Source organism: Amborella trichopoda, chromosome 3 (genome assembly GCF_054954075.1).
Source record: "Amborella trichopoda isolate Santa Cruz 75 chromosome 3, AtrichopodaSantaCruz75HAP2 v2.0, whole genome shotgun sequence".
Classification (NCBI taxonomy): Eukaryota; Viridiplantae; Streptophyta; class Magnoliopsida; order Amborellales; family Amborellaceae; genus Amborella; species Amborella trichopoda.
In genome coordinates, this window is record NC_142338.1 from 20393859 (window position 1) to 20682216 (window position 288358).

Below are 288358 nucleotides of genomic sequence, written 5' to 3' on the forward strand. Positions count from 1 at the left end.
TCTCTAAGTAACATGGCTGGCATTCATAGTAATCACATAGTAATTAGAAAGGGATATGGTTTCTATAAGTCATGGGACTCGTATGTAGGAATGAGTCCCCTCTTAAAATTTATTTTTAAGATAAATTTTGGACTTAACATTAAGGAATATATATTTTTTAATATGGATATTATGAATATATTAACAAATAAATTTGAAATATTGAAAATGATAATTTTATGAAAAAAGTATTTAGACCATTTGTTTTAGAAAAATGTTTAAATAGGGGCGATGCTCTAAACAATCAAATTAGGCACACCTCAAAAATTTCATTAGACGAGTTTGTTTTGATGCTCAAATATCCTCAAATTGATCATCTCGACATTAAGATATGAGAAAAAATGGATTTCAAGTTTTGAAAATAGTATATCTTGTAATACATTTTGGGACCGCCAATTTTCAAGATTTTCATAAATTGTTCAATCTGCATTATTTTTTAAGCTTGAAATTTTACAATTAAAAATAAAAATATATTCTAAATTATTGAAACCACATTTCATACTATTTCAAGGCATACTTTGATTATTTAGAGCCTCGGCTCCATACAAACCCACACGAAATAAATCTCTTTCAATAGAGGGAGAATTTGGGCATTTTCTAACTCACCTCCAACGGCTGTTTTCCACTCGGAAGACGATTTTCCACCGTTGATATAATTTTAGCTTATTCCACCATCCTGTTGGATGAAACAAATCCAACGGTCACAAATAGATGACCGTTGATGGCGTAACCTTTATATATATCAGACTGGAACAACGCCATTTGGAGACCAAAGTTAGGGAGCTTAGAGAGAGAAAGTGAGAGAAGAGAGAGAAAGAAGAGATAAGAGATGTGCCGAAGATAGAGAGAAGAGAGAAGAGATGTGCCGAAGATAGAGAGAGAAGGGTTAGAGATAGAGAGGAAGATGAGCCTGGTTTTTCTTTCTCTTGTTAATGTCTCCGTTGTTTCTTTTATTATGGTATTTTGAGTCTTGAAGCTATTGTTTTTGGGCAAAATCAGGAAGAGGATATGGCAGCAACCAGGAATGCAGTGCTCCAAACCAGAGGTAATAAAAAGTTTTTGTTTTTTTAAACTTTAGTTTTTGGTAAATAGTTCTCTGAAATTTTAGCTGCCTGCTTGTTTAGAATCTAGTTTGGGTTTTTTCATCAGAGAGGAATTTGTTATATTCTCGTGATTTTCTCTCATCCCCATAGTTTTTGAATCATAAGATGATTTAGGGATTCTTTTCATCTGCAACTGATTTTGTGAATTTTTCACAAAATTGATTCTGAATCAGTTTCTTGTTTCATAGTTTCGTGTTTCTTGGTGAAAGAAGAGGATATAGTAAAATTAAAATAAAGATAGAGAAAGAAAAGGCATAAATAGGCACCGCTGCTTTTGATTTGAATTCTTGGCGCTCTTATGTGGGGGCTCTTTTGTGAGAGTGATCAATCGCTGTAAACTGTTGTACTAGGGAGATCTGGGTGTCCTGAGTATGAAATGAGCTTCTGATCCCCTGGGACCTTTGGAAGGGAAAGTAATTTCCCATCCAGGAAGTGAGTTGACGGGACAATTGATGCATCGATGCTGATTCCTATCCGAGTTGAGGAGAGAGATGAGAATGAATAGACTTCATGGGGTGGTCTTCATTCGTCAGGCAGAGCTTCTTAGAAGGGCTATCTTTGGAAGTGATCCGAAAAGGGTCTGCTGAGTAGCGGGATTAGCAGCTGACGAGAGGGCTTCTAAAATAGCTGTGCATTCTGCCGATAGGGTCTTCAAAGAAGAGAGATATAGACTGAGGATAGAGAGCAGCCCAAAAGGAAATAAAAAATAGACTGAATTGTTTTCTGTATACCTCTGAAGGTTCTAGAATTTCTCTCTAGCCATAGGCTCCAAAACAAAGCCCCATTGAGATGGTCTTCAAAGAAGAGAGATATAGACTGAAGATAGAGAGCAGCCCAAAAGGAAATAAAAAATAGACTGAATTGTTTTCTGTATACCTCTGAAGGTCCTAGAATTTCTCTCTAGCCAGAGGCTCCAAAAGAAAGCCCGACTGGAAGGTGCCAAAGTTTTTTTACCTAATTTTGAGAAAGGTGATGCACAGTAGGTTTCAAAAAGCTGGGTTAGTAGGAATTTGTCTCCTCTTCTTGGAGACAGAGGATACATCTATTTGGGAAAGAGAATCCTCTTCTTTGGAGGTGATCTAAGGTGAGGATTTTACCTTTTAAGAGGAAATGAAGGCCTGGATTTTGTGGGGGATGGGTAGAGACCAAGTTAGGTTGAGAAGAGGGAGGAATAAAAGAATGAAACTGAGAAAGAACCCGAGGGGGTAGGGAACCAGATTAAGAAATTGGGTCGTGATAAGGTGCTAAAAGATCTTCCTAGAAGTTGAAGCAGAGAGATAAGGGAGGTGGATTCTTAGTCGTTAAGGTTAGTCTAGATTGGAGCCAGAAAAGACGGCATTGTCTGCTACAAGAGCCGCTTGAACGAGACCAGATTAAGGAATGGGGTCGTGATAAGGTGCTAAAAGATCTTCCTAGAAGTTGAAGCAGAGAGATAACGGAGGTGGATTCTTAGTCGTTAAAATTACGTTTAAAAATAGGAGTCCAGGCCAGATTGGAGCCAGAAAAGACCGCATTGTCTACTACAAGAGCCACTTGATTGTTTAGCTGCTAAAAAGAGAGAGGGGAAAGGCAAGGAAAGGGGAGACGATCCTAACCAGATATCAGTCCGAAATTTTATTCTAAGGCCATTGCCAAATCTGAATCTGGTTTTATTGATGAAGTCTATTTTGCTAGAAGAGATGCTTTTCCAAATTCGTGAGGATCTCTATGTGGGGGGGATCCAGGAAGCCACTCATTGTTATGCAACCCATATTTTGCTTGAATGACTTCTTTCCATAGGAGAGGATGGGGGGAAGAAAATTTCCACCACCACTTACCAAGGAGGGCACGATTCATAGTTTTGATATTTTTAATTCCTAGTCCTCCACATACTAGATCCCAAACAACTAAGTGGATTCTCCTCGTTTCATCTACCCCCTGACTATATAGGAAGGCTCTCATGAGTTTTTCCAGTTTTTGGATTATTGAAATAGGAATTTGGAATAGAGACATGTAGTAAATGGGGATGCTGGCCAAAGTAGCTCGAATGAAGGTGATTCTTCCTCCAAAAGACAGGTATCCACCTCTCCAAGAGGCAAATTTCCAAGTGAAGCTCTCTCTCCAGGAGGCAAATTTCCAAGTGAAGCTCTCTCTCCAAGATGCAAATTTCCAAGTGAAGCTCTCTTTTCAGGAGGCAAATTTCCAAGTGAAGCTCTCTCTCCAGGTTGTCCCACATATGTTTTTTTGGTTTATCTAAGCGGGTGAGACATAGATATGAGGAGGGTAGGGCCTCTGTGGCACAACCTAGCCTCGAGGCCAAACTGAGTAAAACTGTATTGTCAACATGAACTGCCATCATTTTACTCTTGGATAAATTGACTTTCATACCAGATAGCAGGTTCAAAAGTTCTCAAGAAACGCCAGAGGCAGTCCACTTGGGAAGGGTTGGCCTCATAGAAGATGGGAGTACCATCAACATAGAGGAGGTGGGAAATTGATGTTCCAAAGGGAAATGTCCAAAACCCCGAGATGGAGCCAATATCACAAATGTTTGTTTACTCTATAAGGTTGTCCCACATATGTTTTTTTAGTTTTTCTAAGCGGGGGAGACAGATACGAGGAGGGTAGGCCCTCTGTGGCACAACCTAGCCTCGAGGCCAAACTGAGTAAAACTTTATTGTCAACATGGCCATCATTTTAGTCTTGGATAAATTGACTTTCATACCAGATAGCAGTTCAAAAGTTCTCAAGAAACGCCAGAGGCAGTCCACTTGGGAAAGGTTGGCCTCACAGAAGATGAGAGTATCATCAACATAGAGGAGGTGGGAAATTGATGTTCCAAAGGGAGATGTCCGAAACCCCGAGAGGGAGCCAACATCACAAAGTCTAGAAAGGGGTCTGGCTGAAAAGCTCCCCTATAAATGTGAATAGGAAGGGCGACAGGGGATCTCCCTACCTAGGCCTCTCTAAGACTGGAAGAAGCCCTCCGGGGATCCGTTGATTAGAATGGAGAAAGAGGGGTTTGACATACATTCTGAAACCCACTTTCTCCAAGTGGGATCGAAGCCCATTTTGTTTTGGATGGAATCAAAGAGGTCCCAGTCTCATTGTCATAGGTCTTCCCCTAATCTAATTTGATAATGAGACCTGGTTGTCTCAAAAGAGATCTAGAGTGGATGGTCTCGTGGGCTGTAAGGGCCCCATCCAGAATTTGTCTGTTAGCAACAAAGGTAGATTGAGAAGGAGAGATGACTAAATCTAAAATTTGTTGAAGCCTAGTTGCTAGGACTTTGACAAGGATTTTGTATGAGGAGTTAAGGAGATTGATCAGGTGGACGTGCTTCATCCTATGGGCACCCTCTAGTTCGGGGATCAAGCCTAAAAAAGTGCATTTGTGGGCTGGGTTGATCCTACCTCTTAAAAAGAATTCTTGAAAAAAGGCTAGCCAGTCCGGGGTTATTTCTTCTCAGAGCGTTTGAAATAGAGCCATAGGGAATCCATCGGGTCCTGAGGCTTTATCTTTTTGGAAGGTCGAATGCAGCTTTCCTTCCAATTTCTTCAATAGTAAAAGGCCTTTCTAGGTTAGCAGAGTCTTCGGGGGAGATAGATTTGAAAGCTATATTGCCTAAGATAGGACGGGGGTGGTTGGGCCAAGAAAAGAGGTTTGAGAAAAATTTGATGAAGGGTCGGCTTATGTGGGCAGGGTTAGATGTTTGGGGACCTACTGTGATTTGCGTTATAACATTTCTCCTTCGTTTAGAACTAGCTGTCTTGTGGAAGAAAGCGGTATTACAGTGTCCCTATTTGAATCATTGATCCTAGATCTCTAGTACCAGTAAGTCTTGTGGAAGAAAGCGGTAGTACTGCCCCCCTATTTGAATCATTGATCATAGATCTTTGCTTCCAGTAAGTCTCCTCTTGTTTTAGGGTCAGTGAAAGGTCAATTTTGGCTTGGATTCTATCTTGTCTTTCTAAAAAGGTTAGGGGTCTAGATTCTTCCACTTGGTCCAGATCTGAAATAATGGTTGAGAGAGCTCTAATCGGGTTTCTAAAGTTTGTGGGAAGAAGATCCCTATTCCATTGCCTAAGTGTGGCTTTAAGATTTTGGAGTTACACGTAAGCTTAAAACCAGCCACCCATTGGTGGAAGACCAAACTAAAGTGAACAGAAATGAGAAAGTTAGTTCTGCAAGCCAGAGTAATTTAAACTTGAAAGGTTTATTGGTGTAGGAAATGTGATGGGTATCTAATAAGATTGGCATCTACTAAGATTGGCTTATGATTAGAAGTTGCTTTAGGGAGAACTCGGGAGATGGTGCCAAGGAATGAGGATTCCCACTGCTGGTTAACTAAAAAGGGTCTAACTTTAACATGATAAGGGTTAGACCAAGTGAAGGAGGCCCCTAATAAGGGGTGTCATGAGAAGATTGCTTGATTAGACCAAGTGAAGGAGGGCCCTAATAGGGGGATGTCAATGAGAAGAATACACTCAATTAAGTCCGAGAAAGCTCTCATCGATGCATTAAGGTTCCCTCCATTAGATTTTTCATTGGCCATCTAACAGTATTGAAATCACCACCCAGAATCCAAGGAATATTTTGAGGGGGGGCTATGGTAGATAGGTCTTGCCAAAGAATTGGTCTAAGGGTTGGGCTGTTAGGGTAATGCACAAAAATGGTAAAGAAGAGGAAGTTATCATCATTGCGCCGAAAAGATACAGACATTGAGTAATCCAGTACCTGGGTCGATATACCTTGGAGGATACTTGGGTTCCAGACTACCCAGATACCCGTCAAGGCCCCCTGAGAGTCTTTGGCCTCCCAAGCACAGGGGTTGCTACCCTAGATAGACTTAATAAAAAAGAGGTCCCGAGAGGGGAACTTTGTCTCAAAAAGAGCTAAAATGGTAGGGTTACCCATTAGGGATCGAACAACACTTCTCTTGGCGAGGCTGTCAAGGCCTTTGATACTCCAACAGAGAGAACCTTCATCGGGGGAAGTTAGGGTGGCGAGAGGGTTTCCTGGTGAATCTCCTCTTAGTGGGGCTTTTTGGAAGAATAGAAACTTGCTGGCTATATGGCCCTTTAAGGCCTTAAAGCCAAGAGTCTTTCGCTCAATGGGACCAAGAGGGAAAAAATCTGGGTGCTTAGCAAACTGGGGCCCAGATTCTCATACTTCAAGTTTATGAGAGAGTAATCTCTCTGTTGCTAAGATAGCTTGTCATCTGGCAAATATATGTTTTGAGACAAGTATGGTAACATCTTTTTCTATCACATCTTTTGCTGCCTTATAGTCTGTTCTTATTAGAAAATTTTGATTAAAAATATCATCTTCAAATTTTAAGACGCAGCAAACAATAGAGAGAATTTATTTTTTTATTGTGGATTAATTCTTTTGGGCATTATTCCATTTCTTAGACATAAATCTAACTAGTTGTTCCTTTCTTGAGTTTGGCATTTTTTGTTTTAGAATTCCTCCAAATCCTATTTCAGAAGCATTAGTCTCTATTATTTTGAAAGCCTCAGGGTGAGGGATTGCTACACATGGTAATTCTTTAGCTTTTTATTTTGATTTTTCGAACTGCTTGGGTGTGTTCTTTTCCCCATTCTGGTAAGTCTTTTTGAGACAGTCATAAGAATGCACAGTCTTCAGCTAGGTTTTTGTAAAAATCAGCAATATAATTAGGACTTCCAAGAAATCTTTGAAGTTGCGTATTGTCCTTGATTTCATCAGGGAAATGTTGAGCAAAACATATTACCCTATCAATGGGACTAATTGATTGATTATGTATATTATGTCCTAAAAATCAAACCCTGGTTTGAAATAATTGAACTTTCTTCCCTGATAGTTCCAACCCTGCACTTTTTACTGCTTTTAGAAAGATTGTTAGATGTTTCCAGTGTTGATCTATAGAATTAGAGAAAACCAAAATATCATCAATGTAGACAATCATAAATTGAGTATATGGCGTAAAAATATCATTCATTATGTGTTGGAATTCAGAAGGGGCATTTTTTAACCCGAAAGGCATTACATTCCATTCATAATGACCAAATGGTACGGTGAAATCAGTTTTATATGTCTTTTTTTGAGATTTGTATTTGCTAGAAACTCGATTTCATATGAAATTTGGAGAATATTTGGGCTTCAAAAATTATATTAAGAAGATCTCTTTTATTTGGGTTTGGGTGTCTTATCCATCTTAAAGCTTTGTTCAAAGGCTTATAATTGATGACAAATCTGGGAACTCCTCTTTCCTTTTCTGAAGCCTTTTCTACATAAAATGCTGGACAACTCCAAGAAGAATATGAATTTCTGATTAATTTTTTTATCAAGGATGTCCTGTATTTCCTTTTTATAAATTTCTAAGAGTATACTATTCATTTGAATAGGTCGAGATTTTGTAGGAATAAATTTTTCATTGAAATCAAGTTCATAAGGTAATTCAACAACATGTTTTTTACTTTCCCAAAAAACATTTGGAATATCAGAACATACTTCCTTTTCAAGTCTGTTTTTGAATTGATCTTTCCTTGTATCTGTTTAGTTATTATTTCCTGTTTTAAGGTATTAATCAAAGATTCTTTATTCTTCTTTAAAATTATAGCTTGATTAATTTCCTTTAATTTTGGTTTTTCGATAAATTCAAATTTAACCGTATGTCCTTGAATTTCAAACTCTATGCCAGATGGGTCTAAAGATTTTATAGGATAAAGAAGACTTAGAAAAGGTGTTCCTAGATTTATTTCTTGGGCAAGTCCTTTTACCATTATGAATGGCATTAGGAAACATGCTTCATTATTGCAAACAACTGCTTCAGAGAGCTTATAATTGATCATATGTCTTTTTCCATTGGCAATATTTAATATTTGGGTAGTTTTATCAAAGAATCTTGAAGGTACAAGTCCTTCATTAATACAATTAAGATCAGCTCCTGAATCAATAAGAGCAATAGCAGTAAAACTATATTATTTTGAAACCACAATTGTTACTCTGGTATGCTATTTTTGGATAATTACCTTGTTTATCATATTAATATAATTTAATTGTCTGAGATCAATATTTTCCAAGATATTGACATTTTCTTCTTGCGATGGCATATTTTCAACAAACTCATTTAGCAGATTTTCTTGTGTTTCTTGTTGGTTTTCTAATCCTGATTTTTCAAGAACATAAACTCTATGGTTGAGAGTCTGTATTTCTTCTTTTAAATTTCTTATTTCAAATCTAAGTTCAGAAACTGTAGTTTCTGTTTCTGAAAATTTTTTTTTTTTGTTTACTTACTTTTTCAATGATTTGTTTAAAGTCATAATTGGGCTTTATAACTTGGTTTTCAGTTTTCTCTTTAGCATGATATTTAACTAGTGCATCTCTTTTTTCAAGAGGGTCAATAATTTTGTCAATAATATCTAAAACCAAATTTTGTTCTTCAGTTAATACATTAAGACACAAACCTCGCATATCTAATAAGGCCTTATAATCGTCACAATTACAATCTTTTTCGTCATGGCTATTTTCGTCAGAAGTTTCAGTATTGCTGTTAATTTCATAAATTTCATCTTCATAATTTGTATCCAAATAAGATAGGTCATCTTCAGAAGAGTCTCCAAGAAGTAGTATTTTCTCTAGCTGTTTTTAAGACCCTCATCAGTTATTTCATTAAGTTTTTGTTTTGTCCTGCATCTGTTAGCATAGTGACCGTAACGACCGCACTTCTTGCAAACAAGTATTTTTCTTTTAAAATTCCTATTTTTAGGCTCATCATTTTCTCGTTGAAAGTTACGCTTAAATTTTTTCCTTTTTTGTCTCTTGTAATATTTTCTATTTTACTTATAATCACTTCTCTTAAAATCACTCTTGTGTTTTTTAGAGTGAGTTTTCTCAGGGAATGGATAATATCCAAATTGTTCACAGAAATCTCCCATTTCTCTTTTTCCTGTAAGTTTTTGTTTTTCCAACTATCTCTTGAGCTTGAGATTAGTGCAAAGTTCTAGGTCTGTGGCGCATATTTCGTTGTCTAGCTGGCCTAATGTATAACTTTCATAAGGGATTTCTTTTTCCCCATTAGCATTCTTAGGCTTTGTTTTAACTTTTTCTCTGAACAAAGCAGGTCATCCATTTAAGAATTGGGATTTTCAACATACATCCCTAGCATCATTTCTAGTAAGTATTTGGGTATGAAAAACATCTCTATACCACCGATGATGCGAGAGATCAGGGCACTTAAGGTTTTCTAAAAGCTCTCTAGTACTTTCATTCCAAAGAGAGGTATCTCCTATGAAATGTAGGGCGATAGTATAGATCAAAGTGTTAACACAATCATCTTGTTCTGAAGGCATTTCTTGTTTAACTCCTAGATTATAGACAATACTAAGAGTTTGCTTTTTAGCATTGACAATGGTGTTTTTCTCATCTTCTCGTAAGTAAAAGTCCCACCATCCATTTAACTGCCCAGTGAATCCATTGATTATGGATCTTGCAATATCAAGGTCTTTATTACCATGATTAGAAGATGCTTCTGCATACATTATTACCATATGTTTGATTAAATTCATTTTTTGGTATTCTGATATACCATCAATATTCCACTCAATGATGGATCTCCCATCATATTGAATTGCATTAGAAAATATACCTTCCTCATATTGGAGATGGATAGGAGAGGGACGAGGATAGTACATCTTGGAACTAACAGTAGGCCGAGTTTTGGTTCCGTAGCTTATTCTATTAAGCTGGTCAAGATTATGAGATGCTTCTTTAAACATTTCTTCAAGTTTGAGAATTTCATCATTACTAACATCTTCTAACATGTTAGTAGTACTTTCCTTTTCTTTTCCTTTCTCACTGATTTTTAGGGTCGTAGGTCTATTAACTAATTCTTGATAGAATTCATTTTCTTCTCTAAGGGTCGGTCCTAACTTGAAAGTTTTATTAGAGATAGGAATAGCAAGTTTAAATAGAACTGGTTCAAGTTTCTCTTTTTCTGTAGAAGGTGGAATCTGGTTAGAGGTAGAAGGTTTATCCTCTAGATTTTTCTCTATCCTTGTAGCTTGTTGTCCTAACTTTGCAGAAATAAGTTTGTATAATTATTTTGCTCAATTATGTGATTGAGGCTCTTAAGGTTGACAAGTTTTTGTAACACTCCTTCTTCTTTAGGAGCACAAGTTTGTTTATAAGGAACAACTCTAACTTTATTGATTTCGATAAGAGCTTAAGGAGGGTGAATAGCTTCAGTTTCTCCATTTGGTGTCTTATAAATTTTTTATAGTACGACTATAGTACCATGGTTCCTGGATTTAGGAGTGTATAAATTATCAGAAAATTTCTTGTTTTTTGAATCCATATAATATTTTAGCCAAGTAAAAAATCTTATATTGATCTTTTTTTTTATCATAACCTTAATGTATTCATCATTTAAGAATTTTATCAGTGGTTTGCTGTGATTAAGAAACCATTCTCTTGCCTCTTTATTTTATTCAGAATAAAATCTTTTCTTAGAAGTTCATAATTAATTTTGAATTCTTCTATTTGGAGCCTGTGCACTTGTCCTTCAGGGATATTGGAACTAGAACTATATCCCATGTCAGAGAAAGTAGGTTCTTGGGATCCTTCAAATTTTTCATCATTTTGAGTTGAGGGGATATCAACCTTGTAGGTGGGTTGAACCACTTGTTGATTTTTCAACTGATCAAGCCCTTCTATAATAATGTCTTTTTTCCTATTTTTTTCATTTTCTGTTTGTGGAACGGAGGAGAAAGACATCCTAGGGGGTTGTCTAGGAATTCTGTTTTGATCAAGAAATGTCCTGAGCAAAGGTGAAAATTGTATTTCTACCTTTCCTTCAGCATATTGAGTTATTTGATTGATATTTTGATTTTTGATTTTGGATTGGTTTAGGAGGAACAACACAAGGTAAAGTCCATTTTTCAGGCAAGTTAACCTGATCCTAGCAAATAGATCTGGGGGTAATTAAGTTGGATTTTTCCACATTTGCTTGGAAAAGAACAGTTTGGCCATTAGTATCTATTTTCTTAACATTGGGGCAAATAGTAGTCATGGCTTTATAGCACACGCTATACGTGATGGCTATATTTTGTGATCCAACGTCCATGTCGAACCCATTTGTTAATAAATTTAAAGTTAGGACTTTCATAATATGAGGATTAGATAGGGAAACAAAAAATCTTGAAAAACAGTTGAAATAAATTGGTCCTTCACAAAGGCTGGATTCTACAGCTCCTAATAAAGAATCCATTAATTTTCTATGTCTACCATCTCTGAGACAAAGAAGAATAGCGATTTGCAACGCTGTTCTGATTAATGGTGTTTAATTCCTCTTTGGACCAAACCTATATCGAGATAATTGTATTTTTTTCGTTTGAAATCCTTAATTCGATCTTTGGTTAATAAATTTATTGTGGTTTCAATATTTAATACTGATACAGTTTTTTCTTCAGTTTTAATAGCATAGTCACTTTTAAATTCAAAAGTGCCTTTACTATATATTTCAGAAGTAGAGATTTTTGGAATATTCCTGTTATTTAAATCTCTTTCAATATTGGCAATAATAATTTCTTCAAAGTTTTTAACCATCCTTCCTGAACAACTAGCCTCAATACCAGATATGTGTGAACTAGTTCTGAAAAAACTGGCATTGAGTCAAGGATATAAGGTCCTTGTGAGTCAATAATGCGATTACTCACTCGAGTCAATGGTTTTATGGCCGATTCTAGGCTCTGTCCACGACTTTTGGCGACTTATGGTTGCTTATCAGCAATTACGCCTATAAGGAGCACTTATAGTGGCTTATTAGCAATTACACCTATAAGGAGCACTTATGGTGGCTTATCGGCAACCCTATGTCCCACCATATTGTTGACATGGCGTGGGGGACTGTTTTGGTATTGGGGACCTTGTTATCCCACCATATTGTTGACATGGCGTGGGGACTGTTTTGGTATTGGGGACCTTGTTATGTTATTTGTATTATGTTATGATGTATATTAAGTCAAAATTGTCACACGTGACATGCTTGGCATGTGTGAAGCCAAAGCAATTTTGAAACGAAATTTATTTTAAAACTTATAATCCACATAGGATATATGACATGCGATCAAAACATGTAGATGTATTCCATTGATGTGACCCATGTGAAAGGTGTAAGGTGCATGTGAAGGATGTGGTTTGATCAAATTCTATTGGTGGTGTCATAAGTATATTTACCTTCTCCGTGTGGGTTGTACCTTTTACTATTATGCCCTTGCCCTTGCCTATTCTCTATGCTAATGTGTTTAATCAAAATTAAGGGCTTTTATGTAAACACCATTTGGACTTGGTTGGAAATAAGATATAAGACTAAGGGCCTGTTTTTCTTCATCATTTTGTCATGAATACTTGGTTTTTGAAGAATCTCAAAGCAATAGTATAGTCCATACACATAATATGTGTAGACTAGCTTGATTACTCCATGATCTAGACTAGTTCCACCTTGATTTTCTTGGTCTGAATTTTATGATATTTTCGCTGAGAATATATATCTGGTCAAAAGTTCGTATCATCACATTTGAACATATGAGATAGTTTCTTAACCTCACTTTTGAACATTGAAAAGTTCGTGTGGTCCCTCTTGGACTACATAAAGTAGTTTCACTATATCATCCTTGTTTTTGTGTGATATCTCTTTTAACCTTTGAAGAGTTGTTTTGATACCTATCTCCCTTATGTTTTAATCCTTATTAAGTGAATTAATTGGATCATATGTTTCCCTTATTGGATTGATCTCTTAGACAAGAGGACAACATTGAGTCCCTAAAAGGTTCGCTTGTGACCCGGGTACAAAAGGTTTGACCTATGGCTTCCCAAATCATTGCTTGCATGTTTATTTAATATAATTACAATCATATAATGTTTTTATATTATGGAGAAATTGTGCATGTCATGTCATGTATAATTACAGTCATATAATGTATTTAATATAATGTTTTTCTATTGTTCATTTAGTCTACACTTTATGCTATGATGAATTGCTAACCTTATGTCATGCAAGTTAATGTTGTGATTGGCTAATCATGATCATATAAGATATATATGTGTATGATGTTGTGTATTTTAATGAGGATGTATGTTGAAGACGAAGTCATCATGTGCTTTGGAAGTGATGAGATCTTTGAGGATGTATCTTGTATTGAGTTTTAATAAGAGTTTTGTATAAATGAGACTTGTAATTCATGATGTATTTTGTATTTTTCATTGTTGAAACTTGTAAAGGGACGTATTGGAGTTGTATTTCTTTTATTTATTAAGGATTGTATAAGCCAAATTTGTGGGCTGGAATTTGTATATTATAGTTTTGTGATGAAGAGTTCATATATTCAAAACTTCATGTTTTCAAAATAATGGAAATTTTTTAAGTAGTGTTTCTAGCTCTTTGGTCTTATACCACCAACAAATGGTATCAGAGTAGGTCTTTAATTTTGTTCCTTGATCCTTCAATATTGTTTAAAATATGATTATCAAAATGCATAAACACTTGATCATCGATGCCATAGTATATGTGCTTTAATTCTTGAGAATGGATATTGTCAATGTCATGAGAACTGTGATTGAAAATTTTCAGAACTGTTCACTATTTGTGACAGATTGGTAGGGCCTTCAATTCTTTATATAAGAGAATGATATTATGTTTTATTTTGTGTTTTGAGTATGGTTTCGTATAGAAAAGGTCCGACGACCATATCATATATTTTGAAATTTATTGACAGTTTGTTGAATTGTGTCAGATCTGCTAAATAATTTTTCAAGAACTTTGCACTTCTGTGCATGATCCTTCTAGGTCATCTATTCACATTACAATTAATGGGGGTATGTTGTCGGTATAGGAAAATGGGTCTAGTTTTCAAAAAACCAAGTCTCATGAGTAAATTCCCCACATTTTGAATGTTATGGCCATTTTACTAGAGGTGTGTCAAACTATAATTTGTGTTTTTGAGTATGGTTTCATATAGAAAAGGTCCCACGACCATATCATGTATGTTTTAAAATTTATTGACAGTTTGTTGAATTGTGCCAGATCTGTTAAATAATTTTTCAAGAACTTTGCACTTCTATGCGTGATTCTTTTGGGCCATCTATTCACATTACAGTTAATGGGGGTATGTTGTCGGTATAGGAAAATGGGTCTAGTTTCCAAAAAACCAAGTCTCAGGGTTTTCAAAAAACCAAGTCTCATGAGTAAATTCTCCACATTTTGAATGTTATGGCCATTTTACTAGAGGTGTGTGAAACTATAATTTCTGCTACAGTGTAGAAATTGACCCTCTGAGAATCAAGCTATTTGAGCCCTTTCGGTCTATTATTATGTATTACTTTTTAAATGAAAGTTGTTTTATTTTGAGGCGTCCACTGTAATTGGGAAGAAATCCCATGAGTAAATTTTGAGTAGGTTTAATGTTATGTCTATAGGAGTAGATCGTGCTCATCTTGAAAAAATCAGAAAAACTGTATAAGCTATATATCCTGTGTAAATGGGGAATGGGTGTTTCACATTTGTAATGTAACTATGAAGTATCAGTTATTAGAAGTTCTTATGACTTCACAGGATATTTTAGATCAGTGGGAGGGTTGTATAATTCCCATTGAATCGCGAGTATGAGTTTTAATACTCCATACCCGAGTCTTGGCCTATATTAGGGCTACTCCTAGATAGTATATGAAGAAATTGTCAACAAGACCAAAGACACATGATGATAGATGAGACGCTGAGCATAGTAACAAAAGAAAGAAAGGGTAAAACCAAATCGTGGATCGAAAGCAAAGGGATTGACACGCTATGACTTGGTCACTTTAAGACCATAAGATTTGACTTCTTTCTATCTTTATGCATGATTTTAGTATATTGAGAATTTATTAGTTTGAGAACAACTTCTTTAACTTCATGATATCTTGTGATTTATGATTAATACAATATCTTGGCATGTTAAGTGAGTATAATGATTGAAAAACTTTGACTAGTAACATAAACTATAAACTTGATATAGACCAATATTCCCATATTGAGATATTTGAGTGCTTGTGTCCACTTTCGTATGAGCTAAAGACACATGGCATATGCAATATTGATTCTAGATCTATGATATTTGATTCAAAACATCAATCCATTGAATATGACTAATTAAAGAAATACAACATGTGTAAATAGATGTGATTATATGAGAATTGTGAGATATGTGGAATGATTACTGTTTGTGGGTTGTTTTATGACATGAGAAATTATGAGATGTATCTTCAATATGTCATTAACTAGTCCTTGTGTTGCTTCAAGGTACATACTTTGTTATTTTCAGCTTTCCTAGATACCAAAATAATGTGATGCATTTTGTGAGTACTTTATGATGCGTGATCCCGACATGATTCTTGTGTAAATAAGTGAGTATAGAATTATGTTATAAAAGGTATATGAGGATTATTACATGGCACGTGAGGTTCTATAGTCATGAAAAGGGGTTTCCATGTATGAGATGATGTTTTCCTTAAAGATGCATATTTTTTACTATTTTGGAAATTGAGAACAAACGAACCAAAATAAACTTTGAGTATGCATTGTGATAATTGAGAAACAAATGTTAAAAGGAAGTTTATTTTGAACTCTTGTATTTTTAAACTAAGATCTTCAGATTTCAAATGTTTTAGCACAAGAGGATGTTAGAAACCATAAGGGGACACCCACTTGTTTTGTATTTACTACTTTGCGTAGTTTTTTTCATAAAGAGGTATGACTATGCTAAACTCCATATTCCTTCCATTTTGGATAAAGAGACTTTTTTAGCATTATGGTATGACCACATAAATGTGTCTTAATATTTTGGAGTGCCCTTAAAGAGACTCTTTTAACATTATGGTATGACCACGTAAATGTGTCTTAATATTTTAGAGTATCTCATAATCACCAATCTTGAATAAAGTTCTTTTTGAAACCTTTAAAGTTTTTCATAGAAGTAAAATATTTTTCCAAGATGTAAATTCAAGCTATTTTGAAAGACAACCTTGTTGGTTTCAGTGGGAGCATCTTTAGTAAGTCAAGTAGTCGAACTGTCCTCAAATAGAGAACTTTGGTATTGATAATCTACTAGATAGCTTCTATCGGTCTCTTAAAGGCTAGAAACGCTTTTAGTGGAGCATGCATAAGCGACTTAAGAATGTTTCTTTTTTAAATTAGCACATGGATGTAGAGCTACATATTTATGTGTGGATTATGTTATGACTATGTGATGATAATGACGCCTCATTTTGTGGGGCTAGTCATACTAATAGTGACTATTTATGCATGAACAATATGCATATAACTTAATGCAATTAGTTGTTTATCATAAGATGAATTATGAGATTAAAATATAAAAGAAATCCACTAAACTTTGATAAGTCCTACATTGTATGAGATATTGTCGTTATTGATTCAAACTTATAATGTGCTTGGCTACTCGGATATGAATAAATGAACCTCTTTGGTCACTAAAATATGTTTTTTTGAATTTCTTTGAACGAAATCCCCTATAAGGACATCCTTGTAGGATGCCACGTGGCACCCGATTGGCCACGAGGTGGCCATGTGGCAACCCCGAGTCCCACCATATTGTTGACATGGTGTGGGGGACTGTTTTGGTATTGTGGACCTTGTTATGTTATTTTGTATTATGTTATGTTGTTATATTTTGTTATAACTTAAGCAACAATTTTGTCACATGTGACATGCTTGGCATGTGTGAAGCCAAGGCAATTTTGAAATAAAATTTATTTTAAAAATTATAATCCACATGGGATACATGACATGTGATCAAAACATGTGGATGTGTCCCATTGGTATGGCCCATGCGAAAGATGTAAGGTGCATTTGAAGGATGTCGTTTGATTAAATTCTATTGGTGGTGTCTTAAAAATATTTACCTTTCCCATGGGGGTTGTGCCCTTTACCATTATGCCTTTGCGCTTGCCCATTCTCTACACTAATGGATTTAATCAAAACTAAAGGCTTTTATATAAACACCATTTGGACTTGGTTGAAAATAAGATATGGGACTAAAGTCCTTAAGGTAAAATGACTATAATGTAGGTTTAATGGAGTGAAGGGTGTTAATTATTGATCTTAAGTGATGAAATATGGATGAGTGACTTGGATACCTTATGTGCCATTGATTTTAAGGCATTAATGATCAAGATAAAAAATCCATACTTATGATCTAATATATAAGTTACTTATGTGATCATTTCATACCCTAATTTTTGATGATTCACTTCAAACCTAAGAAAGAGAGAGAGAGCCTTCCTTGAGAGTCACGTGGCCAACATTGTTGTCTTCAACCTTGAGCTTTGAACTTATACATTATACCCTTCCATGGTGTGATCCTTCATGCATGCGATCAAGTCTATACTATTGTATTATCAAGGTAATTGATTTAGCTTCTTCTATTTCAATCCCTACTTTTCAATCATCAAAGCTTACTTTAATTTTTCAATTTAGAGTAGCTTTCTTTATCCTTTTGTCATTAATACTTGATTTTTGTAGAATCTCAAAGCAACAGTGTAATCCATACACATAGTATATGTAGACTAGCTTGATTACTCCATGATCTGGACTAATTCCACCTTGATTTTCTTGGTCTGAATTTTCTAGAATTTTTTCTGATATTATATATTTAATCAGATGTGTTATCAAATTTGAGCATATGAGAGTTTTTTAACCTCACTTTGAACATTGAAAAGTCCGTGTGGTCCCCCTTGGACCACATAGAGTGGTTTCACCATATCATCCTCGTTTTGTGTGATATCTCACTCAACCTTTGAAGGGCTGTTTTGATACCGGTCTCTCTCATGTTTTTATCCTCATTAAGTGAACTAAAGTGATCTTATGCTTCTCTTATTGGATTGATCTCATTGAGTTATTATTATCACTTGTGCCTTATACAATGGGACAACATTAAGTCCCGAAAAGGTCTGCTTGTGATCTGGGCACAAAGGGTTCGACCTATGGCTTCCCAAATCGTTGCTTGCATGTTTATTTAACATAATCACAATCATATATTATTTTTATATTATGGAGAAATCGAGCATGTCACGTATGCAAGTGTTTGTTTTAATGTTCATCTAGTCTACAATTTATGTTATGATGTATTGCTAGCCTTATGTCATGCAAGTTGATGTTGTGATTGGCTAATCATGGTCATATAAGATATATTTTTATGGTGTTGTGTATTTTAATGAGGATGTATGTTGAAGACGAAGTCATCATGTGATTTGTAAACAATGAGGATCTTTGAGCATGTATCTTGTATTGAGTTTTAATAGAAGTTTTGTATCAATGAGAATCATGATGTATTTTGTATTTTTCATTGTTGGGACTTGTAAAGAGACCTATCACTCTCTTATCTCTATTGGAGTTGTATTTCTTTTATTTATTAAGGATTGTATAAGCCAAATTTGTGGGCTGGAATTTGTATATTACAATTTTGTGGTGAAGAGTTCATATATTTTAAAACTTCGTGTTTTCAAAACAATGAAATTTTTTTTGAAGTAGTGTTTCTAGCTCCTTGGTCTTATACCGCCAACAAAACTAAGGATATTAGCTGGGCTGATGTCCGAGGGGTCTCATACATTGTTCACCCTTGAGTGGAGATTGCTAAGCTCCCTAGAACCTCTATTTCTACAGGATGAGGGATTTACCTGCGGGGCACCTGCATTGGCCCTGAGTTGGGCTGTAAGAAGATCAATATCCTCATGGGAAGGTGAGGCCTGCGTACAAGATGGTTTCAGCCAAGTAAGGAGCTCCTCTGTCAATTCTTTCCAATTCCATTGAATCTGTTGAAGTTGTAGAAAGAATGTCTGAGTTGAATTAAGGGGAGTTGGTGGGATCTGGTAGTTACTAGAGGAGGAGAGGTATGGGTCTTGAATTAAAGGAGGTTCAGAAGAGGGGGAGGGGGAGGGGGAGGGGGAGGGGGAGGGGGAGGGGGAGGAGGGGGGGGGGGGGGGAAGAGGGTGTAGAGGCGAAGAAATAATTGCGAGGGATTTACCTGCGGGGCACCTGCATTGGCCCTGAGTTGGTCTGTAGGAAGATCAATATCTCTTGGGAAGGCGAGGCTTGCGGTCGAGATGGTTTCAGCCACGTAGGGAGGTCCTCTTTCAATTCGTTCCAATTCCATTGAATCTGTTGAGGCTGAAGAAAGAATGTTTGAGTTGAAATTTGACCCCTAAAATGAATTCAGAGGAGGGGGGGGGGAGGAAAAGAAATAATTCAGAGGAGGAATGCAAGGAGGGGGGTAGAGTTAGAGCCTGAGTAAGGGGGTGTAATTCCTGAGCAAAAGGCATAAGTCGGGGTTTGGGTTGGGGTTCATGGAGGACTAGGAGGATGAGGTAATAGGGGAGGTTGAGTGGGAGGGGGTAGAGATGTGGTTGACAGCAATGAAGCCACCCAGGGAGCAATGAAGCCACCCAGGGTAGGAGAGTTTCTGTTTTTGACGACGTGGCATAGATGGGGGGAGGGTTTCTATTTCTGATGGAGTGGCATAAATGGGGAGGATGAAGAGTTGTTAGGTTCCTCAAGGAGAAGTTGAGATGGGGGGAGCTGTGGATAGTTGAGATGGAGAGAAGGTTGGAGAAAGGTTAGTCCGCAAAGTCTTGGTGGGAAGTGAGAGAATGATTGCAGGGCTATGGATGCCATTGAAAGCCAATGGGGTGTTTGGGGACGTGTGAGAAGTTGAAAGGTCGTTTAAAAGTTTTCCATTATATATAATATATGAAGTTTTAAATAGACAAAATCTTCCTAAAAACATTGATTCCAGCCCACAAGCAAGACTTATACACATCTTGAATAATTAAAATTCAACTCCAATAGGTCCCTTTACAATTCTCTTTCTTAAGATAGAAATAAATTCAATATAATATTTAAATACACAAATGTTTGTCTCTACAACATATTGTATGACATATACCAAAATTCCAAATCTTTCCAAATTATATGGTAATTTCATCTTCAATTTCCATCCTCATCATGTACCACAATGTTACACATGCACCATATACTTGATCAGGATATGCCAATATGATTTCAATTTGCATAAATAATATAACATGGCATTGAAGCTTAGATCTTATTTTTCACATAACATGCTCAATTTGAATCATCCAATAACTGTAAATACATTAAAAGAGCATGCGAACAAATACAGGTTTATATACATCTATCTTCTTATTTTATCTCTCAACATTCATTCATTTGCTCAAAAAGTTACAATACTATGTTCATATCAAGTCTCAAGTAATACAGGTTTGTACTCATACAAAAGTTCATCAAAATCACACTTTATTTGCACGCATTGTTCTCAAACTTTCTTTAGTCACAGATTGGTACCTTGTCCATTCAAAACTACGGTGTGGGAGTAAAGCTTGGACTATCATGCAATTAATTCACCATCCAATATATTCAATTTTTAATTAATATTATACTTGGATTAGATGGCTAGCAAGCCATCATGAATTCATTAGATTCAACCTTCTTAATCAAAAAGATTCATTTATACATATCAGAGTAACCAAGCACATTATGAGTTCGAATCAATAAGGGCTACATCTCATGCAATGTGGGACTTATTATCTAAGTTTAATGGATTTCTCTTATATTTTAGTCTCATAAGTTGTCTCTTGGTCAACAACTAATTGTATTAAGTCATATGCATATGGTTCATCCATCGATAGTCACTGTTAGTGTGATTAGCCCACAAAATGAAGTGTCTTTATCATCACATGGTCATATCATAATCCACACATAAATATGCAGCTCGACATAAAGTCTCATGTGCTAATAATTAAGACAATATTCTTAAGTGGCTTACGCTTGCTTCACTAAAACAGCCTACAAGCCTTTAATTGACTAGTAGAAGCTATCTAAATAGATTATCCAGGTGAAAGTGAATGCATATGGTCACCATGGCATGAATGTGTTGACAAATGAGGATTCTTTACCTTGATGTCACACAGGTAAGCATCTTAAAATCAAGTGGCACATACAATGGCTCCAAGGTCAACTTCAAATCATAGGCCATACACTCCATTCGGTTTTCTACGAATCATTCTTATGTAATGCCTCTTCTAAGTTTCTCATAGATGAAATTAATTTGAGATATAAATTTTCCAAAATCAATACCAAGGTTATGTCTTTGAGGATGGTTTACTACTTGAATTACTAAAAATATTCCCACTAAAACTAACAAGGTTGTCTTTCAAAACAAGTTGAATTTATGTCAGGGAAAAGCAGTTTATTTTTAAGGAAAATTTTGAAGGTTTCAAAAAGAACTTTATTCAAAGTTTGGTGACTATGAGATACTCCAAAATATTATCACTTACGTTTATGTGGTATACGATAATGCTTGAAGAGTCTCTTTAAGGATGATCTTCCAAAATGGAAGGAACATGGAGTTTAGCATAGTCCTACCTCTTTTTGGGAAAGACAACACAAAATAGTAAAACACAAAATGAATAGGAGTCCCCTTTATGGTTTTTAACATCCTCTTGTGCTAAAACATTTGAAATCTGGAGATCCTAGTTTAGAAAGACAAGAGTTCGGAGTTCCCTTTTAACATTTGTTTCTCAATCGTCACGATGTGCACTCAAAATTCATTTTGGTTTTGGTTGTTGTCAATTTCCAAAAGAGTGAAAAATATGCAACTTTAAGGAAAATCTTATCTCATACATGAAAACCCCTTTTCATGACTATAGAGCCTTTTGTGTCATGTAATAATCCTCATATGCCTTTCATAAGATAATTCTATACTCATTTATTTACACAAGAATCGTGCTGGGATTATGCATCGCTAAGTTCTCATAAAATAATAATACATTATATCACGTTATCTTGGCATCTAGGAAAACTCAAATTAATAAAGCGTGTAGCTTGAGGCAACACAAGGACTAGTCAATGATAATGACATATTCAAGATACATCTCACAATTTCTCATGTCATAAAACAACGCATAAATAATAACCATTCCACATTTCTCACATTACTCATGTAATCACATTTATAATTCACACATGTTATATATCTTGAATTAGCCATATCTAATGGATTGGTATTTTGAATCAAAGATCATGAATCTAGAATCAAAATACTTATGCATGCCATGTGTTTTTAACTCAAACAAGAGTGGACTCATGCCCTCAAAAGTGTCAATATGGAAAAGTATTGGTCTATTTTAAGTTTATAGCTCATGTGATTACTAGACCAAGCCTTCCATTCATAGTACTCACATAATGTACCAATATATTCTATCAATAATTAACCACAAGATATCATAAAGTCAAAATGGTTGCACTCAAACAAATAAATTCCCAATATACTAAAATCATGCACAAGGTTAGAAAGAAGTGAAACATTATAGTCTTAAAACAACCAACTCATAGTGTGCCAATCCTTTTACTTTCGGTCCATGATTTGGTTTCACCATTTCTCTTTCTTTTGTTGTTGTGGTCATTATCTCATTTATCTACATATATCTTTGGTCTTGTTGTCAATGTCTTCATACACTATCCGGGAGTAGCCCAGATCTTGACCAAGACACGGGCATCGGGAATTAAATTTTATACTAATGATTTAGTGGGGTTTGTACAACCCTCCCATTAATACACCTTATGAAAACACAAGAACTTACAACAACTTATGCTCTATAGTGGGATTACAAAAAAGTAAAATTCCTATACCCCATTTACACATTGAATATTTCTTATACAGTTTATTTGGTTTTTCAAGATGAGCACAATCCACTTAAATGGATATAATTTTAAATCTACTCGAACTTTAATCATGGGACTTGTTCCTAGTTATAAAATACTCGTAATGAAACAACTGAGGAAGTAATACATAATAATGGACTGAAGGGGGTCAAACAGCTTGATCCTCTGAGGGTCAATTTCTAAACTGTGTAGTAGAAATTGCAATATGACACCCCTCTAGTAAAACGGCATAACTTTTCAAATATAGGAATTTACTCATGAGGCTTGATTTTTTGAAAACTAGACTCATGTTCCTATAAGTACAACATATCCCCCCCCCCCCCCCCCCCCTTAACTGGAATGTGATTGGTTGAACCAAAAGGATCGCGCACAGAAGTGTGAAGTTCTTGAAATATTTTTTAACAGATCTGACACTTAAAATATTGTCAGTAACTTCCAAAATATACATGATATAGTCATGGGACCTTTTCCATATAAAAAAATACTAAAACCATAAAATACCACTGAATATCATTTTCTTATATAAAGAACGAAAGGCCCTTCAATTCTCTCACAAATAGTGAACAGTTATGAAAATTTCTAGTTATAATTTTCATGATATTGACATTATCAATTCTCAAGAATTATAGCACACACACTATGGCAATCATGATGACGTTTTTATGCACTTTGAAAATCACATTTTAGATAATATAGAAGGACTAAGACACTGTATTAAAGCCTTGCTCTAATACCATTTGTTGGTGGTATAAGACCAAGGAACTAGAAACACAACTTAAAATTTTTCCATTATATTGAATATATGACATTTTAAATAGACAAAACCTTCATAAAATATTATAAATCATTGATTCCAGTCCACATGCTTAACTTATACTCAACTTGAAAAATTAAAAATTCAACTTCAATAAGCCCTTTTGCAAAATCTATTTTTTTTTTAAAAAATAAATAATATTTCAAAAAACGGTCTGCCTGGTGCCTAGGTGCCCTAAACCAAAACACCGCATGCCTAGACCCAGGTGGCCCAACATGGGCAGATGTATCTGGGCGGGCGCCCAGGTGGGTGCCTAGGCAGGGGGCCCCATAGAGGTGGGCTTGTTTTTTTTTTTTTTTTTAAATGTCAAAAAGGGCAAAAGGGGTAATTTTAAACCCAAAAAAGGTTTAAATAGATTATGAGGATTAATTTCAACCCCTAAAGGTAAAAGAACAATTCCATAAACCCTTAATGTCTTAGCTATTCCTAGTTCTGAGAATCAAAAAGTATTTTTTGTGGTTTGAACAAGCTTCCTAAACTTTTTGTATAGAATATATGACATTTTAAATAGACAAAACCTTCATTTAAGTCCACATGCTCAACTTATACTCATCTTGAGGAATTAAAAATTCAACTTCAATAGGCCCTTTGCAAAATCTATTTTTGAAGATACAAATAAACAATGTTTCGAAAAACGGTCTGCTCGGCGCCCAAGTGCCCTAAGCCAAAACACCGCATGCCTAGACTCAAGGGGCCCAACACGGGCAAATGTATCTGGGCGGGCTCCCAGGACGGCCAGGTGGGTGCGTAGGCAAAGGGGCCCATGGAGGTGGGCTCGTTTTGTTTTTTTTTTAAATGTCCAAAAGGGCAAAAGGGGTAATTTTAACCCCAAAAAAGGTTTAAATAGATTATGAGGATTAATTTCAACTCCTGAAGGTAAAAGAACAATTCCATAAACCCTTAATGTCTTAGCTATACCTATTTCTTAGAATCAAAAAGTATTTTTTGTGGTTTGAAGAAGCTTCTTAAACTTTTTCACTTATTATGTAATATGGAGAGTTGGAGACTATTACTAATACATATCATATTAAACTTTAAAGTTTTGTATGGTTTGAATTTTGAAATTTTGAATGAGTTTATTCTCAACATGCGATATGTCATACGTTTGTATAGAATATATGACATTTTAAATAGACAAAACCTTCATAAAAGATTATAAATCATTGATTCCAGGCCACATGCTAAAGTTATACTCATCTTGAAGAATTAAAACTTCAACTTCAATAGGCCCTTTTGCAAAATCTATTTTTGAAGATACAAGTAAACAATGTTTCAAAAAACGGTATGCTCGGCGCCTAAGTGCCCTAAGCCAAAACACCGCATGCCTAGACCCAGTTGGCCCAACACGGGCAGATGTATCTGGGCGGGCGCCCAGGTGGGTACCTTGGCGGGGGGGGGGCCCATAAAAGTGGGCTTGTTTTTTTTTGTTTAAATTTCCAAAAGGGCAAAAGAAGTAATTTTAACCCCAAAAAAGGTTTAAATAGATTATGAGGATTAATTTCAACCCCGAAAGGTAAAAGAACATTTCCATAAACCCTTAATGTCTTAGCTATTCCTATTTCTGAGAATCAAAAAGTACTTTTTGTGGTTTGAAGAAGCTTCCTAAACTTTTTCACTTATTATGTAATATGGAGAGTTGGAGACTATTACTAATACATATCATATTAAACCTTAAAATTTTGTATGGTTTGAATTTTGAAATTTTGAATGAGTTTATTCTCAACGTGCGATATGTCTTATGTTTGTATAGAATATATGACATTTTAAATAGATAAAACCTTCATAAAAGATTATAAATCATTGATTCCAATCCACATGCTAAACTTATACTCATCTTGAAGAATTAAAAATTCAACTTCAATAGGCCCTTTTGCAAAATCTATTTTTGAAGATACAAATAAACAATGATTCAAAAAACGGTCTGCCTGGCGCCTAGGTCCCCTGAACCAAGACACTGCATGCCTAGACCCAGGTGGCCCAACATTGGCAGATGTATCTGGGCGAGCGCCCAGGACGGCCAAGTGGGTGCCTAGGCGGGGGGGCCCATAAAAGTGGGTTTGTTTTTTTATTTTTATTTTTAAATGTCCAAAAGGGCAAAAGGGGTAATTTTAACCCCAAAAAATGTTTAAATAGATTATGAGGATTAATTTCAACCCCTAAAGGTAAAAGAACAATTCCATAAACCCTTAATGTCCATGTTGTACCTATTTCTGAGAATCAAAAAGTATTTTTTGTGGTTTGAAGAAGCTTCCTAAACCTTTTCACTTATTATGTAATATGGAGAGTTGGAGACTATTACTAATACATATCATATTAAACTTTAAACTTTTGTATGGTTTGAATTTTGAAATTTTGAATGAGTTTATTCTCAACATGCGATATGTCATATGTTTGTATAGAATATATGACATTTTAAATAGACAAAACCTTCATAAAAGATTATAAATCATTGATTTCAGTCCACATGCTAAACTTATACTCATCTTGAAGAATTAAAAATTCAACTTCAATAGGCCCTTTTGCAAAGTCTATTTTTGAAGATACAAATAAACAATGTTTCGAAAAACGGTATGCCCGGCGCCTAGGTGCCCTAAACCAAAACACCGCATGCCTAGACACTGGTGGCCCAACACGGGCAGATGTATCTGGGCTGGCTTCCAGGACGACCAGGTGGGTGCCTTGGCGGGGGGGCCCATGGAGATAGGCTCGTTTTTTTTTTTTTTTTTTATGTCCAAAAGGGCAAAAGGGGTAATTTTAACCCCAAAAAAGGTTTAAATAGATTATGAGGATTAATTTCAACCCCTAAAGGTAAAAGAACAATTCCATAATCCCTTAATGCCTTAGCTATACCTATTTCTGAGAATCAAAAAGTATTTTTTGTGGTTTGAAGAAGCTTCCTAAACCTTTTCACTTATTATGTAATATGGAGAGTTGGAGACTATTACTAATACATATCATATTAAACTTTAAACTTTTGTATGGTTTGAATTTTGAAATTTTGAATGAGTTTATTCTCAACATGCGATATGTCATATGTTTGTATAGAATATATGACATTTTAAATAGACAAAACCTTCATAAAAGATTATACATCATTGATTCCGGTCCACATGCTAAACTTATACTCATCTTGAAGAATTAAAAATTCAACTTCAATAGGCCCTTTTGCAAAAACTATTTTTGAAGATACAATTAAACAATGTTTCAAAAAACGGTCTGCCCGGCGCCTTGGTGTCCTAAACCAAAACACCGCATACCTAGACCCAGGTGGGCCAACACGAGCAGATGTATTTGGGCGGGCTCCCAGGACAGCCAGGTGGGTGCCTAGGCGGGGAAGCCCATGGAGGTGGGCTCGGTTTTTTTTTTTTTTTTAAAATGTCCAAAAGGGCAAAAGCGGTAATTTTAACCCCAAAAAAGGTTTAAATAGATTATGAGGATTAATTTCAAACCCTGAAGGTAAAAGAACAATTCCATAAACCCTTAATGTCTTAGCTATACCTATTTCTTAGAATCAAAAAGTATTTTTTGTGGTTTGAAGAAGCTTCTTAAACTTTTTCACTTATTATGTAATGGAGAGTTGGAGACTATTACTAATATATATCATATTGAACTTTAAAATTTTGTATGGTTTGAATTTTGAAATTTTGAATGAGTTTGTTCTAACCATGCGATATGTCATATGTTTGTATAGAATATATGACATTTTAAAGAGACAAAACCTTCATAAAAGATTATAAATCTTTGATTCCAGTCCACATGCTAAACTTATACTCATCTTGAGGAATTAAAATATCAACTTCAATAGGCCTTTTTGCAAAATCTATTTTTGAAGATACAAATAAACATTGTTTCAAAAAACGGTATGCCTGGCGCCTAGATCCCCTAAACCAAAACACCGCATGCCTAGACTTAGGTGGCCCAACATGGGCAGATGTATCTGGGCGGGCGCCCAGGACGGCCAGGTGGGTGCCAAGGCGGGGGGGCCCATGGAGGTGGGCTTGTGTTTTTTTTTTTTCTTTTTAAATGTCCAAAAGGGCAAAAGGGGCAATTTTCACCCCAAAAAAGGTTTAAATAGATTATGAGGATTAATTTCAACCCCTAAAGGTAAAAGAACAAATCCATAAACCCTTAATGTCTTAGCTATACCTATTTCTGAGAATCAAAAAGTATTTTTTGTGGTTTGAAGAAGCTTCCTAAACTTTTTCACTTATTATGTAAAATGGAGAGTTGGAGACTATTTCTAGTACATATCATATTGAACTTTAAAATTTTGTATGGTTTGAATTTTGAAATTTTGAATGAGTTTGTTCTAACCATGCGATATGTCATATGTTTGTATAGAATATATGACATTTTAAAGAGACAAAACCTTCATAAAAGATTATAAATCATTGATTCCAGTCCACATGCTAAACTTATACTCATCTTGAGGAATTAAAATATCAACTTCAATAGGCCTTTTTGCAAAATCTATTTTTGAAGATACAAATAAACATTGTTTCAAAAAACGGTCTGCCTGGCGCCTAGATCCCCTAAACCAAAACACCGCATGCCTAGACCTAGGTGGCCCAACATGGGCAGATGTATCTGGGCGGGCGCCCAGGACGGCCAGGTGGGTGCCAAGGCGGGGGGGCCCATGGAGGTGGGCTTGTGTTTTTTTTTTTTTTTTTTAAATGTCCAAAAGGGCAAAAGGGGCAATTTTCACCCCAAAAAAGGTTTAAATAGATTATGAGGATTAATTTCAACCCCTAAAGGTAAAAGAACAAATCCATAAACCCTTAATGTCTTAGCTATACCTATTTCTGAGAATCAAAAAGTATTTTTTGTGGTTTGAAGAAGCTTCCTAAACTTTTTCACTTATTATGTAAAATGGAGAGTTGGAGACTATTACTAATACATATCATATTAAACTTTAAAATTTTGTATAGTTTGAATTTTGAAATTTTGAATGAGTTTATTCTCAACATGCGATATGTCTTATGTTTGTATAGAATATATGACATTTTAAATAGACAAAACCTTCATAAAAGATAATAAATCATTGATTCCAGTCCACATGTTAAACTTATACTCATCTTGAAGAATTAAAAATTCAACTTCAATAAGCCCTTTTGCAAAATCTATTTTTGAAGATACAAATAAACAATGTTTCAAAGAACGGTCTGCTCGGTGCCTAAGTGCCCTAAACCAAAACACCGTATGCCTAGACCCAGGTGGCCCAACACGGGCAGATGTATCTGGGCGGGCGCCCAGGACGGCTAGGTGGGTCCCTAGGCAGGGGGGCCTATGGAGGTGGGCTTCTTTTTTTTTTTTTTTGTAAATTTCCAAAAGGGCAAAAGGGGTAATTTTAACCCCAAAAAAGGTTTAAATAGATTATGAGGATTAATTTCAACCCCTAAAGGTAAATGAACAATTTCATAAACCCTTAATGTCTTAGTTATTCCTATTTTTGAGAATCAAAAAGTATTTTTTGTGGTTTTAAGAAGCTTCCTAAACTTTTTCACTTATTATGTAATATGGAGAGTTGGAGACTTTTACTAATACATATCATATTAAACTTTAAAATTTTGTATGGGTTGAATTTTGAAATTTTGAATGAGTTTATTCTCAACATTCGATGTGTCATATGTTTGTATAGAAAAAATATTTTATAATAATACAACATTTCAAATGCAACATATTACAAAATTGACACAAATACATATATATATATATAGAACTTGTACTATTGGGCCTAGGCGCTCGCCTGGGCGTTCGGTGCCAGGCCGGCCGCCCAGTGTTTTTTGAAACCTTGCAAATAAATTCAACATAATATCCAAATATACAAATGCTTGTCTATACAACACATTACATGATATATTCTCGCAATTCCATATCTTTCCCAATTACATGGTAATTTCATCTTCAATTTTCATCCTTATCATATCCCACAATGTTACACATGCACCATATACTTGATCAATGATAAGCTAATGTGATTTCAATTTGCATAAACAATATAAAATGGCATTGAAGCTTATACTACTTGGTTAAGTAGAATCTTATTTTTGCACATAACATGCTCAATTCTTTCAATCATAAATCATCCAATAACTGTAAATACATTAAATGAGCATGCAAACAAACACGGGGAAGCCAAGGTCGAACCCTTTGTGCTCAGGTCACAATCAGATCTTTTAGGGACTTAGCGTTGTCCCATTGTCTAAGATACGGGTGATAATAATAACTCAAAGAGTTCAATCCAATAAGAGAAGCATATGATCACTTAATGATGATCAAAACATGAGAGAGAGATTTCAAAACAACCCTTCAAAAATTGAGAGAGATGTCACACAAAAGAAGGATGATATGGTGAAACTACACTATATGGTCTAAGGGAACCACACAAACCTTTCAATCTGTAAAAAAAGGGCTAAGAAACTATCTCATATGCTCAAATGTGATGATATGAACATCTGATTAGATATATAATCTTAGAAAAAATTCCAAACATTTCGGACTTAGTAAATCAAGGTGGAACTAGTCTAGATCATAGAGTAATCCAGCTAGTCTACAAATACAATATGTATGGACTACACTATTGCTTAGAGATTCCTCAAAAACCAAGAATTCATGACAAAAGGATGAAAAAGACTACTGTAAATTGAAAATTACAGCAAGCTTTTATGATTGAAAGGAAGTAGGAAATGAAATAGAAGAAGATAAATCAATTACCTTGATGATACAATAGTATGGACTTTGATCATATGCATGAAGGACCACGCCATGGAAGGGTATAATGTATATGCTCAAAGCTCAAGGTTGAAGACAAAATGGTGGTTACTTGACTCTCAAGGAGGACTCTCTCTCTCTCTCTCTCTCTTAGCTTTGTAGTTAATACCAAAATTTAAGTAATGAAATGATTCTATAAGTTACTTGTACACTAGATCATAAGAATGGATTTGATCTTGATCCCCTTATAATCAATGGCACATGAGAGGTATTTATCCAAGCCACTCATCCATATCTCATCACCTAAGATCAATGGATGAGATATAACACCCTTCATTCCATTAAACCTAGGTTATAGCCATTTACCTTAAGGCCCTTTGTCCATATTGTATTTTCAATTATATTTAAATCGAGTTTACACTTATGCCCACGGTTTTTTAATAATTCATGAGACTCTAGAAAGGATAAGGGCATGTTCAAAAAGGTAATATGGGACATACATGTGAATAAAATATCTTCTGACTCCACCAATAGGATTTCAACAACACTAAAGCTTCACATGGGTCAAGCCCATAAGCCCCCAGACCCGCGGCTTCTTAGGCCCCCCAACCTCAAAACCACCTGCATCACCCTTTTCTTTCCCTTGGTCTAGGATATAGCAAGTTGCTTCACCTCATCACACCCCCATGATTATCATCATCATCATCATAATTGTCACGAACCCCATACCTTAGCTTTATTATGCACGCCTCTCTTTCCTCTTTTTTCTTTGTTATTATATTCATATAATTTTTATCTCCTCTCCAATCGCATCAAGAAATTTTTTACATGGGATAGCTTTCCCTTGATACTGACATAATGTTTTTCAGATCGGTTTATAATCCCATTTGTATCATTCTCACAATAATTGCACCTTATGCCATTTTTATCTAAAGGATTTAGGTTATAGCTATATTTCCAACCCAAATCACCATTTTTTTTAAAACCCGATGAAGACATCTCAAATTAACCTAAGCAATCTGAAAAACAAAATTTTTGCACTAACCTTAGCTGCTCGATCTTCGAACTTGCACATTTGATATGTTTTGCCATCTCAAAATCTTTTAAACAACCCTCTAATAGGCTTAACAAAATCTCCAAAAGTAAATCCAAACTCAAAGGGAGATGTTTGAATTGATTTCCTGAAACTTTGATAAATCCTTCGGTTTTATCAAAATCACAGATCTCAACTTTTAGAAGTTTTTTTTTTTTTTAATACTGAATTTCAACTTTTTAAATTTTTTTTCTCTAAAATAGTTCATATGGGGTCTTAGGTTGCATATGAACCTAACCCACCCCCCCTTCTACGACCTTCCCAAGAATATTTTAACCCCATGAGCGGGCCACCAAGGGTTGGGCGCTAGGCCTCTGCCTGGGGACGTCCCACCCAGTATGCCCTCCTAGACCCCCCTTACTCGCCTAAGCGGGCTAGGCAGGGGCTGCCTAGGTCTTAGGCAGACCAGTTTTTCAATCACCACGTAGAGTGTGGCAGATCATGAGCTTTGATGCCAAGTTCCCAATTCGAATTAGTAAATGTGATCAACATGCAATGACCACATCTGTTCATCCTAAATATTGAGTCCTGCTAGAGTCGTCTTTAAATGAGTAAGAACATCATACCTAGGGATGTCCCTTCTACGACCTTCCCAAAAATATTTTAACCCATGGGCGGGCCACCAAGGGTTGGGCGCTAGGTCTCTGCCTAGGGACGTCCCACCCAGGATGCCCGCCTAGACCCCCCTTGCTCGCCTTAGCAAGCTAGGTGGGGCTGCTTAGGCCCTAGGCCGACCGATTTTTAAATCCCAGCGTAGAGTGTTGCCAATCATGAGCTTTGATGTCAAGTTCCCAATTTGAATTAGTAAATGTGATCAACATGCAATGACCACATTTGTTCATCATAAATACTGAGTCATGCTAGAATCGTCTTTAATGAGTAAGAACATCATACCTATGTCTACTTTGACCATGTTCGATGGGTCTTGAGCCCTCACAGAGTGGGTTTCTGAAATCCCGACGGGTCGCCTCGCTCCTCCGGGTCTGTAGAGGATGTTTTCTGCTCAAGGATTTTCTGACTCTCTCTTTGTCATTTGGTTATCTCTTTCTCTCTTTTATGTTCACTTTTCTCACTCCATCCCTTGTACTTATTCACCCCGGATGGCATACTTCACTAGAAGACCGCTTTCCTTCTCTTGTCTATTGTAAATTTTGATTTTAGCTCTCTGCTTTATGTTTTGTTTCGTGGATTTTCTGATCCCCTATCTCTCTTGTTCTCTTAGCATCTCCTAGGCTGCCTTTTACCACATCTTGTGGTCCTTGTCCATATTTACCATTTTATTAATATAAAGTTAACCTTTCTCAAAACAAATTATGAATTGGAACTCTCCACTTGGTTACACTCGAAATCCAAAGCCACATTCTCGTTGTGACCCAACTGACTCGTCACCCATAGTGTATAATCAAAGGCTCATGATCTTGGCCTATCAAAGTCAAACCAATGCGTGATCCTGAATCCCCAAGTATAAGTGGATTTCTGGTGCATCCCCTAGAGGGTAATGTTCACACATGGTGCGGGGCTTCCTCTCTTGGCATATGTGCATACCTCTTACCAGTGGATCCATGGAATAACGGCTTCCCATGCACTGCGACTGTTTAGGCTGATGCCACGAGATGGTTCTAAGAGTCAAGGATTTAGGCCAATGCCTTCTATTGGCCCTTACCCTCCCATACAAAGCTATCTCATCATCGAGCTCATATCACATAATCACATAAACACATAAATCGTATTGCCCCAGCCATCACTCAGTCATGAGGCACAAACGTAATAGCCATCCCTGACTAAGAGGTACCCTCAACCCTCTCACTACTTCCCGTTCATATAAATCCTCCTCATGATTCACTTGGGGTTCCATGACTCTTGGTCCCAGTGCACCAAGATCTTAGAGTCATGTCGCTATTTTACTCCTATTGAAGTTAAGAGCTATCCAAAATATCAGAATTTAAGGCCTTGAAAGGACATGATTGCAACAATAAGAGGCTTCATTTCAACCAATTTCTCAGCCAAACTTTGGCGTCCTTAAAGTTAGATCTGGATCATTATTTAGAAGATGATGTGCTTCCTCGAGAAGAAGATGGGGACTTTGATACTTAGATTGGTGGAAATGCAGTGCATGGTTGGTGGAAATGCAATGCATAAATGTACCCTATACTTTCCAAAATTGCTCGAGGTATTTTGGCTATTCTGATGTCCAACTTCCCTTCAAATTCGACCTTTAGCATAGGCGATCGAGTACTCAATCAGTATCGTAGTTCCTTGTGTTTGGCTACTATGGAGGCTTTGATTTATGTGGAGGGTATTCCAAATCTGAAGTACTTACTTTATATATTTATTATGCATTTTGTTTATAGTAATTACCAATTGATATGTGTGCAGCCACCGAGAGCCCTTCACCAAGAGATAGAGTGATGATTGCCTCTGGTGTGACTATTTTGGTATAAATCTTTTTCTTTTGTAATTCTTTAGCCTTCACATTTTTTCGAAATCACTTCAGTGACTATTATTGTTTAATGATGGGATTTTTTACACTAATGTTTCTTCTCTATAGCTGAATCTATTGTGCTTCAATATGATCATGTTCCTTGGAAACAGAAATGAGATTTTCAGCCTTTTCAGTGCTTTTCTCAAATTGTTCTATGTTAATGGATATTAATTTTTTATGCTTGAGTAGAGTGGCACGACGTCATAGTGTTTTAATTTTTTGTAGCTCTTTGGTAGACCACATCGGCTTAACTATGTCACATACTTGCATTAAAGAAATAAAGAACCTAGCTAAGGTAGAACATAAACTGCAAACTCCTTTTTATCTTCAAACAGAATATAAAAAATTGCATTGTAGCTAATTGGTTCTGATCTTCACAAAAACTCCTTTTTAAAGAAATAAAGAAGCTAGCTACAATGCTCTTGTGGGAAGAATAAATTGTCAACAACAGGTCAAAGAAGAGCTTGAGAGACATGTGAGATAAGAACTAATTATGCTGTACAGTCTGTATCACTGAGTCAGGTAACTAGTTTTCTCTTTGGTGTTGTTAGTGATTTTTTGATACATTGAAAAATTTGTCTTTATCTTGGACTAGTGATGGAGAAGTTTGAACAAAAGAAAACTTATCCAATTAGTGGACAGTTAGTATCTAATATTATTCTTTATTGTTTTCAACGCTTCCTTGGGCATGCATTTCTCTACTTTAAGCTTTCAAAAGTTCAAGTAATAAGCACAAGAAGGTCAAAAAGTTGTAAATCCTTCAATAAGTGTAGCTAGTTTATTTAATTTTTGACAGCAAACTATTGGTGCATTCAAATATATTTGCATTCAATATATTTACAGTATATATAAAAAAAAAAATATCATTTATGCTCCTTATATCAGCTGGTTACAACATCAAAGGTAATGACTGAACACCTTTTTGATATCTGACTTTGTGAGTACCATGCGTTCTGCTTCAACCCAGTGCTTAAGTATGGATCATGCTGTGTTGTTCTGTTTTGTTGCATGAAATTTCCCGTGATATACTGTAGATTCATGAACTGCTGTAATCTAATCACAGAGTTCATTACAAGTTGGTAACATGTACAAAGGTCATCATGCTGCCTCTCGATATATGTATGTGATATATATTCTACTGTTTCATTGAGTACTATCATGTATACCTATCTTGTATTCTCCTTTTGCATGTCCCTTAGGAAGGGCTTTAGTGGTAGACATATTATTCTGGGTGAGGGAGTTCAAGGATTCAATTCCTTGATGCTTGTCCCAGAGATCCAAACCCTTTAATGCTTTTATTTTCTGTTTTGTTTAAATAACCAACACGGTATACCTATAAAAAACACTTAGCCAAAGCTATGATATACTTCTTTATATTCATGATAATACTTTTGTCGGTAGCTATGTCCTAGCTATTGTTGACTTTTTAATAACCTTAGTTATAATTGACTTTTTCAGATGCCATCCTTTTCTGGATTTATTTGTTATTCTTTCTCTTATTTTGCTGTTTGTTGACATGCTCTTTGTGTTTTTTAGGTTTTTTTGTTACTGCAGGTGCTTATTTTATGAGACGTTGGTCATACTTCTCTATTAATTAATCCATTAGACTCTACTGGAAGGTTAGGTTTTTCCTGGGAATGAGCATTTGTTGCTTTCTTGACTCCTACCAGGCAAATGAAACACTTTTGTTTAAGAAGTTTCTCCTAATCTCGATGGCCTTTAAGACTGTGTATCCAAAAAATTATTATAATTTACTTGCTTAAAAAGATCATTTCTTAGGTTTCATGTGTAGAAAGAACAAATTACTATGGGACTGCTATATGTTTTTCATTGGCTTTTATGCATCAGAGAAAAATTATTGCCTTTTATCGTGACCAAAGTTCTATTTTATTATGGTAATATTTGGAATTTCAGTGCATCAAACATGTAAAGAGCATTTGTGAACTGAATTTCATAATTACATGTGCCATGTAAAATATACAGTTGATGCCTGTGCTCATAATGCTTTATGATATGCTTCTTATACTAAGTTAGGATTCATCTTTCAATGGTAGCATTCATGAGCTGGTAAGATTATTTTGCCGGGAACTCCTTGGAGACTGTAGATGAAATACTTATTGTATTTTATATCACTTTGCAGATAGTAACTAGTGTTCCATTGTACAAGAATGTCTTCTACGTCACACATCCCCTGGTTCTCTGATGGTCATAATACATATGAGGAATGTATTAAATCAGTAAGACAAGTATCTCTATTGCAGGTGCTAGATTTCTTTAGCATCATACATACATTGGTTCTCTAATTGTCATAATACTTGCAAGGAATGGACTAAATCAGTAAGTCAGTATGCCTATTGCAGGTACTAGATCTCTTTTACAGTAGCATGGATGCATAAAATATGGACGGTGAGTGGTCAATGGAGAAAGTCCTTTAAATCATTATTATTATGGACGGTGAGTGGTCAATGGAGAAAGTCCTTTAAGTCATTATTATTAATTGCCGATTGTGGCGTGGTGATGGAATGAAGGTAGAGTTCTACAGTAATCTAAAAAGAGTTAGATTATGTTGGGTTCCTTTTTTTTTCTCTTTTTGAAGAAATCCTCCAGTATATATAGTTCTAAGATGATCCCCCAATTGATTGATCTTTTAATTGTTATGGGCTTTTTGTCCTTTTCGTTTCTGCTTTTCTCTATTCGGGAATATTTCAAGTTGGCCCATCGTCTGTTTGGGTAGCTCTATTATTTTTTATTGCTTTCTCTCTTTGCAGCATACAGTTGCGGCCTTCTCTTAAAGATCAGATTAAGCTTAAGACTACACAAAAGGATTATGAAGTAGAGGCTTAGTGTTACTATTTTCTCAGCTCCAAGCCCTTTTTGAAGGCTTGGTAGGGGCACACCAAGATCTTCAGGTGGTTCTGTATAAACAGCACCCTTCTGCCTTAACAGTTGCAAATACTTTGGGTTATAGTTGAAACAACCATTGATTTTACATAAGCGTATGATGCAGAACTTCTTTACTTCTTGTTTTTTGTGCCATCGCTCTGGGTTCTATTCATGTTCTCGTCAGTCTATGTTGCTTTCTTAATTGGGTGTTTGCATGGATTTTGTTCATGTCGATGAGAGACGGTTTCAATTTGTGTTTTTTCTTGTTATGTTGTACATTGTAGAGTGTGTTTTCGTTTGTGTTTTTTTGTTATTAATATTGTACGTTGAAGAGAGAGAGAGAGAGAGAGAGATCATTTGTGTTTTTATGGCATTGCTCATGTCGATTAGAGAGTTTACATTTGTGTTTTTTCTTGTTTATAGTCCAGTAGAAAGAGAGTGGGTGTGTTTTTTTGTTTATTTTATTATTATTAATCTACATTGGAGAGACAGAGAAAGAGAGATCTCCTTTGTATTTTTTATTGTCGTACATTGTATTTTGTCAAGAGATATAGAGAGATCTTCATAAAAAAGAAACGAAAGGAAAAAGGCCAAATGGACCAGGCTGCCACGCTAGGTCGGAAAAGTATATTTTTGGGCCCAGCTGTACCGGCCTACTATGGGATTTGGTCGGGACTTGTTTGGGCCAGGCTTGAGTCGGACCTTTGGCAGCCCTATACAGAGCCGCAAGGCTCAATTTCTATGGCATTAACAACATCGCCAAGTACGAGGCCCTAATAACTGGACTCAAGAATGACATTGAACTTTGAATCGAATATTGCAGCTCATTGGTGACCCTCTTCGAGTAATAAATAAGCCAAGCTCAAGGAACATGGAAAGTAAGAGAATAAATATTGATACTTTAGCAAGAAAAAGTGGAGAGATTGGGAAAATACTTAAGTAATAAATAAGACAAGCTCAAGGAACGTGGACAGTTAAGAGAGTAAAAAATGATGCCTTATCAAGAAAAAGTCGAGACGTGGCAAAATACTTGAAAGTCGTAACTTTCCAGCTAGGTTAAACAATAGATTTACCGACACCTTAGCTACTTTGGCTTTGATGGCCAATATTATGTCAGGAATAAGCGTAAAGCCACTCTGCATTAGGCACAAGTTTGAACCCTATAATATGGATTCAGGATTTATGATGAGATATAGTTAAATTTTAGGCTGGTTGGCTATCTAACGCAATTATTCAGGGTTAAGAGAAAGCTTAAGGTCTTCACTTTCATTAGATCAACTCCCAATGCAAATATACAGTTAAAAAATCATAATTAATATGAATTCTTACTAGAACTCGAAAAATGATTATCATAATTTATGCTTTCATTGTTAGCCATACATCAAATTTCACCAACCAATCAAATGCATCTCCAAAAATATCATCCGACATCTTTATTAGGGAGGTGAATATCATCCAACATCTTTCTTAGGCAGGTGTAAGAATCGAAATATTGTAATTTGATTACATAAAAAGCAGATCGGTGACCCCGATCGGGTACCTCAAAAATCGATCCGGACCAGGAATCGGGTGAATCGGTCAGATTAAAGCTTCAAAAAAATTTGAAAAAATTATTAAAATTCATTATAAATATTGTTTTTTAGGAATTCAATAAAAAATGATGGTACTCCATTAAGAATTTTTTTTTCTTTGCATGAATATGCGAATATTGATATGTTCTTTCCCTGCATGAACTACTATTTACCATTTAATTTACGTCACACAAAAGGATAAACAAAAAATCATCATGGAATAAGTATATCAACATATATGGACGACAATAAAGCATACAATTAGTAACATATGATTTAAAAATAAAATGATAGATGACGATGTTTTTCTTCTTGGTCACGCTGGTGCCATTGATTGAATTCCTTTGACAATTCATTGATTCGATCTAAAAACGAATCATCGATATTAGCAGGCATCTAACTATATCCAAATCCTCGAGTGTTAGTGTTCTGTTGTGTTCCCAATCCAAAATCCCCGAAGCTTGTCCATCCTTCATGCTCACCTACACTGTCGTGTTCATCCTTACCTTGTTGCTGTTGGGACTCGATATGTAAATAATATGGCTGGGATAGGGTGGCCTCGGAATCATCATCTCTCACATTTTTCCTTAGACCCCCTTCATTAAAAATATAAAAATATAATACAGTTTTGCATTAGAATATAGAAATATAATAACATGTATGTTTTTTGCATAAATATTTTATCAACATGCAATTTTTTCAACAAAAAATTTAATAATAAAAATTAAAAATATGGTTTAATACCTCATGATAATCAAAAACTGGTCACTATTTTCACATCTTTTCGAAAAATCACTATTTTTAAAAAAAAATCGATCATGTACTTAAAAAAAAAAAACAAATAAAAACAATTCTTCACAAAGCCACCTAACATCAGTCATTCCAACTCAAAAATGCATTAACAACAAATTTAAAAAGTACAATTTTGCATTAAAAATATAATAACATGCATTTTTTTGCATAAATAATCTATCAAAATACAATTTTTTCAACATAAACTTTAACAATAAAAATTTAAAATATGGTTTAATACCTCATGATAATCAAAACCTTGTCATGATTTTCACATATTTTCAGAAAATCATCATTTTTCAAAAAATTCGATCATGGATAAAAAAAAAAAGTACAGCAAATTTTCAAAAAATTCGATCATGGATTACAAAAAAAAATTCGATCATGGATTACAAATAAAAAACTACAAATTTTCAAAAAATTCGATCATGGATTACAAAAAAAAAAAAAAAAAACAAATTTTAAAAAAATTAGATCATGAATTACAAAAAACAAAAAAAAAACAATTCGATCATGGATTACAAAAAATTTGATCATGGATTACAAAAAATTTGATCATGGATTACAAAAAAAAAAAAAAGAAAAAAAAAAAAGAAAAAAAAAGAAAAAAAAAGAAAAAGAGATTCTGTCCTTCACAGAGCTACCTTGCGCCAGCCATTTTAACTCAAAAATCCACCTCGAAGCAAATAAATTACATCCAATTGAGTAAAATTTTTGATAAACAACAATATAAGGAATCAAAACCCTAAATTATGAACATATTATCATCAATAAATCAAATCAAATCGACTAAATTGAGCAGAAAAACAAAAAAACGCAGTTCTTCACAGACAACAGTCATTGAATCTAAAAAATGAAGCTCAAATTGAATAAATCAGATCAAATTGAATACATTTGATTATAAACACGACTAACGATTAAAAACCCTAGAAATCTAACACATTATTTGTAATATATCATTAACAAAAAATCGAAAGGCGGAAAAAAAAAAAAAAACAGCAAAATTTTTTTTTCACGGACATCACTGTGTTCATCTAAAAAATTAGGCTATAATTGAGCAAATTAAATAAATTTGAGTATGTTAAATGATAAAAGACACAATAAAGATTAAAAACCCTACAAATGTAACTCACTATTTTCAAAATATGCAGTGAAATTGATCATATGGCGGAAAAAAAAATAAAAAATCCAAAGTTCTTACATGGTTTCGTGAACTCGAGTCTTTAATCTCCAAATTACTCTGTTTTTCTTAACGATTATCACATATTCGTAACAGAATTTTTTGATGAACAACTTTACGATCAAAATGGCTACAAATTTTCATAGATTCATGCCCTATTTGGCATGAAACACAAGGAAAGGCGGAAACCCTAAAAACGTAACTTTCATGATCCAAAAACACGAAATTTCTCCACCATTTAATCCATGAAAAGGCTGAAAAAAGTTGCATAAAGCCTGCATATTCGATCACATGGCCAAAAAAACAAGAAAAATGATAAAAAAATGACAAATTTTGAAGAATCTTGTGAAGAACACTGTGCAGCCCGTGTTCTTCACGGGACTCGCCGATTCCGTACAGTGAATCGGCGAGTCACTGTACAGAATCACCCGGTTCTCTCTGGAACAGGGCGATTCCGTGTAATTTGCCCGAATCGACACGTCCAATACCGATTCTCGAGTCGAACCGGGCGAGTCCGGTTCGACTCGGCATTTTTTAAATCACTGGATTACACTATTAATAACGCTAAAATTTCACCAACCAATCAAATGCATCTCCAAAAATATCATCCAACATCTTTCTTAGGCAGGGGAATATCATCCAATATCTTTCTTTGGCAAGTGTAAGAATCGAAATTTTGCAATTTGATTACACTATGAATACTGCTAGTTACTAAATGAAAGATTTCCAGTAGGTTGCTACCATCACAAACCTATGTAGACTGCAAACTAGAATGCTTGTACGCTGCATATTGTGGTATACGATTATTTCAGGTTATTTTGATTCGTAAACGACTTGAATAATGCACATCAAAAGTCTCTTCAGAGACATTTGATAAAATTGGAACGATACAGAGAAGATTAGCATGTCCCCTGTGTGAGGATAGCATGCACAAATTGACAAATGGTCTAAATTTTTAAGGAATCGGGCTTGAGTCAAAACTGTAGAAATTGGGTTTTCATGGTACAATGTCTCAAGTTCCAATCCTATGTAAATTTGTTGGAAAATAATAATAATAATGCACATCAAATGGCTTCAATTGGACACCACCCCTTAGGTAGGTCCCGTTGTTATGGTAGCTCATTCCCCATCTCCAGGAGCTTTCTCCTTAACCGGCCTGCCTCTTGGGATTGTGCTCTTTCTCTCCTCATAAGTGGTGAACCCGACGGACGGGGAGACCAAGCCTATCAAAGATAGGGACCAAGTGTATAAGAAATCTTTTGATGGGGTCTTCTTGAGATGTATATAATCATCTGGAAATTGACATAATACTATAAGAATTACACAATGAGGGAGAACACCTAGCCTACAAGATCAAGCATCAAGGGTACTATTGGATGTCTTAAGACCCTTAATTTTAGACCAACATTATCCACTGAGAATAAAATGCTCCTGGCATTGTTTAGTTCCTGGCCCATAGCACAGTGTTGGAAAAATTGAACTGGCCTAAAAAATTGGCCAAGGGTTGGGCCCAACTAACCGATAAACCAGCGGTTCAATCGGCCTAACTGGGCAAGTCGCGACCGGTCCAAAAAGTGTTAAAAAAATAAAAAATACAAAAACAATCAGAAAATATATATGAAAAGTATATTTCAAGCATGATTAAACAAAACACATCCAAATGAAGTTAAAAAGTAGTGAAATCTCGATTTGTACAAGGGGTATTTTCAAAAATTTCCAAAAAAGATGGGAAAATGTAACAATAAGTATTCATTACCAAAACATTTTCCAATCTTTGCTAAAATAATAAAACATGCAAAAATACATTACAAATAAATCCTTTATTTTTTGGGATTATATATATATATATATATATATATTTGAGTTTCTTTTAAAATAAACAACCGGAGCACCAAAACCGGATCGGCCAGTGTCTGTTTCCGGTTTGACCGGTCGAGTTTGCGAATATTGTCTTAGCATTGTAGAAAGTGCCCATGAGTGCATGAATAGTCTTCACTGCTTGGATAGGGCCTCGCAGAAGATTAGCACATAATCGGGTATATATCAGGTGAGTAAGTCCATAGTTACAACCCAAGGGGATTGCCTTAGGGACGAGCTATTGAATACTGCTATATCGAATTGGCGGCTTAAGAAATCCATGACCAGCTCGAAGAGATATAGGGATAGAGGGTCACCCTATCGAGGACCCCTCTTACCCTTGAAATAACCTTTAGGTGTGCCTTTGTATAAGATAGAGAAGCAAGGGGTAGTGATACAATGTGAAACCAATTTATGTAAATTAAAGGGAATCACAATGCAACAAGCCTTTTAATATCCAAGAGACCCATTTGGAAGCACTACTTAAGTCAAGCTGTAAGCACATTTTCGGTCAGGTTGTTGTACTATGGAACATAGAATGAGTCATTTAGCAATGAGTAGCTCATCCGTGATGAGTCTCCCTTTAAGGAAAGAAAATTGGCACGGGTGGATTAAGTCAGTTAAGACCCTTCTCAACCTGTTTCCAACAACTTTGCTTCTATTTTACAAAACATATTACATGGCCCATTGGGACTGAAATCCTTCACGTGGCTTAGAGATTTTGTTTTTAGGATCAAACATATGAAAGTAGAATTAGCGTCCTTAAGGAATTTTACCCTCTTAAAGAAATCATTGAACGCTAAGAAAAGGTACTTGCAAAATGACATCCTAGTTGAACTTGTAAAATTTCATGCCAAAAGCATCACGATCAGAGGGTCACTTTTCACTTCCCAAACTCTTTTTTTTTTTATTCCTCAAGCATGACATCTTTCGAGAGTTCCTCCTTTTGTAGATTTGTTACAGTGATCTCCAAGAGATTGTCATGTGCCAATTGATCATAATCTCTCAAAGTCATAGTCTTATGGCACTAAGAGCTTCTTAAAGGAAATGATATGCTTCTCTAGGATATTAGCATCAGTTATTTTGCAAACCATGAAATCTTTTATGTACATGATCCTATCATTTCTCTACCCTATGATTGTGGATGGATGAAAAAACATAGTGTTAGCATCCCCATCCTTCAACCAGGTTACCCTTGATTTTTTCCTCCCTTGTAGTAGAAGTTGTTACAAGTCTAAAGTGCAAGCCCTCTCTTCTCGCAAAAGTAAATCATTCTAAAGGTCCAACTGGATTAGATCATGCAGTTTTGAAAGTTTCACTCATGTACTTTTGATTTTTTTCATCGAGATGCCTGAAAGTTGAGAAAGCCTCGTGTACTTTTGATATTTTCACCGAGATGCCTGAAAGTTTATTCGTTCCACCTATTACGAAGTCTATTCGACTTTGCGACAAATCTATACATGGTGTTACACCAATCCTTCCTATCCATGTGTCTCTAAAGTTTGGAAACGTATGCCATCCCACAAATATCTGAAGAGTTTGAGACCTGAAGGAGGTAAAAATGAAAGTTAACCCATCAATGGATAGTGCTCAGAAGTACTTCAAGGGAGAATTTCCACCATTGATACCGGGAATGATTTCACCACTGCGGGTCTGCTTGCGCATGGTCTACGCGTTCCTGGATGTGTCGATTATCCCTTCTACAATTTGACCATGAGAAACAACCCTTTGATGATCCCAAATCAATTAACCCGTACTCGACTAAGGTTTTTGCCTACACATATAGCTCATTTCTACCTCCGAACTTGTCAGAACCATCCACTAGTGTATTAAAGTCAGCCATGCCCCCTAATTTTATTTTTGATGTTCCATAAAAGTGCTCTTTTCATAACTATATTGTAATTGTACATCCCCGAAACAGTTATGACACCATTAATGCTAAGTTGAATAACCTCCACAATAATAATTTGTTCAAGAATTTCAATGGGCCTAACAAAGTAAATGTTAGGATTTCATGGCACTAAAACTCTTGATTTCCTTCACATTCATCAGAAATTAAAGAAGCATCAAAGCCAACAAGAACATTAGTCCCACATTGTTGTCCAAGGAAATATTTTTGATATTTGACAATCTACTAGGGCCACGAATGGCCCTTACAATCCAAGAAATAATTGACATCAAATTAAACATTAAATAAAAGAGATTTGGGTTTTTTCACCCATACTTGGCTTAGATTGGCTGGCCTTGGGGATACAAGCCTTTGTTTTTAGTGATTGTTTACAAAGAGATCATTTATCTTTTGTACATGGAGGTCACAATCATTCTAGGCTCTTAAATTTCAAAATGGGTGGTTGTAAAAGTGCCAAACACAGTTTCAAAAAAAAATTCTCGAACTTTGTGACTCACACCAAGCCATCTAATTTGACACCTAATGAGTATGAATGATTGTTACCTGCATGTACGAAAGATAAATGGTCTCTTTGTAGACAATACCTTGTTTTTAATAGTCTTTGAAGTATTAGTGGACTTGTTGTTTTCACCCTCAAGTGACTAAGAGAGCGTAGGCATATTGTCCTCCATAGCTAGTTGTTGTTTAGTACTATTCACCCCTCCAATGTCCTCCAAGGTGCCTCCTTATGAAGTTGCTTAGCGACCTCCATCCTCTCTTCATCAATCTCTCACCATGCACAATATGATGAAGGTCTGCAAAAACTTGTGTGGCCACTATATCCTTCAGCCATTGACAGAACCCCTTATTTCCTCACAAGAAGGCATGTAACAATGCCCTTGTTGATCCTGTGTTACCAAAATCTTTGGCACACTTTCTATATCATTCGACATATATTCTTCAAGATTTTGGAAAGGGTCATAGGATTATTAACGTAGGCATCACCTACCAAAGGTTTTTGGAAAACATTGATTTTGGCCTTTCAAGAATCGAACTACATTTGAAATAGTGAAAAAAATATAGTTTGACCCTTAAGGGAAGAAAAAGCTAGGATATAGTTTGAGCGTTCAACTTAGTCCACTTTTCATTTGTGAAATCAAAGTGCAAAATGACTCCTTTTTCTTTTTCTGTTGAAATTTAGTGAAGAAATTGGTACATCTGCAGGAGTACCAGTATAGGCTCCTTCCATATGTATGGGGAGGGACTTCATCTTTTTCAGATTTCTATTTTTTTTTTAGGGAAACTTTTGTATAGAACCCTAATTCCTCATATTATTTCATGGTAGACCCTCATTCCATTTTTCTTTCAAGCGTTATAAAGAAACATCTAAAGATTTCACCATACCCCCTCATCTCTTATCTCAATCTTTTATTGACTTTTGATCATAAAGATTAGTCCCAAAAAATCTTGTTATACCATTTTAACTAAAAAACTTTTTTAATGGGTGGGAAGGGCAAAAGAGGGTTAAAATTTTTTTTGAGTTGAAATGATATAAAAAGATTATTTGGAGCTAATTTTTATGGTCAAAAGTCAATAAAAGAGGGAGATGCGAGATGAGGGGGTGCGGTGAAATTTTTAGAGGTTTCTTGATGCCGCTTGAAAGAAAAATAGAAGGAGGGTCCACCATGAAATTATATGAAGAATTAAAGTTCTATACGAAAATTTCTCCTTTTTTTTTTCCTTTTCTCAAATCTAATTTTGTTCGAGATATCACCATCTTTAGAATGAAAAAGTGTTTGTATACAAATTCTTACATTTGTATCCTCCGAGGCAAAACATCCATCTTAAAGATGGATGCATATGGTAAAACTCTCAAAGAAAAGTTAAAACTAATGGTCTAAATATTTTTTTATAAAATTATTATTTTTCATGTTAAATATTTTATATTTCTTAAAAATTAAATCTAAAATTTATCTCAAAAATGAATTTTTACAAGGGGACTCATTTCTATTCATGAGTCCCACGACTCATAGAAATGTCCCTTATGTTAGAGAGAGAGTGTTTTGAATGAAGTTACCAAGAGAGAGAGAGGAATAAAATTCTTCCGTAGAGACAGAGTTTAACGGCTATTTTCCAACCCCAAGGATAAAGGAAGCCTAAATGGTTTTCCACCGTTGATATAGTTTTAGCTTATTCCACCCTACCGTTGGATGAAACAATTCCAACTGTCTAAGAGATGACAGTTGAGAGGGTAACCTTAATATTTGTCGTACCAGGACGAAGACTTTCGAACCAAAGTTAGCGAGTAGAGAGAGAAAGTGAGAAGAAGAGAGAGAAAGAAGAGAGAAGAGGCAGAAGGATAGAGAGATGTCACGAAGATGCAGAGAGAAGGTTAGAGATAGAGAGGAAGATAAGCTTGGTTTTTTAGTGCTCTCTTCTTAGTTTGCTGATGCTCTTCTTGTGGTGGAACCCTAATTTTTAGAGCCCCACTTGAGAATTCGCCTCCATTGTTTCTTTTCTTCTGGTATTTTGAGTCTTGGAGCTGTTGTTTTTGGGCAAAATCAGCACAGAGGAGAAGGCAGCAACTAGGCACGCATTGCCCCAAAGTAGAGGTAATAAACAGTTTTAGGGTTTTATAGTTTATATTGTATTACATTATTTTATTTATGGTGAATAGTTCTCTGAAATTTTGGCTGACTGCTTGTTTAGACTCTAGTTTGGGTTTTTCAGCGGAAAGGAATTGGTTATATTCTTTTGATTTATTTCATTTATTTCATCCCCATAGTTTTTGAATGAGAGGATGATATATGGATTCTTTTCATCTGCAACTAATGCTGTGATTTTTTCACAAAATTGATTCAGAATCAGTTTCTTGTTTCATAGTTTCCTATTTCTGATAAAAATCTGTGAACACCTAGTGTTGTTTTCTTCTCCTGAAACTAGATTTTATATATTTTTCAGGAACATTTCCATAATCAGTTTTAAGTTTTCATTCACTCAGTTGTTTTATTTTGTGGTCTCACGGTTTCTTCCCCCATGGCCGTTTGTATTCTTTTTATTCTTTTCATGTCTATAGCCCTCATAACAGAGGCATGGCTGTTTGGGTTAATCTTTTGTTTTGTAGGTAAGGTTTACTTTGTTCCTCTGCAACTTGTTCTAACCTGAAATGGGTTTGTATGAATTTCATATTTTTGAGCTCACAATCGATCAAACCATGGTGCTTAGGTTCACTTTTTCTTTCTCTGGTAGTATTCTTGAGAAACACTTCCAAATTTAGTTTTAGGTTTTCACTGGTCCAGTGGTTCTATTTTGTGGTCTCAGGGTTTCTTTCATCGCCATTTGTTCTTTGTTTCGGCGATATTTTTACAGAATCTATGCATGATTTTCATGTAGGAAGCTGATGTTTGTGTTATTTTTATTCTTTTTATGTAAGGGTTACTTTCTTTCTCTGCAACTTGTTCTAACCTGGAATGGATTTAATGGTGTTCATATTTTTGAGCTCTCAATCAAGCAAACTATTTTTCTTAGGTTCACTTTTTCTTTTTCTTGTTGTGTTCTCGAGGAACACTTCCATATCCAATTTTTGGGTTTTCTTATCCAATTTTTGTTGTCTATATCTAACCATTTGCTTAGGGTTTTCAGGGCTTCAATGGTTCTTTGAAATGGTACTTCCTCACTTTTTGAGTTTGATTGTTTTAGTAATGTGGGCTTCCTTCTTCTAATCTCTCTCTCTCTCTTTCTCTCTAGTTTTCAGGTTGAGCAATTGATTCTTGTAAGCAGAAGGCAGCAACCATTGATGGCAACAATAACCGGAAAGCATTGGGAGATATAGGAAATCTAGAAGCAAACAAGGCAACATACTCAAGATTGAAGACCTAAATTCTGCTTTCCCTATCTCTCTCTCACAAAGCTTTTTCAACACACCAATTCCAAGTTTTTACTCGAATTCTTTTATAACAGGGAACCTCTCCCTCAATCTCCCAGCCAAGTTACAAGGTCAGTTAGGAACCCGTTCATATTTGTTTCTTGTAGAATCACCCCTCTTCCCCCTCCCCTTAAAAATTGAAGATCTCTCTCTCTCTCTCTCTCACTCTCAAATTGCATTTCTCTTTTGGTTTTCAGAAGCTTCGGAGTGGAACTTCTGGCCAATGCACATGCTGTTGTTACAACCAACAAGGTAAATAAGCAAACCCTTCACCACCCTCATTTCTAATTATTTTCCTCTCAATTCGTATCATTATCTTCCTTGCTTTTGTCAAAAGAATGATTTTGGCCATATACGATTTTCCAAACTCTGATAAAAATCAGGCATTAAAGAATGAGATTTTTTTTATAATCGCTTATTCTATTGGACCCAACATTCTCTTGGCCTTCCTGGCCAGGAAAGTAAGACATTTTGTGCGACATATCATTTTGTGCGACATATTTGTCCTCCTCTTTATTTGTCCACAAGAATCACTGAGCCGTTGAATGTGGCCCTGATTAAATTCCAAGTTTTCCTTCTCTTGTGGAAACAAATCAACAAATAAATCTACGTATTCTTTTTGATGTCCATATGAATCCTACTTAGTGAAACTCTCTTTCTAACTTGCAGTTAAGATTTCGCCATGAGACCAAGGAAACCCTCCCAGTTTCTTCTTTCTCTCTTCTTGACAAAGAGTTCTTCCCCTTAAAAACATATTTATCAATATCTTCAAAGAATAAAATAGATTTATGCCCAATAGACATAATGAGCTTTTTTAGCATGTAATTGTTTTTCACCATCTCCAACTCTCAATACATCGTATTTAAGAAAATTTGCAATACATATGTTGTCTTACTAGTTCGGGGTGGCCCATGTTTGAGATAGCTTCTCATCCATATCATCCCATATTGAGTGCAACCACTTTTATTTTGATATAAACGCCTTAAGTTCGTGAACTAATCGATTCCTTTTATCCAATTTCATGGCAATGTTTACCATACTACATGGATGGAGGAATCTATTTGCAAAAAACATAGTGAAGTCTTACCCTCAAGAACCTCATTGATGTAAAAAATATCATGGGCCATGAATTCTCAGCTAAAAAAACTCTTGATTTCTATTTGGGCATAAATCTATTTGGTGCTTTGATGACATTGATGGATATGTTTTTAAGAAAGGAAGGGAAAGAAGTCTTGTCAAAAAGAGGGAAAGAAGAAGAATATGATACTAGGGCTTTGGGTATTCTACGTCCATTCTTACGTGAACCAATACCATTCCTTCATGAACCAATTCTTATTATAGGTTTTTTCATATTTTGTTATCTCATAAACATGAGGCAAAGGACATATTGATATATCCATTTCATGTAAAAAATAGATCATTTATTTGTTGGGCACCCTGTGAAGTCCTCTTTTAGAAATAAAAAAATTACCCCTGTCTCTGTTTATGCCTCAGATTGGAACAAATTACTATAATTCATCCTCGCCTACAAAGCAGTCGACATTTTTCACAAATCTTATGAACAATGTGAAGTCCTCTTTTAGAAATAAAAAATTATCCCTGTCTCTGTTTATGTCTCAGATTGGAACAAAATTACTATAATTCATCCTTGCCTACGAAGCAGTCGACATTTTTCACAAATCTTACAAACCAAGGCCTGTCAGCCTCTCAGGGTTAATCAATGCACTGAAAGCGTTTCCTTTGGTCTCATGACGAAAGGGTTATAATCTTCACTGCGAGTTCAAAAGAGAGAGTTGATCCTGGTTTACTAGAATTGATATGGACATCCCCTCTCTCTTGTAAACAAGACATAGACTTATTAGTTGAATTTTTCCACAAGAGAAGGAAAATTTGGAATTTAACTGGGGGTCACATTCAAGGAATATAGATAAGTTGAAAAATATTGTCCACAATTTCGGGGACCCCAATGGTCAACTGGCTCAAGGACTTGTAAGCAACAATGAGAACATAGAGCAAGCCTTGAGTGAATGCATTGACACGATTGTGAGAGTAGGAAGTTAACCTTTTATGGTTTTCATTGTTTTAGTTCTCTTTAAGTTTACCTCATTGTTTTAGTTCTCTTTAAGTTTACCTATCTTTTGAGTCTTGTTTGGCATTCAGAGAAGGAAAAAAAGTATGCGTGTTTGGTTTTTATGGGATGGAGAATGAGTATATCCCTTGTTTTCAACTAAGGGGTAAAAATATTGTAGATGTGAAGTATCTCTAAGCTATGGAATTCATAGTTTATAAAAACTTTATTCTCGCCCTCAACTGGATTGAGAGAGCGTAAGCATATTGTCCTCTGCAACTAGTTGCCTTCTAGACTTGTAGCACCGTTAAGTTTGCATAGTGACATAAAGCGACTCCGGATTTGTAACATCGTTAAGTCTGCACAGTGACATAAAGCAAGACTGACATGACATAAGGCTAAAGTAAATAGTACAAGCACTCGCAAGTGCTCACAGGACATAAAGTAAAAGTAACTAGTTCAAGCACTCACAAGCACTCTCATGACTTAAAAGTAGAAGCACTGCTGTCACTTAAAGTAAAGATTCCATCAGATTGGTGGGTAGGCAGCTGGCATGCTGTTCAGTCCGTATCAACGTCGTCTCCTGATTTTGGGTTGTCATCAGTGTCTTCTTTCTAATCCACGTATGGTGGTGTTACTAGTGAGTATGGAAATCTTGGAGCATCTGGCTGATTCGTTTCATACTGGAACAAGAGATCCATGAGCCTGTCTGAAAGTAGTGGAGGTAGCTGGGGAATGTTCTCCATAGAGGATGGAATGGGGAATGGATGGATCCACCTTGTTGAGGTGACACATGGTGATCTTAAAATAGGACCATTTAGTGAAATGTGCTTGCCTGGTTCTCAGAAGGTTGAAAGGGTACCATGCCTGTATTTCTGCTGAGCAATAAAGTTGTTTGAAGGAGACATGGGAGGTTCAATTTTGTGATAAGGGATAAAACCTAGTGGTATGTGAAATGTGATTAACACATAAGAGTGATAATGGACTTGTAATATTCTAACCATTTTTTTGGAGGATGGAACCAAGATAGCATTTTGGCAAGGTAGGTGGTCTAGGGGAGTATGTAATTGAAACGTTTTTTGGAATTCAGATAGGTAGGCGGGCAGCATGTAATTGAAATGCAATTATGTATTTAAAAAAGATACCAGAAGAAGCATAGTGCTTCTTTTGGGAACTCATCAACCTGTGAATTTGGATTAGGGCGTGGGATTACTTCTCTGACTTTTTGGGGTAGGTCCCTTGGGCCTTCTGGGTAAATGGTAAAAATCATTGGGATAACAAGTGGTTTGGGAGATAACTGAAAACATGACCCTGGTCTTCTTGATAACAAATCAGAAGCACATTATCCTTTCCCTTGATGTTTTACTTCTAAATTTCATTGGGAGAACCAATTAGCCCCACCAGAGTAGTTGAGCATTTGGCCTTCTGTTTAAGCTTAATCATCTTGGGGAAAGAAGACATGTCCATCTCTATGAGAAAACTGTGGCCAATTAAATGGAACTGGAACTTCTCGATGCGTCTTTTGACCGCCAATATTTCTTTGAATGTGGAGTGATAGTGTTTCTCTGTTGGCTTGAAGGTACTGCTCTTGTATTCACAAATCTTTCTATTTCCTTGCTCTTCAAAGAGTATGGCTGACCAGTAAGCATCACTGGCGAATATGGAGTGGGGGGAGTGTTGGGGCTATCGTCTTCAGATCTTGAACTGCTTTTGTTTGGGCTGATGTTCTTGAAAGGTGCCTCGCTTTCTTCAGCATTCGGAATAGGTTGTTTGGGCTGATGTCCTTGAAAAGGTGCCTCGCTTTCTTCAGCATTCGGAATAGGTGAGATGTGTATACTGACTTTGGGAACAAAATCAGCCATATAGTTTACTATTCCGAGGAATTGTTGAATCTGCTTCTTGGATATGAGAACATCTGGGAATGATTGTAGGGATGCTGAGATATGAGGTTGTGACTGTTACATCCCATCTAAGATCTTCATGGCAAGGAAATCTATTGATGTCTGGCCAATCTGCATTTTTTTTTCAGAGAGAATAATTTCACAATCTTGGACTCTGGAATGAGATTTTTTAGAAAATGGCCATGTGAATCGGCATCTTTTGAGAATAAAAGGATATCATCAATGTAAATCAAGCATTTGGAAGAATTTCTTGGAAAATCTGGACCATTGTTTTTGGAAACTGAGAATGTGCATTTTTTAGTTCAAATGGCATAATTGTCCACTGATAGTGGTGGTTGGGAATGAAAAAAGCGGTCTTGGGTCTTTCAGAGGGCTGGATGCCAAGTTTCCAAAAACCAGCTTTAAGATCAAATTTGGAAAACATTTTGGCATTTGAAAGATTTTGAAAAAAGGGGAGCTTTATTTGGTAGAGGAAATTTGTCATCTGATAAGAACTGGTTCAAAGGTTGGTATTGAATTACCAATCTTAATTTTCCTCTGTATTGTTCTGCTCGCTTGTTTCACCGTGCCTCACAAGCCCATGGTGAAACAATGTCTTCAATTAATCCTTCAGTTTTGGTCTGTTGGAGTTCTTGAGTAGCTAGCTGATAATGGTCTGGGTTCATTTCCATGTGGCTTGCTTGGTTGGGTTGATATCTTCATTTTTCTTGAATGGGAGTTGGACAAAGTGTTTGGGGTTGTTCCAAAGAGGATTTTGGCACTTGGTAAGGAACTGTGTATGGGATAGCACATGATATTTTTATGATATTGGTCTGGATATCCTGGAAGGTATCAAGTAGGTAAAGATTTGGGGTAGATGTCTAGGGAAGAAGGTGGTTGTGGTATTTCAGTCTATCATTTGTCCATTTGCGCATTGGGAGTAGTGAATGTAGAACATCATATCCTATTAGTAAGTCTTTGCCTACCAAGAACTTTATGGTGGGTTTTGAATTTTGAGAAAAGTTTTACGGTAGTTAGTTTACTGATTTTGTCAATCACGAATTTTTCACCATTTGCGGCTCTGAAGATTTGGTAATGAGGCTTCCAATGGGTTGGGGGTGGAAGGTCTGGGTTTAAAATTGATACTGCTGGTCCAGTAATGAAAAAGGCTATATAGCTGGGATCTTACAATATCTGGACTTTGGATAATGGCATTTGGTATTTAGTGGCGATTTGGATTTCCAAGGTTGGATTTGGAAGGGGTTCTAAAGCAACCAATTCTTCAAACTTAGGTTCTGAGTTCTGGGTCAGATGAGTAACCAATTGCAAGAATAGAGTCTGAGCAAGTCTCATCATCCAAGGCAAAAATTGACTTGTGGTCTGCTTTTGAATTTGACATATATTTAGAAACTTGGTGAAGAACCTTATTTATTTTTTGCTTTCTTGGGCAATTTTTGGCAAAATGCCCTTTCTTCTTATACATGAAACACCTATCATTGGTTTTTCCTCTTGGTTTTTTTTTTTTTATTAATTTCCATTTGCGTATCCCTAATATTTTCTCTCTCTTGAAATGAGACTTCTTAGTTGTGGGGCATGAGCACTGGGATTCATCTTTGCACTTAATTTGCAAGTCATTTCGGGGCACAAGCTTTTCCTAAGAGTTTGCTTGTTTTTTCACCCTGCTCAAGGAATTTCTTTACAGAGATCTAAAAATCAAATCAAGTGGAAAAATCGTGGGAGAAAACCAGGCTCTTAAAACACAAAACTAGTTCAATTGAATTCATAATTCAGCTCACAAAATTTTGGCATAGTTTCTTCTTATAAAAACCAATAATTAAAGGGATAAAAAAGAAGATCTAAGTGACTGATATGATAATGAAAAACTCAGAGAAGTATCAACTAAAATTACTCCAAATTTTAAGGAAGAAAGCTTATAGAAACTATGTCAAAATGTGTATGGATGAAGCCTTTATCTACATGGATCAAGTGAGATCTATGATGATTTAGAGGATCAAGATCTAATCATCAAAGGATGAAGAAATGTTGCTGTAATTGAGAATTTATAGCAAGGAGAAGCTAAATGAATCAATAAAAATAGAAAGATCTTGCTCAATTGTTGAAGGCTTGAAGACTAGATCATCCATGACTTGAATTTTGAGCTTTGGGTTGTTATTAATGGAGTAGTATAAGAATAAGAAGACTTGCTTAACTTGAAGGAAGATAATGGAGTAGTACATTTTGACCTTCAACGTACCTTATCTCTCATCTTAACTTGAAGGAAGATCTTAGAGAGAAAAGAATAAAAAGACTTGCTTTGGGCGTGCCACTCAATGAGAAAGAGAGAGAGGAGCGTGCCACGTTTGGAGGGAAATTTTTGAAGTGAACTCAATTCATGTAATGAAGGCTCAGGGGGGTGCTCATAAGCTTCAAACTGTCGAGTGTGGAGATGCTTCTAGATGGATGAATCTTGGCCCGGCATGTCATCTACCTATGGCTACGTAGAGAGGCATGATCCTAGCCCACCATCCACCATCATGCCATCAAGATGTGGTATGGATTTAAACACCTTTATCCTCCCTTAATTCTCTAAAATTTCTTTTTTTCTTAAAATATCCATGCTCTTTACATTTAATAAACCTAAAGATGGAGGGTATACCCTTATAGTAATTTGTCAAACATTCCAACAAAATGTAAATCTCAAAAGTTCGCTTTATTTTATAAGAGCATGTGGGGTTAATGAAAGCATGCTACATAAGCTAGGTGGTTACTTGCACATTTCCCATATACCTTTAGGGTTAGGCTTGGAATTACAAACGCTATACCTTTTCTAGAATCCTCCACACATGTACACAAACCCCTTGCTTTAAAACATTACACGTGTCAAAGTAATTTTGAAAAAACTTGATATTTCATAAAATGCCATAATTCAATACCCTTAAGTTAAAACAACAAACTAAGAAAAGACATGGGGGGTCCCATGTCCCCCCCACGTGTAGATGATGTGGGAGCTTTGGTTGTATTTATCATGCACTTCTTGGACCTAAGACTCTTGAAGAATCCTTCCATTCTTCGGTTATGTATGGAAAGATAGAAATGAAATGACAACTATTTTCGGTATTCACTTAATCTTATTAGGTGTAGGCGCCTTTTCTCCTAGTGTTCAATGCTCTGCTCTTTATTTTGGAGGCATATATGTTACCTGGGCCCCCGGTGGCAGAGATGTAAGAAAAATAACCAACCTGACACTTAGCCCAAGTGTTATATTGGTTATTTACTAAAATTTCCTTTTGAGGAAGAATAATGGATTGTTAGTGTGGATGATTTAGAAGATATAATTGGAGGACCTGTATGGTTAGGTTTCATTTGTATACTTGGTGGAATATGGCATATCTTAACCAAACGTTTTGCGTGGGCTCGCCGTTCATTTGTATGGTCTGGAGAAGCTTACTTGTCTTATAATTTGGGGGCTTTATATGGGGCGGTCATTTTTGGAGGAGAAACTATGCGCTTATGGGATCTCCGTGCTCCCTGGTTGGAACCACTAAGGAGTCCCAATGGTTTGGACTTGAGTAGGCTGAAAAAAGACATATAGCCCTGGCAAGAACGAAGTTCGGTGGACTTTTGTGGGCGGCGTAGCTACATAGATCAATGTAGTCAATTATATCTCTCCCAAAAGTTTGTTAGTTTACCTCTCATTTTGTTCTAGGATTTTTCCTATTCGTGGGTCATTTGTGGCATGCTGGAAGGGCTAGTGCAGCTACAACAATATTTGAAAAAGGAATCGATCATGACTTTGAACATGTTCTTTCCATGACTCCTCTTAAATGAGATAATAGATCAAATAGATGAAGCAGGAATCAATTTGGATTCCACGGTACATATTTGGATCAGGTCATACTTATTGTAAAAAAAGGGGGGAATATTTTTTTTTTCAACTCATACTTCTCTTTTATGCATGTACTTTCCCCAGCCCAAACCAAAAATCAATAAAGAAATATTCAAGAGCAAAAGGGAGAGAGAGGGATTGAAACCGTCGATAGTTCTTTGTTCGGAAGTATATCGGTTTTCAAGACCGGAGCTATCAACCACTCAACCATCTCTCCTTTGTGGGTTGACGTCACCCCCACATCATCTAAACGTGGGGGGAACGTGGACCCCCCCCCGCCCACACCAAAAGCCAACACGTGGATAGCCATTGGCCATTTGGGTGTTCTGTGTGGGTCCCAAGGGATTGTCCTTATTTGTCATTTCTTTCGAGCACTTTCAAAAAACGGATTCTCTTCCCTAGAAACATTCATAAAAATTCACATAAATCTATAAATATCATTTTAATAGTTTTTTAAAATAAATCATTTTGACATTGATTAAAAACATTTACAAGGGAAATTAGAATCCTTGGGGTTGAATTACAAAATAGAGCACTCCACTCGGCTAGTCTCGGAATGCAAAGCCTCATTCTCGGTATGACACAATAGACTCATAACCCATAGTGTATATAAAGGGGCTCAGGACTTCAGCCTATCAAAATTAAACTAGTGTGTGACCCTATATCCCCAAGTATAAGGGGATTTCAAGTGCACCCCCTATACGACATGCACACATAAGGTGCAGGGTGCATAACTCTAACCAGTGGATCCCTAGAACAGCGGCTTCCCATGGATTGCATTGTGCTCCATTCATTCACACACATGTGCTCCTGTTCATACTCGTGGCTGTGAACCTCCTCATTCTATGATATGTGCGTCTAATCCTTGGATCACATGTCCCTGTATTTGTGCCTAAATGTATCACTATTTGAGTAGAGATTGCATGTGCTTGGGGCTTAAGACCGTGCAATCCTAGGGGGCTTCATTACGTTTGTTTTTTGTTTCTATTGTTTATTTGATGGACAATAAGGAACGATATTATTACTAGTACATGATCCCCATCCTTTTGTTGTTGTTCTTTTATCTTTGTGGTTTTCCTTTATTCATATTTATTTGGAGTCATTCCTTTGCCTTCACTGGTAGTGTCGATGAGGTCAGTCTGGGCGACACTAGTAGTGCTGCCCAGACCATCCTGTCCCAAATGGTTTTGGGGTTCTGGATTTCCTATGATTTTTGGGGGGCTTCTGACTCCTATTTTCTGCAGAATTGGGCCTATGACCACATCGCAGTGATTCGTTCTCCTCGATCCACGACAAATGTATCTTCCTGTCACTGATACCACTTGGCCTTGCAACGTCAATTACTATCGCAGGATCTTTGACGAGTTGTCGTCATTTGACTGGGTGATCAGGGGTTTTGAAAATGTGCCATATTTGTGTCTCATCTTGGCAGGTCAACATTTCAGGAAGGGTTATTTCCCCCAGAGAGTGCTTTGACAATTTCGATACATTCAGAACTGTACATCGACATTCTTCCATCCTTCTTGTAAGGCAAGCTTATCGTGGAAGAGGAAGAAATCTTCTTTTGACAAAGGGTTTATCAAGAAGGACAAGCCTGTGACCACTTCCAACGATGATTCCGATTCCATTGTGCTCTAGTGTTTCGAGGTTTCGAGGTGAATGTTCTGCCCCTGCCAAAAATCCTGTGCTTTCTCTAGATGATGATGCTTCTTCTTGCTTTCTCTAGATGATGATGCTTCTTCTTCGAACAAGTAAGCCAAGTCTAATGAATATGTATTTGACATCAGCTTGGAGGAAGCGCTAGTCAATGTGGCTCTATAGGCGGCCTTTGTGGCAGCTCTCAAAGAGGAGGATGAGTCCAATTCGAAGACAGAGTAGTCGTGGGATCTTTCTTTTATTCCTGTTTTGGTTTGAATAGGTTGATTTCATGATCACCCTGATTTTTCAACAGTTTTGTTTCCTTGAAGTCTGTTAGGACAGTAAGAGTTGCGGTCTCAGGAGCAGATTTAGTTGTTCTAGTGCATGTAATAAACGTTTAGATGGATGAATGAAGTTTGGTTTTTTGAGATTTTCGAGCTATCCAGAATTTTATTTTTAATTTTAATTGATTTTTTGGGATTTTGGGGTATTCCCTTATTTTTCAGATCTTTTTTAAATTTTTTGGATTTTTTTTGTGCTAGGAGACGTAGGGAGTGTCTGTTGGGAGACACAAGCTATTGCCCAGGCAACACGGGCAGCATCGCCTAGGCAACTCGGGCAACACGTGCAGTGTCGCCCATTTTAATTATTATTATCATTATTATTTTATATTGGAGGAGGGGACACTTCGTGTCCCCATTTGGGCTGACATGTCGCCCCTGCGCCCAACCCTTTTTGAATTTCGAAAAATGGAGTGATGCTCCCTCTCTCTCTCTCTTGATCCCTTCTATTTTTCTTTCTCTAATCACCATCCTCCATTTCTCTGTTAATTCTTCATTTCCACTCTTTCTCTCTCTAACAAAGTAGGAGTGTTTTTAAAACACAGTTCAGCTTTTCCTCTTTAATAAATTTACCCATTCCCAACCTCTCTCTCTCTATCTCTCTCTCTCTCTATCTCTCTCTCTCTCTATCTCTCTCTCTCTCTCTCTCTAAATTTCCTTATCAAAACCAATTTTTTTTACAAAATTTGGTCGAAGGTATCTTCGGTGGACCTTCGGTGGTCGAAGATGGATGGCGAAGAGTGCTAATGGATGCTCGGGTCGGGTCATGTTTCAAAACTTAAAGGCCAAGAGAAGGTATGAGTAGCTTCTCCTTTCAAGAGTATTTCTAAACGTAATATGGGGGCAACTTTGGAGGGTTTGAAAAACACGTGATTTTTTGTCCAAATTAAAAAACATTACTTGAAATATGAAATTTCACATAAGAAATTGCAATTGTCGTAGTTTACTTTTTGAAAGAAAATCTATTTAAATGCTTGTTTTCTTGCTTTGAAAATTGCTTGGACATGACTTTGATATTTTTGTTTAAATACCTTAGTGAAATTGGATTGCTTTACTTCTTTGGCAGTTTTGAAAGTAACATTTTGCTTAATAAAAAAAAATTATCAATTTCTTTGCCCGAATTTTGAAGTAGTGATGATTTACGAAGTTCTAGTAGGGTACTTCGATTGCAGTTAAATGTTTTTCGAGAAAAAATTTGCTTGTGACATGTTTATGAAGACTTTGGTTAAATGCTCGAATGGATGAGAGTTGAGTTGAGTTATAATTTCTTATGTTAAAAATAAAAAGATGATTAGTGCAAGATTGTTTGTTTTGGGTCAAAGAACTTCCTCATTATCTGTTCTTTATTTGGGCTTTAAATATGATCAAAATACCCTCGGAAGCGAATCAATCCTCTTCTTTCCCTCTTATGCGTAAAGTCTTTTGTGTCACTCGGGGTTCAATCCTAGTATGTATTTTCATGGTAACTTCCACATTTGGAAGTGGTAAAATGTCCATAATACCGTTGGTACGGAAATGACCATAATACCTATAAAGGACAATTTTACACCGTTCTTTTTGCTTTGAGTTGATTCTATGCCAAAGTTCTCATGGTGCAATCCCTTGTATCAGAGGATGGAAAATGACCAAAATACCTCTGAGGACGGTTCTACCTTCTTCCTTTTGCTGGGAGTTAATCCTAAGTGAATGGCATTGCCCCTTATTTCTGGTGATGCTAGAATGACTAAAATGCCATTTTGGTGCAAAATGACCAAAAATATTGGTACTACCCCATGAGTGCAAACTGTACCCTTCTCTTTTCGCTCGAGGTTGATCTTGAGATATTGGTACTACCCCTTGTTTCTAGGGATGGTAAAACTACGAAAATGCCCTTCGAGTGCAAAAAGACCAAAATACCCCTCCCCTTGTTTTTGTTCTTTGAGCTTGTTATAAGGATGGCTGTTGCTCTTTGACCGTTCCCCACCCAGGAGAGACAACCTGTGTTGTGTCTCCTAGGAGAAACACCCCATGTCTCCCACCATAAAATATTCAGAAAAATTTCAAAAAATTCTGAAAAATAAGGGAAGACCCCAAAGCTTCAGAAAATTAATCAAAACTAAAAAGAAAATTCTGGATAGATCGAAAATCTTAAAACAACAAACTTTATTCACCCATCTAAATATGGGTTTATTACATGCATTAGTGCAACTAAATTTGATCTTGAGAACGCAACTCCTACTGTCTAAACAAACTTCAAGGTAACAAAACTGGTGAAAAATCAGGGTGATCATGAGATCAACTTATTCAAATCAAAACAGGAAGAAAAGAAAGATCACACGTCTACTCTATCTTCAATTTGGACTCATCCTCCTTCTCTTTGAGAGCCGCCACAAAGACCGTCCATCTAGCCAGTTCGACTTGCGGTTCCTCTCGACTGATGTCAGATATATCTTCATCGAAGAAGAAGCACCATCATCTCGAGAAAGCACTGGATTCTTGATAGGGGTAGAAGATTCAACTCGAGACCTCAGAGCCCTGGGGCACAATGGAATAGGACAAGCACGTTCCCATTGGGAAACATAGTTGGAAGTGATCACATGCATGTCTTGCTTGATCAACCCTTTGTCAGAAGAAGATTTCTTTCCCTTCGACGATAAGCCTGTCTTAGAAGATGATTAGTTCAAGATACCGACTAGGTTTGAACCCCTAGTGACATAAAAGACTTTACACGTAAGAGGGAAAGAAGATGATTGGTTTGCTTCCGAGGGTATTTTGGTCAAGCCCAAATAAAAAAAAGATGACGAGGAAGTTCTTTGACCCAAACGATCAACCTTGCACCAATCATCTTATCATGGGTTTGTTTTTTAACACAAGAAATTGGAACTCAACCCAACTCGCATCCATTTGAGCATTTAACCAAACTGTTAATAAACATGTATGTCACAAGTAATTCCAAGAGAAAATCTATACATGTCTGAGCAGTTTTATTTTCGAAATTTTTTTTACCACAATTGAAGTACATTATGAGAGTTTTACAAATCATCATCTATTTCGAAACTCGGGCAAAGAAATTAATATTTTTTTATTAGGCCCAAAGTAAGCAACATGTTACTTTCAAAATTGCCAAAAGTAAAGCAATCCAATTTCACCAAGGCATTTAAATAAAAATGTCAAAGTCATATCCAAGCAATTTTCAAAACAAGGAAACAAGCATCTAAATAGATTTTCGTTCAAAAAGTAAACCACGACAATTGCAATTTCTTATATGAAATTTCACGTTTCAAGACACTTTTTGAATTTGGATGAAAATTTACGTGTTTTTATACTCCAAAGTCACTCCCATGTTATGTTATGAAATATTCTTGAGAGGAGAAGCAAGAGCTCATACTTATCTTGGCATTTAGGTTTCGAAACATGACCCAACTCGAGCGTCCATTGGTGCTCATCGCTGTCCATCTTCGACCACCCAAGGTACCTTCCAACAAATTTGGTTACAAAAATGGGTTTTGACAATGAAATTTTTAGAGAGAGAGAAGGGTTGGGAATGGGTAAATTTGTTCAAGAGGAAAAGATGAAGTGTGTTTTAAACACACTCCAATTTTGTTAGAGAGAGAGTGGAAATGAGGAATTAAGAAAGAGATGGAAAAAGAGGATGATTAGAGAAAGAAAATGGAAAGGATCACCCAAGGTACCTTCCAACAAATTTGGTTACAAAAATGGGTTTTGACAACGGAATTTCTAGAGAGAGAAGGGTTGGGAATGGGTAAATTTGTTAAAGAGGTAAAGATAAAGTGTGTTTTATACACACTCCAATTTTGTTAGAGAGAGGAGTGGAAATGAGGAATTAAGAGAGAGCTGGAGAAAGAGGATGGTGATTAGAGAAAGAAAATGGAAAGGATCACGAGAGAGTGAGAGTAACATGTTGCTTACTTTGGGCCTAATAAAAAAATATTAATTTCTTTGCATTAGAGAAAGAAAATGGAAAGGATCACCCAAGGTACCTTCCAACAAATTTGGTTACAAAAAAGGGTTTTGACAACGAAATTTTTAGAGAGAGAAGGGTTGGGAATGGGTAAATTTGTTACTGGGGTAAAGATGAAGTGTGTTTTATACACACTCCAATTTTGTTAGAGAGAGGAGTGGAAATGAGGAATTAAGAGAGAGATGGAGAAAGAGGATGGTGATTAGAGAAAGAAAATGGAAAGGATCACGAGAGAGTGAGAGAGCATCCCTCTCCTTTTCGAAATTCAAAAAGGAGAGGGAAAAGGGGCACGCCCCATACGCCCCATATAAAACGGTTGGGCGCAGGGGTGGCCTAGATGGGGTCATGCGAAGTGTCCTGTCCTCCAATATTACAAAAAATAAAAATAAAAAGAATAAAAATTGGGCGACACAAGCAGTGTCGCCCGTGCGACATAGCTTGTGTTTCCCTAAAGACACGGCTTAACAAAAAAAAAAAAAAATGAATTCAGAAAAATTTCAAATTTTTTTGAAAAATAAGGGAAGACCCCAAAATCATAGAAAATCAGTCAGAACTAAAAATATAATTCTTGATACCTTTAAAATCTCAAAACAAAAAAAAATATTCATCTATTTTAATATGGGTTTATTACATGCATTAGCGCAACTAAATCTTGTCCTGAGACTGCTACTCTTACCATCCTAACAGACTTCAAGGAAACAAAACTAATGAGAAATCAGGGTGATCATGAGATCAACTTATTCAAACTAAATCAAGAAGAAAGGAAAGATCTCACTACTATGTCTTCGATTTAGACTCATCATCCTTCTCTTTGAGAGTTGCCACAAAGGCCGCCCATCAAGCCAGTTCGAGTTGCGTTTCCTCCAGGCTGATGTTTGATATATTTTCATTAGACTTAGCTCGCTTTTTCAAAGAAGAAGCACCATCATCTTAGGAAAGCACATGATTCTTGGCAGGGCCAAAATATTAACCTTGGAGCCCTAGGGCACAATTGAAGAGGACAAACACTCTTCCACTGGGAATCATAGTTGGAAGTGGTCATAGGCTTGTCCTGCTTGATGAACCTTTCGTCAGAAGAAGATTTTTTACCCTTCCACGATAAGCCTACCTTAACAAGAAATGTAGAAGAATGACGTTGTAATGGAATACGGTGCGACGATCGATTACCTCTTCAGGGGATGTACAGTTTTGAATGTATCAAAATTGTTGAAGCACCCTTTGGGGAAAATAGCCCTCTGTGAAGTGTTGACTTGCCAAATTGAGATACAAATATCCCATAAGTGGCAGAAACAAGGGCACATTTTCAAAACCCCTAATCACCCTGTCAAACGATGACAACTCGTCAAAGACCCTGTTATAGTAATTGATGTCGCGAGGCCAGGTGGTATCACTGATATATGCTAGCCATAGAGCAGCGGATACAACTGTGGTGTCGAAGCATCCTCTAGGGGAAATAACCCTCTGTGAAGTGTTGACCTGTCAAAATAAAACACAAATATTCCATAGGTGGCAGAAACAAGGGCACATTTTCAAAACCTCTAATCACCCAGTCATACGACGTCAACTCGTCAAAGACCCTGCGAAAGTAATTGATGTCGCGAAGCCGGATGGTATCACTAACATACGCTAGCCCTAGAGCAACAGATACTACTGTGGTGTCGAAGCACGCTCTTAGGGGAAATAGCCCTTTGTATGTTGACTTGCCAAAATGTACACGAATATATCATAGGTGGCAAAAACAAGGGCACAATTTGAAAACCCTTGATGACAACTCGTCAAAGACCTTGTGATATTATTTGACATCACGAGGCTAGGTGGTATCATTGACATATATGTCAGTCCCAGAGCAGCTGTGGTGGATCAAGGACGGACAACTGCGATGTGTTCATAGGCCCAAATCTACAGAAAAAAGGAACCAAAACACCCCAAAAGGTCACGAAACCAAAACCCTGGACCCCAGCCCAGGATGATCTGGGCGTACACCACTGGCACTGCTGGTGTCGCCTGGGCGACACTACTGGTGATGCCTTGGCCAAAGATCCTCGGGACAGTCCCTGCCCTTTTCAGATAAATCCCTATGACAAAAGGTGGGCTCCAAGAATAGAAGCGGGGAAAAATTAGAATTTTCGGAGAAAAAATAAAGTAAAAAATTGAGTTCAGAAACACACCTGCAAGATCAGGACACCGTCCTTGCTCAGTCACCTAGGGTAACCCGATTTTGCAGACCCCGATATATGCCTGCCAACATGGCTGGAATGATAGCGTACCACGCTCTCTCCCAAATCTGCATAGAATTGGTAGATTATGGTTTTGGGTGACTTTCAGGTTCTTGAGATGCTGCCTTCTAAAAATCACTCAATTTGAAAACTGGGTCTGCCGAAAACCTCTGAAGTTAAGTGGTAAGGCCAGAAAACCAACTCAAGTTTTAAGCATGTGTAACTCACCGGAACATCTCAGGCCGAAATTCCTTGGATGAAAATGCCCTACGTGGGTGAGCGGGGAGTGTAATGTCTTGGAGAGAAAGTTGGTGTGGCCTCTGACCACGTGACGTTAGAAAAATTAAAATGTTAGCAATGTCCAAGAGGAGCAACTGTAGACACCCATTTTGAAAACTGGCAAATTCAATGGTTTTTTCAAACCTAGTAAACCCTCGGACTATAGACCACCATAGTCCATACTGCCTGTTAGAATCTTGCAGACTCAACTGTTTTTGGAATAAATATAACAAAACCTCGTATTTTTACCTGATTTTTTGTAAACAGTATCATGTAATCACATAGTTCCCCTCGGAACTGGAATATGCCAATTTGGGCAGATTTGGTCTGGGAGACACCACTGGTGTCACTCAGCCTAGATTGGCCCAAATTATGTGATTTTTGGTAGGCAACATCTTAGGAGCCTGAAAATCACCCCGAAACTGGAATCTGCCAATTTGAGCAGATTTGGTTTGGGGGACACCACTAGTGCCACCCTGCCCAGACTGACCCAAATTTTGTATTTTTGATAGGCAGCATCACAAGAGCCCATAAATCACCTCAGAATCGGAATCTGCCAATTCTGGGCCGATTCGGTTTGGGCGACAATAAACGAATAAACAACACTAAATAAACCTTAAACGGTTTTGAAGGGTAGTTTCAAAGCAAAAGAAACCCTAACCCTTTTGATGTGAAAGATCCATATTATGACGATCACAGAGCATACAGTTCCCAGTGGACATAAGGCTATAAATATGAAAACACACAAAGTAGTAAGATGAACTAGTAAAGAACAGAGCCACGATAGGGTAAGGCAAACAAAGCACATCACACTGATATTTAATTAAAGCTGCAGGAACTCTTACAAACTCAGACTCTTACTTGGGGTCTAGGCATTCCATTTTAGGACGTTTCCCTCCTGCTTCCTCAATATTATTCAAAACTGTCTTCTGGCTGCAGAGGCTATCAAGTGCAAGGTTGGCATGCTGAAATAGTTGCCCAAATGTTGGCAGTTGGAGGGTCATGTGTTTTCTTGCCGGCAATTTTGTTGCTTCTTGTCCTATTGGTTTAGGATGGGCATTAAGGTAGGTTTGTTTGATGGTCTGGGCCATGGATGTCATAATATGTTCCTGACATTTCCTGGTAGTGCTTTGCGTATCTTGTTTTGAAAAAGAATAACACTTTGCTTGCATAAATTCAATCCTGGCTTGGTCAATTTAATGATCTGTGAAAGTATCGATATTAGGTACCTGAAAATTCTTGAAAAACATGAGCTATGAAAGTATCGATATCAAGTACCTGAACTAGCTCCATTTGCCTTGGCGTACCCGAGATTGTTGAACCAAGTCCTCAGCCATCCACTGGTTTTGGCCAAGAATTTCAGATAACTGATTCTGTTGTGGCTTCCAGGAGTTGAATTTCTGATGTTAGCCATGCAAGCATTTCGAGAATCATTTGCTTCCATTTTGTAACTAAAATGTCTTCAAAAGAAAGCAACTGTTTTTTTTCTGAGAAATTGGAGGGCCTTGTATTCATCCTTATACCTTCTATGTCATCCCCATTCCACATTTCTTCTTCTGGAGGGGCTTGGTCATTTGAAGGCTCGCCTTTGACTGCAAATATTTTTTCAACATAGGACTCAAAATCAGTGGTGGATTCAGGGTCAACTGTATATTCTGTGTCTGGTTGGGAGCTGGCGACCTTAGAGAATGATACTTCGGAATCAGATGTTTCAGAGGGTTCATTGGTTTGGCTTGATGGTTTGAAATGGTTTATTTCTAAGGTTTTGCCTCTATGGTATGTTGGAGGTTCGGGTTCTTATTTTGGTTGGACTTTGGGTTGGTATTTTAGTTGTGCTCTAGGTTCTTTCTTGGTCTTTTTTTGAGGAAGCTGGAGAATAGAAGCAGCTAAAGGTAATAAGGAAGGTGAGAAGACGTGGGATGGGATAGCTGACTCAAAGGGTGAAGGCATGGGCTGGGCAAGAAAGGGATAACTGGATTGGCTTTTTGTATACTGGGGAAACAATGGTAAAGGTTTTGGTAAAAGATTTGTTTGTAATGCTTCCATCATTTTCTTCTATTGGTTGGGTGTACTAAGGGGGTTTGGCTCCATACCTCTGAGTTGGTTCTCTAAGTCTCTTTTTTCTGCATCGTTTTGAGTGAGCAGTGCAGACACTTGCTCTTGTTCTTTTTTGTTTGTAACAACATAGATCAACTGATTCTCAATCTTTTGAATCCTATCTCGTAATTCAGAGACAAGGTCATTGTACTTCTGGAGTTGCTGGGCATGGGTCTTTTGGTTTTCTAAAATGGTTGAGAGTGCTTTATTCTGGGCTACAACATTTTCAGAGTGCCAGTTTAGGGTTTTTTCTGCAGCTGTAACTGGTTGGACTTGGCCATGGTGGTTTCTTTTTGTCGAGTTTTTTATTTTCCATGCATGCTTGGTGTTTTGGACTCGGTCCTCAGAGTCTTCGAGGCTAGGGAAATCAAATTTGTAGGATTTGGTACTCTCGAGGAGTTTGGGGTTTCTTCAAAGTAGAAAGATGAACCAGTAAAGAACGGAGCCAGGATATGGTAAGGCAAACAAAGCACAACACACTGATATTTTATTAAAATTGTAGGAACTCTTACAAACTCAGACTCCGACTTGGACTCAATCAAAAGGCTTTTGGCTTAGAAGGGGAGAGGCTAAGGGGAAAGACTGACCCAAGATGGCAGTTTCCGTATGTTGACCACTACCAGATAAGTTTTGGGCAGATTCATCGAATTTGGACCATTTTTGCTTGGTTTTGGTTTTTCTCTCTTTTTTTTATGAATGACGGCGAGATTTTACGCACATACGGGTCCACGACTACTCTGTCTTCAATTTGGACTCATCCTCAATCTTTTTGAGAGCCGCGATAAACGCCGCCCATCAAGCCAGTTCGACATGCACTTCTAAACTTGGCTTGCTTGTTCAAAGAAGCACAGGACATGCACTTCTTTAAACTTGGCTCACTTGTTCAAAGAAGAAGCACCATCATCTTAAGAAAGCATAGGATCCTTGGCAGGGGTAGAAGATTCACCTCGAGACCTTGGAGCCCTAAGGCTCGATGGGCGCCAAACTGTTTATGATGCAGATTGGGATGATCTCAGGATGACGATTGATTAGATTCGAGCCACAAACTTGTTTTTAAAAGTGATAGAGAGTGGGGATAATTGAAATTCTGATCTAAGGTCAGATTTACTCAGAAATGAGCAGATCTGCTCTCAGATCAATGATAGAGTCAGCTTTGATCCAGAAACGAAATACTAAATTAGATCAGATAAAAAAGTCTAAAACCTAATAGGAAACTGAAAATAAAAGAAATGGAGTGTAAGAAGAATACTTGGCTGGGCCAGTTGGCCCGCAAACCCAAGGCCTCGCTCGTATCAAGACCGCGGCTGTAATTTCCGCCATGGATCCTCCATGTCTCACTTCAAAGTTTACCAAGCCTTGGCTTGGTTGGATGGGGTTTTTCTTATCTAAGGCTGGAAGTTTGTTTTAAAGGGGTTTAGGGTTTCAAGGCTGCTTTCTTCGATCTAGGGTTTGCTCTCAGGTTTCACAATCTCAAGCTTTTCTCTCACCTTTAGCTTCAAATGGTCTAAAGAGTCTCACCTAAAATGGGTCCTAAAATCACCTTTTTAAAGGCTCAAATCGTACTAAAATGGATATATCCCAAATATCACCCGATTTGATAGCTTAAACTGTTGTTTTGTGATGTATCCATTCTAGTTTGTTTGACCTTTAAAAAGGTGTTTTCGAGACCCATTTTAGCTTTAGACTCTTTAGACCATCTTGAGCCATAGACCAGGAAAAAAAACTATATAGATGTGTATATATAAATATAGAGAAATATGTATACATTTATATAGGTTATGTTATGTACTCATATATGTGTGTATTTACTTAATGTACTCTTATCCCATAATATAGTAACTTTTTGTCTAGGGATTAAGGTAATTATTCAAGGAAAAGTAGAAGTTCATGATGGAAAAAATGACATTTGTTAACTATAGTGGAGGATGACATCATCTTGACATCACCCACTTAGAACAATGATTGCTTCTTAACCTCTAATAAATGGCTCACTAGTTTATTAAAAAATATCTAACCTACCCTTACTAATGACAAAATATACCCTTACTCAAAATATTTGTATTACAAAACAAGCATATAAGAGTGTTTAAAAAAGTTGAGTACATTAAGGGAATACTCATATGTATGAGTACCTTAACATGATCCATATACTCATATACCTAATACAATTTTTTTTTGAGTAAGGGCACTTTTTGTCTTTTTTAGGGGTAGGATAGATATTTTTTTTAATAAACTAGTATCATGTATTAGTGGTTAAGTGGCAATCATTGTTCCATGTGGGTGATGTAATGATTATGTCAACCTCTATTATAGGTAATAAATGCTCTTCTTTCAATTAAGAATTTCAATTTTACCTCTGTTTAATTAGCTAATAATAACCATAGGTAAAAAATGTTACTACATGGTAGAGTAAGGGTATTGAGTGTCCAAAAATATTGAGTACATTACGTAAGTACTCATATATATGTATATGTATGTATATATATGTATGTATGTATGTACGTATATATACATACACACGTAATATACTTGCTATGAATTATATATGCGTATACAACTAGTTGTATATTATACTGTATGTGTATATGTTGATGTGTATGTGTCTACATCTACATGGATAATTGTTATCAGTTATGTATACAATTATTAGTATGTAAAAATACATATTGGTCCTGTTCAAGTTGGTATTAGACCTTTAACCAGTGCTGGGCCTCAAACTGCTATCCTCTTGTGCTTGAGAGATAATAGACATAGACAATTCATGGACTCCTTATTAGGAGCTGTTGAATCTAGCCTTTGCATTCAATTATAGATCTCCCATTATATTGAACAACATTTGAAAATATATCTTCTTTATATTGAAGATGGACAGAAGAAGGCCTAGGATAATACATTTTTGAAGTAGCAGTAGGCCTAGTCTTTGTTCCATAGTTTATCCTATTAATCTGGTCAGGCCTCAAGTTTAAGGATTTCTTCATTGCTAATATCTTCAAGCATGTTTGTAGAGGGATCTTTATCTTTATTTCTGTTGCTCTTTTCATCACTTATTTTAAGAGTAGCAAGCCTGTTAACTAATTCATCAAAGAGTTCATTCTCATCTTTGAGGGTTGGTCCAAGTTTAAAAGTTTTATTAGAAAGACGAATAACAGGTTTAAATAGGACGGGTTTAAGTTTCTCCTTTTCTTCAGGAGGTTGGATTTGTATTGAGGTCGAGGGTTTATTATTTAGGCTTTCTTTTATTCTTGTGGTCTGTTGGCCTATACTTTGTAGAAATAGGTTAATATAATTATTTTGTTCAATTAGGTGATTAAGGATTTCTAAATTTACAGGTCTTTGTAATATTCCCTCTTCTTTAGGGGTATAGGTCTGTTTATAAGGAACAACCCTAGATTTAGGTAAATCCACAGCTACTTCAGGAGGATGAATACTTTCTTAATCTCTATTTGGAGTCTTGTATGTTTTATATGTTCTTGTAAGCACAGAAATAGCTGCAGAATTCCTATTTTTAAGAACATACAAGTTATCAAGAAATTTTTTATTTTTTGAGTCCATATAATATTTTAACCAAGTAAAGAACCTTATATTAATTTTGTTCTTTATCATTGTTCTGATGTATTCGTCATCAAGGAATTTCTTAAGGGGCTTACTATGTTTAGGAAACCATTCTCTTATTCTCTATTTTCCTAAGAGTAAAAATCTTTTCTTAAGAAAAAGTTGGTCCTTGGGAGCCATCAAAATCTTTATCATTTTTTGTTGAAGGGTTTTCTACCTTATAGATAGGTTGAACAATTTGTTGATTCTTAAGCTAATCACACCCTTCTATGACCACATCGTTACTATTATTATTTTTTTCTTTTTCAGTTTTTGTCTGTGGTATAGAAGAGAAAGAAATTCTAGGAGGTTCAGCCATCGTAGGTGATTCAGAACTAAAGGATATTCTTGGAGGCTGCCTCGGGATCCTAATTTGATTAAGGAAAGTTCTAAAGAGAGGAGAAAATTGAATTTCTACCTTTCCTTCAGCGTACTGGGTTATTTGGCTGATTTCCTGATTTTGTACAGGCTTAGAAGGGACAGCACAAGGTAAGGTCCATCTTTCATGTAGATTCACCTGATCCCATCAAATAGTTATGGGGATAATCAAATTAGACTTTTCAATATTAGTTTGGAAAAGAGTAGTCTGGCCCTTAGAGTCAATTCTCCTAACATTAGGACAAATACTAGTCATGGCTTTATAGCAGACCCTATAGGTAACATCAACATTTTGTAACCCAGCATCCATGTCAAAACCATTAGTTAAAAGGTTAAGAGTAAGGACTTTCAAAATATGAGGGTCAGTCAAAGAAACAGAGAAACCTGGGAAGTTGAAATAAATTGGTCCCTCACAGAGGCTAGATTCAACAGCTCCTAATAAGGAGTCCATGAATTGTCTATATCTACTATCTTTCAAGCACAAGAGGATAGCAGTTTGAAGCCCAACCCTAGTTAAAGGTCTATTACCAACTTGAACAAGACCAATATGAAGATAATTATATTTTTTTCTCCTAAACTCTTCAATACGGTCTTTGTTTGACAGATTTATGGTAGTCTCAGTATTTAAGACAGATTTTGTTTCTTCTTTTGTTTTGATTGCATAATCACTTCTGAATTCAAAAATTCCTTTACTATATATTTCAGAAGTAGAGACGTTAGGGATATTCCAATTGTTTAGATCTTTTTCAATGTTGGTAATAACAATTTCTTCAGAATTTCTTACTGATCTACTAGATGAATTAGCTTCAACATCAGACCTCTGAGAGTCGAGTCTGAAAAGTCCTACCATCGAGTCAATAATGTAATTACGCACTCGAGTCAACCGAGTCAATGAATTAATGGCCTATCTTCGGCAAAGTTCACGACTTTGGCGTCTTATGGTGGCTTATTACTATTATGACTGTGATGATTAGTATTTTATTAGGACTTGGAAAGAGTGCTGATACAAAAACTTTTTATACAGATAGGATCAGTTGGCTCTAATACCAAATTATTACAAGTACGTCAAGCGGAATAAATAAAGGCAAATAAAATGAGTAATGAAGACAAAAACTAGAATGCGGAATAATATTAATACAGACTAAAACTAATACAGATTACAATTTTAGAAATAAAGTACTTACATCAGATAGAAACCACATCAGCACACTGGACAATTAGATAAAAACCACACCAGTACACTGGCACACTAATCTTCCAAACCCTATACACACTCTTACAATCTTAGAGAGAAGGAAAAGAAGGTGGATAGAGGAGAGAAGAAAACTAAATTAACTCTGAGACGTAGTCCTTCAAGGAGGGGGAGATCCTCTTTTTATAGCTTCGGACTTCAAATTTCTTTTAGTATAGTTTTCTTCATCTGGGAATGTTGGTCCATCCATAATCTTCCTTGGGAAAAGGTGAAGGATAGTGGTTGTCGGTGGTGCTTACCACTTGGAAAAGTAAGGAATAGTGACAGTTGTCCCTTTTATTTCTGTCGACAAGATCTTAGCCATAGGATAAAAGTGTTTCACTTTAGTAAAAAGTATTTTAGTTGGCCACGTGTATTGGAGTTAGGTGGAGTCTTACCGGTCCATTAATTAAGTGGTGGCAGAATTCTAGCACTATCATCTTCATTTTGATCTCTATCGTCTTCGTTTATCGACATGAAATCTTCCTCATCGTCAAACATGGATAATAGCTTTTTTTGAAGTTCTTCCTTTGATAATTTAGGATTTTCGGATTGTAGGAGCCTTAAGTATGAGGCAGTTCTAGTTGGTTGACCAAGTCTTGGAGTATTAACCTTGATCTTAATAATTTTGATGGTTTCAAGGGTCAAGTATTTGGTTTTAAAGTTGTCTCACCACTTTATTTGTACATTTCTTTCAAGATGGGGAATATAGTCCCAATTTTCATCGTTTTCAGTAATGGAATAGGTCCACCTGAGTATCCATGGGATTTCATATAAGGTGGTAGAAAGAATTAATATTTCGAGTTTCAACCATTTTCTATTGGCTGCTTGGAATTTAGACAAGGAACATTATAATAGTTGCGGATAAATATCTGGGGCAGGACCCTTGTATAACATCCATTTTTTAAGCCATGAAGGAATTTCTTGAAGGGCTTCATTAAGCCTGTACACGATTAACCATCTATGGGTATTCTGCTGATTTTGAAGTAATAGAGTCTTTTCTTATGCTTCAATATAATTGTAATATTTGTAAATCTTGATTTTAGAGTAGCTTTGTTTAAAATATCGGGGTTTAAAGGGATAACATCCCCACTCCTTGAGAATAAGCAACAATATCATGTCCCCTGTATTTTCGGATGATTTCTATTGATCATGTTTCCTTTAGGATCGTTTCGTAAAAGAGTTGTGGTGTGAACTCATCTATTGGCTGCATATGATTGAGTAGATAAATTTTTGCGATTTCATTTTTATTGAGATGAAGGTAAATATGGATTTTCATTTTCATTTTGCGATTTCATTTTCATGGACATGAGAAAAAAATGGATTTCAAGTTTTGGAAATAAAGTATTTTGTAACGCCTTTTTGGACTGTCAATTTTCAATATTTTCAAGTTTTCATAGATTTATCTATCTACACTAGTTTTAAAGCTTTAAACTTTATAAATAAATATGAAAATATATTTTAAGGCTATCACAAAAATTCCAGTATTGAAACTATATTTCTCGACATTATTTGAAGGTAGGTTCTAATTTTATTATTAGAGCCTAAGCTCTATACACACACACACACACACACACACACACACACACACACACACATATATATATATATATATATATATATATATATATATATAAGCTACAACAGTGGTTGACTGTCGAAGTTTAACTGAAGAACTGATATTACAGTAAGGCTCCAAAGTCGCAGTGTCAATAATCACCGTAAAACCTAGGAAGGCATGATATGGGGTAGGGATTGTTGCTTGTTGGCGCAAAACTAAGCTGTGATATTGGATCTAATGGCAAATTTCCTCAGAACATTATCTATTAGATCGGCTACTACCAGCTCGAGTTTTAGTAATAATGTTTTACGTGCTAACAATAAAGTGGAAATAATTATCAATAGTATAGAAAAACATATATACAGTTGTTAATGTGTAAAAATACACTGATTTATATATATTGATGTGTATGTATTGATGTATATATATAGGATGTGTATAGACATGTGTGTGTGTACACTTGCTATATATATATATAGTAGTCTAAGTTATTCATGATCTTGCCTATGGTGATATCACCTCTATGGAAAATTTTGTTTTTGCATGTCAAGATGAGTAATCACCTCTTTGGTAGTTAATCAATATGATTAATCGTATTGATTAACTGAATTTGAAGTTAATGAATATGATTAATCACACTATGGTGATAGACCTAACTATAATATCGGATTTGCAAATTTTATACCTAACTATATCACCATTAGGCTTTGATACCATATACAGCGGAACATGATTTATGACAAACAAAAACAAAATAACAGAAACAACATAATAGAAACAAGATTAACATATAACAGAGTAAACATATAGGACATATATGATAGTGATCATAAAAACAAAGTTAACTTACATTAAACAGGACAAGTTGTAGATACGAGCTTGATACATCACCAGACAAGCGTAGTAATCACATTGATGCACACGCTCTGCTTATACTACACAAGCACTCAAGACGCTAAAGGCACTCGAAACGCTCCGACATTTATGCTTGCAAACACTCAGCTACTCCTTGCTAACTTTCGATGCCCTTCTAAGAAGAGGCTTCCCCTAATTATAGATGGAGGGCTAGAGTTCAAAATAGAAATTTGTAATCTGTTCCATAATTGCACTGACTTGCTACAATAAAAGGTGAATAATAAGATTCCAGATGTCCCTGCCACAGTAAAAGGTGAATAGTGAGATTCCAGATGTCGGCCACCTGCTACAGTAAAAGGTGAATAGTGGGACTCATGTCCTGGGTAAGTTGGAGTCGTCCCGTCCCTTTTGTAAAAGCTTTTTCTTTTACTTTTCTATTTTCGGAGAGAAGGTAATTCCTTCACAGTCATCTCCATTAGGAGGACTATAATCCTCATCTTCATCTTCTGCTTTGGTTGATGTGGACATTGTATCGTCTTCTTCCAGGGCTAGTAAAAGCTTTCTTTTAAGCTCTGTTTTGGATAATTCTGGGTTTTGCTGTTGTATAATCGTGACATATTTCATTATCCCTATTTTAGGATTCTCTTGCGACTGAGAAGTAGGGATTGTTTTTATGCCAATATTATCAGGTTCAAGAGACTCATTTTGTAATTGTCTCACCATTTTACTGCTATCTGCCTGTGGAGCTCAAGAATATAATCCCATCTGTCCATATCATATTCGGTGTTCTTATATGTTGATTTGAAGATCCATGGGACTTGGTATAAAGTCACGAAGTAAAGATGGTAGTTTAGTTTTAAACAATGTTTATTAAATTCAGTGAATTTTCTCTGAGATATCTTTTTTTTTCAGGCAAGATTTGTTCACTTGATTCCCATAAGAAAAACTAGTTCTTAACCGGTTTGGAAATTCTATAAAGTCAGTTAATTTGAGCTGAATATACCAGCTTTGCGAGTTTTTCATATTCTAATAGCCAAAGACTTCGTCCCTCGCGTTGATATACTCGAAGTAATGATAGGATTTAATTTTAAATCCTATAGTATTTAATAATCTTGGTTTTAAATGATCGAGACCCTAGTCTCTATAAGAAATGATTGTGTATCTGAAATTTTGAATTGGGTATCATTGTTTCTATAATGATGGACTATCGTTACTGATCCTATTTCCATTAAGATGGCTTCATAATATTCTCGGCACTTTGGGTACAAATGGTTTTTTAGGTATATCGCTGCGATTTCAGTGGGATCTTTTGCTTTATGATCTTCTTCAATTAGCATGAAGGCTATAAATGTTGTTTCAATAAAGGGGGTCCTATTATGACTTGCAACAGGGCTATAAGCCCTTAAAGGGGTTTGCTGGTGATATATAGCAATATCTTTGTTCTACTTTCCTATTAAACTATTAAATCTTTGGGTGATCTAGATGTTGTAGTCAGACTCTTATCTGGGCTGAACTATATCCATTGGGTTTCTCTGGTTCTGGCGTCTTCTGCCCTCCTTGCAAAAATTCTCGGGTCAAAAAGTCAGGAAGAGAATTAAAATTGCCATTGATATGTTCAATCAGTGCGTATAAGAAATCGTTGATTAAGCATATCACTTTGGAATTTCGTCACACAATGGATGAGAGCAAGAATTTCCTTTTTAGCTAGTAGAATATTTTTGTTGGGCTGGGTTCCAGGTTTTTGAAGTAAACCTGACTAGCTGTTCTTTTCCGTAAATTCTTTGTTGAAAAATTCCTCCTAGCCCTTGTTCAGAAGCATTGATTTCAATAAGTTTAAAAGTGTCACGATTAGATAGTGCTAGCCAAGGTAATTCCTTGGCTTTAAGTTTAGTTTTTCAAACGAGTTTGGTATGTTCATCTGTCCAATCTGGAGGGTTCTTTTAAGCCGTTTGAACAAAGGCTTTGCGTCTAGGGTAAAGTCTTTCTAAAAATCAGAAATGTAATTTAAACATCCAAGGAATATTTGGAGTTCTTTCTTATCTTTTATGATATCAGGAAATTTATCCGCAAATTGAATTGCTCTATCAATAGGGACAATTCTTCTCTGGTAAATATTGTGGCCAAAGGTTAAGCTCTTTTTGCCAATACCACTAAGCCATCATTTTTAATAGTTTTTAGGAATACCTTTAAATGCCTCCAATGTTGCTCAATGGATTCGGAGAATGCAAGCACATCATCAGTGTTGACTATCACAAATTTAGTGAAAGGGTTAAAAATATCAGTCATAATATTTTGAAATTCGGATGGTGCATTTTTTAATCCGAATGGCATGACATTCCATTCATAATGCCCAATGGGGACACTAAAATATGTTTTGTATCTATCTTTTTCAGCAATTTGGATCGGCCAATATCCAGATTTTCGGTCAAATTTTGCGGAATGTTGGGATTGACAAGCCTATCTAGGACATCCTGTTTGTTTGGGATTGGATATCTTATCCATCTTAATACTTTATTCAAAGATTTATAATTGATAACTAACCGAGGGGCTCCTCTTTCAATTTCAGAAGCCTTCTCAACATAGAAAGCTGAGCAACTCCATGGTGAGGAGCTTTTTCGAATAAGTTTTTTTTGAGCAAAACTTGTATTTGTTTCTTACAGATTTCTAATAACCTACTATTCATTTGAATAGGCCTTGCTTTAGTTGGAATTTTTGGCTCGTTGAAATCTGGTTCATATGGGAGTTCCACAATATGTTGTTTTCTAGCTCCAAAGGCATTTGGGACGTCATCGCAAATTTCCTTTTCAAGAGTTGTTTTAAAAGTACTAATCTCATGCTGGATTTTAGAAGATAACAATTTCTCTTCAATTTTTTTATATTTGATTTCTTCTTTTAGAGAGAAGATAAATTTTTCTTTACTAGAGATCTTGTTTTTAATATTATTTATTTCATGCACCTTAGGTTTTATCAATGAAGTCAAATTTTACTTAATGTCCTTCAATATTAGCTTCAATCCCTATGCCATTAATTTTTATTGGATAAAGCATGTTTAAAAAAGGTGTTCCAAGAATAATTGGTTGGCTCGATTCTTTAACCATAATGAAAGGGAAAGTAAAGCAGACCCCATTATTACAAACAACAGCATCAGACAGTTTATAATTTATTAGCATTTTGCTACCGTCAGCAGTGTTTAAAACCTAAGTGGTTTTGCTGAAATATTTTGTAGGTACTAAACCTTCATTGATGCAATTTAGATCAACGCCAGAATCAATAAAAGCCGTAGTTTGAGAACTATATTTCTTTTGTATCACAATTTTAACAATAGTGAACCATCGTTGACTGTTGATGTGTTCAAAACTTTGAATTTTGGCTTTTTTTAGAACATTACACAAGTTAGAAGTCTCATTTTCTAAAACGTTTGGGAGTGTATCTTCAACCTCGGGTGGTTAAGGATTTTGGTGATATTCATTTATCAAATTATTAAATTCAATTTCCTTGTTTTCATCGTTAAGATCTTTTTCTCTATCAGATGTAATAGTGGTCATTTCCAGAATCTGAACCCTTGTTTTTAAAGTTATCAGTTCCTTAAGAACTTCATTAATTTCATGCTTTAGATCAGGAATTGAAGCTGCCCTAATAGTCTAGGTTTTGTTTTGAACTCTCTTAAGAATATCTTGAAAACTGTACTCCTCTCTTGTTGGAATGAGAGAGGTTTTATGAGTTGTAGGCCTGGGTGGATTTTTGGCCTCTGGGTCACTTATTCTATCAATTAGGTCGATAATCAAACTCTCATCTTTTGTAAGAGTGTTTAGGCTCAAACCATTCATATCTATGATAGCTTTGTAAAAATTACATTGGCATGCGTTATCATTTTCATTTCATCCCCTGAATCAGAGTCAGAACTTCAAACATCAAATTCTTCGTCGCTTATTTCTCCAATTAATATTTCTTCATCTGAGTCATAAGAACCATCAGAAGTTTCTTCCCGTATGAGTAGAATATCAAATATTTTCTTTGAATGTCTTCATCAATTTCTAGTGCATTTATCTTTTTCTTAATTCTGCATTTACTTTTGTAATGCCCTACTTTTCCACAATTGTAACAAACTGGTAGTTTCTTTTCCCCTTTATGTTTGAAGGACTTGTCCTAAATAAATTTCTTGGGAAATTTCTTTTTCTTTCTATAGGGAGTAAATCTAGACTTATGTGGATGTTTAATTTTATCTTTTGGAAAAGGTTTTGAAGGGGGTAAAGTGTTATACTTAAACTGTTCACAAAAGTCTCCTAGCTCCTTTCTCCCAGTCATTCGTTGTTTTTTTAATTTTCTCCTAAGCTTAAGGTCTATACATAAGGCTAGACCCTCAGCGCATATTTCTTCTGACAATTCTCCTCGGGCATATTGGGAATAGGGAATGAGTCCATTATGCTTATTTTTAAGTATTGTTTTAACCTTTTCAGCAAAAAGATTTTGTAGTCCTGATATGAATTTCTCCTTCTAGTGGTCTACCTTGCTGTCTTCTCTAGATAATAGTCTTGAGTAAAATACATCTTTATACCATTTAAAATGAGAGCGTGGGGCAACGAAGATTAGATAATAGATCTTCAGATCTTGGGGCTAAAAGAGTTGTACTTCCTATTAAGTGTAGAGTGATAATATAAATCAGGTATTCACTGCATCTCCTACGTCAACTATGTGTTCCTGGATTTGTCCAGGGCCAACTTCAGTTTTAACAAGCCACTATTTAGTAGCATTAAGGATCTGATCCTCAGCAGACTCATCCATATGAAAATCCCACCATTCTCTAAGCCATCTTGTAAAGCCACATATGATGGCTTTGGCGATTTCATGATCTTTGTTTCCACTGGTCTTACATGCGGTGGTATACATAGTCATATGTTTCATTAGGTCAAGTATTTTGTTTTCTGACATGCCGTCTATGTTCCAATTAACAATAGACAATAGACATTCCTGAGTAGGAAACTGAACTAGATATAAGATCCTCTTCTATTTGGAGGTCAACAAGAGTGGGTCGAGGATTGTACATTCTAGTTTGGTAGACTGGCTTGATTTTTCTCCCATAATCTATCCTGTTCAGATCCAGCCTTTCTATTTTAAAAGCAGTTTTTCAATTAAAATCATTGAAAAAATGATTTCAATAATGGAAACTCAAGATAGTTTCCAACTACTATCGTCAAGAATAATTGAGGAACATAAAAGAAAAAATTTTAACTATCTACATATCGGCTTAGTCCAAGTGCAGTTAAGCCTTTAACCAGAGCAGGATTAAACAATTTTGTTCTTTTATGCCTTTGGTATAATAGGCATAGAAGATTCACAGATTTTTATTAGGAATTGTTGAATCAAGTTTATGCAAAGGTCCTATTTTCTTTAACTGTTTCCCAAATTTTTCTGTAGCTAATCTTCTAAAGGTTTTAACTTTAAACTTAAACACTCAAAGTTTTGATGTGGATCCGAGATCCCAAAACGTAGCCTTTGTATACATAATATGTTATAAGGTAATGAACACCTTATGCCCAAATACCCGACAAATGGATACCAAAGGCTAAACAATTTTTTTTCAAACCAACATAGAAAAACAAATTTAGTTATGCCGAAGACACTTTCTTGGACCCAAGTAAAGCTGCCTGAAAGATGGTCTCTTCAGCCTGAAAATCAGACTACAGTTCAAGAAAATAGGGAACCCGAGCAGATTATTGAATACCTTGACGACGAAATTGAAATACAATTCCCTTCTATAAGAAATGCTAGGCTTAGTATATCTAATCCTTCTCCTTAGGTTCCACCTAGTATGTTGACATGCTTTGTTCCCCAATCAGATAATGAGAAAGCCCATAATGAAAGAATAATTCTAGAGGGCCTTAGCGAGGCTTCAAACAATGTCTAGCATCCAGTGTATAGAATTAATACCCCTAGTTCTTCTCAAATTGAACCAGAAGAACCTACACTATCTGACCTTAACTTTGATCTTCTTACTATTCAATGTCAAGATGAGTTTGTCATTGACAAAGAATGGATTAAAAAAGATTTCATTTCAGAAGAAAATAGACAAATAAGGGAATGGTTTTTTCAAGAATTTAAAGAAGAATTAAGGAATGTTTTTCATAAAAAATTAAATGAATTCATGATAAAAGATAAAAGGAATGTAAATTTTTTTAAATGGCGTAAATATATTCTTAAAATAAAAGGAATTAATCCCCCAGAATTTGAAATAAATACGACTGAAAAATCTTTCCACCTTTCATACTATTAAAGGTGAAGCTGTCGAGTCAATTAATCTTCCATAAACAAGTTTACAGTTAAAAGGAGAAAAACTTGAAGCTAAAGCTTCATCATTTAGACTAGGGACTAAAGAAACTAATAATCATATGGTCAAAATAGAAAGAATACTACTGCACATCATAGAACAAAATAATTATACAAATCTCTTTCTACAAACTATAGGAAGACTAATTACTAGAATTAAAAACTCCCTAAACAATCAATAACCAATAAGACAATAAAAGAAAGATGAAAGCCATAAGGTAGCAGTATTATTCAAACCCCCCCACCTAGTATAGAAGTAGGAAAATTTAGCCTGCAAGGAATAAACCTCCTCTTGTTGGAGAGGTACAAGTTCTGTAGAAAGATCAGAGTTATAATGACCAAGAAATTACTGAAATTGAAAATGCTTTTAGAATAGAAAGCTTGGATCTTAACAAGATAGATTATGGGAGGAAAATCAGGCCAGTCTCCCAAGCTAGAATGTACTATCCTCGACCCACTCTTGTTGACCTCCAAATAGAAGATGATCTTATTTTCAGTTCGGTTTCCTACTTAGGAAGGTCTATTGTTAATTAGAACATAAACGACATGTCAGAAAACCAAATACTTGACCTAATGAAATATATGACTATGTATGCTACCGCATGTAAGACCAATGAAAACAAAGATCATGACATCGCCAAAGCTATCATAGGTGGCTTTACAAGATGGCATAGAGGATGGTGGGATTTTCATATGGATGAGTCTGCTTAAGAAAAAGATAAATGCACTAGAAATTGATGAAGATATTAAAAAACAAATAGTTGATATTCTACTAATAAGGGAAGTAACTTCTGATGGTTCTTATGACTCAGATGAAGAAATATTAATTGGACAAGTAAACGATGAAGAATTTGTTGTTTTAAGTTTCGACTCTGATTCAAGGGATGAAAATTAAAATTATAACGCATGCCAATGTAAATTTTGCAAAGCCATCATAGATATGAATGGTTTGAGCCTAAACACTCTTATAAAAGAAGATAGTTTGATGATCGACGTAATTGATAAAATTAGTGACCCAGAGGCTAAAAAAGAATCCTTAGTTCAATACATCAACATGGCCAAAAATCCATCCAGGCCTACTACTCTTAAACCCTCTCTCATTCCAACAAGAGAGGAGTACAGTTTTCGCGATGTTGTTAAGAGAGTTCAAAACAGAACCCAGACTATTAGGGGACCTTCAATTCCTAATCTAAAGCATGAAATTAATGAAGTTCGTAACGAACTGATAACTTTAAAAACAAGGGTTCAGATTTTGGAAATGACTACCAATACATCTGATAGAGAAAAAGATCTTAATGATGAAAACAATTAAATTGAATTTAATAATTTAACAAATGAATATCACCATAATCCTCCTCCACTTGTGGTTGAAGATACACTCCTAAAAGTTTTAGAAACTGAGGAGCTTGACACTTATAACAGGTGTAATGTTCTTGAAAAAGCCAAAATTTAAAGTTTTGAACACATCAGCCTCCTAGATAAGGTTATAACTCAACGATGGTTCACTATAGTTACGATCATGGTACAAAAGGAATATAGTTTTCAAACTACGACTCTTATTGATTTTGACGTTGATCTAAGTTGCATCAATGAAGGTTTAGTACTTAAAAAATATTTCAGCAAAACCACCCAGGCTTTAAACACTGCTGACGGTAGAAAAATGTTAATAAATTATAATTTGTCTGATGGTGCTGTTTGTAACAATAAAGTTTGCTTTACTTTCCCTTTTATTATGGTTAATGGATTGTTATTCTTAGAACACCTTTTTTTAACATGCTTAATCCAATAAAAATTGATGGCACAGGGATTGAAGCTAATATTGAAGGACATGAAGTAAAATTTGACTTCATTGAAAAACCTAGGGTGCATGAAATAAATAATGTTAAAAACAAGATCTCTACTAAAGAAAATTTTCTTTTCTCTCTAAAAGAAGAAATCAAATGTAAAACAATTGAAGAGGAATTGTTATCTTCTAAAATCCAGCATGAGATTAGTACTTTTAAAATCAAATCATGTGAACAAATCTTGCTTGAAAAAATAAGGATATCTCAGAGAAAATTCGTTGAATTTAATAAACATTGTTTAGAACGAAACTGCCATCTTTACTTCATGACTTTATACCAAGTCCCTTGGATCCTCAAATGGACAGATGGGATTATATTTTAGATCTCCACAGGCAAAATAACAATAAAATGGTGGGACAATTACAAAAATGAGTCTGTTGGACCTGATAATATTGGCATAAAAAGAATCCTCCTTACATCTCAGTTGCAAGATAATCCTAAAATAGGGATAATGGAATATGCACGATTATGCAACAACAAAACCCAAAATTATCCAAAACAGAGCTTAAAAGAAAGCTTTTACTAGCCCTGGACGAAGACGATAAAATGTCTACATCAACTAAAGCAAAAGATGAAGATGAGGATTATAGTCCTCCTAATGGAGATAACTGTAAAGGAATTACCTTCTCCGAAAATAGAAAAGTAAAAGAAAAAGCTTCTACAAAAGGGACGACACGACTCTAACTTACTCAGGACACGAGTCCCACTATTCACCTTTTATTGTAGCAGGTGGCCGACATCTGGAGTCTCACTATTCACCTTTTACTGTAGCAGGTGGCCGACATCTGGAATCTTACTATTCACCTTTTACTAAAGCAAGTCGGTGCAATTATGCAATGGATTCCAAATTTCTATTTTGAAGTCTTGCCCTCCATCTATAATTAGGGAAAGCCTCTTCTTAGAAGGGCATCGAAAGTTAGCAAAGAGTGTTGGAGTGTTTGTGAGCATAAATGTCTTGAGTGTTGCGAGTGTCTGAGTGCTTGTGTAGTATTAGCAGAGCGTATGCATTAGCGTGATTACTAAGCTTGTCTGGTGGCGTATCAAGCTCGTTTCTACAACTTGTCCTGTTTAATGTAAGTTAACTCTGTTTTTATGATCACTATCATATATGTCCTATATGTTTACTCTGTTTTATGTTAGTCCTGTTTCTGTTATGTTGTTTCCGTTGTTTTGTTTTGTTTGTGATATATATTGTTCCGCTGTATATGCCATCAAATATATATATATATATATATATATATATATATATATATATATATATATATATATATATATATATATATATGGAAAATGATGGGATTAGCCTATTAGCTCATATGAATATATGAGCTCAACGGCCCAGATGACGGTCACAACCTCATTACATATTTGAATTTAATTTTTTTCTACAAATCCAAATTACTTGAAATTTTGGGTGTGTTATTCAAAAATATTAAAATCTAATAAAAATATCAAAAAAATAATTTGCATGAAATAAATAAATTGGTATCAAAGCCAAGTTCTATATAAAATTTGCAAATTTGATATTATAACTAATCCCAAAGTCGCTGTGACCCTTGGGTTTTTAGGTTAAGAGTCAAAATTTTCAATAAGTTTGGATCAGATGAGGACACATAGAAATTTGGTTATACCAAAATCTATATCTTGAAAACAGGTAAATTTATATAAAAACTGGTCTCTGCAATCTATGACCCGTTTACCAATTCCTAAAAATACTGAGCTAGAACAAATTGTTGAATATCCCAATGGAGAGATATAAATCCAATTTCCATCCTTCAAAACAACAAGGACAAGTATTTCAAATACTGTCTGTGGTTCCGAGAATTCCAAAATTGGACCAAAAGATTCTGAAAACCAGATGGTTAAAATTGAAGCCATACCCCACATAATAGAGCAAAATAATTATACAAATCTTTTCCTACAAACCATAGGAAAACAAACTAATAGGATAGAGAATGTCCTAAATATAATAAAACCTCAACACCGGGACAAGAAAGAAGAAAAAGATAAGCGAGCAGTTTTATTCAAACCACCTCCTAGTATTGCGGCAGGAAAATTCAACCTACAGGGGATCAAAAAGAAAGAGGATAACAAAGAATTAGTAAATGAATTGGTAGAACGACTTGAAAAATTAGATATAAAAGGAAAATCAAGCGATGTTTAAGTCCTCCAAGAAGATAAAAGTTTTTCAAATCTAGAGATATCTGAAATAGAAAAAGCTTTTAAATCAGAAAGCTTAGAAATTAATAGAATAGATTATGGGAGAAAAACTAGGCCGGTGGCACCAATCAGAATGTACTATCCTGGACCAACTCCTGTAGATCTTCAAATAGAGGAAGACCTTATTGCCAGTTTAGTTTCTTATTCAGGAAGATCCATAGTAAATTGGAATATAGATGGGATGTCTGAAATCCGATTCTTGATCTTATGAAACATATGACCATATATGCCACCGCATGTAAAGCAAGTGGAAATCAAGACCACAAAATTGCTAAAGCTATTATATGTGGATTTACCGGATGGCTTAGAGGATGGTGGGATTTCCACATAGATGAAGAAGCCAAAGATCAAATTCTAAATGTTGCTAAACAATATAATATAAAGACTGAGGTCGGACCAGGACAGATCCTAGAAAATTTAGTGATTGAGGGAGATGCCGTAAACACTTTAATATATATCATTACACTTCATTTTGTGGGAAGTACGACCCTTTTATCTGCTAGATCTGAAGATCTACTTTCAAACTTACGTTGCTCAACTCTCTCACATTTTAAATGGTATAAAGATGTATTTTACTCCAGACTGTTATCTAGGGAGGATGGTAAAGCCGATCATTGGAAAGAGAAATTCATTGCTGGACTTCCTAATCTTTTTGCTGAAACAGTTAAGATAAGATTAAAAAATAAGCATGGAGGAATTATTCCCTATTCCTTATATACCCTTGGAGAACTCTCAGCAGAAATCTATGCTGAAGGTCTTGCATTATGCACAGACATGAAATTGAAGAGACAATTAGAAAAGCAAAGAATAACGGGAAAAAAGGAATTAGGAGACTTTTGTGAGCAATTTGGGTTTAATACTTTGCCAACTTCCAAACCTACTCAGAAACAAAAATGTAGAGACTCTAGAAAACCTAAGTCTAATTATAAGAGAGAAAAGAAAAATACTTTTCTTAAAAAATTCTTACATGATCACTCTTATTAACAAAAGGGGAAAAGAAAAATACCAGTTTGTTACAACTGTGGGAAGGAGGACATTATAAAAATAAAAGTAGAGTAAAAAAGAAAATAAATGCTCTTGAAATAGACCTTGAAATCAAAAAACAGTTATTCGATATTTTATTAATTAAAAGGGATGAGTCTGATGAATCTTCTGACTCTGATGAAGAATTGCTTATCGAAGAAATAAATGATGAAGATTTAGTTTTTTCGAGTTCAGACTCTGAAACAAGTTCTGAAGAAAAAACTAATATCCATTGTCATTGTGATTTCTTAAATACACTCACAAAAGAAGAGAATCTAATCATCGACTTAATTGATAAAATAAGTGATCCCGGGGCTAAAAGAGAAGCCTTGATGCATTATATGAATATGACCAAAGAACCCTCTAGTTTTTCTAAACCTTCTCTTAGAAGATTATAGTTTTATGGATATCATAAAAAGAGTTCAAATTTAAAACTCAAGTCCACAAAGGACCTATAATTTTTTATCTAAAAAATGAAATAAATGAAGTTCGAAATGAACTTATAACTCTAAAAACCAGAGTACAAATGCTAGAGATGGCAACCACTAAAGAAGAAAGTGGTAGAGAAAATGCTGAACAAGAATTTAATGATCTAATACAGAATTATAATCATAATCTTTTACCACCCGAAATTGAGGATACTCTCCCAAAAGTGATAGATGATCCGTAAACTTCAAATAACTGTAATATGCTGAGAAAGTTACATGATTATAAATATGTAAACCTCGTGGATAAAGTATTAACCCAAAGATGGTTTACCATTATTACAATAGTGGTGCAAAAAGAATACACTTTTCAGACCACTGCTCTTATATATTCAGGAGCAGATCTGAATTGCATAAATGAAGGACTAGTTCCAACTAAATATTTTAGCAAAACAACACAGGTGTTAAATACTGCTGATGGTAGTAAAATGATAATAAATTACAAACAGTCTGATGCAGCAGTATGCAACAATGGTGCATGTTTTAAATTTCCTTTTATAATGGTCAAAAGTTTACGCCAACCTGTTATGCTTGGAATTCCTTTCTTAGACATGCTTTACCCCATCAAAATTGATAATACTGGGATAAAAGCTGATATTGAAGGACATGAAATAAAATTTGACTTCATTGGCAAACCTAACGTCCATGAAATAAATAACATTAAAAACAAAATCTCTACCAAAGAGAAATTCCTCTTCTATCTAAAAGAAGAACTAAAATATAAGATTATTAATGAAAATTAACTTTACCTCAAATACAAGGTACAATCAACAATTTCAAAAGGACGTTAGAAAGAGAAGTTTGTGCTGATATTCCTAATGCCTTTTGGAATAGAAAGCAACATATCGTGGAACTTCCTTATGTACCTAGCTTTAATGAAAAAAAAATTCCTACTAAAGCCAGACCAATACAAATGAACAGCAGGCTCTTAGAAATTTGTGAAATTGAGATACAAGAACTTCGTGATAAGAACCTTATTAAGAAAATTTCTTCACCTTGGAGCTGTGAAGACTTTTATGTGGAAAAGACTTCAGAAATTGAAAGAGGAGCACCTCGACTTGTCATAAATTATAAGCCTTTAAATAAAACACTAAGGTGGATCCGTTATCCTGTTCCAAATAAAAAGGATCTTTTAGACAAACTTGTCAATGCCTGTATTTTCTCAAAATTTGATTTGAAATTAGGGTATTGGCAAATCCAAATAATAGAAAAGGATAGGTATAAAGCAACATTTAATGTCCATTTCGGACATTATGAATGGAATGTGATGCCTTTTGGGTTAAAAAATGCCCCTTTAGAATTTCATAATATTATGCACGATATTTTCAATCCTTATACGAGATTTATTATTGTTTACATTGACGATGTCCTTGTTTATTCTGAAAATATTGACCAGCATTAAAAACATCTGAATATCTTCTATAAAGCCATAAAAAGTGCAGGTTTAGTTGTTTTAGCTAAGAAAATAAACATTTTTCAAACTAAAATAAGGTTTCTTAGACACTATCTTTCAAGGAAGAATAATCCCTATTGATAGGGCAATCGAATTTGCTTCCAAATTTCCTAATATCATTAAAGATAAAAAAGAATTACAAAGATTTTTAGGATGTCTAAATTACATCTTAAATTTTTATAAAGATTTGGCTCTGGATGCTAAACTTTTATTCCAAAGGTTAAAAAAGAACCCTTTAGATTGGACTCATGCACACACCATGGCAGTTAAAAAGTTAAAACTTAAAGCTAAAGAATTACCCTGTTTAGCCCTTTCTGATCCTACAGCTTTCAAAATAATTGAGACAGATGCCTCTGAACTTGGGTTAGGAGGAATTCTTAAACAAAAAATCCAAGATGATGAGCAACTTATATGCTTTACATCTAAAGCTTGGAACCCAGCTCAATGGAAATACTCTACTGTTAAAAAAGAGACTGGGGTCGCAACCCTTTAAAGCCAAGAGTATTGAATACCAAAGGATTTAAAATCAAATCCTATCATTATTTCGAATGCATGGGATGAAGTATTTGCCTACCAGAATACTAAACATACACACAGCTGGTACGTACAGTTTAAAAGAACTGAAACAACAGAATTCCCAAATTTGTTTAAAAGTTGGTTCCTATTTTGGGGATCAGTAAGCCAGATACTACCTAAAAAATTGCAAGTATCACAGAGAAAATTCTCTGATTATAATAAGAATAGTCTTAAAAGAGACTACCACATTTATTTTGTAGCCTTATATCAGGTCCCATGGATTAAAATGGTCCTACCAAATTTCTGAAGATAATTTGGATCGGTGGGATTATATTCCAGAACTACAATGGCAGATTTCAATTACATGGTGGGATGCCTACAAGAATGATTCTCTGGAGCCAACGAAAATTTATATGAAAGCCATCCCAAATTTTGCGCCACAATCTGACATAGGATTCTCTGAATACATTTCACTAATACAATAAAAGAATCCAACCCTTTCAAAAGCTGAGATTAGAAAAAAACTACTCTTTGCCCTTGAAGAAGATGAAGTTCAAACACCCACTTTATCAAAAAATGATTTAGAAGACTATGATCCTCTAAACGGAGACAACTGTATGGGAATATTTTCCCCCATAAATTGTAGAAAAGATCAAGGGCGGTACGGCTCCAGACTATTCAGGACATGTGTCTCCAGAAAAGCTCTACAGTAAAAACCATTATTGTCGACAAAACACAGTAGGAGAATCTTTTACTTTTCTTTTTTGAATTGATGAAAAGCGCATCTTTTACTTTTACTTTTACTTTATCAGTGCGAATCTTATCATTACTTTGTCTGTGCGGATTTAAAACCGTTTGAAGTCCGCCCTCCCTCTTCTATAAAAGGGAGCCCAGACCAAAGGAGGAGACACCTTCGGAGGAAAGTTGGAGAGCTTCCTGTAATAATATTCTTAAGAGTCTTAGGTTGAGTGCTTTGTAAGAGTGTGTTGTGTGCTATGTGCTTTATAAGAGCGTGCTTCTGTATACATTACTTTTGGTTATCTACTATCACAATCCATGTAAGTGCCTTACCCTGTCTTTCTGATTCTATACATGAGTTATTTGTTTCTTGTCTATTACTCTCTTTTATTACTATCTTCCATCTGTGTATCCTCTTCCGCTATTTTTGGAAGCAAATTCAATTGCCCTGTCAATGGGGATTATCCTTCCTTTAAAGATATTGTGTCCAAAAAACCTTATTTTAGTTTGAGAAAGGTTTATTTTCTTAGCTGAAACAACTAAACCTGTAGTTTTTATGGCTTTATAAAAGATACTCAGATGTTTCTAATGCTGGTCAATATTTTCAGAATAAACAAGGACATCGTCAATGTCCATTGATATGTTCATACATATGCACCCTCACAGGCTGATCAATGAATATATATATATACTATTGTATATATAGATTATATATACACTGACGTATATGACCATATATACATTTATTATCAGTTATATATATAGTTTTTAGCGTATATTATATGTACATTGTTTTATAGCCATATATATAGGTTTTGCTAAAGCATTTCACCTCTCCCATCAATAGGTTTAGCCAAAGCATTTATAACACGACCTAAACAAGCCTCAGTCACTGGTATCTGAACAATTCTTCATGTTGCTTTTACAGAACTGCCCTCTTGTATCATTAAAACATCACCCATTAATGCAACACCAACATTATTGGATTCCAAATTTGTAGCAATGCCTATTGTCCTCTCTTCAAATTTTACTAATTCACCCGCCATTACTTCATCAAGATCCCCTTCAGCTTACCAGTATTGACAATCTTTACTTCTCTACTCTACTGATCAATCTGTTCACAGATAATATTTCTAATTTCGTTAGCTCGAGTGGTTACCATTATTGTCTCTTAATTCTTTTTCAGAAGCAAAACAAGAAAAAAAAAAAAGAGAAAAAAAAATGCCTATGGTAGTGGTAACTGTAATTAGTTATATTTTTCATGGTCACGAGCATGCCAATATTAGCACCGATGGTGCGTAAATGTAACTCATTATTCAAATAACTATTCAGAGTTTCTAGAGCTCCTTGCAAGGCTTGTTGGAAAACTCGTTGTCAAACCTGATTCATCACTCTGTGTTGTTCAAAATGAATGCTTTCATTTTTGTAATTTTCTAATCGTTCTAAATTTTCATAAGCAGCATTAATCAAATTCCTTTTTTCTTGTTCTAATATCAGAGTAACCATTAACTCAAAATTCATCGGCTTCAATTTCCACTTTATGTAAGCAAGCCCCGGCCTTTTGCAAGCTACTCAATGGCTCCGACATAGTTGTTCGTAATCACTAATCAGACTAAAGATTCTCTATTTTCGATTATCTAATAAATCACTTAGTGAAAGTAACTTGTCTCCATATCAATTCCAGAACTTCTATGATCTCTTCCCAAAGCGAACATGAATATTTCTATTCATTTGGTTGTCACACTCAATTACTTATGGACACTCATGTATCTACCCTCTCTCTTCGTTCTACGATATCAAAACTGATAAAAGACCAAGATCCCTAGAGGGCTCTTCCTACCTGGTAACTATCAGGAAAGTCGTTTCTTTTTTTTTATTATCTTTAAATCCAAAGAATTTTTATTCTGCATAGGTTGTCAATTCGACATTGGATAAAAAGTTGGAGTGCTTTTTTTTTTACAGTGAATTGTCACAATTATTCTATCGATATGAGAGTTCTATATTGGATAAATTACCAACTCTTCATTTTGAAACCATCTCTACTAATGCAGTGGTAGAAAGAGTACCTTGTTGTGCCTAGACTTCACTTTAGTTTTAACCATGTAAATAGTCCTACATTCATGAAATGCTATAGTTCCTACTTATGAATTTTTATTTATTCAGAAGTAATTCGTTAGGATCATGCACCTTAATTCTTTTTTATTTATCTATTATTTTATAACTTATAACATAACATCATTTATAATATGATTATTATATAATTATTAATTATTATTTTACAATTATTATTATTATAAGTATGAGTAATTATTATTATTTTAAATTATTACTATTTTAATGTGTGTGTGTGTATATATATATATATATATATTAGTATAATAGAATTTAGCACATTAGTAGAATAGAATTTCTGTTCTATAGACAGAAATATTCCGTTATTAGAAGATGTATATGGTTATTCTAGAATGCAGCACAATAATGGTGAACTTAGAATTTAGTAAAAAATGATCTTTTCCTATAAATATTTTATGTACTTTGAAAAGGGTATTATGGTCTTTTCAAAATCATTCCAAAACTCAATTTCAAATTCAAAAAGATTCTTTTGACTTTTTGAATGATGATCGGACTTTAAAGGTCAGTTAAAATTACAAAAATGCCCTTCTTAAAATTTTCAAGTAAGCTGCTGTAATATACTTTTTTATATTTGTAAGGCCATTTGATGTAAAAAATTATGGAGTACTTAATTCTAATTGGGTCTCACACACCTCTCATGCCACTTTTATAATAAAAGAAACAATGAATATCTCAAGATATAATCTTCCTAGGGTTGTGTCATGTATTCCAACTCCAGCCAATATACCACAAGCTCTAAATTTGTTAGTGGAGGTTGCGGGAGATTATGGTGTTCATCATGGATCTATCTATCTCGATTGGATTGGCTTCCAAAGATGAGAAAGAATGTATTTGATGTGTTAGGGTCTTATTTTGCAACTTAGTTTATTCGTTGTTATATTCATGTTTATTAGAGTTTTGCAGACGTGGTGTTATTTCTTGGGCTGTGTTTGTTTTGATTAACTCTTAGTTTCTTTCTCAATTCATTTGGGTCTCTTAAAGAGGCTCGTTTTTTATATATCCTTCATCTTTGCAAGTCTGCATTCTTCTGTTTTGAAAACACATATATGGATATTTGTGCTAGTCTCATTATTCGAATGGTATTTAATTTCCAATCCTATCTTCTTCTTTTATGAAATTCACTATGAATGTTATTTTATTGTATTCAGATCTTCCAGAGGATCGTTTTTATGATTGGGTTGCATTTAATGTGCAAGTGCGCATCTGGATGGTTTGTGATGCGTTTATGACCACAATTATGTAAGTATGAGATAGCTAAAATAATAATCTATATATATATATATATATATATATATATATATATATATATATATATCGGTCCCATTAGATTTTGGGGTTGTTCAGCACATGTCCTAGTTCCCTTCCAAAACCCAAAAAAACTGGACCCAAAGGCTGTTAAGTGTGTTTTTATAGGGTCCCCAAATCACGGTAAAGGCTATAGATTCTATGACTTATCTAATGAGACGATCATTGAGAGTCTAGATGCACATTTTCATGATAGGGAAGGTTATTCATAAGAAGGTTGATTTCTATGCCCACCCAAGTGCTTCACTTATTTAGGAGAAGTCTATGAAAGAGTCAGTGAAGTGGAAAGTGATGAGCCAGCTACTAAGGTATCCAAAGCACAAGCAATGGCTGGAAGCCATGGAGAATGAAATGAAATCAATTAATGAAAACAAAGTATGGGAACTAGCCTGTCTTCCTCCAAATCGCAAGGCGATCAGATTGAAATGGGTGCTCAAGAAGAAATTAAATTCTGAGGGACAAATTGAAAATTATACGGCTAGACTAGTAGCCAGAAGGTGCAACCAGATGGAAGGCAGAAACTACCAAGACACCACCTGCTGCAAAACTAGTCCATTAGGATAATCCTCTCCATTACAATCCACTTAGATCTTGAGCTCCATCATATGGATGTCAAAACGACATTCCTCAATGGAGAATTAGAGCATGAGGTTTAATTGAGACAGCCTAATGGATTTGAAATTTAAAAGGAAGAGAATATGCTGTGTACAGGCTCTTTAAATCTCTCTATGGCTTGAAACAAGCATAGAGAAGGTGGTTTGACCAACCACGATTTACGCCCAATGAGGACGATTACTGTGTGTATGTTAAGGTCAGTGGGAGTGATATAGTGTTTTTATCATTGCATGTGGACGGCGTTCTAATTGTTAGTAACTCGCTAGGGCTAATCAAATAGACAAAGATTATATTATAATTGCCAGTAACCCTCTAGGATTAATCAAAGAGACAACAAAGGTTATATTGTTAGAAAAATTCGATATGAAGGATATGGGGGAGGCCTCATACATACTAGGAATTAAAATCATCAGAAATAGATCAATTAAATTGCTTCATTTGTCACAAACAACCTATTTCAAGAAAGTATTGGAGATATTTCACATAATTGATTGCAAACCTTTCAGCATACCTCTTGATAACATAATAAAACTACGCTTGAAGATGTGTCCCAAAGATGATGAAGAAAGAGCATACTGGAGAGAGTCCCCTATAGGAGTATTGTGGGATTTTTTATTTGTCTTACACAAGGGACCAGGCTAGACTTATTGAGTGTTGCCTTATGATTGGTGGTAGAAGGATAAGGAGGGACACCTTATGACAAGTAATAAGTGGATGTCCCCCTTGAAAGTGACTTCTCATATTACTTGAAGTAAGAACCAAGTTTTGTTTCAAGAAAGAGAATAAGAGGGGGGGCATCCCCGTGTTGTCTATTTCAAATTAGATGGTTGTGATGCCATGATTTCAAATTCAATGGTGATAAATGCCTTAAAAGTATAATTTGGGTTTGAAGGGCACTTAAGTAATTTTAGAAAATTTGGAGGTGAGACTTCTCATATTACTTGAAGTGAGAAGCAAGTTTTGTTTTAAGAGAGAGAATACGAGGGGGGGCATGTCCCATGTTTGTCTATTTCAAATTAGATGGCTGTGATGCCATGATTTCAAATTCGAAGTTAGAATGCTCGGGCTGTGTTGGTCTGAGGATGGTGATATCGAACCGCTCCAACTAATGAAAACACTACGGTCTGAGATCTGAAACCTCGAATTGCGAGTTAAGTTAAAACTTAAACCTCATACCTCTTTAATTTTTTTTTGCAAAATTGCAATCTGACCTTGGACTGCTTCAAATTTTTTTGCAAAATTGCGATCCGAGGATTCTAACCTCGGACTGCTCTCTGAGTCCCTTAAACCCCGAAAACCCCCAATTTCTGTTCGTATTCTCTCTCTCAACCCCTCTCTCTCTCTCTCTCTCTCTCTCTCTCTCTATACCTTCGACTTGAATGGGAGGATCTCCAGCACATTTCTGCAATTCCATCATTATTTGATAAACCAAGTGATTTTTTTTTGTTTTTTCATACCCTATTTTAGTTAAAGTTTTTTAAGGGAAAGTTGGATTGTTAAATTGCAGGTTGCCATTCATTCAAAGGAGATAATTAGGTTTGCTAGAATGAATAATATCACCTGACATATATTAAAAAATTATGAGGGTTTGGCTTTCTTCTTTTTGACAATCGAAAATGTGGGTTTCTAGACAATGAGAAAATATCGAAAATGCTTGAATCAATTGAAAATGAGAAAAAATTATGAGGGTTTGGATTTCTTCATTTTGACAATCGAAAATGAGGGTTTTTAAACAATGAGAAAAAATCGAAAATGCTTGAATCAATCTAAATGAGAAAAAATCGAATATGAGGGTTCTTTAAACAATAAAAAAAAAAATAAAAATACTAGGGGCAATCAATAGAGCCATGAATTTCTTCATTTTGACATATGAGGGTTTTGGTTTGTTTGTTTGAATGTAGTGTAAAATCAATGGTTTTGGTGTTATATTTTCTTTTATACATGTAATTTATTTTTTAATTTAATTATTTTGTAATATGTCATGCTCAATGTGTAAAGGGAAAAGTTTATATAGAGCCTAAGCTCTAAACAATGAAATTAGAGCCTACCTCAAAAATTTCACTAGAATAGGTTGTTTTGATGCTCAAATGTCATCAAATTGATTATCTCGACATCAAGATGGATGGACATGAGCAGAAAATGGATTTCAAGTTTTGGAAATAGTGCATCTTATAACGCACATTTTGACCGTCAATTTTCAAGATTTTCATATTTTCATAGATATGCTTGATCTATACTATTTTTGAAGCTTTAAATTTTATAATTTAAGATGGAAGTATATTTTAAGGCTAATACAAAAACTTCAGTATTGAAACCATATTTCTCGATACTATTTGATGGTGGGCTCTAATTTGATTGTTTAGAGCCTCGGCTCTATACAAACCGCACCCATATGTAATTGCCCCTAGAAATTTATCGAAAATATCATGAAATCGTGAGTTAGGGTTTAATTAGAATGAAAATGTCAAAAATTCTTTGGTTTTATTTGTAATTTATCTTCTTTAACTACGCTACAATGGATTTTATGCATTTTGAAGAATTTGGGGGGACTGGGACTTTAAATTTATCTAGAATGCGTGAATCATATTTGATTTGCTGAGAATAGTGCGTTGATTTTACTATGAGAACATGAGAAAAAGTTGAATGGATGTTTTATGATTAGATAATAGTGCTTTGATTTGATTATGAAAAGGTGAAGCAAAGTTAAATGGATGGTTTAGGACTTGAGGATAGTGCTTTGATTTGTTTATGAGAACATGAAGAAAAGTTGAATGGAAAAGTTGAGAATAATGCCTTGATTTGATATTGTGACTTTGGTTTTATTTGCCATTGAAATATAACATGACCTATTTTTTCCTTGTTGATGGATGGTTTATGTAATGTTTATCTCAGGATATTTCACTTGAATTTCATGACACTTTTTGAATCCCTGTTATAAATATTGTAGTGAAAGTGAGAGCTTGAACTAATGAAAAAACAAAGAAGTGATAATGTTAAAGTTAAAGTGATAATGAAAGTTTCAAGAGGTTTTTTGGTCATTATATTTTATCGAAAATTTATTTTTTAATATATTTTATAGGTGCACCCCAATGAGAAGATAGTGCATACCAAATTTCATATTCATACAAAAAATACTTTGAGACGTCGGATCTAAGATCAAACGGTGAGTGGCTCTTTTGATCAAAATTGGATAATTGGATGGTAGAGGAAGCATATATCTTCTATGTAGTAGGGGAAGTATAGAAACCTTTCCCAAGTTATCACTATCCATTCAGTAGGTTGGACAATGAAGGAGGGAGAGTGACATGCATGATCGAGTTTATGTTAAAATCGATGGGGTCCACTCTCCCTCCATCGCTAACCAACCTATAGATTAGATGATAAGAACCCTCGTGTTGCATTATGTATCACACTCTAGATATACAAGGTATGTCAAGGGAATATGAATTAGGAAATAACAAATAAATTTATAAAATCATAACATTATCGCTTTTTTGTTTTTTTCATTAGTTCAAGCTCTCACTTTCATTACAATATTTATAACAGGGGTTCAAAAAGAGTGATGAAATTCAAGTGAAATATCCTGAGATAAACATTACATAAACCATCCATCAATAAGTAAAAAATAGGTGATGTTATATTCCAAAGTCAGTCTCAAATCAAGGCATTATTCTCAACTTTTCTATTCAACTTTTTTTCATGTTCGCATAAACAAATCGAAGCACTATTCTCAAATCCTAAACCATCCATTCAACTTTGCTTCGCCTTTTCATAATCAAATCAAAGCACTATTCTCTAATTATAAACCATCCATTCAACTTTCTCTTATGTTCTCATAATAAAAGTAAAGCACTATTCTCAGGAAATCCAATATAATTCATGCAATCTAAATAAATTTAAAGTCCCGGCCCCAAAATTCTTCAAAAACCACAAAACCCACTGTAGCACAGTTAAAGAAGATAAATTACAAATAAAATGAAAGAAAATTTGACATTTTCATGCCAATTAAACCCTAACTCATGATTTCATGATACTTTCGGTAAATTTCTAGGAGCATTTATACATTGAGCATGACATATCACAAAATAATTAAATTAAATAATAAATTACATATATAAATGAAAATATAACACTAAAACCACTGATTTTACACTACATTCAAACAAACAAAAAAATCCTCATGTCAAAATGAGGAAATTCATGCTTTGTTGATTGCCCCTAATAATTGTTTTTCTGATTTTTTATTGTTTAACAAACCCTCATGTTCGTTTTTTCTCATTTCAATTGATTCAAGCATTTTCAATTTTTTCTTATTGTTTAAAAACCCTCATTTTCGATTGTCAAAATGAAGAAATGCAAACCCTCATAATTATTTCTCATTTTCAATTGATTCAAGCATTTTCGATATTTTCTCATTGTTTAGAAAAATTTTCGATTGTCAAAAAAAGAAATCCAAACCTTCATAATTTTTTCTCATGTCAGGTGATATTATCCATTCTAGCAATCCTAATCATCGCCTTTTGAATTAATGGCAACCCCCAATTTAAGAATTCAACTTCCCCTTCAAAAACCTTTAACTAATAGGGTATGAAAAAAAAACAATTCAGCTGGTTTTTCAAATCACGACGGAATTGCAGAAATGTGCCGGAGATCCTTTCGTTCAATTTGGGGCCGGTTGACAGTATATATATATATATATATATAAGGTGCGGTTTATATAGAGCCAAGGCTCTAAACAATCAAAGTAAAGTGCACCTTCAAATAGTATTGAGAAATGTACTTTCAATACTGAAAACCTTTGTGATAGCCTTAAAATATATTTTTGTCTTTAATTATAAAATTTAAAGCTTCAAAAATATTGTAGATCAAATGGATCTATGAAAACTTGAAAATTTTGAAAATTGACGGTCCAAAAATTCGTTACAAGATGCACTATTTCCAAATCTTGGAGTCAATTGTTTTCTCATGTCCATGCATCTTGATGTCAAGATGATCAATCTGAGGATATTTGAGCATCAAAACAACGTTTTCTAGTGAAATGTTTTAGGTGGGCTCTAATTTGATTGTTTAGAACCTTGGCTCTATATAAACTTTTTCCATATATATATACACACACACACATACACATACACACACACACACACACACACACACACACACACACACACATATATATATATATATATATATATATATATATATATATATAGATGTAGATATATATATATATATATAGATATAGATATATATATACAGAGAGAGAGAGAGAGAGCGAGGTTGAGAGAGAGAATATGAACAGAAATTCGGGGTTTTCAGGTTTTAAGTGAATCAGAGAGCGGTCCGAGGTTAGAATCCTCATATCGCAATTTTGCAAGCCCGAGGTTAGAATCCTCATATTGCAAGTTTGCAAAAAAAATTAAAGCAGTCCGAGGTTTAGGTTACCAGATCGAAATTTAACTTAACTCACAATCTGAGGTTTCAGATCTCGGATCGTAGTGTTTTCATTACTTGATGGGGCGGTTTGATATCACCATCCTCAGACTGACACTATCCGAGGATTCTAACCTCGAACCGCAATTGGTATGACTTAAAAACCTTTAGCGGTCCTCGAGGATTCGAACCTCGAACCATATCGTCGGGCTCTGCCCTACCAATGGAAATTATAAAAAGAAAAATAAATAAATTTGGCTAGAAAAAAAAAAACATAGTCGGTCAAACCGACCTTAGTTGTAATATTCGCTTATAAGAGGAGCAAACCGTATTTTACGTATTTATATAGGATCCGTATGTAAGTAACTCAAAAAACTATGCTAAAATAGATCATTTACATGCTTAAAAAGATCATTTCTTAGGTTTCATATAGAAAGAACAAATTACTATGGCACTGCTATTTGTTTTTCGTTGGTTTTTATGCATCAGAAAAATTTTATTGGCTTTTTATCGTGACCATCTATTTTATTATGGTAATATTTGGAATTTCAGTGCATAAAAAATGTAAAGAGCATTTGTGAACTAAATTTCATAATTGCATGTGCCATGTAGATATACGGTTGATGCATGTGTTCATAATGCTTTATGATATACTTGTTATACTAAGTTAGGATTCGTCTTTCAATGGTAAGATTATTCTGTCAGGAACTCCTTGGAGACTGTAGATGAAATAGTTATTGTATTTTTTATGAATTTGCAGATACTAATTAGTGTTCCATTGTACAATAATGTCTTCTACATCACACATCCTTTGGTTATGTGATGGTCGTAATACTTAATAAGGAATATACTAAATCAATAAGACATTTATCTCTATCGCAGATACTAGATGTTTAGCATCATACATCCATTGGTTCTCTGATGGTCATAATACTTATAAGGAATGGACTAAATCAGTAAGTCAATCTGTCTATTGCAGGTACTAGATCTCTTTAACAGCAGCGTGGATGCATAAAATATGGACAGTGAGTGGTCAATGGAGAAAGTCCTTCAAGTCATTATTAATTGCCGATTTTGGCATGGTGATGGAAGGAATGTAGAATTCTACAATAATCTAGTAAGAGTTAGATTATGTTGGGATCCTTTTTTTTTTTCTTTTTGAAGAAATCCTCCAATTGCTTGATCTTTTAATTGATATGGACTTTTTGTCCTTTCCATCTTTGCTTTTCTCTATTTGCAAAAACATTTCAAGTTGGCCTATCATCTGTTTGGGTAGCTGGATTATTTTTTGTTGATCTCTGCACCACACAGTTGTGGCCTTCTCTTATAGATCAGATTAAGCTTAAGACTACACAAAAAGATGATGAAGATGGAGGCTTCAGTGTTACTATTTTCTCACCTCCAAGCCCTTTTGAAGGCTTGGTAGGGACACACCAACTCTTTGCAATTCATTCATGACTAGCTTTCTCACAAGATCTTCAGGTGGTTCTGATTATATAGCAAACATCTGCCTTAACAATTGCACACACCTTGGGTTACAGTTGAAACAACCATTGTTGATTTTACATAAGCTTATGATGCAGAACTTCTTTACTTCTTGCTCTTTGTGCCATGGCTCAGGGTTTTATTATGTTGTAGTCTTTGTTTCTTAATATAGTGGAAGGCAGTTTGTTATGTGAACGTGTGTTGTGTTCATTGCTTGCTTTTACTTTTAAATTGGGTCATTTTGTTCATGTCGATGAGGGAGAGAGTTTTGACATTTGTGTGTTTTCTTGTTATATTGTACATTATAGAGAGGGAGTGTGTGTTTTCGTTTGTGTTATTTCTTGTTAATATTGTACATTGGAGAGAGAGCGCATTTCTATACTGGGAGAGAAAAAGAAAGAATTTTTATTTTTTCTTGCTTGCTTTTACTTTTAAATGGGTCTTTGTATAGCCATTTGCTCATGTCGACTAGAGAGAGTTTACATTTGTGTTTTTTTTTGTTATAGTACGTTATAGAGAAAGAGAGTGGGTGTGTGTTTTTGTTTATGTTTTTTATTATTATTAAGACAAAGTATAGGATGAGACCATTTACCTTTGGTAAAAGGTGGTCACATTAATCTTGACTATTGGATGTGAAATTGGTTGGCTGCAATTATTCCACTGACCAAGCTCAAACTTCAAAAGAAACTTTCTCGAACTTTGTGACACATCCAAGCTATCAAATTTCACATCAGATAGTTGTAAGTAATTCTGACTGCCTTGTATGAAAGATAAATGGTTTCATTGTATACAATCCCTATTATTAATGTACATTATAGAGAGAGAGAAATCTCCTTTGCAGTTTTTCTTATTATTGTACGTTGTATTTTGTCGAGAGATAGAGAGATCTTCTTTGAAAAAAGAAAAAAATGAAATGAAAAGTAAAAAGCCAAATGGGCCAGGCTGAGCTTCTTTGAAGATTTTTGGGTAGGCTGTCTGGCTCGGCCCAGAAAATATATTTCGGGCCCAGTCGTGTTGGGCCTATGGGATTAACATCGTGTCGTGTCAACCTTTGGCAGCCCTACCTCCATTGCTTTGACATCGCCAAGTACGAGGCCTTAATAACTAGACTTGAGAATGCCGCTGAACTTCGATTCTAAATATTGTGGGTTATTGGGAACTCTCTTCAAGTAATAAATAAGCCAAGCTCAAAGAACATGGAAAGTAAGAGAATAAAAATTGATATCTTTTCGAGAAAGAGTGGAGAAATTGGCAAAATACTTTGAATATGTAACTTTCCAACATGTTGCAAGGTTAAGCAATAGATTTGCCGACACCATAGCTACCTTGGCTTTGATGGTTAATGGTACGTTGGGAGTTAGTATAAAGCCATTATGCATCAGGCATACCTGAAGTGATTCATGATAAGATATAACAAAGTTTTATGTTGACTGTCTATTTAACACATCCTACTTCTTTTACTTAAGCTTGGGATGGGTTAAAGAAATCTCAATGTCTTCACCCTTATTACACCAACTCCCATTACAAATATACAATTCAAAAATCACAATTAATATGAAAACTTATTAGAACTCGGAAAATGAATGTCAGAGTTTGTGCTCAGATCCAGTTGGTCTCACGGCATTTAGAGAGACTAGTAGATAAAGCTTAAGCAGAATTACAAAAAGGCTTAGGCAAAAATACAAACCAAAAATTCAAAATTCAAAATTCAAAACCACAACAGCATACAAACATTTAAGGTAATGTCAACCTTCGTGCTAGGACTAACTTGTGATACATCAAATTTCACCAACCACTCAAATGCATCTCCAAAAACATCATCCAACATCTTTATTAGGCATGTATAAGAATTGAAATATTGCAATTTGATTACATTATGAATAATGCTAATTACTAAATGAAAGACTTCCACTAGCTTGCTGCCGTCACAAACCTATGTAGACTGCAAACTGGAATGCTTGTACGCTACATATTGTAGTATAAGATCATTTCAGGTTATTTTTATTCGTAAATGACTTGAATAATGTTCATCAAATGTCTTTTCGGAGACATCCGATAAAATTGGAACGATACAGAGAATATTAGCATAGCTCTTGCGCGAGGATGAAATGCACAAATCGAGAAATAGTCCAAATTTGTAAGGCATCGGGTTTGGGTCAAAACGGTAGAGGTCGGGTTTTCATAGCACAATTTTTCAAGTTCCATTCCTATGTAACTTTGTTGGAAAAAAAAAACAATAATGCACGTCAAATGGCCTCATTTGGACACGACCACAATGAAGGTAGAGCCCCTTAGGTAGGTCCCTTTGTTATGGTAGCTCATTCCCTGTCTCCAGGATTTTCAGGAGTTTGCTCCTCAACTGGCCTCCTGGGATTGAGCTCTTTCTCTCCTCACAAGTGGCGAACCTGATGGACGGGGAGACCAAGCCTGTCAGAGATAGGGACCAAGTATATAAGAAATCTTTTGATGGGGTCCTCTTGGGATGTATATAAATCATCCGGAAGTTGACAAAATACTTTGAGAATTACACAATGAGAGAGGACCTTGGGGCAGCAGCCTTAGCCCAAAAGATTCAGGCATCAAGGATACCACTGATATATATATATATATATATATATATATATATATATATATATATATATATATATGAAGCAGTTTTTTATAGAACCGAGATTCTAAACAATCAAATTAGAGCCCACCTCAAAAATTTCACTAGAGGAAGTCATTTTGATGCCCAAATACCCTCAATTGATCATTTCGACATCAAGAAGCATGGACATGAGAAAAAAAATGTATTTCAAGTTTTGTAAATAATGCATCTTGTAATGCATTTAAGACCATCAATTTTTAATATTTTCAAGTTTTCATAGATCTTACATAATTTTTTAAGCTTTAAATTTTATAATTAGAGATAAAAATATAGTTTAAAGCTATCACAAAGATTTTCTATAGTGAAACCATATTTCTCGACACTATTTGAAGGAGGGTTTTATCTTGATTGTCTAGAGCCTCGGCTCTATACAAACCACACCTATATATATATATATATATATATATATATATATATATATATATATATATATATATATATATATATATATATATATATATATATATATATATATATATTAGAGTTCTTTTAAAAATACCCAACTAGAGCCCTAAAACCGAATCGGCCAGTGCCCGGTTCCAATTTGACCGACCGATTTCGAGTTGGGCTGGCTGAGTTTGTGAATATTGCCTTAACATTGTAGAAAGTGCCCATGAGTTCATTAATAGTCTTCACTACTTAGATAGGGGCCTCGCATAAGATTAGCACATCATCGGGTATATATCAGGTGAGTAAGTACATAATCACATCCTAAGGGGATTGCCTTAGGGAGGAGTTATTGAATACCGCCATATCAATTTGGAAGCCTAAAAAATCCATCACCAACAGGAAGAGATACATGGATAGAAGGTCACCGTGTCAAGGACCCCTCTTAACCTTGAAATAACCTTTAGGTATGCCATTGTATAAGATAGAGAAGCAAGGGGTAGTGATATAATGTGAAACCAATTTATGTAAATTGAAGGGAATCACAATGCAACAAGCCTTTTAATATCCTAAGAGACCCATTTGTAAGCACTAATTAAGTCAAGTTGTAAGCACATTTTTCGTCTCGTCATTGTATTATAGCACATAGATATGAGTCCTTTAGCCATGAGTAGGTTGTCCGTGATGAGTCTTCCTTTAAAGAAAGCAAATTGGCACCGGTGGATTAAGTCAGTTAAGACCCTTCTCAGCCTGTTTGCAACAAATTTGCTTATTATCCTATAGAACCTGTTTGCAACAAATGCAACATGGTCCATTGCGACTGAAATCCTTCATGTGGCTTGGAGATTTTGTTTTTAGTATCAAATATATGAAAGTAGAATTAATCTTTTTTAAGAATTTTACCCTCTTGAGACAATCATTCAACACAAAGAAAACATCCTTTCTAAATGACATCCTAGTTGAACTTGTAAAATTCCATGCCAAGGACCGGAAGGTTGCTTTTCACTTCCCAAATGCATTTTTTATTTCCTCGAGCATGACATCTTTCCAGAGTTCTTCCTTTTGTAGATTTGTTACATTGGTCTCCATGAGATTGTCATGTGCCAAATTGACCAAAATCTCTCAAGTCATAGTCTTATGGTGCTAAGAGCTTCTCAAAAATGGAAATGATATGCATCTCTAGGATATTAGCAACAGTTATTTGGCTAACCAAGGAATCTTTTAGGTATGTGATCCTATCATTTCTCTGCCCTATAATTGTGGATGGATGAAGAAACATAGTGTTAGCATCCACATCCTTCAGCCAGGTTTCCCTTGATTTTCTCTCCTCTCGTAGCAGAAGTTGTTACAAGTTTGAAGTGCAAGCCCTTGTTGGATTTGGTGCTATCCAAAACCATCCACATAAGGAAATCCTATATTACGTAGAATTGAGATATTTCCTTATATATATCGCTTGGTCTTTCGATATATATGTAAGATCTATAGGAAGTTTCCAATTTAGTATGGAAATCTAAACTTATATTTATGTGTGTGAGAATTTTTGTATCCTATTTGGGTCATCATATGAGAATGGTGGTTCCTCTAGAGAGAGAGGAGAAATGCCTCATGTACATAAGATGCAATGTTTCTTTTTTGAAAGAAAAGAGCTTCCTATGGAAAGAAACATTGTGATGATGCCTCTTGTAGACTCCTGAAGATTGATATACTTGTTTATTGTAGAGAAGCGGTTTCTATTGAGATTTTGGGTTATTTCCCATTTTAGTTAGAGATAGTCAGTTTCTCGTTGCTCTCACTTCTCAATCTGGTGTTGTCAGTAATGGTTGCCAAAAGTAAAAATAAGGAAAGAAGAGTGGTTTAAAAGGGGTTTGCTCAACTCAATTTTTTGTCGAAGGTTATAGAGGTAACTCTATATTCCAAAACCTTTGATGTAGCTTTCATTGGTATCGTAGATTTTAGTTTGTCATGCCTGTGGATGTAGCCCTCCTGGGTAAACCACGTAAATATTTGTGTTTTTGTCATATGTGTTTAATGTTTTATTTCTCATACTTTATTTGCCAAAAATCAACCCATTGGGTTTAGAGCTTCCACGCACAACAAGTGGTATCAGAGCCTGGTTTAGGGTTTTCAGTATGGCACCAAAGATTTCGAATGCAAGGTTCAAAGTAGAGAAATTTGATGGCAAGTATTATTTTTCAGCAAAAATGATGTAGAAATTTATTTGGAAAAAAATAAAGAATTTATGAAGTTGTTCAATGGATGTTGACATGATGAGCAGGTGATTTTGATATTAAGGTGGAAATTGTTGGATTTGGTGCTATCCAAAATCACCAACATAAAGAAATCCCATGTTATGCAGGATTGAGATATTTCCTTATTATGTGATATTGATATTGATATTTGATAAATTTTCTAAATAAAATAGAAATCCAAAAAGGATTAGAACTATTGGATATATCTCTAGGTCTTTTGAGATATATGTAAGATCTATAGGAAGTTTCCTATTTAGTATGGACTTATATATATATATATATATATATATATATATATATATATATATATATATATATATATATATATATATATATATATATATATATATATATATATATATATATATATATGATGAAAGTGCAGAGAATTTGTGTGCCCTATTTGGATCACCGTATGATAATGGTGTTCATGAAGGTTTTCTCTAAGTGGGAAGAGAGCTTCTTATGGAGAGAAACATTATGATATTGCCTCTTGTAGACTCCTGAAGATTGAGATACTTGTTTCTTATAGATAAGCGGTTTCCATAGAGATTTTAGGTTGTTTCCCTTTCTAATTAGAGAGAAAGTCAGTTTCTCGCTGCTCTCACGTCTCTATCTAGTGTTGTCAGTAATAGTTGCCAGAAGTAAAGAGAATGAAGGAAGAGTGGTTTAAAAGGGGTTTGCTCGACTCAATTTTTTGTCGGGGTTATCAAGGTAACTTTATGTTCCAAAATCTGAGCCTGGTTTGAGGTTTTCGGTATGACAGTAAAGGTTTCAAATGCAAAGTTCGAGGTAGAGAAATTTGATGGCAATCACTATTTTTCAGCAAGAATGATGTAAGAATTCTACGCACCACAACAAGTGGTATTAGAGCTTAGTTTGGGGTTTTCGGTATAGCAGTAAAGGTTTCGAATGCAAGGTTCTAGGTGGAGAAATTTGATGGCAATCACTATTTTTCAACAAGAATGATGTAGAAATTTATTTGGCAAAAGATAAAGAATTTATAAAGCTATCCAATAGATGTTGGCATGGTGAGCAGGAGATTTTGATATCAAGGTGGAGATTGTTGGATTTGGTACTATCCAAAATCACCCACATAAGGAAATCCCATATTATGTGGAATTGAGATATTTATATATTATGTGACATTGATATTGATATTTGATAAGTTTAATAAATGAAATAGAAATCCAAAAAGGATTAGAAATATTGGATATATCTCTTAGTCTTTTGAGATATATGTAATATCTATAGAAAGTTTCCTATTAATATGAACTTAATATATATATATATATATATATATATATATATATATATATATATATATATATATATATATATGGAAAACACTATGCAACGCCTATAGGAAAAAATGAACAGTGACTTCGCCTACTCCCATCACCGTCCAAAGTTCATTGCATGATCACAATTATCCGGTAGTGTTTTATTTTTACAAATCAAAATGACCTAAAATTTGGATTGTGTATTCATCAAAAATAGGGGAATCTTCAAAAAATATATAAAAATATATTTTATATGAAACAAATGACCAAAATACCCCTAAAAAGTTTCGACAATATTTTAATCAATTAGTTTTACGGATAATTTTTTTAATATTTTTATTAGATGCGCCTCAGTAAGATGTACATACTCTTCATATTTTAAGTCATTCCAATTTGTAGAAAAAAAATGAAAAATAAAATACTACCTAGCAATCGTGACCGCGCGATGAAATTTGAGTGGTGATGAGGGTAGGCGAAATCACTATTCATTTTCACCTATAGGTGTTGGGAAGACTATATATATATATATATAATGAATGTGCAGAGAATTTGTGTGTCTTATTTGGATCACCATGTACGAATAAAGGTTCCTCTTAAGAGTGAGGGGGGCAGGGCCTCGTGTGCATAAGATACAAGGTTTCCTCTTAGATAAGAAAGCTTCCTATGGAGAGAAGCATTGTGATGATGTCTTTTTGTAGGCTCGTGAAGATTGAGATGCTTATTTCTTATAGAGAAGCGGTTCTCATAGAGATTTTAGGTTGTTTTCCCTTTTAGTTAAAGAGAAGTCAGTTTATCATTCCTATTGCATCTCTATCTGGTGTTATTAGTAATGATTGTCAGAAGTAAAGAGTAGGAAGGGAGAGTGGTTTAAAACGGGTTTGTTCGATTCGATTTTTTCTCAAGGAATTTAGATGTAACTCTATATTCCAAAATCTTTAATGTAACTTTCAATGGTATAGTGGATTTCAGTTTTATGCACCCGTGGATGCAGCCCTCTTGAGTGAACCAAGTAAATCTTTGTGTTCTTGTCCTATGTGTTTCATATTTTATTTATCATACTTTATTTGTCAAAACTCAATACATTTGGTTTAGGGCTTTCGTGCACGACAACCCTCTCTTCTTGCAAAAGTAAATTATTCGAAGGGTCCAAATGGATTAGATCATGCCATTTTCAAACCCTTGCTCATGTACTTTTGATTTTTTTCACTGAAATGCCTGAAAGTTGATTTATTCCACCTGTCAAGATCAACCCGAATGTCAACTTTTCCACAAATCTATACATGGCGTTACACCGATCCTTCCTGTCCATGGGTCTTTAATTGTGTCAATGAAGTTTGGAAACATATGCCATGCCCCATATATCTGAAGAGTTTGGGACCTGAAGGAGCTAAAGATGAAGGTTGAACCATTAATGGATAGTCCTCAAAAGTATCCCAAGGGAGAAGTTCCACCATTGATACATGGAATGAGTTCACCACTGTAGGTCCACAAGAGCACAGTCTAAACGTTAACGGATGTGTCTACTATCCCTTTTATCGTTTGACCATGAGAACCAACCCTTGACGAACCCAAATCAATTAACTCGTACTCGACTAAGGTTTTTGCCTAACTTTCATAGTCTGCATATAGCTCATTTCTACCACCGAACTTTACAGAACCATCCACTAGTGTATTAAAGTCTTTTGGACTTTTTTCCTCATTTCCACTTTCATAATCTGAAGAAGAATTTAATAATCTGATGCATGATTATAATCTAAATCTGTTACCACCCGAAATGGAAGATATACTCCCAAAAGTGATAGACGATCCACAAACTTCCAATAACTGTAATATGTTAAGAAAAATACAAGATTATAAATATGTCAACCTCCTGAATAAAGTAATAACCCAAAGATGGTTTACCATCATAAAAATAGTGGTCCAAAAAGTGTTTACTTTTCAAACTACTGCTATTATCGATTCTAGAGCCGATCTAAACTGTATAAATGGAGGACTAGTTCCAACCAAATATTTTAGCAAAACAACACAGGTTTTGAACATTGCTGATGGTAGTAAAATGATAATATAAACTATCTGATGCAACAGTTTGCAATAATGGCGCATGCTTTAAATTTCCTTTTATAATGGTTAAAGGATTAAGCCAACCTGTGATACTTCGAACTCCCTTCTTAAACATGCTTTACCCCATTAGAATTGATAATACTGGGATAAAAGCTGATATTGAAGGATATGAAGTAAAATTTGACTTCATTGATAAACCAATAATTCATGAAATAAATAGCATCAAAAATAAGATTTCTACGAAAGAAGATTTCTCTTTCATTTTAAAGAAGAGGTTAAGTATAAGACTATTGATGAAAAATTAACATCTCCACAAATACAAAATAAAATTAATAACTTCAAAACGATACTTGAAAAAGAAGTTTGTGCAGAAATCCCTAACACTTTTTGGAATAGAAAGCAACACATTGTGAAACTTCCTTATGAACCAGGCTTTAACGAACAGAAAATTCCAACTAAAGCCAGACCAATACAAATGAATAGCAGACTCCTAGAAATTTGTAAAATCGAAATACAATAACTTCTTGACAAAAAACTAATTAAGAAAAGTTCTTCACCCTGGAGTTGTGGAGCTTTTTATGTAGAAAAAGCTTCGGAGATTGAAAGGGGAGCCCCACGCCTTATTATAAATTATAAACACTTGAATAAGGTTTTGAGATGGATTTGCTACCCTATTCCAAATAAAAGGGATCTCCTTGATAGATTAGTCAATGCCTGTATTTTTTCAAAGTTTGATTTATAATCAGGATATTGGCAAATTCAAATTTTCGAAAAAGATAAATATAAAATAGCATTTAATGTTCCTTTCGGGCATTTTGAATGGAATGTAATGCCTTTTAGGTTAAAAAATGCCCCTTCAGAATTTCAAAATATTATGAATGATATTTTTAATCCATATACTAAGTTCATTGTTTTCTATATTGATGATGTCCTCGTATCTTATGATAATGTTGACCAACATTGGAGACATTTAAAAATATTTTTTAAAGCTATAAAAAATGTCGGACTAGTTGTTTCTGCTAGGAAAATAAACCTTTTTAAAACAACAATTAGGTTATTTGGGCATAATATCTTTCAAGGAAGGATAATTCCTATTGATAGAGCAATTGATTTTGCTTTCAGATTCCCCGAAATCATAAAAGATAAAAAAGAATTACAAAGATTTTTAGGATATCTAAATTATATTTCAAATTTTTATAAAGATTTATCTTAAGATGCTAAACCTTTATTCCAAAGACTAAAAGATAATTCTCCAGATGAGAAAATTAAAACAAAAGGCCAAAGAATTACTTTGTTTAGCTCGATCCAATTCGACAGCTTTTAAAATTATAGAAACCGATGCTTTCGAAATAGGATTAGGAGGTATCCTTAAACAAAAAATCCTAGATGAGGAACAACTTATACACTTTACCTCTAAAGCCTGGAATCCGGCACAACAAAAGTATTCTACTATTAAAAAGGAGGTCTTAGCAATAATACATTGTGTCACGAAATTTCAAAGTGACCTGCTTAGCAAAATATTGCAAATCAGCCAAAGACATTTTAGAAAAAGATGTCAAAAATCTCGTTGCCAAGCAGATTTTCACTCGATGGCAAGGTATTCTTTCCGCTTTTGATTTTGATATTGAACATATTCAAGGGAAAAATAATCATCTTCTTGACTTTTTGACTAGAGAATTTTGCAGGGAGGGAAGGAGAAGCCAATAGCCGAGAATACAGCCGATGGATATAGACCCTAGCTCAAGAAAATGCCTGACTTTATATAATAGCTCAGGAAAACACCTGGCTACAAATAGTTCTAGCCCAGTAAAATCCCTGGCATCCTCATCAAATCCAAATGCTTTAATAAGAAAGCAAGCTCAAGAGATTCAAATATATGCTCAACAGTCCCCTTTGAGCTCTAATAGTCCAAATCCTGATAGAATTTCGTTTCTTGATACAGCTTATATCCCGCTGATCATTATAAATCCAACAACCTAGAATACAGCTGATGGATATAGTCCCTAGCTTAGGAAAAGGCCTGACTTTATATAATAACTCAGGAAAACACCTGGCTACAAATAGTTCTAGCCCAGGAAAATCCCTGGCGTCCTTATCAAATCCAAATGTTTTAATAAGAAGCAAGCTCGAGAGATTCAAATATCTCTTCAATAGTCCCCTTTGAGCTCTAATAGTCCAAATCTTGATAGAACTTCATTTCTTGATACAGCTTATATCCCGCTGACCATAGTAGATAATGAACACAGGGAAAAAGACCCTACTGAATTAGCCGCTACATAGCTGTGCCATTATCTACATCCTAATATGAGAGAAAGATGTAGAGAATGGTATGAAGCTATTTTAATGGAAACCAGTACACCACTATAGAAACAATGACTTGAAAATAGCATATTCAAAATTTCAAATATATAAAATTATCTCTTATAATGACTGGGGCCTGAATCCCTTAAAACCAAGGGCATTAATTACCAAAGGATTTAAAATCAAATCCTATCATTATTTTGAATATATTAAGGCATGGGACAAAATCTTTGCCTACCGAATGCAAAAAATACGCACAACTGGTATGTGCAGTTTAAAAGAACCAAGCTAATAGAATTTCTAAACTAGTTTAAAAGTTGGTTCCTGTTATGAGGATCATTAAGCCAAATACTTCTAGAAAAATTTCAAATATCACAGAGAAAATTCTCTGAATATAATAAAGCTAGTCTAAAACGAGACTATCACATATATTTCATGGCTCTATATTAGATTCCCTGGATTTTAAAATGGTCCTACCAAATTTCTGATGATGATTTAGACCGGTGGGATTATATTCCAGAACTATAAAGACAAATTTCAATTAAATGGTGGGACAATTATAAGAATGATTCTCTAGATCTTGACATGAAAGAAAAGGCATCTTACATTGTCGGTGTGAACTTAAGAACGTTTGGAGTCTGCCCTCCCCTCTTTTATAAAAGGACGACCAGGCCTTAGAAGTAAGCACCTTGGGATTTCTTTCATAATATCATAGCTAGGATTTTAATACTTTGTAAGTAAGTGCTTTCTGAGTTATTGTTGTAAGTTTGAGTGATTACTGTGAGTACTTCAAGTCTGTTTTCTGCCTCTCACATCTGCTTTGAGCTTTCATGTAAGTGCCTATCTCTGTTTTGCTTCTGTAAATCTTGTACTTCTGTTTCTATTTTTATAAATCATTGTTATTATGTATGAATGTTACTCTTTCTTCTTTATGAATTTTATTTATTCCTTTTCTGCTATTATGGTATCAGAGCTAGTTTATTCAGTAGAAAACTGAACCAATTTGTACATTTTATCATGTTAACATACCTAAAGTCGTTGTAACCTAAAGACCACCATGAGCCAGAAAGGCCGTAAGGTACAGGGACTGTTTTCGGTTGACTCAGGAAAAGAAGACTAAGATGATAAAATGGCAAATTTGTTTAGAACTCTATTGAATAGAACGGCTTCTAGTAGTTCTAGTCATAATACTCTACGAGTAAATAACAGAGAAGAAATAATAATAGATAATCTTGAGAAACAATTGCAAAACTGGAATATCCCAAAGGTCCCCACAAATGATATTTATAAAAAAGGAACATTTGAGTTTAAAAGCAGTTTTTCAATAAAAACGATGTATTTTATTCCAGACTACTATCTAGAGAAGATAATAAAGCTGACCATTGGAAAGAAAAATTCATTGCTGGACTTCCTCATTTGTTTGGGGAAAAAGTTAAAATAAGATTGAAAAATAAGCATGAGTGAATTATCCCTTATTCTTTGTACACTCTTGGAGAATTATCAGAAACAATTTGTGTTGAAGGTCTTGCTTTATGCACAGACTTAAAATTGAAAAGACAATTGAAGAAACAAAGAGTGACAGGGAAAAAGTAATTGAGAGATTTTTATAAGTAATTCAGCTTTAACACAATGCCTACTTTCAAACCCTCTCACAAACAAAACTTTAGAGACTCTAGAGATTCTAGAAAGACAAAGTCTAGATATTCAAAAGGAAAGAAAAATACCTTTCTTAAAATTTTTTTACAAGATCACTCCTTTAAACAAAAGGGCAAAAGGAAAATACCAGTTTGCTATAACTGTGGGAAAGTAGGACACTATAAAAATAAATGTCGTATGAAAAAGAAAATAAACGCTTTAGAAATAGACCTTGAAATAACAAAACAATCATTTGATATCCTTTTAATTAAAAGAGATGATTCTGAAGAATCTTCTGACTCTGATGAAGAAATGATCATCAGAGAGATAAATGATGAAGAATTGATTTTCTCCAATTCAAATTCTGAAATAGATTATGAAGATATTAATTGTCAGTGTAATTTCTTGAAAGGCCTAAACTTAAATACTCTGACAAAGAAAGAAAATCTCATAATTGACGTAATTGATAAAATAAGTGACCTGGAGGCTAAAAGAGAAGCCTTAATTCAGTATATCAACATGGCCAAAGAACCTTCAAGTTCTCTTGCTCCTAAATCGACTCTTGTTCCTACTAATGAAGATTACAGCTTTAGTAATATTATGAAAAGAGTTCAAAATAGAACTTAAAACCAAAAAGAACCTATAATTCATGGTCTAAAAAATGAAATAAATGAGGTATTCGAAATGAATTGATAACTCTAAAAACTAGAGTACAATATATATATACGGGATAGTCTTCCCAATGCTTGTAGGTGAAAATGAACAGTTCAATGCCTATAGGCGAAAATGAACAGTGATTTTGCCTACCCTCATCACTGTCTAAAGTTCATCGTACGGTCACGATTGTCCAGTAGTGTTTTATTTTTCATTTTTTTTCAAATTGTAATGATCTGAAATTTGGAGCATGTGCATATCTTAGTGAGGAGTACCTAATAAAAATATAAAAAAAAAAATCGTGAAAACAATATTAACCAAAATACCCCTGAAGCTTTTCGACGGTATTTTGATCAATTTATTTAATGTAAAATATTTTTTTGATATTTTTTGTAGATTCGCCTATTTTTGATGATTACACATTCCAAATTTCAAATCATTTTGATTTGTAAAAAGAAAATGTAAAATAAAACACTACCGGATAATCGTGACCGTGCGATGAACTTTAGACGGTGATGAGGGTAGGCAAAATCACTGTTCATTTTTGCCTATAGCCGTTTTGTAGTATCTTCCTATATATATATATATATATATATATATATATATATATATATGTGGGAAACATTTATATAGAGCTGAGGCTCTAAACAATCAAATTAGAGCCTACCTCAAAAATTTTACTAGAAGAGGTTGTTTTGATGCCCAAATATCCTCAAATTGATCATCATGACATCAAGATGCAATGAATGATAAAAAAATGGATTTCGAGTTTTGAAAATAGTAATGCATTTTTGGACCGTCAATTTTCAAGTTTTCATATATCTATCAATCTACATTATTTTTGAAGCTTTAAACTTTATAAATAAAGATGAAAATACATTTTAAGGCTATCACAATGTTTTTCAATATTGAAACCACATTTCTCCACACTATTTGAAGTTAGGCTCTAATTTGATTGTTTAGAGCCTAGGCTCTATACAAACCACACCCATATATATATATATATATATATATATATATATATATATACAATGGAACATGATTAGATAGTTCTAGACAAGGTAATTCCTTAGCTTTAAGTTTAATTTTTTTTAAACGGCGTTGGTATGCTTGTTAGTCCAATCCGGAGGGTTTATTTTAAGTTGTTTGAACAAAGACTTTGCGTCTAGGGCAAAGTCTTTATAAAAATCAGAAATATAATTTTAACATCCAAGGAATCTTTGGAGTTCTTATCTTTTATGATATCAAGAAATTTATCCGCAAATTGAATTACTCTATCAATAGGGACAATTCTTCCCTGATAAATATTGTTGTCAAGAAACCTTATCTTGGCTTGGAAAAGGTTAAGCTTTTTTGCCAATGCCACTAAGCTAGCATTTTTAATAGTTTCTAGGAATACCTTTAAATGCCTCCAATGTTGCTCAATGGATTCCAACACATCATCAATGTAGACTCATAAATTTAGTGAAAGGATTAAAAATATCTTCATAATATTTTGAAATTCGAATGGTGAATTTCGTAATCCGAACGATGTGACATTCCATTCATAGTGCCTAAAGGGGACATTAAATATTGTTTTGTATCTATCTTTTTCAACAATTTGGATCTGCAAATATCCAGATTTTAGATCAAATTTTGAGAAGATACTGCGCATTGACAATCCTATCCACGAGTTCCCGTTTGTTTGGGATTGGATATCTTATCCATCTTAATGCCTTATTCAAAGGTTCATAATTGATAACTAACCGAGGGGCACTTCTTTCAATTTCCGAAGCCTTCTCAACATAGAAAGTTGAGCAACTCCATAGTGAGGGGCTTTTTCGAATAAGTTTTTTATTGAGTAAATCTTGTATTCCTTTCTTACAGATTTTTAATAGCCTACTATTCATTTGAATATGCCTTGCTTTAGTTGGAATTTTTCGCTCGTTAAAATTTGGTTCATACGGGAGTTCTACAATTTGTTGTTTTCTATCCCAAAAGGCATTAGGGATGTCAGCACAAATTTCCTTTTCAAGACTTATTTTAAAAGTACTAATCTCATGTTGGATTTTAGAAGATAACAATTTCTATTCAATTGTTTTATATTTGATTTCTTCTTTTAGAGAGAAAATAAATTTTTCTTTAGTAGAGATCTAGTTTTTAATATTATTTATTTCATGCACCCAAGGTTTTTCAATGAAGTCAAATTTTACTTCTTGTCTCTTAATTCTTTTTCAGAAGCAAAACAAGAAAAAAAAAAAAGAGAAAAAAAAATGCCTATGGTAGTGGTAACTGTAATTAGTTATATTTTTCATGGTCACGAGCATGCCAATATTAGCACCGATGGTGCGTAAATGTAACTCATTATTCAAATAACTATTCAGAGTTTCTAGAGCTCCTTGCAAGGCTTGTTGGAAAACTCGTTGTCAAACCTGATTCATCACTCTGTGTTGTTCAAAATGAATGCTTTCATTTTTGTAATTTTCTAATCGTTCTAAATTTTCATAAGCAGCATTAATCAAATTCCTTTTTTCTTGTTCTAATATCAAAGTAACCATTAACTCAAAATTCATCGGCTTCAATTTCCACTTTATGTAAGCAAGCCCCGGCCTTTTGCAAGCTACTCAATGGCTCCGACATAGTTGTTCGTAATCACTAATCAGACTAAAGATTCTCTATTTTCGATTATCTAATAAATCACTTAGTGAAAGTAACTTGTCTCCATATCAATTCCAGAACTTCTATGATCTCTTCCCAAAGCGAACATGAATATTTCTATTCATTTGGTTGTCACACTCAATTACTTATGGACACTCATGTATCTACCCTCTCTTCGTTCTACGATATCAAAACTGATAAAAGACCAAGATCCCTAGAGGGCTCTTCCTACCTGGTAACTGTCAGGAAAGTCGTTTCTTTTTTTTTATTATCTTTAAATCCAAAGAATTTTTATTCTGCATAGGTTGTCAATTCGACATTGGATAAAAAGTTGGAGTGCTTTTTTTTTTACAGTGAATTGTCACAATTATTCTATCGATATGAGAGTTCTATATTGGATAAATTACCAACTCTTCATTTTGAAACCATCTCTACTAATGCAGTGGTAGAAAGAGTACCTTATTGTGCCTAGACTTCACTTTAGTTTTAACCATGTAAATAGTCCTACATTCATGAAATGCTATAGTTCCTACTTATGAATTTTTATTTATTCAGAAGTAATTCGTTAGGATCATGCACCTTAATTCTTTTTTATTTATCTATTATTTTATAACTTATAACATAACATCATTTATAATCTGATTATTATATAATTATTAATTATTATTTTACAATTATTATTATTATAAGTATGAGTAATTATTATTATTTTAAATTATTACTATTTTAATGTGTGTGTGTGTATATATATATATATATATATATATATTAGTATAATAGAATTTAGCACATTAGTAGAATAGAATTTCTGTTCTATAGACAGAAATATTCCGTTATTAGAAGATGTATATGGTTATTCTAGAATGCAGCACAATAATGGTGAACTTAGAATTTAGTAAAAAATGATCTTTTCCTATAAATATTTTATGTACTTTGAAAAGGGTATTATGGTCTTTTCAAAATCATTCCAAAACTCAATTTCAAATTCAAAAAGATTCTTTTGACTTTTTGAATGATGATCGGACTTTAAAGGTCAGTTAAAATTACAAAAATGCCCTTCTTAAAATTTTCAAGTAAGCTGCTGTAATATACTTTTTTATATTTGTAAGGCCATTTGACGTAAAAAATTATGGAGTACTTAATTCTAATTGGGTCTCACACACCTCTCATGCCACTTTTATAATAAAAGAAACAATGAATATCTCAAGATATAATCTTCCTAGGGTTGTGTTGTAGCATGTATTCCAACTCCAGCCAATATACCACAAGCTCTAAATTTGTTAGTGGAGGTTGCGGGAGATTATGGTGTTCATCATGGATCTATCTATCTCGATTGGATTGGCTTCCAAAGATGAGAAAGAATGTATTTGATGTGTTAGGGTCTTATTTTGCAACTTAGTTTATTCGTTGTTATATTCATGTTTATTAGAGTTTTGCAGACGTGGTGTTATTTCTTGGGCTGTGTTTGTTTTGATTAACTCTTAGTTTCTTTCTCAATTCATTTGGGTCTCTTAAAGAGGCTCGTTTTTTATATATCCTTCATCTTTGCAAGTCTGCATTCTTCTGTTTTGAAAACACATATATGGATATTTGTGCTAGTCTCATTATTCGAATGGTATTTAATTTCCAATCCTATCTTCTTCTTTTATGAAATTCACTATGAATGTTATTTTATTGTATTCAGATCTTCCAGAGGATCGTTTTTATGATTGGGTTGCATTTAATGTGCAAGTGCGCATCTGGATGGCTTGTGATGCGTTTATGACCACAATTATGTAAGTATGAGATAGCTAAAATAATAATCTATATATATATATATATATATATATATATATATATATATATATATATATATATATATATATATATATATATATATATATATATATATATATATATATATATATCGGTCCCATTAGATTTTGGGGTTGTTCAGCACATGTCCTAGTTCCCTTCCAAAACCCAAAAAAACTGGACCCAAAGGCTGTTAAGTGTGTTTTTATAGGGTCCCCAAATCACGGTAAAGGCTATAGATTCTATGACTTATCTAATGAGACGATCATTGAGAGTCTAGATGCACATTTTCATGATAGGGAAGGTTATTCATAAGAAGGTTGATTTCTATGCCCACCCAAGTGCTTCACTTATTTAGGAGAAGTCTATGAAAGAGTCAGTGAAGTGGAAAGTGATGAGCCAGCTACTAAGGTATCCAAAGCACAAGCAATGGCTGGAAGCCATGGAGAATGAAATGAAATCAATTAATGAAAACAAAGTATGGGAACTAGCCTGTCTTCCTCCAAATCGCAAGGCGATCAGATTGAAATGGGTGCTCAAGAAGAAATTAAATTCTGAGGGACAAATTGAAAATTATACGGCTAGACTAGTAGCCAGAAGGTGCAACCAGATGGAAGGCAGAAACTACCAAGACACCACCTGCTGCAAAACTAGTCCATTAGGATAATCCTCTCCATTACAATCCACTTAGATCTTGAGCTCCATCATATGGATGTCAAAACGACATTCCTCAATGGAGAATTAGAGCATGAGGTTTAATTGAGACAGCCTAATGGATTTGAAATTTAAAAGGAAGAGAATATGCTGTGTACAGGCTCTTTAAATCTCTCTATGGCTTGAAACAAGCATAGAGAAGGTGGTTTGACCAACCACGATTTACGCCCAATGAGGACGATTACTGTGTGTATGTTAAGGTCAGTGGGAGTGATATAGTGTTTTTATCATTGCATGTGGACGGCGTTCTAATTGTTAGTAACTCGCTAGGGCTAATCAAATAGACAAAGATTATATTATAATTGCCAGTAACCCTCTAGGATTAATCAAAGAGACAACAAAGGTTATATTGTTAGAAAAATTCGATATGAAGGATATGGGGGAGGCCTCATACATACTAGGAATTAAAATCATCAGAAATAGATCAATTAAATTGCTTCATTTGTCACAAACAACCTATTTCAAGAAAGTATTGGAGATATTTCACATAATTGATTGCAAACCTTTCAGCATACCTCTTGATAACATAATAAAACTACGCTTGAAGATGTGTCCCAAAGATGATGAAGAAAGAGCATACTGGAGAGAGTCCCCTATAGGAGTATTGTGGGATTTTTTATTTGTCTTACACAAGGGACCAGGCTAGACTTATTGAGTGTTGCCTTATGATTGGTGGTAGAAGGATAAGGAGGGACACCTTATGACAAGTAATAAGTGGATGTCCCCCTTGAAAGTGACTTCTCATATTACTTGAAGTAAGAACCAAGTTTTGTTTCAAGAAAGAGAATAAGAGGGGGGGCATCCCCGTGTTGTCTATTTCAAATTAGATGGTTGTGATGCCATGATTTCAAATTCAATGGTGATAAATGCCTTAAAAGTATAATTTGGGTTTGAAGGGCACTTAAGTAATTTTAGAAAATTTGGAGGTGAGACTTCTCATATTACTTGAAGTGAGAAGCAAGTTTTGTTTTAAGAGAGAGAATACGAGGGGGGGCATGTCCCATGTTTGTCTATTTCAAATTAGATGGCTGTGATGCCATGATTTCAAATTCGAAGTTAGAATGCTCGGGCTGTGTTGGTCTGAGGATGGTGATATCGAACCGCTCCAACTAATGAAAACACTACGGTCTGAGATCTGAAACCTCGAATTGCGAGTTAAGTTAAAACTTAAACCTCATACCTCTTTAATTTTTTTTTGCAAAATTGCAATCTGACCTTGGACTGCTTCAAATTTTTTTGCAAAATTGCGATCCGAGGATTCTAACCTCGGACTGCTCTCTGAGTCCCTTAAACCCCGAAAACCCCCAATTTTTGTTCGTATTCTCTCTCTCAACCCCTCTCTCTCTCTCTCTCTCTCTCTCTCTCTCTCTATACCTTCGACTTGAATGGGAGGATCTCCAGCACATTTCTTCAATTCCATCATTATTTGATAAACCAAGTGATTTTTTTTGTTTTTTCATACCCTATTTTAGTTAAAGTTTTTTAAGGGAAAGTTGGATTGTTAAATTGCAGGTTGCCATTCATTCAAAGGAGATAATTAGGTTTGCTAGAATGAATAATATCACCTGACATATAAGAAAAAATTATGAGGGTTTGGCTTTCTTCTTTTTGACAATCGAAAATGTGGGTTTCTAGACAATGAGAAAATATCGAAAATGCTTGAATCAATTGAAAATGAGAAAAAATTATGAGGGTTTGGATTTCTTCATTTTGACAATCGAAAATGAGGGTTTTTAAACAATGAGAAAAAATCGAAAATGCTTGAATCAATCTAAATGAGAAAAAATCGAATATGAGGGTTCTTTAAACAATAAAAAAAAAAAAAAAATTACTAGGGGCAATCAATAGAGCCATGAATTTCTTCATTTTGACATATGAGGGTTTTGGTTTGTTTGTTTGAATGTAGTGTAAAATCAATGGTTTTGGTGTTATATTTTCTTTTATACATGTAATTTATTTTTTAATTTAATTATTTTGTAATATGTCATGCTCAATGTGTAAAGGGAAAAGTTTATATAGAGCCTAAGCTCTAAACAATGAAATTAGAGCCTACCTCAAAAATTTCACTAGAATAGGTTGTTTTGATGCTCAAATGTCATCAAATTGATTATCTCGACATCAAGATGGATGGACATGAGCAGAAAATGGATTTCAAGTTTTGGAAATAGTGCATCTTATAACGCACATTTTGACCGTCAATTTTCAAGATTTTCATATTTTCATAGATATGCTTGATCTACACTATTTTTGAAGCTTTAAATTTTATAATTTAAGATGGAAGTATATTTTAAGGCTAATACAAAAACTTCAGTATTGAAACCATATTTCTCGATACTATTTGATGGTGGGCTCTAATTTGATTGTTTAGAGCCTCGGCTCTATACAAACCGCACCCATATGTAATTGCCCCTAGAAATTTATCGAAAATATCATGAAATCGTGAGTTAGGGTTTAATTAGAATGAAAATGTCAAAAATTCTTTGGTTTTATTTGTAATTTATCTTCTTTAACTACGCTACAATGGATTTTATGCATTTTGAAGAATTTGGGGGGACTGGGACTTTAAATTTATCTAGAATGCGTGAATCATATTTGATTTGCTGAGAATAGTGCGTTGATTTTACTATGAGAACATGAGAAAAAGTTGAATGGATGTTTTATGATTAGAGAATAGTGCTTTGATTTGATTATGAAAAGGTGATGCAAAGTTAAATGGATGGTTTAGGATTTGAGGATAGTGCTTTGATTTGTTTATGAGAACATGAAGAAAAGTTGAATGGAAAAGTTGAGAATAATGCCTTGATTTGATATTGTGACTTTGGTTTTATTTGCCATTGAAATATAACATGACCTATTTTTTCCTTGTTGATGGATGGTTTATGTAATGTTTATCTCAGGATATTTCACTTGAATTTCATGACTCTTTTTGAATCCCTGTTATAAATATTGTAGTGAAAGTGAGAGCTTGAACTAATGAAAAAACAAAGAAGTGATAATGTTAAAGTTAAAGTGATAATGAAAGTTTCAAGAGGTTTTTTGGTCATTATATTTTATCGAAAATTTATTTTTTAATATATTTTATAGGTGCACCCCAATGAGAAGATAGTGCATACCAAATTTCATATTCATACAAAAAATACTTTGAGACGTCGGATCTAAGATCTAACGGTGAGTGGCTCTTTTGATCAAAATTGGATAGTTGGATGGTAGAGGAAGCATATATCTTCTATGTAGTAGGGGAAGTATAGAAACCTTCCCAAGTTATCACTATCCATTCAGTAGGTTGGACAATGAAGGAGGGAGAGTGACATGCATGATCGAGTTTATGTTAAAATCGATGGGGTCCACTCTCCCTCCATCGCTAACCAACCTATAGATTAGATGATAAGAACCCTCGTGTTGCATTATGTATCACACTCTAGATATACAAGGTATGTCAAGGGAATATGAATTAGGAAATAACAAATAAATTTATAAAATCATAACATTATCGCTTTTTTGTTTTTTTCATTAGTTCAAGCTCTCACTTTCATTACAATATTTATAACAGGGGTTCAAAAAGAGTGATGAAATTCAAGTGAAATATCCTGAGATAAACATTACATAAACCATCCATCAATAAGTAAAAAATAGGTGATGTTATATTCCAAAGTCAGTCTCAAATCAAGGCATTATTCTCAACTTTTCTATTCAACTTTTTTTCATGTTCGCATAAACAAATCGAAGCACTATTCTCAAATCCTAAACCATCCATTCAACTTTGCTTCGCCTTTTCATAATCAAATCAAAGCACTATTCTCTAATTATAAACCATCCATTCAACTTTCTCTTATGTTCTCATAATAAAAGTAAAGCACTATTCTCAGGAAATCCAATATAATTCATGCAATCTAAATAAATTTAAAGTCCCGGCCCCAAAATTCTTCAAAAACCACAAAACCCACTGTAGCACAGTTAAAGAAGATAAATTACAAATAAAATGAAAGAAAATTTGACATTTTCATGCCAATTAAACCCTAACTCATGATTTCATGATACTTTCGGTAAATTTCTAGGAGCATTTATACATTGAGCATGACATATCACAAAATAATTAAATTAAATAATAAATTACATATATAAATGAAAATATAACACTAAAACCACTGATTTTACACTACATTCAAACAAACAAAAAAATCCTCATGTCAAAATGAGGAAATTCATGCTTTGTTGATTGCCCCTAGTAATTGTTTTTCTGATTTTTTATTGTTTAACAAACCCTCATGTTCGTTTTTTCTCATTTCAATTGATTCAAGCATTTTCAATTTTTTCTTATTGTTTAAAAACCCTCATTTTCGATTGTCAAAATGAAGAAATGCAAACCCTCCTAATTATTTCTCATTTTCAATTGATTCAAGCATTTTCGATATTTTCTCATTGTTTAGAAAAATTTTCGATTGTCAAAAAAAGAAATCCAAACCCTCATAATTTTTTCTCATGTCAGGTGATATTATCCATTCTAGCAACCCTAATCATCGCCTTTTGAATATCAGGTGATATTATCCATTCTAGCAATCCTAATCATCGCCTTTTGAATTAATGGCAACCCCCAATTTAAGAATTCAACTTCCCCTTCAAAAACCTTTAACTAATAGGGTATGAAAAAAAAACAATTCAGCTGGTTTTTCAAATCACGACGGAATTGCAGAAATGTGCCGGAGATCCTTTCGTTCAATTTGGGGCCGGTTGACAGTATATATATATATATATATATAAGGTGCGGTTTATATAGAGCCAAGGCTCTAAACAATCAAAGTAAAGTGCACCTTCAAATAGTATTGAGAAATGTACTTTCAATACTGAAAACCTTTGTGATAGCCTTAAAATATATTTTTGTCTTTAATTATAAAATTTAAAGCTTCAAAAATATTGTAGATCAAATGGATCTATGAAAACTTGAAAATTTTGAAAATTGACGGTCCAAAAATTCGTTACAAGATGCACTATTTCCAAATCTTGGAGTCAATTGTTTTCTCATGTCCATGCATCTTGATGTCAAGATGATCAATCTGAGGATATTTGAGCATCAAAACAACGTTTTCTAGTGAAATGTTTTAGGTGGGCTCTAATTTGATTGTTTAGAACCTTGGCTCTATATAAACTTTTTCCATATATATATACACACACACACATACACATACACACACACACACACACACACACACACACACACACACACACACACACATATATATATATATATATATATATATATATATATATATATATATATAGATGTAGATATATATATATATATATAGATATAGATATATATATACAGAGAGAGAGAGAGAGAGCGAGGTTGAGAGAGAGAATATGAACAGAAATTCGGGGTTTTCAGGTTTTAAGTGAATCAGAGAGCGGTCCGAGGTTAGAATCCTCATATCGCAATTTTGCAAGCCCGAGGTTAGAATCCTCATATTGCAAGTTTGCAAAAAAAATTAAAGCAGTCCGAGGTTTAGGTTACCAGATCGAAATTTAACTTAACTCACAATCTGAGGTTTCAGATCTCGGATCGTAGTGTTTTCATTACTTGATGGGGCGGTTTGATATCACCATCCTCAGACTGACACTATCCGAGGATTCTAACCTCGAACCGCAATTGGTATGACTTAAAAACCTTTAGCGGTCCTCGAGGATTCGAACCTCGAACCATATCGTCGGGCTCTGCCCTACCAATGGAAATTATAAAAAGAAAAATAAATAAATTTGGCTAGAAAAAAAAAAACATAGTCGGTCAAACCGACCTTAGTTGTAATATTCGCTTATAAGAGGAGCAAACCGTATTTTACGTATTTATATAGGATCCGTATGTAAGTAACTCAAAAAACTATGCTAAAATAGATCATTTACATGCTTAAAAAGATCATTTCTTAGGTTTCATATAGAAAGAACAAATTACTATGGCACTGCTATTTGTTTTTCGTTGGTTTTTATGCATCAGAAAAATTTTATTGGCTTTTTATCGTGACCATCTATTTTATTATGGTAATATTTGGAATTTCAGTGCATAAAAAATGTAAAGAGCATTTGTGAACTAAATTTCATAATTGCATGTGCCATGTAGATATACAGTTGATGCATGTGTTCATAATGCTTTATGATATACTTGTTATACTAAGTTAGGATTCGTCTTTCAATGGTAAGATTATTCTGTCAGGAACTCCTTGGAGACTGTAGATGAAATAGTTATTGTATTTTTTATGAATTTGCAGATACTAATTAGTGTTCCATTGTACAATAATGTCTTCTACATCACACATCCTTTGGTTATGTGATGGTCGTAATACTTAATAAGGAATATACTAAATCAATAAGACATTTATCTCTATCGCAGATACTAGATGTTTAGCATCATACATCCATTGGTTCTCTGATGGTCATAATACTTATAAGGAATGGACTAAATCAGTAAGTCAATCTGTCTATTGCAGGTACTAGATCTCTTTAACAGCAGCGTGGATGCATAAAATATGGACAGTGAGTGGTCAATGGAGAAAGTCCTTCAAGTCATTATTAATTGCCGATTTTGGCATGGTGATGGAAGGAATGTAGAATTCTACAATAATCTAGTAAGAGTTAGATTATGTTGGGATCCTTTTTTTTTTTCTTTTTGAAGAAATCCTCCAATTGCTTGATCTTTTAATTGATATGGACTTTTTGTCCTTTCCATCTTTGCTTTTCTCTATTTGCAAAAACATTTCAAGTTGGCCTATCATCTGTTTGGGTAGCTGGATTATTTTTTGTTGATCTCTGCACCACACAGTTGTGGCCTTCTCTTATAGATCAGATTAAGCTTAAGACTACACAAAAAGATGATGAAGATGGAGGCTTCAGTGTTACTATTTTCTCACCTCCAAGCCCTTTTGAAGGCTTGGTAGGGACACACCAACTCTTTGCAATTCATTCATGACTAGCTTTCTCACAAGATCTTCAGGTGGTTCTGTTTATATAGCAAACATCTGCCTTAACAATTGCACACACCTTGGGTTACAGTTGAAACAACCATTGTTGATTTTACATAAGCTTATGATGCAGAACTTCTTTACTTCTTGCTCTTTGTGCCATGGCTCAGGGTTTTATTATGTTGTAGTCTTTGTTTCTTAATATAGTGGAAGGCAGTTTGTTATGTGAACGTGTGTTGTGTTCATTGCTTGCTTTTACTTTTAAATTGGGTCATTTTGTTCATGTCGATGAGGGAGAGAGTTTTGACATTTGTGTGTTTTCTTGTTATATTGTACATTATAGAGAGGGAGTGTGTGTTTTCGTTTGTGTTATTTCTTGTTAATATTGTACATTGGAGAGAGAGCGCATTTCTATACTGGGAGAGAAAAAGAAAGAATTTTTATTTTTTCTTGCTTGCTTTTACTTTTAAATGGGTCTTTGTATAGCCATTTGCTCATGTCGACTAGAGAGAGTTTACATTTGTGTTTTTTTTTGTTATAGTACGTTATAGAGAAAGAGAGTGGGTGTGTGTTTTTGTTTATGTTTTTTATTATTATTAAGACAAAGTATAGGATGAGACCATTTACCTTTGGTAAAAGGTGGTCACATTAATCTTGACTATTGGATGTGAAATTGGTTGGCTGCAATTATTCCACTGACCAAGCTCAAACTTCAAAAGAAACTTTCTCGAACTTTGTGACACATCCAAGCTATCAAATTTCACATCAGATAGTTGTAAGTAATTCTGACTGCCTTGTATGAAAGATAAATGGTTTCATTGTATACAATCCCTATTATTAATGTACATTATAGAGAGAGAGAAATCTCCTTTGCAGTTTTTCTTATTATTGTACGTTGTATTTTGTCGAGAGATAGAGAGATCTTCTTTGAAAAAAGAAAAAAATGAAATGAAAAGTAAAAAGCCAAATGGGCCAGGCTGAGCTTCTTTGAAGATTTTTGGGTAGGCTGTCTGGCTCGGCCCAGAAAATATATTTCGGGCCCAGTCGTGTTGGGCCTATGGGATTAACATCGTGTCGTGTCAACCTTTGGCAGCCCTACCTCCATTGCTTTGACATCGCCAAGTACGAGGCCTTAATAACTAGACTTGAGAATGCCGCTGAACTTCGATTCTAAATATTGTGGGTTATTGGGAACTCTCTTCAAGTAATAAATAAGCCAAGCTCAAAGAACATGGAAAGTAAGAGAATAAAAATTGATATCTTTTCGAGAAAGAGTGGAGAAATTGGCAAAATACTTTGAATATGTAACTTTCCAACATGTTGCAAGGTTAAGCAATAGATTTGCCGACACCATAGCTACCTTGGCTTTGATGGTTAATGGTACGTTGGGAGTTAGTATAAAGCCATTATGCATCAGGCACACCTGAAGTGATTCATGATAAGATATAACAAAGTTTTATGTTGACTGTCTATTTAACACATCCTACTTCTTTTACTTAAGCTTGGGATGGGTTAAAGAAATCTCAATGTCTTCACCCTTATTACACCAACTCCCATTACAAATATACAATTCAAAAATCACAATTAATATGAAAACTTATTAGAACTCGGAAAATGAATGTCAGAGTTTGTGCTCAGATCCAGTTGGTCTCACGGCATTTAGAGAGACTAGTAGATAAAGCTTAAGCAGAATTACAAAAAGGCTTAGGCAAAAATACAAACCAAAAATTCAAAATTCAAAATTCAAAACCACAACAGCATACAAACATTTAAGGTAATGTCAACCTTCGTGCTAGGACTAACTTGTGATACATCAAATTTCACCAACCACTCAAATGCATCTCCAAAAACATCATCCAACATCTTTATTAGGCATGTATAAGAATTGAAATATTGCAATTTGATTACATTATGAATAATGCTAATTACTAAATGAAAGACTTCCACTAGCTTGCTGCCGTCACAAACCTATGTAGACTGCAAACTGGAATGCTTGTACGCTACATATTGTAGTATAAGATCATTTCAGGTTATTTTTATTCGTAAATGACTTGAATAATGTTCATCAAATGTCTTTTCGGAGACATCCGATAAAATTGGAACGATACAGAGAATATTAGCATAGCTCTTGCGCGAGGATGAAATGCACAAATCGAGAAATAGTCCAAATTTGTAAGGCATCGGGTTTGGGTCAAAACGGTAGAGGTCGGGTTTTCATAGCACAATTTTTCAAGTTCCATTCCTATGTAACTTTGTTGGAAAAAAAAAACAATAATGCACGTCAAATGGCCTCATTTGGACACGACCACAATGAAGGTAGAGCCCCTTAGGTAGGTCCCTTTGTTATGGTAGCTCATTCCCTGTCTCCAGGATTTTCAGGAGTTTGCTCCTCAACTGGCCTCCTGGGATTGAGCTCTTTCTCTCCTCACAAGTGGCGAACCTGATGGACGGGGAGACCAAGCCTGTCAGAGATAGGGACCAAGTATATAAGAAATCTTTTGATGGGGTCCTCTTGAGATGTATATAAATCATCCGGAAGTTGACAAAATACTTTGAGAATTACACAATGAGAGAGGACCTTGGGGCAGCAGCCTTAGCCCAAAAGATTCAGGCATCAAGGATACCACTGATATATATATATATATATATATATATATATATATATATATATATATATATATATATATATATATATATATATATATGAAGCAGTTTTTTATAGAACCGAGATTCTAAACAATCAAATTAGAGCCCACCTCAAAAATTTCACTAGAGGAAGTCATTTTGATGCCCAAATACCCTCAATTGATCATTTCGACATCAAGAAGCATGGACATGAGAAAAAAAATGTATTTCAAGTTTTGTAAATAATGCATCTTGTAATGCATTTAAGACCATCAATTTTTAATATTTTCAAGTTTTCATAGATCTTACATAATTTTTTAAGCTTTAAATTTTATAATTAGAGATAAAAATATAGTTTAAAGCTATCACAAAGATTTTCTATAGTGAAACCATATTTCTCGACACTATTTGAAGGAGGGTTTTATCTTGATTGTCTAGAGCCTCGGCTCTATACAAACCACACCTATATATATATATATATATATATATATATATATATATATATATATATATATATTAGAGTTCTTTTAAAAATACCCAACTAGAGCCCTAAAACCGAATCGGCCAGTGCCCGGTTCCAATTTGACCGACCGATTTCGAGTTGGGCTGGCTGAGTTTGTGAATATTGCCTTAACATTGTAGAAAGTGCCCATGAGTTCATTAATAGTCTTCACTACTTAGATAGGGGCCTCGCATAAGATTAGCACATCATCGGGTATATATCAGGTGAGTAAGTACATAATCACATCCTAAGGGGATTGCCTTAGGGAGGAGTTATTGAATACCGCCATATCAATTTGGAAGCCTAAAAAATCCATCACCAACAGGAAGAGATACATGGATAGAAGGTCACCGTGTCAAGGACCCCTCTTAACCTTGAAATAACCTTTAGGTATGCCATTGTATAAGATAGAGAAGCAAGGGGTAGTGATATAATGTGAAACCAATTTATGTAAATTGAAGGGAATCACAATGCAACAAGCCTTTTAATATCCTAAGAGACCCATTTGTAAGCACTAATTAAGTCAAGTTGTAAGCACATTTTTCGTCTCGTCATTGTATTATAGCACATAGATATGAGTCCTTTAGCCATGAGTAGGTTGTCCGTGATGAGTCTTCCTTTAAAGAAAGCAAATTGGCACCGGTGGATTAAGTCAGTTAAGACCCTTCTCAGCCTGTTTGCAACAAATTTGCTTATTATCCTATAGAACCTGTTTGCAACAAATGCAACATGGTCCATTGCGACTGAAATCCTTCATGTGGCTTGGAGATTTTGTTTTTAGTATCAAATATATGAAAGTAGAATTAATCTTTTTTAAGAATTTTACCCTCTTGAGACAATCATTCAACACAAAGAAAACATCCTTTCTAAATGACATCCTAGTTGAACTTGTAAAATTCCATGCCAAGGACCGGAAGGTTGCTTTTCACTTCCCAAATGCATTTTTTATTTCCTCGAGCATGACATCTTTCCAGAGTTCTTCCTTTTGTAGATTTGTTACATTGGTCTCCATGAGATTGTCATGTGCCAAATTGACCAAAATCTCTCAAGTCATAGTCTTATGGTGCTAAGAGCTTCTCAAAAATGGAAATGATATGCATCTCTAGGATATTAGCAACAGTTATTTGGCTAACCAAGGAATCTTTTAGGTATGTGATCCTATCATTTCTCTGCCCTATAATTGTGGATGGATGAAGAAACATAGTGTTAGCATCCACATCCTTCAGCCAGGTTTCCCTTGATTTTCTCTCCTCTCGTAGCAGAAGTTGTTACAAGTTTGAAGTGCAAGCCCTTGTTGGATTTGGTGCTATCCAAAACCATCCACATAAGGAAATCCTATATTACGTAGAATTGAGATATTTCCTTATATATATCGCTTGGTCTTTCGATATATATGTAAGATCTATAGGAAGTTTCCAATTTAGTATGGAAATCTAAACTTATATTTATGTGTGTGAGAATTTTTGTATCCTATTTGGGTCATCATATGAGAATGGTGGTTCCTCTAGAGAGAGAGGAGAAATGCCTCATGTACATAAGATGCAATGTTTCTTTTTTGAAAGAAAAGAGCTTCCTATGGAAAGAAACATTGTGATGATGCCTCTTGTAGACTCCTGAAGATTGATATACTTGTTTATTGTAGAGAAGCGGTTTCTATTGAGATTTTGGGTTATTTCCCATTTTAGTTAGAGATAGTCAGTTTCTCGTTGCTCTCACTTCTCAATCTGGTGTTGTCAGTAATGGTTGCCAAAAGTAAAAATAAGGAAAGAAGAGTGGTTTAAAAGGGGTTTGCTCAACTCAATTTTTTGTCGAAGGTTATAGAGGTAACTCTATATTCCAAAACCTTTGATGTAGCTTTCATTGGTATCGTAGATTTTAGTTTGTCATGCCTGTGGATGTAGCCCTCCTGGGTAAACCACGTAAATATTTGTGTTTTTGTCATATGTGTTTAATGTTTTATTTCTCATACTTTATTTGCCAAAAATCAACCCATTGGGTTTAGAGCTTCCACGCACAACAAGTGGTATCAGAGCCTGGTTTAGGGTTTTCAGTATGGCACCAAAGATTTCGAATGCAAGGTTCAAAGTAGAGAAATTTGATGGCAAGTATTATTTTTCAGCAAAAATGATGTAGAAATTTATTTGGAAAAAAATAAAGAATTTATGAAGTTGTTCAATGGATGTTGACATGATGAGCAGGTGATTTTGATATTAAGGTGGAAATTGTTGGATTTGGTGCTATCCAAAATCACCAACATAAAGAAATCCCATGTTATGCAGGATTGAGATATTTCCTTATTATGTGATATTGATATTGATATTTGATAAATTTTCTAAATAAAATAGAAATCCAAAAAGGATTAGAACTATTGGATATATCTCTAGGTCTTTTGAGATATATGTAAGATCTATAGGAAGTTTCCTATTTAGTATGGACTTATATATATATATATATATATATATATATATATATATATGATGAAAGTGCAGAGAATTTGTGTGCCCTATTTGGATCACCGTATGATAATGGTGTTCATGAAGGTTTTCTCTAAGTGGGAAGAGAGCTTCTTATGGAGAGAAACATTATGATATTGCCTCTTGTAGACTCCTGAAGATTGAGATACTTGTTTCTTATAGATAAGCGGTTTCCATAGAGATTTTAGGTTGTTTCCCTTTCTAATTAGAGAGAAAGTCAGTTTCTCGCTGCTCTCACGTCTCTATCTAGTGTTGTCAGTAATAGTTGCCAGAAGTAAAGAGAATGAAGGAAGAGTGGTTTAAAAGGGGTTTGCTCGACTCAATTTTTTGTCGGGGTTATCAAGGTAACTTTATGTTCCAAAATCTGAGCCTGGTTTGAGGTTTTCGGTATGACAGTAAAGGTTTCAAATGCAAAGTTCGAGGTAGAGAAATTTGATGGCAATCACTATTTTTCAGCAAGAATGATGTAAGAATTCTACGCACCACAACAAGTGGTATTAGAGCTTAGTTTGGGGTTTTCGGTATAGCAGTAAAGGTTTCGAATGCAAGGTTCTAGGTGGAGAAATTTGATGGCAATCACTATTTTTCAACAAGAATGATGTAGAAATTTATTTGGCAAAAGATAAAGAATTTATGAAGCTATCCAATAGATGTTGGCATGGTGAGCAGGAGATTTTGATATCAAGGTGGAGATTGTTGGATTTGGTACTATCCAAAATCACCCACATAAGGAAATCCCATATTATGTGGAATTGAGATATTTATATATTATGTGACATTGATATTGATATTTGATAAGTTTAATAAATGAAATAGAAATCCAAAAAGGATTAGAAATATTGGATATATCTCTTAGTCTTTTGAGATATATGTAATATCTATAGAAAGTTTCCTATTAATATGAACTTAATATATATATATATATATATATATATATATATATGGAAAATACTATGCAACGCCTATAGGAAAAAATGAACAGTGACTTCGCCTACTCCCATCACCGTCCAAAGTTCATTGCATGATCACAATTATCCGGTAGTGTTTTATTTTTACAAATCAAAATGACCTAAAATTTGGATTGTGTATTCATCAAAAATAGGGGAATCTTCAAAAAATATATAAAAATATATTTTATATGAAACAAATGACCAAAATACCCCTAAAAAGTTTCGACAATATTTTAATCAATTAGTTTTACGGATAATTTTTTTAATATTTTTATTAGATGCGCCTCAGTAAGATGTACATACTCTTCATATTTTAAGTCATTCCAATTTGTAGAAAAAAAATGAAAAATAAAATACTACCTAGCAATCGTGACCGCGCGATGAAATTTGAGTGGTGATGAGGGTAGGCGAAATCACTATTCATTTTCACCTATAGGTGTTGGGAAGACTATATATATATATATATAATGAATGTGCAGAGAATTTGTGTGTCTTATTTGGATCACCATGTACGAATAAAGGTTCCTCTTAAGAGTGAGGGGGGCAGGGCCTCGTGTGCATAAGATACAAGGTTTCCTCTTAGATAAGAAAGCTTCCTATGGAGAGAAGCATTGTGATGATGTCTTTTTGTAGGCTCGTGAAGATTGAGATGCTTATTTCTTATAGAGAAGCGGTTCTCATAGAGATTTTAGGTTGTTTTCCCTTTTAGTTAAAGAGAAGTCAGTTTATCATTCCTATTGCATCTCTATCTGGTGTTATTAGTAATGATTGTCAGAAGTAAAGAGTAGGAAGGGAGAGTGGTTTAAAACGGGTTTGTTCGATTCGATTTTTTCTCAAGGAATTTAGATGTAACTCTATATTCCAAAATCTTTAATGTAACTTTCAATGGTATAGTGGATTTCAGTTTTATGCACCCGTGGATGCAGCCCTCTTGAGTGAACCAAGTAAATCTTTGTGTTCTTGTCCTATGTGTTTCATATTTTATTTATCATACTTTATTTGTCAAAACTCAATACATTTGGTTTAGGGCTTTCGTGCACGACAACCCTCTCTTCTTGCAAAAGTAAATTATTCGAAGGGTCCAAATGGATTAGATCATGCCATTTTCAAACCCTTGCTCATGTACTTTTGATTTTTTTCACTGAAATGCCTGAAAGTTGATTTATTCCACCTGTCAAGATCAACCCGAATGTCAACTTTTCCACAAATCTATACATGGCGTTACACCGATCCTTCCTGTCCATGGGTCTTTAATTGTGTCAATGAAGTTTGGAAACATATGCCATGCCCCATATATCTGAAGAGTTTGGGACCTGAAGGAGCTAAAGATGAAGGTTGAACCATTAATGGATAGTCCTCAAAAGTATCCCAAGGGAGAAGTTCCACCATTGATACATGGAATGCGTTCACCACTGTAGGTCCACAAGAGCACAGTCTAAACGTTAACGGATGTGTCTACTATCCCTTTTATCGTTTGACCATGAGAACCAACCCTTGACGAACCCAAATCAATTAACTCGTACTCGACTAAGGTTTTTGCCTAACTTTCATAGTCTGCATATAGCTCATTTCTACCACCGAACTTTACAGAACCATCCACTAGTGTATTAAAGTCTTTTGGACTTTTTTCCTCATTTCCACTTTCATAATCTGAAGAAGAATTTAATAATCTGATGCATGATTATAATCTAAATCTGTTACCACCCGAAATGGAAGATATACTCCCAAAAGTGATAGACGATCCACAAACTTCCAATAACTGTAATATGTTAAGAAAAATACAAGATTATAAATATGTCAACCTCCTGAATAAAGTAATAACCCAAAGATGGTTTACCATCATAAAAATAGTGGTCCAAAAAGTGTTTACTTTTCAAACTACTGCTATTATCGATTCTAGAGCCGATCTAAACTGTATAAATGGAGGACTAGTTCCAACCAAATATTTTAGCAAAACAACACAGGTTTTGAACATTGCTGATGGTAGTAAAATGATAATATAAACTATCTGATGCAACAGTTTGCAATAATGGCGCATGCTTTAAATTTCCTTTTATAATGGTTAAAGGATTAAGCCAACCTGTGATACTTCGAACTCCCTTCTTAAACATGCTTTACCCCATTAGAATTGATAATACTGGGATAAAAGCTGATATTGAAGGATATGAAGTAAAATTTGACTTCATTGATAAACCAATAATTCATGAAATAAATAGCATCAAAAATAAGATTTCTACGAAAGAAGATTTCTCTTTCATTTTAAAGAAGAGGTTAAGTATAAGACTATTGATGAAAAATTAACATCTCCACAAATACAAAATAAAATTAATAACTTCAAAACGATACTTGAAAAAGAAGTTTGTGCAGAAATCCCTAACACTTTTTGGAATAGAAAGCAACACATTGTGAAACTTCCTTATGAACCAGGCTTTAACGAACAGAAAATTCCAACTAAAGCCAGACCAATACAAATGAATAGCAGACTCCTAGAAATTTGTAAAATCGAAATACAATAACTTCTTGACAAAAAACTAATTAAGAAAAGTTCTTCACCCTGGAGCTGTGGAGCTTTTTATGTAGAAAAAGCTTCGGAGATTGAAAGGGGAGCCCCACGCCTTATTATAAATTATAAACACTTGAATAAGGTTTTGAGATGGATTTGCTACCCTATTCCAAATAAAAGGGATCTCCTTGATAGATTAGTCAATGCCTGTATTTTTTCAAAGTTTGATTTATAATCAGGATATTGGCAAATTCAAATTTTCGAAAAAGATAAATATAAAATAGCATTTAATGTTCCTTTCGGGCATTTTGAATGGAATGTAATGCCTTTTAGGTTAAAAAATGCCCCTTCAGAATTTCAAAATATTATGAATGATATTTTTAATCCATATACTAAGTTCATTGTTTTCTATATTGATGATGTCCTCGTATCTTATGATAATGTTGACCAACATTGGAGACATTTAAAAATATTTTTTAAAGCTATAAAAAATGTCGGACTAGTTGTTTCTGCTAGGAAAATAAACCTTTTTAAAACAACAATTAGGTTATTTGGGCATAATATCTTTCAAGGAAGGATAATTCCTATTGATAGAGCAATTGATTTTGCTTTCAGATTCCCCGAAATCATAAAAGATAAAAAAGAATTACAAAGATTTTTAGGATATCTAAATTATATTTCAAATTTTTATAAAGATTTATCTTAAGATGCTAAACCTTTATTCCAAAGACTAAAAGATAATTCTCCAGATGAGAAAATTAAAACAAAAGGCCAAAGAATTACTTTGTTTAGCTCGATCCAATTCGACAGCTTTTAAAATTATAGAAACCGATGCTTTCGAAATAGGATTAGGAGGTATCCTTAAACAAAAAATCCTAGATGAGGAACAACTTATACACTTTACCTCTAAAGCCTGGAATCCGGCACAACAAAAGTATTCTACTATTAAAAAGGAGGTCTTAGCAATAATACATTGTGTCACGAAATTTCAAAGTGACCTGCTTAGCAAAATATTGCAAATCAGCCAAAGACATTTTAGAAAAAGATGTCAAAAATCTCGTTGCCAAGCAGATTTTCACTCGATGGCAAGGTATTCTTTCCGCTTTTGATTTTGATATTGAACATATTCAAGGGAAAAATAATCATCTTCTTGACTTTTTGACTAGAGAATTTTGCAGGGAGGGAAGGAGAAGCCAATAGCCGAGAATACAGCCGATGGATATAGACCCTAGCTCAAGAAAATGCCTGACTTTATATAATAGCTCAGGAAAACACCTGGCTACAAATAGTTCTAGCCCAGTAAAATCCCTGGCATCCTCATCAAATCCAAATGCTTTAATAAGAAAGCAAGCTCAAGAGATTCAAATATATGCTCAACAGTCCCCTTTGAGCTCTAATAGTCCAAATCCTGATAGAATTTCGTTTCTTGATACAGCTTATATCCCGCTGATCATTATAAATCCAACAACCTAGAATACAGCTGATGGATATAGTCCCTAGCTTAGGAAAAGGCCTGACTTTATATAATAACTCAGGAAAACACCTGGCTACAAATAGTTCTAGCCCAGGAAAATCCCTGGCGTCCTTATCAAATCCAAATGTTTTAATAAGAAGCAAGCTCGAGAGATTCAAATATCTCTTCAATAGTCCCCTTTGAGCTCTAATAGTCCAAATCTTGATAGAACTTCATTTCTTGATACAGCTTATATCCCGCTGACCATAGTAGATAATGAACACAGGGAAAAAGACCCTACTGAATTAGCCGCTACATAGCTGTGCCATTATCTACATCCTAATATGAGAGAAAGATGTAGAGAATGGTATGAAGCTATTTTAATGGAAACCAGTACACCACTATAGAAACAATGACTTGAAAATAGCATATTCAAAATTTCAAATATATAAAATTATCTCTTATAATGACTGGGGCCTGAATCCCTTAAAACCAAGGGCATTAATTACCAAAGGATTTAAAATCAAATCCTATCATTATTTTGAATATATTAAGGCATGGGACAAAATCTTTGCCTACCGAATGCAAAAAATACGCACAACTGGTATGTGCAGTTTAAAAGAACCAAGCTAATAGAATTTCTAAACTAGTTTAAAAGTTGGTTCCTGTTATGAGGATCATTAAGCCAAATACTTCTAGAAAAATTTCAAATATCACAGAGAAAATTCTCTGAATATAATAAAGCTAGTCTAAAACGAGACTATCACATATATTTCATGGCTCTATATTAGATTCCCTGGATTTTAAAATGGTCCTACCAAATTTCTGATGATGATTTAGACCGGTGGGATTATATTCCAGAACTATAAAGACAAATTTCAATTAAATGGTGGGACAATTATAAGAATGATTCTCTAGATCTTGACATGAAAGAAAAGGCATCTTACATTGTCGGTGTGAACTTAAGAACGTTTGGAGTCTGCCCTCCCCTCTTTTATAAAAGGACGACCAGGCCTTAGAAGTAAGCACCTTGGGATTTCTTTCATAATATCATAGCTAGGATTTTAATACTTTGTAAGTAAGTGCTTTCTGAGTTATTGTTGTAAGTTTGAGTGATTACTGTGAGTACTTCAAGTCTGTTTTCTGCCTCTCACATCTGCTTTGAGCTTTCATGTAAGTGCCTATCTCTGTTTTGCTTCTGTAAATCTTGTACTTCTGTTTCTATTTTTATAAATCATTGTTATTATGTATGAATGTTACTCTTTCTTCTTTATGAATTTTATTTATTCCTTTTCTGCTATTATGGTATCAGAGCTAGTTTATTCAGTAGAAAACTGAACCAATTTGTACATTTTATCATGTTAACATACCTAAAGTCGTTGTAACCTAAAGACCACCATGAGCCAGAAAGGCCGTAAGGTACAGGGACTGTTTTCGGTTGACTCAGGAAAAGAAGACTAAGATGATAAAATGGCAAATTTGTTTAGAACTCTATTGAATAGAACGGCTTCTAGTAGTTCTAGTCATAATACTCTACGAGTAAATAACAGAGAAGAAATAATAATAGATAATCTTGAGAAACAATTGCAAAACTGGAATATCCCAAAGGTCCCCACAAATGATATTTATAAAAAAGGAACATTTGAGTTTAAAAGCAGTTTTTCAATAAAAACGATGTATTTTATTCCAGACTACTATCTAGAGAAGATAATAAAGCTGACCATTGGAAAGAAAAATTCATTGCTGGACTTCCTCATTTGTTTGGGGAAAAAGTTAAAATAAGATTGAAAAATAAGCATGAGTGAATTATCCCTTATTCTTTGTACACTCTTGGAGAATTATCAGAAACAATTTGTGTTGAAGGTCTTGCTTTATGCACAGACTTAAAATTGAAAAGACAATTGAAGAAACAAAGAGTGACAGGGAAAAAGTAATTGAGAGATTTTTATAAGTAATTCAGCTTTAACACAATGCCTACTTTCAAACCCTCTCACAAACAAAACTTTAGAGACTCTAGAGATTCTAGAAAGACAAAGTCTAGATATTCAAAAGGAAAGAAAAATACCTTTCTTAAAATTTTTTTACAAGATCACTCCTTTAAACAAAAGGGCAAAAGGAAAATACCAGTTTGCTATAACTGTGGGAAAGTAGGACACTATAAAAATAAATGTCGTATGAAAAAGAAAATAAACGCTTTAGAAATAGACCTTGAAATAACAAAACAATCATTTGATATCCTTTTAATTAAAAGAGATGATTCTGAAGAATCTTCTGACTCTGATGAAGAAATGATCATCAGAGAGATAAATGATGAAGAATTGATTTTCTCCAATTCAAATTCTGAAATAGATTATGAAGATATTAATTGTCAGTGTAATTTCTTGAAAGGCCTAAACTTAAATACTCTGACAAAGAAAGAAAATCTCATAATTGACGTAATTGATAAAATAAGTGACCTGGAGGCTAAAAGAGAAGCCTTAATTCAGTATATCAACATGGCCAAAGAACCTTCAAGTTCTCTTGCTCCTAAATCGACTCTTGTTCCTACTAATGAAGATTACAGCTTTAGTAATATTATGAAAAGAGTTCAAAATAGAACTTAAAACCAAAAAGAACCTATAATTCATGGTCTAAAAAATGAAATAAATGAGGTATTCGAAATGAATTGATAACTCTAAAAACTAGAGTACAATATATATATACGGGATAGTCTTCCCAATGCTTGTAGGTGAAAATGAACAGTTCAATGCCTATAGGCGAAAATGAACAGTGATTTTGCCTACCCTCATCACTGTCTAAAGTTCATCGTACGGTCACGATTGTCCAGTAGTGTTTTATTTTTCATTTTTTTTCAAATTGTAATGATCTGAAATTTGGAGCATGTGCATATCTTAGTGAGGAGTACCTAATAAAAATATAAAAAAAAAAATCGTGAAAACAATATTAACCAAAATACCCCTGAAGCTTTTCGACGGTATTTTGATCAATTTATTTAATGTAAAATATTTTTTTGATATTTTTTGTAGATTCGCCTATTTTTGATGATCACACATTCCAAATTTCAAATCATTTTGATTTGTAAAAAGAAAATGTAAAATAAAACACTACCGGATAATCGTGACCGTGCGATGAACTTTAGACGGTGATGAGGGTAGGCAAAATCACTGTTCATTTTTGCCTATAGCCGTTTTGTAGTATCTTCCTATATATATATATATATATATATATATATATATATATATGTGGGAAACATTTATATAGAGCTGAGGCTCTAAACAATCAAATTAGAGCCTACCTCAAAAATTTTACTAGAAGAGGTTGTTTTGATGCCCAAATATCCTCAAATTGATCATCATGACATCAAGATGCAATGAATGATAAAAAAATGGATTTCGAGTTTTGAAAATAGTAATGCATTTTTGGACCGTCAATTTTCAAGTTTTCATATATCTATCAATCTACATTATTTTTGAAGCTTTAAACTTTATAAATAAAGATGAAAATACATTTTAAGGCTATCACAATGTTTTTCAATATTGAAACCACATTTCTCCACACTATTTGAAGTTAGGCTCTAATTTGATTGTTTAGAGCCTAGGCTCTATACAAACCACACCCATATATATATATATATATATATATATATATATATATACAATGGAACATGATTAGATAGTTCTAGACAAGGTAATTCCTTAGCTTTAAGTTTAATTTTTTTTAAACGGCGTTGGTATGCTTGTTAGTCCAATCCGGAGGGTTTATTTTAAGTTGTTTGAACAAAGACTTTGCGTCTAGGGCAAAGTCTTTATAAAAATCAGAAATATAATTTTAACATCCAAGGAATCTTTGGAGTTCTTATCTTTTATGATATCAAGAAATTTATCCGCAAATTGAATTACTCTATCAATAGGGACAATTCTTCCCTGATAAATATTGTTGTCAAGAAACCTTATCTTGGCTTGGAAAAGGTTAAGCTTTTTTGCCAATGCCACTAAGCTAGCATTTTTAATAGTTTCTAGGAATACCTTTAAATGCCTCCAATGTTGCTCAATGGATTCCAACACATCATCAATGTAGACTCATAAATTTAGTGAAAGGATTAAAAATATCTTCATAATATTTTGAAATTCGAATGGTGAATTTCGTAATCCGAACGATGTGACATTCCATTCATAGTGCCTAAAGGGGACATTAAATATTGTTTTGTATCTATCTTTTTCAACAATTTGGATCTGCAAATATCCAGATTTTAGATCAAATTTTGAGAAGATACTGCGCATTGACAATCCTATCCACGAGTTCCCGTTTGTTTGGGATTGGATATCTTATCCATCTTAATGCCTTATTCAAAGGTTCATAATTGATAACTAACCGAGGGGCACTTCTTTCAATTTCCGAAGCCTTCTCAACATAGAAAGTTGAGCAACTCCATAGTGAGGGGCTTTTTCGAATAAGTTTTTTATTGAGTAAATCTTGTATTCCTTTCTTACAGATTTTTAATAGCCTACTATTCATTTGAATATGCCTTGCTTTAGTTGGAATTTTTCGCTCGTTAAAATTTGGTTCATACGGGAGTTCTACAATTTGTTGTTTTCTATCCCAAAAGGCATTAGGGATGTCAGCACAAATTTCCTTTTCAAGACTTATTTTAAAAGTACTAATCTCATGTTGGATTTTAGAAGATAACAATTTCTATTCAATTGTTTTATATTTGATTTCTTCTTTTAGAGAGAAAATAAATTTTTCTTTAGTAGAGATCTAGTTTTTAATATTATTTATTTCATGCACCCAAGGTTTTTCAATGAAGTCAAATTTTACTTCTTGTCTCTTAATTCTTTTTCAGAAGCAAAACAAGAAAAAAAAAAAAGAGAAAAAAAAATGCCTATGGTAGTGGTAACTGTAATTAGTTATATTTTTCATGGTCACGAGCATGCCAATATTAGCACCGATGGTGCGTAAATGTAACTCATTATTCAAATAACTATTCAGAGTTTCTAGAGCTCCTTGCAAGGCTTGTTGGAAAACTCGTTGTCAAACCTGATTCATCACTCTGTGTTGTTCAAAATGAATGCTTTCATTTTTGTAATTTTCTAATCGTTCTAAATTTTCATAAGCAGCATTAATCAAATTCCTTTTTTCTTGTTCTAATATCAAAGTAACCATTAACTCAAAATTCATCGGCTTCAATTTCCACTTTATGTAAGCAAGCCCCGGCCTTTTGCAAGCTACTCAATGGCTCCGACATAGTTGTTCGTAATCACTAATCAGACTAAAGATTCTCTATTTTCGATTATCTAATAAATCACTTAGTGAAAGTAACTTGTCTCCATATCAATTCCAGAACTTCTATGATCTCTTCCCAAAGCGAACATGAATATTTCTATTCATTTGGTTGTCACACTCAATTACTTATGGACACTCATGTATCTACCCTCTCTTCGTTCTACGATATCAAAACTGATAAAAGACCAAGATCCCTAGAGGGCTCTTCCTACCTGGTAACTGTCAGGAAAGTCGTTTCTTTTTTTTTATTATCTTTAAATCCAAAGAATTTTTATTCTGCATAGGTTGTCAATTCGACATTGGATAAAAAGTTGGAGTGCTTTTTTTTTTACAGTGAATTGTCACAATTATTCTATCGATATGAGAGTTCTATATTGGATAAATTACCAACTCTTCATTTTGAAACCATCTCTACTAATGCAGTGGTAGAAAGAGTACCTTATTGTGCCTAGACTTCACTTTAGTTTTAACCATGTAAATAGTCCTACATTCATGAAATGCTATAGTTCCTACTTATGAATTTTTATTTATTCAGAAGTAATTCGTTAGGATCATGCACCTTAATTCTTTTTTATTTATCTATTATTTTATAACTTATAACATAACATCATTTATAATCTGATTATTATATAATTATTAATTATTATTTTACAATTATTATTATTATAAGTATGAGTAATTATTATTATTTTAAATTATTACTATTTTAATGTGTGTGTGTGTATATATATATATATATATATATATATTAGTATAATAGAATTTAGCACATTAGTAGAATAGAATTTCTGTTCTATAGACAGAAATATTCCGTTATTAGAAGATGTATATGGTTATTCTAGAATGCAGCACAATAATGGTGAACTTAGAATTTAGTAAAAAATGATCTTTTCCTATAAATATTTTATGTACTTTGAAAAGGGTATTATGGTCTTTTCAAAATCATTCCAAAACTCAATTTCAAATTCAAAAAGATTCTTTTGACTTTTTGAATGATGATCGGACTTTAAAGGTCAGTTAAAATTACAAAAATGCCCTTCTTAAAATTTTCAAGTAAGCTGCTGTAATATACTTTTTTATATTTGTAAGGCCATTTGACGTAAAAAATTATGGAGTACTTAATTCTAATTGGGTCTCACACACCTCTCATGCCACTTTTATAATAAAAGAAACAATGAATATCTCAAGATATAATCTTCCTAGGGTTGTGTTGTAGCATGTATTCCAACTCCAGCCAATATACCACAAGCTCTAAATTTGTTAGTGGAGGTTGCGGGAGATTATGGTGTTCATCATGGATCTATCTATCTCGATTGGATTGGCTTCCAAAGATGAGAAAGAATGTATTTGATGTGTTAGGGTCTTATTTTGCAACTTAGTTTATTCGTTGTTATATTCATGTTTATTAGAGTTTTGCAGACGTGGTGTTATTTCTTGGGCTGTGTTTGTTTTGATTAACTCTTAGTTTCTTTCTCAATTCATTTGGGTCTCTTAAAGAGGCTCGTTTTTTATATATCCTTCATCTTTGCAAGTCTGCATTCTTCTGTTTTGAAAACACATATATGGATATTTGTGCTAGTCTCATTATTCGAATGGTATTTAATTTCCAATCCTATCTTCTTCTTTTATGAAATTCACTATGAATGTTATTTTATTGTATTCAGATCTTCCAGAGGATCGTTTTTATGATTGGGTTGCATTTAATGTGCAAGTGCGCATCTGGATGGCTTGTGATGCGTTTATGACCACAATTATGTAAGTATGAGATAGCTAAAATAATAATCTATATATATATATATATATATATATATATATATATATATATATATATATATATATATATATATATATATATATATATATATATATATATATATATATATATCGGTCCCATTAGATTTTGGGGTTGTTCAGCACATGTCCTAGTTCCCTTCCAAAACCCAAAAAAACTGGACCCAAAGGCTGTTAAGTGTGTTTTTATAGGGTCCCCAAATCACGGTAAAGGCTATAGATTCTATGACTTATCTAATGAGACGATCATTGAGAGTCTAGATGCACATTTTCATGATAGGGAAGGTTATTCATAAGAAGGTTGATTTCTATGCCCACCCAAGTGCTTCACTTATTTAGGAGAAGTCTATGAAAGAGTCAGTGAAGTGGAAAGTGATGAGCCAGCTACTAAGGTATCCAAAGCACAAGCAATGGCTGGAAGCCATGGAGAATGAAATGAAATCAATTAATGAAAACAAAGTATGGGAACTAGCCTGTCTTCCTCCAAATCGCAAGGCGATCAGATTGAAATGGGTGCTCAAGAAGAAATTAAATTCTGAGGGACAAATTGAAAATTATACGGCTAGACTAGTAGCCAGAAGGTGCAACCAGATGGAAGGCAGAAACTACCAAGACACCACCTGCTGCAAAACTAGTCCATTAGGATAATCCTCTCCATTACAATCCACTTAGATCTTGAGCTCCATCATATGGATGTCAAAACGACATTCCTCAATGGAGAATTAGAGCATGAGGTTTAATTGAGACAGCCTAATGGATTTGAAATTTAAAAGGAAGAGAATATGCTGTGTACAGGCTCTTTAAATCTCTCTATGGCTTGAAACAAGCATAGAGAAGGTGGTTTGACCAACCACGATTTACGCCCAATGAGGACGATTACTGTGTGTATGTTAAGGTCAGTGGGAGTGATATAGTGTTTTTATCATTGCATGTGGACGGCGTTCTAATTGTTAGTAACTCGCTAGGGCTAATCAAATAGACAAAGATTATATTATAATTGCCAGTAACCCTCTAGGATTAATCAAAGAGACAACAAAGGTTATATTGTTAGAAAAATTCGATATGAAGGATATGGGGGAGGCCTCATACATACTAGGAATTAAAATCATCAGAAATAGATCAATTAAATTGCTTCATTTGTCACAAACAACCTATTTCAAGAAAGTATTGGAGATATTTCACATAATTGATTGCAAACCTTTCAGCATACCTCTTGATAACATAATAAAACTACGCTTGAAGATGTGTCCCAAAGATGATGAAGAAAGAGCATACTGGAGAGAGTCCCCTATAGGAGTATTGTGGGATTTTTTATTTGTCTTACACAAGGGACCAGGCTAGACTTATTGAGTGTTGCCTTATGATTGGTGGTAGAAGGATAAGGAGGGACACCTTATGACAAGTAATAAGTGGATGTCCCCCTTGAAAGTGACTTCTCATATTACTTGAAGTAAGAACCAAGTTTTGTTTCAAGAAAGAGAATAAGAGGGGGGGCATCCCCGTGTTGTCTATTTCAAATTAGATGGTTGTGATGCCATGATTTCAAATTCAATGGTGATAAATGCCTTAAAAGTATAATTTGGGTTTGAAGGGCACTTAAGTAATTTTAGAAAATTTGGAGGTGAGACTTCTCATATTACTTGAAGTGAGAAGCAAGTTTTGTTTTAAGAGAGAGAATACGAGGGGGGGCATGTCCCATGTTTGTCTATTTCAAATTAGATGGCTGTGATGCCATGATTTCAAATTCGAAGTTAGAATGCTCGGGCTGTGTTGGTCTGAGGATGGTGATATCGAACCGCTCCAACTAATGAAAACACTACGGTCTGAGATCTGAAACCTCGAATTGCGAGTTAAGTTAAAACTTAAACCTCATACCTCTTTAATTTTTTTTTGCAAAATTGCAATCTGACCTTGGACTGCTTCAAATTTTTTTGCAAAATTGCGATCCGAGGATTCTAACCTCGGACTGCTCTCTGAGTCCCTTAAACCCCGAAAACCCCCAATTTTTGTTCGTATTCTCTCTCTCAACCCCTCTCTCTCTCTCTCTCTCTCTCTCTCTCTCTCTATACCTTCGACTTGAATGGGAGGATCTCCAGCACATTTCTTCAATTCCATCATTATTTGATAAACCAAGTGATTTTTTTTGTTTTTTCATACCCTATTTTAGTTAAAGTTTTTTAAGGGAAAGTTGGATTGTTAAATTGCAGGTTGCCATTCATTCAAAGGAGATAATTAGGTTTGCTAGAATGAATAATATCACCTGACATATAAGAAAAAATTATGAGGGTTTGGCTTTCTTCTTTTTGACAATCGAAAATGTGGGTTTCTAGACAATGAGAAAATATCGAAAATGCTTGAATCAATTGAAAATGAGAAAAAATTATGAGGGTTTGGATTTCTTCATTTTGACAATCGAAAATGAGGGTTTTTAAACAATGAGAAAAAATCGAAAATGCTTGAATCAATCTAAATGAGAAAAAATCGAATATGAGGGTTCTTTAAACAATAAAAAAAAAAAAAAAATTACTAGGGGCAATCAATAGAGCCATGAATTTCTTCATTTTGACATATGAGGGTTTTGGTTTGTTTGTTTGAATGTAGTGTAAAATCAATGGTTTTGGTGTTATATTTTCTTTTATACATGTAATTTATTTTTTAATTTAATTATTTTGTAATATGTCATGCTCAATGTGTAAAGGGAAAAGTTTATATAGAGCCTAAGCTCTAAACAATGAAATTAGAGCCTACCTCAAAAATTTCACTAGAATAGGTTGTTTTGATGCTCAAATGTCATCAAATTGATTATCTCGACATCAAGATGGATGGACATGAGCAGAAAATGGATTTCAAGTTTTGGAAATAGTGCATCTTATAACGCACATTTTGACCGTCAATTTTCAAGATTTTCATATTTTCATAGATATGCTTGATCTACACTATTTTTGAAGCTTTAAATTTTATAATTTAAGATGGAAGTATATTTTAAGGCTAATACAAAAACTTCAGTATTGAAACCATATTTCTCGATACTATTTGATGGTGGGCTCTAATTTGATTGTTTAGAGCCTCGGCTCTATACAAACCGCACCCATATGTAATTGCCCCTAGAAATTTATCGAAAATATCATGAAATCGTGAGTTAGGGTTTAATTAGAATGAAAATGTCAAAAATTCTTTGGTTTTATTTGTAATTTATCTTCTTTAACTACGCTACAATGGATTTTATGCATTTTGAAGAATTTGGGGGGACTGGGACTTTAAATTTATCTAGAATGCGTGAATCATATTTGATTTGCTGAGAATAGTGCGTTGATTTTACTATGAGAACATGAGAAAAAGTTGAATGGATGTTTTATGATTAGAGAATAGTGCTTTGATTTGATTATGAAAAGGTGATGCAAAGTTAAATGGATGGTTTAGGATTTGAGGATAGTGCTTTGATTTGTTTATGAGAACATGAAGAAAAGTTGAATGGAAAAGTTGAGAATAATGCCTTGATTTGATATTGTGACTTTGGTTTTATTTGCCATTGAAATATAACATGACCTATTTTTTCCTTGTTGATGGATGGTTTATGTAATGTTTATCTCAGGATATTTCACTTGAATTTCATGACTCTTTTTGAATCCCTGTTATAAATATTGTAGTGAAAGTGAGAGCTTGAACTAATGAAAAAACAAAGAAGTGATAATGTTAAAGTTAAAGTGATAATGAAAGTTTCAAGAGGTTTTTTGGTCATTATATTTTATCGAAAATTTATTTTTTAATATATTTTATAGGTGCACCCCAATGAGAAGATAGTGCATACCAAATTTCATATTCATACAAAAAATACTTTGAGACGTCGGATCTAAGATCTAACGGTGAGTGGCTCTTTTGATCAAAATTGGATAGTTGGATGGTAGAGGAAGCATATATCTTCTATGTAGTAGGGGAAGTATAGAAACCTTCCCAAGTTATCACTATCCATTCAGTAGGTTGGACAATGAAGGAGGGAGAGTGACATGCATGATCGAGTTTATGTTAAAATCGATGGGGTCCACTCTCCCTCCATCGCTAACCAACCTATAGATTAGATGATAAGAACCCTCGTGTTGCATTATGTATCACACTCTAGATATACAAGGTATGTCAAGGGAATATGAATTAGGAAATAACAAATAAATTTATAAAATCATAACATTATCGCTTTTTTGTTTTTTTCATTAGTTCAAGCTCTCACTTTCATTACAATATTTATAACAGGGGTTCAAAAAGAGTGATGAAATTCAAGTGAAATATCCTGAGATAAACATTACATAAACCATCCATCAATAAGTAAAAAATAGGTGATGTTATATTCCAAAGTCAGTCTCAAATCAAGGCATTATTCTCAACTTTTCTATTCAACTTTTTTTCATGTTCGCATAAACAAATCGAAGCACTATTCTCAAATCCTAAACCATCCATTCAACTTTGCTTCGCCTTTTCATAATCAAATCAAAGCACTATTCTCTAATTATAAACCATCCATTCAACTTTCTCTTATGTTCTCATAATAAAAGTAAAGCACTATTCTCAGGAAATCCAATATAATTCATGCAATCTAAATAAATTTAAAGTCCCGGCCCCAAAATTCTTCAAAAACCACAAAACCCACTGTAGCACAGTTAAAGAAGATAAATTACAAATAAAATGAAAGAAAATTTGACATTTTCATGCCAATTAAACCCTAACTCATGATTTCATGATACTTTCGGTAAATTTCTAGGAGCATTTATACATTGAGCATGACATATCACAAAATAATTAAATTAAATAATAAATTACATATATAAATGAAAATATAACACTAAAACCACTGATTTTACACTACATTCAAACAAACAAAAAAATCCTCATGTCAAAATGAGGAAATTCATGCTTTGTTGATTGCCCCTAGTAATTGTTTTTCTGATTTTTTATTGTTTAACAAACCCTCATGTTCGTTTTTTCTCATTTCAATTGATTCAAGCATTTTCAATTTTTTCTTATTGTTTAAAAACCCTCATTTTCGATTGTCAAAATGAAGAAATGCAAACCCTCCTAATTATTTCTCATTTTCAATTGATTCAAGCATTTTCGATATTTTCTCATTGTTTAGAAAAATTTTCGATTGTCAAAAAAAGAAATCCAAACCCTCATAATTTTTTCTCATGTCAGGTGATATTATCCATTCTAGCAACCCTAATCATCGCCTTTTGAATATCAGGTGATATTATCCATTCTAGCAATCCTAATCATCGCCTTTTGAATTAATGGCAACCCCCAATTTAAGAATTCAACTTCCCCTTCAAAAACCTTTAACTAATAGGGTATGAAAAAAAAACAATTCAGCTGGTTTTTCAAATCACGACGGAATTGCAGAAATGTGCCGGAGATCCTTTCGTTCAATTTGGGGCCGGTTGACAGTATATATATATATATATATATAAGGTGCGGTTTATATAGAGCCAAGGCTCTAAACAATCAAAGTAAAGTGCACCTTCAAATAGTATTGAGAAATGTACTTTCAATACTGAAAACCTTTGTGATAGCCTTAAAATATATTTTTGTCTTTAATTATAAAATTTAAAGCTTCAAAAATATTGTAGATCAAATGGATCTATGAAAACTTGAAAATTTTGAAAATTGACGGTCCAAAAATTCGTTACAAGATGCACTATTTCCAAATCTTGGAGTCAATTGTTTTCTCATGTCCATGCATCTTGATGTCAAGATGATCAATCTGAGGATATTTGAGCATCAAAACAACGTTTTCTAGTGAAATGTTTTAGGTGGGCTCTAATTTGATTGTTTAGAACCTTGGCTCTATATAAACTTTTTCCATATATATATACACACACACACATACACATACACACACACACACACACACACACACACACACACACACACACACACATATATATATATATATATATATATATATATATATATATATATATAGATGTAGATATATATATATATATATAGATATAGATATATATATACAGAGAGAGAGAGAGAGAGCGAGGTTGAGAGAGAGAATATGAACAGAAATTCGGGGTTTTCAGGTTTTAAGTGAATCAGAGAGCGGTCCGAGGTTAGAATCCTCATATCGCAATTTTGCAAGCCCGAGGTTAGAATCCTCATATTGCAAGTTTGCAAAAAAAATTAAAGCAGTCCGAGGTTTAGGTTACCAGATCGAAATTTAACTTAACTCACAATCTGAGGTTTCAGATCTCGGATCGTAGTGTTTTCATTACTTGATGGGGCGGTTTGATATCACCATCCTCAGACTGACACTATCCGAGGATTCTAACCTCGAACCGCAATTGGTATGACTTAAAAACCTTTAGCGGTCCTCGAGGATTCGAACCTCGAACCATATCGTCGGGCTCTGCCCTACCAATGGAAATTATAAAAAGAAAAATAAATAAATTTGGCTAGAAAAAAAAAAACATAGTCGGTCAAACCGACCTTAGTTGTAATATTCGCTTATAAGAGGAGCAAACCGTATTTTACGTATTTATATAGGATCCGTATGTAAGTAACTCAAAAAACTATGCTAAAATAGATCATTTACATGCTTAAAAAGATCATTTCTTAGGTTTCATATAGAAAGAACAAATTACTATGGCACTGCTATTTGTTTTTCGTTGGTTTTTATGCATCAGAAAAATTTTATTGGCTTTTTATCGTGACCATCTATTTTATTATGGTAATATTTGGAATTTCAGTGCATAAAAAATGTAAAGAGCATTTGTGAACTAAATTTCATAATTGCATGTGCCATGTAGATATACAGTTGATGCATGTGTTCATAATGCTTTATGATATACTTGTTATACTAAGTTAGGATTCGTCTTTCAATGGTAAGATTATTCTGTCAGGAACTCCTTGGAGACTGTAGATGAAATAGTTATTGTATTTTTTATGAATTTGCAGATACTAATTAGTGTTCCATTGTACAATAATGTCTTCTACATCACACATCCTTTGGTTATGTGATGGTCGTAATACTTAATAAGGAATATACTAAATCAATAAGACATTTATCTCTATCGCAGATACTAGATGTTTAGCATCATACATCCATTGGTTCTCTGATGGTCATAATACTTATAAGGAATGGACTAAATCAGTAAGTCAATCTGTCTATTGCAGGTACTAGATCTCTTTAACAGCAGCGTGGATGCATAAAATATGGACAGTGAGTGGTCAATGGAGAAAGTCCTTCAAGTCATTATTAATTGCCGATTTTGGCATGGTGATGGAAGGAATGTAGAATTCTACAATAATCTAGTAAGAGTTAGATTATGTTGGGATCCTTTTTTTTTTTCTTTTTGAAGAAATCCTCCAATTGCTTGATCTTTTAATTGATATGGACTTTTTGTCCTTTCCATCTTTGCTTTTCTCTATTTGCAAAAACATTTCAAGTTGGCCTATCATCTGTTTGGGTAGCTGGATTATTTTTTGTTGATCTCTGCACCACACAGTTGTGGCCTTCTCTTATAGATCAGATTAAGCTTAAGACTACACAAAAAGATGATGAAGATGGAGGCTTCAGTGTTACTATTTTCTCACCTCCAAGCCCTTTTGAAGGCTTGGTAGGGACACACCAACTCTTTGCAATTCATTCATGACTAGCTTTCTCACAAGATCTTCAGGTGGTTCTGTTTATATAGCAAACATCTGCCTTAACAATTGCACACACCTTGGGTTACAGTTGAAACAACCATTGTTGATTTTACATAAGCTTATGATGCAGAACTTCTTTACTTCTTGCTCTTTGTGCCATGGCTCAGGGTTTTATTATGTTGTAGTCTTTGTTTCTTAATATAGTGGAAGGCAGTTTGTTATGTGAACGTGTGTTGTGTTCATTGCTTGCTTTTACTTTTAAATTGGGTCATTTTGTTCATGTCGATGAGGGAGAGAGTTTTGACATTTGTGTGTTTTCTTGTTATATTGTACATTATAGAGAGGGAGTGTGTGTTTTCGTTTGTGTTATTTCTTGTTAATATTGTACATTGGAGAGAGAGCGCATTTCTATACTGGGAGAGAAAAAGAAAGAATTTTTATTTTTTCTTGCTTGCTTTTACTTTTAAATGGGTCTTTGTATAGCCATTTGCTCATGTCGACTAGAGAGAGTTTACATTTGTGTTTTTTTTTGTTATAGTACGTTATAGAGAAAGAGAGTGGGTGTGTGTTTTTGTTTATGTTTTTTATTATTATTAAGACAAAGTATAGGATGAGACCATTTACCTTTGGTAAAAGGTGGTCACATTAATCTTGACTATTGGATGTGAAATTGGTTGGCTGCAATTATTCCACTGACCAAGCTCAAACTTCAAAAGAAACTTTCTCGAACTTTGTGACACATCCAAGCTATCAAATTTCACATCAGATAGTTGTAAGTAATTCTGACTGCCTTGTATGAAAGATAAATGGTTTCATTGTATACAATCCCTATTATTAATGTACATTATAGAGAGAGAGAAATCTCCTTTGCAGTTTTTCTTATTATTGTACGTTGTATTTTGTCGAGAGATAGAGAGATCTTCTTTGAAAAAAGAAAAAAATGAAATGAAAAGTAAAAAGCCAAATGGGCCAGGCTGAGCTTCTTTGAAGATTTTTGGGTAGGCTGTCTGGCTCGGCCCAGAAAATATATTTCGGGCCCAGTCGTGTTGGGCCTATGGGATTAACATCGTGTCGTGTCAACCTTTGGCAGCCCTACCTCCATTGCTTTGACATCGCCAAGTACGAGGCCTTAATAACTAGACTTGAGAATGCCGCTGAACTTCGATTCTAAATATTGTGGGTTATTGGGAACTCTCTTCAAGTAATAAATAAGCCAAGCTCAAAGAACATGGAAAGTAAGAGAATAAAAATTGATATCTTTTCGAGAAAGAGTGGAGAAATTGGCAAAATACTTTGAATATGTAACTTTCCAACATGTTGCAAGGTTAAGCAATAGATTTGCCGACACCATAGCTACCTTGGCTTTGATGGTTAATGGTACGTTGGGAGTTAGTATAAAGCCATTATGCATCAGGCACACCTGAAGTGATTCATGATAAGATATAACAAAGTTTTATGTTGACTGTCTATTTAACACATCCTACTTCTTTTACTTAAGCTTGGGATGGGTTAAAGAAATCTCAATGTCTTCACCCTTATTACACCAACTCCCATTACAAATATACAATTCAAAAATCACAATTAATATGAAAACTTATTAGAACTCGGAAAATGAATGTCAGAGTTTGTGCTCAGATCCAGTTGGTCTCACGGCATTTAGAGAGACTAGTAGATAAAGCTTAAGCAGAATTACAAAAAGGCTTAGGCAAAAATACAAACCAAAAATTCAAAATTCAAAATTCAAAACCACAACAGCATACAAACATTTAAGGTAATGTCAACCTTCGTGCTAGGACTAACTTGTGATACATCAAATTTCACCAACCACTCAAATGCATCTCCAAAAACATCATCCAACATCTTTATTAGGCATGTATAAGAATTGAAATATTGCAATTTGATTACATTATGAATAATGCTAATTACTAAATGAAAGACTTCCACTAGCTTGCTGCCGTCACAAACCTATGTAGACTGCAAACTGGAATGCTTGTACGCTACATATTGTAGTATAAGATCATTTCAGGTTATTTTTATTCGTAAATGACTTGAATAATGTTCATCAAATGTCTTTTCGGAGACATCCGATAAAATTGGAACGATACAGAGAATATTAGCATAGCTCTTGCGCGAGGATGAAATGCACAAATCGAGAAATAGTCCAAATTTGTAAGGCATCGGGTTTGGGTCAAAACGGTAGAGGTCGGGTTTTCATAGCACAATTTTTCAAGTTCCATTCCTATGTAACTTTGTTGGAAAAAAAAAACAATAATGCACGTCAAATGGCCTCATTTGGACACGACCACAATGAAGGTAGAGCCCCTTAGGTAGGTCCCTTTGTTATGGTAGCTCATTCCCTGTCTCCAGGATTTTCAGGAGTTTGCTCCTCAACTGGCCTCCTGGGATTGAGCTCTTTCTCTCCTCACAAGTGGCGAACCTGATGGACGGGGAGACCAAGCCTGTCAGAGATAGGGACCAAGTATATAAGAAATCTTTTGATGGGGTCCTCTTGAGATGTATATAAATCATCCGGAAGTTGACAAAATACTTTGAGAATTACACAATGAGAGAGGACCTTGGGGCAGCAGCCTTAGCCCAAAAGATTCAGGCATCAAGGATACCACTGATATATATATATATATATATATATATATATATATATATATATATATATATATATATATATATATATATATATATATATATATGAAGCAGTTTTTTATAGAACCGAGATTCTAAACAATCAAATTAGAGCCCACCTCAAAAATTTCACTAGAGGAAGTCATTTTGATGCCCAAATACCCTCAATTGATCATTTCGACATCAAGAAGCATGGACATGAGAAAAAAAATGTATTTCAAGTTTTGTAAATAATGCATCTTGTAATGCATTTAAGACCATCAATTTTTAATATTTTCAAGTTTTCATAGATCTTACATAATTTTTTAAGCTTTAAATTTTATAATTAGAGATAAAAATATAGTTTAAAGCTATCACAAAGATTTTCTATAGTGAAACCATATTTCTCGACACTATTTGAAGGAGGGTTTTATCTTGATTGTCTAGAGCCTCGGCTCTATACAAACCACACCTATATATATATATATATATATATATATATATATATATATATATATATATATATATTAGAGTTCTTTTAAAAATACCCAACTAGAGCCCTAAAACCGAATCGGCCAGTGCCCGGTTCCAATTTGACCGACCGATTTCGAGTTGGGCTGGCTGAGTTTGTGAATATTGCCTTAACATTGTAGAAAGTGCCCATGAGTTCATTAATAGTCTTCACTACTTAGATAGGGGCCTCGCATAAGATTAGCACATCATCGGGTATATATCAGGTGAGTAAGTACATAATCACATCCTAAGGGGATTGCCTTAGGGAGGAGTTATTGAATACCGCCATATCAATTTGGAAGCCTAAAAAATCCATCACCAACAGGAAGAGATACATGGATAGAAGGTCACCGTGTCAAGGACCCCTCTTAACCTTGAAATAACCTTTAGGTATGCCATTGTATAAGATAGAGAAGCAAGGGGTAGTGATATAATGTGAAACCAATTTATGTAAATTGAAGGGAATCACAATGCAACAAGCCTTTTAATATCCTAAGAGACCCATTTGTAAGCACTAATTAAGTCAAGTTGTAAGCACATTTTTCGTCTCGTCATTGTATTATAGCACATAGATATGAGTCCTTTAGCCATGAGTAGGTTGTCCGTGATGAGTCTTCCTTTAAAGAAAGCAAATTGGCACCGGTGGATTAAGTCAGTTAAGACCCTTCTCAGCCTGTTTGCAACAAATTTGCTTATTATCCTATAGAACCTGTTTGCAACAAATGCAACATGGTCCATTGCGACTGAAATCCTTCATGTGGCTTGGAGATTTTGTTTTTAGTATCAAATATATGAAAGTAGAATTAATCTTTTTTAAGAATTTTACCCTCTTGAGACAATCATTCAACACAAAGAAAACATCCTTTCTAAATGACATCCTAGTTGAACTTGTAAAATTCCATGCCAAGGACCGGAAGGTTGCTTTTCACTTCCCAAATGCATTTTTTATTTCCTCGAGCATGACATCTTTCCAGAGTTCTTCCTTTTGTAGATTTGTTACATTGGTCTCCATGAGATTGTCATGTGCCAAATTGACCAAAATCTCTCAAGTCATAGTCTTATGGTGCTAAGAGCTTCTCAAAAATGGAAATGATATGCATCTCTAGGATATTAGCAACAGTTATTTGGCTAACCAAGGAATCTTTTAGGTATGTGATCCTATCATTTCTCTGCCCTATAATTGTGGATGGATGAAGAAACATAGTGTTAGCATCCACATCCTTCAGCCAGGTTTCCCTTGATTTTCTCTCCTCTCGTAGCAGAAGTTGTTACAAGTTTGAAGTGCAAGCCCTTGTTGGATTTGGTGCTATCCAAAACCATCCACATAAGGAAATCCTATATTACGTAGAATTGAGATATTTCCTTATATATATCGCTTGGTCTTTCGATATATATGTAAGATCTATAGGAAGTTTCCAATTTAGTATGGAAATCTAAACTTATATTTATGTGTGTGAGAATTTTTGTATCCTATTTGGGTCATCATATGAGAATGGTGGTTCCTCTAGAGAGAGAGGAGAAATGCCTCATGTACATAAGATGCAATGTTTCTTTTTTGAAAGAAAAGAGCTTCCTATGGAAAGAAACATTGTGATGATGCCTCTTGTAGACTCCTGAAGATTGATATACTTGTTTATTGTAGAGAAGCGGTTTCTATTGAGATTTTGGGTTATTTCCCATTTTAGTTAGAGATAGTCAGTTTCTCGTTGCTCTCACTTCTCAATCTGGTGTTGTCAGTAATGGTTGCCAAAAGTAAAAATAAGGAAAGAAGAGTGGTTTAAAAGGGGTTTGCTCAACTCAATTTTTTGTCGAAGGTTATAGAGGTAACTCTATATTCCAAAACCTTTGATGTAGCTTTCATTGGTATCGTAGATTTTAGTTTGTCATGCCTGTGGATGTAGCCCTCCTGGGTAAACCACGTAAATATTTGTGTTTTTGTCATATGTGTTTAATGTTTTATTTCTCATACTTTATTTGCCAAAAATCAACCCATTGGGTTTAGAGCTTCCACGCACAACAAGTGGTATCAGAGCCTGGTTTAGGGTTTTCAGTATGGCACCAAAGATTTCGAATGCAAGGTTCAAAGTAGAGAAATTTGATGGCAAGTATTATTTTTCAGCAAAAATGATGTAGAAATTTATTTGGAAAAAAATAAAGAATTTATGAAGTTGTTCAATGGATGTTGACATGATGAGCAGGTGATTTTGATATTAAGGTGGAAATTGTTGGATTTGGTGCTATCCAAAATCACCAACATAAAGAAATCCCATGTTATGCAGGATTGAGATATTTCCTTATTATGTGATATTGATATTGATATTTGATAAATTTTCTAAATAAAATAGAAATCCAAAAAGGATTAGAACTATTGGATATATCTCTAGGTCTTTTGAGATATATGTAAGATCTATAGGAAGTTTCCTATTTAGTATGGACTTATATATATATATATATATATATATATATATATATATATATATATATATATATATATATATATATATATATATATATATATATATATATATATATATATATATATATATATATATATGATGAAAGTGCAGAGAATTTGTGTGCCCTATTTGGATCACCGTATGATAATGGTGTTCATGAAGGTTTTCTCTAAGTGGGAAGAGAGCTTCTTATGGAGAGAAACATTATGATATTGCCTCTTGTAGACTCCTGAAGATTGAGATACTTGTTTCTTATAGATAAGCGGTTTCCATAGAGATTTTAGGTTGTTTCCCTTTCTAATTAGAGAGAAAGTCAGTTTCTCGCTGCTCTCACGTCTCTATCTAGTGTTGTCAGTAATAGTTGCCAGAAGTAAAGAGAATGAAGGAAGAGTGGTTTAAAAGGGGTTTGCTCGACTCAATTTTTTGTCGGGGTTATCAAGGTAACTTTATGTTCCAAAATCTGAGCCTGGTTTGAGGTTTTCGGTATGACAGTAAAGGTTTCAAATGCAAAGTTCGAGGTAGAGAAATTTGATGGCAATCACTATTTTTCAGCAAGAATGATGTAAGAATTCTACGCACCACAACAAGTGGTATTAGAGCTTAGTTTGGGGTTTTCGGTATAGCAGTAAAGGTTTCGAATGCAAGGTTCTAGGTGGAGAAATTTGATGGCAATCACTATTTTTCAACAAGAATGATGTAGAAATTTATTTGGCAAAAGATAAAGAATTTATGAAGCTATCCAATAGATGTTGGCATGGTGAGCAGGAGATTTTGATATCAAGGTGGAGATTGTTGGATTTGGTACTATCCAAAATCACCCACATAAGGAAATCCCATATTATGTGGAATTGAGATATTTATATATTATGTGACATTGATATTGATATTTGATAAGTTTAATAAATGAAATAGAAATCCAAAAAGGATTAGAAATATTGGATATATCTCTTAGTCTTTTGAGATATATGTAATATCTATAGAAAGTTTCCTATTAATATGAACTTAATATATATATATATATATATATATATATATATATATATATATATATATATATATATATATATATATATATATATATATATATATATATATATATATATATATATATATATGGAAAATACTATGCAACGCCTATAGGAAAAAATGAACAGTGACTTCGCCTACTCCCATCACCGTCCAAAGTTCATTGCATGATCACAATTATCCGGTAGTGTTTTATTTTTACAAATCAAAATGACCTAAAATTTGGATTGTGTATTCATCAAAAATAGGGGAATCTTCAAAAAATATATAAAAATATATTTTATATGAAACAAATGACCAAAATACCCCTAAAAAGTTTCGACAATATTTTAATCAATTAGTTTTACGGATAATTTTTTTAATATTTTTATTAGATGCGCCTCAGTAAGATGTACATACTCTTCATATTTTAAGTCATTCCAATTTGTAGAAAAAAAATGAAAAATAAAATACTACCTAGCAATCGTGACCGCGCGATGAAATTTGAGTGGTGATGAGGGTAGGCGAAATCACTATTCATTTTCACCTATAGGTGTTGGGAAGACTATATATATATATATATAATGAATGTGCAGAGAATTTGTGTGTCTTATTTGGATCACCATGTACGAATAAAGGTTCCTCTTAAGAGTGAGGGGGGCAGGGCCTCGTGTGCATAAGATACAAGGTTTCCTCTTAGATAAGAAAGCTTCCTATGGAGAGAAGCATTGTGATGATGTCTTTTTGTAGGCTCGTGAAGATTGAGATGCTTATTTCTTATAGAGAAGCGGTTCTCATAGAGATTTTAGGTTGTTTTCCCTTTTAGTTAAAGAGAAGTCAGTTTATCATTCCTATTGCATCTCTATCTGGTGTTATTAGTAATGATTGTCAGAAGTAAAGAGTAGGAAGGGAGAGTGGTTTAAAACGGGTTTGTTCGATTCGATTTTTTCTCAAGGAATTTAGATGTAACTCTATATTCCAAAATCTTTAATGTAACTTTCAATGGTATAGTGGATTTCAGTTTTATGCACCCGTGGATGCAGCCCTCTTGAGTGAACCAAGTAAATCTTTGTGTTCTTGTCCTATGTGTTTCATATTTTATTTATCATACTTTATTTGTCAAAACTCAATACATTTGGTTTAGGGCTTTCGTGCACGACAACCCTCTCTTCTTGCAAAAGTAAATTATTCGAAGGGTCCAAATGGATTAGATCATGCCATTTTCAAACCCTTGCTCATGTACTTTTGATTTTTTTCACTGAAATGCCTGAAAGTTGATTTATTCCACCTGTCAAGATCAACCCGAATGTCAACTTTTCCACAAATCTATACATGGCGTTACACCGATCCTTCCTGTCCATGGGTCTTTAATTGTGTCAATGAAGTTTGGAAACATATGCCATGCCCCATATATCTGAAGAGTTTGGGACCTGAAGGAGCTAAAGATGAAGGTTGAACCATTAATGGATAGTCCTCAAAAGTATCCCAAGGGAGAAGTTCCACCATTGATACATGGAATGCGTTCACCACTGTAGGTCCACAAGAGCACAGTCTAAACGTTAACGGATGTGTCTACTATCCCTTTTATCGTTTGACCATGAGAACCAACCCTTGACGAACCCAAATCAATTAACTCGTACTCGACTAAGGTTTTTGCCTAACTTTCATAGTCTGCATATAGCTCATTTCTACCACCGAACTTTACAGAACCATCCACTAGTGTATTAAAGTCTTTTGGACTTTTTTCCTCATTTCCACTTTCATAATCTGAAGAAGAATTTAATAATCTGATGCATGATTATAATCTAAATCTGTTACCACCCGAAATGGAAGATATACTCCCAAAAGTGATAGACGATCCACAAACTTCCAATAACTGTAATATGTTAAGAAAAATACAAGATTATAAATATGTCAACCTCCTGAATAAAGTAATAACCCAAAGATGGTTTACCATCATAAAAATAGTGGTCCAAAAAGTGTTTACTTTTCAAACTACTGCTATTATCGATTCTAGAGCCGATCTAAACTGTATAAATGGAGGACTAGTTCCAACCAAATATTTTAGCAAAACAACACAGGTTTTGAACATTGCTGATGGTAGTAAAATGATAATATAAACTATCTGATGCAACAGTTTGCAATAATGGCGCATGCTTTAAATTTCCTTTTATAATGGTTAAAGGATTAAGCCAACCTGTGATACTTCGAACTCCCTTCTTAAACATGCTTTACCCCATTAGAATTGATAATACTGGGATAAAAGCTGATATTGAAGGATATGAAGTAAAATTTGACTTCATTGATAAACCAATAATTCATGAAATAAATAGCATCAAAAATAAGATTTCTACGAAAGAAGATTTCTCTTTCATTTTAAAGAAGAGGTTAAGTATAAGACTATTGATGAAAAATTAACATCTCCACAAATACAAAATAAAATTAATAACTTCAAAACGATACTTGAAAAAGAAGTTTGTGCAGAAATCCCTAACACTTTTTGGAATAGAAAGCAACACATTGTGAAACTTCCTTATGAACCAGGCTTTAACGAACAGAAAATTCCAACTAAAGCCAGACCAATACAAATGAATAGCAGACTCCTAGAAATTTGTAAAATCGAAATACAATAACTTCTTGACAAAAAACTAATTAAGAAAAGTTCTTCACCCTGGAGCTGTGGAGCTTTTTATGTAGAAAAAGCTTCGGAGATTGAAAGGGGAGCCCCACGCCTTATTATAAATTATAAACACTTGAATAAGGTTTTGAGATGGATTTGCTACCCTATTCCAAATAAAAGGGATCTCCTTGATAGATTAGTCAATGCCTGTATTTTTTCAAAGTTTGATTTATAATCAGGATATTGGCAAATTCAAATTTTCGAAAAAGATAAATATAAAATAGCATTTAATGTTCCTTTCGGGCATTTTGAATGGAATGTAATGCCTTTTAGGTTAAAAAATGCCCCTTCAGAATTTCAAAATATTATGAATGATATTTTTAATCCATATACTAAGTTCATTGTTTTCTATATTGATGATGTCCTCGTATCTTATGATAATGTTGACCAACATTGGAGACATTTAAAAATATTTTTTAAAGCTATAAAAAATGTCGGACTAGTTGTTTCTGCTAGGAAAATAAACCTTTTTAAAACAACAATTAGGTTATTTGGGCATAATATCTTTCAAGGAAGGATAATTCCTATTGATAGAGCAATTGATTTTGCTTTCAGATTCCCCGAAATCATAAAAGATAAAAAAGAATTACAAAGATTTTTAGGATATCTAAATTATATTTCAAATTTTTATAAAGATTTATCTTAAGATGCTAAACCTTTATTCCAAAGACTAAAAGATAATTCTCCAGATGAGAAAATTAAAACAAAAGGCCAAAGAATTACTTTGTTTAGCTCGATCCAATTCGACAGCTTTTAAAATTATAGAAACCGATGCTTTCGAAATAGGATTAGGAGGTATCCTTAAACAAAAAATCCTAGATGAGGAACAACTTATACACTTTACCTCTAAAGCCTGGAATCCGGCACAACAAAAGTATTCTACTATTAAAAAGGAGGTCTTAGCAATAATACATTGTGTCACGAAATTTCAAAGTGACCTGCTTAGCAAAATATTGCAAATCAGCCAAAGACATTTTAGAAAAAGATGTCAAAAATCTCGTTGCCAAGCAGATTTTCACTCGATGGCAAGGTATTCTTTCCGCTTTTGATTTTGATATTGAACATATTCAAGGGAAAAATAATCATCTTCTTGACTTTTTGACTAGAGAATTTTGCAGGGAGGGAAGGAGAAGCCAATAGCCGAGAATACAGCCGATGGATATAGACCCTAGCTCAAGAAAATGCCTGACTTTATATAATAGCTCAGGAAAACACCTGGCTACAAATAGTTCTAGCCCAGTAAAATCCCTGGCATCCTCATCAAATCCAAATGCTTTAATAAGAAAGCAAGCTCAAGAGATTCAAATATATGCTCAACAGTCCCCTTTGAGCTCTAATAGTCCAAATCCTGATAGAATTTCGTTTCTTGATACAGCTTATATCCCGCTGATCATTATAAATCCAACAACCTAGAATACAGCTGATGGATATAGTCCCTAGCTTAGGAAAAGGCCTGACTTTATATAATAACTCAGGAAAACACCTGGCTACAAATAGTTCTAGCCCAGGAAAATCCCTGGCGTCCTTATCAAATCCAAATGTTTTAATAAGAAGCAAGCTCGAGAGATTCAAATATCTCTTCAATAGTCCCCTTTGAGCTCTAATAGTCCAAATCTTGATAGAACTTCGTTTCTTGATACAGCTTATATCCCGCTGACCATAGTAGATAATGAACACAGGGAAAAAGACCCTACTGAATTAGCCGCTACATAGCTGTGCCATTATCTACATCCTAATATGAGAGAAAGATGTAGAGAATGGTATGAAGCTATTTTAATGGAAACCAGTACACCACTATAGAAACAATGACTTGGAAATAGCATATTCAAAATTTCAAATATATAAAATTATCTCTTATAATGACTGGGGCCTGAATCCCTTAAAACCAAGGGCATTAATTACCAAAGGATTTAAAATCAAATCCTATCATTATTTTGAATATATTAAGGCATGGGACAAAATCTTTGCCTACCGAATGCAAAAAATACGCACAACTGGTATGTGCAGTTTAAAAGAACCAAGCTAATAGAATTTCTAAACTAGTTTAAAAGTTGGTTCCTGTTATGAGGATCATTAAGCCAAATACTTCTAGAAAAATTTCAAATATCACAGAGAAAATTCTCTGAATATAATAAAGCTAGTCTAAAACGAGACTATCACATATATTTCATGGCTCTATATCAGATTCCCTGGATTTTAAAATGGTCCTACCAAATTTCTGATGATGATTTAGACCGGTGGGATTATATTCCAGAACTATAAAGACAAATTTCAATTAAATGGTGGGACAATTATAAGAATGATTCTCTAGATCTTGACATGAAAGAAAAGGCATCTTACATTGTCGGTGTGAACTTAAGAACGTTTGGAGTCTGCCCTCCCCTCTTTTATAAAAGGACGACCAGGCCTTAGAAGTAAGCACCTTGGGATTTCTTTCATAATATCATAGCTAGGATTTTAATACTTTGTAAGTAAGTGCTTTCTGAGTTATTGTTGTAAGTTTGAGTGATTACTGTGAGTACTTCAAGTCTGTTTTCTGCCTCTCACATCTGCTTTGAGCTTTCATGTAAGTGCCTATCTCTGTTTTGCTTCTGTAAATCTTGTACTTCTGTTTCTATTTTTATAAATCATTGTTATTATGTATGAATGTTACTCTTTCTTCTTTATGAATTTTATTTATTCCTTTTCTGCTATTATGGTATCAGAGCTAGTTTATTCAGTAGAAAACTGAACCAATTTGTACATTTTATCATGTTAACATACCTAAAGTCGTTGTAACCTAAAGACCACCATGAGCCAGAAAGGCCGTAAGGTACAGGGACTGTTTCCGGTTGACTCAGGAAAAGAAGACTAAGATGATAAAATGGCAAATTTGTTTAGAACTCTATTGAATAGAACGGCTTCTAGTAGTTCTAGTCATAATACTCTACGAGTAAATAACAGAGAAGAAATAATAATAGATAATCTTGAGAAACAATTGCAAAACTGGAATATCCCAAAGGTCCCCACAAATGATATTTATAAAAAAGGAACATTTGAGTTTAAAAGCAGTTTTTCAATAAAAACGATGTATTTTATTCCAGACTACTATCTAGAGAAGATAATAAAGCTGACCATTGGAAAGAAAAATTCATTGCTGGACTTCCTCATTTGTTTGGGGAAAAAGTTAAAATAAGATTGAAAAATAAGCATGAGTGAATTATCCCTTATTCTTTGTACACTCTTGGAGAATTATCAGAAACAATTTGTGTTGAAGGTCTTGCTTTATGCACAGACTTAAAATTGAAAAGACAATTGAAGAAACAAAGAGTGACAGGGAAAAAGTAATTGAGAGATTTTTATAAGTAATTCAGCTTTAACACAATGCCTACTTTCAAACCCTCTCACAAACAAAACTTTAGAGACTCTAGAGATTCTAGAAAGACAAAGTCTAGATATTCAAAAGGAAAGAAAAATACCTTTCTTAAAATTTTTTTACAAGATCACTCCTTTAAACAAAAGGGCAAAAGGAAAATACCAGTTTGCTATAACTGTGGGAAAGTAGGACACTATAAAAATAAATGTCGTATGAAAAAGAAAATAAACGCTTTAGAAATAGACCTTGAAATAACAAAACAATCATTTGATATCCTTTTAATTAAAAGAGATGATTCTGAAGAATCTTCTGACTCTGATGAAGAAATGATCATCAGAGAGATAAATGATGAAGAATTGATTTTCTCCAATTCAAATTCTGAAATAGATTATGAAGATATTAATTGTCAGTGTAATTTCTTGAAAGGCCTAAACTTAAATACTCTGACAAAGAAAGAAAATCTCATAATTGACGTAATTGATAAAATAAGTGACCTGGAGGCTAAAAGAGAAGCCTTAATTCAGTATATCAACATGGCCAAAGAACCTTCAAGTTCTCTTGCTCCTAAATCGACTCTTGTTCCTACTAATGAAGATTACAGCTTTAGTAATATTATGAAAAGAGTTCAAAATAGAACTTAAAACCAAAAAGAACCTATAATTCATGGTCTAAAAAATGAAATAAATGAGGTATTCGAAATGAATTGATAACTCTAAAAACTAGAGTACAATATATATATATGGGATAGTCTTCCCAATGCTTGTAGGTGAAAATGAACAGTTCAATGCCTATAGGCGAAAATGAACAGTGATTTTGCCTACCCTCATCACTGTCTAAAGTTCATCGTACGGTCACGATTGTCCAGTAGTGTTTTATTTTTCATTTTTTTTCAAATTGTAATGATCTGAAATTTGGAGCATGTGCATATCTTAGTGAGGAGTACCTAATAAAAATATAAAAAAGAAAATCGTGAAAACAATATTAACCAAAATACCCCTGAAGCTTTTCGACGGTATTTTGATCAATTTATTTAATGTAAAATATTTTTTTGATATTTTTTGTAGATTCGCCTATTTTTGATGATCACACATTCCAAATTTCAAATCATTTTGATTTGTAAAAAGAAAATGTAAAATAAAACACTACCGGATAATCGTGACCGTGCGATGAACTTTAGACGGTGATGAGGGTAGGCAAAATCACTGTTCATTTTTGCCTATAGCCGTTTTGTAGTATCTTCCTATATATATATATATATATATATATATATATATATATATATATATATATATATGTGGGAAACATTTATATAGAGCTGAGGCTCTAAACAATCAAATTAGAGCCTACCTCAAAAATTTTACTAGAAGAGGTTGTTTTGATGCCCAAATATCCTCAAATTGATCATCATGACATCAAGATGCAATGAATGATAAAAAAATGGATTTCGAGTTTTGAAAATAGTAATGCATTTTTGGACCGTCAATTTTCAAGTTTTCATATATCTATCAATCTACATTATTTTTGAAGCTTTAAACTTTATAAATAAAGATGAAAATACATTTTAAGGCTATCACAATGTTTTTCAATATTGAAACCACATTTCTCCACACTATTTGAAGTTAGGCTCTAATTTGATTGTTTAGAGCCTAGGCTCTATACAAACCACACCCATATATATATATATATATATATATATATATATATATATATACAATGGAACATGATTAGATAGTTCTAGACAAGGTAATTCCTTAGCTTTAAGTTTAATTTTTTTTAAACGGCGTTGGTATGCTTGTTAGTCCAATCCGGAGGGTTTATTTTAAGTTGTTTGAACAAAGACTTTGCGTCTAGGGCAAAGTCTTTATAAAAATCAGAAATATAATTTTAACATCCAAGGAATCTTTGGAGTTCTTATCTTTTATGATATCAAGAAATTTATCCGCAAATTGAATTACTCTATCAATAGGGACAATTCTTCCCTGATAAATATTGTTGTCAAGAAACCTTATCTTGGCTTGGAAAAGGTTAAGCTTTTTTGCCAATGCCACTAAGCTAGCATTTTTAATAGTTTCTAGGAATACCTTTAAATGCCTCCAATGTTGCTCAATGGATTCCAACACATCATCAATGTAGACTCATAAATTTAGTGAAAGGATTAAAAATATCTTCATAATATTTTGAAATTCGAATGGTGAATTTCGTAATCCGAACGATGTGACATTCCATTCATAGTGCCTAAAGGGGACATTAAATATTGTTTTGTATCTATCTTTTTCAACAATTTGGATCTGCAAATATCCAGATTTTAGATCAAATTTTGAGAAGATACTGCGCATTGACAATCCTATCCACGAGTTCCCGTTTGTTTGGGATTGGATATCTTATCCATCTTAATGCCTTATTCAAAGGTTCATAATTGATAACTAACCGAGGGGCACTTCTTTCAATTTCCGAAGCCTTCTCAACATAGAAAGTTGAGCAACTCCATAGTGAGGGGCTTTTTCGAATAAGTTTTTTATTGAGTAAATCTTGTATTCCTTTCTTACAGATTTTTAATAGCCTACTATTCATTTGAATATGCCTTGCTTTAGTTGGAATTTTTCGCTCGTTAAAATTTGGTTCATACGGGAGTTCTACAATTTGTTGTTTTCTATCCCAAAAGGCATTAGGGATGTCAGCACAAATTTCCTTTTCAAGACTTATTTTAAAAGTACTAATCTCATGTTGGATTTTAGAAGATAACAATTTCTATTCAATTGTTTTATATTTGATTTCTTCTTTTAGAGAGAAAATAAATTTTTCTTTAGTAGAGATCTAGTTTTTAATATTATTTATTTCATGCACCCAAGGTTTTTCAATGAAGTCAAATTTTACTTCTTGTCTCTTAATTCTTTTTCAGAAGAAAAACAAGAAAAAAAAAAAAGAGAAAAAAAAATGCCTATGGTAGTGGTAACTGTAATTAGTTATATTTTTCATGGTCACGAGCATGCCAATATTAGCACCGATGGTGTGTAATTGTAACTCATTATTCAAATAACTATTCAGAGTTTCTAGAGCTCCTTGCAAGGCTTGTTGGAAAACTCGTTGTCAAACCTGATTCATCACTCTGTGTTGTTCAAAATGAATGCTTTCATTTTTGTAATTTTCTAATCGTTCTAAATTTTCATAAGCAGCATTAATCAAATTCCTTTTTTCTTGTTCTAATATCAAAGTAACCATTAACTCAAAATTCATCGGCTTCAATTTCCACTTTATGTAAGCAAGCCCCGGCCTTTTGCAAGCTACTCAATGGCTCCGACATAGTTGTTCGTAATCACTAATCAGACTAAAGATTCTCTATTTTCGATTATCTAATAAATCACTTAGTGAAAGTAACTTGTCTCCATATCAATTCCAGAACTTCTATGATCTCTTCCCAAAGCGAACATGAATATTTCTATTCATTTGGTTGTCACACTCAATTACTTATGGACACTCATGTATCTACCCTCTCTTCGTTCTACGATATCAAAACTGATAAAAGACCAAGATCCCTAGAGGGCTCTTCCTACCTGGTAACTGTCAGGAAAGTCGTTTCTTTTTTTTTATTATCTTTAAATCCAAAGAATTTTTATTCTGCATAGGTTGTCAATTCGACATTGGATAAAAAGTTGGAGTGCTTTTTTTTTTACAGTGAATTGTCACAATTATTCTATCGATATGAGAGTTCTATATTGGATAAATTACCAACTCTTCATTTTGAAACCATCTCTACTAATGCAGTGGTAGAAAGAGTACCTTATTGTGCCTAGACTTCACTTTAGTTTTAACCATGTAAATAGTCCTACATTCATGAAATGCTATAGTTCCTACTTATGAATTTTTATTTATTCAGAAGTAATTCGTTAGGATCATGCACCTTAATTCTTTTTTATTTATCTATTATTTTATAACTTATAACATAACATCATTTATAATCTGATTATTATATAATTATTAATTATTATTTTACAATTATTATTGTTATAAGTATGAGTAATTATTATTATTTTAAATTATTACTATTTTAATGTGTGTGTGTGTATATATATATATATATATATATATATATATATTAGTATAATAGAATTTAGCACATTAGTAGAATAGAATTTCTGTTCTATAGACAGAAATATTCCGTTATTAGAAGATGTATATGGTTATTCTAGAATGCAGCACAATAATGGTGAACTTAGAATTTAGTAAAAAATGATCTTTTCCTATAAATATTTTATGTACTTTGAAAAGGGTATTATGGTCTTTTCAAAATCATTCCAAAACTCAATTTCAAATTCAAAAAGATTCTTTTGACTTTTTGAATGATGATCGGACTTTAAAGGTCAGTTAAAATTACAAAAATGCCCTTCTTAAAATTTTCAAGTAAGCTGCTGTAATATACTTTTTTATATTTGTAAGGCCATTTGACGTAAAAAATTATGGAGTACTTAATTCTAATTGGGTCTCACACACCTCTCATGCCACTTTTATAATAAAAGAAACAATGAATATCTCAAGATATAATCTTCCTAGGGTTGTGTTGTAGCATGTATTCCAACTCCAGCCAATATACCACAAGCTCTAAATTTGTTAGTGGAGGTTGCGGGAGATTATGGTGTTCATCATGGATCTATCTATCTCGATTGGATTGGCTTCCAAAGATGAGAAAGAATGTATTTGATGTGTTAGGGTCTTATTTTGCAACTTAGTTTATTCGTTGTTATATTCATGTTTATTAGAGTTTTGCAGACGTGGTGTTATTTCTTGGGCTGTGTTTGTTTTGATTAACTCTTAGTTTCTTTCTCAATTCATTTGGGTCTCTTAAAGAGGCTCGTTTTTTATATATCCTTCATCTTTGCAAGTCTGCATTCTTCTGTTTTGAAAACACATATATGGATATTTGTGCTAGTCTCATTATTCGAATGGTATTTAATTTCCAATCCTATCTTCTTCTTTTATGAAATTCACTATGAATGTTATTTTATTGTATTCAGATCTTCCAGAGGATCGTTTTTATGATTGGGTTGCATTTAATGTGCAAGTGCGCATCTGGATGGCTTGTGATGCGTTTATGACCACAATTATGTAAGTATGAGATAGCTAAAATAATAATATATATATATATATATATATATATATATATATATATATATATATCGGTCCCATTAGATTTTGGGGTTGTTCAGCACATGTCCTAGTTCCCTTCCAAAACCCAAAAAAACTGGACCCAAAGGCTGTTAAGTGTGTTTTTATAGGGTCCCCAAATCACGGTAAAGGCTATAGATTCTATGACTTATCTAATGAGACGATCATTGAGAGTCTAGATGCACATTTTCATGATAGGGAAGGTTATTCATAAGAAGGTTGATTTCTATGCCCACCCAAGTGCTTCACTTATTTAGGAGAAGTCTATGAAAGAGTCAGTGAAGTGGAAAGTGATGAGCCAGCTACTAAGGTATCCAAAGCACAAGCAATGGCTGGAAGCCATGGAGAATGAAATGAAATCAATTAATGAAAACAAAGTATGGGAACTAGCCTGTCTTCCTCCAAATCGCAAGGCGATCAGATTGAAATGGGTGCTCAAGAAGAAATTAAATTCTGAGGGACAAATTGAAAATTATACGGCTAGACTAGTAGCCAGAAGGTGCAACCAGATGGAAGGCAGAAACTACCAAGACACCACCTGCTGCAAAACTAGTCCATTAGGATAATCCTCTCCATTACAATCCACTTAGATCTTGAGCTCCATCATATGGATGTCAAAACGACATTCCTCAATGGAGAATTAGAGCATGAGGTTTAATTGAGACAGCCTAATGGATTTGAAATTTAAAAGGAAGAGAATATGCTGTGTACAGGCTCTTTAAATCTCTCTATGGCTTGAAACAAGCATAGAGAAGGTGGTTTGACCAACCACGATTTACGCCCAATGAGGACGATTACTGTGTGTATGTTAAGGTCAGTGGGAGTGATATAGTGTTTTTATCATTGCATGTGGACGGCGTTCTAATTGTTAGTAACTCGCTAGGGCTAATCAAATAGACAAAGATTATATTATAATTGCCAGTAACCCTCTAGGATTAATCAAAGAGACAACAAAGGTTATATTGTTAGAAAAATTCGATATGAAGGATATGGGGGAGGCCTCATACATACTAGGAATTAAAATCATCAGAAATAGATCAATTAAATTGCTTCATTTGTCACAAACAACCTATTTCAAGAAAGTATTGGAGATATTTCACATAATTGATTGCAAACCTTTCAGCATACCTCTTGATAACATAATAAAACTACGCTTGAAGATGTGTCCCAAAGATGATGAAGAAAGAGCATACTGGAGAGAGTCCCCTATAGGAGTATTGTGGGATTTTTTATTTGTCTTACACAAGGGACCAGGCTAGACTTATTGAGTGTTGCCTTATGATTGGTGGTAGAAGGATAAGGAGGGACACCTTATGACAAGTAATAAGTGGATGTCCCCCTTGAAAGTGACTTCTCATATTACTTGAAGTAAGAACCAAGTTTTGTTTCAAGAAAGAGAATAAGAGGGGGGGCATCCCCGTGTTGTCTATTTCAAATTAGATGGTTGTGATGCCATGATTTCAAATTCAATGGTGATAAATGCCTTAAAAGTATAATTTGGGTTTGAAGGGCACTTAAGTAATTTTAGAAAATTTGGAGGTGAGACTTCTCATATTACTTGAAGTGAGAAGCAAGTTTTGTTTTAAGAGAGAGAATACGAGGGGGGGCATGTCCCATGTTTGTCTATTTCAAATTAGATGGCTGTGATGCCATGATTTCAAATTCGAAGTTAGAATGCTCGGGCTGTGTTGGTCTGAGGATGGTGATATCGAACCGCTCCAACTAATGAAAACACTACGGTCTGAGATCTGAAACCTCGAATTGCGAGTTAAGTTAAAACTTAAACCTCATACCTCTTTAATTTTTTTTTGCAAAATTGCAATCTGACCTTGGACTGCTTCAAATTTTTTTGCAAAATTGCGATCCGAGGATTCTAACCTCGGACTGCTCTCTGAGTCCCTTAAACCCCGAAAACCCCCAATTTTTGTTCGTATTCTCTCTCTCAACCCCTCTCTCTCTCTCTCTCTCTCTCTCTCTCTCTCTCTATACCTTCGACTTGAATGGGAGGATCTCCAGCACATTTCTTCAATTCCATCATTATTTGATAAACCAAGTGATTTTTTTTGTTTTTTCATACCCTATTTTAGTTAAAGTTTTTTAAGGGAAAGTTGGATTGTTAAATTGCAGGTTGCCATTCATTCAAAGGAGATAATTAGGTTTGCTAGAATGAATAATATCACCTGACATATAAGAAAAAATTATGAGGGTTTGGCTTTCTTCTTTTTGACAATCGAAAATGTGGGTTTCTAGACAATGAGAAAATATCGAAAATGCTTGAATCAATTGAAAATGAGAAAAAATTATGAGGGTTTGGATTTCTTCATTTTGACAATCGAAAATGAGGGTTTTTAAACAATGAGAAAAAATCGAAAATGCTTGAATCAATCTAAATGAGAAAAAATCGAATATGAGGGTTCTTTAAACAATAAAAAAAAAAAAAAAATTACTAGGGGCAATCAATAGAGCCATGAATTTCTTCATTTTGACATATGAGGGTTTTGGTTTGTTTGTTTGAATGTAGTGTAAAATCAATGGTTTTGGTGTTATATTTTCTTTTATACATGTAATTTATTTTTTAATTTAATTATTTTGTAATATGTCATGCTCAATGTGTAAAGGGAAAAGTTTATATAGAGCCTAAGCTCTAAACAATGAAATTAGAGCCTACCTCAAAAATTTCACTAGAATAGGTTGTTTTGATGCTCAAATGTCATCAAACTGATTATCTCGACATCAAGATGGATGGACATGAGCAGAAAATGGATTTCAAGTTTTGGAAATAGTGCATCTTATAACGCACATTTTGACCGTCAATTTTCAAGATTTTCATATTTTCATAGATATGCTTGATCTACACTATTTTTGAAGCTTTAAATTTTATAATTTAAGATGGAAGTATATTTTAAGGCTAATACAAAAACTTCAGTATTGAAACCATATTTCTCGATACTATTTGATGGTGGGCTCTAATTTGATTGTTTAGAGCCTCGGCTCTATACAAACCGCACCCATATGTAATTGCCCCTAGAAATTTATCGAAAATATCATGAAATCGTGAGTTAGGGTTTAATTAGAATGAAAATGTCAAAAATTCTTTGGTTTTATTTGTAATTTATCTTCTTTAACTACGCTACAATGGATTTTATGCATTTTGAAGAATTTGGGGGGACTGGGACTTTAAATTTATCTAGAATGCGTGAATCATATTTGATTTGCTGAGAATAGTGCGTTGATTTTACTATGAGAACATGAGAAAAAGTTGAATGGATGTTTTATGATTAGAGAATAGTGCTTTGATTTGATTATGAAAAGGTGATGCAAAGTTAAATGGATGGTTTAGGATTTGAGGATAGTGCTTTGATTTGTTTATGAGAACATGAAGAAAAGTTGAATGGAAAAGTTGAGAATAATGCCTTGATTTGATATTGTGACTTTAGTTTTATTTGCCATTGAAATATAACATGACCTATTTTTTCCTTGTTGATGGATGGTTTATGTAATGTTTATCTCAGGATATTTCACTTGAATTTCATGACTCTTTTTGAATCCCTGTTATAAATATTGTAGTGAAAGTGAGAGCTTGAACTAATGAAAAAACAAAGAAGTGATAATGTTAAAGTTAAAGTGATAATGAAAGTTTCAAGAGGTTTTTTGGTCATTATATTTTATCGAAAATTTATTTTTTAATATATTTTATAGGTGCACCCCAATGAGAAGATAGTGCATACCAAATTTCATATTCATACAAAAAATACTTTGAGACGTCGGATCTAAGATCTAACGGTGAGTGGCTCTTTTGATCAAAATTGGATAGTTGGATGGTAGAGGAAGCATATATCTTCTATGTAGTAGGGGAAGTATAGAAACCTTCCCAAGTTATCACTATCCATTCAGTAGGTTGGACAATGAAGGAGGGAGAGTGACATGCATGATCGAGTTTATGTTAAAATCGATGGGGTCCACTCTCCCTCCATCGCTAACCAACCTATAGATTAGATGATAAGAACCCTCGTGTTGCATTATGTATCACACTCTAGATATACAAGGTATGTCAAGGGAATATGAATTAGGAAATAACAAATAAATTTATAAAATCATAACATTATCGCTTTTTTGTTTTTTTCATTAGTTCAAGCTCTCACTTTCATTACAATATTTATAACAGGGGTTCAAAAAGAGTGATGAAATTCAAGTGAAATATCCTGAGATAAACATTACATAAACCATCCATCAATAAGTAAAAAATAGGTGATGTTATATTCCAAAGTCAGTCTCAAATCAAGGCATTATTCTCAACTTTTCTATTCAACTTTTTTTCATATTCGCATAAACAAATCGAAGCACTATTCTCAAATCCTAAACCATCCATTCAACTTTGCTTCGCCTTTTCATAATCAAATCAAAGCACTATTCTCTAATTATAAACCATCCATTCAACTTTCTCTTATGTTCTCATAATAAAAGTAAAGCACTATTCTCAGGAAATCCAATATAATTCATGCAATCTAAATAAATTTAAAGTCCCGGCCCCAAAATTCTTCAAAAACCACAAAACCCACTGTAGCACAGTTAAAGAAGATAAATTACAAATAAAATGAAAGAAAATTTGACATTTTCATGCCAATTAAACCCTAACTCATGATTTCATGATACTTTCGGTAAATTTCTAGGAGCATTTATACATTGAGCATGACATATCACAAAATAATTAAATTAAATAATAAATTACATATATAAATGAAAATATAACACTAAAACCACTGATTTTACACTACATTCAAACAAACAAAAAAATCCTCATGTCAAAATGAGGAAATTCATGCTTTGTTGATTGCCCCTAGTAATTGTTTTTCTGATTTTTTATTGTTTAACAAACCCTCATGTTCGTTTTTTCTCATTTCAATTGATTCAAGCATTTTCAATTTTTTCTTATTGTTTAAAAACCCTCATTTTCGATTGTCAAAATGAAGAAATGCAAACCCTCATAATTATTTCTCATTTTCAATTGATTCAAGCATTTTCGATATTTTCTCATTGTTTAGAAAAATTTTCGATTGTCAAAAAAAGAAATCCAAACCCTCATAATTTTTTCTCATGTCAGGTGATATTATCCATTCTAGCAACCCTAATCATCGCCTTTTGAATATCAGGTGATATTATCCATTCTAGCAATCCTAATCATCGCCTTTTGAATTAATGGCAACCCCCAATTTAAGAATTCAACTTCCCCTTCAAAAACCTTTAACTAATAGGGTATGAAAAAAAAACAATTCAGCTGGTTTTTCAAATCACGACGGAATTGCAGAAATGTGCCGGAGATCCTTTCGTTCAATTTGGGGCCGGTTGACAGTATATATATATATATATATATAAGGTGCGGTTTATATAGAGCCAAGGCTCTAAACAATCAAAGTAAAGTGCACCTTCAAATAGTATTGAGAAATGTACTTTCAATACTGAAAACCTTTGTGATAGCCTTAAAATATATTTTTGTCTTTAATTATAAAATTTAAAGCTTCAAAAATATTGTAGATCAAATGGATCTATGAAAACTTGAAAATTTTGAAAATTGACGGTCCAAAAATTCGTTACAAGATGCACTATTTCCAAATCTTGGAGTCAATTGTTTTCTCATGTCCATGCATCTTGATGTCAAGATGATCAATCTGAGGATATTTGAGCATCAAAACAACGTTTTCTAGTGAAATGTTTTAGGTGGGCTCTAATTTGATTGTTTAGAACCTTGGCTCTATATAAACTTTTTCCATATATATATACACACACACACATACACATACACACACACACACACACACACACACACACACACATATATATATATATATATATATATATATATAGATATAGATATATATATATATATATATATAGATATAGATATATATATGCAGAGAGAGAGAGAGAGCGAGGTTGAGAGAGAGAATATGAACAGAAATTCGGGGTTTTCAGGTTTTAAGTGAATCAGAGAGCGGTCCGAGGTTAGAATCCTCATATCGCAATTTTGCAAGCCCGAGGTTAGAATCCTCATATTGCAAGTTTGCAAAAAAAATTAAAGCAGTCCGAGGTTTAGGTTACCAGATCGAAATTTTAACTTAACTCACAATCTGAGGTTTCAGATCTCGGATCGTAGTGTTTTCATTACTTGATGGGGCGGTTTGATATCACCATCCTCAGACTGACACTATCCGAGGATTCTAACCTCGAACCGCAATTGGTATGACTTAAAAACCTTTAGCGGTCCTCGAGGATTCGAACCTCGAACCATATCGTCGGGCTCTGCCCTACCAATGGAAATTATAAAAAGAAAAATAAATAAATTTGGCTAGAAAAAAAAAAACATAGTCGGTCAAACCGACCTTAGTTGTAATATTCGCTTATAAGAGGAGCAAACCGTATTTTACGTATTTATATAGGATCCGTACGTAAGTAACTCAAAAAACTATGCTAAAATAGATCATTTACATGCTTAAAAAGATCATTTCTTAGGTTTCATATAGAAAGAACAAATTACTATGGCACTGCTATTTGTTTTTCGTTGGTTTTTATGCATCAGAAAAATTTTATTGGCTTTTTATCATGACCATCTATTTTATTATGCTAATATTTGGAATTTCAGTGCATAAAAAATGTAAAGAGCATTTGTGAACTAAATTTCATAATTGCATGTGCCATGTAGATATACAGTTGATGCATGTGTTCATAATGCTTTATGATATACTTGTTATACTAAGTTAGGATTCGTCTTTCAATGGTAAGATTATTCTGTCAGGAACTCCTTGGAGACTGTAGATGAAATAGTTATTGTATTTTTTATGAATTTGCAGATACTAATTAGTGTTCCATTGTACAATAATGTCTTCTACATCACACATCCTTTGGTTATGTGATGGTCATAATACTTAATAAGGAATATACTAAATCAATAAGACATTTATCTCTATCGCAGATACTAGATGTTTAGCATCATACATCCATTGGTTCTCTGATGGTCATAATACTTATAAGGAATGGACTAAATCAGTAAGTCAATCTGTCTATTGCAGGTACTAGATCTCTTTAACAGCAGCGTGGATGCATAAAATATGGACAGTGAGTGGTCAATGGAGAAAGTCCTTCAAGTCATTATTAATTGCCGATTTTGGCATGGTGATGGAAGGAATGTAGAATTCTACAATAATCTAGTAAGAGTTAGATTATGTTGGGATCCTTTTTTTTTTTCTTTTTGAAGAAATCCTCCAATTGCTTGATCTTTTAATTGATATGGACTTTTTGTCCTTTCCATCTTTGCTTTTCTCTATTTGCAAAAACATTTCAAGTTGGCCTATCATCTGTTTGGGTAGCTGGATTATTTTTTGTTGATCTCTGCACCACACAGTTGTGGCCTTCTCTTATAGATCAGATTAAGCTTAAGACTACACAAAAAGATGATGAAGATGGAGGCTTCAGTGTTACTATTTTCTCACCTCCAAGCCCTTTTGAAGGCTTGGTAGGGACACACCAACTCTTTGCAATTCATTCATGACTAGCTTTCTCACAAGATCTTCAGGTGGTTCTGTTTATATAGCAAACATCTGCCTTAACAATTGCACACACCTTGGGTTACAGTTGAAACAACCATTGTTGATTTTACATAAGCTTATGATGCAGAACTTCTTTACTTCTTGCTCTTTGTGCCATGGCTCAGGGTTTTATTATGTTGTAGTCTTTGTTTCTTAATATAGTGGAAGGCAGTTTGTTATGTGAACGTGTGTTGTGTTCATTGCTTGCTTTTACTTTTAAATTGGGTCATTTTGTTCATGTCGATGAGGGAGAGAGTTTTGACATTTGTGTGTTTTCTTGTTATATTGTACATTATAGAGAGGGAGTGTGTGTTTTCGTTTGTGTTATTTCTTGTTAATATTGTACATTGGAGAGAGAGCGCATTTCTATACTGAGAGAGAAAAAGAAAGAATTTTTATTTTTTCTTGCTTGCTTTTACTTTTAAATGGGTCTTTGTATAGCCATTTGCTCATGTCGACTAGAGAGAGTTTACATTTGTGTTTTTTTTTGTTATAGTACGTTATAGAGAAAGAGAGTGGGTGTGTGTTTTTGTTTATGTTTTTTATTATTATTAAGACAAAGTATAGGATGAGACCATTTACCTTTGGTAAAAGGTGGTCACATTAATCTTGACTATTGGATGTGAAATTGGTTGGCTGCAATTATTCCACTGACCAAGCTCAAACTTCAAAAGAAACTTTCTCGAACTTTGTGACACATCCAAGCTATCAAATTTCACATCAGATAGTTGTAAGTAATTCTGACTGCCTTGTATGAAAGATAAATGGTTTCATTGTATACAATCCCTATTATTAATGTACATTATAGAGAGAGAGAAATCTCCTTTGCAGTTTTTCTTATTATTGTACGTTGTATTTTGTCGAGAGATAGAGAGATCTTCTTTGAAAAAAGAAAAAAATGAAATGAAAAGTAAAAAGCCAAATGGGCCAGGCTGAGCTTCTTTGAAGATTTTTGGGTAGGCTGTCTGGCTCGGCCCAGAAAATATATTTCGGGCCCAGTCGTGTTGGGCCTATGGGATTAACATCGTGTCGTGTCAACCTTTGGCAGCCCTACCTCCATTGCTTTGACATCGCCAAGTACGAGGCCTTAATAACTAGACTTGAGAATGCCGCTGAACTTCGAATCTAAATATTGTGGGTTATTGGGAACTCTCTTCAAGAAATAAATAAGCCAAGCTCAAAGAACATGGAAAGTAAGAGAATAAAAATTGATATCTTTTCGAGAAAGAGTGGAGAAATTGGCAAAATACTTTGAATATGTAACTTTCCAACATGTTGCAAGGTTAAGCAATAGATTTGCCGACACCATAGCTACCTTGGCTTTGATGGTTAATGGTACGTTGGGAGTTAGTATAAAGCCATTATGCATCAGGCACACCTGAAGCGATTCATGATAAGATATAACAAAGTTTTATGTTGACTGTCTATTTAACACATCCTACTTCTTTTACTTAAGCTTGGGATGGGTTAAAGAAATCTCAATGTCTTCACCCTTATTACACCAACTCCCAATACAAATATACAATTCAAAAATCACAATTAATATGAACACTTATTAGAACTCGGAAAATGAATGTCAGAGTTTGTGCTCAGATCCAGTTGGTCTCACGGCATTTAGAGAGACTAGTAGATAAAGCTTAAGCAGAATTACAAAAAGGCTTAGGCAAAAATACAAACCAAAAATTCAAAATTCAAAATTCAAAACCACAACAGCATACAAACATTTAAGGTAATGTCAACCTTCGTGCTAGGACTAACTTGTGATACATCAAATTTCACCAACCACTCAAATGCATCTCCAAAAACATCATCCAACATCTTTATTAGGCATGTATAAGAATTGAAATATTGCAATTTGATTACATTATGAATAATGCTAATTACTAAATGAAAGACTTCCACTAGCTTGCTGCCGTCACAAACCTATGTAGACTGCAAACTGGAATGCTTGTACGCTACATATTGTAGTATAAGATCATTTCAGGTTATTTTTATTCGTAAATGACTTGAATAATGTTCATCAAATGTCTTTTCGGAGACATCCGATAAAATTGGAACGATACAGAGAATATTAGCATAGCTCTTGCGCGAGGATGAAATGCACAAATCGAGAAATAGTCCAAATTTGTAAGGCATCGGGTTTGGGTCAAAACGGTAGAGGTCGGGTTTTCATAGCACAATTTTTCAAGTTCCATTCCTATGTAACTTTGTTGGAAAAAAAAAACAATAATGCACGTCAAATGGCCTCATTTGGACACGACCACAATGAAGGTAGAGCCCCTTAGGTAGGTCCCTTTGTTATGGTAGCTCATTCCCTGTCTCCAGGATTTTCAGGAGTTTGCTCCTCAACTGGCCTCCTGGGATTGAGCTCTTTCTCTCCTCACAAGTGGCGAACCTGATAGACGGGGAGACCAAGCCTGTCAGAGATAGGGACCAAGTATATAAGAAATCTTTTGATGGGGTCCTCTTGAGATGTATATAAATCATCCGGAAGTTGACAAAATACTTTGAGAATTACACAATGAGAGAGGACCTTGGGGCAGCAGCCTTAGCCCAAAAGATTCAGGCATCAAGGATACCATTGATATATATATATATATATATATATATATATATATATATATATATGAAGCAGTTTTTTATAGAACCGAGATTCTAAACAATCAAATTAGAGCCCACCTCAAAAATTTCACTAGAGGAAGTTGATTTGATGCCCAAATACCCTCAATTGATCATCTCGACATCAAGAAGCATGGACATGAGAAAAAAAATGTATTTCAAGTTTTGTAAATAATGCATCTTGTAATGCATTTAAGACCATCAATTTTTAATATTTTCAAGTTTTCATAGATTTTACATAATTTTTTAAGCTTTAAATTTTATAATTAGAGATAAAAATATAGTTTAAAGCTATCACAAAGATTTTCTATAGTGAAACCATATTTCTCGACACTATTTGAAGGAGGGTTTTATCTTGATTGTCCAGAGCCTCGGCTCTATACAAACCACACCTATATATATATATATATATATATATATATATATATATATATATATATATATATATATATATATATATATATATATATATATATATATATATATATATATATATGTATTAGAGTTCTTTTAAAAATACCCAACTAGAGCCCTAAAACCGAATCGGCCAGTGCCCGGTTCCAATTTGACTGACCGATTTCGAGTTGGGCTGGCTGAGTTTGTGAATATTGCCTTAACATTGTAGAAAGTGCCCATGAGTTCATTAATAGTCTTCACTACTTAGATAGGGGCCTCGCATAAGATTAGCACATCATCGGGTATATATCAGGTGAGTAAGTACATAATCACATCCTAAGGGGATTGCCTTAGGGAGGAGTTATTGAATACCGCCATATCAATTTGGAAGCCTAAAAAATCCATCACCAACAGGAAGAGATACATGGATAGAAGGTCACCGTGTCAAGGACCCCTCTTAACCTTGAAATAACCTTTAGGTATGCCATTGTATAAGATAGACAAGCAAGGGGTAGTGATATAATGTGAAACCAATTTATGTAAATTGAAGGGAATCACAATGCAACAAGCCTTTTAATATCCTAAGAGACCCATTTGTAAGCACTAATTAAGTCAAGTTGTAAGCACATTTTTCGTCTCGTCATTGTATTATAGCACATAGATATGAGTCCTTTAGCCATGAGTAGGTTGTCCGTGATGAGTCTTCCTTTAAAGAAAGCAAATTGGCACCGGTGGATTAAGTCAGTTAAGACCCTTCTCAGCCTGTTTGCAACAAATTTGCTTATTATCCTATAGAACCTGTTTGCAACAAATGCAACATGGTCCATTGCGACTGAAATCCTTCATGTGGCTTGGAGATTTTGTTTTTAGTATCAAATATATGAAAGTAGAATTAATCTTTTTTAAGAATTTTACCCTCTTGAGACAATCATTCAACACAAAGAAAACATCCTTTCTAAATGACATCCTAGTTGAACTTGTAAAATTCCATGCCAAGGACCGGAAGGTTGCTTTTCACTTCCCAAATGCATTTTTTATTTCCTCGAGCATGACATCTTTCCAGAGTTCTTCCTTTTGTAGATTTGTTACATTGGTCTCCATGAGATTGTCATGTGCCAAATTGACCAAAATCTCTCAAGTCATAGTCTTATGGTGCTAAGAGCTTCTCAAAAATGGAAATGATATGCATCTCTAGGATATTAGCAACAGTTATTTGGCTAACCAAGGAATCTTTTAGGTATGTGATCCTATCATTTCTCTGCCCTATAATTGTGGATGGATGAAGAAACATAGTGTTAGCATCCACATCCTTCAGCCAGGTTTCCCTTGATTTTCTCTCCTCTCGTAGCAGAAGTTGTTACAAGTTTGAAGTGCAAGCCCTTGTTGGATTTGGTGCTATCCAAAACCATCCACATAAGGAAATCCTATATTACGTAGAATTGAGATATTTCCTTATATATATCGCTTGGTCTTTCGATATATATGTAAGATCTATAGGAAGTTTCCAATTTAGTATGGAAATCTAAACTTATATTTATGTGTGTGAGAATTTTTGTATCCTATTTGGGTCATCATATGAGAATGGTGGTTCCTCTAGAGAGAGAGGAGAAATGCCTCATGTACATAAGATGCAATGTTTCTTTTTTGAAAGAAAAGAGCTTCCTATGGAAAGAAACATTGTGATGATGCCTCTTGTAGACTCCTGAAGATTGATATACTTGTTTATTGTAGAGAAGCGGTTTCTATTGAGATTTCCCATTTTAGTTAGAGATAGTCAGTTTCTCGTTGCTCTCACTTCTCAATCTGGTGTTGTCAGTAATGGTTGCCAAAAGTAAAAATAAGGAAAGAAGAGTGGTTTAAAAGGGGTTTGCTCAACTCAATTTTTTGTCGAAGGTTATAGAGGTAACTCTATATTCCAAAACCTTTGATGTAGCTTTCATTGGTATCGTAGATTTTAGTTTGTCATGCCTGTGGATGTAGCCCTCCTGGGTAAACCACGTAAATATTTGTGTTTTTGTCATATGTGTTTAATGTTTTATTTCTCATACTTTATTTGCCAAAAATCAACCCATTGGGTTTAGAGCTTCCACGCACAACAAGTGGTATCAGAGCCTGGTTTAGGGTTTTCAGTATGGCACCAAAGATTTCGAATGCAAGGTTCAAAGTAGAGAAATTTGATGGCAAGTATTATTTTTCAGCAAAAATGATGTAGGAATTTATTTGGGAAAAAATAAAGAATTTATGAAGTTGTTCAATGGATGTTGACATGATGAGCAGGTGATTTTGATATTAAGGTGGAAATTGTCGGATTTGGTGCTATCCAAAATCACCAACATAAAGAAATCCCATGTTATGCAGGATTGAGATATTTCCTTATTATGTGATATTGATATTGATAATTGATAAATTTTCTAAATAAAATAGAAATCCAAAAAGGATTAGAACTATTGGATATATCTCTAGGTCTTTTGAGATATATGTAAGATCTATAGGAAGTTTCCTATTTAGTATGGACTTATATATATATATATATATATATATATATATATATATATATATATATATATATATATATATGATGAAAGTGCAGAGAATTTGTGTGCCCTATTTGGATCACCGTATGATAATGGTATTCATGAAGGTTTTCTCTTAGTGGGAAGAGAGCTTCTTATGGAGAGAAACATTATGATATTGCCTCTTGTAGACTCCTGAAGATTGAGATACTTGTTTCTTGTAGATAAGCGGTTTCCATAGAGATTTTAGGTTGTTTCCCTTTCTAATTAGAGAGAAAGTCAGTTTCTCGCTGCTCTCACGTCTCTATCTAGTGTTGTCAGTAATAGTTGCCAGAAGTAAAGAGAATGAAGGAAGAGTGGTTTAAAAGGGGTTTGCTCGACTCAATTTTTTGTCGGGGTTATCAAGGTAACTTTATGTTCCAAAATCTGAGCCTGGTTTGAGGTTTTCGGTATGACAGTAAAGGTTTCAAATGCAAAGTTCGAGGTAGAGAAATTTGATGGCAATCACTATTTTTCAGCAAGAATGATGTAAGAATTCTACGCACCACAACAAGTGGTATTAGAGCTTAGTTTGGGGTTTTCGGTATAGCAGTAAAGGTTTCGAATGCAAGGTTCTAGGTGGAGAAATTTGATGGCAATCACTATTTTTCAACAAGAATGATGTAGAAATTTATTTGGCAAAAGATAAAGAATTTATGAAGCTATCCAATAGATGTTGGCATGGTGAGTAGGAGATTTTGATATCAAGGTGGAGATTGTTGGATTTGGTACTATCCAAAATCACCCACATAAGGAAATCCCATATTATGTGGAATTGAGATATTTATATATTATGTGACATTGATATTGATATTTGATAAGTTTAATAAATGAAATAGAAATCCAAAAAGGATTAGAAATATTGGATATATCTCTTAGTCTTTTGAGATATATGTAATATCTATAGAAAGTTTCCTATTAATATGAACTTAATATATATATATATATATATATATATATATATATATATGGAAAACACTATGCAACGCCTATAGGAAAAAATGAACAGTGACTTCGCCTACTCCCATCACCGTCCAAAGTTCATTGCATGATCACAATTATCCGGTAGTGTTTTATTTTTACAAATCAAAATGACCTAAAATTTGGATTGTGTATTCATCAAAAATAGGGGAATCTTCAAAAAATATATAAAAATATATTTTATATGAAACAAATGACCAAAATACCCCTAAAAAGTTTCGATAATATTTTAATCAATTAGTTTTACGGATAATTTTTTTAATATTTTTATTAGATGCGCCTCAGTAAGATGTACATACTCTTCATATTTTAAGTCATTCCAATTTGTAGAAAAAAAATGAAAAATAAAATACTACCTAGCAATCGTGACCGCGCGATGAAATTTGAGTGGTGATGAGGGTAGGCGAAATCACTATTCATTTTCACCTATAGGTGTTGGGAAGACTATATATATATATATATAATGAATGTGCAGAGAATTTGTGTGTCTTATTTGGATCACCATGTACGAATAAAGGTTCCTCTTAAGAGTGAGGGGGGCAGGGCCTCGTGTGCATAAGATACAAGGTTTCCTCTTAGATAAGAAAGCTTCCTATGGAGAGAAGCATTGTGATGATGTCTTTTTGTAGGCTCGTGAAGATTGAGATGCTTATTTCTTATAGAGAAGCGGTTCTCATAGAGATTTTAGGTTGTTTTCCCTTTTAGTTAAAGAGAAGTCAGTTTATCATTCCTATTGCATCTCTATCTGGTGTTATTAGTAATGATTGTCAGAAGTAAAGAGTAGGAAGGGAGAGTGGTTTAAAACGGGTTTGTTCGATTCGATTTTTTCTCAAGGAATTTAGATGTAACTCTATATTCCAAAATCTTTAATGTAACTTTCAATGGTATAGTGGATTTCAGTTTTATGCACCCGTGGATGCAGCCCTCTTGAGTGAACCAAGTAAATCTTTGTGTTCTTGTCCTATGTGTTTCATATTTTATTTATCATACTTTATTTGTCAAAACTCAATACATTTGGTTTAGGGCTTTCGTGCACGACAACCCTCTCTTCTTGCAAAAGTAAATTATTCGAAGGGTCCAAATGGATTAGATCATGCCATTTTCAAACCCTTGCTCATGTACTTTTGATTTTTTTCACTGAAATGCCTGAAAGTTGATTTATTCCACCTGTCAAGATCAACCCGAATGTCAACTTTTCCACAAATCTATACATGGCGTTACACCGATCCTTCCTGTCCATGGGTCTTTAATTGTGTCAATGAAGTTTGGAAACATATGCCATGCCCCATATATCTGAAGAGTTTGGGACCTGAAGGAGCTAAAGATGAAGGTTGAACCATTAATGGATAGTCCTCAAAAGTATCCCAAGGGAGAAGTTCCACCATTGATACATGGAATGAGTTCACCACTGTAGGTCCACAAGAGCACAGTCTAAACGTTAACGGATGTGTCTACTATCCCTTTTATCGTTTGACCATGAGAACCAACCCTTGACGAACCCAAATCAATTAACTCGTACTCGACTAAGGTTTTTGCCTAACTTTCATAGTCTGCATATAGCTCATTTCTACCACCGAACTTTACAGAACCATCCACTAGTGTATTAAAGTCTTCTGGACTTTTTTCCTCATTTCCACTTTCATAATCTGAAGAAGAATTTAATAATCTGATGCATGATTATAATCTAAATCTGTTACCACCCGAAATGGAAGATATACTCCCAAAAGTGATAGACGATCCACAAACTTCCAATAACTGTAATATGTTAAGAAAAATACAAGATTATAAATATGTCAACCTCCTGAATAAAGTAATAACCCAAATATGGTTTACCATCATAAAAATAGTGGTACAAAAAGTGTTTACTTTTCAAACTACTGCTATTATCGATTCTAGAGCCGATCTAAACTGTATAAATGGAGGACTAGTTCCAACCAAATATTTTAGCAAAACAACACAGGTTTTGAACATTGCTGATGGTAGTAAAATGATAATATAAACTATCTGATGCAACAGTTTGCAATAATGGCGCATGCTTTAAATTTCCTTTTATAATGGTTAAAGGATTAAGCCAACCTGTGATACTTCGAACTCCCTTCTTAAACATGCTTTACCCCATTAGAATTGATAATACTGGGATAAAAGCTGATATTGAAGGATATGAAGTAAAATTTGACTTCATTGATAAACCAATAATTCATGAAATAAATAGCATCAAAAATAAGATTTCTACGAAAGAAGATTTCTCTTTAATTTTAAAGAAGAGGTTAAGTATAAGACTATTGATGAAAAATTAACATCTCCACAAATACAAAATAAAATTAATAACTTCAAAACGATACTTGAAAAAGAAGTTTGTGCAGAAATCCCTAACACTTTTTGGAATAGAAAGCAACACATTGTGAAACTTCCTTATGAACCAGGCTTTAACGAACAGAAAATTCCAACTAAAGCCAGACCAATACAAATGAATAGCAGACTCCTAGAAATTTGTAAAATCGAAATACAATAACTTCTTGACAAAAAACTAATTAAGAAAAGTTCTTCACCCTGGAGCTGTGGAGCTTTTTATGTAGAAAAAGCTTCGGAGATTGAAAGGGGAGCCCCACGCCTTATTATAAATTATAAACACTTGAATAAGGTTTTGAGATGGATTTGCTACCATATTCCAAATAAAAGGGATCTCCTTGATAGATTAGTCAATGCCTGTATTTTTTCAAAGTTTGATTTATAATCAGGATAATGGCAAATTCAAATTTTCGAAAAAGATAAATATAAAATAGCATTTAATGTTCCTTTCGGGCATTTTGAATGGAATGTAATACCTTTTAGGTTAAAAAATGCCCCTTCAGAATTTCAAAATATTATGAATGATATTTTTAATCCATATACTAAGTTCATTGTTTTCTATATTGATGATGTCCTCGTATCTTATGATAATGTTGACCAACATTGGAGACATTTAAAAATATTTTTTAAAGCTTTAAAAAATGTCGGACTAGTTGTTTCTGCTAGGAAAATAAACCTTTTTAAAACAACAATTAGGTTATTTGGGCATAATATCTTTCAAGGAAGGATAATTCCTATTGATAGAGCAATTGATTTTGCTTTCAGATTCCCCGAAATCATAAAAGATAAAAAAGAATTACAAAGATTTTTAGGATATCTAAATTATATTTCAAATTTTTATAAAGATTTATCTTAAGATGCTAAACCTTTATTCCAAAGACTAAAAGATAATTCTCCAGATGAGAAAATTAAAACAAAAGGCCAAAGAATTACTTTGTTTAGCTCGATCCAATTCGACAGCTTTTAAAATTATAGAAACCGATGCTTTCGAAATAGGATTAGGAGGTATCCTTAAACAAAAAATCCTAGATGAGGAACAACTTATACACTTTACCTCTAAAGCCTGGAATCCGGCACAACAAAAGTATTCTACTATTAAAAAGGAGGTCTTAGCAATAATACATTGTGTCACGAAATTTCAAAGTGACCTGCTTAGCAAAATATTCCTCATACAGACTGATTGCAAATCAGCCAAAGACATTTTAGAAAAAGATGTCAAAAATCTCGTTGCCAAGCAGATTTTCACTCGATGGCAAGGTATTCTTTCCGCTTTTGATTTTGATATTGAACATATTCAAGGGAAAAATAATCATCTTCTTGACTTTTTGACTAGAGAATTTTGCAGGGAGGGAAGGAGAAGCCAATAGCCGAGAATACAGCCGATGGATATAGACCCTAGCTCAAGAAAATGCCTGACTTTATATAATAGCTCAGGAAAACACCTGGCTACAAATAGTTCTAGCCCAGTAAAATCCCTGGCATCCTCATCAAATCCAAATGCTTTAATAAGAAAGCAAGCTCAAGAGATTCAAATATATGCTCAACAGTCCCCTTTGAGCTCTAATAGTCCAAATCCTGATAGAATTTCGTTTCTTGATACAACTTATATCCCGCTGATCATTATAAAATCCAACAACCTAGAATACAGCTGATGGATATAGTCCCTAGCTTAGGAAAAGGCCTGACTTTATATAATAACTCAGGAAAACACCTGGCTACAAATAGTTCTAGCCCAGGAAAATCCCTGGCGTCCTTATCAAATCCAAATGTTTTAATAAGAAGCAAGCTCGAGAGATTCAAATATCTCTTCAATAGTCCCCTTTGAGCTCTAATAGTCCAAATCTTGATAGAACTTCGTTTCTTGATACAGCTTATATCCCGCTGACCATAGTAGATAATGAACACAGGGAAAAAGACCCTACTGAATTAGCCGCTACATAGCTGTGCCATTATCTACATCCTAATATGAGAGAAAGATGTAGAGAATGGTATGAAGCTATTTTAATGGAAACCAGTACACCACTATAGAAACAATGACTTGGAAATAGCATATTCAAAATTTCAAATATATAAAATTATCTCTTATAATGACTGGGGTCTGAATCCCTTAAAACCAAGGGCATTAATTACCAAAGGATTTAAAATCAAATCCTTTCATTATTTTGAATATATTAAGGCATGGGACAAAATCTTTGCCTACCGAATGCAAAAAATACGCACAACTGGTATGTGCAGTTTAAAAGAACCAAGCTAATAGAATTTCTAAACTAGTTTAAAAGTTGGTTCCTGTTATGAGGATCATTAAGCCAAATACTTCTAGAAAAATTTCAAATATCACAGAGAAAATTCTCTGAATATAATAAAGCTAGTCTAAAACGAGACTATCACATATATTTCATGGCTCTATATCAGATTCCCTGGATTTTAAAATGGTCCTACCAAATTTCTGATGATGATTTAGACCGGTGGGATTATATTCCAGAACTATAAAGACAAATTTCAATTAAATGGTGGGACAATTATAAGAATGACTCTCTAGATCTTGACATGAAAGAAAAGGCATCTTACATTGTCGGTGTGAACTTAAGAACATTTGGAGTCTGCCCTCCCCTCTTTTATAAAAGGACGACCAGGCCTTAGAAGTAAGCACCTTGGGATTTCTTTCATAATATCATAGCTAGGATTTTAATACTTTGTAAGTAAGTGCTTTCTGAGTTATTGTTGTAAGTTTGAGTGATTACTGTGAGTACTTCAAGTCTGTTTTCTGCCTCTCACATCTGCTTTGAGCTTTCATGTAAGTGCCTATCTCTGTTTTGCTTCTGTAAATCTTGTACTTCTGTTTCTATTTTTATAAATCATTGTTATTATGTATGAATGTTACTCTTTCTTCTTTATGAATTTTATTTATTCCTTTTCTGCTATTATGGTATCAGAGCTAGTTTATTCAGTAGAAAACTGAACCAATTTGTACATTTTATCATGTTAACATACCTAAAGTCGTTGTAACCTAAAGACCACCATGAGCCAGAAAGGCCGTAAGGTACAGGGACTGTTTCCGGTTGACTCAGGAAAAGAAGACTAAGATGATAAAATGGCAAATTTGTTTAGAACTCTATTGAATAGAACGGCTTCTAGTAGTTCTAGTCATAATACTCTACGAGTAAATAACAGAGAAGAAATAATAATAGATAATCTTGAGAAACAATTGCAAAACTGGAATATCCCAAAGGTCCCCACAAATGATATTTATAAAAAAGGAACATTTGAGTTTAAAAGCAGTTTTTCAATAAAAACGATGTATTTTATTCCAGACTACTATCTAGAGAAGATAATAAAGCTGACCATTGGAAAGAAAAATTCATTGCTGGACTTCCTCATTTGTTTGGGGAAAAAGTTAAAATAAGATTGAAAAATAAGCATGAGTGAATTATCCCTTATTCTTTGTACACTCTTGGAGAATTATCAGAAACAATTTGTGTTGAAGGTCTTGCTTTATGCACAGACTTAAAATTGAAAAGACAATTGAAGAAACAAAGAGTGACAGGGAAAAAGTAATTGAGAGATTTTTATAAGTAATTCAGCTTTAACACAATGCCTACTTTCAAACCCTCTCACAAACAAAACTTTAGAGACTCTAGAGATTCTAGAAAGACAAAGTCTAGATATTCAAAAGGAAAGAAAAATACCTTTCTTAAAATTTTTTTACAAGATCACTCCTTTAAACAAAAGGGCAAAAGGAAAATACCAGTTTGCTATAACTGTGGGAAAGTAGGACACTATAAAAATAAATGTCGTATGAAAAAGAAAATAAACGCTTTAGAAATAGACCTTGAAATAACAAAACAATCATTTGATATCCTTTTAATTAAAAGAGATGATTCTGAAGAATCTTCTGACTCTGATGAAGAAATGATCATCAGAGAGATAAATGATGAAGAATTGATTTTCTCCAATTCAAATTCTGAAATAGATTATGAAGATATTAATTGTCAGTGTAATTTCTTGAAAGGCCTAAACTTAAATACTCTGACAAAGAAAGAAAATCTCATAATTGACGTAATTGATAAAATAAGTGACCCGGAGGCTAAAAGAGAAGCCTTAATTCAGTATATCAACATGGCCAAAGAACCTTCAAGTTCTCTTGCTCCTAAATCGACTCTTGTTCCTACTAATGAAGATTACAGCTTTAGTAATATTATGAAAAGAGTTCAAAATAGAACTTAAAACCAAAAAGAACCTATAATTCATGGTCTAAAAAATGAAATAAATGAGGTATTCGAAATGAATTGATAACTCTAAAAACTAGAGTACAATATATATATATGGGATAGTCTTCCCAATGCTTGTAGGTGAAAATGAACAGTTCAATGCCTATAGGCGAAAATGAACAGTGATTTTGCCTACCCTCATCACTGTCTAAAGTTCATCGTACGGTCACGATTGTCCAGTAGTGTTTTATTTTTCATTTTTTTTCAAATTGTAATGATCTGAAATTTGGAGCATGTGCATATCTTAGTGAGGAGTACCTAATAAAAATATAAAAAAAAAAATCGTGAAAACAATATTAACCAAAATACCCCTGAAGCTTTTCGACGGTATTTTGATCAATTTATTTAATGTAAAATATTTTTTTGATATTTTTCGTAGATTCGCCTATTTTTGATCATCACACATTCCAAATTTCAAATCATTTTGATTTGTAAAAAGAAAATGTAAAATAAAACACTACCGGATAATCGTGACCGTGCGATGAACTTTAGACGGTGATGAGGGTAGGCAAAATCACTGTTCATTTTTGCCTATAGCCGTTTTGTAGTATCTTCCTATATATATATATATATATATATATATATATATATATATATATATATATATATATATATATATATATATATATATATATATATATATATATATATATATATATGTGGGAAACATTTATATAGAGCTGAGGCTCTAAACAATCAAATTAGAGCCTACCTCAAAAATTTTACTAGAAGAGGTTGTTTTGATGCCCAAATATCCTCAAATTGATCATCATGACATCAAGATGCAATGAATGATAAAAAAATGGATTTCGAGTTTTGAAAATAGTAATGCATTTTTGGACCGTCAATTTTCAAGTTTTCATATATCTATCAATCTGCATTATTTTTGAAGCTTTAAACTTTATAAATAAAGATGAAAATACATTTTAAGGCTATCACAATGTTTTTCAATATTGAAACCACATTTCTCCACACTATTTGAAGTTAGGCTCTAATTTGATTGTTTAGAGCCTAGGCTCTATACAAACCACACCCATATATATATATATATATATATATATATATATATATATATATACAATGGAACATGATTAGATAGTTCTAGACAAGGTAATTCCTTAGCTTTAAGTTTAATTTTTTTTAAACGGCGTTGGTATGCTTGTTAGTCCAATCCGGAGGGTTTATTTTAAGTTGTTTGAACAAAGACTTTGCGTCTAGGGCAAAGTCTTTATAAAAATCAGAAATATAATTTTAACATCCAAGGAATCTTTGGAGTTCTTATCTTTTATGATATCAAGAAATTTATCCGCAAATTGAATTACTCTATCAATAGGGACAATTCTTCCCTGATAAATATTGTTGTCAAGAAACCTTATCTTGGCTTGGAAAAGGTTAAGCTTTTTTGCCAATGCCACTAAGCTAGCATTTTTAATAGTTTCTAGGAATACCTTTAAATGCCTCCAATGTTGCTCAATGGATTCCAACACATCATCAATGTAGACTCATAAATTTAGTGAAAGGATTAAAAATATCTTCATAATATTTTGAAATTCGAATGGTGAATTTCGTAATCCGAACGATGTGACATTCCATTCATAGTGCCTAAAGGGGACATTAAATATTGTTTTGTATCTATCTTTTTCAACAATTTGGATCTGCAAATATCCAGATTTTAGATCAAATTTTGAGAAGATACTGCGCATTGACAATCCTATCCACGAGTTCCCGTTTGTTTGGGATTGGATATCTTATCCATCTTAATGCCTTATTCAAAGGTTCATAATTGATAACTAACCGAGGGGCACTTCTTTCAATTTCCGAAGCCTTCTCAACATAGAAAGTTGAGCAACTCCATAGTGAGGGGCTTTTTCGAATAAGTTTTTTATTGAGTAAATCTTGTATTCCTTTCTTACAGATTTTTAATAGCCTACTATTCATTTGAATATGCCTTGCTTTAGTTGGAATTTTTCGCTCGTTAAAATTTGGTTCATACGGGAGTTCTACAATTTGTTGTTTTCTATCCCAAAAGGCATTAGGGATGTCAGCACAAATTTCCTTTTCAAGACTTATTTTAAAAGTACTAATCTCATGTTGGATTTTAGAAGATAACAATTTCTATTCAATTGTTTTATATTTGATTTCTTCTTTTAGAGAGAAAATAAATTTTTCTTTAGTAGAGATCTAGTTTTTAATATTATTTATTTCATGCACCCAAGGTTTTTCAATGAAGTCAAATTTTACTTCTTGTCTCTTAATTCTTTTTCAGAAGCAAAACAAGAAAAAAAAAAAAGAGAAAAAAAAATGCCTATGGTAGTGGTAACTGTAATTAGTTATATTTTTCATGGTCACGAGCATGCCAATATTAGCACCGATGGTGCGTAAATGTAACTCATTATTCAAATAACTATTCAGAGTTTCTAGAGCTCCTTGCAAGGCTTGTTGGAAAACTCGTTGTCAAACCTGATTCATCACTCTGTGTTGTTCAAAATGAATGCTTTCATTTTTGTAATTTTCTAATCGTTCTAAATTTTCATAAGCAGCATTAATCAAATTCCTTTTTTCTTGTTCTAATATCAAAGTAACCATTAACTCAAAATTCATCGGCTTCAATTTCCACTTTATGTAAGCAAGCCCCGGCCTTTTGCAAGCTACTCAATGGCTCCGACATAGTTGTTCGTAATCACTAATCAGACTAAAGATTCTCTATTTTCGATTATCTAATAAATCACTTAGTGAAAGTAACTTGTCTCCATATCAATTCCAGAACTTCTATGATCTCTTCCCAAAGCGAACATGAATATTTCTATTCATTTGGTTGTCACACTCAATTACTTATGGACACTCATGTATCTACCCTCTCTTCGTTCTACGATATCAAAACTGATAAAAGACCAAGATCCCTAGAGGGCTCTTCCTACCTGGTAACTGTCAGGAAAGTCGTTTCTTTTTTTTTATTATCTTTAAATCCAAAGAATTTTTATTCTGCATAGGTTGTCAATTCGACATTGGATAAAAAGTTGGAGTGCTTTTTTTTTTACAGTGAATTGTCACAATTATTCTATCGATATGAGAGTTCTATATTGGATAAATTACCAACTCTTCATTTTGAAACCATCTCTACTAATGCAGTGGTAGAAAGAGTACCTTATTGTGCCTAGACTTCACTTTAGTTTTAACCATGTAAATAGTCCTACATTCATGAAATGCTATAGTTCCTACTTATGAATTTTTATTTATTCAGAAGTAATTCGTTAGGATCATGCACCTTAATTCTTTTTTATTTATCTATTATTTTATAACTTATAACATAACATCATTTATAATCTGATTATTATATAATTATTAATTATTATTTTACAATTATTATTATTATAAGTATGAGTAATTATTATTATTTTAAATTATTACTATTTTAATGTGTGTGTGTGTATATATATATATATATATATATATATATATATTAGTATAATAGAATTTAGCACATTAGTAGAATAGAATTTCTGTTCTATAGACAGAAATATTCCGTTATTAGAAGATGTATATGGTTATTCTAGAATGCAGCACAATAATGGTGAACTTAGAATTTAGTAAAAAATGATCTTTTCCTATAAATATTTTATGTACTTTGAAAAGGGTATTATGGTCTTTTCAAAATCATTCCAAAACTCAATTTCAAATTCAAAAAGATTCTTTTGACTTTTTGAATGATGATCGGACTTTAAAGGTCAGTTAAAATTACAAAAATGCCCTTCTTAAAATTTTCAAGTAAGCTGCTGTAATATACTTTTTTATATTTGTAAGGCCATTTGACGTAAAAAATTATGGAGTACTTAATTCTAATTGGGTCTCACACACCTCTCATGCCACTTTTATAATAAAAGAAACAATGAATATCTCAAGATATAATCTTCCTAGGGTTGTGTTGTAGCATGTATTCCAACTCCAGCCAATATACCACAAGCTCTAAATTTGTTAGTGGAGGTTGCGGGAGATTATGGTGTTCATCATGGATCTATCTATCTCGATTGGATTGGCTTCCAAAGATGAGAAAGAATGTATTTGATGTGTTAGGGTCTTATTTTGCAACTTAGTTTATTCGTTGTTATATTCATGTTTATTAGAGTTTTGCAGACGTGGTGTTATTTCTTGGGCTGTGTTTGTTTTGATTAACTCTTAGTTTCTTTCTCAATTCATTTGGGTCTCTTAAAGAGGCTCGTTTTTTATATATCCTTCATCTTTGCAAGTCTGCATTCTTCTGTTTTGAAAACACATATATGGATATTTGTGCTAGTCTCATTATTCGAATGGTATTTAATTTCCAATCCTATCTTCTTCTTTTATGAAATTCACTATGAATGTTATTTTATTGTATTCAGATCTTCCAGAGGATCGTTTTTATGATTGGGTTGCATTTAATGTGCAAGTGCGCATCTGGATGGCTTGTGATGCGTTTATGACCACAATTATGTAAGTATGAGATAGCTAAAATAATAATATATATATATATATATATATATCGGTCCCATTAGATTTTGGGGTTGTTCAGCACATGTCCTAGTTCCCTTCCAAAACCCAAAAAAACTGGACCCAAAGGCTGTTAAGTGTGTTTTTATAGGGTCCCCAAATCACGGTAAAGGCTATAGATTCTATGACTTATCTAATGAGACGATCATTGAGAGTCTAGATGCACATTTTCATGATAGGGAAGGTTATTCATAAGAAGGTTGATTTCTATGCCCACCCAAGTGCTTCACTTATTTAGGAGAAGTCTATGAAAGAGTCAGTGAAGTGGAAAGTGATGAGCCAGCTACTAAGGTATCCAAAGCACAAGCAATGGCTGGAAGCCATGGAGAATGAAATGAAATCAATTAATGAAAACAAAGTATGGGAACTAGCCTGTCTTCCTCCAAATCGCAAGGCGATCAGATTGAAATGGGTGCTCAAGAAGAAATTAAATTCTGAGGGACAAATTGAAAATTATACGGCTAGACTAGTAGCCAGAAGGTGCAACCAGATGGAAGGCAGAAACTACCAAGACACCACCTGCTGCAAAACTAGTCCATTAGGATAATCCTCTCCATTACAATCCACTTAGATCTTGAGCTCCATCATATGGATGTCAAAACGACATTCCTCAATGGAGAATTAGAGCATGAGGTTTAATTGAGACAGCCTAATGGATTTGAAATTTAAAAGGAAGAGAATATGCTGTGTACAGGCTCTTTAAATCTCTCTATGGCTTGAAACAAGCATAGAGAAGGTGGTTTGACCAACCACGATTTACGCCCAATGAGGACGATTACTGTGTGTATGTTAAGGTCAGTGGGAGTGATATAGTGTTTTTATCATTGCATGTGGACGGCGTTCTAATTGTTAGTAACTCGCTAGGGCTAATCAAATAGACAAAGATTATATTATAATTGCCAGTAACCCTCTAGGATTAATCAAAGAGACAACAAAGGTTATATTGTTAGAAAAATTCGATATGAAGGATATGGGGGAGGCCTCATACATACTAGGAATTAAAATCATCAGAAATAGATCAATTAAATTGCTTCATTTGTCACAAACAACCTATTTCAAGAAAGTATTGGAGATATTTCACATAATTGATTGCAAACCTTTCAGCATACCTCTTGATAACATAATAAAACTACGCTTGAAGATGTGTCCCAAAGATGATGAAGAAAGAGCATACTGGAGAGAGTCCCCTATAGGAGTATTGTGGGATTTTTTATTTGTCTTACACAAGGGACCAGGCTAGACTTATTGAGTGTTGCCTTATGATTGGTGGTAGAAGGATAAGGAGGGACACCTTATGACAAGTAATAAGTGGATGTCCCCCTTGAAAGTGACTTCTCATATTACTTGAAGTAAGAACCAAGTTTTGTTTCAAGAAAGAGAATAAGAGGGGGGGCATCCCCGTGTTGTCTATTTCAAATTAGATGGTTGTGATGCCATGATTTCAAATTCAATGGTGATAAATGCCTTAAAAGTATAATTTGGGTTTGAAGGGCACTTAAGTAATTTTAGAAAATTTGGAGGTGAGACTTCTCATATTACTTGAAGTGAGAAGCAAGTTTTGTTTTAAGAGAGAGAATACGAGGGGGGGCATGTCCCATGTTTGTCTATTTCAAATTAGATGGCTGTGATGCCATGATTTCAAATTCGAAGTTAGAATGCTCGGGCTGTGTTGGTCTGAGGATGGTGATATCGAACCGCTCCAACTAATGAAAACACTACGGTCTGAGATCTGAAACCTCGAATTGCGAGTTAAGTTAAAACTTAAACCTCATACCTCTTTAATTTTTTTTTGCAAAATTGCAATCTGACCTTGGACTGCTTCAAATTTTTTTGCAAAATTGCGATCCGAGGATTCTAACCTCGGACTGCTCTCTGAGTCCCTTAAACCCCGAAAACCCCCAATTTTTGTTCGTATTCTCTCTCTCAACCCCTCTCTCTCTCTCTCTCTCTCTCTCTCTCTCTCTCTCTCTCTCTCTCTCTATACCTTCGACTTGAATGGGAGGATCTCCAGCACATTTCTTCAATTCCATCATTATTTGATAAACCAAGTGATTTTTTTTTGTTTTTTCATACCCTATTTTAGTTAAAGTTTTTTAAGGGAAAGTTGGATTGTTAAATTGCAGGTTGCCATTCATTCAAAGGAGATAATTAGGTTTGCTAGAATGAATAATATCACCTGACATATAAGAAAAAATTATGAGGGTTTGGCTTTCTTCTTTTTGACAATCGAAAATGTGGGTTTCTAGACAATGAGAAAATATCGAAAATGCTTGAATCAATTGAAAATGAGAAAAAATTATGAGGGTTTGGATTTCTTCATTTTGCCAATCGAAAATGAGGGTTTTTAAACAATGAGAAAAAATCGAAAATGCTTGAATCAATCTAAATGAGAAAAAATCGAATATGAGGGTTCTTTAAACAATAAAAAAAAAAAAAATTACTAGGGGCAATCAATAGAGCCATGAATTTCTTCATTTTGACATATGAGGGTTTTGGTTTGTTTGTTTGAATGTAGTGTAAAATCAATGGTTTTGGTGTTATATTTTCTTTTATACATGTAATTTATTTTTTAATTTAATTATTTTGTAATATGTCATGCTCAATGTGTAAAGGGAAAAGTTTATATAGAGCCTAAGCTCTAAACAATGAAATTAGAGCCTACCTCAAAAATTTCACTAGAATAGGTTGTTTTGATGCTCAAATGTCATCAAATTGATTATCTCGACATCAAGATGGATGGACATGAGCAGAAAATGGATTTCAAGTTTTGGAAATAGTGCATCTTATAACGCACATTTGGACCGTCAATTTTCAAGATTTTCATATTTTCATAGATATGCTTGATCTACACTATTTTTGAAGCTTTAAATTTTATAATTTAAGATGGAAGTATATTTTAAGGCTAATACAAAAACTTCAGTATTGAAACCATATTTCTCGATACTATTTGATGGTGGGCTCTAATTTGATTGTTTAGAGCCTCGGCTCTATACAAACCGCACCCATATGTAATTGCCCCTAGAAATTTATCGAAAATATCATGAAATCGTGAGTTAGGGTTTAATTAGAATGAAAATGTCAAAAATTCTTTGGTTTTATTTGTAATTTATCTTCTTTAACTACGCTACAATGGATTTTATGCATTTTGAAGAATTTGGGGGGACTGGGACTTTAAATTTATCTAGAATGCGTGAATCATATTTGATTTGCTGAGAATAGTGCGTTGATTTTACTATGAGAACATGAGAAAAAGTTGAATGGATGTTTTATGATTAGAGAATAGTGCTTTGATTTGATTATGAAAAGGTGAAGCAAAGTTAAATGGATGGTTTAGGATTTGAGGATAGTGCTTTGATTTGTTTATGAGAACATGAAGAAAAGTTGAATGAAAAAGTTGAGAATAATGCCTTGATTTGATATTGTGACTTTGGTTTTATTTGCCATTGAAATATAACATGACCTATTTTTTCCTTGTTGATGGATGGTTTATGTAATGTTTATCTCAGGATATTTCACTTGAATTTCATGACTCTTTTTGAATCCCTGTTATAAATATTGTAGTGAAAGTGAGAGCTTGAACTAATGAAAAAACAAAGAAGTGATAATGTTAAAGTTAAAGTGATAATGAAAGTTTCAAGAGGTTTTTTGGTCATTATATTTTATCGAAAATTTATTTTTTAATATATTTTATAGGTGCACCCCAATGAGAAGATAGTGCATACCAAATTTCATATTCATACAAAAAATACTTTGAGACGTCGGATCTAAGATCAAACGGTGAGTGGCTCTTTTGATCAAAATTGGATAGTTGGATGGTAGAGGAAGCATATATCTTCTATGTAGTAGGGGAAGTATAGAAACCTTTCCCAAGTTATCACTATCCATTCAGTAGGTTGGACAATGAAGGAGGGAGAGTGACATGCATGATCAAGTTTATGTTAAAATCGATGGGGTCCACTCTCCCTCCATCGCTAACCAACCTATAGATTAGATGATAAGAACCCTCGTGTTGCATTATGTATCACACTCTAGATATACAAGGTATGTCAAGGGAATATGAATTAGGAAATAACAAATAAATTTATAAAATCATAACATTATCGCTTTTTTGTTTTTTTCATTAGTTCAAGCTCTCACTTTCATTACAATATTTATAACAGGGGTTCAAAAAGAGTGATGAAATTCAAGTGAAATATCCTGAGATAAACATTACATAAACCATCCATCAATAAGTAAAAAATAGGTGATGTTATATTCCAAAGTCAGTCTCAAATCAAGGCATTATTCTCAACTTTTCTATTCAACTTTTTTTCATGTTCGCATAAACAAATCGAAGCACTATTCTCAAATCCTAAACCATCCATTCAACTTTGCTTCGCCTTTTCATAATCAAATCAAAGCACTATTCTCTAATTATAAACCATCCATTCAACTTTCTCTTATGTTCTCATAATAAAAGTAAAGCACTATTCTCAGGAAATCCAATATAATTCATGCAATCTAAATAAATTTACAGTCCCGGCCCCAAAATTCTTCAAAAACCACAAAACCCACTGTAGCACAGTTAAAGAAGATAAATTACAAATAAAATGAAAGAAAATTTGACATTTTCATGCCAATTAAACCCTAACTCATGATTTCATGATACTTTCGGTAAATTTCTAGGAGCATTTATACATTGAGCATGACATATCACAAAATAATTAAATTAAATAATAAATTACATATATAAATGAAAATATAACACTAAAACCACTGATTTTACACTACATTCAAACAAACAAAAAAATCCTCATGTCAAAATGAGGAAATTCATGCTTTGTTGATTGCCCCTAATAATTGTTTTTCTGATTTTTTATTGTTTAACAAACCCTCATGTTCGTTTTTTCTCATTTCAATTGATTCAAGCATTTTCAATTTTTTCTTATTGTTTAAAAACCCTCATTTTCGATTGTCAAAATGAAGAAATGCAAACCCCTCATAATTATTTCTCATTTTCAATTGATTCAAGCATTTTCGATATTTTCTCATTGTTTAGAAAAATTTTCGATTGTCAAAAAAAGAAATCCAAACCTTCATAATTTTTTCTCATGTCAGGTGATATTATCCATTCTAGCAATCCTAATCATCGCCTTTTGAATTAATGGCAACCCCCAATTTAAGAATTCAACTTCCCCTTCAAAAACCTTTAACTAATAGGGTATGAAAAAAAAACAATTCAGCTGGTTTTTCAAATCACGACGAAATTGCAGAAATGTGCCGGAGATCCTTTCGTTCAATTTGGGGCCGGTTGACAGTATATATATATATATATATAAGGTGCGGTTTATATAGAGCCAAGGCTCTAAACAATCAAAGTAAAGTGCACCTTCAAATAGTATTGAGAAATGTACTTTCAATACTGAAAACCTTTGTGATAGCCTTAAAATATATTTTTGTCTTTAATTATAAAATTTAAAGCTTCAAAAATATTGTAGATCAAATGGATCTATGAAAACTTGAAAATTTTGAAAATTGACGGTCCAAAAATTCGTTACAAGATGCACTATTTCCAAATCTTGGAGTCAATTGTTTTCTCATGTCCATGCATCTTGATGTCAAGATGATCAATCTGAGGATATTTGAGCATCAAAACAACGTTTTCTAGTGAAATGTTTTAGGTGGGCTCTAATTTGATTGTCTAGAACCTTGGCTCTATATAAACTTTTTCCATATATATATACACACACACACATACACATACACACACACACACACACACACACACACACATATATATATATATATATATAGATATAGATATATATATATATATATAGATATAGATATATATATACAGAGAGAGAGAGAGAGCGAGGTTGAGAGAGAGAATATGAACAGAAATTCGGGGTTTTCAGGTTTTAAGTGAATCAGAGAGCGGTCCGAGGTTAGAATCCTCATATCGCAATTTTGCAAGCCCGAGGTTAGAATCCTCATATTGCAAGTTTGCAAAAAAAATTAAAGCAGTCCGAGGTTTAGGTTACCAGATCGAAATTTTAACTTAACTCACAATCTGAGGTTTCAGATCTCGGATCGTAGTGTTTTCATTACTTGATGGGGCGGTTTGATATCACCATCCTCAGACTGACACTATCCGAGGATTCTAACCTCGAACCGCAATTGGTATGACTTAAAAACCTTTAGCGGTCCTCGAGGATTCGAACCTCGAACCATATCGTCGGGCTCTGCCCTACCAATGGAAATTATAAAAAGAAAAATAAATAAATTTGGCTAGAAAAAAAAAAACATAGTCGGTCAAACCGACCTTAGTTGTAATATTCGCTTATAAGAGGAGCAAACCGTATTTTACGTATTTATATAGGATCCGTACGTAAGTAACTCAAAAAACTATGCTAAAATAGATCATTTACATGCTTAAAAAGATCATTTCTTAGGTTTCATATAGAAAGAACAAATTACTATGGCACTGCTATTTGTTTTTCGTTGGTTTTTATGCATCAGAAAAATTTTATTGGCTTTTTATCGTGACCATCTATTTTATTATGCTAATATTTGGAATTTCAGTGCATAAAAAATGTAAAGAGCATTTGTGAACTAAATTTCATAATTGCATGTGCCATGTAGATATACAGTTGATGCATGTGTTCATAATGCTTTATGATATACTTGTTATACTAAGTTAGGATTCGTCTTTCAATGGTAAGATTATTCTGTCAGGAACTCCTTGGAGACTGTAGATGAAATAGTTATTGTATTTTTTATGAATTTGCAGATACTAATTAGTGTTCCATTGTACAATAATGTCTTCTACATCACACATCCTTTGGTTATGTGATGGTCATAATACTTAATAAGGAATATACTAAATCAATAAGACATTTATCTCTATCGCAGATACTAGATGTTTAGCATCATACATCCATTGGTTCTCTGATGGTCATAATACTTATAAGGAATGGACTAAATCAGTAAGTCAATCTGTCTATTGCAGGTACTAGATCTCTTTAACAGCAGCGTGGATGCATAAAATATGGACAGTGAGTGGTCAATGGAGAAAGTCCTTCAAGTCATTATTAATTGCCGATTTTGGCATGGTGATGGAAGGAATGTAGAATTCTACAATAATCTAGTAAGAGTTAGATTATGTTGGGATCCTTTTTTTTTTTCTTTTTGAAGAAATCCTCCAATTGCTTGATCTTTTAATTGATATGGACTTTTTGTCCTTTCCATCTTTGCTTTTCTCTATTTGCAAAAACATTTCAAGTTGGCCTATCATCTGTTTGGGTAGCTGGATTATTTTTTGTTGATCTCTGCACCACACAGTTGTGGCCTTCTCTTATAGATCAGATTAAGCTTAAGACTACACAAAAAGATGATGAAGATGGAGGCTTCAGTGTTACTATTTTCTCACCTCCAAGCCCTTTTGAAGGCTTGGTAGGGACACACCAACTCTTTGCAATTCATTCATGACTAGCTTTCTCACAAGATCTTCAGGTGGTTCTGTTTATATAGCAAACATCTGCCTTAACAATTGCACACACCTTGGGTTACAGTTGAAACAACCATTGTTGATTTTACATAAGCTTATGATGCAGAACTTCTTTACTTCTTGCTCTTTGTGCCATGGCTCAGGGTTTTATTATGTTGTAGTCTTTGTTTCTTAATATAGTGGAAGGCAGTTTGTTATGTGAACGTGTGTTGTGTTCATTGCTTGCTTTTACTTTTAAATTGGGTCATTTTGTTCATGTCGATGAGGGAGAGAGTTTTGACATTTGTGTGTTTTCTTGTTATATTGTACATTATAGAGAGGGAGTGTGTGTTTTCGTTTGTGTTATTTCTTGTTAATATTGTACATTGGAGAGAGAGCGCATTTCTATACTGAGAGAGAAAAAGAAAGAATTTTTATTTTTTCTTGCTTGCTTTTACTTTTAAATGGGTCTTTGTATAGCCATTTGCTCATGTCGACTAGAGAGAGTTGACATTTGTGTTTTTTTTTGTTATAGTACGTTATAGAGAAAGAGAGTGGGTGTGTGTTTTTGTTTATGTTTTTTATTATTATTAAGACAAAGTATAGGATGAGACCATTTACCTTTGGTAAAAGGTGGTCACATTAATCTTGACTATTGGATGTGAAATTGGTTGGCTGCAATTATTCCACTGACCAAGCTCAAACTTCAAAAGAAACTTTCTCGAACTTTGTGACACATCCAAGCTATCAAATTTCACATCAGATAGTTGTAAGTAATTCTGACTGCCTTGTATGAAAGATAAATGGTTTTATTGTATACAATCCCTATTATTAATGTACATTATAGAGAGAGAGAAATCTCCTTTGCAGTTTTTCTTATTATTGTACGTTGTATTTTGTCGAGAGATAGAGAGATCTTCTTTGAAAAAAGAAAAAAATGAAATGAAAAGTAAAAAGCCAAATGGGCCAGGCTGAGCTTCTTTGAAGATTTTTGGGTAGGCTGTCTGGCTCGGCCCAGAAAATATATTTCGGGCCCAGTCGTGTTGGGCCTATGGGATTAACATCGTGTCGTGTCAACCTTTGGCAGCCCTACCTCCATTGCTTTGACATCGCCAAGTACGAGGCCTTAATAACTAGACTTGAGAATGCCGCTGAACTTCGAATCTAAATATTGTGGGTTATTGGGAACTCTCTTCAAGTAATAAATAAGCCAAGCTCAAAGAACATGGAAAGTAAGAGAATAAAAATTGATATCTTTTCGCGAAAGAGTGGAGAAATTGGCAAAATACTTTGAATATGTAACTTTCCAACATGTTGCAAGGTTAAGCAATAGATTTGCCGACACCATAGCTACCTTGGCTTTGATGGTTAATGGTACATTGGGAGTTAGTATAAAGCCATTATGCATCAGGCACACCTGAAGCGATTCATGATAAGATATAACAAAGTTTTATGTTGACTGTCTATTTAACACATCCTACTTCTTTTACTTAAGCTTGGGATGGGTTAAAGAAATCTCAATGTCTTCACCCTTATTACACCAACTCCCAATACAAATATACAATTCAAAAATCACAATTAATATGAACACTTATTAGAACTCGGAAAATGAATGTCAGAGTTTGTGCTCAGATCCAGTTGGTCTCACGGCATTTAGAGAGACTAGTAGATAAAGCTTAAGCAGAATTACAAAAAGGCTTAGGCAAAAATACAAACCAAAAATTCAAAATTCAAAATTCAAAACCACAACAGCATACAAACATTTAAGGTAATGTCAACCTTCGTGCTAGGACTAACTTGTGATACATCAAATTTCACCAACCACTCAAATGCATCTCCAAAAACATCATCCAACATCTTTATTAGGCATGTATAAGAATTGAAATATTGCAATTTGATTACATTATGAATAATGCTAATTACTAAATGAAAGACTTCCACTAGCTTGCTGCCGTCACAAACCTATGTAGACTGCAAACTGGAATGCTTGTACGCTACATATTGTAGTATAAGATCATTTCAGGTTATTTTTATTCGTAAATGACTTGAATAATGTTCATCAAATGTCTTTTCGGAGACATCCGATAAAATTGGAACGATACAGAGAATATTAGCATAGCTCTTGCGCGAGGATGAAATGCACAAATCGAGAAATAGTCCAAATTTGTAAGCCATCGGGTTTGGGTCAAAACGGTAGAGGTCGGGTTTTCATAGCACAATTTTTCAAGTTCCATTCCTATGTAACTTTGTTGGAAAAAAAAAACAATAATGCACGTCAAATGGCCTCATTTGGACACGACCACAATGAAGGTAGAGCCCCTTAGGTAGGTCCCTTTGTTATGGTAGCTCATTCCCTGTCTCCAGGATTTTCAGGAGTTTGCTCCTCAACTGGCCTCCTGGGATTGAGCTCTTTCTCTCCTCACAAGTGGCGAACCTGATGGACGGGGAGACCAAGCCTGTCAGAGATAGGGACCAAGTATATAAGAAATCTTTTGATGGGGTCCTCTTGAGATGTATATAAATCATCTGGAAGTTGACAAAATACTTTGAGAATTACACAATGAGAGAGGACCTTGGGGCAGCAGCCTTAGCCCAAAAGATTCAGGCATCAAGGATACCATTGATATATATATATATATATATATATATATATATATATATATATATATGAAGCAGTTTTTTATAGAACCGAGATTCTAAACAATCAAATTAGAGCCCACCTCAAAAATTTCACTAGAGGAAGTTGTTTTGATGCCCAAATACCCTCAATTGATCATCTCGACATCAAGAAGCATGGACATGAGAAAAAAAATGTATTTCAAGTTTTGTAAATAATGCATCTTGTAATGCATTTAAGACCATCAATTTTTAATATTTTCAAGTTTTCATAGATCTTACATAATTTTTTAAGCTTTAAATTTTATAATTAGAGATAAAAATATAGTTTAAAGCTATCACAAAGATTTTCTATAGTGAAACCATATTTCTCGACACTATTTGAAGGAGGGTTTTATCTTGATTGTCTAGAGCCTCGGCTCTATACAAACCACACCTATATATATATATATATATATATATATATATATATATATATATATATATATATATATATATATATATATATATATTAGAGTTCTTTTAAAAATACCCAACTAGAGCCCTAAAACCGAATCGGCCAGTGCCCGGTTCCAATTTGACCGACCGATTTCGAGTTGGGCTGGCTGAGTTTGTGAATATTGCCTTAACATTGTAGAAAGTGCCCATGAGTTCATTAATAGTCTTCACTACTTAGATAGGGGCCTCGCATAAGATTAGCACATCATCGGGTATATATCAGGTGAGTAAGTACATAATCACATCCTAAGGGGATTGCCTTAGGGAGGAGTTATTGAATACCGCCATATCAATTTGGAAGCCTAAAAAATCCATCACCAACAGGAAGAGATACATGGATAGAAGGTCACCGTGTCAAGGACCCCTCTTAACCTTGAAATAACCTTTAGGTATGCCATTGTATAAGATAGAGAAGCAAGGGGTAGTGATATAATGTGAAACCAATTTATGTAAATTGAAGGGAATCACAATGCAACAAGCCTTTTAATATCCTAAGAGACCCATTTGTAAGCACTAATTAAGTCAAGTTGTAAGCACATTTTTCGTCTCGTCATTGTATTATAGCACATAGATATGAGTCCTTTAGCCATGAGTAGGTTGTCCGTGATGAGTCTTCCTTTAAAGAAAGCAAATTGGCACCGGTGGATTAAGTCAGTTAAGACCCTTCTCAGCCTGTTTGCAACAAATTTGCTTATTATCCTATAGAACCTGCTTGCAACAAATGCAACATGGTCCATTGCGACTGAAATCCTTCATGTGGCTTGGAGATTTTGTTTTTAGTATCAAATATATGAAAGTAGAATTAATCTTTTTTAAGAATTTTACCCTCTTGAGACAATCATTCAACACAAAGAAAACATCCTTTCTAAATGACATCCTAGTTGAACTTGTAAAATTCCATGCCAAGGACCGGAAGGTTGCTTTTCACTTCCCAAATGCATTTTTTATTTCCTCGAGCATGACATCTTTCCAGAGTTCTTCCTTTTGTAGATTTGTTACATTGGTCTCCATGAGATTGTCATGTGCCAAATTGACCAAAATCTCTCAAGTCATAGTCTTATGGTGCTAAGAGCTTCTCAAAAATGGAAATGATATGCATCTCTAGGATATTAGCAACAGTTATTTGGCTAACCAAGGAATCTTTTAGGTATGTGATCCTATCATTTCTCTGCCCTATAATTGTGGATGGATGAAGAAACATAGTGTTAGCATCCACATCCTTCAGCCAGGTTTCCCTTGATTTTCTCTCCTCTCGTAGCAGAAGTTGTTACAAGTTTGAAGTGCAAGCCCTTGTTGGATTTGGTGCTATCCAAAACCATCCACATAAGGAAATCCTATATTACGTAGAATTGAGATATTTCCTTATATATATCGCTTGGTCTTTCGATATATATGTAAGATCTATAGGAAGTTTCCAATTTAGTATGGAAATCTAAACTTATATTTATGTGTGTGAGAATTTTTGTATCCTATTTGGGTCATCATATGAGAATGGTGGTTCCTCTAGAGAGAGAGGAGAAATGCCTCATGTACATAAGATGCAATGTTTCTTTTTTGAAAGAAAAGAGCTTCCTATGGAAAGAAACATTGTGATGATGCCTCTTGTAGACTCCTGAAGATTGATATACTTGTTTATTGTAGAGAAGCGGTTTCTATTGAGATTTTGGGTTATTTCCCATTTTAGTTAGAGATAGTCAGTTTCTCGTTGCTCTCACTTCTCAATCTGGAGTTGTCAGTAATGGTTGCCAAAAGTAAAAATAAGGAAAGAAGAGTGGTTTAAAAGGGGTTTGCTCAACTCAATTTTTTGTCGAAGGTTATAGAGGTAACTCTATATTCCAAAACCTTTGATGTAGCTTTCATTGGTATCGTAGATTTTAGTTTGTCATGCCTGTGGATGTAGCCCTCCTGGGTAAACCACGTAAATATTTGTGTTTTTGTCATATGTGTTTAATGTTTTATTTCTCATACTTTATTTGCCAAAAATCAACCCATTGGGTTTAGAGTTTCCACGCACAACAAGTGGTATCAGAGCCTGGTTTAGGGTTTTCAGTATGGCACCAAAGATTTCGAATGCAAGGTTCAAAGTAGAGAAATTTGATGGCAAGTATTATTTTTCAGCAAAAATGATGTAGGAATTTATTTGGGAAAAAATAAAGAATTTATGAAGTTGTTCAATGGATGTTGACATGATGAGCAGGTGATTTTGATATTAAGGTGGAAATTGTCGGATTTGGTGCTATCCAAAATCACCAACATAAAGAAATCCCATGTTATGCAGGATTGAGATATTTCCTTATTATGTGATATTGATATTGATATTTGATAAATTTTCTAAATAAAATAGAAATCCAAAAAGGATTAGAACTATTGGATATATCTCTAGATCTTTTGAGATATATGTAAGATCTATAGGAAGTTTCCTATTTAGTATGGACTTATATATATATATATATATATATATATATATGATGAAAGTGCAGAGAATTTGTGTGCCCTATTTGGATCACCGTATGATAATGGTATTCATGAAGGTTTTCTCTTAGTGGGAAGAGAGCTTCTTATGGAGAGAAACATTATGATATTGCCTCTTGTAGACTCCTGAAGATTGAGATACTTGTTTCTTGTAGATAAGCGGTTTCCATAGAGATTTTAGGTTGTTTCCCTTTCTAATTAGAGAGAAAGTCAGTTTCTCGCTGCTCTCACGTCTCTATCTAGTGTTGTCAGTAATAGTTGCCAGAAGTAAAGAGAATGAAGGAAGAGTGGTTTAAAAGGGGTTTGCTCGACTCAATTTTTTGTCGGGGTTATCAAGGTAACTTTATGTTCCAAAATCTGAGCCTGGTTTGAGGTTTTCGGTATGACAGTAAAGGTTTCAAATGCAAAGTTCGAGGTAGAGAAATTTGATGGCAATCACTATTTTTCAGCAAGAATGATGTAAGAATTCTACGCACCACAACAAGTGGTATTAGAGCTTAGTTTGGGGTTTTCGGTATAGCAGTAAAGGTTTCGAATGCAAGGTTCTAGATGGAGAAATTTGATGGCAATCACTATTTTTCAACAAGAATGATGTAGAAATTTATTTGGCAAAAGATAAAGAATTTATGAAGCTATCCAATAGATGTTGGCATGGTGAGCAGGAGATTTTGATATCAAGGTGGAGATTGTTGGATTTGGTACTATCCAAAATCACCCACATAAGGAAATCCCATATTATGTGGAATTGAGATATTTATATATTATGTGACATTGATATTGATATTTGATAAGTTTAATAAATGAAATAGAAATCCAAAAAGGATTAGAAATATTGGATATATCTCTTAGTCTTTTGAGATATATGTAATATCTATAGAAAGTTTCCTATTAATATGAACTTAATATATATATATATATATATATATATATATATATATATATATGGAAAACACTATGCAACGCCTATAGGAAAAAATGAACAGTGACTTCGCCTACTCCCATCACCGTCCAAAGTTCATTGCATGATCACAATTATCCGGTAGTGTTTTATTTTTACAAATCAAAATGACCTAAAATTTGGATTGTGTATTCATCAAAAATAGGGGAATCTTCAAAAAATATATAAAAATATATTTTATATGAAACAAATGACCAAAATACCCCTAAAAAGTTTCGACAATATTTTAATCAATTAGTTTTACGGATAATTTTTTTAATATTTTTATTAGATGCGCCTCAGTAAGATGTACATACTCTTCATATTTTAAGTCATTCCAATTTGTAGAAAAAAAATGAAAAATAAAATACTACCTAGCAATCGTGACCGCGCGATGAAATTTGAGTGGTGATGAGGGTAGGCGAAATCACTATTCATTTTCACCTATAGGTGTTGGGAAGACTATATATATATATATATATATAATGAATGTGCAGAGAATTTGTGTGTCTTATTTGGATCACCATGTACGAATAAAGGTTCCTCTTAAGAGTGAGGGGGGCAGGGCCTCGTGTGCATAAGATACAAGGTTTCCTCTTAGATAAGAAAGCTTCCTATGGAGAGAAGCATTGTGATGATGTCTTTTTGTAGGCTCGTGAAGATTGAGATGCTTATTTCTTATAGAGAAGCGGTTCTCATAGAGATTTTAGGTTGTTTTTCCTTTTAGTTAAAGAGAAGTCAGTTTATCATTCCTATTGCATCTCTATCTGGTGTTATTAGTAATGATTGTCAGAAGTAAAGAGTAGGAAGGGAGAGTGGTTTAAAACGGGTTTGTTCGATTCGATTTTTTCTCAAGGAATTTAGATGTAACTCTATATTCCAAAATCTTTAATGTAACTTTCAATGGTATAGTGGATTTCAGTTTTATGCACCCGTGGATGCAGCCCTCTTGAGTGAACCAAGTAAATCTTTGTGTTCTTGTCCTATGTGTTTCATATTTTATTTATCATACTTTATTTGTCAAAACTCAATACATTTGGTTTAGGGCTTTCGTGCACAACAACCCTCTCTTCTTGCAAAAGTAAATTATTCGAAGGGTCCAAATGGATTAGATCATGCCATTTTCAAACCCTTGCTCAAGTACTTTTGATTTTTTTCACTGAAATGCCTGAAAGTTGATTTATTCCACCTGTCAAGATCAACCCGAATGTCAACTTTTCCACAAATCTATACATGGCGTTACACCGATCCTTCCTGTCCATGGGTCTTTAATTGTGTCAATGAAGTTTGGAAACATATGCCATGCCCCATATATCTGAAGAGTTTGGGACCTGAAGGAGCTAAAGATGAAGGTTGAACCATTAATGGATAGTCCTCAAAAGTATCCCAAGGGAGAAGTTCCACCATTGATACATGGAATGAGTTCACCACTGTAGGTCCACAAGAGCACAGTCTAAACGTTAACGGATGTGTCTACTATCCCTTTTATCGTTTGACCATGAGAACCAACCCTTGACGAACCCAAATCAATTAACTCGTACTCGACTAAGGTTTTTGCCTAACTTTCATAGTCTGCGTATAGCTCATTTCTACCACCGAACTTTACAGAACCATCCACTAGTGTATTAAAGTCTTCTGGACTTTTTTCCTCATTTCCACTTTCATAATCTGAAGAAGAATTTAATAATCTGATGCATGATTATAATCTAAATCTGTTACCACCCGAAATGGAAGATATACTCCCAAAAGTGATAGACGATCCACAAACTTCCAATAACTGTAATATGTTAAGAAAAATACAAGATTATAAATATGTCAACCTCCTGAATAAAGTAATAACCCAAATATGGTTTACCATCATAAAAATAGTGATACAAAAAGTGTTTACTTTTCAAACTACTGCTATTATCGATTCTAGAGCCGATCTAAACTGTATAAATGGAGGACTAGTTCCAACCAAATATTTTAGCAAAACAACACAGGTTTTGAACATTGCTGATGGTAGTAAAATGATAATATAAACTATCTGATGCAACAGTTTGCAATAATGGCGCATGCTTTAAATTTCCTTTTATAATGGTTAAAGGATTAAACCAACCTGTGATACTTCGAACTCCCTTCTTAAACATGCTTTACCCCATTAGAATTGATAATACTGGGATAAAAGCTGATATTGAAGGATATGAAGTAAAATTTGACTTCATTGATAAATCAATAATTCATGAAATAAATAGCATCAAAAATAAGATTTCTACGAAAGAAGATTTCTCTTTCATTTTAAAGAAGAGGTTAAGTATAAGACTATTGATGAAAAATTAACATCTCCACAAATACAAAATAAAATTAATAACTTCAAAACGATACTTGAAAAAGAAGTTTGTGCAGAAATCCCTAACACTTTTTGGAATAGAAAGCAACACATTGTGAAACTTCCTTATGAACCAGGCTTTAACGAACAGAAAATTCCAACTAAAGCCAGACCAATACAAATGAATAGCAGACTCCTAGAAATTTGTAAAATCGAAATACAATAACTTCTTGACAAAAAACTAATTAAGAAAAGTTCTTCACCCTGGAGCTGTGGAGCTTTTTATGTAGAAAAAGCTTCGGAGATTGAAAGGGGAGCCCCACGCCTTATTATAAATTATAAACACTTGAATAAGGTTTTGAGATGGATTTGCTACCCTATTCCAAATAAAAGGGATCTCCTTGATAGATTAGTCAATGCCTGTATTTTTTCAAAGTTTGATTTATAATCAGGATATTGGCAAATTCAAATTTTCGAAAAAGATAAATATAAAATAGCATTTAATGTTCCTTTCGGGCATTTTGAATGGAATGTAATGCCTTTTAGGTTAAAAAATGCCCCTTCAGAATTTCAAAATATTATGAATGATATTTTTAATCCATATACTAAGTTCATTGTTTTCTATATTGATGATGTCCTCGTATCTTATGATAATGTTGACCAACATTGGAGACATTTAAAAATATTTTTTAAAGCTATAAAAAATGTCGGACTAGTTGTTTCTGCTAGGAAAATAAACCTTTTTAAAACAACAATTAGGTTATTTGGGCATAATATCTTTCAAGGAAGGATAATTCCTATTGATAGAGCAATTGATTTTTCTTTCAGATTCCCCGAAATCATAAAAGATAAAAAAGAATTACAAAGATTTTTAGGATATCTAAATTATATTTCAAATTTTTATAAAGATTTATCTTAAGATGCTAAACCTTTATTCCAAAGACTAAAAGATAATTCTCCAGATGAGAAAATTAAAACAAAAGGCCAAAGAATTACTTTGTTTAGCTCGATCCAATTCGACAGCTTTTAAAATTATAGAAACCGATGCTTTCGAAATAGGATTAGGAGGTATCCTTAAACAAAAAATCCTAGATGAGGAACAACTTATACACTTTACCTCTAAAGCCTGGAATCCGGCACAACAAAAGTATTCTACTATTAAAAAGGAGGTCTTAGCAATAATACATTGTGTCACGAAATTTCAAAGTGACCTGCTTAGCAAAATATTGCAAATCAGCCAAAGACATTTTAGAAAAAGATGTCAAAAATCTCGTTTCCAAGCAGATTTTCACTCGATGGCAAGGTATTCTTTCCGCTTTTGATTTTGATATTGAACATATTCAAGGGAAAAATAATCATCTTCTTGACTTTTTGACTAGAGAATTTTGCAAGGAGGGAAGGAGAAGCCAATAGCCGAGAATACAGCCGATGGATATAGACCCTAGCTCAAGAAAATGCCTGACTTTATATAATAGCTCAGGAAAACACCTGGCTACAAATAGTTCTAGCCCAGTAAAATCCCTGACATCCTCATCAAATCCAAATGCTTTAATAAGAAAGCAAGCTCAAGAGATTCAAATATATGCTCAACAGTCCCCTTTGAGCTCTAATAGTCCAAATCCTGATAGAATTTCGTTTCTTGATACAGCTTATATCCCGCTGATCATTATAAAATCCAACAACCTAGAATACAGCTGATGGATATAGTCCCTAGCTTAGGAAAAGGCCTGACTTTATATAATAACTCAGGAAAACACCTGGCTACAAATAGTTCTAGCCCAGGAAAATCCCTGGCGTCCTTATCAAATCCAAATGTTTTAATAAGAAGCAAGCTCGAGAGATTCAAATATCTCTTCAATAGTCCCCTTTGAGCTCTAATAGTCCAAATCTTGATAGAACTTCGTTTCTTGATACAGCTTATATCCCGCTGACCATAGTAGATAATGAACACAGGGAAAAAGACCCTACTGAATTAGCCGCTACATAGCTGTGCCATTATCTACATCCTAATATGAGAGAAAGATGTAGAGAATGGTATGAAGCTATTTTAATGGAAACCAGTACACCACTATAGAAACAATGACTTGGAAATAGCATATTCAAAATTTCAAATATATAAAATTATCTCTTATAATGACTGGGGCCTGAATCCCTTAAAACCAAGGGCATTAATTACCAAAGGATTTAAAATCAAATCCTATCATTATTTTGAATATATTAAGGCATGGGACAAAATCTTTGCCTACCGAATGCAAAAAATACGCACAACTGGTATGTGCAGTTTAAAAGAACCAAGCTAATAGAATTTCTAAACTAGTTTAAAAGTTGGTTCCTGTTATGAGGATCATTAAGCCAAATACTTCTAGAAAAATTTCAAATATCACAGAGAAAATTCTCTGAATATAATAAAGCTAGTCTAAAACGAGACTATCACATATATTTCATGGCTCTATATCAGATTCCCTGGATTTTAAAATGGTCCTACCAAATTTCTGATGATGATTTAGACCGGTGGGATTATATTCCAGAACTATAAAGACAAATTTCAATTAAATGGTGGGACAATTATAAGAATGATTCTCTAGATCTTGACATGAAAGAAAAGGCATCTTACATTGTCGGTGTGAACTTAAGAACGTTTGGAGTCTGCCCTCCCCTCTTTTATAAAAGGACGACCAGGCCTTAGAAGTAAGCACCTTGGGATTTCTTTCATAATATCATAGCTAGGATTTTAATACTTTGTAAGTAAGTGCTTTCTGAGTTATTGTTGTAAGTTTGAGTGATTACTGTGAGTACTTCAAGTCTGTTTTCTGCCTCTCATATCTGCTTTGAGCTTTCATGTAAGTGCCTATCTCTGTTTTGCTTCTGTAAATCTTGTACTTCTGTTTCTATTTTTATAAATCATTGTTATTATGTATGAATGTTACTCTTTCTTCTTTATGAATTTTATTTATTCCTTTTCTGCTATTATGGTATCAGAGCTAGTTTATTCAGTAGAAAACTGAACCAATTTGTACATTTTATCATGTTAACATACCTAAAGTCGTTGTAACCTAAAGACCACCATGAGCCAGAAAGGCCGTTAGGTACAGGGACTGTTTCCGGTTGACTCAGGAAAAGAAGACTAAGATGATAAAATGGCAAATTTGTTTAGAACTCTATTGAATAGAACGGCTTCTAGTAGTTCTAGTCATAATACTCTACGAGTAAATAACAGAGAAGAAATAATAATAGATAATCTTGAGAAACAATTGTAAAACTGGAATATCCCAAAGGTCCCCACAAATGATATTTATAAAAAAGGAACATTTGAGTTTAAAAGCAGTTTTTCAATAAAAACGATGTATTTTATTCCAGACTACTATCTAGAGAAGATAATAAAGCTGACCATTGGAAAGAAAAATTCATTGCTGGACTTCCTCATTTGTTTGGGGAAAAAGTTAAAATAAGATTGAAAAATAAGCATGAGTGAATTATCCCTTATTCTTTGTACACTCTTGGAGAATTATCAGAAACAATTTGTGTTGAAGGTCTTGCTTTATGCACAGACTTAAAATTGAAAAGACAATTGAAGAAACAAAGAGTGACAGGGAAAAAGTAATTGAGAGATTTTTATAAGTAATTCAACTTTAACACAATGCCTACTTTCAAACCCTCTCACAAACAAAAATTTAGAGACTCTAGAGATTCTAGAAAGACAAAGTCTAGATATTCAAAAGGGAAGAAAAATACCTTTCTTAAAAAATTTTTACAAGATCACTCCTTTAAACAAAAGGGCAAAAGGAAAATACCAGTTTGCTATAACTGTGGGAAAGTAGGACACTATAAAAATAAATGTCGTATGAAAAAGAAAATAAACGCTTTAGAAATAGACCTTGAAATAACAAAACAATCATTTGATATCCGTTTAATTAAAAGAGATGATTCTGAAGAATCTTCTGACTCTGATGAAGAAATGATCATCAGAGAGATAAATGATGAAGAATTGATTTTCTCCAATTCAAATTCTGAAATAGATTATGAAGATATTAATTATCAGTGTAATTTCTTGAAAGGCCTAAACTTAAATACTCTGACAAAGAAAGAAAATCTCATAATTGACGTAATTGATAAAATAAGTGACCTGGAGGCTAAAAGAGAAGCCTTAATTCAGTATATCAACATGGCCAAAGAACCTTCAAGTTCTCTTGCTCCTAAATCGACTCTTGTTCCTACTAATGAAGATTACAGCTTTAGTAATATTATGAAAAGAGTTCAAAATAGAACTTAAAACCAAAAAGAACCTATAATTCATGGTCTAAAAAATGAAATAAATGAGGTATTCGAAATGAATTGATAACTCTAAAAACTAGAGTACAATATATATATATGGGATAGTCTTCCCAATGCTTGTAGGTGAAAATGAACAGTTCAATGCCTATAGGCGAAAATGAACAGTGATTTTGCCTACCCTCATCACTGTCTAAAGTTCATCGTACGGTCACGATTGTCCAGTAGTGTTTTATTTTTCATTTTTTTTCAAATTGTAATGATCTGAAATTTGGAGCATGTGCATATCTTAGTGAGGAGTACCTAATAAAAATATAAAAAAGAAAATCGTGAAAACAATATTAACCAAAATACCCCTGAAGCTTTTCGACGGTATTTTGATCAATTTATTTAATGTAAAATATTTTTTTGATATTTTTTGTAGATTCGCCTATTTTTGATGATCACACATTCCAAATTTCAAATCATTTTGATTTGTAAAAAGAAAATGTAAAATAAAACACTACCGGATAATCGTGACCGTGCGATGAACTTTAGACGGTGATGAGGGTAGGCAAAATCACTGTTCATTTTTGCCTATAGCCGTTTTGTAGTATCTTCCTATATATATATATATATATATATATATATATATATATATATATATGTGGGAAACATTTATATAGAGCTGAGGCTCTAAACAATCAAATTAGAGCCTACCTCAAAAATTTTACTAGAAGAGGTTGTTTTGATGCCCAAATATCCTCAAATTGATCATCATGACATCAAGATGCAATGAATGATAAAAAAATGGATTTCGAGTTTTGAAAATAGTAATGCATTTTTGGACCGTCAATTTTCAAGTTTTCATATATCTATCAATCTACATTATTTTTGAAGCTTTAAACTTTATAAATAAAGATGAAAATACATTTTAAGGCTATCACAATGTTTTTCAATATTGAAACCACATTTCTCCACACTATTTGAAGTTAGGCTCTAATTTGATTGTTTAGAGCCTAGGCTCTATACAAACCACACCCATATATATATATATATATATATATATATATATATATAGATATATATACAATGGAACATGATTAGATAGTTCTAGACAAGGTAATTCCTTAGCTTTAAGTTTAATTTTTTTTAAACGGCGTTGGTATGCTTGTTAGTCCAATCCGGAGGGTTTATTTTAAGTTGTTTGAACAAAGACTTTGCGTCTAGGGCAAAGTCTTTATAAAAATCAGAAATATAATTTTAACATCCAAGGAATCTTTGGAGTTCTTATCTTTTATGATATCAAGAAATTTATCCGCAAATTGAATTACTCTATCAATAGGGACAATTCTTCCCTGATAAATATTGTTGTCAAGAAACCTTATCTTGGCTTGGAAAAGGTTAAGCTTTTTTGCCAATGCCACTAAGCTAGCATTTTTAATAGTTTCTAGGAATACCTTTAAATGCCTCCAATGTTGCTCAATGGATTCCAACACATCATCAATGTAGACTCATAAATTTAGTGAAAGGATTAAAAATATCTTCATAATATTTTGAAATTCGAATGGTGAATTTCGTAATCCGAACGATGTGACATTCCATTCATAGTGCCTAAAGGGGACATTAAATATTGTTTTGTATCTATCTTTTTCAACAATTTGGATCTGCAAATATCCAGATTTTAGATCAAATTTTGAGAAGATACTGCGCATTGACAATCCTATCCACGAGTTCCCGTTTGTTTGGGATTGGATATCTTATCCATCTTAATGCCTTATTCAAAGGTTCATAATTGATAACTAACCGAGGGGCACTTCTTTCAATTTCCGAAGCCTTCTCAACATAGAAAGTTGAGCAACTCCATAGTGAGGGGCTTTTTCGAATAAGTTTTTTATTGAGTAAATCTTGTATTCCTTTCTTACAGATTTTTAATAGCCTACTATTCATTTGAATATGCCTTGCTTTAGTTGGAATTTTTCGCTCGTTAAAATTTGGTTCATACGGGAGTTCTACAATTTGTTGTTTTCTATCCCAAAAGGCATTAGGGATGTCAGCACAAATTTCCTTTTCAAGACTTATTTTAAAAGTACTAATCTCATGTTGGATTTTAGAAGATAACAATTTCTATTCAATTGTTTTATATTTGATTTCTTCTTTTAGAGAGAAAATAAATTTTTCTTTAATAGAGATCTAGTTTTTAATATTATTTATTTCATGCACCCAAGGTTTTTCAATGAAGTCAAATTTTACTTCTTGTCCTTCAATGTTAGCTTCTAATTTTATTGGATAAAGCATATTTAAAAAGATGTTCCAAAAATAACTGGCTGGCTCAATCTTTTAACCATAATAAAAGGGAAAGTAAAGCAGGCTCCATTGTTACAAACAACAGCATCAAAAAATTTATAATTTATTAACATTTTGCTACCGTCAGCAATGTTTAAAACCTAGGTGGTTTTGCTGAAATATTTTGTAGGTACTAAACCTTCATTGATACAATTTAGATCAGTGCCATAATCAATAAGAGCAGTAGTTTGAAAACTATATTCCTTTTGTACAACGATTTTAATTATAGTGAACCATCGTTGAGTTATAACCTTATATAGGAGGTTAATGTGCTCAAAACTTCTTTAATTTCATGCTTTAGCTCAGGAATTGAAGGTTCCTTAATAGTCTGGGTTCTGTTTTGAACTCTCTTACGGATATCTTAAAAACTGTACTCCTCTCTTGTTGGAATGAGATAGGTTTTAGGAGTAGTAGGCCCATGTTGATGTATTGAACTAAGGCTTCCTTTTTAGCCTCTGGGTCACTAATTTTATCGATTAGGTTGATAATCAAACTCTTTTCTTTTGTAAGAGTATTTAGGCTCAAACCGTTCATATATCTATGATGGCTTTATAAAAATTACATTAGCATGAGTTATCATTTTCATTTTCATCCCTTGAATCAGAGTCAGAACTTGAAACAACAAATTCTTCATCGTTTATTTTTTCCAATTAATATTTCTTCATTTGAGTCATAAGAACCATCAAAAGTTTCTTCTCTTATTAATAGAATTTGAAATATTTGTTTTCTAATATCTTCATCAATTTCAAGTGCATTTATCTTTTTCTTAATTCTGCAATTACTTTTGTAATGCCCTACCTTTTAGCAATTGTAACAAACTGGTAGATTCTGTTTTCTTTTATGTTTGAAGGAGCGATCCTGGATAAATTTCTTGGGTAATTTGTTTTTCTTTTTCATAGAGGGAGCAAATCTGAACTTATGTGAATGTTTAATTATATCTTTTGAAAAAGGTTTTGAAGAGGGTAAAGTATTATACGCAAACTGTTCACAAAAGTCTCCTAACTCGTTTCTCCCAGCCATTCTTTGTTTTTCTAATTGTCTCCTAAGCTTAAGGTCTGTACATATGCCTAGACCCTCAACGCATATTTTTGCAGACAATTCTCCTAGGGTATATTGGGAATAGAGAAGGAGTCCATTATGTTTATTCTTAAGTCTTGTTTTAACCTTTTCATCAAAAAGGTTGGGTAGTCTTGATATGAATTTCTCCTTCTAGTGGTCTACCTTGCTGCCTTCTCTAAATAATAATCTTGAGTAAAACACATCATTATATCATTTAAAATGAGAGAGTGTGGGGCAACGAATATTAGACAATAGATCTTCAGATCTAGCTGCTAAATGAGTCATACTCCTATAAAATGTAGAGTGATAGTATAAATCAGGGACTGTATCTCTTTCATCAACTATGTGTTCGTGGACTTGTCTAGGGCCAACCTCAGTCTTAACAAGCCACTGTTTAGTAACATTAAGGATATGATCCTTAGCAAATTCATCCATATGAAAATCTTACTATCCTCTAAGCCATCCTGTAAAGCCACATATGATGGCCATGGCGATTTCATGATCTTTGTTTCCACTAGTCTTCATGCAGTGGCATACATAGTCATATGTTTTATTAGGTCAAGTATTTGGTTTTCTGACATGCCATCTATGTTCCAATTAACAATAGACCTCCTGAGTATGAAACCTACCTAAAAATAAGATCCTCTTCTATTTGGAGGTCAACAGGAGTGGGACGAGGATAGTACATTCTAGTTTGGGAGACTGGCCTGGTTTTTCTCCCATAATCTATTCTGTTAAGATCCACGCTTTCTATTTTAAAAGCATTTTCAATTTCAGTAATTTCTTGGTCATTATAACTCTGATCTTTCTACGGAACTTGTACCTCTCTAACAAGAAGAGGTTTGCCCTTATTCTTATCATTTATGTTTAATTTTGAAAGTCTTTTGACTAGCTTGTGGACTAGTTCTTTGTTATCTTCTTTTTCCTTCATTCCTTGCAGGCTAAATTTTCCTACTTCTATATTAGGTGGGGGTTTGAATAATACTTCTTCCTTATGGCTTTCTTTCTTTTCTTGTCTTATAGGTTTTAAATTGTTTAGGGCATTTCCAATTCTAATAGTTTGTCTTCCTATAGTTTGTAAGAAGAGATTTGTATAATTATTTTGTTCTACAATGTGTGGTATCCCTTCTACTTTGGCCATATGATTATCAATTTCCTTAGACCCTAGTTTAAATGGTGAAGCTTTAGCTTCAAGTTTTTCTCCTTTTAACTGTAAACTAGTTTCTGGAGGATGGATTGACTCAACAGTTTCACATTTAGTAGAATGAAAGGTCTGGAAAGATTTTTCAGCCATGTTTATTTCAAACTCTGGGGGCTTAATTCCTTTTATTTTAAGGATATATTTAAGCCATTTAAAAAAATTTACATTCTTTTTATGTTTTGTCATGAATTCATTGAATTTTTTTAGAAAAGCATTCCTTAACTCTTCTTTAAATTCTTGAAAAAACCATTCCTTTATTTATCTATATTCTTCTAAAATGAAATCTTTTTTAATCCATTCTTTGTCAATGACAAACTCATCTTGACAAAGATAGGATAAATTCTTCTGGGTCAGTTTGAGAAGAACTAGGGGTAATAACTTTATATACTGGATGCTGAACTTGGTTTGAAGCCTTCCTTAGTCCCTTTAGACTTCGTTCATTATGGGCTTTCTCATAGTTTGATTGGGGAATAGAGGACATCGAAGCCCTAGGTGGAACCCTGGGTGGAGGATTGAAAATACTAAGCCTAGCCTTTCTTGAAGACGGGAATTGTATTTCAATTTCGCTGTCAGGGTATTCAATAATCTGCTCAGGTTCCCAATTTTCTAGAACTCTGGTCTGATTTTCAGACTGAAGGGACCATCTTTCAGGCAGCTTTACTTGGGTCCAAGAAAGTGTCTTCGGTATAACTAAATTTGATATTTATATGTTGGTATGAAAAAATATTGTTTGGCCTGTGGTATCCATTTGTCGGGCATTTGGGCATTAGGTGTTCATTACCTTATAACATATTCTGTATACAAAGGCTAAGTTTTGAGATCCAGGATCCATATCAAAACCTTGAGTTTTTAGGTTTAAAGTTAAAACCTTTAGAAGATTTGGATCAGATAAGGCTACATAAAAATTTGGGAAACCGTTACAGTAAATATGATCATTGCATAAACTTGATTCAACAATTCTTAATAAAGAGTCTGTGAATCTTCTATGGCTATTATCCGTAAGGCATAAGAGAACAAAATTGTTTAATCCTGTTCTGGTCGAAGGCTTAACAGCTATTTGGACTAAAGCCAATATGTAAATAGTTAAAAAACTTTCTATTATGTTCTTCAATTATTCTTGAAGACAGTAGTTGGAAACCATCTTGAGTTTCCATTACTGAAAACTTTTTTTCAATAGTTTTAATTGAAAAACTGCTTTTAAAGTCGAAGGTTCCTTTTTTATAAACATCAGTTACTCGAACCTTTGGTATTCCAATTCTGGAATTGTTTCTCAATATTGTCAATGATAACTTCTTCTTTATTATTTACGCGAAGCGTACTTGTAGAAGTCGTCCTACTTGATAGTGTCCTAATAAAATTTTCCACAGGCGAGATTATAGTCTTAGTCTGAGTCAACTGGAAACGGTCCCTACACCTTTTCATGCCTTCCTGGCTCAATGGTGATATTCGGGTCACAACAACTGTAGACCTAACTAAAATATCGAATTTGCAAATTTTTACAATTCACCCTTGTGTAGAACTTGGTTCTGATATCATATGCAGCGGAACAAGATATTATAGAGCGAATCAAGATATATCACAAACAAAAACAAAATAACAGAAACAATAGAACAGAAACAGGATTAACATACAACATAGTAAACACATAGGACAAATATGATATTGATCGTAAAAACAAAATTAACTTACATTAAACATGACAAGTTGTAGATGCGAGCTTGATACGCCACCAGACAAGCTTAGTAATCACACTAATGCTCACGCTCTGCTAATACAAGCACTCAGAGGCTATAGGCACATGGAGCAATCAGACATTTATGCTTACAAACACTCAGACGCTATAGCCACACGGAGCACTCAGACATTTATGCTTACAAACCCTCAGAAACTCTTTGCTAACCTTCGATGCCCTTTGAAGAAGAGGCTTCCCCTATTTATAGATGGAGGGCCGGACTTCAAAATAGAAATTTGGAATCCGTTCCATAATTTCACCGACATAATTGCACCGACTTGCTACAGTAGTAAGATTCCAGATGTTGGCCACCTGCTACAGTTAAAGGTGAATAATGAGATTCCAGATGTCTATCATCTGCTACAGTAAAAGGTGAATAGTGGGACTCGTGTCCTGGGTAAGTTAGAGCCGTGCCATCCCTTTTGTAAAAGCTTTTTCTTTTACTTTTCTATTTTCGGAGACAAGGTAATTCCTTCAGTCATCTCCATTAGGAGGACTAGAATCTTCATCTTTGTCCTCTGCTTTGGTATATGTGGACATTTTATCGTCTTCTTTCAGGGCTAGTTATAGCTTTCTTTTAAGCTCTGTTTTAGATAATTATGGGTTTTGTTGTTGCATAATCGCCTGAACAAGGGCTAGGAAGAATTCTTAAACAAAGAATTCATGGAAAAGAACATCTAGTCAAGTTTACTTAAAAACTTGGAACCCAACCCAACAAAATAATTCTACAGTTATAAAGAAAATTCTTGCTCTCGTCCATTGTGTGACTAAATTCTAAAGTGATCTGCTTAATCAACGATTTCTTATACGCACTTTTTGTAAAGCAGCAAAAGATATCCTTGAAAAAGATGTAAAAAATCTCGTCACAAAACAATTTTTTGCCAGATGGCAGGGGATTCTCTTCGCTTTCGAATTTACTATTGAACATATCAATGGCAATTCTAATTCTCTCCCTGACTTTTTTACCCCAGAATTTTTGCAGGGAGGGCTGAAGACGCCAGAACCAGAGAAACGCAATGGATCTAGTTCCAAGCCCAGATAAGAGTCTAGCTACAACATCCAGATCACCCCAAGCTTTAATAGGAAAACATGACAAAGATATTGATATATATCACCAACAAACCCCTTTAAGGGCTTATAGCCCTGGTGCAAGTCCTAATAGGACCCCCTTTATTGAAACAACGTTTATACCCCTCATGGTAATTGAAGATAATCATAAAGCAAATGATCTTGCTGAAATAGCAGCGATATACCTATAAAAGCATATGCACCCAAATAAAGGAGAAAGGTGTCGAGAGTATTACGAAGCCTTCTTAATGGAAAGATAATCAGTAACGACAGTCCATCATTATAGAAACAATGATACCCAAGTTGCATATTCAAAATTTCAGATACAAAATCATTTCCTATAGAGACCTGGGTCTCAATCCTTTAATACCAAGATTATTAAATACTAAAGGATTTAAAATTAAATCCTATCATTACTTTGAGTATATCAAAGCGTGGGACAAATTCTTTGCCTATCTGAATATGAAAAACTAGCATAGCTGGTATGTTCAGTTCAAATTAACTGACTTTATAGAATTAAGCCAGAACTAGTTTTTCTTATGGGGATCATGTGAACAAATCCTCCCTGAAAAAGTAAAGATATCTTAGAGAAAATTCTCTGAATTTAATAAACATTGTTTAAAACAAAACTACCATCTTTACTTCATGACTTTATACCAAGTCCCTTGGATCCTCAAATGGACGTATCAGATCACTGAAGATGATATGGACATATGGGATTCTATCCTAGAGCTCCACAGGCAAATAGCAGGTGGGACAATTAGAAAAATGAGTCCCTAGAGCTGGAGAATATTAGTATAAAATTAATCCCTACTTCTCAATCGCAAGATAATCCTAAAATAGGGACAATGGAATATGTCACGATTATGCAACAACAAAACCCAAAATTATCCCAATAGAGCTTAAAAGAAAGCTATTACTAGCCCTAGAAAAAGACGATAAAATGTCCACATCAACCAAAGCAGAGGATGAAGATAAGGATTATAGTTCTCTTAATGGAGATGACTACGAAGGTATTACCTTTTCTTCGAAAATAGAAAACTAAAAGAAAAAGCTTTTACAAAGGGACGACAGGACTCCAACATACCCTGGACATGAGTCCCACTATTCACCTTTTACTGTAGCAAGTGGCCGACATCTGGAATCTCACTATTCACCTTTTATTGTAGCAAATGGCCGATATCTGGAATCTTACTATTCACTTTTTACTGTAGTAAGTCGGTTCAATTATGTCGATGCAATTATGGAACGGATTCCAAATTTCTATTTTGAAGTCCGACCCTCCATCTATAAATGGGGGAAGCCTCTTCTTAGAAGGGCATAGAAAGTTAGCAAGGAGTATATGACTGTTTGTAAGCATAAATGTCTGAGTGTTCCGAGTGCCTATAGCGTTTGAGCGTGTGCATTAGTGTGATTATTAAGCTTGTCTAGTTCTATAACTTGTCATTTTTAATGTAAGTTAACTTTGTTTTTATGATCATTATCATATATGTCCTATATGTTTACTCTGCTATATGTTAATCATGTTTCTATTATGTTGTTTATGTTATTTTGTTTTTGTTTGTGATATATCCTGTTCCGCTCTATAATATCTTGTTCCGCTGTATATGGTATCAGAACCAAGTGTTACACAGTGGTGAACTGTAAAAATTTGCAAATTCGATATTATAGTTAGGTCTAAAGTTGCCGTGACTCAAATATCACCATTGAGTCAGGAAGGCAGGAAAAGGTGTAGGGTTTATTTCCAATTGACTCAGACTAAGACTATAATCTCGCCTATGGCAAATTTTATTAGGATACTATCAAGTAGGATGGCTTTTACTAGTACTCTTCACGTAAACAATAAAGAAGAAGTTATCATTGATAATATTGAGAAACAAATCCAGAATTGGAACATACTGAAGGTTCCGGTAACTGATATTTATAAAAAATGAAACTTTTACTTTAAAAGCAGTTTTTCAATTAAAACCATTGAAAAAATGATTTCAGTAATAGAAACTCAAGTTAGTTTCCAACTGTTGTTTTCAAAAATAATTGAAGAACATAAAAGAAATTTTTTAACTATCTACATATTGGCTTTAGTCCAAATAGCAGTTAAGCTTTTAACCAGAACATGATTAAATAATTTTGTTCTCTTATGCCTTAGGGATAATAGGCATAGAAGATTCACAAATTCTTTATTAGGAATTCTTGAATCAAGGGTATGCAATAATCCTATTTACTGTAACTGTTTCCCAAATTTTTATGTAGCCTTATCTGATCCAAATCTTCTAAAGGTTTTAATTTTAAACCTAAAAGCTCAAGGTTTTGATATGGATCCTGGATCCCAAAACTTAGCCTTTGTATATGGAAAATATTATAAGGTATTGAACACCTTATGCTGCCTGACAAATGGATACCAAAGGCCAAACAATATTTTTTCAAACCGACATAATATCAAATTTAGCTATACCAAAGACACTTTCTTGGACCCAAGTAAAGCTGCCTGAAAGATGATCGCTTCAGTCAGAAAATCAGACCAAAGTTCTACAAAATAGGGAACCTGACGGCAAAATTGAAATACAATTCCCGTCTTCAAGAAAGGCTAGGCTTAGTATTTCCAATCCTCCCCCCTGGGTTCCACGTAGGACCTCGATGTCCACTGTTCCCCAATCAGATTATGAGAAAGCCCATAATGAAAGAATAATTTTTGAGGGACTTAGGAAGGCTCCAAACCAAGTCTGGCATCTAGTATACAGAGTTATTACACCTAGTTCTTCTCAAATTGAATCAGAAGAACCTACCATATCTTGACTTTGTCAATATGAGTTTGTCATTGACAAAGAATGGATTAAAAAATATTTCCTTTCAAAAGAAAATAGACAACTAAGGGAGTGGTTTTTTCAAGAATTTAAAAAAGAGTTAAGGAATGCTTTTCATAAAAAATTCAATAAATTCATGATAAAACATAAAAAGAATGTAATTTTTTTTTTAAAAATAGCTTAAATATATTCTTAAAATAAAATGAATTAAGCCCCCAGAGTTTGAAATAAACCAGGCTGAAAAATCTTTTCAGACCTTTCATACTATTAAAGGTGAAACTGTCGAGTCAATCCATCCTCCAGAAACTAGTTTACAATTAAAAGGAGAAAAACTTGAAGTTAAAGCTTTACCATTTAAAGTAGGGCCTAAGGAAACTGATAATCATATGGCCAAAGTAGAAGGGATACCGCATATCATAGAACAAAATAATTATACAAATCTCTTCCTACAAACTATAGGAAGACAAACTACTAGAATTGAAAACGCCCTAAACAATTTAAAACCTATAAAACAAGAAAAGAAAGTAGAAAGTCATAAGGAAGCAATATTATTCAACCCCCCACATAGTATAGAAGCAAAAAAATTTAGCCTGCAAGGAATAAAGAAAAAAGAAGATAACACTAGTCGATGGGCTAGTCAAAAGACTTTCAACATTAAACAAAAATGATAAGAATAAGGGCAAATCTCCTCTTGGAGAGGTACAAGTTCTGCAGAAAAATCAAAGTTATACTGACCATGAAATTACTAAAATTGAAAATGCTTTTAAAACAGGAAGCTTGGATCTTAACAGGATAGATTATGGGAGAAAAACCAGGCCAGTCTCCCAAACTAGAATATATTATCCTCGACCCATTCCTGTTGACCTCCAAATAGAAGAAGATCTTATTTCCAGTTTGCTTTCACACTCAGGAAGGTTTATTGTTAATTGGAACATAGACGACATGTCAGACAACCAAATACTTGACCTAATGAAACATATGACAATTGTATGTCACCGTATATAAGACCAATGGAAACAAAGATCATGAAATCGCCAAAGCCATCAAATGTGGCTTTACAGGATGGCTTAGAGAATGGTGAGATTTTCATATGGATGAGTCTGCTAAGGATCAGATCTTTCATGCTACTAGAAAGTGGCTTGTTAAAACTGAGGTTGGCCCTAGACAAGTCCAGGAACACATAGTTGATGAGGGAGATGCAGTGAATACCTGATTTGTACTATCACTCTATATTTTGTTGGAAGTACGTTTCTTTTAGCCGCTGGATCTGAAGATCTATTGTCTAATCTTCGTTGCCTCACACTCTCTCATTTTAAATAGTATAAAGATATGTTTTACTCAAGATTGTTATCTAAAGAAGACAACAAGGCAGACCACTGGAAGGAGAAATTCATATCAGGACTATCAAACCTTTCCACTGAAAAGTTTAAAACATGACTTAAGAATAAACATAATGGCCTCATTCCCTATTCCCAATATACCGTAGAAGAATTGTCTGCAGAAATATGCACTGAGGGTCTAGCTTTATGTACAGACCTTAAGATTAGGAGACAATGATAAAAACAAAGAATGACTGGGAGCTAAGAGACTTTGTGAACAATTTGGGTATAATACTTTAACCCTCTTCAAAACCTTTCCCAAAAGATAAAATTAAACATTCACATAAGTCCAGATTTGCTCCCTCAAAAAGAAACTTTCAATAAATTCCAGGATTGCTCTTTCAAAGGTAAGAAGAAAACTAAATGAAAGAAGAAACTACCAGTTTGTTACAATTGCCGAAAGGTAGAGCATTACAAAAATATATACATAATTAAGAAAAAGATAAATGCACTTGAAATTGATGAAGATATTAAAAAACAAATATTTGATATTCTATTAATATGAGAAGAAACTTCTGATGGTTCTTATGACGCAAATGAAGAAATATTGATTGGAGAAATAAACGATGAAGAATTTGTTGTTTCAAGTTCTGACTCTGATTCAGGGGATGAAAATGAAAGCCATCATAGATATGAATGGTTGAGCCTAAACACTCTTACAAAGGAAGAGAGTTTGATTATCGACCTAATTGATAAAATTAGTGACCTAAAGGCTAAAAAGGAAGCCTTAGTTCAATACATCAACATGGCCAAAAATCCATCCAGGCCTACTACTCCTTTCTTATTCCAATAAGAGAGGAGTACAATTTTCTCATTTGAATACATCAACAGGGCCTCAAACCTTTCTCATTCCAACAAGAGAGGAGTACAATTTTCAAGATATCCTTAAGAGAGTTCAAAACAAAACATAGACTATTAGGGAACCTTCAATTCTTGAGCTAAAGCATGAAATTAATGAAGTTCGTAATGAACTGATAGCTTTGAAAACTAGGGTTCAGATTCTGGAAATGACTATTATTACTTATGATAGAGAAAAAGATCTTAACAATGAAAACAATGAAATTAAATTTAATAATTTGATAAATTAATATCACCAACACTGCTGACGGTAGAAAAATGTTAATAAATTATAAATTGTCTGATGCTGCTATTTGAAACAATGGTGCTTTACTTTTCCTTTTATTTTGGTTAAAGGATTGAGCCAACCAGTTATTCTTGGAACACCTTTTTTAAATATGCTTTATCCAATAAAAATTGATGGCACAGGGATTGAAGCTAATATTGAAGGACATGCAGCCAACCAGTTATTCTTGGAACACCTTTTTTAAATATGCTTTATCCAATAAAAATTGATGGCACAGGGATTGAAGCTAATATTGAAGGACATGCAGTAAAATTTGACTTCATTGAAAAACCTAGGGTGCATGAAATAAATAATATTAAGAATAAGATCTCTACTAAAGAAAATATTCTTTTCTCTCTAAAAGAAGAAATCAAATTTAAAACAATTGAAGAGAAATTGTTATCTTCAAAAATCTGGCATGAGATTAGTACTTTTAAAACAACTCTTGAAAAGGAAATTCGCGCTGACATCCCTAATGCCTTTTGGGCTAGAAAACAATATATTGTGGAACTCCCATATGAACCAGATTTCAACGAGCGAAAAATTCCAACTAAAGCAAGACCTATTCAAATGAGTAGTAAGCTATTAGAAATCTTTAAAAAAGGAATACAAGTTTTACTCAATAAAAAACTTATTCGAAAAAGCCCCTTACCATGGAGTTGCTCAGCTTTCGATGTTAAGAAGGCTTCTGAAATTGAAAGAGGAGCCCCTCGATTAGTTATCAATTATAAACCTTTGAATAAGTCATTAAGATGGATAAGATATCCAACCCAAACAACTAGATCTCCTGGATAGGCTTGTCAATGCCAGCATCTTCTCAAAATTTGACCTAAAATCTGGATATTGGCAGATCCAAATTGCCGAAAAAGATAAATTCAAAACAACTTAATGTCCCCTTTGGGCATTATGAATGGAATGTCATGCTGTTTGGATTAAAAAATACACTATCCGAATTTCAAAATATTATGAATGATATTTTTAACCCTTTCACTAAATTTATGATAATCTACATTGATGATGTGCTTGGAATCCATTGAGCAACATTGGAGGCATTTAAAGGTATTCCTAGAAACTATTAAAAATGCTGGCTTAGTGGTATCGACTAATAAGCTTAACCTTTTCCAAGCCAAGATAAGTTTTCTTGGCCACAATATTTACTAGGGAAGAATTCTCCCTATTGATAGAGCAATTCAATTTGTGGATAAATTTCCTGATATCATAAAAGATAAGAAAGAACTCCAAAGATTCTTTGGATGTTTAAATTATATTTCTGATTTTTATTAAGACTTTGCCCTAGACGCAAAGCCTTTGCTCAAACGGCTTAAAAAGAACCCTCCGGATTGGACTGACGAATATACCAAAGCCATTCAAAAAATTAAACTTAAAGCCAAGGAATTACCTTGTCTAGCACTATCTAATCCTGACGCTTTTAAAATTATTGAAACCGATGCTTCTGAAAGAGGGCTAGGAGGAATTCTTAAACAAAGAATTCATGGAAAAGAACAACTAGTTAATTTTACTTCAAAAACCTTAGAACCCAGACCAACAAAATTATTCTACAGTTAAAAAAGAAATTCTTACTCTCGTCCATTGTTTGACTAAATTCCAAAGTGATCTGCATAATCAACGATTTCTTATACGCACTGACTGTAAAGCAACAAATCTTTGCCAGATGGCAAGGGATTTTCCACTTTCGAATTTACTATTGAACATATCAATGGCAATTCTAATTCTCTCTCTGACTTTTTGACCCCAGAATTTTTGCAGAGAGGGCAGAAAACACCGGATCCAATGAAACTCTATGGATTTAGTTCCAAGCCCAGATAAGAAAGTTCCCACTCCCACACAGAGCTTTATTATTCCAAAATCTTTTCCATGCAAAAATCTTTTCAAAATTCAATCTAAAATCTGGTTTTTGGCAATTAGGAGTCTAAACCCAAGAGCGTATCAGAGCCATAACCATTACTATGGTGTAAATCTCGCAGTACGTCTCTAAGCATAGTGTCAGATCTTCGATAAGCGGAACCCTTTCCCCATCAAATTCTCTAAGATCAAGTACTGGCTTCCATTCAGATTTTCTATATGAAATAGAATACCAAACTAATGATAAAAAAATATCTGAGTCCGCACTCCCACTTGTAAACCCTTATGCTATTTTTGAAAAACCAAAACCTTTCCTTTCAACCACAATAAAAAATATATTTCACAGTGAGCCTGTTAATCCAAAGGACCACTAGAGTTAGGGGTATTTAAAGGGCACTATTTCTTGTTGACTGTCACGAGATGTTAGTGAACAAAAAATTGTTATTTAAATGGCTGACATTCTTAAGATCATTGTCTCACAATAATAATAATAATGTTTTACATGTTAATAATAACAAAGAAATATTAATGAGCAATGTTGAAAAATAATATATATATATATATATATATATATAATCGAAACGTAAAGCAAGACCAAAATTGGAACTTTAATAATCGAAAACAACTTACATAGAATACATCTTATACAAATTTAACGAAAAACAACTTACACAGATAAGAACGTACAATGTAGATCCATCCTCATCTGTTCATACAAGCAACTTACAAAGGACTCACACTTCAAACATAGACCAAAGACTCACTCTACAAACTTTCTAAAACAACTAATACCTTCCCTGAATGCCAATGGCCCCTTGTATAGGTCTCCTTAGTTCTGGACTTCAAACGCTTTTAAGTCTACATAGAAATACCCGTGAATCTTTAATGGGTACAGTAATTTTATGTGAAAAAGTAAAAGCCAAAGGTTCATGCCTACTTTTTGGACACGTTTCCTAGATAAAGTTGGAGTCAGTTCATCCCACTTTTGTCCTCTTTTTGCTTTTAGTGAATGCTTTACTTTTAGTAAAGTAGATTCCTGACGTCTGGTATTTATTTTGAGATTAATGTGAGGTCTATCCCGTAACAGTCATCACCATTGAGATTGTTCATACCTTCTTCTTCTTCGTCCTTTACGGACATAGCAGATGTAGACATACTATCTATAAGATAAATTGATGCTATATCGACTAGAGGTTTAGTTGTATGATCCTTTTTTATAACCATTAATGGGATAATAGAAGTTTCAAGAAATGGTGTCCTTCGAGGAAATTGAGTACGATGACTTTGAGTCAAATGATATGGTGATGTTTGAATATGGTTTTCCTATGTCCTCATTAAGGATGTTGATGATGATGATATTGTCAGATTTTTACTTGGGCTCAGAGTGAGAGACAAAGCCTTTTGTCTCTGGTCCCTGCAAAAATTCTCTAATAAAAAAGTTAGGCAAAGAGTTTGATTCGCCTTTCATGTGTTTGATTGTAAAATCAAATTGCTGAAAGGATAGCTTGCCACCTACCAAATATTTGTTTGGAGGCTAAATGTTTTACATCCTTTTTAAGAACATCTTTAGCAGTTTTACAATCCAATCTTATAAGAAATTATCGATAGTAAATCACTTTTGAATTTAGTTATGCAATGGACTATGGCTAGAACTTCTTTTTTTATGGTTGAAGACTTCTGTTGTGATGGCTTCCATATCTCAAAAGTATACCTTACTAGTTGTTCTTTATTTTGGAGTCTTTGTTTGAGTATTTTTCCATATCCAAATTCAGAGGCATCCGTTTCTACTATTTTAAAAGCCTTAGAATGGGGTATGACTAAGCATGACAATTCCTTGGCTTGTAGCTTAATCTCCTGCACATCTTTAGTGTGTTGTTTTCCCCAATCAGGAAGATTCTTTTTTAATCTTTGAAATAACAATCTGCAATCTTCTGCAAAATCTTAATAGAAATCTGCAATATAATTAAGACTTCCTAAAAACCTTTGCAATTTGTTTTTTATCTTTTATTTTATCTAGAAATTTTACGACAAATTGAATAGCTCTATCAATGGGGATTATTTTCCCTCGACGAATATTATGTCCCAAAAATCTAATTTTAAATTGGAATAGTATTACCTTTTTAGCTGAGATTATCAGTCCTGCATTCTTTATGATCTTTAAAAAGATATTCAAATGTTTCCAATGCTGATCTAAAGAATTAGAAAAGATTAGTACATCATCAATGTAAAAATAGTAAACTTTGTATAAGGATTAAATATACCATTCATTACGTTTTGAAATTGAGAAGGGGCATTTTTTAGTCCAAACGGCATGACATTCCATTCATAATGTCCAAATGGAATTTGTAAAGGCGGTATTATAACTATCATGTTTTGCAATTTGGATTTGCCAGTATCTTGATTTCATATCAAACTTTGAAAGTATTATAGTATCATGTAATCTGCTTAATAAAAACTAATCTAAGAAAAAAATTTTATTCAGAAAAAAATAAAGAATAGAGAGAATGCTAAGAAACAAATTCCAAGAAAAATATTATGATTGTATGTTAAAGAAGGAATTTAATGTTTGCTTCTTTAAATGGTTTGAATGATTTTGTTAAAAACAAAACATACCTTTTCCAAATTTTTGTAAAAAAGAAAATGAAATTAATATGGCCAAAAATACTTTTCAAACCTTTACAACAAAAGAAGGAAAACATATTCAGTCTATACATCCACCTAAAATGACACTAGAAATAAAAGGATTAAAGGCATCCCCTTACAAGACCGAGCCTAGAAGATTATATTTACCTGCCAGTATTGAAAATATAAATCATTGATTGAACAAAACAATTATACTAATTTATATTTACAATCTTTAGGAAAACAAACCACTAGGTTTGAAAATCTTTTTAATAAAGAAAACGTTGTAGGGGAACAAGCCAATGAAAAGGCTAAAGAACCCATAATGTTTAAACCCCCTCCAAGTATTATTGCAAAGGAAACCTTTAAATTACATCCAATTAGGAAAGAAGATAATAAGTTCTTAGATGAACTTATAGGAAAATTATCTAAAATTAGATATCTCTGGCAAAGCTAAGAAATTCAAAAATCCAGAAACTTCTAAAATGCAAAAGAGTCAAGTAGCTACTCTCCAGAAAGATACTTATAATTATTAAGAAGAATTAATTCAATAAGAAAATGTGTTTAATAATCCTGAAATAAAAAATCCAGAGGTAAATAGAATTTCTTATGGGAAAAAGACTATTCCTACTACTCCCACTTAAATTTATTATCCTAGACCCACACTAGTGGATCTTCAAATTGAGGAACACTATATAGCTAATCTTGCTCAATATGACGGAAGGTCTATTGTTAAGTGGAATGTAGATGGAATGTCTGAATATCAGATAATTAATCTAATGAAGCATATGATGATGTATGTTATTGCGTCAAAACATAATGGAAATAAAGATTCAAACATTGCTAAGGCTATAGTATGCGGATTTACAGGCCAACTTAGAGGTTGGTGGGATTTTTTCTTAGAAGATAGTGCTAAAAACCAAGTACTAAATGCAAAAAGAAAATACAACCTAAGGACTGAACCTACTCTATGAATTAAACAAGAAGTTCTTATTGAAGTAGAAGATGCAGTTAACACCCTTATTTATACAATTACTCTACATTTTGTGGGAAGTACTGCATTACAATTAGATAGATATAAAGAATTTCTTATGAATTTAAGATGCCCAACCATGTCACATTTAAAATGGTACAAAGATGTGTTTTAGTCTAAAGTCCTCACCAGAGAAGATTGTAGAGCAGATTTTTGGAAAGAAAAATTTATATCAGGACTTCCGAGCCTATTCACTGAAAAGGTTAAGACAAAACTAAAAAATAAACATAATGGGTTAATACCTTATTATGCTTTACACCTGTGGACTTCCGAGCCTATTCACTGAAAAGGTAGAAATATGTGCTGAAGGATTTGCTTTGTATACAGATTTAAAACTTAAAAGACAGCTAGAAAAAGATAAAATGACATGAAAGAAAAAATTAGGAGATTTATGTAAACAATTTAGTTATAATACTTTGATCTGTAATTCTCATGCCAAAGGAAGGTCTAATAAACATGTTCCAAATAATAAACACCATAAAAAGAGAATTTTCTAAGAAGAAAATAGAAAAATCTTATAAAAAGAATAAAAGAAATGAATTTCTTAAAGAAGGAAACAAAAGGAAAATAGTTATATGTTATGGTTATGAAAAAGTAGGACATTATAAAAATAAGTGTCGTATAAAAAAGAAGATTAACTCTTAGATGTTGTTGAAGGCCTAAAAAGGCAACTATGTCGATTTCTTCTAAATAATTCAGAAAGCTCTTCTCGTGAATCATACTATATGTAAGAACTATTGAAGATGAACATTTAATAATTTCAAGTACTAATTCAAAATGCTCAGAATTAGATGACAATAATAATAGTAGTAATAACTGCAATTGTTATTATATTATAAAGCAATCTTAAATATAAATACCCTACTTAGGGATAACTATCCTTTCTAAAGAAGAAAATCTTATTTTAGAACTCATTGATAAAATAAAAGATCAACAACTAAGAAAAGAAGCCCTACATCAATATATCAATATGGTTAAAGAAAACCCTAAGCCTCAAAAGAAGAAACCTATAGTTCAACCATCTCAAGAAGCATATAGTTTTAAAAATATAATGCTTCGTATACAAGGAAAGAACCCTAATCACAGGGAACCAACTATTCAAGACCTCAAACATGAACTCCATGAAGTCAAAGCTGAATTAGCGGCCGAATTATCACATGATTATTCTAAAAAGGGGGGAGAGGATGACCATGAAAGTGAATTTGTTGAATTAATGGACAATTATAAGAAACGCCTCATGGAACCTCAAATAGGTCTTGATGCAGAAGCTTCAATCCAACTCTCACAATAGCAGTAAACAAAGAATTTAGCTTTCAGATTATTGCCTTTATAGACTTAGGAGCGGACTTAAATTGTATTAATGAAGGACTGATCCCTACTAAATATTTAGTAAGATCACCCAAGTCCTGAACGCAGCAGACGATAATAAAATAATAATAATAAATAATAAACTTTCAAATGCTGTTGTCAATAATAATGGTTCACATTTTGTCATTCCATTTATAATGGTAACAAATCGTAGCCAAACAGTAATTTTAGGAATTGCATTCCTGAATATGCTATTTCCCATTATAAAGTTGGATGTAGCACGTATTGAATCTGAAATTGAAGGTCATTAGGTCAAATTTGAATTTATAAAAAACCTCAAATTCAAGAAATAAATCTTATTAAAAATAAAATCCAGAGAAAAGAAAGATTTATTTTATCTCTTAAAGAGGAAATCAGATATAAAACAATAGAAGAAAAATTCGAATCGTCTAAGATGAAAAAAGAGAAATAGGAAGTTCACACCTTATTAGAAAATGAGGTTTGTGCGAATATTCCTAATGCTTTTTGGAACAAGAAACAACATAGGGTAGAATTTCCATATGAGCCTGATTTTAATGAAAAATTAATTCCAACAAAGGCTCGTCCCATCCAAATGAATAGTAGATTATTAGAAATCTGTAAAAAGAAATTCAAGAATTATTAAATAAAGGCCTTATTAGGAAAAGTTATTCTCCCTGAAGCTGGTCAACTTTTTATGTAGAAAGACTGCCAAATTGTAAAGAGGAGTACCTACGTTAGTCATCAATTACAAACCCTCAAACAAGGCTCTCAGATGGATAAGATAGTTGATCCCTAATAAAAATTATTTATTAAGCAGATTGCATGATGCTGCAATATTTTGAAAGTTTGATATGAAATCAGGATACTGGCAAATCAAAATTGCAGAACAGGATAGGTATAAAACTGTCTTTACAATTCCATTTGGATATTATGAATGGAATGTCATGCTGTTTGGACTAAAAAATGCCCCTTCGGAATTTCTAAATGTAATGAATGATATATTTAATCTTTATAGTAAGTTTAGTTTACATTGCTGATGTACTAATCATTTCTAATTCTATAGATCAGCAAAGCAAACAACTGAATATCCTTTTAAAGGTAATGAAAAATGTAGGACTGATAGTCTCAGCTAGAAAGGTAAAATTATTCCAATCTAAAATTAGATTTTTGGGACATAATATTCGTGAAGGGACAATAATCCCCAATGATAGAGCTATTCAATTTGCTGTAAAATTTCCAGAGGAAATAAAAGACAAAAAACAATTACAAAGGTTTTTATGCAGTCTTAATTATATTACAGATTTCTATAAAGATCTTGCAGAAAATTGCAGATTGTTATTTCCAAGATTAAAAAAAATTCCTCTTGATTGGGTAAAAGAACACACTAAAGATGTGCGGGAGGGTAAGCTACAAGCTAAGGAATTGCCATTCTTAGCCATACCCCATCCTAAGGCTTTTAAAATAGTGGAAAAGGATGCCTTTGAATTTGGATATGGAGGAATACTGAAACAAAGATTCCAAAATAAAGAACCACTAGTAAGGTATACTTCTGGGATATGGAAGCCATCACAACAAAAGTATTCAACCATAAAAAATGAAGTTTTAGCCATAATCTATTGCATCACTAAATTCGAAAGGGATTTACTAACTCGAGAATTTCTTATAAGAGTGGATTGTAAAGTTGCTAAAGACGTTCTCGAAAAGGATGTAAAAAATTAGCCTCCAAACGAATATTTGTTAGGTGGCAAGCTATCCTTTCAACATTTTGATTTTAAAATCAAACGCATTGAAGGGGAATCGACCTCCTTGCCTGACTTTTTTACTAGAGAATTTTTGTAGGGAAAAGAGACAAAAGGCGTTGGCTCTCACTCCAAGCTCAAGCAAAAATCTATCAGTATCATCATCATCATTGTCCTTAATGAGGACACAGCAAAACCAAATTCAAACATCCCCATATCTTTTAAAGACTCAAACCATATCTTTTAAAGACTCAAAGTCCTCATACTCAATCTCCTCAAAGGACACCATTTCTTAAAACTTCTACTATCCCATTAATGGTCATAAAAAATGATCATACGGCTAAACCGGCTAAACCTCCAACCGATATAACATCAATTTATCTTAGTTGATCATATGCATCCAAACATAGGCCATAAGACTAGAGATTATTTAAAGCTATGCTGAATGAAACTAAGCTAATAATTATAATACATAATTATAGTAATAACACAACTTTAGCATTATCAAAGATGCAAATTATAGATATTATCTTTTATAGATATTTGGGATTTGATCCTTTAAAACCAAGGTACCTTCAAGATAGCAATTATTATATTCATGTCAAAGCATGGGATATGGTATTCTCATATCAAAATTTGATGGAAGCTCATAGCTAGTTCATACAATTTAGACTTAAATCCTTGAAGGATTTTCTAAATTGGTTCAAAAGCTGGTTTATACTCTGGGGTTCTAATCCTGACATCCTTCTGACTCAATTACAAGAGTCGCAACAGAAATTCTTTGCTCATAATGCAAATGTGCCTAAAAGAGACTTGTACATTTATTTTATTGCTCTGTATGAAATTCAATGAATATCAAGATGGGCTTATATCGTCAGTGAAGACACAGATAGGTACGATTATTGAAAGGCAACTTTATATAAAATGGTGGGATAAATTCAATATCTCCTCCCTTATTCCAAAGAAGTTAATACTAAAAGGTGAAATTAATATACCTATTAAAGGTTCACGGGTATTACTATGTGGACTTAAAAGCGTTTGAAGTCCAGAACTAAAAATGGCCATTGGCATTCAAGGAAGGCATCCGTTGTTTTAGAAAGTGTGTAGAGTGAATCCTTTGTAAGTTGCTTGTATGCACAACTGTGGATGGATCTATACTATACATATTTATCCATGTAAGTTGTTTTTAATTAAGTTTGTATAAGATGCATTCTATGTAAGCTGTTTTGGATTATTACAGTTCCAATTTTGGTCTTTTAATAGTTATCAACCTTATCTTTGACCTTTTTGGCTCTGATACCATAAAGCAAGATAATATAACTTTAATAATTGAAACATAAAGCAAGACCAAAATTGGAACTTTAATAATCGAAAACAACTTATGTAGAATACATCTTATACATACTTTTAGAATATATATAACTATTATTCTAAAAGTTTAATATATATGTGAACCTTAATTGTATTAAAGTTCCAATTTATATTATATATGTATGTCTATATATCCATTGATATGTGCACACACCGTACGAGCTCATATGAATGTACGAGCTCATATCCACTAGCTCATATGAACGTACGAGCCCAATGGCCCAGATTGAATCTCGGTCGATTTGACGATCACGGATGTCCGATAGTACTTAAATTTTATTTATTTTTCTACAAATCCAAATTACTTAAAAATTTAGGTGTGTGTTCTTCTCATCAAGGAACATCTAATAAAAATATAAAAAAAATTATTCGTAAAAGAAAAATGACCAAAATTCCTTCTGAATGTTTTTTAGGGTATTTTGGTCAATTTATTTCATGTAAAATATTTTTTTGATATTTTTCAAAGATTCATCTATTTTTTATAAACACGCGCATAAAATTTTAAGTCATTTAGATTTTAAAAAAAAAAACTAAAATTCAAACACTACCAAACATCTGTGATCGTCAGATCGACCCAAAATCAATCTGGGACGTTGAGCTCATATGTTCATATGAGCTAGTGGGCTATATATTAGTACAATATAATTTAGTATATTAGTAGAATAAAATTTTTGTGCTATAGATAGAAATATTCAGTTATTAGAAGATGTATGGGGTTATTCTAGAATGCAGCACAATAATGGTGAACTTAGAGTTTAGTAAAAAATGACCTTTTGCTATAAATATTTCATTTACTTTTGAAAGGGTATTATGGTCTTTTTAAAATCCCTCCGAAACTCAATTTCAAATTCAAAAAGATTATTTTGACTAATAATCTTTTTGAATGATAATTGGACTTTAAAGGTTAGTTAAAATTACAAAAATGCCCATCTGAAAATTTTCAAGTATGCCGTTATAATATACGTTTTCATATTTGTAAGGGCATTTGATGTCAAAAATTTTGGAGTGCTTAATTCTACTTGGGTCTTACACCTCTCATGCCACTTTTATATTTGAAAGGGCATTGATGCTTTAAATAATTGGATCTCACACAGCTCTCATGCCACTTTTATAATAAAAGAAACAATGAGAGGTATAGATATGTGTGTTGTAACATGTATTCCAACTCCAGCCAATATACCACAAGCTCTAAATTTGTTAGTGGACGTTGTAGGACCAGCCAATATACCAACGAACTTTGTGGGCTTCGATTCTATTGGCTTATCAGGTTGTTTGTGGGTCATATGAGACCTAAATGTGATTAAAAAAGATGATTGTGTTTTAAATGAAAGACGTATCTCCATTTTGTTTTCTGGCCTTGATAATGGTTTTAAATGGTGTTTAACAAATGTATATTGTCCCAACCGTCTCGATGAAAGAGCACCATTTTTTGATGAACTGAATGCTTTGGCCAATTTCGTTAATGTGCCATGGTGTATTGGAAGTGATTTCAATGTGATTCGATGGCCCAGTGTATCCTCAGTTAATCCTAGGATCTCTAAATTTGTTAGTGGACATTGCAGAACCAGCCAATATACCAATGGACTTTGTGGGTTTTAATTCTAATGGCTTATCAAGTGGTTTGTGGGTCATATGGAACCCAAATGTGGTTCAAAAAGATGAATATGTTTTAAATGAAAGACATATCTCCATTTTGTTTTTTGGACCTGTGGATGGTTTTAAATAGTGTTTAACAAATGTATATTGCCCCAACCATCTCGATGAAAGAGCAATATTTTTTGATGAACTGAATGCTTTGACCAATTTCGTTAATGTGCCATAGTGTATTGGAAGTGATTTGAATGTGATTCGATGGCCTAGTGAATCCTTACTTAATCCTAGGATCTCCCCTTGTATGCGCCAGTTTAAATGTTTTATTCAAAATAATGAACGTCATGACATTCTTTTGATTGGGGCTTCCTACACCTGATCAAACCATGCGCTTTCAGACCCTACCCGCTTGGATAGGTTATTGGTGACCAACTCCTTTCGTAATAAGTTTCCAAATCTTTATGTTAAAGCCTTTGTGAAAATTGTCTCGGATCATGTCCCTCTCCTATTGAATTCGATGGGTATGAAGTTGGGCTCATCACCTTTTAGAATGGAGCTAAATTGGTTATCAGAGTTTTGGCAAAATACCAAAATAGAACGTTGGGTGGGTCATCAATTTACCACTAAATTGAAAATGCAGAAGAATGAAATTTGTAAATAGAAAAAAGAATCTTTGGGTAACCTACAGTAAAAAATTGCAATGAAAAATGTATTGAAGAGCTTGATGAGATCCAATTTATGGAGGACAATGCCACCAGAAAAAATGTGTGAAAGAAACAACTCTCTTGCTTCCTTGCCGGACCTTCTGAAATTGGAAGAAATATATTAGAAGCAAAGATCTACAGTGAAATAGTTAAAAGGAAGGAGATAGAAATACGAAATTCTTTCATGCTATTGAAGTAAGTTTAATTAGCCATTTCAAGGAAACATTTACAAGGGAAAAAAAAATCATTTTTGTCTTGAAAATGTCATCTTCGATAGATTGCCTTCAAAAAAGGCTTTATGGCTGGAAAGTCCTTTCGAAATGGACGAGATAAAAGGGACAAGACACGGGGCCAGACGGTTTTTGAAACCTTTTGGGAATTTTATCATAGAGGTAAAATCTCGACAACAGTAAATTCTACCTTTATTGCTATAATTCCCAAAAAATTTGTTATAGAGAGTGTGAAGGATATACGGCCTATTAGCCCACTGGGGAGTGTCTATAAAATTGTTGCAAAGATTTTGGAAAATAAATCAAGAGAAGTATTGTATCTGGTTGTGAAAGGTCCTTAGTTTGCCTTCCTCAAAGACAGACACATTATGGACAGTATTTTAGTGGCACAAGAATGCATACACTCATGGTTGAAAGAGCAAAAATCAGGTCTTCTATGTAAAATAGATTTTGAAAAGGCATATGACAAAGTTGATTGGCATATTCAACATGAAATCTTAGGGAAGATAGGCTTTAGATCATGTTGGAGAGAGTGGATCCAGGGATGTCTAAAGTCAACTCATTTCTCCATCATTTTCAATGAAAAATATTGTGGTCATTTTAAAGCATCAAAAGGCATTTGGCAAGGAGATCCTTTGTCCCCATACTTATATATTATTGTGGCTGAAAGTTTTAATACTATGCTGAATTTTGTGGTGAGTAGACGCTTTATTTCTGGATTTAATGTTGGTAGACTAATAATCTCTCATTTACAGTATGCATATGATACTATTTCTTTTGTAGTCTAGAGGAACAAGAAGTGAGGAATTTGTGGGTGTTCTTAAAGTGTATGGAAATAACAATGGGTCTCAAAGTAAATTTAGAAAAGACAAATTTGATTGGGATTAGAGTTTTAGAGAACGTGGTTGCATCTTTAGCAGAAATTCTTGGATGTGGGGTTAGCAAGTTTCCTTGCAAATATTTTGGTATTCCTTTATTTGAAGAAACCAATCGGTAGCTATTTGGGGTCCTATTATTGAAAGATTTAATAAGAAACTGGATGTATGGAAGTCTAAAGTATTGTCGTTTGGAGGAAGATCTACTATTATCAACTCTACTTTATCCAACTTACCCATCTATTTTATGTCCATTTTCAGAATGCCAAAGCAAGTGGTGAAGACTTTCGAAAATATTACGAGATCTTTTTTATAGGGCAATGTAGGAATGGGAAAAAAACTGATACTCGTGAATTGAGAAAAGGTCTGCACTTCCAAGAGAGATGGGGGTCAAGGAGTTCTACAAAAGCTCAAATTGATGAACACTAGCCTATTGACTAAGTGGTGGTGGCGCTTCCAAAATTAGCAGGATAGCTTATGGGAGAGGTGTTAAAAGAAAAATATGAAGTATGTATTGACTTCTTTCATTAAAAGTCCAAGATCTAAGGTTCGTTTTTCAAGTATTTGGAAAGGAATTGATGCGTGCCGATCATTATATCTTATTCATTGTCTCAAAGTGGTTGGAAAGGGAGATCAAACCTTGTTATGGTTTGATTAGTGGCTGGGAGACCATGCTCTTCGAGATTCTTTCCATGAGGTCTTTTCCATAGTCGACAATCCATTGGGCTCAGTGAAAGATCTCAAAGGGGCCGATGTTACTAACTCTTCTTGGAATATTATTTGCAGGTAAAGGAGCATCTCAGATTCTTTCTTTCATGAGTTCCAATAACTTATGAATCTGTTGCATAATTTTTTCTATGTTCTCAATAAAGATGATCAATTGGTGTGGGAACTCACAGCTTCAGGGGATTTTTCAGTTAAGTATGTCTATCGACTGCTGCATGAGGAGAATCCCAGAGCGACTGATCATAGTTTTGCAATAATATTGAATTTGCAGGTGCCGCTGAAGGTTCAGTTATTTTTGTGGGTAGCTCTTAAAAAAAAGCTGCCTACTGTGGATAGCCTTCATAAGAAAGGTTTCACAATTTTCAATGTTTGTAGGCTATGTTTGAGGGATAACGAAAGTGTGGACCATATTCTTTTACATTGTCCTTTCACTCTAAGCATGTGGGATTGGTGTAAAAAGTTGTTGAATCTAAATATCATGATCCCACAGAGCCTAGAGTTGATCCTCTCTCAATGGATGAAGCCTAGTTTGTCGAAAATTGGCACCATGCTATGGGGAGCTTTATAGGTGAATACTATTTGGAATATTTGGAGAGAGAAATAGAAGAACATTTGAAGGGACACAAAGTGAGAATGAAGTTTTGAAGTCCATCATAGCAACAGCAGCTGAATGGTTTTCAACAAACAAGGACTTTAAGTTTATCTCAAAATCACCGTTTTTTGGAACCCATTCGAAGTTGCAAATCTTAATAATGACAGACAGACTCGAAATGCTATTTGAATGCCTCCTTATGAATTGCTTAAAACTCAACTTTGATGGATGCTCGATTGGAAACCCAGGCCCAGCAAGTTATGGTGGTACCATTAGATGATATGGGCAATTACAAATTCACCTACTTGGGACCTTGTGGATTTACAACAGTGAATGAAGCTGAGACAAGAGCTCTTTAGGAGGGATTAAAGGTAATGAAGAACCTCGAGGGCCAAAAGATGATTGAAGGTGATTCAAGCAATGTCATTGCTTGGGCAAAAGGAGAAATGAAGCCACCTTGGAGATTATGTTGCATTTTCGATGAAATTTTTTTCATTTTAAGTAGCGGTTATTTTGAGTTATCTCATTGTTTTAGGGAGGCTAATATAGAAACTCATGCTTTAGCAAAGGGTGGTGTCCACCAACATTCATTGGTGGTTACATCATTTTCTTCTTGAACCTCCTTGTACTCGTTCATGGGTGAATGAAATTCATAGCAACTGATTTCAAAAAAAAAGTTGCAAGAGATTATTGTGTTCTTCATGGATCTATCTATATCTCAATTGGATTGGCTTCCAAAGATGAGCAAGAATGTCTTTGATATGTTAGGGTCTTATTTTACAACTTAGTTTATTTGTCGTGCTATTCATGTTTATTTGAGTTTTGCAGACGTGGTGTTATTACTTGGGATGTGTTTGCTCTGATTAACTCTTAATTACTTTCTCAATTCATTTGGGTCTCTTAATGAGGCTAGTTTTTTATATATCCTTCATCTTTGCAAGTCTGCATTCTTATGTTTTGAAAACACATATATGGACATTTATGTTAGTCTCATTATTCAAATGGTGTTTAATTGCCAATCTTGTCTTCTTCTATTATGAAATTCACTGTGAATGTTATTTTACTGCATGGGGGTCTTCCAAATGATAGTTTTTACGAATGGGTTGCATTTAATGTGCAAGTGCACGTCTGGATGGCTTACGATGTGTTTATGGCCACAATTATGTTAAGTATATATATATATATAGGAAAACGCTAGCGTAGGCCCACTAGCTCAAAGCTACTATGAGCCCAACGGCCTAGATTCAATTTGGGCTGATCTGACGATCACAACTTCATTTCGTATTTTAATTTTAGTTTTTTTTTTTATACAAATCCAAATCACATGAAATTTTACGTGTATATTCTCCTCATCAAGGCGCACCTAATAAAAATATTAAAAAAATAATCTGTAATAAATAAATTGACCAAAATACCTCTGTAACTTTTGAGGCTATTTTGATCAATTTATTTCTTGTAAATTATGTTTTTGATATTTTTATTAGATTCTTCTATTTTTGAAGAACCCACTTCCAAAATTTTAAGTTATTTGAATTTGTAAAAAAATAATTAAAATTCAAATACGAAACAGGGTCATGGTCGTTAGATCATCCCATATTGAATATTGGCCGTTGGGCTTATATGTAGCTATGAGCTAGTCGGCCTATATATATATATATATATATCAGTCATGTCAAAGTTTGGGGTTGTTCAACACATGTCCTAGTTCCCTTCCAAAACCAAACCAAACTGGACCCAGTGGCTGTTAAGTGTGTTTTCATAGGGTACCCAAATCACGGTAAAGGCTATAGATTCTATGACTTGTCTAATGAGACAGTGATTGAGAGTCTAGGTGAACATTTTCTTGAAGATGAATTCATGATAGGGAAGGTTATCCATAAGAAGGTTGATTTCTATGAGATCAGGGATCAAGAACCTCCAACCTTGCCCTAACCAGCTTAGGCATAGTACTAGAATTAGAAAGCCGCCTAAATTCTTCACCTATTTAGGAGAAGTCCATGAAAGAGTCAATGAAGTGGAAAGTGATTAGCCGGCTACCTGTGAGGAAGCCATGAGGTATCCAAAACACAAGCAATGGCTGGAAGCCATGGAGGATGAAATGAAATCAATTAATCAAAACAAAGTATGGGAACTAGTTTGTCTTCCTCAGAATCGCAAGGCGATCAGATCAAAATGGGTGCTCAAGAAGAAATTAAATTCTAAGGGAAAACTTGAAAAATATAAGGCTAGACAAAGTAGCCAGAGGGTGCACCCAAAAAGTAGGCATAAACTACCAAGACACCACCTGTTGCAAAACTAGTGGCCATTAGGATAATCCTCTCCATTACAACCCACTTAGATCTTGAGCTCCATTAGATGGATGTCAAAATGACATTCCTCAATGGAAAATTAGAACATAAGGTTTACTTGAGACAACCTAATGGATTTGAATTTAAAAGGAAAGAGAGTATGGTATTTAGGCTCTTTAAATCCCTCTATGGATTGAAACAAGCATCGAGAAGGTGGTTTATGATGTTCCATGCAGTACTGACTAGGTACGATTTAAGCCCAATGAGGATGATTACTGTGTGTATGTTAAGTTCACTGGGAGCGATATAGTGTTTTTATCATTGCAGGTGGATGATGTTCTGATTGTCAGTAACTCACTAGGACTATTCAAGGAGACAAAGGTTATATTGTAATTACCAGTAACTCATTAGGACAAATCAAAGAGACAACAAAGGTTATATTGTTAGAAAATTTCGATATGAAGGATATGGGAGAGGCCTCATACGTACTAGGAATCAAAATCATCAGGAATAGGTCAACTAGATTGCTTCATTTGTCACAAGCAACCTATTTCAAGAAGATATTTCACATAATTGATTGCAAACCTATCAGCATACCTGTTGATAAGAAAATAAAACTAAGCTTGAAGATGTGTTCCAAAAATGATGAAGAAAGAGCATACATGAAGAGAGTGCCCTATAGGAGTAATGTAGGATCTTTGATGTATTTTATCGAAGGGATCAGGCCAGACTTATTGAGTGTTGCCTTATGATTGGTGGGAGAAGGATAAGGAGGGACACTTTACGACAAGTAATAAGCGGTTGTCCTCCTTGAAGTGAGAAACAAGTTTTGTTTTAAGAGAGAATAAGAGGGGGGACATGCCCCATGTTTGTCTATTTCAAATTAGATGGTTGCGATGTCATGATTTCAAATTCAATGGTGGTAAATGGCTTTAAAAAGTGTAATTACGGTTTGAAGGGCACTTAAGTAATTTAAAAAATTTGGAGGTGTTTTAAGGGCATATGAGGAGTCACATCATCACCATTCAATAATAGCTATCAATGGTGATTGATTGGGATAGGACTATAGCCCTTCTCAGCCCTTGGATCACTCAATGGATGTCCTAGATCTAATCTAAGATAAAGCCCCCACTTGAATGTTCTATAAAAGGGGGTTGTACCCTACCTCATTCAATTCTTCTTCATCTTCATTTATGAGATAACATTCCCTTCTCTCCTTCTTGTCTCTTGAATATTTAAGCCCTCTTAATGAGAGATGAGGTCTAGTTTTGATCCCATTATGGAGGCATAGCTTGGAGCCTCATCACGCACCAACTCTACACACCTGGCTTCTCATTTGGGCAAGAATATGCTGCTGTGAATGGCCATAACAGTAATCACACTGACCTTATCTTCTCTCTTTTGAAGTTCTTTAATCTTAGCATTTAAAGGCTCTTTATGATATGTAACCATTATGTAGTTTTGAGCATGTTATTTCTGAACTTTTGTGAGATATATGTTGCTATAACTGTAAATGCAAGCATTTACGTGCATAACAGTGAGCTCAAGATGTGCTTTGTACATTAGTTCATGCTCCTTTGGTCCTATTTGTTGTATGGACACCTAGAGCACACCCTAGTTCCCAAACTAAACTGTTTGAGCGGGTTTTGGCCGTATCTCTCCCACCTAATGCTCTTACGATTTTGTTGTGAGGTTCTACTTGGCCCATATTTGATGAGCAAAGCATTTGTTATGGAGCATGTTATTTAGTTATAGCTTCATATGATTAGATCTAAGCCATCCTTGTTGCACTATCGATAGGAATGATGACAAGGGATGTATTAAATCCATTGCACTAATCCACAATACTTTGTGATTAAATCGGCCTCTCAAAGTCACATCAGACTCGTGCACATTTGGTTCACTTTATGTGTTATTTTAGCTTAGTGTGTTGTAAGTTGAATGTGTTGTAATTGAGCAAAGCTCATCATTGTAAAGTTGTGATTGAGAGTTATTTGTTGGAAGTGAATTTTACTTATGATTTTCTTATTTGTAGTAATTGTGGGGATTTCCCCAAGGTTCTATAAGCCATTTTGGCAAATTATGGAGTTACTACTGAAATTTTTTTAATTTGTACACTTTGAGTGGAGTCTTTGATACTACTTCATTTTGATGAAATGAATACCACCGAAAAATACATTTGGCAGCTTTAGCATAAAGCTTGTCCCTTTTTGGACCAAAGATGTGGACAAAACATACGCAACCAAACACCTTGGGAGGTATAGGGAACATGGGTGAGTTGGGTTAGACAATTTCAGCGGACAGTCCCTCAAGAACTCAAGAAGGTATGCAATTTATTAAAAAAGCTACAGTGAGAAGTGCTTCATAATTGAAAAGTTTTGGAAATTTCATTCTTCCTAGTAGAAGAGCTTGGGTGACTTCCAACAAGTGTCTGTTTTTTCTTTTAGCTATACCATTCTACTGTGGTTTGTATGGACACATTGTTTGGAACTCAATCCCTTGATCAAGAAGATAATCTCTGAGTTTGTTTGACACATACTCACCCTCATTGTCAGACCGCAAGACTTCAATTTGTATATTGTGATAGACTTGGAATAGAGAAGCAACTTCATCTTTGTGTTTCATTAGATAGACAGTTGCCAATTGATTTGCGACCTTGCAGATCCATTCATTTTCCTATTCAAAGATCAGCACTTTATCTCGGTGTTTTTTACTGCCCAACGCTTCAATCTATTTAGCAATCGAGAAATATCTACTGGAGCAAATGCTATCAGAGAACAATTAGCCGATCTAAGTTAAGTGTTGTAACAAAGACACGAATGAATTATGATATGATGACAATGCAGCAGCTGTGAATCTAGAGCAATCATCTATAAATGTAATAAAGAAATGAAATCTAAATAGACCCTTTCTTTATTAGCAATTGAAGATGTGAATGCAGTCAAGGCATGATTAGGAGTCTCCAAAAAGTACGACCCTCTATTTTCACGATCATACCCAAATGTCTTCTTCCCCATTATTAAGTCATGGATACGCTGTGAGAAGTGAAAAATGTTATACTAGAGTTTAGGGTCATTGTGAGATTACTAACTGACAGGAGGTTGCTTGAAAGATTGGGAACATGCAAAGTGCATGACAAGTTAACAAAAGGAGTAACATGTATGGTTCCCTTTCCTTTGATTGGAATAAGAGAACCATTTGTTGTTTTATTCATGATTAGAAAAAGGGAATTAGCGGAGAAAAATCAGTTATACCATTCATATGTCCAATTGCCCCAGAATCAATAATCCAAGGGGGTTTCAGAGCTATTTGCAGAGATATGATGTTCTGATGCTAATATACCTGATTGTGAAATTTGGAACTTAGAGGAGGCAGAAGGGTCTCGAATGGAAGCTTGCTGCTTGAAAGCTAAGAGCTCTCTTTTAGAAATAGTCACCATCTTTTCTAGAGGTTCAAGGAAGATGGTATCTTGCTGCCCTTGAGTAACTAGGGCAATACTTTCACTAATTATTGCTGAATTTTCATTTGGGAAGTTTCGCCTTGGGCGTTCAACCATATTCCAACATGTCTCCCTTGTGTGTTGAATATTCCCATAGTGGGAGCACTTTAATTGTCATTCTATTAGATGTGGGGTTTCTATGGCCACGTCCACTACCTCGGCGTCCACCACGGCTCCCAAATTGTCCTCCACTTCGATTACCACTAAACTTGTGAACAAGGCAGATCTTTTAGTTTCTCACCTATAGACATTGCCATTATCTTGTGCCAGTTTCTTCATGTTGAAGAAGGAAAAAACAACACCAAGTGATGGCAAAGTCTTGCCACTAAGAACATTTACCCCAATTGTTTTTTTTTCTCTTCATTAACTCCCTCAAAAGATTAAAATCTTCCTTTGTACTGGTCTTTTTCTCTGTTCCTTTGCACATGGGTTGATGCTGGCTTAATTCATCCCAAAGACCATGTAGATGAGAATAATAGTTTCCCAATGACAAGTCAAAGGAACAGAGAAGTCAAATCTTCCTTTGTTTAAAAATCACTGATTTGTTGTTCCAATTCATAAACCCTTGCAATATTTTTCTTTTAAGAATACGACCATCGATGTTTCCCAATGACAAGTCAAATCTTCCTTTGTTTAAAATCAATGATTTGTTGCTCCAATTCATAAACCCTTGCAATATTTTTCTTTTAAGAATACGACTCAGAGATTGCCTCCCATAATTACTTGGAGGTATTGCAGTTCATAGTAAATTGAATCATATTAGGCTGCATAGAAAATACTATCCAATTCATAATAGTCATATTATCGCTTCACGACAAGATTTTCCTCACGACCGTCAATGTATCCTAGTCTGTGGTGATTTAGGATCCATATGACTCCATTTTTTATGCTTGTAGGGACATTTTCTGCTGTAGTTAGGATTCGGTTACATCCTCATGTCTTAATCAACAATTGAGATCAAGTTATACCCTTTGATTGTTTTAAATAAAAGGTTTTGCAAATCTGGTTACACACTCATATCTCAGCACATTCCCTTTCTTTCAAAAAATAATAATCAAAAAACAACATCAACAATATTCCTTTGATTGGGGTATACAAACCCTAATCGATCCACCAACTAGGTTTTTGTATAAATACGTGATCAACATCCAAAATCATAAAACAAACTCACGTCCATTGACACAAGTACTGCTGGAAAACAAAAAGAAAGTTAGGATTATAGGGCATGATGATGTCATCTAACCCAAAGGATGATATCAGCCCTAAATACAGTTCTTGCACACTTTTTTTTGAAGATCGACCCCCTCATTTTCCTCTTCTTGCTTTGATCCCAAGTTGAAATTATAACCATTTTTCCAAAGACTTGCCATGACTTACTGGGAACATGCCTTATTGAAACTCGACTTTCTGCTTGGGATTGTGACCACCAATGATATTCCCCATGCCATCCTCTAGCGTGTCCCCCTGAGGCTCAGTCACACCATTACCATTACCATAGGTTTTCAAATCCTCCATAAGCAAGGGGTCCAAACTGCCCTTAACATCGTACTCCTCCCCATCTTTCTCTATGTCAGCAGTGACGTTAACCTGCTTGAGACTGTGTTCACATTACTTTTGATCTTGGCCATGGACTAACGAATGCATGACTGTAAGTTCAACAACTGCTTCATCAGTCACCACAGTCGTTAGGATATCAACATGTGTGGTCATAGATTGGGCAGCATCTTTTACATCAGCCTGGTTGTCCATAGTCCACAACGAAGCTTCACGGTTTAGAACTGCATTCTGTGGAAAGAGCGAGGATTCCTCAACTGGTGACGAAACACTCATACTCTTGTCGGCAAATCTTCGACATCACCAGACACACCAATATTGTCAACATTAGTCATAACTGTAACCTCATACTCCTACTGTGCATCAGAATCACCCATAGGAATACAAATGTCGACTGTATTTTGCTCATAAGTGCCAATTGCCTGTTCAATAAGAGACATTGTTATCCTCTTGGACATTGGCTAGAATTTCAAAAGCATTAGAAATGATATCCTTTGGGACCACCTTGTTATTAACATGACAACCAACAGTGTGGTCAGTAATTAGCACATTATCCTCCTCTGGCACATTGGGGAGGGTTGGAAAACCATTAGTGCTTTCTTTCACCCTCCTTTTATATACTAATTATTGTCTCCCTTTGACTACCTTCGAACCCCCTGAGGGTAACTTACCAGAAGTACCACCATTAGAAACAACTATTGCACTAACCTTGATGGGAGCCTTTTCACTTAAGCCTACTCGACATAATTCAGGCTTATGGCCCACCCCCCAACATTTAGAACAAATCAAGGGCATGAACTCATAAACTATCTCTTGCCTATAATCCTGCCCATACATGTTCAGCCAAACTTCAGTCAAGCATATCGTATTTAGATCCAATGCAACATACACCCTTGGCTCAACCCTTGATCTTAATTTTGTCGGTTTGTCCATGAAGATGGGCTTTCCAACACTAAGGGCAATATAAAACAGAATTTCTGCTCCCAATACATCATTTGCAACCTTTGCAATTTGATCCAAACTGGCACAGTTTGGTGAGTATGCCTAAAGAACTGATGGATTCCATTATTGAAGTACCATACATTTTTTGTTGACAAACCATGGCCCTCCGTATGGGCAACCTCCATCTCCTTCCTAGAACAGAATTGAAAAATCAAGAAGCCCTCATCAGCGGAGAATACCTCAACATCACGCTCAAGCCTCCACATTTTCTTCAACATCTCTTTCATATAATTCCAATTGGGTTGACGGCCTAAGAATTATCCCAGTAGGCAATTTTCCCACCTACTTCGATATGAGTCCAACTTCTTTTCAATTTTGACAAATTTTTTACCATTAATAATTTCAATAGGTAAAGTATCCATCTCCTCAAAGTAATACACTCCATTTTGAACACCCTTGGCACCTAATAATAAGTCTGAGGACCTTCCCGAGCCCCAACAACAATTAGCCAAGCTTCCATTCTTGTTCTTTGGAACGAACGATGGAAACTCCTCTCTTGCAACACCTTCACCAACTTCCATTCTTGTTCTGTGGAACCAACGATGAAAACTCCTCCCTTGCAACACCTTCACCATTAGAACCAAAAGTAGATCCTAGGTCGTTCTTACTATTAAAAAAAATTTGTCCAAGGAGTAACATCCACCTCCTTGCTTTGCCAGAACCAGCAATAGGTTGGCATCTATGGTATGCTTTGAACCAACCACCAGGGGTGGAAAGGCCTCCCTTATAGGACTCCTGATGATCCCATCAAGATCAACAACAGTAGATCTCAGGCCAGGGCCCCTACAAAGATTTTTAAGGCCATAATCTTGAGCAATCACTGTCTCTCGGTTCATGATACTTTGAGCAGTACCATCAAGATCAGAATTTATGGACCTAGGATTATCCCCACAGGGAGAAAGAGCTCACTAATCGGCATGCGTACCCACAGCCATAGGTGCATGCACCCCATAACTATCACGGATAACATAACTGAGACCTTGATTGTACTCAGCATCATTGGCATCCCCACTAGAGTTAAAAACATGATCAATATCATTGCAAGGGGCAGAACTTCAAAGGCCCAAAACTTTCCCAATGTGGGCAGCCTCACGACTATCTTCTGTAGAACTAGAAACACAACCCAAATGATTGTGACCCATAGATTTAGCGTTCACATTACCATGGCTAACAAGTAAGCCATTCCTTTTTTATATAAACATTACCAACAGAAGACACACCCAATCAAGAACTAGAACGTATAGAAGAAGCATTTTGTAAGTCAATTCGAGAAGAGATATGATGTTTAGGAGTATTACCAAAGATATTGTCCTTCATAGGCATCGGAGAATAACCAGATTTGAAGTCACCGCCATAGGCAGATACCACACGAAAGGCAGCACCATTATCCTCCTCCATAATATTATCCTTTGCAAGCATCTCAACATAACCAGATCCAAATACCACACGATAGGTAGCACTAGAATCTACCTTTGAAACTAGATCACCAGAATCATAAACACCCTTGCTACCAGTTCCATCCCGAGGTGCAGGGTCAAGGATCATATCCTCTTCGCCTTTCTGCAATCTCCAGATCACATGAGACTAGATCCAATATCATTCACATGCAAAAAAGCATGATCAGATCTGTTAGATCCAGGTTTATCTCGGCCATAAATGTTGTGACCAGTAATCAATGGATCATAATCAGATCCATCCCCATCAAGATGATCACCACCATTAAAAGAGGATCTACGATTATCAATAATATCCACATGTAAAATAACGTTATCAGATCTGTTAGATCCATGTTTATCTCTGCCATTAATGTTGTGACCAGATATGAATGGATCATAACCAGATCCATCCCCATCATTATCGAGATGATGACCACCATAAAAAGAGGATCTACGAGCATCAGAAACAAAGCTAATATGAGCAGATATGATCATAGCCTCTAGGGGACCAGCACTGCCATAACAATAAGCAAAACTATTATCGTAGATACGAGAAAGAAGCCCCTGAGGATCAGGAGGTTTCCCCTCCATGCGGAGAGGAACACCAAGAGGGGGTGAGGAAGCCATAGGAGCATCAATCATCACCATAGGATGTATCCATAACGAAACCCTAGCATACCTCCTCACTGTCTCTTTGCACGTGCTTTTTGATATGGCTCACTTCCTTGTCATGCTCGATGCTTTAACATGCCACTTGACAGCGACAACCATGTTACTTGGTACCTTTCCTATGGAATGGGATTATTGCACCATGAACCTCGTGGGATGCAACCCTCCCCTGACCTTCGATCAGATAGAGGCAAATCTTGAAGAGGAGGAATTGGCTAGAGAGGCATGACTCATTTAACATGACAGGCTGGTTCTTATGGTAACTTCTCCCTCTCCTTTGCTATTCAAGATAGTATGCATGAGAGCTCCATAGAGGATAACCTCTCTAATGGTGTGTTCAAACTTAATGAAGAGAGGAAAATCATAATTTACAAGAGAAGGAAGAGAGACAGCTCACATAAAAATGAATTGGATAAGGGTGACATACATACAAACTTAGATGAGGATAAATAGGACTCTACATCGAAATAACTACTCTTTTCAAGTGAACTAGATAATAGGCTGTCAAATGACTGGTTTCGGCGTTGAACAATTTTTTTTGGGGTGATATCTTTATCTTATTGTTGAATATATTTTGGGAGTTGGAGTTTCTCTTGGTATTTGAATTTGGTTATGGTTGTTTGTGGATGGGCCCCTTTTTTATAATGTTAAAAGTGATGAGATATGTGAGCCAAATGGAATAGTAAGTCTTCCTTTTCACTCCTTTTCCCCTCTTTTCTTGACCCAATGGTAGACTTTTTGATCATTGTGTCAAGTTGGTATAATGAAAGAAAGTTGAAACCTATGTACTTATTAAGGATGTTCAAATGGAAAGTTGCTAAATGATGTGACCTTATGCTGGTTGATCACTTGTTTTCAAAAAGAGTTGTTCTTCACCATGGATACACGTGAAATTGATCTTATAATTTTGGCATTTTTAAAAACGTGACGTGATGCTTAAGAAGCCTTACTATAACTACAATGATCGACATTTTGATGAAGGGAAAAATTACACTTATTTTTTATTTCTATTTAATTTTAAAGGATGTATATTTTGATTTTAGTTTAAGGATTTATTTTTTGGATTTTAATTTTTTTTTTTTTGGGATCTAGGGTTGTCTTATATTTGTTTTATTTGTAATTCACAATTACTATTCATATTACTATTTACAATTATTGTTCACACGTTAATGTTCTTATGTTACTGTTCAGAGGGGTATTTATAAACTTTTAGTATTGTTTTAGGGGTATTTTAGAGTCTTATGTTTACTTGGATCTCAAGATAAATTAGGGTTTCATAGGCTTATAAAAGGTTGGATGCCATATTTTGGAAGACATATGTTATAGGAATGAATTTAAATTTATAAAAGAAGAAAGTTCTTCTCTTGGCATGTTTTACAGCCATATATTTTCTCTATTATTGTTGATTTTACTTGTTTAAGGTCAAGAAAATGGTGGATTTAACTTCCCGCCTGTCCTTCTTGCATCAAGTGGTATTAGTGCATGGTTCAAGGAAAGCTGAAGATTGCGATGGCTTGTTGTGGAGGTTTTAGCTGTAGGGATGCCAATCTGATCCAACTACACTAGGAAATCAACAACTTGACAGAGAGGATTACAGAGCTATTACTATGCAAGCGGGTAGCGTGCCCTAAAGAAGAGGAATCTACAAAGATAGATCCAAATCGCGAGGGTTTTTATGAAAAATGACGCAAATCAGAGTTCGACTCAAAATTGGAGCGGAATGATGAAGTTGCCTTCAACCTCCCGTTCTATGCATACGCTCCGCGTTGGGAGGCCTCATGTTCGATAGAATAGATCATGTGATTTAGTTGATCTATATGATTTGAAGGAGAACAAGGTTGATTGTGGCATAGATCGTATAGAAAATCAGCATGTTGTAGATTGGGATTTGCCATCAATTTTTGGTATGTACTTAAATGATGAACAAGATCTTGTAAGAGATCCAATTTATGATGATGATTAAGATTTCAGTGAACCGATCGTTGACAAAGACAAAGATGAAGTTCTCAAGTATATCAAAGAGGTCGAATGTTTAGGAGATTTAGGGCATTGGAATCAGATGTGGTCGACTCAAAATTTGCAAATTGTGTCCCTGGTTTCAGAGAGTAATGAGATATATATCGAGAAAGCCTCTAAAGTACTAAAAATCGGTTCCTTCATGATTTTCAATGGGAGCTCAAGAATAGTTGAATTAGATAAATTTGCATTGATTCCTCAAAATATATATCAGGATTTGTTTCCTGAGAAATTATTTTTACCACAAATGGTATTTGAGGCAGCAAAAAAGAAGAAAGCTGAAGAATGCGGATTTGATGCTGAATTCATCTTAGCACATTTCAAAACTTGAGGACGAGTTTTCTCCAACTAGAAGCGAATGATGGAGGGCTTATTTTTAATTTCTATCTAACTTTAAAGGATGTATAGTTTGATTTTAGTTTTAAGATTTATTTTTAGGATTTGATATTCATAGTATTGTTTATTATTACTGTTCAAGTGTTATTGTTCACATAGGTATTTTTGGAATTTTAATATTATTTTAGGGTATTTTAGAGTCTTAAATGTTTACTTGGATCTCAAGTTAAATTAGGGTTCCATAGGCCAATAAATAGCTGGATGTCATATTTTGGGCAGCATACATTATAGGAATGAATTTAAATTATGAAAGAAGAAAGCTCTTCTTCTCTTAGCTTGATTTACAGATGTTCTTTCTCCATTATTGCTGATTTTATTTTTTTAAGGTTCAAAAAAATGGTGGATTTAACCTATCTTTTCTTCCTGCATCACATTATTTCTTTTTCTGTTGAGCTTGCCACCGTGATCTTTTTGTGCCCCTAATGAAATCGCTTGTTGCTTAGGCTATGTTATGTAGGAAAAGCCAAGATTGAGAGACTCGGAAAAGATGGATTTTTCAAAGATATTTGTTGCAATTTTTTAAGGCATATCTACATGGAAATATGACCAAAATGTTTCATAACAAGGCCCATAGGGTTATTTAGCTTTTAGAGTTAGCTTACTCGGATATTTGCAAACCAATGAGTGTGGCCTCCAACTATCGAGGGTAATTCATCATGTTTATTAATGATTTTCCCAATATGGACACCCTAATTGATCCACCGCAAAAGCGATGCACTAGAAAAATTCAAAGAAATAAGGCAGAAATAGAAAACCCAATAGGGCACAGGATCAAAAATTTAAGATATGATAGAGGTGTTGAGCACACTTCTCGCATATTCTATGCCTATTGCCTAGAACATGGGATAGTGCATCAAACCACTATGCCTTGTTCATTCGAACAGTGTGGAGTAGCTGAAAAGAGGAATATAATGGATAGGAGCATGACGGGTACTGAAATCTATCTTTAGAGTAAGCCTAGTGAAGAAAGAGTAAGCCTAGTGAAAAACTATGAAATCTTCTCGGAGCTACACATCAATAAATCGTTTTGAAAATACAATCCCCAAATTAATGTGCCTTCAGTATTGACTTCTATTGGATGAAGTAATTTTAAAAAAATACAGGTTTGTAGTTAATTGCCGTGAGAAGTCATAGTTCTCATTAAATTGCAATAAAAATTATAAGAAAAGGGTTCTAATTGATTTTCTTTGTGAACCACGTTGAGATTCTATTGATTGTTGAAATGGTGGAGGATCCATTGTGAAAATTATGGCTGAAGTGCGTGATGCGTTGGTATCTGGTGTTGATGAGGACAGAGTGGCAATCTCATGGTGAATGTGCCGGACACATGGCAAAGCATATGGGTGGTGATAGAGAGGAGAGAGGAAATGCCAACCATAATAACAAGCTTTCACCAGCAATAAGAGAAGAGTTTGGCCTAAACCCAAACATCACCCACAACCAAGCAGGCTATGCAATTCTGTCAAACATACTCCAAATGAATGTACCAAGACCCCAATTCTCACTGTCTTTTAAACTACCAGAGGGCCAAAGAATACTTATAAGGCCATAGAGAGTCATCTCTCTAGCCAATTTATGACTAATACATTACCCAAACTTTGCCTTAGAAAAAATAACATATTTACTATATGTTACCTTTGGATGTACGTGTCAAAACAATAAAACTTTTATGGCCACACATGGTTTGTTCAGGACATATATTGGTCCAGCGCCACGTTATAGGCTTCTTACTGAACAGAATTAGATGGTGGTCCATTGAGAATAGTAGACAAACTTTTCCAAATTTCATCGTTGGACTTCCGAGGCGCTCTCTCTTTGCCAGATTTTCCTTTCGTAGGTCATAGGTTCAGGGTTTCAGGCCATCTGTTTGTGATTAGATGCATGCCAGACATATTTTGACGGTCGGACAGGTCGAATCGAGGAGATATGAATTGCTTTGGTAACCTTTTTTCTTCTCTATATAACATTCTATGTCTCCCAACCATCAGAGGTTTTTTACAGCTGCGATCGTTTCTGGGCATTGTCACGGGTAATTTTTTATTTTTGCTCAATTTGAATAATATAATAATTTTGTTTTATTTTGATTACAGAAGGTTAGAATTACAGTCCTATGTTGTGTAGATCTTTGATTCCTATTTGATTGTTCCTACTGCTATGTGCATCCATTTAAAAATTTGCAGCTTGTATTCAATGTGCCTACTCGATCTCTATATCATTTTTATCATTTTATTTAATAGTTTGAAATATATGATGTTGCTATTTTCTCCTTACATGCAACATGTCTCAGGTCTTTGTTATGCATATCATGCATGGATGTTTACTTCAATAAAACAAACATAGAAATCCTATGTAGGTCAACAGTTGTTAGTGGCTTGACGTGGATGCAGATTGATAGACCACTTGGGGAGTCAGAAATTGCTACGAAATAATTGGTTTCAGGGCCAACAAGGAAAGGTAAAAAGATTTTGGGGGTTGATAATGATCGAGGGACAAATTTGGCTTGCTTATTTATGTGGCATTCACAGCTCTAAAGTGGGTTCCTTCTTGCAAGATATCTGCTCAGCAAGTCTGGAAAGAAAGAACTTGCTTTCTGAATAACTTCAAATCCTATTGAAAGCTCAATTATGAGGAAATTGGATATTGTGATCAAGTAGCAAAAGTAGCTTGCAGTGTGAAAGGTTGTGAGTTGGGTTGTTAGTTTTTGTGATAATATTATATCTTGCTTCTTTCCTTTGCAATGCATATATTTTATGCTTTTCTATTTGTCTTCCACTGGTTACATCAAGGCCCGGTGTGTAGGTTTCTTGTAGTAATAAGCAAAGGTCTTTTTTCTTAAAAAGATCTTTGATATAGTTAGTTATATATAATGTAACCATGTTCTGATGTATGTATACCCCAAGTATATTCAATAAGTGGTGAATTTTCTTGATGATCTCTAAAGGGAATTCAGTGTAGTTTCTCTGGTAGATCTAGTAGTATCTGAGTTGAGAAAAACAAATTGGCATCATTAGTTTGTGATTAGGCAGTTACTCCCGCCTATAAAGTCATACTTGTGAACTGAAACCTTAATTTGGTTTTGGGCTTTTAGTCCTCCCATCATCCTGAGTATATGGATTTGACAAATCGCATTACTAGTTGTACCATGTTATGTGATTAGTTCTTTTAACCCTGCTTGGCTTTCACCCATTTCTGTTTAAAGATGCAGTTCATGAGCTCCACTTGAGAAGTTTGTTACAGGCTCTCCTTGCAATTTCTGAAGAACTTTAGCAGGCAAAGTGAATTGTCTTCGATTGAGAAGTCTTCGCTTTTAAAATTGTTGCTTGATAAGTGGTGATGCTATCAAACTCCTTGGTGCAGCTTTAAGTTCTAGGCTTGAGGAGTTGGTGCTCGTAAACTGTGATATCTTAGAGAGGATTGGGCGTACTAACTTCTTTGTGGCAGCATTTTAAACTGCTGAAGCAATTGGATGAGTCTTATAACGAGGGCTTGGTCGATAAAGAATTTATATCGATGCTTGCCTCCTGTCCAAGCTTGGTGGAAATAAAGCTATGGGGCTGTCAAGAATTGGCTGATAATGTGGTTTTCTCTGTGTTCAAGTGTTGCCAAGCGATATTTGCAAAATGCCATAGGATATCGACTGAAGCTATTGAATTTCTTATTCTGAACTCTTTGAAACTGGACAGAATCTTGGTGGAAGATGGTAAACTATCAGACTTTGCTAGAAATCAGGTGTCTTGGAAAAGAATCGAACTTTCATGACAAAGGCCTACATGGAAGGAAGAAAGTAGGCCCCCTCCCTGAAACTCAGCTCAATTCGATCAAAACAGGCCACCATTGCTTGGAAAAAATGGGCATTCTTGTGGCTGCTAAATCAGTAAGCGCGTCGTTGTTATTGTTTAATTTAATTATCATTGAAAATCCCATCTCCTTTTTGGTTACTGTATTATGGATACTTCTATTCCTGAAACTTGGCCATCTTATAAGTTATTTTTAGTTCCAGAAATTTAGCTGTAGATGAAAACCTTCAACTGTAAAGTAAAACCCAACAATGTCGATAAATCCTGTGGATTAATGGACCGAAGAATAAAAAGAAAATTGTAACCCCCCACTCTCTCTTTTGCTACCAATATGTTTATATTATGGGCTTTGAGAGCTTTGGGTGGTGATTTCTGTATAAAGCCGCTACTCAGGGGCCAAAGAAGATAACCCAGTGAGAGTGCTATTTATGCTGATATATAACTGAACAACTAATTTATTTGGTGAGATACCTATAATGTTGCTGATATATGCTCGATGTTAGCACAATTTCGCAAAGCTATAAAAGGCCATGAATAAATTGTTACTTTTGTGTATGGGGTTCTTATTCCTTTCATAGAGCTGCTGATTATTTTCCTGTGCATATATCTCTCTGTCAATAGTTTTGAGCTAATAAAGAAATATGAAGTTGGTTGTGAGGATTAATGAACTGAGTTGCTTATATTATCTTGATCAAGTCAATGACACACCTTCAGCTACACAAAGAAGACAAATGCAAGCTGAAACGAAGTGCAATTTCCTTGCAAGCACATTCTTAAGTTGGTTATGATCCCTAGCTGTCCGAGCTCCTCTGTAATTTCGAATTTCACTTCCATAGAAGTCTTCTTTAATCTATACGACTGCATCAACACTCATCGAGGCAACCGCAAGTTGAATCACATAGAAAAGATTCTGGCTAACTCCCAAGTCTGTAGTGTGAAATCAGCAAGAGTAGGAGCATATACAACAGTTTCACCCTCAAAAGCCCCTTTCTATAGGCATGGAAAACACTTTCGGAGTTCATCAGCAACACTCTTAAAGCTTCATCCAAAATTCCCCTTGTTCATCATATCCAAAACCCCATCCTCTTTAATGAAGTTATTTGGATATAGGGCCAAATCATTCTTTTCACCAACTCACCCAAAATTCTTGGTGTTGTAAATATCAGACCTTGAATGCAAGAGCTCACTCCTCTGTTAAAACTGCTTCATATAACCTAGAACTGGCAACTTTAGAGGGTTGCAAGAGCTCACTCTTTTATTTAAAACCAATGTTTAAAACACGTTGTGCCCATCCGGATTGGGTATCGTCGGAGGTGTAATGGCTCCGCGGATACATCGGGATCCGGCCGTGTCATTGTAGAGAACCACGTGTTATGATGTCACAGATCGGCAATATAATGGAAGGAATCATCGAGTCCGTGAAAAGCCCCTTTTGAACAATATTTTTTTCACGTTACCTTTTTTGGTGTATTATTGACTGAATTGATCGATTGTAGGCTTTTTCATTGAATGATTGGGCATCAATAAGTGTTTCTATCACTATAAAAGATACTATCAATACATTGAAATCAAGAAATCGAACTTCCGGCATCGTTTTTTCAAAAACATTTCACAGCTTCCACCTCTTCTGCCAAACTATGGATTTCAGGCAATAGAATGATATAAGAGGGATTTTGAAGGTCATGGTATTCTTCAGAAGATCGTGGAGGTTATTTGTATGAGTAAGCAAGGATTGTAGGTCGATTTTTAAAGAAAATTTGGAGCGTTTTGAAGCAATTAATTTTCTCCACAAGATCATGAAGTTAATTTGACTTATTAACCACGATTTCTAGGTCGATTTTGCAAGATACATATTGATACATTATAGGGTTTTTGAGTAATTACTTTTAAATTATTTTCCTGATTAAAATTAGGGATTTGACAAATATATGTTCTTAAGACATTCATGCTAAAAATACTTCTTCTTTTTTTTTGTAATTATGTTAAGTTTTATGTCATGAATTTATAATTTTCAAGGGGAAAAAACTTGTATTTTTCAAAAAAAAAAAATTTATGAATTTTATCGTCAATTTTTTTAATGCAATAAAAATATATGTTCTTGATATATAATTAAGTTATTCTTGACTCGGATAGTTGTAAAAATGTGATGTTCCATGCTCACTTCATAGTATCTTATTCTTATCCTACAATTTGATTTTGTATTGTGCTGGAAATATTCTTTGGAGAATGCAGGCTTATTACTCTAATTTGACTTATGCGAGAATACTTACTTTTTCTTATAGCAACTAAGGGCTGTTTATTGTGGGGATCAAGCTGTTCCTTTATCCACAAATGATACTTTAAAAGTTTAAAATGCAAATTTGGAGTTATATTGTTACGTGGAAACCCAACTTAAACATATACATGATCTCTCTTTGACTCCTTGGAGCAAGCATTGGTTGTGAAAACGTCATCTAGGACTCAACATAGATCGTTGGTTGCAATCTATGGTAGTAAATAATACCTCCAAGATATTTTTATTTTTTCAAAAAAACAAAAAAACCTTCAATGTAAAAGCTTATATTGTCCTTTTCTAGTGATTTCATGCACTTAACTATTTTCCATGCTATGGAAGATTGGTTATTTAAGACAACCGTCTGCTACTCGGTGTTGTTACACTTATGTACTAAACCCTCGTCTCAATTTGTTAGCCATTTTCAATATTTGGGCTAGGAACATAAAAAACCTACACCGTTTTCACTAGTTTGTTTCTCTAGGTTTTGTCCTTGTGTTGGCTATATAATTATTATAGTGTTTACATGTAACTGGGATATTTGTAAAAATGAAAGATGGTTGCATCCCACATCAAGTCAATCACATAGAATAGAAATGAGAACATAACTTTTAAATGAAAAAATATATTCTGGGTTTGAAGTTCAAAGCATGGATGTCATTTGACTCAAGGGACATTAGTGGGTCATGAAAATTCCATGATATTTTTTCAAAAATAAAAAAATGGTAAAATAGTTTTTATAGTCCAATCGAACATTCAGTATGATTTTATGACCATTTGCATACTCAACAGTTTTTATGATGTCCAAATCTAAGGATGACCCTGCATGGCAACATCAGGTCAAAGTTGATCCAAACAAGAAAGACAAAGGTATTTGTAATTATTGCATAAGTAGTGGCATAAATCAGTTCAAGCAGCATTTAGCAAGGGTTACGGGGAGGTCGCTCCGTTCAACCATGTACTTGCCAACGTCACGAAACAAATGGTGGCTCTCCTGAAGGCTTACAAGGGTAAGAAGATAGCCAAACAGAAGATGAATGAGGAGATTGCCAGCTTATATGTGCCATCAGGTGGGGTGGATCCAAACCCGTAATTCGACCACGACATGGAGATTGCAATGAGAGCCAGCTTGGAAGAAGTGCATTGGCAGGAGAGCGGTCTGGGCGTGTATGGAGGGCCTGATCTGAGCATGTATGGAGGGCTACCTAATCCAAACAGGAAAGACAGTAATTCGTAACTATTGTCAAAAGATCATAAGTAGTGGCATAAACTGGTTCAAGCAACATTTGGTAGGAGTAAGGAGGGAAGTTGCTCTGTGCATCCATGTACTTGGTAACAGGAAACAGATGGCGGCTCTTCTCAAGGCTTATAAGGATAAGAAGATAGCGAAAGAGAAGATGAATGAGGAGATCGTCAGCCTAGATGTGCCTTCAGGTGGGGTACATCCAAACCAGTAATTCGACCACGACACGGACATTGCAATGAGAGCCAGCTTGGATGAAGTGCACCAGCAAGAGAGCGGATAATTATATATGGAGGCTTCGATCTGAATTGTATGGAGGACCCACCTTGAGTATATATGGAGGGTCTGGCCATGCATGCACGGAGATGCGACCCGAGCATGTATGGAGGGCCTAGCACAGGGGCACCTGATGCCAGTTCAACAGCAGAGGGGTCGTTTGGAGCAGCCTGGTCCCACGATGTAGAGGACATTACTCCTAGTCTATCTAGCATGAGAGGAGCACGCAGTAGATCGATGGGGCCAATGGTTGAGGGTGATTCATTAGCCTTGAAACATAAATCTCAACAAATGATCCTAAAATGCATGATAAAAGGTGCACGTAGTTTAATGGCAAGGTGCATAGGAAAATGGTGGTATGATAATGTGATCCCTTTTAATTTAGACAATAGCCCATTTTACCCTCTATGGTCGCTAAAATTCAAAAAGCATGCCTTGGGGTAAAGCCCCCTACAATATATGCGCTTAGTGGGGCAATCTTGGATGCGGAGGTAGAAAATATTTTAAAAATGGATTGCGGATCTTAAAGTCACCATCATGAGTGACGGTTGGTGGGACAAAGTCAATTAGAAAAACTAATTAAACTTTCTAGTTTATTTCCCACATGGTACGACCTTCTTGTTCAGTAGAGATATCTCTTGGGTGATAGAAAGAAGTGAAGTTCATTGCACAACTATTTGACAAAATAATTGAGAATGTGGAAGAGAAGCATGTGGTTCAGGTTGTTACAAATAAAACCAGGGCTTGTGTTTCAACAAGGTTGAAATTGATGGAAAAAAGTTAATACTAGGGCTTTGGTATGGACCCCTTGAACTGCCCATTATATTGATCTCATAGTGGAGGAGATTGGTGGGCTCAAGAATGTGAAAGAGGGTCTCGCATCGGCAAGGTCAATCATAAAATTTATCTATAACCACTCCAGAATCCTTTATTTAATGAGATAGTATACTGGCAGAGAGTTAATCAAGCCCGCTATACCCGTTTCGTGATGGACTACTTGGTCATGAACTTTATTGTACAATGGCAAACTGCATGGAATAGGATGTTCACTAATGAGGAGTGGACAAAGGACAAACTTCCAAAGTCTCGTGAGGGACAAAATGTTGAGGCCATAATCTCTGATAAGATATTCTAGGGCAGGTGTGCCAACATCGGTTTCACAAGTCCTTCTTTAGTAACACTATTATGAATGGTTGATGGTGACAAGAAATCCACCTTGGGGATCCTTTATGAAGGGATAGAGAAAACGAAGAGATCTATTCAGGAGAAGTGCAGTTTTGTCTCTACAGTGGTAGAAATCATAGAAAGAAGGTGGAAAAATCAATTGCACCACCCAATCCACTATGTAGGTGAAATGTCGAGCTTTCTACAAAAAAACTGATGTGAGAGCGTATCCTCGTATTTAAGCTTCTCCCCTGTTCATCGTTGCTCCCCCCATCGTAGATGGTTCAGCCATGCCCAGTGCGATGAAATGATTGAGAACTACAATGGGGTCGAAATTCATTTGGTTTTTTTTATTCAATAAGTATTGCATGACCCAATAATTCAAGGACGGGCGCACTATAGGGAGGGTCTTCTATTTATATGCTTATAAAGTTTAGATTTAAAATATTTCATCGAGGTCAATTTAAATGGTTTCTCCATCTTTGTATTGTATAGGTTTCTACTTCAACCCCTGTTGTTTCTACGCTATGCCTATTATTCCTGACAATGTCATCGAGGGGGTGAAATATATTATTAAAAGGTTGCAGAGGAACTGTAGATCCCAATTAGCAGCACTGGATGAGGTAACATCTAACAGTTGTTGTAGCGTATAATTCCATGAACCTGATGCACCAGACATGTGCCCCTCTTGAGGTGATTGCATCAGGTTAATGAAATTTTTATAGGCTATAAAAATTGTTAAATGTTACCTCACTCAGTGCTGCTAATTGGGATCTATGATTCCTCTCCAACCTCTTGATAATATATTTCACCCACTCGATAACATAGTCAGGACAAATAGGCACGGCGTAGAAACAACTACGGTTGAAGTAAGAACCTATATATTACACAAATGGAGAAACCATTTAAAAGTAGAAACCAATATAATACACAGATGGAGAAACCATTTAAATTGACATCGATGAAATATTTTAATCTAAATTTTATGAACATATAAATAGACATTTCACTTATATAGTGGATCGGGTCACCCAGTTGAGTTTTCTACTTTCTTTCTTTGATTTCTACCACTTTAGGGGCAAAATGGTACTTTTCCTTAATAGAACTCTCCACCCTCTCTATCCCTTCATATAGGATCCTCATGATGGATTTCTTTTCACCATCCACCATGCTCAATAATGTTATCAAAGGACTAGTTGCGAAATCAATGTTGGCACAGCTTTTCCAGAACATCTTATCAGAGATTGTGGCCTCAACATTTCGTCCTTCACGGGACTTTGCAAGTTTGTACTTTTTCCACGCCTCACTGTTGAACATCCTCCTCAATACGGCTTGCGATTGTACAATAGAGTTCATCGCTAGGTAGTCCGTCAAGAAGTGGGTGATAGTAGACCTAGTTAACTCCCTCCAGTATACTCTTTCATCATATAAAGGATCCTAGAGTGGTTGTAGATAAATTTTGTGATGGATCTTGCTGAGGCGAGAGTCTCAAAGCCGGTTAATCTCCTCTAATATGAGATCGATACAATGAGCAGTACACGGGGTCCACACTAAATGTTGTCTTTTTTCATCGATTTCGACCCTGCTGAAACAATTTGGATCACATTCTTCTCTCCCACCTCGTCAACTATCTGGTCTAATAATTATGTCAGGAACTTCGCTTCTTTCATCACCCCAGAGACATCTCTATTGGATAAGAATGTTGTACTGCACGGGCAATAAATCAAAAAGTTCAGGAAGTCTTTATGATTGGTTTTGTCCCACCAACGGTCACTTATGATGGTAACGCACCATTCTCAACCAACTTTCCTAAAGATCACCCATCCATTTGTTAGTATCTTCTACTTCTGCATCTAAGATTAACCCACTAAGCTCATATGTTGTATGAGGCTTCACCCCAGGCCTTGCATTCTGAATTCTAATGACCATAAAGGTGTAATATGGGCTATTGGCTTCATTAAAGGGATCTCATTATCATACCACCATTTCCTTATGCTCCGTGCCATTATATCACATGCCCTTTTTACCATGCTTTTTAGGGTCATTTGTTGAAATTTATAGCTTGAGGTGAATGGATCAGCCTCGGCCCTCGTTGGCCTCACCGCTTTGTTGTGTGCTCCTCATGCTAAACAGGCCATGAGTAATCTCTTTGACATCATGGGATGAGCTTGCCCCAGACAACCCCTCAGCTCTTGAAGTGGCATCAGGTGCTCCTCTGTTAGGCTCTCCATATATGCATGGGTCGAGCCCACCATACATGCTTTGGTCAAGCCCTCCATACATGCTCAAGCCGAACCCACCATACATGCTTTGGCCTGGCCCTCCATACATACTCTGGCTAGTCCCTCCATATAATCTCAGACCAGACCCTCCATACATACCAGTCTCGCTCTCCTGTTGGTGCATTTCTTCCAAGCTGACTCTTGGAAGGATTAAGGGGATCGCATTATCATACCACCATTTCCCTATGCCCCTTACCATTATATCACATGCCCCTTTGACCATGTTTTTTAGGGTCGTTTGTTGAAATTTATGCCTTGAGGTGAATGGATTAACCACAAATCTCTTAGCATCACAGATTTAATGTGTGCTCCTCTCATGCAAGACAGGTCATAAGTAATCTCCTCTACATCATGGGATGAGGTTGCCCCAAAAAACCCTTTAGCTCTTGCAGTGGCACCAGGTGCCCCTCTGCTAGGCCCTCCATACATGCTTGGGTCGGCCCACCATACATGCTTGGGTCGGGCCTTCCATACATTCTCGGGTCGGACCAACTGTACAATCTTTGACTTCCATATAATCTCATATCGGGCCCTCCATACATACCTGTCACGCTCTCCCGTTGGTGTATTTCTTCCAGGCTGGCTCTCATTGCAGCTTATGTGTCTTGGTCGAAGTGTTGGCACATATAGTCGGGCGATCTCCTCATTCATCTTCTCTCTAGCTATGTTCTTACCCTTATAAGCCTTGCGAAGAACTGACATCTGTCTCCTGATGTCAGCAGGTATACGATCACACGGAGCGACTTCCCCCCTAACCCCTGCCAAATGCTGCATCAACTAGTTTATGCCACTAGCTATGACTTTTTGGCAATATTTACATATTATTGTCTTTGTTGTTTGGATCGACTTTGACCCCATGCTGCCATGCAAGGTCCTTCGATTTGGACGTCATGATGACTGTTGAGTATGCAAATGGTCAGAAAATCATACCGAAAGTTGGACTGGAATGTGAAAACTATTTTAACATTTTGTTAATTCTTGAGAAAATATCATGGTATTTTTGTGACCCACGGATGTCCCTTGAGTCAAGTGACATCTGTGTTTTGGGCATCAAACCCAAAATATATTTTTTTCGTTTAAAAGTTATGTTCTCATTACAATAAGTGATCTATGTTGAGTATGGAACGTCACATTTTTCCAAACAAGAATAATTCTAGCAGATTAACATAATATAAAATCATCTATAGGATAAGAAGATACTATGTTGAGCATGGAATGTCACATTATTTCAAATATCACAGTCAAGAGTAATATAATTATGCATATTGGATGTACATTTTATTGCATTAAAAAAATTGACAATAAAACGAAAAATACAAGTTTTTTTGCATGATAATTATATATTCATGACATAGCATTGAATATAATTACAAGAAAATCGAAAAAATGTATTTTTATACTGAGAGAAAGAAGAACTTATATTTGTCAAAATCTCTAATTTTATTAAGGAAAATAATTAAATTATAAATTATGTATCAAGAACATACATATATTTTATGTATCAAGAGTAATTTAATTATGTAATGACAACATACATTTTATTGTATTAAAAATTTGACAATAAAATTGAAAAATATATGTTCTTTTCTCATGATAATTATGAATTCATGACATAGAATTGAATACTATGAGAAAATAGAAAAGAATGTATTATTATACTGTGTCTCAAGAACATATATTTGTCAAAATTCACAATTTTAATCAGCAAATTAATTTAAACTTAATTATTCAAAAAACCGTAAAATGTATCAATATATATCTAGCGAAATCAACCTAAAAATCATGTTCAATCATAAAATTAACGTCATGATCTTATGGACAAAATCAGTAGCTTCAAAATGCCTTAAAATTTACAAAAAATGGATCAAAATTGAGGCTATAATAAAAAAAAAAAAACAAATAAATAAATAAATTGCAATGACAACCACAGATTTCAACAAAAAAATTTTATATATATATATATATATATATATATATATATATATATATATATATATATATATATATATATAATGATAAATCATGATACTACTTGATACATATCGAGATTCAGTGAGATATGATGAGACTAGAGAGTGTTTCTCTCATATGTAGACCGTTTCATATCTCACAAAAATGGTCATTCAGAAATGAACCTCAAAAACAATTCATCAGATCAGTGTTCCTTAATACACAGGTACCTAAAATAGCTAAATTGGAAAATTCTTTCCAACGCCTATAGGCGAAAATGAACAGTGATTTCGTCTACCCTCATCACCATCAAAACTTCATCGCATGGTCATAGTTGTCTGGTAGTGCTTCAATTTTCATTTGCTTTCTACAAATCCAAATTATTTGAAATTTAGGGCATGTGTACATCTTAGTGAGACGCACCTAATAAAAATATGAAAAAAATAATTCGTAAAATATAAATTGATCAAAATACCCTCGAAAATTTTGGGGGTATTTTGGTTAATTTATATTTTGCGAATTTTTTTTTTTCATATTTTGATTAGATATGTCTCATTAAGATGTACACATGTTCTAAATTTCAAATCATTCCGATTAATAAAAAAAAAAAATTGAAATACTGCCAGACAACTGTGATCGTGCGATAAAGTTTGGATGGTGATGAGGATAGACGAAATTCCTGTTCATTTTTGCCTCTAAGCGTTTTGTAGTATCTCCCAACTAAATTTTATTGACTTTTGTCCAAACTTACATCATTGATTCTCTAATTACTCTATTGTTCACGGGTACAAGAAATTGGTGCTTCCAAATTTTATCAAGACTTTTCATTGTTCCCTCGATACTTAAAGGAGTGGTCTACAAAATTTCTAACGCAAGATTCAATATCACTCTTGCACAACACATTAGTTTCAAATGAGTTTGACATTGTCATACATATAAAAACCATAATCTGCGAGGAAGAAAATAATGAAGATTTTCCGACAGAAACAATTTATGTATCACATTCAACATTATCATCACCTACATATATATCCAATAGCTTAGCTTTTTACTGTTTATATAGATATTTCTGGGTAATCAAAGAAATCCGAGACTGCATTCCGTCATCAACTTCATCCTAGAGAATTATATGGCTGATAAATTAAAGGTATTTAATATTTTAAGATAAATTGAAATCAAAATCTCCGATTGACTTTATGGGAACGCCTTGCCAGGAATTCAGAGAAGGTCAAATCTCGTAAACCTCATCGACCTTTAAAAATATTAATATATTATTATACTCTCTAATATTACTCATTTAATCTCACAGATTTTTACTCTAATACTACCCATTTAATCCCATAGATATTTATGCAAATTCAATGTATATAAGAAAGATGATTACTTCTTCTACACATCCCACATTGCAGTCTTTGGCATCTCTGTAAAACAAAAAAAATTCTTATTGTTATTCTAAATATAGATACCTCTCGTATCAGTCATCTCTTAAAATATATTCTTTGCAACAATCCCCAAAACCTTCCTCTCTCAACCTCTACATCATCTTCCTCTTCTTTGCTCTCCACAAGAAGCCAGTTGAACAACAATCTTTTATGGCAATTCAACAAACAACTTTCGAGAATATCAGGCAGTTAATTTTTTTTCATGCTCAACCGATTCCATAAACATCTCATACCATACTTGCATTAAATTTATCACTTCAGATTATTAATGTTCCTACTTATATCACCAGTTCATTTCTCCTTTATAACAGGCACAATGCTAGCTGAAATAAAAGGCACCATTGCTCAAATATTGAACAAATTATTGGTACGACGGGTGTACCAAATGCTCAAAAGCAATACTTGTAGAAATACCTTCAATGAGAGGCCCAAAAAGAGGTATATAAACTATTGGTAAATTGATTTAAGGAAAGGCTTTTTATGTTTCCCCTACAACATAGAAGTTCTATGTTCTCCCTACCATCCAGCCATTCATTTTTTATCAAGAGAGCTACTCACCATTTGATCTTAGATCCGTCGACTCAAAGTATTTTAGTTTTAGTTTTTTTAATATAATTTTTTTGAATATGAAATTTGGTACATGTCATCTTCTCATTGGAGCGCACCTATAAAAAATATTAACAATAATTTTTCGATAAAAAATAATAAATAAATACGACGTGCTTTATGTGTGTGTAGTTTATCTGCAAAGATTGGTAGCAGTCTCAAAGATCTCTTCATTTTGTTCACAGGTACACTCCATTCTTTCTCTCTTCTCTATTATGCAATGCCATTCGGATCTTTTTTTTGTATATGTGCATGTGTACGTGTGAGAGGGAAATTTAAGTTTGTATATTCTTGCCATTCTATTCATTTCTTTTGTGTATCAGTATTGTCTGTGTATTGTGTTTTGGAGGAAATTTTCTTGCTTTTGTGAGATTACTGTGTTTTGGAGGAAATTTTCTTGCTTTTGTGAGATTACTGTGTTTTGGAGGAAATTTTCTTGCTTTTGTGAGATTACTGTGTTTTGGAGGAAATTTTCTTGCTTTTGTGAGATTGCTGGATGTTTATGTCTTTCTTGTTTCTGCTAAACATATAAGTGTAACATGTCGTACATTAAAGCTATAGTTTTATTTTATCCAATCAATGCTTGCTCATAATTTCTCTATATTTTTTTATGTTTCATAATATTATTTTTAAGCATCATTCCATCTTTCACTTATGCAGAAATATCATAACTTTAAAGGTAAAGTGAGCTACTTTTTTGAAGAATCAAATGGACAAACCATTGATGTGCCTATTGATTGTGATGTTTCTTTTCTAGCTCTATGGCCAATATGTACAAACCAACATCCCCGTTTTACTACCTCCCATGGTCCGTGCCATATCTATGATTCTTCCAACTTAAGGAATCACTTTGTGAATTTAGAGAATGCTTAGGTATGCAGTTAGAAATTTTGAGCTACTGCGTCATCGTTTGGATATGTGTTCCTGTATTTTTAGCCTAGAGCTACCTTTCTTTATGATACTTTAACAAAAAATTCACCATCCTTTAAGCCACTGCATTTTTGGTTAGTAATAAAAGAGTAAAGTCCTTCAATGTTTCTACCAATGTTATCAAATTCGCTTCGCTTCGGCCAATGAGACCGAAGGTTTTGGTTTTTAAGCATAAACCGAAGCGAAGAGAAGTGTTTTCATTTCGGTCAGATTCGGGCCTATTCGGGTTGCTTCGGTCAGAGAAAAGAATTACCTATATAAAAGGTTTTTTTTAAAAAAAATATTTTCATTTTTTTATATATTATATATAAATATCTAATTTATTTATATTAAATTAAAAAAAAAAGTTCGAAGTCTTCCTCCCGAATCAGCCGAAGCACCGAATTGCTTTATTTTCACCAAATCGAAGAAGACTCCAAAAGCGAATCTGACGACATTGGCTTCTACCAAAAAAAAAAAATTTGTTATCTTGTCAATCTTATGCATTGCGTGCCACTATTTGATGGTAAGATGGCCTGGAACTTTCAGATCTTATTGTGGCAACTTTAGTACTGCAAACGTTCTTTCCTTTTTCATCATCTGGCCCTTCTCGTCATTGTTTTGGAAAGCTATTTCTGCTGAGAAGTTTTTCTTAGTGTATCATGCCTAATGAAGAAAATCTCTCTCTTACATTTAAGGACTTAAGGATGAGGTTTTGTACACATATAATTGCAAAATCTACAGCATTTAAGTTTGAGCAGAAATAAAGATTTCTCAACTATACTTAATGGTTAGAATCATCAGTTATTGGAGCGTGAATTTAATGGTTCAGATTTATGTAATACTAGGGAGGGTGAAATGAATGATTCGAAAGATTAAGATATATTGTAAAATGGATCTTATTGAGTCATAATTCGAGAAATAACAACATTGATAACCCCAAAATATATCCCTCACCCTCTTTTCTCCCCCTTGAAACTTCAAACCCTAATTCTCAACCAGATCCAACCACCTTCTCTTCCTAACCCCACATTGTGCTCTTTCTTCTCGTCCAAAATTTCGCATTCGCCCTCTCTCTACTTCTCTATTTCAAAACTTCAACCAGATCATCTCTCTCTCTATTTCAAAATTTCAACCAGATCATCTCTCTCTCTATTTCAAAACTTCAACCAGATCACATCTCTCTCTCTCATTGTGCTTTCATAAGACTTGTTTATTAGATTGCTTGCCTGATTTCCCCTCAAATTTTAGGGCTTTTTTTTTGGATTTGTTTTTACTTTTTGAATGATTGCAGTATTATGTAAAAAACCAGGGGGGAAAATGTAATTTGGAGGGGAAAACAAAAGGCAGGGAAGGAGCTTTATGTTTGATTTTGGGAACATGGTAGGGCCAAATGCTCTCAATGGCATTGGTACCAAATGTCAAATCGAGGGAGAGTGTGCGCTTAATTCTCCTAACAGAATAAAAGAGAGGAAAATGTGTAGTTTGGCTTAAAATTTACAAATTGATACTGTCAATTACCATGAATGTGTCCCAAAAAAGATTAAATTTCAATTACAAAAAATAGATGGGTGCGGTTTGTATAGGGCCGAGGCTCTACAATCAAATTAGAGCCCACCTTCAAATAGTATCGATAAATATGGTTTTAATATTGGCAAGTTTTTATGATAGCCTTAAATTATATTTTCATCTTTAGTTATAAAATTTAAAGTTTCAAAAATAGTGTAGATTGAGCATATCTATGAAAACTTGAAAATCTTGAAATTTGACATATCAAAAATGCATTATAAGATGCACTATTTCTAAAACTTTAAATCTATTCTTTTTCTCATGTTCATTCATCTTGATGTCAAGATGATCAATTTGATGATATTTCAGCATAAAAAGCAACTGCCTCTAGTGAAAGTTTTGAGGTTGGCTCTAATTTGATTGTTTAGAGTCTAGGCTCTATATAAACTTTTCCCAAAATGGATTATTTATTTCTTTATTGTGAGACCATTTATCATGATTTATAATAGAAAAATCTTTACTGTTTTTTGAAGGATGAAGATTATATAAGGTTGAGGCCCCAAATAATCAAACTAAGGCGCACCTCAAAAATTCACTATAAGTTGTTTTGATGCCAAAAAAATCTTCAAATTCGATCATCTTGACCCTTGAAATTTATGGAGGTAAAAAAAAACTTCAAGTCTTAGAAATAGAGCATCTTGTAATGCATTATCTAGACCGTCAATTTTCAAGATTTTCAAGTGTTCATAGATCTACTTGATCTACACTATTTTTTTAAGTTACATTTTATAATTAGAGATGGAAAAAAATTTCAGGCATCATAAAAATTTTGGGTACTGAAATGACATCTTTCAACACGATTTGAATGTGCACCTTACTTTGATGGGTGCAGTTGGCATACAGATGCATCCGTATGTGTAGAGGTAAGGTGCACTTACAAATTTTATCATGGTATATAATTTTGATGTAAATTGTTCTTAGGATTATCTTAAAATCTATTTTTATATCTAATTATAAAATTTTAAATTTCAAAAATGGTTAAAATCAAGTAGATCAATAAATGTATGAAAATCGTGAAAATGGACGGTGTAGATAATATATTGTAAAATGCACTATTTTTTAGACTTAAAATCTTTTTATTTTTCATAGTCATACATCTCGATGTCGAGATTATCAATCAAAGGGTTTTTTAACATTAAAACTACCTTTTCCGAGGGATTTTTGAGGGGCATCCGTAGTTCTACTTTATAAGGTAGTATCCTTATATAAACCTTTTCCTACTTTGATTGTTCAGGGATTCAGCCTTGTACAAACCACGCCTGTTTTTTGAACAGCAAGATCAAAATCATGGATCAACAGGAAAATACATCTAAGTAACTTTGAGCATGCTTCATATCCTAAATCGAACTCTAGAATAAATTTTCGTAAAGGGAGCACATTTGAAGACCACATTTATACCCATATAATTGGACTGAAGACGGGACCTAGTGCAAGGGAAACCCTAGCTCCCTTATTCCCCAAAATTGATTTTCTTTTCCATGAAAACTGATCTTGTGATTCTTTTACAAACCATCTCCAACTTTCTGATGTGAGAACTTTACCCGTATATTCTATGTACTACAATTCTAAGAATTACTCTTATTTTTTTATATATTACGCGTATAGCTCTTATGTCCAAACTGAAAATCCAAAGTCACAAATGACTTCAAATTTTTAATAGGACCTAATATGTAGAAATGCGGGCTTATTAATAAATATATTTTTGAGATGGATTTTAGGACTTAATTTTTAAGGACATATCATTTCTAACATAGAGATCATGAATATGAAAAAATAAGTAAAATTTAAAACTATAAATAATAATTCTAGTAAGAAAACATTTGGACTGTTAGTTTCCATTGTTTTCAGATGGAACACCTACTTACATCCATCTTTAAGATGGATGCTTTACACTTCTCAGACCGCATATGTAGTCATGCGGTAGTCATGCGGTCCAGCCCGCATGAAACAATTTTTCTTTTTAATATCCGTGGTTATATTTTTTAAAAAAGTCATTTTTAAATAAACACATGAGTCAATTTGGATAATGAAAATCCAAAATCTCTCGATATTGAAAAACATGGGTCCTTTTTAATTCCATTAGCTAAACATTAACCGCAGGAATGGAGAATTGAATAATTCTCCTTCAATTGCTTCTCTCGATATAAAAATGACGGTGTTCATTATTATTATTTTGAATAAGGGTGCAGTTTGTATAGAGCCTAGGCTCTAAACAATCAAATTAGAGCCTACCTTTAAATAGTGTAGAGAACTGTTGTTTCAATACTGAAAATCTTCGTGACAACCTTAAAATATATTTTTTATAGTGATTTATAAAGTTTAAAGCTTCAAAAATAGTGCAGATCGACAGATCTATGAAAATTTGAACATATTGAAAATTGACAGTCCAAAATGCGTTACAAAATACACTATTTCTAAAACTTGAAATCCATTTTTTTCTCGAGTCCATGCATCTTGATGTCGAAATGATCAATTTGAAGATATTTGAACATCAAAACCTCTTCTGGTGAAAGTTTTTGAGGTAGGCTCAAATTTGGTTGTTTAGAGCCGCGGATCTATATAAATTTTTTCCTTATAAATGTGAAAAAGCTGGGGGCCCAACTTAGTGGGACGTCCATTTTTTAAGCAAGTGGACCTGCCAGCTGTTACACTTCAAAATCTCTTAGATGAAGAATGGAGGGTCGAGATTGCCCCAAGTCCACGTGTCCTCATCAGAACCTATTGAGCCACCACCCACGTGAACTTGCATGTGCATGTAATATACAGCAGATCGGTAGACCTACTTCGACGTAACCCCCACGCCCACGTTTAGCAATGAACGCCCTGGGCACACAGGAAAATCCAGAAAAGGACATATGCCAAAATACTTTGGTGCAAGACATTCAATGCACAGGCGGAGAACGGTTTAGGATTTTTTTGTTTTTTTTTTCTTTTGGGTAGTTGAGCAGTATTAAATGGCAAAGCTAATTCATTGAAACATGGGAATGTGTGTGGGGATTGTACACGATGAGATCATTTACCTTTAATACAAGGTGATCCCAATTACTTTTAACTATCTGATGTGAAATTTGATAGCTTGGATGTGGCACAAAATTCAAAAAAGTTTTTTTTAAAATTTGACTTTGGTCGATGGAGTATATGCAACCACCCAATAAATATTCAAGATTAATTTGTGACCATCTTTTATCAAATGTAAACAGTCATGTGTTAATGTGTTTTTGTCATTTCTCCCATGGGAGCATTAGCATCCTGTATGTTGACTCCCTCATGTAGATGACCAATTTGGGAGATATTATTTGGTCTAAAATTTTGAGATCTTTCATTGTGCGCTATTATTTTGGGAAGGGTATAAATTTTGGGAATTTTAGAATCATTGAATGATTATTTTCAAAAGAAAAAATTTGGATGTTTGAGTCTTCTAATATTTAGATTTCACCCTAAAAAATGGGGTGAAATGACATTAGCTTTTCAAAACCTATTGAGAATGTGATTTGGATCGTTTTTATTATTAAGGTTAGGCTATAAATTGAAGAGGTTATATCAGTAAAATTAAGGGTCGTAAATAAATATGCAATACACTCCCTCAGGAGTACAAAGTCTTCTAGGACCCCTTTTTGACGTGTCACCTAAAATCTTTGAAAAAAGCTTTCTATATTTCTCCTACCATATAAAACCTATATACTTCCCCATATTCATCCTGCTGTTCTAAATGGATGGCTGCGATGGTCTGCCATTTCATTATTTTATTTTTAACTTTTTTATACAAAACATTTTGATACCAAATTTTAGGTGTCCACTTCTCTCTTAAACTCGCACCTGTAAAACATATAAAGAAAATATTCCTAATAAAACAAAATGGCCACAATGTCTCTGAAAGTTTGAGGGATATTTTGATCATTGTATTTTATAAAAAATATTTTTTTAATATTTATTTTAGGAGCATCTCATTGAGATGATGGCACGGATCAAATTTTATATTTATATAACTTATAAATAAATTAAAAAATAAAATACTCTAAGACATCGAATCTAAATGAAACGTTGAGTGGCTTACTTGATCACAATTGGACCGAGAAGGAGCATATATCATCCATACACTAGAGAAAGTATAGGAACTTTTTCCAAATCTTTTTTCTCTTTAAATGACCTGCGGGTGTATGTGTCTAAAGGGCTAATCTTGATATTTAGCATATCTGATTTCGGGAATGATGCTCATCAATGGCCCAGTTGAATGGGCGCCGACCGTTCATGCGAACTAATAAAGGTAGGACCCGCTCCATATGATATGTTTTTTAAGTGGACGGTGAGCCTCGGTCCATTCATCACTGATACATTGTGAATAAAGGTCCTACTTGCCACGTGATTGAAGGGCGACAGGTACCTGCCCCAATAGATTCACGGGTTAAAAGTGGTCGGCAGATCTCTTATATCTAGTTTTAAACTGCCACTGGCTTGCCCATCACTCTCCCTACGTAGGGCTGGCAATAGGCCCGGGCACCCAGCCTGGCCGAGAAAAATTCGGGCCTAGCCTAGAAGTTGAGGCTTGAGGGCCAAGCTACGTAGGGTCGGCCCTCTTTTTTTTATTTTTTTATTTTTTCGTTTTTTTTGGCTTCACAGGGCCGGACTAGGCTAGACTGGCACTATAGGTAGGGGCGGTAACGAGTCGGGTCCAGCTGAACTTGGACCTTGACCCAAATAGTATTTGGGTCTAGGTTTTGGATCCAGACACGAGCCATCAGGTTTAAAAGCTAGACTGATACCCGTACCTGTCAAGTCCCGGGTATATCTTGTCTAGTCACGTCATTGCCACCCTCACTATGAGCTTCTTTTGTTTTACCAATTTTTTTACCAATCATATATCCATATTATGGTAACATGGTCACAATCACCTGCCATTGGATTTCAAGCCGCTTGTTTTTGTCGTTAAATAGCTAAATACGACTACGAGTTCTTATTATATACGATTCTTAATACATCCAAATGAATAAGGCATGAAGTATTTTATCTTCAACAGTTTACTAGTATGGGTCGAGTCCAACCGAACCCAAACCCAGAGCCAAATAGTGCTCAGGTTCAAGTTTTGGACCTGAACCCAACCCACCGAGTCCAAATGTTGGACCCATACTCAAACCTGTGTCGGCTATACCCGACGGGTCCCAGGTCAAGTTTGAGTCCATTGCCACCCCTACCTAAAGGGACAAGGACCGGGCTGGGGCTAGGGCTAGGCTGGCCTATTGCAATCCTTGTCTCTCTCTCTAACAATTTGCCCGTGAATATTAAGTGGTCCATAAGTCAAAGACTCTCTCTCTTGTACATAATATTTTATGTCTCTCTCTCATATACCTAAATAATTTTATGCACATCTAGGATATGGTCGTCTTGTTGTGATATTTTGTCGTTGCCATACACCCTCTTTGTTCCACAATGCTCGCGTGGACCACACTCATGGGGTCCCTCATATCATGCCGTGATGCTCGCTAAAGTACCCTAACCATCCTTGCTCTTTAAAGATTCCTACTTCCGTACCTTGTAAATCACTAAATAAAATAATTCTAATATTAGGTGACATGAACCTAAAAAATATTTCAATCGCCAGATCACTCAAATCACCATTCAATATGTTTCATTGTCCTAAAGCATCATACTAAGAAAAGTTGTTGCCGTTGTTGTAATGATACTAACAAAAAAAGAACCCAAAAGATTTTATACCCCTACACCTATTGGAGTACACTGTCCATCTATTCCCTCAAGTGAAACCCAATCTAGGAGTAATTTTAGGATCCCAAAGTTTGGGGGTAAGCTCTTTAACCTATACACTAACCTCAATTTAAAAATAAAAGAAAAAAAAACACAGCTATCTGTACACTTCAAAAAAAATAATGCCTTGAGATCGAGCAGAGACCCTCCAATTTTTGTAGGGTAAGATTTAAGTGTTAGAATACGCAAATTTTGAACTTTTCCTTCTGAAAATAGTCATCTAGGATTCTTAGGTGGTTCGAAAAACTTTTGATAGGAAAATCTTCAAAAGTCGGCCTTAGGACTCTACGAGCACATGTGCAGTATGCTCCCGAGGGAACATAGCATGCATGATTGAAAGGAAAAAAATAACGAAAAAGGCATTATAGCATTAAGACTTAAAAAGAAAAAGATGAGAAAAAAAAAAAAAATCTTTATGTGATAGCATTTGGTTTTCAGCCGATCTTACACGTGCATTCTTGAAACCAAACCTAGAATAGAATCCTGCTCAACTATTTCTAGTATTAATGATGATGATGATGATGGTGATGATGATGATGATGTTGTTGTTACTCGTTATCGTTATCGTTATTAGGGTGTGGTTTGTATAAGGCTCATGCCTTAAATAATCAAAGTAGGTGCACATTGAAAAATATCAAAAGGTGTTGTTTCAGTACCGAAAATCTTTATAGTGGTTTGGAAATTTATTTTAATCTCGTCATAGAATTCAAAGCTTCAAAAATAATGTAGATCAAGCAGACCTACGAGCAGTTGAAAAACATGAAAATTGACGGTCTTGATATGCATTACTAGACGCACTATTTCTAAGACTTGAAGTAATTTTTCTACATCCATGTATCACAATGCTGAGATGATAGGATTTAAGAATCTTTGGGCATCGAAACAACTAATTGTAATGAATTTTTGAGGCGCTCCCTAATTTGATTGTTTAGAGCATAAACCTTATAAAAATTTGTTCATTATTATTATTATTATTTATTATTTTATTTTTTAGTACTACGACTACAACGAAGTTATTACCATTCCATCAATCGGTTTGAGGATGATGGAGGGTGTGAGTTCCATCAAACATGTCATTCATTTGGGCCCTCCATCTCCAACTTGCCCATTGGATTGAACAGTGAGAAGTTACAAGGTCAAGTTTCCATCATGAGCATATACATCAAATTACACTTTCCCTAATCTTAGTATGCTGTTGCTAGCATTCACTCATTGTAGAAGTGATCAGACATGCTAGTAAAGTTAGGGCACAATTTTACCCATTACTTGCAAATGTTGGATGATGGATTAGGGTACTAGACAGCCCCTTGCCCTTCTGGGGATTTCCCCCACCACTGCAAAGATGGTGGAGGGTCACATTCAAAAGATGGATGGGTTGGCATCACATGGAGAGAGCTTCACCACCCATTAGCGATGAGGAAGGGATTGCATATCTACAACCCACCATGTGCAAAATCAATTGCAAGAAATTAGGTGGTTAGAATATGGAGACAATACACTTATTTTAAAACCTAAACCTAGTGGTTTAACCTAAACCTAGTGGTTTTGGCGTCAGTCCCACCCTCAAGCCATTATTTTATGTCCTTAAGATAATGGCCATGGCCCCCTGAGCCACCAATGTTGTTGTAGCTTCTTGTTGCCGCCACCGGTGTCGCTGTCGATCCCGTTCTCATCCTTGTCCCAATCCTGTCTGTCGTCACTCATGTGGGTGCCGCCCGGTCTCCCTTACCTGTAAAGCACGCACCAGTCAGAGGAGCCACTTACCTTGTAGATCTAATCCATGTGGGGTCATTGTTGAGCTTTTTGAGTGATTTAGTTGCACATGGTAGGCTCTTAACGTTTAAGTTATCCTTATCAGGTGCATTGCCTATAAAAGGGTCCTCACAGGAGAAGCACTCATCAAACCATTGTTGCTTCATTGTTTCTACTGAATACTGTGAGCTTTTCCTGTTTTGGATATTCTTTCTCCTCTGTGTTTTTTAGTTTTGAGAGATGGATTTGATTGCATACGAGAACTTCGATGCAATGGTCCTGGAGAACCTGAAATTCTCTGAGCCTGGTTTGGATGGAGCCATGATCATGGCCTTGTTGGAGGAGGGACAAACTGCTGAGGGGGCAGAGGAGGAGGAGAAGTTGAGCGATGTGATGAGATCCTTGGAAGCAGAGATTGACCCTAACAACTGTTTTTCACCTGGATTCGGAAGCGAACCCGAGGACCAATGCTCGACATCGATGTGGGAGATGTACGAGCCCTTTGGCTGGGTCGATGAAGTCACGACTCCGATGAGTTATGGCATGGACCAATGGTGTCTGGACACGTGTATGGATGAGATTGGATGGATGGACCAGGATGGAGGGGAGCCTGGTTTAAGAGAGTGCTATCCCTTCCACTATGTTGACCACCCTTTGGAACACACCTATAGTCCCTTGTGGGAGGAGGACACGTGGCAGTAGGTGCAAACCCTACCCTACAAACAGTAAGAAATGCGATGAAAGGAGGATTGTGGGTCCAATACTTACCCTTTAAACTTTATATGCTTTAATTGATGTATAGTTACTCTATTCTTTGTATCATGTACAACCAGTTGAAAAGTGTTGAGATCAATGTGGGTTGAATCAAAAAACAGAATTTCAGATAACAGTATATTTAGGGCCTGATTTTGGATGAAGCCGAAAAATTACGTAAGTTGCCAATGATATAAAAAGTTACTTTAAACAATTAAATGTTGTTTGTTGGTGCCTGAGATTAATTTGGATAGATTAAAATTCCATATAAGTGCTAATCTTTAAGGGAAAGCTTTCCTCAACCATATGTAAATTGTATGCAACCTCACTTCGCAGTCGGAAGATCTGGATAGTTGGTAGATCTGGATTGATGATTAAGATTACTCAAGTCACAATGTCATGCCAAAATACTATTTGATTACAAAACTGTTTTGACTGAAATTTAGGCGGTCACATCTCCTTTTCTTGGACGCATCTAAAAAAACAAATCCCATGAAAATAAATGGCCAAAAACACCCTTAAAAATAAAAAATTTAGGGGTATTTTGATAATTTTTATCACATGAAATATTCTTTTATTATTTTTATTATAAGCACTACTGTTAGTTGTATGTGTGCCGCAAATTTCGCTACAAGATGATTTATAAAATAAATATTAAAAACAAAACACTTGGAGTTGCCGGATCAATATGTGACATTCAAGAGCCAACTTGTGACATTGTGACTCAAGCCACCTCAACCATCTAATCAGATCTGATGGCGGAGATCATATTAAAGGGAAAGCTTCCCCCTAATATGGGTGTTACATCTTACCCACATCTCATTTTGTGGGGCTCTCAAAGCTCTTTCCTTGGCGATGAAAGCTGTCTACAACACTTCTCTAGGGAAAACTTCCCGTCTCCCCTTGACTTTCCCAATTCTGCAATACCATTGAAAATAAAAGATATCAACTGAGAGCATCATGAGAGCATGTCATGGAGAAACCATGTCCCTCAGCTCAAGCTTCTCTCACTTCATGTCATCGACACATTTCTCAAAAATATCATGACTTTACTTATGATTAGTTTTGTCTTTTATTTTTCTTAGTTTGCCCTCGGGCTGATGTTAACATTAACCTTTCTTTTTTCTTTTTTCTTTTTTCTTTTTTCTTTTTTTTTTTTTTTTTTTTTTTTTTTTTTTTTTTTTTTTTTTTTTTCAAATGTAGGTTTGTGTCTTTGTTTTAGGGCACTTCTGAACAAGTCTGATGTTTTAATTATCAAACTACCCCGAAAGTTTAGTCGTTGGAACCCTCTACATCTTAGACTGTCAAAGAACATCACACCGGTCCCATGTTCAAACTATCAAACTAGTAAATTTATATTTTTCCATTAGCAGTTTGATGGCATAAACATCTAACTGATTGCTTAAATGAAGTTCCAAACAGATCCGAGCTCTCCAACATTAGGGCAGGCCAAATTTCGGGCAGGCCAATTGTTAGGACATCGAATTGACCCCGAAGTGCCTTAAGACCAAGGATACAACTCCATTTTTGAAGAAAAAAAAACTGGTCTAACATTGGACAAGAAGCAAAATGGGAAACATAAATAAATAAAATTTGTAAGGAAACCGACCTTCCATATAATTTTTTATAAAATATGAATCTGTCCCTATTTTCCTATTAGTTTTAGTGTCCGTACACCATTTACTTATTCTATTATTGAACACCGGAAAAAATGGGGATTCAAGTTGGTGAAAACGACAATTTTTTTTAAGATTGGGATGTTTTGGGGTCCACCGACAAACCAAACATTTTGAAATTCGCGTTCACGTATATAACTATACGTTGTATACAAAGAAGGGAAAGCATGTTGCAAGACTCGACAGAGACATTGTTGAGGAATGCGTGCAAGCTTAGGCAATTGTAGTACTCAACAAAGACATCCTAACCGTTGATAACTACGTGGATACGTGGAAGCTTGGCCTGTTGATGGTGTGATTTGTCATGCACGCACCCGCGAAAAAAAAGTAAAAAACAAAAATTATATAGAGCAGACGCTCTAAACAATCAAATTAAAGAAAATAGGTTGTCCTCAAATTGATCATCTTAACATCAAGATGCATGGACTCGAGAAAAAAATGGATTTCGAGTTTTAGAAAGAGTGCATCTTGTAACTCATTTTTCGACCGTCAATTTTTAAGTTATTCAAGTTTTCAAAGATCTGCTCGATCTACATTATTTTTGAAGCTAAAATTTTATAACTAAAGATGAAAATTAATTTTAAGGCTAGTCAAATATTCCAATTTTGAAATTACATTTCTCGACACTATTTGAAGGTGGGCTCTAATTTGATTGTTTAGAGCCTCGACCCTATACAAGTCGCATATATATATATATATATAAAAGAAAAGGCTATCAGCCAATGAGCTCACAAGAAAAAATGAACCCAATGGCCCAGATTGAATATTGGCCGATCTTAACGATCACGGATACCCGATAGTGTTTGAATTTTAATATTTTTTTTACAAATCCAAATCACTTGAAATTTTAGACGTGTGTTGATAAAAAATAGGTGAATATTCCAAAACTATTAAAAAAATATTTTACATGAAAAAATAACCAAAATAGCCTAGTAAAATTTTGGGGGTATTTTGATCATTTTTAATTTTACGGATTATTATTTTTATAAGCTGAGGCTTGATGAGAAGAATATTTAACTAAAATTTCAAAAGATTTGGATTTGTAGAAAAAAAAAAAAATTCAAACACTCTCGACCGTTAGATCGGCCCAGATTAAATCTGGACTATTGGGCTTATACTATTCTGTGTGCTAGTGGACTCACCCTAGTATCTTCTATATATATATATATATATATATATATATATATATATATATATGAGATCTCTAAAACAGGGTTGGCTCTGATACCATTTTATAGTGTGATAATGTAGGACATCGTAAATTAGATAAAAGATAAGCAGTTCTTGCTGCAAGTATTGATGTATTTCCTATAAAATGAAGAGCAATTGTATATATTAAGGAATTGACAGCATCACTTTCAGAATATACCATATCCTGGTTATGTTCATTCTTTGCTGTCCATTGCCTAGTATTAGTTAATATTTGTTGTTTTGTTTGCTCATTAAGGTATGAATCCCACCATCCTCTAAGCCATCCGGTGAATCCTGAAACTATGGCTTTAGCTATTTCTTGGTCATGACTACCAGCCATTTTACATGCCGATGCATACATAGTCATGTGTTTCATTGTATCTAATATTCTATGATCAGAAATTCCATCTATATTCCAATCTATAATTGTTCGACCTGTGTATGTAGAAGTATGACTTGTCAGGTCTTCTTCTAATTGGATATCGACTGGGGTTAGTCTTTTATAATATGGTCGAGCATTTATAGGTTGCCAATTTTTACTATAATTGATACGATTTATACTATCAGGAGTAAGTTGTATTTCAGAAAATGCTTCTTGCATATTTTGTATTGTATTGGCAATAGGTGGTTCTACAACTTCATTGTTTTGGAAAAGTATTTCTTCTTGTAGAGTCATAGTATCATGTTCAGGAATTTTCTCTTTTCCTTTATCATTTGTTGACAAAATAATTATTGGTTTAGGATCTTTTATTTCTAATTTAGATAATTTAGAAATTAGTTGTCCCATAAGTGTTGTATTATCATCTCCAATATGAAATTTATCCTTATTCAAGTCAGGAGGTGGTTTAAAGAATAATTGTTTTTTCTCTTTGTGAGTGGGAATGGGAGGTTGTAATAGATTTTCTAATCTATTTGTTTGTTGTCCTAATGTATGAAGACAAAGGTTTGTATAATTATTCTGTTCGATTATGTGTGGAAGTAATTTCACTCGGGCTATATTTGCATTATTAAGTTTATATGGTGTGGCTACTGTTTCATAAACAACTATTTGGGTTGATGAAGATTCTACAGTTTGTTCTGGAGTTTTTGTAGTTGGTACTGTAGTAGCAACTCCTTGGATTTTCAGGCTTTGTTCAGAAGGATGTATAGATTTGATAGTAGTCCCTTCTGTTGTATTAAATACTGTATATTGAGTTTCTAACGTATTTATTTCAAAGTCAGGAATAGGAATATTGTGCTGGCTTAAGGTGTCCCTTAACCAGTCAAAAAAGCATTTTCCTTTATTTCCCTTTTTTCTACATTTGTTAAATTGAGAATGAAATAATTCGACTAGCCTGGGTTTAAATTCTTTAACATACCATTCTCTAATATTTTTATTTTTTGGAGATAAAAAATCGTTGATAATATCATCTCGGGTAAATGTTTCTTCAAGCTGTAATACTTGAATGAATTCTGCCTCAGCAGGTTCTTTTTCAGCTTGTCTATATTGGGGTATAATGATATTATCAGATGTTCGCAGAAGTCCATCAATCTGTGGTTTTGGTGTTGATGGAATACTTATTATTGGAGGAATTCTAGTATAAGTAGTAATGGATTTTCTTGGGGGTTCTGGATCTCGAAAAGAATGGTTATTTGAAGTTTCTGAGATGGATGCATTATCCATAATTCTATTGTTTATAGTAAATTGTATGTCTGTATATTCAATAATCTTGTCTGGAATATTTTGAATAGGATTTTGTGAAGGTTGGTTTTCATTATGGATAGCCCATGTTTGGGGTAGAACAATATCTGACCATGATATTGTTTTTGGTATAATTGTATTTGATTTTTCCATATTAGTTTGAAAAAATATTGTTTGTCCTCTAGTATCTATTTGAAGTACATTTGGACATAATGTAGTCATTACTTTATAATATATTCTATAAACAATAGCTATATTTTGAGAACCTGTCATCATATCAAATCCTTGTGTTTTAAGATTTAAAGATAAAACATTTAAAATATTTGGGTCTGTTAGTGATACAGAATAATTTGGAAAACAGTTGAAATATATTGGTCCACTACATAAACTAGATTCGACCATTCCTAATAACGAATCTGAAAATCTATTATGCCTAGTACCTCGTAGACAAACTAAGATAGAATTATTTAATTCTAATCGAGTCAAGGGTTTGACTGCTATTTATATTAATCCTATATGTAAATATTTATAATTTCTATTTTTATGAACTTGTAATATTTTTTGAGATAATAACTGAAAATCTTCTTGGCGACTAGTAACAGAGAGAGTTTCTTCTACTGTTTTTATGGCATATCCAATTTTGAGGTCGAATGTACCCTTTTTGTAAATATCTGATATTGGAACCTTTGGTATGTTCCAATTTTGTATTTGGTTTTCAATATCATTAATAATGATTTCTTCTTTGTTTTTAATCCTTAGAGTTCTATTAGTTTTACTAGTTGTGGTATCTGTTAGATTCTTAATAAATTTCTCCATTATTAGGTTGCGGATAATGACAACTCAGGACGACCAAAAGTCCAGCGTTTTCCCTAAGCGGCTCTTCCTCGGCCTTGGCGGTGCTTTGCATAAGACTTTTTCGTCTCGTGCCTTAACTCTCGGACCAACTTTCTCTAATGGATAAATTTATTAAGTTTCTTAAGATAGCAGAACTTGTAACACTATGAGATCTCTAAAACAGGGTTGGCTCTGATACCATTTTACGCCTAAGATCTACCCTATGACTTTTGCTAGAATTATTGTACTTATTTCTAGGAGTTACAGAAAGTTACAGAAGATATTGAAAAATTACAGAGTTAGCATTTATTAATTTTTGTAAGATAGTGACATAATATAAAAACACGAAGATAATAATGAAAATAGGAAGCACAGAAATATCGAATATAATCCACGAAGTATGAGTATGCACTTGGATTTTGAATGTAAATACAAATTTAAATTGCATCACTATTTATTACAGAACTGATTACAAAATGACTTACTGGTTACAGATACAAAGACTTGCAAACTTTCGCCATTCGTAAGGATAATAAGAAGGTAAATCAGAAAGATGACAATCACACATGTATAATAAACAAAGCCAGAAGAACGTTACCGACTTTGACTGATGTACAAAAGGTTGAAGATAGAGAAAGCTTAATTGAGAAAGAAAGCTATCTGAGGGAAAAGAAGAGAAGAGAAGCTAAGAGAAGAGAAGCTAAGAGAAGAGAAGCTGAGAGAAGAGAACTATTGAGAACTATTTGAGAAGAACTTTGATTGCTGCTGCTGCTGGTCTTTCCTTGAATATGCTCTGCTTCTTTGCTGGAATGAAGAGGTATTTATAGAGGGCTGTGTCTCAAGCGAGTGGCTGAAATCAGTAGCTTGCTGATGAAGGAAAGTATGGGATTAGTGGAAGGAAGTAGTGGTCGAAAATGGATAGCTTGCTGGAGAAGGATTCTTCGGATAAGATCATGGTACAATGAGGGGACATGCCAGGTCGATGAAGGAGACGTGGCGAGCTCTGGTATGCTGGTGGCTGACGACGTGATGGAGGAATCTTGCACAGTGGAGATTCGTGCGATCGTCGGTAGGTAAGTCTCGTTTGTGCGGGAGAAGAAGGAAAGAGGGCCGTTGATATGCGCTGATGTGACTCCAAATTAGTCACATCGGTGAGGAGCATCTTTGCTAAGGGGCAATGTCACTTCATTATTTGTCCTTTATGCAACGTGGATTTGTCTTCTATGGAAAAGGGAATCTTTCCTGTGCTATGTCGTGTCACTATTTTGTCTTATTGGAAAAGGGAATATTTTATCTTGCTTTATGCTGTAGCAGTCATATCAGTGCTGAAGAAGGGAATCGAACCGTTGGGTCGGGTCATTCAATCTGTAGGCCTCTGGCTGAAATCTTCCAATAGGGGATTTCCCGATTGGACTGTTTCTTCTGAAGTTGCTGGCCTAGTTGTATCGGGAGCAAAAACATGGAGTAGTGTTTGCTCTATTTCGTCAAAAGTAACATTGGGATGTGATTGTTTCAGCTTTTTGAGGTAGGCTGAAAATGTAGGAAGACTGACTGTATTATTTGGCACTGGATTGAAGGTTTCAGGTTGTGGAGGCATTCTTTTCAAAGGTAGTGTGGCAGGATTGGTACTGAAAATGTCCCACCATTTGACTTTCAAGGTTTTGCCTAATTGGGGAATATACTCATAATTGTTAGTATTATTTTCAGAAATGGAGTATTCCTATTTGAGAATCTAAGGGATTTGATATATTGCCATGAAGTAGAGATGGTAATCATCTAGGTTGGTGCAAGTATTATGTTGAGCAAATTTTGTTTGTAGACTTTGAAAAGCATCAGGCAATATTTGGGTTTGAGATCCCCATATCAAAAACCAATGGCGAAACCAACTGGGGAATCTTTCTAAGACAGGAAGTTTGAATTGGATATACCAGGAATGAGTATTATTTGGATTTTGGTAGGCAAATACTTTATGCCATGCTTCAATGTATTCAGAATATTTATAAGATTTATATAGAAATTCTGGATTTAGTAACCTTTTTCCCTGGAGGGGATTACATCCCCAATCCTCGTAAGAAAGCAATTTTTTGATTTGGAATTTCGAATATGCGTATAATTTAGTAGTACCTTGGTAGAAGTGGACAATAGATACTGAACCAGTTTCCATGAGAATGGCTTCATACCATTCACGGGTTTTAATGCCATAAGATGGATTCATGTGATTTGCAAGGTAGAGGGGAGCTATTTTATATGGGTCGAGTTGGGCATGAGCATCGGAAATGGTTATCTCTGGTAAAAAGGTATTGTCTATGTAAACGGATTTGGCAGAGGTTGAGGTTTGTTTATGTGGGTATGTCGCCGGGGAAAACGCCGGACTTGGAGTAGATATTGGACTTTGTGGAGGAGTCTGTATGAGATATTCTGATACGTTCGAGGATCGATGGGGTGACATAGGTGTTAGGTTAAGAGAGGAATGGGTGGGCATAAGAGGCCCATACCTATTACTTGGGATTAAATCCATTGGATGTTTTCCTTTGGGATCTGAAGATTGAGGATTCATATTGATATTTGTATTGATATTCTTATTTGAGAGAAAGAGTTGCAAACGGTAGGAGGAAAAACCGTAAGATGAGATGGTATCGTCCTTAGGTTGTAGTATATGGTCCCCCCTGCAAAAATTCACGGGTTAAGAAGTCAGGCAGAGAATTAGAAGAACCGTGAAGATGTTCAATAGAGAAATCAAAAGCAGATAATATAGCTTGCCATCGGGCAAATATTTGCTTTGACACAAGATTTTGGACATCTTTTTGCAGAATGTCTTTGGCTGCCTTACAATCAGTGCGAATTAAAAAATGTTGATTAAGGATATCAGTTTGAAATTTGCAAACACAATGAATAATGGCTAGCAATTCTTTTTTGACAGTAGAGTAATTCTTTTGGGTAGGATTCCATGCTTTAGAAGTAAAACGTATTAATTGTTCTTTAGAATCAATTGATTGTTTTAATATACCTCCTAATCCTATTTCAGAAGCATCGCATTCGATAATTTTAAAAGCTGTTGGATCAGATAAATTTAAACATGGAAGTTCTTTGGCTTTGAGTTTAAGTTTTTGTACAGCTAAAGTATGAATATTAGTCCAGGGTGGAGGATTCTTTTTTAACCGATCATATAAAGGTTTAGCA

General features: G+C 34.3%; 4 long non-coding RNA genes and 6 other non-coding genes across 50 annotated transcripts; all 10 read left to right on the forward strand.

The window, feature by feature from the left end:
- Positions 1 to 818: 818 nt before the first annotated feature.
- Positions 819 to 37015, forward strand: LOC110007354 (uncharacterized). 13 transcript variants are annotated; one of them, XR_016050914.1, is made up of 8 exons: positions 819 to 924; positions 1039 to 1084; positions 12906 to 12960; positions 33889 to 33947; positions 35531 to 35613; positions 36135 to 36231; positions 36355 to 36522; positions 36763 to 37015. It is a non-coding gene; the product is annotated as an uncharacterized LOC110007354 (long non-coding RNA). The 13 variants fall into 13 exon arrangements; XR_016050917.1 differs by lacking the exon at positions 12906 to 12960 and having other exon boundaries at positions 822 to 924; XR_016050907.1 differs by lacking the exon at positions 819 to 924 and having other exon boundaries at positions 944 to 1084.
- Positions 37016 to 41274: 4259 nt separating this feature from the next.
- Positions 41275 to 41377, forward strand: LOC148782798 (U6 spliceosomal RNA). The gene has a single exon (XR_016053144.1). It is a non-coding gene; the product is annotated as a U6 spliceosomal RNA (small nuclear RNA).
- A 5081-nt stretch (positions 41378 to 46458) lies between these two features.
- Positions 46459 to 200920, forward strand: LOC105420735 (uncharacterized). 29 transcript variants are annotated; one of them, XR_016050933.1, is made up of 13 exons: positions 46459 to 46777; positions 47913 to 48017; positions 48126 to 48161; positions 48288 to 48342; positions 83015 to 83313; positions 91957 to 92047; positions 99138 to 99275; positions 117185 to 117275; positions 124485 to 124622; positions 142410 to 142500; positions 149704 to 149841; positions 167815 to 167905; positions 175030 to 175724. It is a non-coding gene; the product is annotated as an uncharacterized LOC105420735 (long non-coding RNA). The 29 variants fall into 29 exon arrangements; XR_016050934.1 differs by lacking the exons at positions 83015 to 83313; positions 91957 to 92047 and adding an exon at positions 61287 to 61353; XR_016050935.1 differs by lacking the exon at positions 83015 to 83313.
- Positions 57357 to 57990, forward strand: LOC148782799 (uncharacterized). Its single transcript, XR_016050951.1, has 2 exons — positions 57357 to 57579; positions 57712 to 57990. It is a non-coding gene; the product is annotated as an uncharacterized LOC148782799 (long non-coding RNA).
- On the forward strand, positions 101680 to 101782 carry LOC148782800 (U6 spliceosomal RNA). Its single transcript, XR_016053145.1, has one exon. It is a non-coding gene; the product is annotated as a U6 spliceosomal RNA (small nuclear RNA).
- LOC148782801 (U6 spliceosomal RNA) lies at positions 127027 to 127129 on the forward strand. Its single transcript, XR_016053146.1, has one exon. It is a non-coding gene; the product is annotated as a U6 spliceosomal RNA (small nuclear RNA).
- On the forward strand, positions 152246 to 152348 carry LOC148782802 (U6 spliceosomal RNA). Its single transcript, XR_016053147.1, has one exon. It is a non-coding gene; the product is annotated as a U6 spliceosomal RNA (small nuclear RNA).
- On the forward strand, positions 177572 to 177674 carry LOC148782803 (U6 spliceosomal RNA). Its single transcript, XR_016053148.1, has one exon. It is a non-coding gene; the product is annotated as a U6 spliceosomal RNA (small nuclear RNA).
- Positions 200921 to 202767: 1847 nt separating the features above from the next.
- Positions 202768 to 202870, forward strand: LOC148782804 (U6 spliceosomal RNA). Its single transcript, XR_016053149.1, has one exon. It is a non-coding gene; the product is annotated as a U6 spliceosomal RNA (small nuclear RNA).
- A 52402-nt stretch (positions 202871 to 255272) lies between these two features.
- Positions 255273 to 258027, forward strand: LOC105420734 (uncharacterized). Its single transcript, XR_016050952.1, has 2 exons — positions 255273 to 256053; positions 257230 to 258027. It is a non-coding gene; the product is annotated as an uncharacterized LOC105420734 (long non-coding RNA).
- Positions 258028 to 288358: the final 30331 nt, after the last annotated feature.